This window comes from Apodemus sylvaticus, chromosome 9 (assembly GCF_947179515.1).
Source record: "Apodemus sylvaticus chromosome 9, mApoSyl1.1, whole genome shotgun sequence".
NCBI lineage: Eukaryota > Metazoa > Chordata > Mammalia > Rodentia > Muridae > Apodemus > Apodemus sylvaticus.
The window spans coordinates 81,088,698-81,368,020 of NC_067480.1; the positions used below are offsets into that span (position 1 = coordinate 81,088,698).

Here is a 279,323-nt window from a genome sequence, read left to right on the forward strand (position 1 = left end):
TTCGTATAAGAAGCAGCTCCTACTGCATTTTTTTGGGGGTGATGGGGGTTTCGAGATAGGGTTTCTCTGTGTAGCCCTTGGCTGTCCTGGAACTCACTCTGTAGACCAGGCTGGCCTCAAACTCAGAAATCCGCCTGCCTCTGCCTCCCAACTGCTGGGATTAAAGGCGTGTGCTACCACCGCCCGGCTTCCTACTGCGTTTTTAAACGTTGTTCCCTATTTTCCCCACAGTACCAGTCTTTCCCCCTTTCTCACTGCTGACTCCTACTTCCGACGCCGACTTCTTTTTTCCCTTGCCAGGTGTGTAAAGCTTGCTTCCAGCATCACCAGAAGTCCCGATTCTTTACCCCGTGGCTCCGCCCCAGGCCCCGCCCCCGATGACGCACGGCGCCTAGTGCGTGGGGATTCCCGCGGTCCAGGCCCCTACCCGGCCTGCCCCGCGGCAAGATGGCTACCTGAAGGAGAGGGCCCTGGCGGAAAGTTTGTTGTGGGATTTTTGAGTAGTCGCGTTGGGAGGCGAGAGTTGAGGGGGATTGCGGGACTCTAGCTTGGAGTAGGGATGGAGGGAGGAAACAGCTCCGAGGTGGTAGGATTCCAGGATGGAGGAGGGTTGGAGGCGGAAAGGGAAAAAAAATGCCGATGGGGGCGGAGGGGAGGGGGCCTGTAATTCTGTGGCAGCCCTAGGGGAGGAGATGGGGCGGGGGTAGCCAGAAATAGGTGTGGTTCGGATTCTGGAGGAGCAATCACTCTCGAGTTGAAAAAGTTACTTCTCTCAGAGCCTGGAGCGTGGGACAGAGGCCTGACTCCATCAGGCCAGTGTGAGGGGAAAGGGCTCTCGGAGTTGCCATCGGGAAGGGGTAGGAGTGAGATCTGGAGCGTGCTGGACGGGTCTCCCAAGGAGGGGACCGAAGCCAGTCAGATGACCCTCTTCCAGGCTTAGATTAGCTTTAGCCATAGATCCTATAGCAACATCTGCCCCAATTTCAGCTTGAAGACCCAGGGACCCCAGGGACTGGAAGAATCACATTGCCTGCTTGGAAAGAAGAGGTAGCAACTTGCCCCAGCCCAACCCCAGAGCGGGTAAGATGGTTTTCAGAGACAGGTTTCTGAGTGATATTCTCCCTGGGAGAGGATCCATGGGTTTGGAGAATCAGTTAATCCGAGAAGGTTGCTTGCTCTTCTAGAGAGTTTGTTTTTTGACTATGATTCTTAGGTTGGTGTTTTGGTTAGACTGCTGGCTACCTTTTGGGAGCAGGTGTAGAATTAAGTTTTGCTTGCCGTCAGCTGTATGAACAACTCTGGGCAAGTAGAGGGTACACTGGAAATATTCTTGCTTGCTTGCTTGTTTATTGCTTTTTGACATAGGGTCTCACTGGGTAGCCCGGCCTGGCCTGTGCCTGGCCTGAAGCTTCACTATGCAGAGTGGGCTGAAAGTATTCTAAAGCATTCTTGCCACAAAGCAGTTTCCTACTTGTGTACCATTTCTTCTTCCACTTCCCCCTCACACCGTCAGTTTGCCATTCTACCTGGAAGTAGACCTTTTGTGGGTGACATGATGGGGAGTCACAGTCAACTTTCTGATGGGGTTCACCGACGTTTTAGGTCATTTCTATGAGCAGCTGCAGAAGTCACTCTTGGTGCATGTCTGCTTTGGCAGTTTTCCTTTTGGTAAGAAAAGGTCATTGGTGCTCCTTGGGTGTGGACTGGGGGACCTGTGTCTCAGGTGAGGGAAAGACAGGATAGGAATAGGAAGAAACTCAAGATGAGTTTACATGGCAAGGGGTCAGTGTGACCTGTGTAAAGTTGTGAATTCTCGGTATCCCTGACAATCCCTGATAAAATGTTACTTTGCAGCTGCATCAGTGAGATAAAGGCAGGAAAAATTCTGGAACGTGCCCCTTTCTGGGTAACTTTCTCTTCGCCCTTATATGTGCTCCAGCAAATCACATTTAACAAAGAAAAGGCCATCACTGTACTTAAAGGGAGCATGGTCTTCCGCAGAGTGAACTTGTTGCTGGAGAGAAAGAGGTCTGAAGGCTGAGGATAGTAATGCAGTCTTCACGTATGTTGCTGTCCCAGGCAGATAGATAGAGCTGTGAGCTGGCCTCTGAAATTTGCGTTTTTATTGTTGTTGTTGTTATTAGTGGGCTTTTTTGGTTAGTTTGTTTGCTTTTTACTGTTTTTGAGTCAGTGTACCTCTGACTGACCTGGGACTCTTTCTGTAGACCAGGCTGGCCTCGAACTTCTGGACATGCAATGCCTAGCTTAGTTTACTTTAAATATTGTAATTAAAATATTTTTACTTTATGTTTATGAGTGTTATGGCTGCAGATATATTTGTATACCAGATGTAGGCCTAGTGCCCATGGAGGCCAGAAGAGGTATCTTATCCCTTGGAACTGGAGTTAGAGGTGGTTATAAGGTGCCATGTAGGTGCTGGAAATTGAACCCTCTTCTAGAAGAGCAGCCTATGCCCTTAACTGTTAAGCGATTTCTCACGCGTTGGTGTGTGCCTGAGTGTATGTATGTGCACCGTGTGCTTTGGAAGCTCTCAGACTTCAGAAAGGGGGCATTAGATCCCCTGGATTTGCAGGCAGCTGTGAGCTTCCATAGGGGTGCTGGGAGCTGGATCCAGGTCTTCTGCAAGAGCAGTAAACACTCTTGTAATTGCTGAGCCATCTCGCCAGCCCCCAATTAGACAGTTTTGCTCTGATGCAGTCTGACCTCAAACCCATTGTAGAACTCAGGCTGGTCTTGAACTTGTGGAGTTTTGCTCTGGGGTAGTCTGGCCTCAAACCCATTGTAGAACTCAGGCTGGTCTTGAACTTGTGGAGTTTTGCTCTGGGGTAGTCTGGCCTCAAACCCATTGTAGAACTCAGGCTGGGCTTGAACTTGTGGAGTTTTGCTCTGATGCCGTCTGGCCTCAAACCCATTGTAGAACTCAGGCTGGTCTTGAACTTGTGGAGTTTTGCTCTGATGCAGTCTGGCCTCAAACCCATTGTAGAACTCAGGCTGGGCTTGAACTTGTGGAGTTTTGCTCTGATGCAGTCTGGCCTCAAACCCATTGTAGAACTCAGGCTGGGCTTGAACTTGTGGCAGCTCTTTCCTTCATGTGTCTTCCTCCAAGTTACTGGGATTATCAACAGGAATGACTGTGGCCAGCTTGGGAGGTTTTTGTTTGTTTTTTTTTTTTTTCTTCTTTGAGGAAGTCTTGCTGTGTTGCCTGGGTTAGACTTACACTCCGGGGTTCCTCGAGTGATCCTCCTTCATCAGCATCTCAAGTAGCTGGGTCCATGGGAGCGCAGCACTGTGCCCAGTGGAGTCAGGTTTCATATTAAAGTGTGTTTTGGGACATGCAATGTGTGATGATTGGATTGGGAGATCTGGCTTTGTCGAGATGTTCTCACTAATCCTGTCTTCTTCACTGCATGCATCTTCCTACCAGCAAACGTTCACTTCAGGCAGAGGCCTTAAGTCAGTGCCACTAGTTTAGCTGCAGTGTGCCCAGGTGCCCAAAGAGCTGAGGAGATTTACCTTCAGATTCCTTTCTAGAAGTTAGGGAACCCTTTTTTCCCCTGAAGAGAATTGGTGTATGTGGTTCCTTGGGAATTGTAATCAGTTAGAGCTGTGTGGTAGCCAGGCATGGGAGCGCACACCTGTAATTCTAGCATGCAGGAGGCTGAAGAAAGAGGATTGGTAGTTAGAGGCCAGCCTTGTTTACATAGACCCTCTTTCTGAGAAAAGAAAAGAGAGAGAGAAAGAAAGAAAGAGGGGGGAACGAGCAGTGTGTTGAGTGTTGAACAGCCAAGAGAAGTGAGCTGGTATATACTAGTAACTTTAGCATTCGATAATGGAGGCAGAAGGACCAGGAGTTCAGGAGAGTCCTCAGATTATATAACGTGTTTGAGGATAGCCTAGGCTACTTCGACCCTGTTTCAAAAACAAAAGAACAAAAACTGACACACAGAGCTAGGTTGCTAGTTGGATCCCAACTGTGGCCATTTGACCTTTCTTAATTGCATAGTCTGTGCACCTCAGTTTCTCACTGCTCAGTGGGGTTAGGGTCAGGATCGGGGTCCCGGTCCCTGTCTCGGACGTGTTGTAAGGGTTCATCCATGAATGTGTTTCAACTCTCCCTGACACCTCTTAAATACTGTTATGCTCATCAGATCCCCGTGATTGGCCCTGTGCTCCATGGAGGGTTTGTGCTGGTGGGGTGCTAGCCTGATGCTGCAAAGATGCAGTGCCACCTTTTGATTATAGGGCTGTCGAAGTTAAGCTGGGTAAGGTGTGTCGGGAGCTGAGGCTGGGAGTTTTCTCTTTGCTGGTGAGCAGTAATACTAGCAAATATGAGGGCATTCTCCCGGAAGTACCTGCATGCAATAGCTACTTTTTTGGGTAACAGCTATATGAAGATCTGCTGTTTATCGTCCTATTTCACAGACAAAGAAATGAAGTGTGGTGGTTGAGCCATTTATTCAGAGGTCCCCAGTTGGTAAGTGGCAGAGCTCTGCAGGATTTGAACTCAGGATCCCTTGTTTCAGCAATTGAATGAGCTAGTTTGTTTGTTCGTCTTTTTATTTTTTATTTTTTTATTTTTATTTATTTATGTTTCCCCCGAGACAGGGTTTCTCTGTGTAGTCCTGGCTGTCCTGGAATTCACTTTGTAGACCAGGCTGGCCCGGAACACAGAAATCCACCTGCCTCTGCCTCCCAAGTGCTGGGATTAAAGGTGTGCGCCACCACCGCCCGGCTGTTTGGGGTTTTTATATGTAATAAACAAAAATTATTTTGGGGCCAGGCATTTGGTGTAAACCTTTATTTCTGGTACTCAAGAAGCAGAGGCACTTGGACCTGCTAGCCTAGTTTGAGGCTAGCCTGGTCTATTTAGCAAGTTCCAGGCCAGCCAGGTGAGACCCTGACTAAAAAAATTTTTATCATTGTTAGTATTTTTACAAATATTTGTCTTATTTTTTAATTGGAAGGTAGAGGTGTATGATCATCCTGGACTAGAGTTACACGTGGTTGTGAACCACTTGCTGTGGGTTCTGGGACTTGAACTCTGGAAGAGCAGTGCATACTCCTAACTGCTGAGCTACCCCTCCGCCCCTCCCCCACTCACACAGTTCTATATAAGTGAAGTTACCTTTGTTGTGGCCCAGCTGCAGCCTGCTGAGCTCACTGATCCGTGGTTGCGAACCCTTGGCCTTCACATAGGCTAGGCATGTTGTCCACCACCGAACTGAATCCCCAGTGCCTACTGGGCTTTACAATTGGTCCCTTTGCCTCAGTGCTGCATCGCAGGCATGCATATGTGCGGTTACTTGAGATCTACCTAGAGGTGATCTGTCTGTTGCTTCTTTCGCCACCTCCCCAGTCGGAGTTTGCTTGTCCTGTTGCTTCCATGTCCACCATGGGAGACATATTTTGGGTGTTCAGAATTCTTTTCTGGGACTCAGCTCTTCAACTCAGTCTTCTGTTTACTCTTAGAAATAACCCATAAGGCAGAGACCATGCAGGACGTGCCTGTGGGCCAGGCCGCCTCTCCACTCTGACTCAGGCACCGCAGTGTATCCCTGGCAGAGACAGACATGAGGATGGCCGTGGGAGCCCAGGCTAGACTAGGGCCACATCTCCAACAGCCCTCATTCTAGCATAGTTTAAACAAGGATGTGTTCCTACGTGTGTTAATTTTGACAAACATTAGGGATGGTGTTTGATTTTGATCACTGACATGTGGAGATAAACTAGCCACAGTATTAAATTCATAGACTGTATGCAATCATTCTTTTAAAAATAGCAACCTACGCAGAGGAAAAATAGGTGACATTTTAAATAGCTCCTTCTCTCAGCGTTTGGTGAAAATGGAAAACATGTTCCTGCCCTGAAGCTGTGCTTGCTGCCTGCTGGAGGCCGGGTGTAGGGTGCGAGTCTCTTCTCCTGTGTGCCAGGCAGGGGCAGCCTGAGGGCAGAGCCAGCCTCAGGTGTGGTTAACTGGCTCTCTTTCACGCTGCGCCTCTTCCGTCTGAGTCCTGTCCTGTCTATGTAACACACCCGCAGGGCCCATCTTTTCTTTAGTAAGTGACTTTACCCTGCCAGTAGGCATGTGCCTGGTATATAACCAGATTTTAGGGGACTTGGAGGCCCAGGTCTGTACTTTCCCCTGAGGACTCTGGCCTGGCCCCATAATGAACTTCTCAGTTTGTTGTGGTATTGGCAGATTTGTTCCCCCCTCCATTGTCTTAGCAGCCACACATCCAAGGGTAACATCCCTCGTCGTCGTTGTGATTTGATTTGTGCAGCCGTCAACACGTTGCAACTCGTTCTCCTAATAGAGCACCTGGTGCTGTAGAGACCTGGACCTGCTGAGCTCAGGGTACAGCTTACCGAAGGAAGAGCTGGCTTGCAGGGGAGCGCTGGCATTTGAGGCAGTTCTGCCTTATCACTACCTGTAAGTTAGATTTCTCTTCAAATGCCCATACTTGAGCTTTATGTTCAAACCTCGTTGTCCTTTTATTATCTTCTTACCACATGAGAAGAACTTCCTGATAAGCTGAGTCTTTGTCCCATCTGGATAGGCTTTTATTTTTTAAAGATTTTAAAAAAATGTGTATGTATGGTTATGTGCACTTGAGTGCAGATGCCCACAGAGACCAGAAGAGGGTGGTGCTGGCTTTTTTCCTCTTCTTTTTCTTCTGTCTCTCTTTGTCTCTCTGTGTGTGGCTGTCTCTGTCTCTGTCTCTCTGTCTCTGTCTCTCTGTCTCTCTCTCTGCAAAAGCTCTCTCTGTGCAGCATTGCGTCACCTGGACCTCTGCCCTCTGGGTGCTGGAGTAAGGGCTTGTGCCTCAGCTCCTGGCTGGTGAGCTTTTACCAGCCATCTGCACTTAACGCAGCCTTTTTAGCTCCCGGGCCTTTGCATACACAGATGCTGTGGCCCGCATTTCTGGATCCCTCTCCCTGCTCCCTTTAGCCTTTTTTTTTTTTGTCCTTCAGATCTTGTCTTTGTTGGTTTGTTTTGTTTTGTTTTGTTTGTTTGTTTTGAGTCAGGGTTTCTCTGTGTGGCCCTGGCTGTCCTGGAACTCACTCTGTAGACCAGGCTGGCCTGGAACTCAGAAATCCGCCTGCCTCTGCCTCCCAGGTACTGGGACTGCCCCGATTCAGATCTTGTCAGACTTTGCTTCTCTTTAATCTCTTTGGTCTATCCTTGACTCTGATCCTATATTTGCCTGTTTTGTTTTGTCTGCTTCTCACAGGACTGTAAATATTCTGAGGACAAGGACTTGTCTTGACTCCTGTATCTCCAGCACTTGGGGTAGTGTGGGTACTTACAACGGTGTGGTGCCTGGAGGGTGAGGGAAGGATCCATGTTTTCTCTCCCTGCTTCCATCTACCACGCTGTTGTTAAAATGTTTTCCTAGTATCACTCTGCCCTAGCTGAGCACAATGGTGAACCAAGAATCCAGCTCTTGGGTCCCAAGGAGGTGTGTTGAGTTCCAGAGCAGCCTGGTCTATATAGTGGGGCCCTGCCTCCAAAACCCACTCAACCCGTGCCTTCAGAAGAACTGTGGTTTTCCCCTATTTAATTTATTTTAATTAATAAAGCTCATCCTCTTTACCTTGGCATGCAAAAAGTACCTCACAGCTTGCCCTGGCCTGAGCTTATTCCTTGTCCTGGTTTGTTTTCTGTTGCTGTGGTGAAACACTAAGACAAAGTGACTTGGGAAGGACAGGTTCATTTCTCTTGAACGTCAGTGTTAGAATCCATCATTGAGGGAAGCCGGAGCAACAGCCAACGCAGAGACCACGGAGGGACCCATTTTTACTGTGGTGTGCTTGGTCAGTCTGTTATCTACAGTGGACTGTGCCTTTCTGTGTCATGTATTATTCAAGAAAGTGGAACCACAGACAGACTTGCCTGCAGACCAGTCTATGCAGGCCTTGTCTTCATTGAGGGTCCCTCTTCCTAGATGATACTAGCTTGTGTAAAGTTGGCAAGAAAAAAGCCAGCTCAGCTGTTAGCCAGAGTCACTGCACCGTGCTCCCTGTATCCTGCTTATCTTGGCTCCATGAGCCCACCTGTTGTCCCCGTTACGCTGTACTCGGTGCGCATGTCTCCATTCGCCAGTGTTTAATAACTTCTTTAACTTCTTCTATGACAAGTTTTTTTCCCACCACCTTAAGAAAAAAGACAGAGATAAAGACTAGAGTCTTGCTGTGTGGCCCATAGTGACTTCCGGCTGTGTGGCCAGTAGTGACTTTGGCTTGCCATCTTCAGCCTCTGGTCCCTAAATGCCTGGATTGTCGGTATCCCCTCCATGCCTGGCCCACACCCGCCTTCCCTGCTCGCCTCCCTGTAAGGCTCTGGAATGTTGTTAGAGTCTTCAGTCGGTTTGTGGAGTCCACTCTGTTGACCACGTGTGGGGACGGTCCCTCATTTCAGGTGGAGTGCTGTGGGCTGTGCAGGAGAGTCTGCTTTTGGGGCCAGGTGGGTTTGTTTCAAATTATGACTACGCCAGCTGTGCAGTGCTGACAAGTTTCTTCACTGGAGGAGTCCTTGTCTTTTTTTTAAAGATTTATTATGTGTACAGCGTTCTTCCTGCATGTGCCTGGCATATGAAGAACAGGCCTTAAGTATCTCTTGAATCCCAGTTTTGAGACTCTATGGATAAGAAAAGGCTTCTTTTAAGATTCAGGCCCCTTGATTTCTGTCCTGAAGCCAGGAACATTTTGAATAGCGTGGTAAATGGAGGGTGTATCCTTTCTTGTGCTGCAGCAACAGTGAGATAGATCCCAGCATGGGAAGGAGTGTGCATTCACAGAACAACTTGTGAAAATCAGACTGCAGTGTGACCCCGCATCTCCTGGGCTGCAGGGTCTTGGTGGACCACAGTATGCCTACTGCTTCCCCAGTCCTGGGGAGGTTGGGAGTGACCTTGGGTGTGCCCAGTGGATGGTGGATTGTAGTTTACTGGGGCTTTGGATAGACAAGAAGGTTTCATACAGTAAATGACTAGATGGAGCGTGTCGTAGTCAGGTTTTCTATGCTGTGATGAAGTACCATGACCAAAGCAACCTGGGGAGGGAAGGGTTTATTTGGCTTACTTTAAAACATCACTATTCCTCATCAAAGGAAATCAGGACTGGAACTCAGGCAGGGCAGAGACCTGGAGGAAAGAACTGATTCAGGGGTCACAAAGGAGTGCTTCTTACTGGGTTGCTCTTCACGGCTTGCTCAGCCTGATTTCTTATACTGCCAGCCAGCCCGGGGTGGGCCTACCTGCGGTAGCCTAGGCCCTTCCCACATCAGTCTCCTTAAGACAATGCCCTTTAAGCTTGCCTGTGCTCAGTCTTATAGAGGCGGGTTTTTTTTTTCTTACGTCTCGCTTACTCGCTTGTGTCAAGATAACAAACCAGCCAGCTGCCGGTCGGGGGCACATGCCTGTCATCCCAGCACTTGGGAGGCAGAGGCAGGCGGGTTTCTGAGTTTGAGGCCAGCCTGGTCTACAGAGTGAGTTCCAGGACAGCCAGGGCTACACAGAGAAACCCTGTCTCACAAAACAAAACAAAACCAGCCAGCACAGAATGCTTTGGGACCAATGCTCCCAAGTGTCTGAGGAACTGAAAAATGTCAGGGATAACCAGAGGAATGTATGCAGCTATTGAGTAAGCCAGACTTCCAGGCCCCTGTGGTCTTAGGGCTTTGGTCTTGTGCCACAGGCTTACCCTCGATCCTCTTCTGAAATGCTGCTGGCTGAGTCACCGTCTATTCTTCCCGTTCCTTTTCTATTGTGGTTGATGGGAATGGTCTGTAGGTCCCACTTCTGAACAAACACCAATTCCTTTTATTGGAATTGGTGTTAGGGGTTAGAACTCTTGAACGGCATGCAAGGTACTCCAGCCTGAGCCTGCAGTCAGATGAGCAGGACTCCCTGTTCTCTGTACGGCCACAGAATCCTGCCTGGGCCAGTTGTTTGTCCTCTGTGATCTCAAAGCACGCACCATGTACTGAGTCACTGCTAACTCGTCTCCCCTCTGCTAAAGGGAAGATCTGAGTCTGAGGCTATGGACGAACAAGGCCCTTAACTGAAGGCAAACATTAGGTCCTGGGAAAGAGTGCTGGGCAGCTCTGGTTGCCCTGTGATCTGCCCATCCTTCCTGAGTGGACCGAGCACATGAGATCTTGCCGGTAAGACCTAGACCTTCCCAGGTCTTAGGGCTTCTTTTTCCTTTTTCAGATGAAAGTCTCACCCTGAAGCCCTGGCTAGATTGGATCTTGCTTTCTCTCTTTTCTTTTTCTTTGCTTTTTTTTTTGTTAGTTTGTTTTGTTTTGTTTTTTGTTTGTTTGGGGTTTTTTTGTTTTGTTTTTTTTTGCTTTTTTTGAGACTGGGTTAGCTCTGGCTAGCCTCAAGCTTTGAACCTCCTTCCTTGTCATCTGTGTTGGGATTCTGGGCCCACCTCAGTCATTCCCAGCCTGTTTGTTTTTCTGTATATACCTGGCTGACCTGGAACTCACAGTGTAGACCCTGCTGGCCTCCAGCTCACAGAAATCCGACCACCCCTGCCTTCTGAGTGCTGGGATTAAAGGCCTTCAGCACACACACACAGTGGTCTACCCTTTGACTGCCAACCAGATTTAGCTGACTTAGCTGTTGTCTTGTTGCTCTTGTAGGTAAGGGTCTGAAGGCCACCACGTACTGGTGGCCAGGCCTTCTTCCTCCTCTAGTAGGAAAAAGGTCAAAAGCCTCTAGGGGAAGATTTAGCTTTCTTAAATAGTGGTTCTCAACCTATGGGTCAAGAGCACAGATCTTTCACAGGCTGCCTTCGGCCATAGGAAGACAAAGACGTTTGCATTATGATCCATAATAGTGTCAAAATTACATTTAAGAAACAGCAACAAAAATAATGTTATGGCTGTGGTAGTGAAGTCACCACACCGCGAGGAAGTGTATTAAGGGTCACAGCCTCAGGAAGGTTGAGAGCCACTGTGTTAGAGCATTGTCTTTTCCCCACGGTCGGGATGGCTTTTGAGGCCCAGGGCCAGTAGTCAGAGTGTACTATGGGGAGTCTGTTGGTACTTGCATTTTTGTGGTGCATGCTGGCGGATAAACCTAGGGTCCTGCACATGCTATCAAGTACTCTAACCTTGGGCCATCTCCAGCACCCATCCTCCTTTTTTTTTTTTTTAAGTTTGAAGCAGAGTCTAAGTTGTGCTGTCTAACCTTGCATTTGTCATCCTCCTGCTTCAGTGTGCTGGGCAGCTGGGTGATTCCAGACCCTCACTGGGAGCAGACGGAGACTGTACTTCCCATTTAGCTCCAGTCACTGCTCTGCCTGGGGTTTCTCAAGCAGGGTCAAAACTCTCTCCACTCTTTCCTGATGTGTTAGAAGTGAGTTTCCAGTCCTGCTGCCGCAGGGGACACATCTCAAGTTTCCGCTGTGGTGGCTGGCACTGTCTTCCCCAGGTTGTCCCTGCAGGCTTGGGGAAGGTGTTGGTACTTCTTAGAAGTAGGGTTCTGAGAGGGTGGAAGAGTTCCTGTCAGAGGCTGGGGAGCTATGCACTTTATGGGGTCCTCAGAGGGCTCCCTGGGCCATCTGTGTGGCAGTGTGCCACCTTTTCCTTGCGTGGCCTAGCTCTGGGGCATGGCCACACACTGCTCCATTGTACTGTGTTCTGACACAGCTCTCATCTCAGCCTGCCTCCAGCTCCTCTCTCACAGTTCTTTCCCTCAGAGCCGGTGGGAGGGGGTGGAATGCACTGTTGGCATAGGCCTGGATGAGTGGCAGCTGCATTTGGGGTAGGGGGTTGTTCTTCTGAGCCAGTGCTCAGAGTCCTGGTGCAGCCTGGCAGTGGGGTTCGGGAACTAGGGAGACAGGGAGCTGCCTTCCACAATAGCTGCCTTCTCCTGATCGACCAGATAGCCCTGTTGTGTGGGTTAGTAAGCTGGACTCACTGTCAGCCAGGTGGGCTGTTGGGCTTCGTCAGGAGTGCTTTCTGGTGTTGGGAAGCCCCTGAGAGTCCTACAGTAAGTCAAGGATGCTTTCCCCACAAGAGCACAGCATGTGCCGGAGGGCTCCTTCAGTGCTGTCTCTGCTCTCTCTTTGCAGCTGCTCACACACCAAGCCGTCTGCTTATATGGAGCACCTGGAGGGCATCTGCCAGGAGCCTGCTGCTAACAGCACTAACCAGGAAAGCTGGCTGGCTGGGGGCAAGACACTAACCCTGTGAGTCTGACTTTGGCTAGCTGCCCTGCCCTGCCCTGCCCTGGGCGCTGCTGGCGGCGTCTCTCTGTGGTCTCTTGCAGGCTCCCGCCTCCTCTGCTTAGACCTGTCACCTCTGCTCTCCATGTCCCTTCCTTTCTTATCTTCCCTAAAGTGGAGATACCGCGTTGGTCTTTGTTCCCTTTCTATTGCTGTGTAAAACACCATGACCAAGGCAGCTCAGGGAAGACCGCATTTGGTTGGGTTCTAGTCTCAGGACTGGAGTCTGTGACAGTCACTGAGAACAGCTGAGAGTCAGCTCTTCATCCCCAGCCTCGAGGGGAGGGAGAAGGGGAGTGACAGATGTGACCAGACAAACACACAGCAACACCCTCCAGGAATGGAGAGACTCATTTGAAATCACAAAGCCCACCCGAAGTGGACAAGGCCACACCACCTCATTCGTCCCAAATAGTTCCACCAACTGGGGACCAGGTATTCAAATGTCTCATTCAGACAGCCACACCCTTCATGGCCAGAAGAGAGATGCCCAACACTAGACTCCTGCCTCTGGACACCTCAGTCTCCCACAAAACCAAATTGGTTGGTGGTTCTGTTCTGTTCTGTTCTCTGCTTTTAGCAGCATGAGCTGGAGACTTTCCCTCAGTTACCACGCTATCCATACAGTCTCTGCTTCAGAGACAGGTGAGGTCAGAGAATACCCCAGAGGCTTTCCTCCCTTTGCCAAGGGGGCAAGTGTGGGTGGTTGAGAGATTGAGGCCTCCCTTGGTCTGTCAGAGAGTGGAGTACCATGAGTGTCAGATTCAGTGCTGTGTGTGATGGGGTGGCTCCCACACTCACCCTTGCTCTGAGGTGGAGCTAGCTTTTTCACATGGACTGTCAGGCGGACTTCAGCCGACTCACTCGGAAAGGGTGCCTCAGCTAGACCGGGCAGGATCTGGCTTTGGGTTCTTCAGGCCCAGGAAAGGTCCTGGCTCCGTGGGTGATTGGTGAGTGTTGCCTGGCTTTAGGAGCTGCTTCCCCAGGCGCTATCCTTCATGCTTGGGACAGAGACGGGATGTCTGACAGTCTCAAAACCAGTTAGTTGCCTTGCTCTCCTGGCAGTCTGATAGGTAGCTCTTCACAACCCGTGTCTCCAGGCTCGAGAGGTGAGCCTTGAGCTTGAGCGTGTGGCCCTCCCAGCAGATTCTGTTCCTGACGGCTGAGAGGAAGAAGACTGGGCCTCGGCTGCAGTGTGGGAAGGGCGTGTGTGGATATGAGGGGCATAGGTACTTCAGGGGGCCTAAGAAATTGAGTAGGCAGTGAGCAAGCTGAAGGGGTTGGCCTTGGCTCTGACTAGAAAAGCGAAGACTGCTGGCCGGGGCCACAGCTTTGCTTCTCTACTTAGGAGGGGACACAAAGTCGAATGTCAGGGGCAGGCGCGCACTGGGGGCTTCAGGCCGCCTCAGGAGGGTTTGGTTCCTTGGGTCTCCATCAGCAGTCTCTTATCCCTTTGTTCCTGTCACGTGTGACAGCTAGACACTGTTTGTCCAGGTGGGGAGCTGGGTACGTTCTCGTGCTCACCAGCACTGGTCCTGAGGCTTCATGATTGCTCTGGTTAGAACCAGTCTCTCCCTTTGGCCTTCAGAGTCCTGTCAGTTTGCTCAGCTTGGTGTGGGCAGGGGGCCAACTCAGCTACAGGCAGCTTATCCCAGGAGGGTGAGGTTGTACTTGCCCACGGGCATGAATAGCTATTGGAGGGCAGCAGGGCTGGTCTGGGCACAGACTGGCATCGTCTACCCTACTCATCAGCCCAGAGCAGCACCTTTGCCCAGGCCCCACCCTGTGAGCGGCTGGCTGCCTGCCTGCCTGCCACGCGCCCAGGATTGCTGAGGGCTTCGCTCATGTACCTCGGGGACAGCTGCATGCCGGAAATGGGGGACTGAGGCAAACAGCAGGGTAGGGGTGCAGTGGGGAAGGCTGAACTGAGCTTTGGAAAGGTCACGGATTGGGCTAAGGACAGTTCTCCGCAGCAGGCGGGCGGAGGGGCTATATTGGAATGTGAGAGGTGAGGCTCTTCGTGGGCAGTCCTTAGGACTGTGCTGGTGGGTCTTGGGCCCCAGGGTTGACCCTTGCAGTGTGGGGTTTGTGTTTGGGAGAGTTCAGAGGAGCTGAACCTAGATTTCAGAAGCTTCAGAACTGTCCAGGCCTGCACGGCAAGCGTGTTGTCTACTCCTGTGATGGGCAACTTCCTCAGGTTGCGGATGTCAGAAATTGGATATCCAAGGCATGTGGCTCAAGAAAGTCACAGAAAGGAGAGGTGCCTTGCTTCCTGTGTGATCAGGATGCTGTGATTTGGGCAGATGGGGGCTTTGAGAAGGGCAGGTGTTTATTACCTATTTATATCCTGTTAGGCCCAGGAATTAAGGCAGTATACATAGGTCAGCTGTCTTCTAAAGTAGGGATCAATTTTCCTTTCACTTAGAAAGCAACAGCAATTACTAACAACTCTTGGAACCATTATGAAGAAAAACTTTAAAGATTCTTATAGTGTGGGTCCCACCCTGATTCAAAAGGTTCATTGACCCCTTTGGGACCCTCACTAACCGAGTTCATTGGCAGCTCTGAGCAGACTTTGTCAGTAGGTTTTACAATAATATGAGCCTACATAAATGACATCCTTTCCTAGAGGAGTTGTGCGTGCCATGGGTAGGAGGGAGATGGTCTAACTGGGTAGGGTGCTGACATGGGGCAGTGAGCTTGTTCACACGGATAGTGTAGACCTGAGGAGCTGGGGGAGGCTTCTGATGGGAGGGAGGCTGGCAGGCAAAAAAGCAGAGAGTGTTCTGTCCTGCTCCATGTGTGTGTGTGTGTGTGTGTGTGTGTGTGTGTGTGTATGTGTGAAGGATGGTGATCTCTGAGACCTTGTTGGTAGCCAGAAGGACTGGATGTTTAGAGCATCTTCTGCCCCTTGACCTTGCTGGGCTTTAGGCCTCAGTAGAGTGGCAGAAAGGGACAGGGCTTTCCAGGCTTGGGCCTCTCTAGGCTAGTGTCCCTTGGGGACAGTTACTAGAACAAGGGTAGAAGTTTGAGTGAGTGGGGGATCTGAAGAGGTTTCTCTCATCCCACCTTCTCCAGCTACTGTGATCTCTGGCATCAGTGGAAGCCCCTGGTCGCACCTTCCCAGAAAAGGGGTCAGACATGAGTCCCATCCCCTGGCTAGACTGTTGCCCTTTGAGGAACAGACAGTTGGGATGCTGCTTCCGGTCAGGTGCCCTGTCTTATCTGTCAATACTCTGCTCGGCTGCTCAGTGGGGTCGCAGTGCAGGTCCTCTGCGTGCTGAGTCTCATTTCTAATGAAAGTAGACTTTGTTCTCTGAAGGCAGCTAATCGTGCCCCATGGGCTGTAATCAGGGAGAAGGTATTTAATACAGGGCAGGTGGCAACAGGCGGCCACACTGGCTGACAGATTGCAACATGGCAATTAGTAAGCACTATCACCCTCCTCCTCGGCAGATAGGAGGCAGTCTTTCCTCCAAACTGAGTGTGAATAGTGAAGAATGACTGCTATGTGGCAGAGGAAGGAGACAGGGTTAGCTAGGGTGGGATAGGGGGAGTGAGGGTGGGAGAGCCCCTTCTCCTCCTCCTGCTTCAGGGTATTTGGGGGTCAGCCAGAGGTTCTGCTTGGGCACAGTTCTTTTAGTATAGACCCAGCAAACAAGCTGTAGCCCCTGTCCTGAGTTACCTGATCCTGACTCCTAGGGACCAGGGAGTTAGGAGTGGAATTCTTCCCTGTTCGTTGCCAGATCTTCCTCAAAGAATCTACTTGGCAACTAGAGGCCACGAGGCTGACCTTGGCTGTGGCTTGCTCGTGATGGCCTAGGGAAATTTCTCTTCTCACACAGGGTTGGGAATCTTCCTTGGGCTGAGCTCTGGAAAACCTTTAGGTAGAGTTGTGCTCACTTGAGGTGGCAGCTGGTAGCTGAGACTTCTGGTGTAACTACTCTGAGGCCCTCTAACTCAGCCTTGTCATCTTCTCCCAGCGTGGGGACCACCAAATCCAGATATTCCTCGTTCTTCCCAGGCCTGTTCTGTAGTCCAGGGCAGTGATGCTAGGCCCACAGTCTGTCCAGTGCTGTCCCTTACAGACAGGATCCAGAGAAATCAATAGATTTTGGGGAATTGAAGCAAAGGCTCAGATGTCCCAACTTGTCCTGATACTTATGGGGCAGGGAGTGGCACAGATCTGCCTTGAAGGCTAGGGTTGGGGAACCCAGTAGGTTCCCTAGTGGATCACCCCTGCTTCCCTAGTCAGGAATGTTTCTCTCCTTGTGACACTGATAGAAGTAACCTTTCACCCCACCTCCGTCCTTAGAGTCTCATCTGCTCTGTGTCCTCGCCACACACACACCATCCCCCAACCCAGCAAACAGATTGCCTCTAGCCTCAGAGAAGCCTGAGAAGAAAAAAATGTGCTCATAGGTGCAGCCAGGACTTACTGGCAGGGCAGGGCAGGGCCGGCTATAGGATGTGGCGCCTCAGTGAGGCAGGTCTACCCACATATAGAATTACCAGCTCCCTGAATGTCTCTGTCTGCCCCGCCTGTCTACTGTTATCACAAGTGCCCTGGGACCTAGAAAAGAGTGCGAGTCTTGGCGGGAATTAGGGTAGGTAAGTAAAACAGGCTAAGGTAAGAGAAAGCACTCCAGGAGGCCCACCCCAGGAAGGGTTCCTCTGCCTTCTGGGAGCAGACTCCCTCCCTGAAGTGTCATGGAGGGCTGGCATGTGTGGGGAGAAGGCTGGCCCCTGGAAGCTTACCCTTCGTTTTCTAGAAGTTCTGCCTGTCTCCCTTTAGTCCACGGCTTTGGTCCTACCTTGTTTCCCAGGCATGCACACCCACATACACACCTTGAATGTTAGACCCTGGCTAGCCTGCACTGCTTTGGAACTCTTCTAGGTGCCCCCTCAGGCCACAGGAGTCCCTACTGCAGGTTGAGTGCCAGGGGCCTCAGGAGGACAGCCCCTGTGGTTGGATCTTATTTGTTCCCCCTTACCCCAGGAATGCAGTGTCCTCTCTGGCCCTCCCAGATTCCTGTGCAGGGAGTCAGCCACAGCTTGCTGCTTGTGCCCTGTGGGGACACGTTCTGCCTCCTGTCAAAGGGGCGGAGGCTGGCGGCTCCTGCTTTCCCCAAGCTCTCCCCAGATCCAGGCCAGGAACCTGCAGAGGAGAGACTGCTCCTGCCTCCCCGCCCTCCCTTGCCCCAGCCCTGCTGCCCCAGGCCCTGCTGGAATGTGACAGGAGTCATGGCCAGGGCATGTCCCAACAGTAGGAGCACATGCTCTAGCCCAGAAGACCGCCCTCAGCCCCCGCCCCCACACACCCCTCCCCCCCCTCTGTTTGGGTTCATGGGGGTGGGAAGAGGGTTTTTGTTTTTCTTTTTAAATGCTCAGAAAGCCACCTAGGGTTACTGTTTGCACTGTCACTGTGGTGGCTGCTGCCCCCATGCTGCAGCCCAGTTTATTACAGGTGCTTCTCAATCCCAAGAAGCTGAGAGGGCTTGACAGGTCGCTTGGCCCAACCATTGGCAATGGTGTAGAGCAGGCTTTTGCAGTGGGGAAGCACATTACCCAGGCGCTTCAGTACACTGGAGCAGCCTTGGGTCTCAGCTCCCCAGGCTCAGGTTTACATTTTTTCTACTGCGTGTATTTTGAGCATGCATGTCTGTACATACTTACCGTAGTGTGCATGCGGAGGTCGGAGGAGGTCAAACGGGTCCTCGGGCTTGGGGCAAGCACCTTTACCTACTGAGCCACCCTGCCGGCCCCCACAGGTATGCTTTATATAGCAGCACTTCTCAACCTCGGTGCTGTTGGTCTCTGTTACGGTGGCTGCCCTATGTATAGTGGAATTAGTCAATACCCTGACCCTGACTCACTAGTGGGACCTCTCTGTCTACAGATTTGGACATTTACCAGTTGTCCCTGGGAGAGGCAGGGGTAAACTCACCTGATTGAAAATCATTGCTCCAAATTGCTGAGTTTTGGATTTTCTTTCTTGGGTCTACCTTTGCTCATTGCCAAGTTTATAGTACACCATGGTACCCAGAAGTGGTCTCTGGCTCCTTTGGAGTCACTGCTAGGGGCACTCTATACAGTGCCATCGTTACCTTACTCCTTTGCCATGCCCCGTGTAGACTCACTTGTAGTCTGCATTCCCCAAATTTCCCTGCTTTCTGTGGACTCTGAGAAGCCTCGGAGGTGAACAGGACATAGGAGATAGGGGTAAGAATAGTGCGGGGCCTGTTCCAGATGGGGCATGTGGCACGTGGGGAGAGCGCATGTATGTAGACACGCGGATGTTGCTGGAGAAAGTCGGGGACTTGTTACCTTAGCTGGTTTCTTTTTAGAGTTGTTTTCACCCCGTAAAGCAGGCCACTATCTCACTAATGAGCCTCCTACCTTTGCTGCTTTCTCCTAAAACCCACTATGCTGTGGTCTCTTTGCTTACTGCTTTCTGGGGGCCTTCAGGTCTCAGGCTGGACAGGCAGGCAGCTGAGACTGGGTTTCCACTTTCCCCCTTCTCTGGTTTCAGGAGCTCTCGGCTTGAGGAGGTAGAGGGGCCGTGGGGTGTGGGGAGCCGAAGGCTGGCTCCAGGAGCGCAGAGCAGAGAGAGCTGCCCGCGAGCAGACGGTATGTCCCGACGGCGCTTTATTCCCCACTTAGTTCTCTTCTGGGAGGCTGGCAGGTGAGGACCAGATAGGTAGGTGCTCACGTTCAGTGCGGCCAGCACAAAAGGGTATGCTGGCAGTGTCCGGAGAGCTCTCAAGCTGGAGTCCTCATCCGGGAGCCTGGGTCGGTCAGTATCCCCAGACTTGTAAGATTCGTTCACAGTTTATGGACGGCAAGCCTGACCTTAACATTGCCTAAGTGCTGAACACTGTTTTTGTTTTAGACAGTCTCGCTGTGTGGCCCAGGCTGGCATCAAATTTAGGATTCTCTTGCCTGTGCCTCCCCAGTTCTTGAGATTGCAAATGTGTGTCACTGGCTGTGTCTTCTGCTTTGTTGAGGCAGGGTTCCAGTGTGTAGGATTGGCCTGAACCTCTGTAGACCAGTCCTGGAGCTTCCGGAGGTCCACCTGCCCCTGCCTTCTGAGTGCTTTGATCAGAAGCGCATACCCCTCTGCCAGCCTAATGTGGCAGTGCCTTGTGTCGAGATGGAGTCTGGGACTGCTGCTGCTTATGCCCTCACTTAGTTGAGGAAGATCGATGCTTTGCAGCTCTCTGCTATAAGGGACGGTGTGGGCTGCTGTTGAGGCTCTCCTCCCCACTCTTAGAGCAAACTCTGCCCATCCTGGGGCCCAGGAGGTCCATCTGCCTGTTGATCAACATACATCCCTGGCCATCTTTTAATTCTCAGGGCAAAGATGCCTTAGAATGTCTGTCATTAACTTATTTTGCGTATAAGGGAGTGGGTAGGCACGGGTTGCATGTTCCACAGTACCCCCTATAGAGGAAGTATGGCTTGTGGGAGTCAGTTGTCTCTTAATGTGGGTTCTGAGGGTAGAGGCAAGGAGCAGTACATGCCTTACCCACCGAGCCATCTAGGTGGCCCTGTGAGACTAAGCCATCTCTTTGAGCCTGTTGCTTCCTGGCTTCTCTCAGCAGGTAGACGAGCCCTCACCTTCCAGGATGACCAGTGCTGCCCCTGCTAAGAAACCGTACCGTAAGGCACCGCCAGAGCACCGAGAGCTGCGCCTAGAAAATCCCGTATCCCGGCTTGAACTGGAGGTCAGCAAGGCTGGGGTCTGGCTCAGGCTGGCAGAAGCAGGGCAGAAGCAGGCCCCTGAAGGCATCTGTCTGCAGGCCTCTCAGGCCTGAGGTGCTGGGCGGGTGTTAGGCGAGAGACTCACATTGCTGATACAGCTGTAGTGCTGGTGGGGGGCTGTCTGTATGTGTTCACATGTTACCCTCAGCAGAGTTGATCCCTGTAACAGCCAGCCCACTGGCCTGTCCATGCCCACTCCGTGGGAAGCTGGGCCAGGTGCTGGTGGAGGAGGCCTGAGAAGGCCGTGCTCTAACTGCTCCCCGTAGTCACAGTTCTCTGTTGTGCCTGCAGAGGCTGGCCCTTCCTCCAGCTTTCCTTTGACCCTTCATACTCTGTCAGAAACCACGTCAGGCTTGCTCTTAGGAGGCCTTTGGTCAACTGCCAGTCTGACTCTCAAGACTGGGCGGTTGACGCGGCTTGTTCTTAGCGCTGTCCCTTCCCTTGCGCAGAGTGGTCTCGGATTATAAATGAGGGAGCAGAGGTTGTGTGAGGTGAAGCCTGCACTGTGTATTGTTGAGTGGGGTCAAATCCAGTGCTCAGGCTTGAGTCCCTGATCTGAGCCCTGTGCCTCCCTGGCTTCTTCACGAGCTGTGGTAGACATCTGCAGTCATCTTGTGTGTGTCCCTCATGCATGGCTTGGGCCGGCTCTGGGTGGCTAGGTTCTGACTTTGTAGGAAAATTGGGGCAGGGGGGTCAAATCAAGACACAAAATGGTTTGGTGGTACAGAGTTATATTGGAAGACGGAGGCAGGAAGAGCAGGAATTCAAGGTCACCGTTAGTTCCTTGGTGAGTTTGAGTTCAGCCTAGACTGTCTGAGAACCTGTGCAAACAACCCCCAATCACAAAGCCCAATAGCATTTGTCCCAGAGGCTTCAGCCATTCAGCCTCCGAGATCCTCTGGAGGGCCTGAGAGGCCTCTGTCAAAACTCAGAACTTTGAAAGTTTGGCTTGACCTACTCACTTCCTTGTAAAATCTGCTGTGCCGTAAGGAGTGTGGCAGACAGCTGAGGTGCTTTATCTGTGGGGATCAGGGCCATGGGAACCTGGCCCCCTTTGAAGATGGCTTTAGGATTAAGGGAAGATGTTGGAAGAGGTTCTAGAATTTTCTGGTTGACGGGGAAGAGGGCAATGTAAGTTTATCAGACCTTTCTGGATCTCATCCATCTCTGGAGGGCCTGTCACCATGTGGCGAGGCCTTTTCCAGGGCTCGGTGAGCCGACCAGGAGGCCGGGCTCTGGAGCCTGGTCTCAGGCTCTCCCTCTTTTTGGTCCAGGAGTCCTTGACTGACGCAGAGAGGATGAAGTGAGTATTGGCTGCCCGTCACTGGCCTGCACTGTGCCCTTGTCACTCCCTGCTGGGCTATTGGTACTCCCAGGTTCCTCCTCACATCTGGTCTTCCAACTTCTTACATTGTCGCATAATGATGTGACCGCCAGTTATTCATGCTCAAGACAGACAAAGTGCAGAAAAGTGATACTTCTAAGTGAGTTTATGGGTTTGCAAGGAAGGTCCACAGCCTTCCTTGGCCACATGCATCCCATGGACTCCTCATGGTCAGCAGAGGTAAAGGCTGGGCCAGGGCTCTTAGGGCTTTATTTCCCCCATGAGCTGAGGGCCTGCCCTTACAGAATCCTTGCCCAGCTGCTGGCTCCAGAAAACAGTGACCAGCCTGTGCCAGCTTCTGCATGCCCTTTCTGTCAGGCGTGTGAGGCCTCCTGTGCTAGCCTGGATTCCCAAGAGATTAATAATGGAGAAGACTGATTGTGAAGGGGAAATAGGAGCTGCCGGGCTTGGTGCCTGGTGCCTTGGGTGGTAACCAGAGACAGTCGGGAGCTGTCGCCTTTGATTCTGACCTAGGACTTCTCTGTATGGGGGAGGGGCCCTGGACTATTGTGCACCATACCCTTGGCTTCCACACGTCCCTTCTCCATCCTAGACTGTTCCCGAGGCCAGAGGGCCTGGATATTGTGTCTCCTTACCTAGACTGAGGCTAAAGGGACCCACTTGCTGTCCACTCCTTTCTCAGTCCTGTCTGCTGCCCTAGAGTTAGCTGTTTTTGATGGTTCCCTGCCTACCACCCCAGACTTTTGCAGCAGGAGAATGAAGAACTTCGCAGACGTCTGGCCTCAGCCACCAGACGCACTGAGGCCCTGGAGCGGGAGCTGGAAATAGGGCAAGACTGCCTGGAACTGGAGTTGGGACAGAGCCGTGAGGAGCTGGACAAGTTTAAGGACAAATTCCGCAGGTGCAGAGCAAGGGGGCATTCGTGGGAGTATCTCCCCATTCATAGGTTAGCTGGAAGAGCCTCAGATGCCACCTGACTTTAGTAACCCAGATATTGGAAGGAGAGGGGTGGGTGCTCCTAGATTGCCATGTAGAGGAGAGTTGGTGGGCCTGAGGAGCAGGCCCTAACCAGGGCTCTGCCTCTCTCTGCCTGTTTGCGCAAGTAGGCTGCAGAACAGCTACACGGCGTCGCAGCGGGCCAACCAGGAGCTGGAGGACAAGCTGCAGGCGCTGGTACTGTGCGGGAGCAGTGTGGCTGGCCTGCTCTCAGCGTAGGGGGCTAGGACTTGCCGGGGGTGCTACTCACTCCCCCTGGGGCTCGGGGAGGAGAGGGAGGCCAGGGTAGTGGCGGGGCGGGCGCAGTGTGCCGTGCCAGGCGGGACAGCCTTAATGCTCACATGGTTTCTCTTCTCTCTGTCTCCCTCATGCTGCCACCGCTGCCGCTGCATTCTCCTCTCAGGCCTCTGTTAGCCACAGCTGGATTTTTGCAGTTGCGTCTGAGTTTGTGTTTTCCCTGGTCCTGACCTCCTTGGGTCCATGTCAGGGATTGTGGGACCCTGGCTATTTCCCTCTGCCCCTTGAACTCATCCTCTCTTTTCCTGTCACTGTGAGGCCCACAGTGCCACCCTCCTGGGCAAGAGCTAGAGCTCATGGCTCCGACAGGCACTGAGTGGTATCCGTCAGCAGGGCCAGCCCCAGCTGGATGGCAGCAAGCCCCCCCACCCCGGGCTCTCGGAACACGTTAGAGAGCGGAAGATCAGAGGTCTGCCTTTCACCCTGCGGCTCTTCCCTGCCCATCCAGCTAAGCTCACAGGCGCCCCATTCCCAGCCTGACCCTGGAACAGCTGCTCACACAGCTCAGTCCTGGATGCAGTACCGCCTCTAGGATGTCGGTGCCTTGCCTGGTGCCTAGAGTCCCTCAGGCTCCCTGAAAGGATGGAGAGTTTTTAGACTGCCTTTGTCCTGGCTTCCAGGGCCTCTAGTCTTACTCCCAAAGCTCCTCCCACGGGCAGCCTGCAGAGCAGGAGAAATGCCAAGTGTCCTTTTGTCTGTTGTCATTTGTCTGCTCTGTCTGCCTTGGCGGCCCTAGCACCTTGTCTCTGGGCTAGGAGGTGGTGGAGGGAGAGAGGGCTGGCTGGGGTCTGGGCTGTGTTTACCGTAAGTCTGTGCCTCAGATCAAGAAGGCTGAGATGGACAGGAAGACGCTGGACTGGGAGATTGTGGAGCTGACCAACAAGCTACTGGACGCCAGGAACACCATCAACAAACTGGAAGAGCTCAATGTATGTTCCCACCCTCGGCCTGGCCTTGTCCTGTGCCCTTGGGTGTGCTGGGCTCTAAGCAGCTCCATGTCCCCAGGAGCGGTATCGGCTAGACTGCAACCTGGCTGTGCAGCTCCTCAAGTGCAACAAGTCCCACTTCCGGAGCCACAAGCTTGCCGATGTGAGTCACATGCCTGCCTGCCCCGCTCCAGCCGCCTCGGGACCGCCATTCTGCTTCCTCTGACCTGCTTCCACTTGTCCTTCCCTTTGCGCCCTGCGGAGGCCCTGGGTGCTGCGGAGGCTCTGCTAGTGTCGGGGCTGGCTCTGCTAGTGTCGGGGCTGGCTCTGCTAGTGTCGGGGCTGCTGGCTCTGTTAGTGTCGGGGCTGGCTCTGTTAGTGTCGGGGCTGGCTCTGTTAGTGTCGGGGCTGGCTCTGCTAGTGTCGGGGCTGGCTCTGTTAGTGTCGGGGCTGGCTCTGTTAGTGTGTCTCTTAGTGCGGGAAGAAGGTAGCAGAGTATCAAACCCATCCCATCTCAGTCCTCTCGGTCAGAGCCTCAAAGCCAAGGCTGCTGTGGCCCGCCAGGCTGCAGGTCCTGCAAGGCCTGTGCTTGGTCTGGTGCTCCACTGGACAGGAGGTGATGTGCCATGGGCAGTCTCGGCAGTGGGGCTGGTCAGCTTCGTGCTATTTTATCCCTACCATTTGTTTTCTCTCTGAGGTGAGGTTGTGTAGGAGCTTAAAAGCAGAGTGGACAGGGTTAACTAGGACACGGGGCCCAGCGCCTTTGCTGTGAGACAAGCTATTCTTAGTGGGCACTCGTTCTTGTCTCTCTGCCTTGTCTTCTAGCTGCCCTGTGAGCTACAGGACATGGTTCGGAAACATCTGCGCAGTGGTCAGGAGGCTGCCAGCCCCGGCCCCAGCCCTGGCCCCAGCCTGGCCCCAGGGGCTGTGGTGCCCACCTCAGTCATTGCCCGGGTGTTAGAGAAACCTGAGTCTCTCCTGCTCAATTCAGCCCAGTCCGGCAGTGCTGGACGCCCCTTGGCTGAGGATGTATTCGTGCATGTGGACATGAGTGGGGGTGACCCAGCCAGCCCCCCTGCCCCAGACAGTCCCTCTCCACAACCCAACGGGGAGTGCTTCTCAGTGAGTACTGCAGGAGGCTCCCCAGAGGAGGAGCTGCCCCTGCCAGCCTTTGACAAGTTGAGTCCCTACCCTACCCCGTCCCCACCACACCCACTGTACCCCGGTAGGAAGGTAATAGAGTTCTCCGAGGACAAGATCCGAATTCCTCGGAACAGTCCCCTTCCCAACTGTACCTATGCCACCCGGCAGGCCATCTCCTTGAGCCTGGTGGAGGACAGCAGTGAGCGGGCCCACCGCAGCCCAGGGCCTAGCAGTCCTGCCTCAGCCCAGGGGTCACCCCATCACCAGCTCAGTCCAGCCCCCTCAGCACCGAGCGCCCCAGCTAGCTCAGCCAGCTCTGAGGAGGACCTGCTGGCCAGCTGGCAGCGAGCATTTGTGGACCGCACCCCACCCCCTGCTGCTGTGGTGCAGCGCACGGCCTTTGGACGAGACTCACTGCCCGAGCTGCAGCTGCACCTCTCCCCGGGTCACTCTGCAGCCCCACTGCCTTCCCCTCACCGGGAGCGCGAGCGGGAGCAGGGCCTTGTGCTGCCAACAGAACCCGACTCTGGCTTTCCTCACGAAGAGGAAGAGGAAATGCTGAATCTGCCTGTCAGCCCCGAGGAAGAGCGCCAGAGCCTGCTGCCTGATAGAGAGGGCGCCGAGGAGGGACCTAGCCCTTCCCATGTTGACGGCAGGGCCTGGCCTCTCCCCACTCCCAGCCGCCCCCAGCGGAGCCCCAAGAGAATGGGAGTACACCACCTGCACCGCAAGGACAGCCTAACGCAGGCCCAGGAGCAGGGCACCCTGCTCAGCTAGGCCTGCCTGCCTCTGCCACCACCTCAGGGCTGCATGTGGCCCCGAACTCCCTACAGACCTGGTCATCTCTGTGAGTGGGCCCCATGTCAACTCTAGGAGCTGTGTTTGCACTGACTGGTGCCGGCTTGCCTCGTGGTTTTGTTTTCTCTTTGGAATATTTATTCTCCAAGGGTAACAAGTCATTTGAGCCCCAAGCTCTTTCCGCCATTCAGTCAGCCTGCTCTTGTCATGGAAGTGTTGGGAGGGCTTGTTGGTTTTTATTTTCCATCTCCTATCTGAGAGCTCTGGTTGTTAGGGGACGGGATTGTTGGTGCTGCTGACCTATTACTCTTCCTCAGCGTGAGCTGATCAAGGGTGGACTCACTCAGGGCTCCCCATTCCACAGGGAAGGCGTGACTTTGGGGGCCTCAAACTGGGCTCTAGGTGAGGCCTGGCCTCCTAACCCTGGCGCTAGACTGTTACTCCCACATTTGGGAAGTTTTCACATAATAACTATTTTAAAATCAAATAAAACTTATTTTACAGGTAAGGCTTAATTTGCCTCTCTCCTTTCCACTTTAACCCCCTTCTTGCTTTTGTTGCGATGGCATCTCCTGTTGCACTGGCTGGCCCGGAACTCCTAGCTCCACCTGTCTCTGCCTCCAGAGTGCTGGGATTAAAGGTTCACCACCATGCCTAGCTGGCACTTAGAGGCTGTGTGGGTGCACACTTGTGTACAGGGGCTCCCGGAGCTGGGGTTACATGTCAGCTGCTGAGTACCTCTCCAGCCCCTAGTATTTCTAGTCCAATGTTTTCTTAGTCTTTGCCAGAGACACCTCCTTGCCCCATCTGCCTGGCTTCCCTTATCCGGAGGCACGGGAGGAGGGTGTTCAGGTAATAGCATAAGAAGTCTCCCTGAAGAAGGCAGGTCCACTCTGTCTATAGGTGTCTTGAGTTCCCAGGATCCCCAGGTCCTAGACCTGGGCTGACCTTTTGGAATCTGAGCTGTAGGGTGAGATCACCCCTAAGGCTGATCAGTGGTGCTGCCAGTCCTTCCCATTGTCACCCCCCAGTGACTACAGCTGCAAGTTAGGTTGTGGAGTTTATAAAATCTGTTCCGAGCCAGCGGGTTGCAGCCAGAGCTGCCAACAAGTTCAATGTCAGTACCTCAGTACCCTGGGTTCACGGCCCCCGCCACCCCTCAAGGCTGTTGCCCAGTGACAGCTTCCAGAGCCTCGTACCACTACCAGGAGCTGCCAGAGCCCCAGCCAGGGCCTTTCCCTGCCCTGTGGAGGAAGGTAGTGGGGACACAGACAAATGGAGTGATATGCAGAAGTCCAAGTGGAGAGTCACATCTCGGTCTCAGCCAACAGACTGTCCCCTAGTCCTGATGTCATTAGCACCATCTGAGAACTGGGATGTTCTGTGGAAGGGCAGAAGGATGCTCAGGTTGTCATTGATTCCTCAGAGGACATCATAAATCCCACCCCCTCTCTTTATCCAAGTCTTCCAGAAATAACTCCTCTATTTCGCTAGTCCTTACCGCGCTGCCGGTCCTTACCACGCTGCGGATCCTTACCGCGCTGTGGGTCTGTACCGCTGGGGCACACCCAGGAGCTGCCACCCCGCTGGTGGGCAGCAGGCTCCCGCTCTCGTCCCCACTCCTGGGTGTCAGCAGCCCCTCCTGCCATCTCTTCCTCCTCCTCCCCCTCAGACAGGAGGTCGCAGATCTGCTGTTGTAGCTCTGGGCTAATGCTGTTCTCAGCCAACACCAGGCTCCGCAAAGCTGTTGGGTAATTTTCTACCATGTCGAGCAGGGTCTTGGGAAAGGAGAGATGTGCACGGAAAAGAGTAAACACAGAGGACATGTTTCCCTGGTTAAGAGTAGCGGCTGCTTTTCCTGAGGACCAGGGTTCAATTCCCAGCACCCACATCACTGTTCATCACATAACTCCAGTTCCAGGGGATCTGACACCACTTTCTAGCCTCCTCAGGCACAAGAGACATACAGGAAAAACAGTCATTCACATAAAATAATAAATATTAAGTTATAAAACTTAAAAAATAAAAACACGATTTAGGCAGTCCTTGGACCCAACATAGCCTTAGGGATGCCTCAGACAGTAACTCACCCTGTCCCCTAGTTTCTCTCTAAAACATGATGACTTCTCACCTGAGCTGACTGGTTGGTGAGCCCTGTGCCCTCCAAGTCTAGGACTTCTAGGGTACGGCTTGAGGCCACAGCTACAGCCAGCATCCCTGCCACATGGTCACCTAGGGAGATAGCACAAATGCTCAGCCACCTGGGACAACAGAGGTCTGGGAATCCTCGCTCCTGCTGAGGGACCCAGTGCCTGGCCAGAAAGGGAGCAGCATCTTCAGTGAGATGAAGCGAGTCAGATCCAGCTTCTGACCAGGATTTAAACCTACCTGTTGGTCAGGATGACTCCCTTACGAGAAAGACTCTTGGGAGTTCTCATCCTCTCTCTCCTGTTACTATGGCAACTGATGATCTGAGGCTTTTGGACAGGGCAGCAGTGAACATTGAGGGGAATGATCTGAAACCTACCCAGGGGGTTGTAGTCCAGGTTGAGGACGCGGACTTGGGAGCTGTGGGCCACAGCAATGGCAAGGCGGCTCCAGCCCTTAGGGGTGATGCCAGGGTTGGCGCTCAGTGTTAGCTCCTTCAGACCTAAGCAGCAGAGAGTTCAGGGTGAGACCCCTCTCCACCCTGTGTCTATGGGGTAACTCTAGTGACTGGGAGCCACTCTGCCCCCGACCGTAGCAGTCTAGAGGGACCTACTCCGGCCTCCCCTGCCTGGATCAGTTTCCACTCCGCTCAGTTCCTAAGCATCTCCCTTCCTGAGAAGGGTAAAAAGGCATTCTTGCTGCACCCTCCCATTTCTCGGCACTGGGCCACACCCCCTTCTCTGCATTCAGCCTTCTTCAGTCACACTAGCCCATGCACTCCGTAGGGTCCTGCTCACCAGACTTGGCTCCGTCTGGAGGGAGGAGGCCACAGATGAGGTTGATGGCTTCATCACCCAACATGCAGTCCCCCAGGTCAAGAGCCACAAGGGCAGGGTGCAGAGCCAGGGCTGGGTTCAGCAAGGCCAGTCCCGCATCTGTCAGTGGGCTCCCATGTAGGCTGAAGGTTGAGATGAAATTAATTATGTATAACCAGCCTTATCTATTTGGGAAAGCTGCCCCTCCCCGAGACAAGAATGGGAAGGAAAAATGGAAATCCTAGATTTGAAGGGACACCATGGAAAGGGAATTTGGTTTCTGGGGCAGGAACTGATGAGAATATTGCACGGGGAGGGGTGTGTGGATAGTGACTGCGGAGGGACCCAGGACACATGCTCCTGGTTGGTCCTTCGAGATCCTTCAGCGGGCAGGGCTGGGAGAGCTCGGCTCCGCTGTAGTCTCCATGGGAGGTGAACCTTCCTCAGAAATGAGGGGCTTCCCAATGAAGTAACTTGGGGCTGGAGTAGGGTGGGGAGGACAGCATTCTCTACTAGGCAGGGCTCGGTATCCCAGCTCTCTTTGAAGGTTAGCATGTGGAGCAAAGTCTAGAACTGATGCACGTTTCTGGGAGGGTGTGGTGGACCCAGAGATGAGATGTGTATTAGAGGTTGCGAAGGTAGGACGGTGGGAAAACAGGTAATGTGGAGATACAGGAGGTGGCAGAGGGTGTGTGGAGGGGTGCAGTGGCCGGGACCCCCTTGCGAGGGGACACACTCACAAGAGGGACTGGATGGAGCGGTTGGTCCGTAGCGCTTCTGCTAGCTGCTTGATGCGGCTGGGGCTAGACACGACGCCCAGGTTAAGGTTGAGCTGCGCCAGGGACGTGGCTCCAGCTAGGGCCCGGCAGATGCGGCCGAAGTCGCGGTCGCACAGGCGACAGCCGCGCAGCGAGAGTAGGCGCACCGCGTTGTCGCGCAGGCCGCGGCAGATGTCCCGCACCTCGGCGCCTGACAGCGGCTCCCCCGAAATCTGGATGGAGCTAGGCAGCATGGTGCCCACGGCTGGGCCTCGGGGGGTGGGGGGCTGGCGCCGGGTCCCGGCCTGGGCAGAAGTTAGCCCGGGGGCGGGGCGGGGACTCAGGTCGCGCTCCCGGTTGGGGTCGCGGCGGGAGCGGAGGCGGAGGCCGAGGCAACGGCGGCTGTGGAGGCGACGAAGCGCGCCCGGGTCGCGGCGGGATCGAAAGCAGGCGCGGGCCCGGGTTCGGAGGCGCGGAGGAGGAGCGGCGCGGGGGCAGGGCCGGGGACGGCCGGGGCCAGTGCTGCAGTCACCCCGCGCTGGTCCTCTCCCTCGCGGCTTTGGAGGCCGCGCCCGCTTTGCGGGCCCGGGGCCCGGCAGCACGGCTCTCAGGGACGGCCGGGGCGGGATGCAGCTCAGCTTCAGCTGCTGCGCCGGAGCAGGCGGCGAGTTCCTATGGTAACGGTTGCGTCACTTGTCCTCGCCCCGCCCCCTGTCCCCGCACGGACCACGCGGCCGGTGCGCGATGCGTGTCTTAGGGCAAAGAACTAGGATCTGAGAGGGCCTGACAACGCGGAAAGTAGGTAGAAGGATGCAGTCTCACGGTAGAGGCAAGTCACGCCGAGACAGCTTTTGATGTCACTTCGGTCTCTTTTTTTACCGATTCTCTGGTGCTTCTCCATTCTTAAGGTCTAAATCCGGAGACTCGGCGCCTTCGCCAAGACCCTGGAGAATCAATCCTGCTTGGAAGTCCATGGGCTCTTTAATCTGGTCGCGCCCCGCCCCCATATCCCAGTGACGCGAGGCGTAGCATGCGTGGGGATTCCAGACCACAGGGACTTCCCGGTCAATATGGTTGCATGGGGCAGGATCCCTAGGGTAGGACAGGTGAAGCACGTTTGAAGATATTCAACATACAGAAAAATGGGGTTGCCCAAATCAAATGGTGTCAGATCATCCCAGAGCCGTGGGAATCGGGTGGGTGGGGGTGTGTAAAGCCGCTGCAGTTAAGCTGTTTTATCTCTGATTGCAACGGGGGCTTCATTAGTGCAACAGGAATGTAGAGTAGGCAGAGGAAGTGCCATTCTTTAAAAAAAAAAGTGAGTCAGAGGAGGGTGTGGTGGCACGCGCCTTTAATCCCAGCACTCGGGAGACAGAAGCAGGTGGGTCACTGAGTTCCAGGCCAGCCTGGTCTACAGAGCGAGTTTCCAGGACAGCCAGGGCTGCACTGAGAAACCGTCTCAAAAAACGAAAACAAAAAAGAGTGAGCCAGATATAGGCATGCGCCTTTAATCTCAGTTTTTGTGGAGAGGCCGGTGATCTCTCGTTCACCTGGTGAGTTCCAGGAAAGCCAGAGCTACACATAGCAAGACCTTATCCCACCCTCATGCCCCTCCCACAGGGGGGAAAATAGCCCTATTCCTGTTTTCCTCCAGTGTTTTACTTAAAATACTACAGGTTTGCAGGTGCCTGCAGAAGCCAGAAGAGGGTGCTAGAGTTACGAGAAAACCGGACCCACCCACCAGAAATGCTGAGAAGGCAGCTACCGAATCCTTGTCTTTTGCAAGGGCAGCGCATCCTTACCCAGAGCCATGTCTCTCTCCAGCCCCTAGACTTTTGTTTTGGATTATGTTAATGCGTGTGCCTGAGCAGTGACCACAGCGCCCTCGGGTGCTGTGGGGCGAGTGGGGCTGGAGTGAAAAGCAGTTGTGAACCAGTCACCATGGGTGCTGGGAACCGCAGTCCAGCCCCCGCACAGGGCAGTGGGAGCTGGGAACCCTAGGCCAGTCCCCGCACAGAGCAGTGGGTGCTGGGAACCGCAGGCCAGCCCCCGCACAGGGCAGTGTCCTTGGTTAACCACTGAGCAGGCTCTCCAGCACCAGGAATTGACTTTTTGTTGAAACAGGGTCTCAGTGTGTGGCCCCAGCTGGTCTGGAACTCTGTTGACTAGGTTGGTGTTGAAGATCCACCTTCCTATGCACCCTGCTGGGATTAAAAGGATTGCACCACACTAGACCTGAATTTACTTCAGTGGAGGTTAAAGGGTAGTGGTCGTTAACACCTAGAAAACCAAAGCCTCGTAAGACCATGCTTGGCTTCAAATATGAGCTCTGCGTGGACATCCTGTCACGATGGCCCTGGTGCAGAAGGTCCTTGTAATGATTTAAGTGGAAATTTGTCATTGTTGCCCTGGCTTCTCAAAAGGACAGCCAGCCTAGACGTAGGCCTGGGGTACTTCTATACGAGGATTGTGGGCTGCCTGCTGCTCCGTGGGCCCAGTATCTCCAACCCTCAGGGCAGTAATGGGCATCAGAATGGGTGGCAGGAGGATGGCTGCAACAGGAGCTGCAGGTCCGGACTTCAATCAGTATTTTAATTACCAAGTCTATATTTAGCAGGGCAGGAGGGGAAGGGAGAGAAAAAGGGGTAGGTGGTGGGGGGCCTCAGAAGAGCTGGCCCACATTCTGCACTTGTCTGCAGACTAGCAGTCCGCATGAGTTCCTGGCCTTGTGCCCTTCAGAAGCCACGCCTGGTGCCCAGGTGTTTAGGCAAGGACAGCTTGGTGGCTGCAGACATAGCACACATCCTCAGAACTGTCCTTTAATTTTCTTCTGCCCCGGAGCTGGGGGTCAGGGCAGGCCGAGGATTTCAGAGAGGGTCAGTGTGACTGCAGAGTCACTGCTAGTGCCTTGGCGGTAGCATTGACCACAGCGACGGGAAGCTTGGCAGCAGGGAGCACAGCAGGGAGCACAGCAGGGATGTCTCTGGGGACCCTCTGCATGGGTGGGATATTGGGACCCTCCAGGGTGTCCAGGATCCCTAAGAGAGGAAGGATGGAGGGTGAGTGGGAACTGGCAGGGCATCAGCTCAGCCAGCCCGGCCCGCCCCGGGCCAGCTCAGCCAGCCCGGCCCACCCCTGGTCACCTCAGCCAGCCCAGCCCGCCCCCGGTCACCTCAGCCAGCCCGGCCCGCCCCCTGCAGCCTGCCACTCACCCTCTACCACCTTGTGGTAGGCAAAATGCAGATAGAGCAGGAAGAGCATGTGTAGAGCAGCCAGTGTGCCACAGAGCAGCAGCCGCTGGGTGGGGCCCACAGTCCGGGACACCAGCACTGCCACCTAGGGCCAGGGACACAGTTCAGGAGGCCCGTTTCAAAGGGAGGGATGGAGCAGATACTCCAAGCCCAAGGCGGGACTGTCAGTGTGTCCTTTTAGAGCCCTTTGTGGGTAGACAGAAGAATCCGCTCAGCTTACCATGCGCAGGGTAGAGAGCCCACCCACCAGCAGCCAGAAGAGGTAGAAGAGGGCGTGGAGGTGAATGTTGTAGGTGATGAACAGGACGATACAGTGCCCGAAGAGCCCGTAGCCCTGGAGAGGGACGAGAGTCATCGCTTGGGATACATGGGCCTGGGCCCAGAGGTGGGGTCCTTTCCTGCTCCTCCCATGCCAGCCCCACCCCTGCTCCTCCCATCCCATGCCAGCCCCACCCCCGCTCCTCCCATCCCAGGCCAGCTCCACCCCTGCTCCTCCCATCCCATGCCAGACCCACCCCTGCTCCTCCCATCCCATGCCAGCTCCACCCCCGCTCCTCCCATCCCATGCCAGCTCCACAGATGACAGAGAGCTGCGGACCTTCCTTAGCTGACCCTCTCAGCCACCGCCAGGCTCAGCTCCTTACCAGCAGTGCCAACATCTGGAGCATAGTGATCTGGGCATTACACAGGTAGGCAAGGAAATAAATGAAGGACGAGACACCCAGCCAGTATCCGAAGCAGGTGCCTATGGCTGTGCCCATGAGGGTGCCCTCCCGCTGTGGGGTGAAGGCTCTGCTTAGGCTGAGAGAACTCTGATCTCAGCCTTGCACAGGCCTCTTATGCAGGGCTACCCCTGCCTCACCTCCACCTGCCACCCGACGTCCCCAAGGCCTGTGTTCTGCTTACGATAATGGTGTCAGAAGTCTTCATCCCGTGCAGGAGGATGGCGACCAGTGTGAAGACCAGCATGAGAGGTCCGTAGAGCTCGCCTGCGACTTTCTGTCAATACAGTAACACGTTCACAGAGCCTGCAACCCAGACTTAGCTTGGTGGCCCCCTCCCTTCTGATGCCCCCTCCCCCTGCTCTGAAGACAGGCCTTTCCCTCCTCACCTGGGGGAAGTTGACCATCTTGATAGGGATCATGGACTCCAGGAGCCTGGGAGAGGAGAGGAGAGGAGAGCTGAGAGCAGCAGTGCTGTGCTGTGCTCTGGAGGGCAGCGTCTGAATCTCACCTCACGTCAATGCCGCCCGGAATGGGGCTAGCCCAGGGGACAGATGGGATGGGCGGGGGCGGGTGTGTGTGTGTGTGTAAAAGGGTAGAATCACTTTGAGGAAGGACCACCCTCTGAAACTGAGGTGAGCGGTAAGCTCAGAGAACTGGACCTATGCAGCATACAGATGACAGGCAGAGAAGCCCCAGAACTGTACAGCTACTGAGATGAAGGAAGCATCCACTTCCTGCCTTTCCTCATTACTGCTCCAAGCAGTGAGCATTTTTCTGGAAAAATATACTTGAACTGGTGTTAAAAAGTCACACAGAACCGGGTGGTGGTGGTGGCGCACGCCTGTAATCCCAGCACTCTGGGAGGCAGAGGCAGGCGGATTTCTGAGTTTGAGGCCAGCCTGGTCTACAGAGTAAGTTCCAGGACAGCCAGGGCTACATAGAGAAACCCTGTCTCAAAAAAAAAAAAAAAACAAAAATCAAAAAAAAAAAAAAAAAAAAAGTCACACAGAATAAAAAAAAAAATCATTTCTTCCTCTGCCTATGGCTACTATAACTTGGGTTTTTCTTGTTTTTAGCAATGTTCTTAGACTAGTCTTTTTAGTTATTACTTCCTCTGGTAAGCCTCTCCTTTGGACCCTGAAGTCTTTCTGGGCTCCAGTGTCCCCTGTGTGTGGAAGGGCACTCAATGCCGAGCCCTCCCTCCGATTCACCGCCGAGTCAGATGTTGTCAGGATAGTGCTCCACACAGAATAAGAACCCAGTGTACATTTGCTCAGCGACCCTAGCTTTTGTGTTAGCTCTGGTTAAAGGATGAATGAAGAGTGAAGCCAGGATTGAATCCACGTCGATAATTGAGTTATGCACTCTGTTTGAAGAGCCGGGCGGTGGTGGCTCACGCCTTTAATCCCAGCACTTGGGAGGCAAAGGTGGGCAGATTTCTGAGTTCGAGACCAGCCTGGTCTACAGAGTTCCAGGACAGCCAGGGCTACACAGAGAAACCCTGTGCCTTAAAACAAAATGAACAAACAAACAAACAAAGCATGTTTGAGGAGCTTCCTCGAAGGGGAGACTGTTGTCTAGGAGACCAGGTGAGAGCCAACCAGGGAGGAGTGAGAATAAACGGAGTGCTGTTTAAACGATGGAGGTGGTGAGGGAAGCGGGGGAGCATATTTGATGGAGGTGCGGAGGGAGGCAGCGTAGGGAAGCGAGGTTACCGCGCTTGAAGGAGACCTAGGCAACTGTGCCTTTCACCCTGTATTCAACAACACGTTCAGTGACCAGAGAGATGGGGTTACAAGTCGGGAGCCCACCGCGCTCTGGGTCTGAGTGAGGCTGGATGACGGTCTAGATGTGAGGACACACGTTTCAGAGAAGGTCCCTCACCTGCTTCGGACCTGGGCAGGCTCCACATCAAAGTAGGGTCTCAGGATGTCGATGTTGGCATACAAGCTGAAGGCTCTGGAAGCTTGCCTCTTCCCTGCCTGCCACATCTGAAGGGAAATGGGGATTATGAAACTTGGCTCTAGGCGGTTAGATCTCTGTGTGGGTCTAAGTGGAAAACCTGTATCAACTGAGGACGTACATAGGTCTTTTTTCCGTTGGTTTACCTGATCGGCGACCTGCCGGCTCAGTTGTCCCTTAAAACCTTTCATGCCAAGGAACTCCCCATCCTCTTCTTCTGCAGCAGCTGCATCAGCATCTACTTCTTCCTCACGCAGGCGCTGATGTAGCTCACCCATGTCCTCGAAGCTGGAGCCTGAGGTATCGTCCATGTTCTCCATATCAATCACAGCCGAGCCCCCACCCTGTGGAGACAATGGCTCCGAGGGTGAGGGGCCCTTCCGTTCTCCACTCATCTGACAGCCTGAAGCTTGCCTTCCAGTGTCGAGGACACGGCTCGGGACTGCTACCCACCCTGCCCCACACACTCACTGCTGCCAACTCTTGGTAGAGACACTTTTGTAGTCCAGGAAACCTACTATTTATTTTCAACTCACGTTGTTTACCTACTTTACCCCCCTCAAAGCTCCAAAGAGTTGCAAAATAGCTCATCCGCCTTTCCCAACTCTCAAGCCTACTTTTAGGGAATGACAGGGAATCCGATCTCTAGCCCCACACTACGCCTGATGCAGACAAACCTCCTAACCCGTGTGCAAACCCCCGGCAGGCGCAGAGACCCGAGACCCGCGGGAGCCTTCGTTTGTCCCTTTCACGCCAGCACAAGCTCTACACACTTTCGCGAGGAAGACTCAAAGAGGGCAGACGGGGTTGCAACGGAGCCCGACTTCCAGGCCGCGCGAGACAAGAGCAAGCACACTCCGGACGGCCGCCAGCCCGGAGATGCTAGCAGCAGCAGCTCTCAATACCTGGATGTTTTCTTCGAAGCCTCCCCATTCCGGGCCAGCACCATTTCGGACGCCGCTGGCTGGCGCCGCAGGAGTCGCCATGTCCCTCGAGGCTTCCCGTCGCTGAGGCTCTCGCGCGTGGGAATAGTGTGAGACCTGGGCCCGAGGGAGGCAAAGGTTCAGAGGAACGGCAAGGCGAGGTGGGATCTGCCGGAACGCAAAAGTGAGAAACCCGGATGTTTGGCCCCAATTGACGTCCGGAAGCGAAGGACGTGGACAGAGGCGGGACAAGATCTCGCGACATTCAAGATTGCCGGAGACCTAGCGTTGCTGCGGAGACGGGGGCGGGCCGCTAGCGCGCACGCGCGGATTTGGAGCGTCCTCCCACTGCGAGTGGTGGAAGATGGCGGCGGTGGAGGAAATGCGGACTCGCGTGGTTCTAGAAGAGTATGGAGTTCGCAATGTAAGAGATCGGGGTGCGGGAGGGATGGGGCGCCACGGTGTGGAGGAGGCCTGGTGTGGAGCTCGGCCTCACCGCCCTTTCTGTTGGCCCTAGGTCCACACTACTGACTTTCCCGGTAACTACTCCGGTTATGATGATACCTGGGACCACAACCGCTTCGAGAAGGTGGGTAGGGCTGGAGGTGTCCAGTCGGCCTGAGGGGCCAGACCTCGCAGGTTGGGCAGTGTGTGTGTGGGGGTCGCTGTTTTCACGCTTGTGCTCCATGGACGGGCCGTCAAACACGGTTCCAGTTCGTGGAACAAGTTGTTCACTCTCGGTGGGATAATGGATGGACCACGTAAACAAGTTATTCCGGTATAATAAGATAGCGGTGAACATGGCTAGGATGGCGTAAGGGATCATTGGTGCCCCTAATCCAGACAATTGAAGAGATGTAGTTAAGCGTCAGTGAAGGGAGTGACATTTGAATTAAGCTTTAAACTATGAATAAAGGTTGAGCTGTGAAGGCTAATTGGAGCTTCATTATGTACGTTTTTGTTGTTGTTGTTGTTGTTGTTGTTGTTTTTGTTTGTTTAAACAGGGTTTCTGTTTAGCCCAGGCTGCCCTGGAACTCCCTCTGTAGACCAGGCTGGTCTCAGAGCCATCCACCTGCCTCTGCCTCTGCCTCCTGTGCACTGGAATTAAAGGCATAAGCCTCCACGCCCAGTTTAGAATTTTTTGAATAGATTGATAAAATTTTGCAATCTTTTTTTTTTTTTTTTTTTTTGAGACAGGGTTTCTCTGTATAGCCCTGCTGTCCTGGAACTTACTCTGTAGACCAGGCTGGCCTCGAACTTAGAAACTCGCCTGCCTCTGCCTCCTAAGTGCTGGGATTAAAGGCGAACGCCACCACCGCCAAAATTTTGCAATCTTGATAGCTGAGAGGGAATGAATTCTGGTGACTGTCAGCTAGTGTATGGAGGCTGAAATGGAGGCACGGATGAACTCCAGATAGTGGTAATGGAGGAAGGGAGTGATAGCTAGCTGGTGCAGACCAGTGCTTTGGCAAGGGCATTGTGTGTGAGAAAGAATTTTGTAGCTGGAAGACCTTAAAACTTTTTCTTAGTATGCGTGTTTGCCTGCATGTGTATTTGTGCAGCACTGTGTGTTAGTGATCCCAGCAGTGTGAGGAGAATGTTAGGTCCCACTCGGTGCTGGGAACCCAACCCGGTTCTTCTACAAGAGCAGTAGGTGCTCTTAATACTGGAGCCATTTTTCCAGCTGCACTGGGAAACTGTATTGCTGACTGTGTCATTTGCTAAGCAGGAGAGCAAGATGGTACGTTCAACGCCATCGTTGTGAAGTCTACAGGTCGAGTGGGTGATGTTTGAAGTGAGACCCTGGTTAGGGTCTGCTGTATGCTTGCTTGAGCCGGGAGCATCAAGGAGGTCACTCGGGGATTAGATCCTAGGAGAAAGTTATTGGGTGGATGGAATAGAGAATTTAGAAGGAATGTCAGATAAGGAAATGGGTGTTCAAACACCAAAGGTATATAGTTGAGAAAAGTAGGCATATTAAAAAAATAAAAGATGGGCTGGGCGGTGGTGGCACACGCCTTTAATCCCAACACTTGGGAGGCAGAGGCGCCTTTAATCCCAACACTTGGGAGGCAGAGGCAGGCGGATTTCTGAGTTCAAGGCCAGCCTGGTCTACAGAGTGAGTTCCAGGACAGCCAGGGCTATACAGAGAAACCCTGTCTCAAAAAAACAAACAAACAAACAAACAAAAAACACAGTAGAAATGCAAGTATCAAATGGTCTGAATTGTATGTGAAGTTCTGCTTTCTGTACAGTAGCTTCTCTGGGTGGTTTGTGGAAGATCTGGGAAGCCAGGCTTAGTGGCACACACAATTAATCCCAGTACTCAGAAGGCAGAGGTAGGTGGATCTTTTGAGACCAGCCTGGTCTACAGAGTGAGTTCCAGGACTAACTACATAGAGAAACCTCGCCTCGGATAAACCTAAAAAACAAGAAACAAATAGCCGCACCCCCAAGTACGGGATGGGAGACAAAACGTCTACCAGTGATATTGATTTTAGGGTGAAGGGGTGGAAGTACACCGAGGGATAGTGCCAGGGTGGGCTCGAGGTGTGACTAGGTGGAGAAACAAGCGTCTCACCCATCTTGTTTTCCCATCCCTCTAGAATTTCCGTGTGGACGTGGTACATCTGGATGAAAGCACACTGGAGTTCGACATGGTGGGGATTGACGCTGCCATTGCCAATGCTTTCCGGAGAATTCTGTTAGCCGAGGTATAAGAAGGTGTGGGTCGGGGGATGAATCTCAAAGCCATCCCTCCCGGGTCATACCTGTAACGTGAACTCTTGAGGGCAGACTGGGCTACATAGTAAACGTATCAAAAATCTGAAGGGCTTTTGATATAAAAATTAAAAACAGCTGCCTCTTACATTTCTGGAAAGGGGGGATGGGTGAGGTCAGTGGGATGATTTTGCTTCCTTTGGCAGGTGCCGACAATGGCTGTGGAAAAGGTTTTGGTGTATAACAACACATCCATTGTCCAGGATGAGATCCTGGCTCACCGCCTGGGGCTCATCCCCATTCTTGCTGATCCTCGCCTCTTTGAATATCGGAACCAAGGTGAGGCTGAGAAGCTGAGATTGAGTTAAACAGAACTGACCTGGAATGTATCCTGGGCTCAGGTCCCAGGCTCACTGGGGCCTTCACCAGGGAGAACAGCTGTCCCCACCTTTAGTCTGTCACTATGTACAACCTCTGAGCACAGTGCCAGCAGCACCCAGAGGCTCTCTTTCCACCATTATATGCTTTCTGGGGATTGAACTCAGGTCTCCAGGTTTGAGCAAGCATACCCCCTCACTCTGTGAGCCTTCTCGTTAGCACATTATTAGAGCTACTAGGGCCAGGCGTGGTGGTGTACATCTTCATTCTCAGCACTGGCAGAAGCAGGCAGATGTCTCGAGTTCCAGGCCAGCCTGGTCTGCCTAGCAAATTCCAGAACAGCCAGGGCTTGTGGAACCTGTCTCAAAACCAGACCAACGCCGCTGCTTCTTCACTTGTACAGGAGAGGAAGAAGGAACAGAGATAGATACGCTGCAGTTCCGGCTGCAGGTCAGGTGTACCAGGAACCCCAATGCTGCTAAGGATTCCTCAGACCCCAATGAACTCTATGTGAACCACAAAGGTAAGATGGTGAGAGGGCCCAGAGGCCGGAGGGACCAATTGTAGGGTCTGGCATTTCTGACATAGTTCCCTCCAGTATATACCAGGCACATGACATGGGTCCCCCTGGGAAACCAGGCTGATGTCTTCCCGGAGGGCACAATTCGCCCAGTGCACGACGACATCCTCATTGCTCAGCTTCGGCCCGGCCAGGAAATTGACTTGGTCATGCACTGCGTCAAGGGCATTGGTGAGAGTGGCAAGTGCCCTGCGGGTGGGACCGTCTGACTGGAGCGGGGCAGAACCACCTCAGCTGGGATATTAGCAACAGGCCGAAAGCCAACATACTTGTGTCATCCCAGGCAAAGACCATGCAAAGTTCTCACCAGTGGCCACAGCCAGCTACAGACTCCTGCCGGACATCACCCTGCTTGAACCTGTGGAGGGGGAAGCGGCTGAGGAACTGAGGCAGTGCTTCTCACCTGGTGTGATTGAGGTGCAGGAAATACAAGGTGTGTTTCAGGGGGCACTGTGACTAAGACCTAAGGGTGTTTTCTTTGAAAGTAGCAGACAAAGCGCAATCTGATTGTTTTCCTTAGGTAAAAAGGTGGCCAGGGTTGCCAATGCCCGGCTAGACACCTTCAGCAGGGAAATCTTCCGGCACGAACAGCTCAGGAAGGTGGTGCGGCTTGCCCGCGTTCGGGACCATTACATCTGTGAGTGGTGGTCGTACTTTTTGGATAGAATTTAGAACCGTCCTGTACTAAAAGTAAATCCTGCTGGGACTGAGTGTTTTCTTTGGTCTCTAGTTTCTGTGGAGTCAACAGGAGTTTTGCCACCAGAAGTATTGGTGAGTGAAGCCATCAAGATCCTGATGGGGAAGTGTCGGCGGTTCCTGGATGAACTAGATGCGGTTGAGATGGACTGAAGCTTCCACAACATTCATGGGAGGCCGTGGCTGGTCCCCAACTGCATCGCTGTGCCCAGTGGTCCGATTCCAGTCTCATTTTCAGTGAATACATTTTATTGAATGTACTACAGGTTAAGATGCCTTTGTAAGGCTTGTGTTGTAAATAAATTGATCTTTATAAGCTTTCTTTTGTTTGTCTATTAATGGCCTGGCCTCAGCATGTTGGCATTAACAAGGACCAAGGATTACTAAAGTAGCCTGAGAAAGGCCAAGTGGCAAAGGCTCTGGCTGAGGGGAAGACACAGGAAGCCATAGCTAGTGCACACTGTCACCCACCCATCTCCCGGGCTGTCATTAGTCTCAGCTATGTCGCCATTATCAGTGCCAGAGAAGACAGTCTGTTCTGGACAAGTGGAGGTGTGTGTCTTTCTGTTTAGTACTCCTAACTTGAGTTAGTTAGGGGTACTGCTTGGAGGAGTCACTGGTTTGAAAAAGGAAAATAGGGCCCTTCTGTATGAAACAGATTTTTACTGACATGCAGATGTACTTTAGAGTTAGCATTTCTACAAAAGGTTCTATAAACAATAGAAAATTTCTAGCATGAAGTCATAGGATGTTAAAAATATTACAACATAATAAATACAACTACATCCTCCATAGCCCTAAGCAGACAGGAGTAGGCAGCTATCAAGTTTGGAGGGAAATACTGAGATCACCTTTACAATCTGTAGACCCCAAGCACCACGCAGGAGGACGACCTCGAGCAGCTGTGGAGCACAGCAACCTCCATTCTAGGTGCTGCTTCCCAGCTCTGACTCTCCAACTTTACTATGCATGACTGTCCCACACTAGGTCAAAGTTGGGGCTGGGTGGACAGTGGGCTGGTCAGCACAGACACCCAGGTCACATCTGCCTGTCATAATAGGCAGGGTTGGCCTCACACCCATCTTGCTCTGTTTGCTTTGTGCCCTCTTCAGGGACCTTAAGGACTCAAAAGTGTTGGCTCTGACCCTCTTAGAAATGACTCTTGTGAAGAGTCTTCAGAAGCTTAAACGACTATAGAGCTTTTCAAAGGCACAGGGCCAGCTAGTCCCAGAGGGACAGTGGCTGCTTGCTAGCTTGTCAGAAGCCCACTTGGTCTGGGTTCCTTTTGTATGGTTGGTGTCATGGGACACTGGGGAAACCCTTGAGTGCCAGTCATAGAAAGGCAAGATGGCTAAGAAACAGTGTTACACTGAATTCTGCCCAGCTCTTGTCCCCTGGACAGTGCGCTCAGACTTTAGCAATAGCCTGTACTATGGGTCCCACCAAGTGGCCAGATTCTTGCTTTAGATTAAGATGAGAAAACTGGCCGTATATGGGTCAGCATGTAGCACCTAGGCCAGACATGCTCCTGGAAGTGGAGAAGGATCCCTGTTAGCCCAGCAGCATTGGGCTCAAGTGGGACCCTGTAGTCTGAAAGAAACTGGCTGAGCCCTTGCACACACAGTGGGGTTTGGGCACAGCACCCCAGTCCTTCCTGTCTGCACTGGTGCAGGTGCTTTGGGGAAAGGCCATTGTGCTCTAGCTTTTCTTAGAAAAGCCCAAACTGCAGGTTGCCTGCACCTCTGGGCCAGCTCTCTGTAGTGGGGTGGGTCCGAAAGCCTTTGCTTTAGTAGGGTGACTCAGGCCCTCACGCAGGACCCCTGCTCCAGCTTGCCCTGGGTCTGAGCTGCTCCAGGCTGACTCGGTGGAAAGTGAGGCGGCAGTGCGAGGAGGGCCTAGAGATTAGCTACACGGGGGAAGAGACGACAACCGAGGCCGGAGAAGGATGCCCAAAAGCTTGATTCAGGGTTCAAAGATGGTGGCCAGTCCACCCTCCTCACTGTCCAGCACTTCTGTCTCCAGCATTGGTTTGGGTTTTTTGAAAAGCCAGGGAAGGTTCTTAATGTGAACTTCTTTCCGGAACTGTTCACCCAAGGGTTTCTGTAGAAAACAAAAAAGAAAACTGATGGGGAGTCCAGGCTGTGAGACACCCAAAACACACACACACACACACACACACACACACACACACACACACACACACACACACACACACACACAGGCTGTGAGACACCCAAAACACACACACACACACACACACACACACACACACACACACACACACACACACACACACACACACACACACCAGAACAGTCAGTGACTAGTTCATTTTGAGTTTACCCACAACAATCAGACAACAAGCAACTGTGGGACTGTGCGCCCTGACGGGGGAGCATGACTAACCCCAATGCAGCCAGCGATGAGACGTTTAAAGTGGTCCTTCCGGCGTTTATCAGCTGCTTTTTGAAGGGAGGGGTTTAAAAGCTTGCAGTCAAATTGGTCCAGAGACTCCTTGTTGATTTCAGGGATCTGCTCCATCACAGCTCTTATCTCTAGGTACCTCGGACGCTGGTTAAATGGGGATAAACTCACTGGATGTAGGTTTGGCTTGTCACCTTCCCCATACCACGCCACACCCACTTCCTAGGGGGAGCACAGGCAGCGTGGCAGATGCCACAGCTCCAGATCCTGGAAACACGGTACAGCGAGGCGGCCAGGCTGCCAGCGCCCCCACTTACCAGTGCCTCGTATATCTGGAAGGCCAGGTGGACCAGGGAAGCCATGCACCCATCATGCTGCCCATGCATCTGCAGCCCTTTCAGCACGCTGGTGAAGAGCCACGTGACAGCGTCTGCGAGCAGGGTCCCAGACATCACCTGGGGAGACAGTTGCGCTCAGGAGCCACGGGAACAAGGAAGGGCCCACCCCCAGTCCTCACTCCACGAGCCTGCCTAACTTCAACCTTCAGAGATGCAAGGAGAGGAGAGCCCCGTCATGTTTTCAGCTCTCAGTGTCTGCTATCCTGAAGGCGGAAGAACCTGACTCAGCAGGGGCAAGCCTGGTTCTGACCTGTGACCTGGGCTGAAACTCTGAGACCCTTAGTTCAGCTAGTCTGTTAGTTGAAAGGTGTCCATCACAGTAGTACAAAAGTAACCGACAGGATCGATGTCTGTGATGCCAGCTGCTAAGACTGAGGCAGGCTGGCAAGGTCAAGGCTTACCTGGGGAGTAGTAGGGAGCTCAGGGCTAGCTTGGGAAACTTAGACCCTTTGCTCAAAATAAAAAGGGAAAGGGACTTGGGGCTGTCACTCACTAGTAAAGTGCTGGCCTAGCGTGTTTGCTGCCTGAGGTCCACCCTCCAACCCCCACTAAGAAGAAAGGAGAGTAAGCACACCTGTTTGAGGAGGGGCCAGCAGAGCTGTGTGGTCGCCCTCTGGCAAGAGAGAGTGTCCTTCCAGGTCAGAGAATTAAATGCTGTGATTAATAGTGCTGTGCAAACATCCTGAACAGGAAAGAAGAAAGATAACAATGGGAATAAATACATTACCTCTGACTGCATTATACACCAATTCAGGTCTTTAGTTCTAGCAGCCAGCCTGGGCTATACAGCGAGGTCCAGGCCAGACAGGATGAGATTTTGTTTCTTTTAAAAAAGGGAGGGGGTGGGTTGGAGAGATGGCTCAGTGGTTAAGAGCACTGACTGCTCTATCAGAGGTCCTGACTTCAATTCCCAGCAACCACACGGTGGCTCACAGCCATCTGTAATGAGGTCTGGTGCCCTCTTCTGGTGTGTCTGAAGAGAGCAATGGTGGTAGACTCATGTATAAAATAAATTAAAAAAAAAAAGGGGGGGGGGAAGGTTGGAGTGGGAGAGAAATAGCTGTATGTGGGACAGACAAAAGTTCAGGCCTACAGAGGCCAAATACCATCGATCTGCAGCAATGTACGTGTGCATTTACGGAGAGCGTCTGCCCAATGCAAGGAAGGTGGGAGCTGGATGAGGAGAGAGGAACCCACCTCATGCTTCATCAGGCACTTGCCCAGGTCTGTGAGCTCCACCACAGATGACGGGGCTGCCTCAGTGGCCATCATCTCTTCATCTGTGAACGAGGCACAACACTCAGCACCATTCTTTCTCAGCAGAGAGAAATACCTGTGCTGAAGGTCCTAGCTAGCGGGCGCTGAGCAGTACTGTACAGCCCTCTACCCAGGGCTGCAGGCACCTCGGAGTGACACATCCACATATAGGTAAGGGTATGGATGATGTCTGGAGCACTGCAGGAGCTGCTGGGTGCTGAGTGACTGAGGACACCAGGGTATGTCACACACGAGTGCTCATGCTGACAGGCATGGACTCGGTTACCAGAGGACAGAAGGAGTAGCATGGTCCCTTCCCTATGACGACCTACAGCCAAGGGACAGGCAAGGAATAAACACTGCAGGAAACTGAACTAAAAGCATTGCAGAGGAAGAGATGGCCGGGGCATGGGGTGTTGGGCAGAGTGGGCATAAAGACCTCTTGGAGGAGATAACACTGGAGCAGAGAGGGGATGACTGAGCGGAGGCCATGGCAAGGAGGGCAGGACAAGACTGGATGGATGGATGGCGTCTTTCTCTGAGGGCCGAGCCACAGCTCACTCACCATCCCCATCTGTAGTGGGAGCCGCAGTGTGGTCGGCAGTCTTCTTTGACACACAGCAAGCCACTAGGAGAGAGCACAGTTACTAGGCTAGGAGAAAGCCCTCACTGTCCACTCAGCAACTGGGCCGCTCACCAACTGATCTCAGGCCACTGCTGGCCAGATGAAGGCTGGTGGGAAGAGCCAGACTGTGGGCCCCTTCTCCAGTCAGTTAGCTACGGGACGTTACAGACTCTTCTGAGAATAAATGACCAGGGAAGGGCACTGATACACCCCAATTACTTTGGACTGACAATCAACGACTAGTGTAAATTTGTCAACATTTCTGAACATAGCAATTGATGTCCATGTTTAAGAATCAAATTTTTTCCTATCTTTATCAAGCTAGAAAGTTGTTGCCAACGTTAATTCATGTTCTCACTTTGATCCCTTTCTTATTTGGTACACTGCGGCTCAGTTCGGACTGACTTAGGATGTGGACTTCTGTCATCCTGAACCTCTGCTGGGCACAGCTTCCGGGTCCCCACAAGTCACTTACTGATTAGGTCCATGACTTCTCGGGTTAGCATCCTCACCAGCTGTTCCTCCAGCATTTCCTGAGACTCGGGGTTGTCCTCTGCAATCTCATCTTCTCCACTGCAGAACCGAGAACCAGGGAACACATTCCGTGGGAGGCCAAGGCACCGAGGACAAGGAGAGTGTCGACCCGCACCCCCCCCCCCCAAGGCCATTTCTATGCTGTCTCTCCCTAGGTCTGAGTTCTGAAGATGTTATCAGGGATCAACAGCAGTCCACTGAAGCACACTGTCTGTGTGACTCTGCTTGGCTCCAATAACGGAGGGCTCAGGATCACCACCTAGAACAGGGAAGCGGAAGGTCCCCAGAGCAAGGCTGAATTTCCTATCAGGCCACTCATGGTAACAGTTGTCCAGACACATTGCCTCTCATCTAAGCTGGGAAAGGTTATAACCCACTGCCGTTCTAGCCCCAGGAGAGCCGGGACCCTGCCTGCCTCTTCCTTTCCCTACCTGAAGCTGCCTGCTGGCTCACACACCAAGGAAGACATTCCTTACCACAGCACGCTCCTCTGATTGATGACATGCCACTTCTGAGAAAGCCTCTGGAGAGACAAGACAAGTGTTAAGAGTGGCAAGTGACAGGCTAAGGACATGGTGCTAAGGCCTACGACTCATTCCTTAGTGCTGGGATGGGTGTAAGCGCTTACACACAGCTATTAATGTGTAGGCAGAATTAACTACCCAGAAAGAAATTCCTTATGCCAACCTAAAGACATTTTCTGAACTGAAAGCTAAATTGTACCAAAGTCCAAATATGAAAGTGGAATCTAAGCCGGGCAGTGGTGGCACACACCTTTGATCCCAGCACTTGAGCGGCAGAGAAAGAAGATTTCTGAATTCAAGGCCAGCCTGATCTACAGAGTGAGTTCCAGGACAGCCAGGGCTGCACAGAGAAACCCTGTCTCAAAAAAACCAAATCCAAAAAACCAAAAAAGAAGTGTTGACACAGTCAGTACTTGGTCATTTATTGCCAATCCAAGGGAGTCAGGTATGCGTCAGTCACCTTCCTATAACGTCTTTCTAGCCTTGGCAGGCCAAATACAGAAAAGGAGATCCGCTTTCTGTAACCTTACTCTGCTGACTGACAAGGGCCATCTCTGTTAAAACAGATCAACAGTACTGAGAAGTTCTGGGTCTCTCTGGAAACATCTGATCTGTCAAGCTGTCCACCGCTTCATCCCAGAGCCATGAGCAGACGAAAGCAGTCCCTTGGTCATTTGTCCTCCCAGGAGGACAGACGGAAGCAGGATCTGCACGTGCAGGCAGCAGGGCACCCACGCTGCCTAGCCCTTGGGGGCTGTTGGTGCACAGCAGTATATCTCTTGGGCTGGCGCCTTAGCCACAGGCCAGGGCTGGGAGAGCACGTTCAGGAGCCTCTTGGAAGACTCCAGAGCAGGCATGCACCTTTGTGTGTGCATTTGTTGTGTGGGTGTTTTGCATGGAGCTTGTGCACATGTGTGTTTTGTCTCCCTTTATCAGTCTTTACCATCTTTTTTAAATCCCCCCGGACCTGGAGCTTATCAATTAGCACAAGTCTGATGGGCAAAAGAGCCCCAGTGCGGAGCGCAGAAGTGTGACACCACAGCTGGTTCCCACGTGTCTTCTGGAGACCTGCATTCATGTCAATATGCTTGTAGGCACCAAGCCATGTCCCTAGCCCGGACCATGTGTTTACGAGTGAGTTCTCTTCGCCCCCTTCCCTCACCCACTTACCATGTGGAGGTAGGTGAAGAGAGGTCCAAGGATGGGGGAGATCAGGCTTTCATAGTGTTCCGGGGGACAGAAGAGCACAAGGGGCTTCACGAAGACACGTGCTACCATGAGTTAAGGAGTTTGAGCACATGAGCGGTCTTTCTCTCTAGCCAGCAGGCTGCACCACTGGGCAGTGCACTCCAGGGCTTTCATGATGCCAAGGATGTCTGTGTTAACAGGAACCCTCTCACGCTTCTCCTGGACCCCCAGCTGCACAAACACTCAACTCTTTTGTGTTTTGCTGTGAGCTGTCCACCCAGGCCTGGGCCATCAAGGAGGAGGAGGAAACAAAGATATCCTAACACAAAAGGCTCTGAAAGTCGATGAAACCTTGACTTTCAAAAGAAAGCACACAGCTGGTTGTACCAGCCTTCATCTGTAGCTTCAGTTCCCCAGCTGAGCCCAGGATTTCCAGGTCAGGCTGGAGAACAGTGAGATTGTTACTCAAAACAAAAACAAAATAAACCCAGGTGTGGTAGCACCCAACACTCAGCAGACAGAGGCCACAGAGAGATCCTGTCTTAAAACCCCAAAGTAAATAAATACAGAACCCAGCTGGTGGTGCATGCCCAGAATCCAGCATTTAGGAAGTTACGGCAGGAGGGGAGCTAGCCTCAACTATATATTGAGAGTCCCTGGGAAACTCAATCAACCAAAAGGAAGCACTAAACAAACTGTAGAAAAGGAAATTAACATTTTTATACTTCTAAGAAGTAGGAAGACAATAATTTACCTCCAGAGAGAACCTGAGGGTTCTCGCGCTGCCTGTCTCCCCTCTCTTACTCTGCTGTCTGGAGAAGACCCTGCTGCACCGACATCCATCGCCCCACCAGTTAGGCCTCCCTCTCGCCTGTCTCCCGCTTTCTGGCCTTCGCGGTAACTCAGGGCCATTTCAAGGATATGAAGCATAGATCTGAGCCGGAAGTCAGGAATATTGTTCAAGTTGACAAAGGCCGAGCCGAGGAGCTGGGTCGCCAGGTCCTCCACAGTATAGAAATCCTGCTGCATGGCAGGGCCTGCCTTCCCTAGGATATGGTAACTGTAAGGCAAAGTCACTGGTGTCAACACTCGGTGAGGCTGCAGCTCAGTGGTGTGCACATGCTCAGTATCTATCGCTAAGCCCCATAATCAGGACAGAAGCCTGGCTGCTGCTCACTGTCCCATGAGAAAGGGATGACAAGCACAAAGGTCAGAGCAGATGCCAGCCTGTTCTCTAACTCCTGGGCCTCATGGTTATGCACTAGCACCAACACAGTGGGCACAAACTTCAGGTCACAGCCAGGACTGAGATGCACACAATATCAAGGTGTGACGCAGCAAAGCAGGTTGCTCCCTTAGAGTGAACACCAGCTTCCCTTCTAACGCTCGCCCGCCCGCCTCACCATCACAAGAGTTCTCTGTGCTGGCCTCCCTACAAAGTGAGTGCTGTATTGAGGGAGTGTGGAGCGCAAGCGGGGCCGTTACCAGTTTTCATAGAGGATGCCGAAGAACCTCTGCATCCTTTCCAAAATGGTTCTATAGACAGGGTGGTCATTGAATTCCAAGAGAGGCTGAGGTAATCCTACAAACAAAGAAGGGGTTAGGAACGCGCTGTCTCAAAGAGCCAATACCCCTGAGCAGGCAGATATGACTGTGAGCATGTGTACTATATTACAAAGCAGGTGGCCATAGTCTCTAGTCGTAGAGTACCAAAACCATTGTGAAGGCGTTAGACCTTTCTCTTCCTCCCATCTTTCTGCAGCTGGGTATGAGACCAGGCCAGGTACATGCTAGTTAGGCTCTATCCATCCCAGGGTACTCCCTGCATCTGACACAGTCAGCTTTCATTAGTTCTTCAAGAAGGAACTTCCCAGACAAACAGGTTAGGCCTCCAAATTGGCACTCTCTCTAGGACCTGCCTCTTTCCTTCATAGCAGATTCCACATTTAAGAGTATTTTGCCATCTCTGTCTTTATCAAAGGTAATTCTATCGAGTGATTCTATCAGGGTAAAAACTGAGAGACACTGTTCTCCCATCCACCACTATTTGCACACCAAACTAAAGGAGACATGACTCCTGCTGGGAAGACTCACAGGACAGACCTGAGGAGCTCTACAAGTGCACTTCCTGACCCTGCTCACGGGAGCTTTGGGTGAGCCTGACAGGGACGTAAAGCCATCTTACCTAATATTGCCGTTTTTTCAGATTCAACTATATCCAGAGCCTTGGTGAAAGGCTCTGCCATTTTGGTTAGCATTTCCGGTGTATATAAAGTATTGTGAGTTCTGAAAGAAATAAGAATGTTATGTAAACATAAAATCTGGCTAGTCTTTCAAACAGATTTCCCAGCAACACTACTCCCAAGAGAGGCAAGAAAAAGAAAGAAAATAAAAATTTATGATTCCCCAGAGAAAGCCACAGCCTTGAAGTATTTAGTATATTGTACATGATCCTCACGGCCTAATGACACACACCAAATCCTGAGACTGAAGGACGCCACAACAATGACTATAAAGCAAAATCCTTTTAGACTTTAGCTGATGCTCCCAGTTTTCTGACTACTGGTGGTACCCAGCTGTCTCAGTTTGGGTTTTACTGCTGTGAACAGACATCATGACCAAGGCAACTCTTCCAACGGGAAACAATTAATTGGGACTGGCCTACAGGTTCAGACTTTTAGTCCATTATCATCATGGCAGGAAGCACTGCAGCACCCAGGCAGTTGGTGCAAGGAGCAGACTGCCTCTTCCACACTGGGTGGGGCCTCAAAGCCCACCCGTACAGTAACACACTTCCTCCAACACAGCCACACCCCCAACAGTACCCCTCTCTATGGGCCAAGCATTTTTGAATCCTCTCACCAATGATGCGTGGCACTGTGGTTTGTCATTTGCCACCTCTGTTTATGGAGCACAGAGCTGGCAATCGACACTACAGCTTCCAAGAGGAACAAGGTGCAAACGTGTTCTCCTTCAAAATGCCATGTCACCGAGGGACAAGACAAGGAACAAGCCCTGCCCGGCTCCCGCTCACACTGACTACTTCACTGCCCCGTCAGCAGCCACCTCCACCTTGCTTTTCTGGAGCACTGGAACCAGAACCAGAATCTTACGGACTGTAAACAAACCAACCACTCCAGAATGGAGCGTCACCCTAGATTTACCAACTCTAAAATAGTCACTTATTTAAATATTATGTGTGCATGGAGACTACATGAGTTTGTGCACTCTAGTAGGTCAGAATAAAATCAGGTGCCCTGGAGCTGGGGCTGTCTAACAGGGCGCATGAACCAAACTGAGTCCTCTGACCCATCTAGGCTTTCTGGTGACTTAAAACAAGAGGATAAAGTCTTATGATTATGTAGCCCTGCTGGTCTGAGTCCTGCTATACAAATTTAGCAGGTCTTGATCTCAGATATTTCCCATTTGGAATTAAAAGTATGAGTCACTATAGAAGGCTCACTTTTTGAGATGAGATCTTATTAACTTGCCCAAGCTGGCCTTGAACTCATTTCTACAGCCAACAGTGACCTTGAGTTTTCCATTAAATGCCAAGGATCAAGCCTGGACTCCTAGGCTTCTTCTGAAAGGTTCATTTTAGAACATTTGCAATACACAGAAAATGCCAGGCACTGACAGACACAGACAGGCTGGCCATCTTTTTTTTTTTTTTTTTTTTTTGAGACAGGGTTTCTCTGTGTAGCCCTGGCTGTCCTGGAATTCACTCTGTAGACCAGGCTGGCCTCGAACTCAGAAATCCGCCTGCTTCTGCCTCCCAAGTGCTGAGGGCCATCTTATAAACCAATGTCTTATAAGTTGTCCTTTGAGCATAGCTGCTCCTAGAAAGGACAAGATTTTGATTCCCAGCACCTACATGGTCATTAGTAACTCCTGTAACCAGCTCCAGGGGATGGTACCTTCTCTGGTCTCTGTGGGTGGTCCACAGACGGCAGCAGACCAGTCAGAGCCAGCTATTGTACAGTCTGGTCTTGATTTCTTGTCCTCCTGTTCCCTTTACACGAGATGAGCTCAGTGTAAAACACCATACCTACAATTTGTGTGTTGTTTTAAACCGAATGTAAATATTCAAAACACTTTAAAGTTTATTAAGGTTTACTTAGCCTGGCAGCATACCAAGAACATGATAGTAAGGTCAGGTCGGTCATTACGGAAGATGACTGATGGGGCAAATGTGCAGTGTGCGAAGGACTCAACAGGGCACACTGTGCAACATTATTTAAAAGGAAAACAAAACCACAAAAGACAGGGTTTCACTATATATTTCTGGCTGACCTGGAACTCACTCTGTAGACCAGCCTGGCCTGAAACTTCACCTGTCTCAGCCTCCTGGGTGCTGAGATTAAAGGTGTGCACTACAACGACTCAAAAAACATGACACCTAAAATCTGAGTATTGCTCTGGCATTTCACCACATAGGTGTCGGTGACTGAACTCAGGACCGTCTGGATGGAAAAGGCGCATAAACCCAGGAAGCTCTTGAGAGGGCCCATGAGGCACCTCCCCAAGCGTCTCTAACAGTGAACAATTCCTGAAAGAGAGGACACTCTTTGGCAGAAGCTGCTGTAGATGACTTGGGAAACTCCAGGATGCATGCTCCACAGTCAGTTTGGTGACTAGGCTGACTTTGAGACACCCATGCTCCCAACTAACCCTATAACCTCCCCAGCTCACCGAGCAGACTTGCCACTGCCGGTTACTAGTGCCCTGTCTAGAAAACAGCCAGCTGACCGTGTTTCTCCAGGAAAAGTAATCTGACACTGAGACAGGAAAATGGTAAGTTTAATAAGGCCAACCTGACTTGCGTAGCAAGGTTCTCAGAAAAATAAAAACCAAACTGCACTTGGCTCAATTTGTAGTATTTTGCTTTCTAAAACAAAGTCTCTCAGAAGTCTGGGATGATGTTAATACTACAAAATAATGTCTGATATAATTACTTGAATGAATTTAAACTTGACTCTGAGCAAATGGGCCATAATTACTTTTTCTCCCTTTCTCTCTCTCTCTTTTTTAAAGACAAGGTCTTGGGGCTGGATTGCTCAGTAGTTAACAACACTGGCTGCTCTTCCAGAGGACCTGGGTCCAATACCCAGCACCCACATGGCAGCTCACAACTGTTTGAGACTCCAGTTCCAGAGGATCTGACAACTTCACAGACATACATGCACTCAAAACACCTACTCAAATGAAATAAGTAAATTTCAAAAAAATATAAAATAAAAAAAGACAAGGCTGGCTGTGACTCCACAGGTATCAGCCTGACTTTGCTCCTAAATACTAGTATTAAAGGCAATCGAAACATGCCCATTTGTTTCTTTTGTTTGTTTTGAGACAGTGTTTTGTACTCAAGAGTCTCCTGCTTTAGTCTCAAGTGATCTGATTATATCAACTGTAAATGGCTTTGCAGCATACCTGCTGTTTTTACTATTAATTACATGTGATCATAAAAACCAACCAACCAACACACGCATGCACGCACGCACCCTAAGCTGGGTATGGTGACAGTTGGGAAATAGAAGGATCAGAGTTCATGGTCACGGTGAATTAAAGACCAGCCTAGATTACAAAGAATAAAGTCTACTAGCCCAAAACATAATTAAAAATACAAAAGGGGCCTGAGAAACTGCTCAGAGAGTAAAGGGCTCCGTATGCTATGCCAGCTCGTGCCCAGACCGCAGTGCTGAGTGAGCAGAAGTAGGCATTGTCAGGGGTTCTCTGGTCAGCCAGTCTCACCAAACTTCCAGGTGTAGGTTCATGTTGGAGACTGTCTCAAAGAATAAGGCAGAGAATTAACACTGGAGAGACACCCTGACATCAGTCTCTGGCTTCTGCATGCACCTGCACATAAGTGCACCCCATCCCCACCAAAGCAGGATGTAACAGACAACACTATTATGTCTATATAGAGAGTACACCTCACACAGAAAGGCCAACTGTCCTTAGAAAGAAAAGCCTCCCTCTCAAAAGACTCAGGACCTAATTCCATACCACTGCTGTGATCAAAAGTAAAAGATTAAACTTTTGAGATTCTTAAAAATAAGAACAAAGACTATCTCTGACTCACCTTACAAGGGCAAGCAGATTGTCCAGAAGTCTGAGGATCTGCTCTGTGCAGGGGTTCCGGAAGATCGGGTTCCCACTGGGCGTGTGACCCACCACAAACCCCCCAGCTCTGGCTTCTTCTAGGTCGGAAGGCCAGCTAGTCCGTCTCATAACTCCCAGAATGCTGTACACGCAAAAACTCATCTATAGAGAAGAATGAAAAACAGCAGGGATAAGAGGAAAGCACTGTGACACGCACTCAGGGTGACAGCTCAGCGACAGAGACAGGGAAGAAGCCTGTGTGTCCCACCCCAGGAAGACCTCAGTCCTTGTCTTTATGGTCCAGTCCAAGGGAGGTCTTCTCACTGCCGTTTTCAGGACCAGTGGTAGGAAGCTCTGGAAGCTTCTTTTTCATTAGGATGTCTTTCCAGGAGTTTAATGACCCTGGGCTAGGGGTGGCTTGGATGAGCTCCACCCCAAGTATTTAAACTGCCATTTTTTACCTGACCCTCCATCTGGGACTCCACAGCTTGCATCCTAACCCCCAACCCCTCATGCCAGGCTGATCACGTGTCTTTCACCATAGTGGCTTATTTGAGTCCCGATGCACTGGAAAGCCTCAGGTTCTCAAGGTTTGGCCATCACCTAGGACGTCACATGCCAGAGAGCAATAGCAGGGAGGACTCACCCTGCGACCAAGTTCTGACCTACTTCCTCATTACACCTCCAGTCTTCCGAGCTACTTAGGGATCCTTAAAGCCAAAATAATGACTTCATAGAAAAGACCATGTGCTCTGTTGTGAGAACTAACTCAAGAATTCAAGACTAAAGAAGAAAAGAAAGGAGAAGCTTAGGGCAGGGGAGACTCTTGGATCTCTCACCAGTACAGACAAAACAAATCTGAGAAACTTGATAAATGAGACACCCTAACTCCTGCCCGTGGCCAGTGCAGCTTCCCGTTCCCAGGAGTCTTACTCGTGCACGGTTCAGGCCACAGGGATCCTCCACAGCTGGGTCACAGCCTTTCAGATCGGCACCCACATAGGCAATGAAGGCGTCAATGTCCGACAGCGCTCTGAAGAGGGGAGGAGGAAAAGTTACATCGTGATCTTGGATTAGACAAAGATTTACTTTATTTTCAGCTAAGTATATGTGCACATCTGTGTCGGGGTGTGTATACGAGTGCAGGTGACCTCAAAGGCCAAAAGAGACCACTAGGTCCCCTGGAGCTTGTTACAGGCTGCTATGAGCAGGTTTGTCTGGTGTTGGGTACTAACGCTGGTTGTCTGAAAAAGCAATAAGCTTTACTAATCACTAAGCCATACCTCCAGCTACTACATCATGATTTAAAAAAAAAAAGAAAATGGGGGAAATGTGTGCTTGCATCTATGTATGTCTGTGCACCACAAAGTGCACAGTGTTTAGTTCCTCAGAGACCAGCTCTGAATTCCTTGGGGCTGGAGTTACAAAAGGTAGTGAGCTACAATGTAGGTGTTTGGAACTGGATGAACCTGCATCCTCTACAAGAGCAACAAATGCTCCTTTATAAGCTGAGTTATTTCTCCAGCCCTCCAAATTTTGTTTGCTCCCTCCGGGAAAGTGGCTAACTGAGGACTCAAGAGATTAGTTTATGCCTCTGATGGTACTAAAGGTGTGTGCCACCATAGCTTCCTTGAGTCATGGCTTTAGGGAAGGACAGTCTCCTCCACAAGAGCTAACAGCAGATAAAGGGAGATCATCATCACAGGTTTGTACATGCAGCAGTAAAGAGGGCAGAGGGTCAGGAGTTCAAGGTCACCCCTGGCTATAGAGTTATCCAGAGGCCAACCTGGGTTACAGTAGACCCAGCTTTGAGAAACTAAATTAAACAGAGCTGAGAGACAGAGTATTTGACCCCAAACAGTAGGGTTTTTGCTTTTGTTTGGTTTGGTTTTTAAAACAAGGTCTCACTGTGTAGCTCTGGCTGTCCTGGAACTCACAGAAAGATCCACCTACTTCTGCCTCCTGAGTGCTAAGATTAAAGGTTTATGCCACTGAGCCCAGCCCAAACAGCAGTTGTTATAGTGAAAGTTTAATCACACAAATTATAAGCTGTCATTTGAAAGTTTATGTTAACATTTCCACTCACAAATATTGCTGTGTATTTTACAAATTAAAACAGTGACAAGAGAAACAGGTTCTCTACCATGTGGACACCACAGGTACCAGGTCCACAGATGTGGACACCGAAGGTACCAGGACCACAGACGTGGACACCGTAGGTACCAGGCACACAGATGTGGGCACTGTAGGTAACAGGCATACAGATGTGGGCACCGTAGGCACCAGGCACACAGATGTGGACACCATAGGTACCAGGTCCACAGATGTGGACACCGTAGGTACCAGGTCCACAGATGTGGACACCGTAGGTACCAGGTACACAGATGTGGACACCGTAGGCACCAGGCACACAGATGTGGGCACTGTAGGCACCAGGCACACAGATGTGGACACCATAGGTACCAGGTACACAGATGTTGGACACCATAGGTACCAGGCCCACAGACCCCACTGTGCTCCTTTCTAGCCCCTCTCATTTCTCCAAAGATGTGAGGCTGCACTGCAAATGTGCCACAGTGATACACGCCCTACAACCACACTAACCACCTTTGGCCAGTCCTAGTACACCTCCATAGAAAAAGGCAACATTTTCTGGGATGAGATTATGTCACTGACAGTGCCAGTATGGCCCCACATCCTCATATCCCCCTACACCTTGACACAGCTCTGGAAATACGCCAGTTCTATTCGAGTGCTGTCACACAGTCAGTGGTCCCCACATCTCCTGTACCTGCACATTTCTTCAGAAAGCCAGATGCTGACCACCGGTGCCATCAGCTCCTCTAGGAATAACTTCTGACGCTCATAATCCTTGAACTGGTTGCTAACTAGAACCAGGGCCTCCATGAGGGCGCACTTCTCCATCTGGGTCAGGAGTAGCTCATTGGAGAGGAGCTGCTTCACATGGCTATAGAGCATGTCAAAATTGGGCTGCATATCACAGAGAAAAAAGGCTGACTTTCAGAGAGAGGAGCCAGTCAAGGATGCTAGAAAATCAAGACAGTCTGTGGGAGATTAGGCCTATGGGCCACCACGTAATACCTTGGTCATGTTTGTCCCTGTCTGAACAGCAGGGAACTGAGCAGGGGGCAGGTCTGCCTGGTGCGTCTCTACACTGATGCTATTGTACATTCACCAAGATCAATTTCAAAATAGCCTTTTAATGTGGACAAATGTTAACTTTTAAAAGAACCCCCACAAGAAATGGCTGGAATCTGCATCTGGCTTCTCTCAAAATTCAGACAATCATTTGCAATAGGAATTGAAAACATTTCGTTTATCTTTAGGGGCAAATTAAGATACATTTGAAGCTGTACCACTAGGATAGCAGTTCTCAACCTGTGGGTCACAACCCCTTTAGACGTTGTATATCAGATATCCTGCATATCAGATATTTGCATTACAGCTCTATCAGTAGAGAAGTTACAGTTATGAAGTAGCAGCAATATAATTTTTTAGTTTGGAGTCACCACAATGTGAGAAACTGTATTAAAAGGTCGTGCGCAGCCTTAGGAAGGTTGAGAACCACTGTTCTATGTAAAAAGAGGAAGAACAGACCAACTCAAGAAAGCTATCTACAAAAAACTAGTCCCACAAGGTAAAGAAGATTCAGCAGGGCCCAGCATCTTACCAGAACAAGGTCTGGGTAGTCCCGACACATCTTGTTGATGGAGGAGCAAGCATGTCTCCTTACGTTCCTGACTGCCCGAGTCCTGGGGGCCTGCAGAGAAACACCCCAAACTCAGAGACACTTTAAACACTGCTCATTACTGCAGATGAAGACCACAGAACAGTCAGTAGATTCACAGTCCAGTCTATAGTTCTAAGGGTAAAAATGAATTGAGGTTCACAGTCTCCATGAACCTGTGTTCAGATTTGCCCTAGGATGCCTCCAGAGAAAACCATCTATGACCATCTGATTTGCTAACTCTTTCCATACGCACAAAGTCCAGACTGAGGATGGGTGTGAGGCACTCCTCATACTTAAGTGTATGAGAAGTTAGAATTGGGACAGTTTAATTGAATGGTCTCAGCTGTGCACGGCAGCTCACGCCTGTAATGCTACGAATGCGGGGAGGGGACAGTGGTAGGGAGGCAGAATTTAAGGTCAGCCTGAGATACATAGTCAGGCCCTGTTTCAAAACATAACCCCAGACACAATAGAAAAAAAATGGTCTTACCTTACTTTCCCCCACAGATTCAAAAGTAACAAACGAAAAGAGCTGAGGGGAGAAGAAAAGCAGCAGTTACCCCGTCTGTGAGTGAGCAGAGTTCCAGCCGCCCTGCAAATGTACTCTTGGCTTCCACATGCTGGCAGCAGAAGTGGTGGAGGAGTCATTGGTGTTACAAGTCATACTCCACTTTCTCAGACGCTTGTGGGAGGCTGGAGAGCCTAACTTTACCTCGGTACCATTATAGTGTAAGAGGCAGGGATTACTGACTGACGACCGTCTATGCCATGGCCTAGAGCTCGGCTGAGGACAGCTCTGTGCTCTGCCCCTCTGCCCCCTTCCCTCCAGCAGTGTGCTGCTGCCTTGGCCTTACCCAAGTGTAAGTAGAACTATGCTGGCCCAAGGGGCAATTCAAGAAACCCACTGGCGCTTTCCCCAAGGCTCAGTGAGCTTCTGTTGTACGTAGCATGATCTTCATTTCTCTGGCTAGACCTTTCTTTTGGACAGGCATGGTGAGACTTGCCCCTGTGCTGCTGCTCCCTTCAGTGATGTTGACGGATTCCTGGCTAGAGCCAGATATCTCCAAGCATATATACAGACTATATTTTCCATGGTTAAATGTAGGTCCCCCCCCCCTTTTTTTGGTTTCTCAAGATAGGGTTTTTCTGTGTAGCCTGGGCTGTCCTGGAACTCACTCTGTAGACCAGGCTGGTCTCGAACTCAGAAATCCACCTGCCTCTGCCTCCCAAGTGCTGGGATTAAAAGCGTGCGCCACAACTGCCTGGCAACTGTACAGTTTTTCTTAAAAAATATATATTTACTCATTTTATGTACATGAGTGCTTTGCCTGCGAGTATACCTACATTACATGCATTCCTGGTGACTGAGGAGACTCAGAGAAGGGTATCAGATTCTCTGGAACTGTAGGCTGTGAGCAACCGTATGGGTCCTGGGAACTGAACTTCCGCCCTTGGCAAGAACAGCAAGTGTTCTTAACCATCTCTCCAGCCCCACCACCCTTTTAGTCTTGAGATAATGCCTAAATCTTATTTCAGTAGCCCCTCAAGTCTAGACATTTAATCTCCCATCATCCATCTTGAGAGCTGTTTTTTGCTTGTTTTTTTTTTTTTTTTTTGTTTTTTCGAGACAGGGTTTTTCTGTATAGCCCTGGCTGTCCTGGAACTCACTCTGTAGACCAGGCTGGCCTCGAACTCAGAAATCCGCCTGCCTCTACCTCCCAAGTGCTGGGATTACAGGCATGCGCCACCACGCCCGGCGAGAGCTGTTTTAACTGTAATGTTTTACATGAACTTCAGAAGCAGTGAAGGCTCTTACTATGCTGAATCACTAAATCAGAAACCCCAAAAATTATCCAAGCTCTCCAACTCAAATTCCTACCACCAACCCTAAAGGACACTTACCTTTAGTGTTCCTTTCTGTTTCCTAGCATGGGAATGTATTTACTCATTGCTATTCCATATGGGTAGGCGCAGTGTCTGTTTATTCACCTTTTCCCCACAGAAGCACTGAACAATAAGGTACTAGCTAGTGTCTGAGCCACAGTAAGAACCAAGTAAACCACCCAATACCAGAAAATAAGCCTGCCCTTCAAACAGTTATAAAAATGGACTCATTTATAAAGATGGGTTTTTACCTTAGAGAAGACCTGGGGCAGGAACGCAGGCTTGTATGTGACAAATGGAAAGAGTGCTGAGACATTGGTGAGGACACAGGATAGGACCAGGGGATCCTTGATCTCAAAGTTCAAAACCAGCTGCAGCAGTTCTATCCCATCATTAACTGGGAGTTCCTGTCAGACAGACACAACAGGAAGTCAACAGGGCTGTAGCTCAAGAACCACTACTGCACTTTCTTTATATTGTAGGTTATGAAAATACAGCATAGTTAGCACACACAACTACACACGGTACATGTATGTACAAGCAGTGTTTGTGTTTCTAGGAACTGAAGCCAAAGCCTCATGTATACTAGGAAAGTGTTCAACCACTGGCTATGTCTCCGACCTTTGTCCCTAGCCCTACAACTTTGTGCCCTGAGACTGGTTTTAAGTTTGCCCAGGCTGGCCCTGAACTCAGTCTAGAGCCCAAGATAACTTTGAACTTATAGTCCTGCTTCAGGCTCTCAGGTATTTAGGATTATAAGCCTACTGTACCACAAAGCCCAGCTTATACACTGCCTTTGAACCATTAAAATCTAAACCACTTCATTAAAAATTTTCCATAATTGATGCCAACATGAATATATAATTTTAAAAAAAGTTTCCATTTTCCTACTACAGACAGGTAGGCAGATAGACAAGTAAGTAGATCCCTTAGCTAGAGAGCACTTCTATTTTAGGACCCAAAAGGCAGAGGCAATAGGATTGCCACAAGTTCAAAGCCAGCCAAGTTGTACAGCAAGGCTCTGTCTCAAGTAAATAAACACATTTTCAATTAGTTCATTTGAGTAAGAGATTTTGAGGGAATTTCTAAATTTGTGGCGTTAAAAGTTATATATTTCCTCTAAGGTTTATTATCTTTGTGTGTGTGTGTGTGTGTGTGTGTGTGTATGTGTACACATATGCACATTCTCAAGTCTAAGTGCACACGTGTACACAGGAATGCTTGCCAGAGTACAGGTGTCCTCAAAGGCCTGTGGATACCCTGGGGCTCAAGTTGCAAGTAGCTGTGAGCCTGTAACCAATAGGACCCAACTGAGGTTGTCTGAAAGAACAGAAAGTACTCTAAAGTACCAAGCCATCTCTCCTTCTCAGACTATGAGTCTTCCAATGTCAAACCACGTTTCAGCTTATTTTTCTTTTTAGATAGGGCCCTTGTGTGTATGCAGCACATGTTGGCCTCAAAACAGTTGTTCTTCTACCTTCTGGGGAATTATTTAACAAGCTTTGTCTACAGCTAGATTACACTGCTTTATAATGCTGTGGGCTTCGTGATTTACTACCAAGGAAAGCAAACTGATTGTCATCATCACAATGTGACCCAGTCCCCAAACAATCTCATTATCAGGTCACTGCAGAGGCAGCGGAAGCACTGTCTGCTCCCTAGACTAGAATCAAGTCAGGCTAGTGTCACACCAGGAGCAGAGGAGCAGGCCTTCAGCCTTTCTAGTCAAAAGATCTCCTGGTCAAATTCTTCCAATGAAAGGAAACTAAAAGACAGGCTGAGCTGCTCCTATTTACAGGAATAGCTGTAGGAGGTAGAAATAGGCAGTCTGGAGGAAGAAAATAGGCAGTCTGCCAACTCTCAGACAAGGCAAACATGGCAAGAGGTGGGCTGCAGCCTGCTGCTTGCACAGCCCCGGGCACAAACACCATGAGGCTTCATGAAGACAGTAACCCTATATATACACACATTCTCATCAAATGTCCATTTTCAGGATTGGAAAGCTTGCCCAGGGCAGGGGCTACAGCGTAAGAAGCGGTGCCTGTCTATCATGTGCAAGGTCCTGGATTCAACTGTCAGCAGTAAGTGAGAAGAAAGGGGCCCATTATAAAACCCAGCCACATCCAACAGGCACCTGCCCTCAATTTGTCAATTATTACTCTGGGGAGGACAAAGGCCACATGACACAAATAGTATGCTCCCCACCATAACCATAACTGAGAAAGATGCTTTATAAAGAGACCTCTTAGGTGATCCAATCCCAAGTTCTCGTCACTGGCCTCACTACAGAGTTAACCTCCACATGGCTTCTGTGCACTCACTACCAGGTTCAACTGACCATGGCCTCCAAAGGGATACTGAATGCCAAAGGGCTTAGAGTCCAGATCTGAGTTTATTACGTGTTTGAACTTGAGTATGTGCCTTACTAATTCTGTTTTCTTTTATAAGATGCATGTCCCTAAGTCTCTCTATCCAACCACAACTTACAAAAGGTCAAACATCATTCAGTGATCACGGGAAAGTTACTTACTTCTTTTCCTAGTGTTCGAAACATCTGGTTGATCACGCTTTCCAAAAAAAAAGTCATAGCTTCCCACTGCACATATGAAGGTGAGAAGATGGAGCAGAAGCCTCCCTCTCCAGTTCCAGCTGTAGAACATGCTTTTGAAACACACATGCAAATACTCATCAGTGTGGGAGGATAGCAGAAGACACAAAGAGCCGCAGCTGGAGTCTCACGGCCACGTGGTAATGTGGAGGTACAGGGGCAGGTGGTCTTACAGCCCCCCACACAAGCCTCATCAACTTGCTCTGCTCCCACCTCTCCGTGAACCACCTGAATTTACCTTTATTCAGGCTCTGGAGAATATGCATGGAAGGAAACTGTATGGCTTACAAGGCATTTGAAAGATATGAATTGCTTCTCTCCTTAGGTGAAATCTAGGAGATCCCAAAAAATTAAGATGTTTGAGATCATAAAGAATTGTCCCAAGCTAGGGCTCTTGCTAGCACGAGCCTTATCACTCAGCATTTACTGACAAGGTCCTGTGTGGATCCCCTAGGGTTTGGGGATGCTAAGGGTAGCCATGGGAACACCACACACAACGGCTGAGGGATGAGGACAGTTAGATCCAAGACCAGCTTGGGCTACATGCAGAGTTCTAGATCAGCCTGGGCTAGACAACCTGTTACATACACACATGAATGTGGGCGCGCGCGCGCGCGCACACACACACACACACACACACACACACACACACACACACAGAGGCATTCTTAAGTTACAAGATACTGTACTACATCCAATAGTCTCACAGCAATTCTCAGGGCTATATCTAGAGAAATGATCTAGGGTTAAAACTTCATAAACATCACCAGACCCCTACCACCTGCCAGGAAAAAGTCACAGACAGATGCTAATAGGCATTCCAGCCTATGTATATGCTGCCATTCACTAGCTTCTTTGTTTTGTTTTGTTTTGTTTTTTTGAGACAGGGTTTCTCTGTGTGGCCCTGGCTGTCCTGGAACTCAGAGATCCACCTGCCTCTGCCTCCCGAGTGCTGGGATTAAAGGCATGTGCCACCACCACCAGGCCATTCACTAGTTTCATCTGGGTTTTCTCGGTCAAGTCACCAGACCTTCGGAGTGGATTTACAGTCCCAAGTGAATGTTACATCCCATCATTTACATTCTCAGTACACTTGGAATGACCGTGACTGGGGCATGACTTGTCCTTATTAAATCACTACTCCTGCCTGATTAATCCCACCCACTAAGCACAACGAGTACAAGAAAGAGAGATAAGGCAGACAGACAAGTTCAACTGCATGAAGCACTTGCATAGAGGTAGGGATTTTGGTTTTATGTAAACTAAGACTGCCCAAAGGCTCAGAGTGATATGGCAAGTCTTTGAATTGTTTCGGCTATGCCTAACCAGAGATCCCTTCTCAGTCTATATACTGGTACTTGTTTAAAGTCAAAGCTAGGTCTAGACACTCAGTAATAAAAGACAAAAAGCAAAAACTAACAGTTCACAGGTCCAGTGTCGATAGCAGCTGACAGCTGATACTTGAGCCATTCTGCCGCCATCTGGAAGCTAGTCTTCGGATCCAGTCGACACACGCACCTCACCACCTCTCCATGCTGGGCTCGGGAAGCTGCGAGAGAAGGGCATGATCAGCACCGGCCCACGAACTCAAGGGATTGTTTGCTCGGCTGCTGGGGCCTGGGGCGTAGACTCACGGTCTAGATCACAATGTCTCAATAGCTTTGTTGAATTAATGAATCCAAAACCCTTAAAAAGTGTATTACCTCCAAAAATGTTTTACCAGCTAGAACTTGCAAGCAGCAAACTAACATAGATTTGCCACATCTATGAAAGTAAAGGGAACAGCTAGATGGGGCATGAGGGGGGCTGTGAGAACAGCCCAGCTCCTCACAACAGGTACATCACGTCACAGTGATGGGAAGGGAGAAGTCAAATGCACAGGCTCAGCCTCCATCATGCTGAGAGGTGCCTCTAGGACCCTTCTGCAATAAAGACCTGCAAACTAGCCTGTAATCCCAGCACTGGGGAGGCAGAGGCAGGCGGATTTCTGAGTTCGAGGCCAGCCTGGTCTACAGAGTGAGTTCCAGGACAGCTAGGGCTACACAGAGAAACCCTGTCTCGAAAAACCAAATCCAAAAGACAAAAAAGATCTGCAAACTGCTAAGAGAACTACTCTCTAGGTCTGAGGACTGCTAAGAGGAAGGCTCAGGTGTCACACCCAGGATTACAGCACTAAATGCCATTCTGAGAATGCTCGGAGAAAATTTCAGGCACTTACAGTTGAAGAAAGCATTGAAGTCCTCATCACTGTCGAAATCAAATCGGGAATATTCACAGCTGGGGCTGTCTGTCTTAGAAGGAAAGCCCATCTGGAAAGATAAAGGGAATCAGTGGGGACAGGGATAAGGATGGACCACTAAGGAGAGGACGCGACCCCAGCAGCCAAAGCTAAGAGGAGCCAAGGCTTCGTGAAGTCGTTTACGACAACAAGAACAGCATGCTCTCCGGCTACCCTGCACCAATGTTCTGCAGAGTGGTGAAACAGAACACAGAAAGCTGACGTCATTTCTAGATTCCTCAATAACTTCAGGGCCCATTTAGGGTCCAAGTCTGAACATGGCCCCCTAAAAAGGTAGAAATTTTATATGGAGTAAGATGCGGGACCAGAAATTGCTTATTTCATCATGTACTTAGCAAGAGAGGCTGATTATCATGGCCCACACCTACATTCCCAGAATTTGAGAAATGAGGCAAGATGATTTCTCTCTCCAAATTCAAGGCAAGCTTTTTCTACATAGAGTTTCTAGGCCAGCCTGGGTTACAGTGAGACCCTGTCTAAAAACAAACCAAAACCAAAGCATAAAAACAAATCAAGACAACAATAAAAAGAAATAAAAAGGTATTGTAAACTCATAATAAAATCAGAACACACTATGTGTTAAACAGATTCTTGAGGAAACAGTGTTCTGTAGTTTGGCTTTATACCTTATGATGAAGGCTGGGGTAAGTTCATATGTATGTGTGTGTATCTTGCCTAGTATGCACAAAGCCCAGAGGGGAGGGCAGGGGAGGAGAGGGAGGGGGGGAGAGGAGAGGGAAGGGAGGAGAGGGGAGGGGAGGAGGGGGGGGGGAGAGGAGGGGGAAGGGAGGGGAAGGGAGAGGAGGGGGAAGGGAAGGAGAGGGAGGGGAGGAGAGGAGAGGGAAGGGGAAGAGAGGGAAGGGAGGTGAGGGGAGGAGAGGGAAGAGAGGAGAGGAAAAGGAAGGGAAGGGAGGGGAGAGGAAAGGGAGGGGAATAGGAGGAGGGAGGGGAAGGGAGGGGAGGGAAGGGAGGGGAGGAGAGGGAAGGGAGGGGAGAGGAGGAGAGGGAAAGGAGGGGAGGAGAGGAGAGGAGAGGGAAAGGAGGGGAGGAGAGGAGAGGAGAGGAGAGGGAAGGGAGGGGAGTAGGAGGAGGGAGGGGAAGGGAGGGGAGGGAAGGGAGGGGAGGGAAGGGAGGGGAGGAGGGAGGGGAAGGGAGGGGAGGGAAGGGAGGGGAGGAGAGGGAAGGGAGGGGAGGGGAGGAGAGGGAAGAGAGGGAGGGAGGGGAGGATCAACAAAGGGTCTGGCAGCTGCAGCTCTTCCAGATCTGACTTGTACACACAAGCTTATGAACAGGTCTCTGCAGAGTGAGCCTCCTTGCCACCACACTCCTTCTGTGCAGCCCAACTGAACACGACTGTCAGAGACAATCCTTAGATATTACTGCATCTTAGACTCGACCTGACCCCACCCTCACACAATGGCACAACACTCTGCTAATCTGCTTTTAACTCCTAAGCAGCAATGAGCTAGCTCCTGGTCCTGTTCTTTCCCTAGCACCTTGCTCCATCTTCATATTGAAGTGTTCTAAATTATGGAAGAACAGGTGTGACAGCCATTCTGAGCTGCCTTCTTCCTCAAGAGAAGAATTCTCTTAGAGGAGTTTAAGAGATTCAACAATGCCAGTTTTACATCCTCTCACCAACACGCTGAACACTTAGGATTTCCACTAAGAACACTTTGCATACCTAGAATTCCCACTGAGAACACGCTGCATATCTAGGATTTCCACTGAGAACACACTGCACACCTACGATTTCCACTGAGAACACTGCACACAGCACACAGAATTTCCATTGCTTACCTTGACCAAGTTTGTCATAGAAGCACGAAGGTATTTTGGTATTACTGCTAACAGTGACGGATCACGGGACAGAACTTCATGCCTGAAGAGGGCTCCCCACGTCATATGGGTTGAAGACCGTAGAAACTAAACCAAAACAAAAACCTCCACGTCAGCATAAAGATTTAGATATTACTTGAGCAAGACTCAGCCTAGCAATTATCAACAATCATTTTCCACAGGAAGCAATCGCTACATTTTGAAATAGCTTCTGCAGTGCATCAGGAATGGATGACTCGCTATGACATGGCAATCAGAGATGTAAGCCCTGGAGTGTGGTCAGGACACCACCCAACTCTCGGTCAGAAAGGGAGCCAGAAGCTGGGCAGTGGTGGTGCATGCCTGTAATTCCAGCACTCTGGGAGGCAGAGGCAGGTGGATTTCTGAGTTTGAGGCCAGCCTGGTCTACAGAGTGAGTTCCAGGACAGCCAGAACTATACAGAGAAACCCTGTCTCAAAAAAAAAAAAAAAAGAGAGAGAGAGAAAGGGAGCTAGAATCACAAAGTTCTGGGAAACACACCCAGTATTCTCCCTCTTAAAATATGCTTAATTATTTATTACATGTGTCTTGTTGTGTGTCATAACCAGAGGTCATCGGTCATCAGCTTTCAGAAGCTGGTTCTCTCTCCTAGCACTGTGGGCCCAGGGATTCACGCAGATTGCCAGGTTTTATAGCAGGCACCTTTTCCCCACTAAACCTTCCCACTAGGTCCCTGGCAATCCTAAATTAATCCTCCAGTCATTTCTTAGGTTTGGTGACGTGACATTTAGACATGAAGAGAAAATTCTCCAGGCTGTAATGTATGACTTGGGTTGACCATCCTAATATTAATAAGTTATTTGTAGCAGGGCGGTGGTGGCACACACCTGTAATCCCAGCACTCTGGGAGGCAAAGGAAGGCGGATTTCTGAGTTCGAGGCCAGTCGGTCTACAGAGTGAGTAGCCAGGGCTATACAGAGAAACCCTGTCTCAAAAAAACCAAATCCAAAAAACCAAAACACCAAATAAATAAACAAACAAACAAACAAATAATAAAAAAAAAAAAAAGAAAAAGAAAAAAGTTATTTGTATAAAGCTTACCTGACTTGGGTGAGTTGTGAAAGCAAGAAAAGATTCCAGGTACATTCCAAAGTTCACTGGCGTTTGTATGTTAGCATCTAGGGCCTAAAGAAGAAAACAGAGCACATCAGTGGCACTGCAGCAGCTGAACAGAGGTGGTGGGGTAGGGGAGCGGGCTCGACGTGCTGATCCAGCAGGCCTTGACCCACGCCTGCATCACAACACGAGGAAAGCCAGGGCAGAAGCACGCGAAGCTGAAGAGTAGATTAAGAAGTAGACATACAAGCTCAAAACATGAAAAGCAAAGGTAATAAGAAAACATGACTTCATCAGACCTGCTCTGTTTATATTTTTGTGGCTCAATCTATTAAACACCATTTCAATCCAGGCGTGGTCACACACACTTTTAATCCCAGTTCTTGGGGGACAGTGGCAGAAGGATACCTGAGTTTGAGGCCAACCAGGTTTACATAGTGAGATCCAGGACAGCAGAACTACATAGTGAGATCCTGTGTCAAGGAAGGAAGGAAAGAAGAAGGAAGGAAGGAAGGAAGGAAGGAAGGAAGGAAGGAAGGAAAGAAGGAAGGAAACCAACAACCTACCTATGCATCCATATTCACCTTTTTTATCAATAATGACTTAATATACAGAATCTATGAACAACAATGCCTCACCAGCTCCCAAAGTGCTAACATGATTGCTAAGTGAACAACTCCCCAAGCAGCCCCATGCTCTCCAGAGCATACTTGCTCACCAGCAGGGAACACAGCAGATTTCCCAGTGCGCATAACACCTGACAAAGTCTCTTCAGGAAGAGGTAGTGTTTTTCTACCAAGCCTCCTCCATCTGCAGTCCTGTTTGAGGAAAAGAACAGTGATTAGGTTGTAGAGTCAATCAACAGAAGCAAATAGTCCCACCACCTGGAGGATCTACTGCCTGTGCCTCACCAATACAATCTTAGTATTTACTAAAGTCAAAACAGAGGTACCAGGTCAGCACAGGTGGCAAAGGCAGATCTTTTGTGAGTTCAAGGTCAGCGTGGACTACATAGTGAGTTCCAGGACAGCCAGGGCTATAAAGAAAACGGACTCATGCAAACAAAAAATTGACCAAGCCACGCATGTGGGATTTGCCTTTAACTCCAGCAGATTGGCATCTAGCTTGATCTATGTACTAGTTCCAGGTCACCAGGAATACAATGTGAGACTCTGTTTCAAATAAATAATGAACCAAAACATAAAATGACAAAATCCTCTGCTGAAAGACTGATATGGAACATGGCACAGTGTAATACCTTGCCTGGCATTAAATACTGATTCTAAACATAAAATTCCTCAATACTTTGGAACATCTTGAGTTGTATCATCCTCCTCCCCCCCCCCCCCCCAACAGCCAGCACACACACCTATCAGCAGCTACACAAAGACACTGGCTAATGTCCAGGAGGCCTTGCAAAGATTCATGAGTTTGGGAAACTGGGTATTAATGTAACAATTCCTTATACCAGGAACCAAAAAAAAAAAAAAAGTATTTTATGACTTTGGCTAGCTAAATGGCTTAGCAGGTAGAACGATGCACTTGTCACCAAGACTACAGATGTGAGTTCAGTTTATGGGACCCACTGGGTGTTTGGAGAAAACTAGTTCCCACAAGTTATCCTCTGACCAAACACATACTATAATGTGTCCATGTGTATACTTCCATGCAAATAAAAAGGTATAATTAAAAAATAATTAAATGTAATTAAAAATATTTTGGTCATTCATGGTGGTACACACCTTTAACCCTTGCAGAGGCAGGCACTTCTCAGAATTTGAGGCTATCCTGGTCTATATATCAAGTTCTAGGCCAGCCAAGGCTATATAATGAGACCCTGTCTCAAAAACAAAAACGGCCAGATTGTAGTGACACACAACTCTAATAAGGCAAAACAAAAATTGTCTCACTTTCCTAAAGTACTGAGTTTAGATCTGAAATTCATCAGAACCCAATAGCTCTACTAAAAAACCCAAACCCCTAAATTTTAATTTTTTTGATGGTGAAAACTAGCCTGAGATTAAGTAAGATTATTCCCACTAACCAGCACGAGTAACAGCCCGTGTGAAATGCAGATGTAATGGCTGAGACCTGGAGGCAGCAGAGAATGAGAAAGCAGAGACTGGGGGGCTGCAGACAGCAGCGAGGCGTGGGTGCTGGCTTCCTTGCTGCCTGTGCAGAGCTGCCTATTTCCAATCACAGCTTTCCTAATGTGGGGGTGGTTGTGGTATGTAACCATCTGAAGAAATATGTCTATACCTCTGCGTGTATACCAGTATCTACAAACTTAAGAGATGGACCTTAGGAGCAGTAATCACAATGACAACCAAAGCTGTTATTATTCAGGTACCAGGATTCCTTAAAAACCAGATGCATTCTTCTAAAGAAAGTAAGTCAAACTTAAACACCATCTTAGCACGGACAGTTAAAGGTCACAAGCACACATCATGCTTCTTACTCGTCGGTTCATACTTGTGTTCAGGACTCAGACAAAAGCCTCAAAAAGAGGGCATCCCAGAGATGGTTCATATTCTCATTCATTCCTATTCTCTCCCTGTCCTTCCCTTGCCAAAACATAAAAACAAAACTGAAGAGAAAACATACTGTGTGTGTGTGTGTGTGTGTGTGTGTGTGTGTGTGTCATGGGGGCTGAGGGCAGGTGGGGGAGATTTCAAAGAACTTGGGACAGGGGACACTGTAATCAGAATATATTGTTTTAAAAAATATTCTCGGGCTAGAAAGGTGGTTAAGAGTGCTGGCTGCTCTGCCAGAGGTCCTGAGTTCAATTCCCAGCAACCACATGGTAGCTCACAACCATCTGTAATGGAATCCAATGCCCTCTTCTGGTGTGTCTGAAGACAGCTATAGTGTACTCACATAAAATAAATCTTTTAAAAAATATTCTCAATAAAAATTAAATGATTAAAGACATACAATCGTGCTGCAGGACTGGGTAAGCTGAGCAGTGGCAGTGTTTTCTCAGCTGTGTGAAGCCTGTCATTCAAGCCTTTGCACCAAAATACACAAAAACACCCACCTAAATTAACACAATTAACACAAATTAAATACACAAAAACACCCACCTAAATTAACAGCTGGGGGATAGCACCCATAGTTTCTGTCCTGGTGGGGACCTGAATTTGACTGTTGAACACATCTGTAAGAGGTGTGTGTGTGTGTGTGTGTGTGTGTATATGTGTGTGCGTGCGTGTGTGTGTGTGTGTGTGTGTGTGTGTGTGTGTGTGTGTGTGAGAGAGAAAACAGGCAGATTCTAGAACTTATTGGCCAGCTAGTCTAGCCAATCAGCTAATTCCAGGTTTAGTAAGACAACAGCACAAATAAACAAGGTGCACAGTAATAAAGGACCCACACACATACACACCAACTTCTACACACACACTATAAAATAGAAAACAAACAAACAGAAGAAATCAAAGCAAAACCCAAATCCCATCGGAAGCCCAAAGCGTCCTAAGAGGCAAAGGCAGACTCACTGTGCAGCCGAGAGGATGTAGTGCATAGCAACGTCTCCAAACAGGATCATCAAGCGCTTCCGGTCCTCCAGCTTGCCCTGGACCCAGGCAGGAAGACATGGTCATCCAAAACACCAAACTGAAACCCCCAGTACTGATGTCTTCTACACCTCTAACTGACATTATAGTGAACGCTAAGCTTTAGTAGTACTTTAAGCATCAAATGGCAAGAATTATGACTATTTCAAGTGCCAGTGTGTTAAGCCTAATAAATGTCTATATATTATGCCAATGTTTCAATGTTGTAAACTTTTGTCTAAAGGGGTTGGAAGCAGTGAAAAAGTTGTGCTCAAGGATAATATCACAAAGTTTAATTGCCCTGAAACACACAGCTGACGGGACAGAACAAGGACAGAACAAGCTTACTACAGGGTTTGAATGAGAATACTCCAGCCATCAGGTGTCTGAACACAGCGCTAGTGGCGCTGCTTGGGGAAGGTGTGGAGTCTTTAGGAGGTGCAGCTTTGATGTACACAGTATCAAGTATGGGGGTGGGGGACTTTCCAAAATATATCGCCTCTCCTAGCTTCCACTTGTTCCTGTCAACATGCCTGCTGCCATGATGGGCTCTCACTGTTTCCCTCCACAGGCATGTCTGGGCACTGACGCAGAGTGCCCACCTACCTTTCTGCTGACTGCAATGAGCAGACACTCGGCAGCTCCTAACTGCAGCTCCTGCTCATTGAGAAGCAGGCACAGCGTCTCCACGAGTTTACAGTTCTCAGCAGTGATGTGGTTCAGAGACACCCAGTCAATGTAGCCCGCGAGAGTGTTCAGTGCAGCGATGCTGACTCGACAGTTGGCTTGAGCCTGTGTGAAATCACTGTTGATTATCAGGTACTGACAACTAAGGTTTCAGTTAAACTTCTATTTTCAAGTTCTGAAATAAAGGTGACTTGTCAGAAAAACTATTTTTCTGTACTAATTACTTTCAGGGAGCCCAAATTTTTTTTCTGAGATGCAACCATCTCTTAGCACACTGAGCCCTGCGGAGTAAGAACATACTGGTAAGGACGGCCACTCATCTTCTTTCAAGAATTTCTACCCATCATCCTCCCCCTCCCAGAAGTGAGGGAACAGACAAATCCCCCCCAAGACAGAGGCCGTGAGTTCCATCTATCCACACCTGAGCATTTGGGAGGTCCCTGCAGTTCTACACAGTGTGCTTACCTCTGCCTCCTGAGATGCATCCGTCTTCTGAAAGAAAATAAAGAACCAAAGTTTTACTGAGTGAAGATGAGGCAGTAACATGCTACCCTCTATTACAGGAGCTGGTTCTTTTCAGACAAGATCTTTGCTATACAGTTCCACTGTGCGTGGAACTCACTACACACCCCAGGCTAGCCGGGCGGTGGTGGCACACACCTGTATCCCAGCATTCTGGAAGGCAGAGGCAGGCGGATTTCTGAGTTCAAGGCGAGCCAGGTCTACAGAGTGAGGTCCAGAACAGCCAGACCTATACAGAGAAACCCTGTCTGGGGAAAAAAAACAAATCCAAAAACCAAAAAAAGGTGTGGCCTACTGGAGTAGGTGTGGGTTGTAAGACCCTCATTCTAGCTGCCTAGAAGTCAGTCTTCCACTAACAGCCTTCAGATGAAGATGTAGACCTCTCAGCTCTGCCTGCATTGTGTTTGCTTGGATACTGCCATGCTTGATGATGGACTGAACCTCTGAACCTGTAAGTCAGTCCAATTAAATGTTGTCCTTTATAAGACTTATCCTGGTCATGGTGTCTGTTCACAGCAGTAAAATCTTAACTAAAATACTCACATAACCTAGGTTGGCTTTGAACTTAAGATCTAGCTGCCTTGGATGTAGCATCCTGCCCAAATTGAGATGGATCAGTGGGAAAAGGCCCTGCTGCTATGCTAAGCCTGAGTCCCTGGATTGATGGCCAGAGCCCATGAGGTGGGAGAGGAAAATTAATTCCCACAGTTGTCCTGTGACCTCCAGGTGTGCGCCATGGCACAAGTGCCCTACCTCATGAAACCGTTTCTGAAAACAGAATAGAAGAGCATTAAAAGATTCATTATTGGGGCTGGAAAGACGGCTCAGCAGTTAAGAGTACTGGCTACTCTTCCTGAAGTCCTGGGTCAACTGCTAGCAACCACAAGGATTTGTTTGTAAATCCAGTTCTAAGGCTTCTGACAGCTTTACAGAGACAGCAATGAAACATGAAATAAGTTACATATTAAAACAATACCGTGGCTGCTGGTTCCCACTCTTTGCTTTCTAGGGGTTAAATGTGATTCTTCTGCTTTAGCCTCCCCAGCAGCTGGGACTACGGCCACGTGCGGCTGCCACCCCTGCCTCATGTGACATCGGAGAAACTCAGGCTTCCTGCATTCTAGGCAAGGTCTCTACCAACTGAGCTACATCCGAATGTGTCTAGAAATGGTCTCATTCCCACCCGGCCTTGACCTCTAGATCCTCCTGCCTCAGCCTCCTCATGGGAACGCATTACACAAGCACACACAGGCTGTAAAGGCAAATACCTTCTTTCCACTATTTTTATTTTGGAAAAAAAATAGTAATTTTAAATACATGGGTATTTTGCCTGCCTGTATGCGTCTGAATACCACAAGCATGTCTAGTTCCTTCAGAGGCCAGAAGGTGGCATCAGAGCCCCTAGGACTGAAGTTACAGGCTGCTGTGGGCCACAATGTAGCTACTGGAACTTGAACACAGGTTCTCTGGAAAAGCAGTCAATGCTATTAACCAATGAACCATCTCTCTGGCCCTATTTTTACTGCTTTCTTTTGAAAGAATATTTGAAAGGCATCCTGAAAAAAAAATGAGTGTGAACTTTTACTTGAACTATTTATTGGAGACAGGATTTCTACTCCTGAAGCTTTGGGGACCAAACATTCTGATTTGGTCCTTTTTTTAAAACAGGAGGAAAAAAGAAAGAAAGCATTTTACTTCTACTTTTTATGCTTTTTTTAGATAATTCTTTGGGGGCTGTGTTCTGATTATAGGATAATTAGCAGCACCCTTTAGGATTAACTTTTTATCCCCTGAACCCCTATCCTTTGTTTTTTTTCCCAAACAGGGTTTCTCTGTTCAATAGCCCTGGCCATCTCGCTTCGTTTATCAGTCTGGCCTCAAACTCAGAGATCTAGCTCTGCCTCCAAAGTACTGAGATTAAAGGTGTGCACCACTATACTACAGTAAATTTTTCTTTTTAAAATATTTTTATTTTCATTCATGTGAAGGTGTGTCAGTGTGAATACATAATCCTTGTTTATTGCCAGTGGAGGCCAAAAGAGATGAGGTCCCTGGAAATGGAGTCACAGTCAGGAATGGTCAGGCGGGTGCTGGGAGGCACACACAGGCCCTCAGCACTCTCTACTGAGGAGACATCTCAAGCTCCAGGATAACTTTCAAATGCCTTCTGAAAAATGGCTTTTAAAGTATGATAAAGATGTGAAAGGTAGCACTGTTGAACCTTTCTGCAGAAGGAAAATCCCTCTTAGAATGTCATGTACTGCATACTGATGATTAATACACATTGTAATGGACCCATTGCAAAAGGAACAGGACCAAGAGAAAGGTGATGTAACTCCCACCTATAAAAATCTGCAAGGTTGGGGGCTGGAGAGGTGGCTCAGGGGTTAAGAGCACTGACTGCTCTTCCAGAGGTCCTGAGTTCAATTCCCAGCAACCATATGGTAGTTCACACCAATCTGTAATGGATATCTGATTCTGTCTTCTGATATGTTTGATGACAGTGACAGTATACCCACACACATGAAATAAAAAAAAAAATCTGCAAGGTTCCTCTTGTTAATTAATGAGTATGGGAATTTTGCTGGCATGTATATTTGTGTACCAAATCATGTATCTAGTTCTTGAGGAGACCAGAAGGTATCAGAGCCAGAGCCTCTGGGACTAGATTTACAGACAGCTGTGAGATATCACGCGGGTGCTAGGAATCAAACTCTGGTGTCTGCTAAGAACAGGTCGTGCTCTTAGCTACTTAGCCACCTCCACCTAGAGGTGTCTCCCCCCCCCCCCCAGACAGGGTTTCTCTGTGTAGCCCTGGCTGTCTTGGAACTCACACTGTAGACCAGGCTGGCCTTGAACTCAGAAATCCACCTGCTTCTGCCTACCAAGTGCTGGGATTAAAGGCGTGTGCCACTACTGCCCAGCTTTAGAATTTTAATAACAAGTATTAACTTGCAGTTTTACGCTTCTGTTAGTTTTTGAAAATGAAGTCTCACTGTGTAAAACTCACTAGTATACCAGGCTGTCCTGGAACTGGGAGATGAGCCTGCCTCTGCCTCCCCATGCGGGGAGTAAGGGAGTACTCCACCACACCTCACTTTTATGCTGTTTTAAAAGAATGTTCTTATTACATGGAAACTCACTGAGTTGAGTATCTGAGAAAACAGGTTTAGTTTTTCTCCTGTCATTTCCAATAAATTTTGCTCTTAAGATGGCCTTTTCTGGCGGGCGGTGGCGGCACACGCCTTTAATCCCAGCACTTTGGGAGGCAGAGGCAGGCGGATTTCTGAGTTCAAGGCCAGCCTGGTCTACAGAGTCAGGACAGCCAGGGCTACACAGAGAAACCCTGTCTCAAAAAACAAAACAAAACAACAACCAAAAAAAAAAATAAAAAGACAGCCTTACTTCTGTGAACCAGGTACCCTAATCTCTCCCTGGAAAGGCATTTTCATAAAAACAAAACAATAAGGAAACAACTCCCCCAGACAAAACACATTCAGATCAAAGGCAGGACATCTGCTGTAGCCAGTGGTCTGTAATGCCAGACACTAGGAGGCTGCGGCAGGAATGACCTGGACACTGGACACTGAGGAGGGTCAACCCCGAGACCTCCACTCAGTGTGCTGAGGCTCAGCTTCACTGCAGTGCTTGCTTAGCATAGAAACAGCTGTAGGGGCAGGGAAGATAGGACGGTGTAGGGCAGGAATTCATACCATTTGCTGGTACTTGTTTACATTTTCCTGAAGCGTATTGAGTAGAAAATTCAAGATTCTTTCCATGTTCTGCGTTAATGTTTGCTGAATATCCCTTCTTCTTTGAGTGGGGAGTGTCTGAAAGGTCACTACATCTTCAGCCAGTCGCAAAAGGATGAACATCACTAATTCCCTCTGGGTTTCCTAGGCCAATAGAAAGAGACTAGTTTACCAAAATCATTTGATTAAGTACATAGGCCAGCAGATGGCCTGATAAGACCACGGGCAACTACAAAGCAAACCCTTCAGTCTGCTCTAACACAAGCACATGCAGCCAGCACATATGTGCTCCATACCCCTTGCCTGGAGAGAGTATCCAACTCCATGAGCATGTCAGGCCAGTGCTGCGGCCACTCTCGTTTGATCATCTCTACCACAATTCTAGACAGAACATCTTTAATGTGGTTCTCTTCCTCCAAAATACTCAGTGTTCCCTGAAAAAGAATGAGATTATGAAGACTGTAAGATTTGATTTCTAGGTATGAAAACTGCGCTATATAGACACAGAACGCTTGGACTTGGAACGCAGCCCCATTAGCACAATATTTGCTAGAGCCCAGGGTCTGAGCCCTAGTAGGACATAAACTTGAGTGTGGTGGGACACACCTGTAATTCCACATAGAAGAAGTGGAGATAGGGCATCAGAAGATCAAGTTCTCCTCTGAGCCAGTGAGATGGCTCAACGGGTTCAAAGTGCTTGCTGTGTAAGCCCGGTGACCTAAGCTCAACTCCTGAATCCATGGTGGAAGGAGGAGCAGACTTCTGAAAGGTGCTTTGAACCTTCAGTGATGCCCTGTATTATATGTCTGTACACAGCAAGTTTGAGGCCAGCCTGAGCTACATGAAACCCCGACTCAAAAAAGGAGGCTGGGGCCAGAGCTGATGACCTCAGTTCCATCCCTGGGACCCAAATGGTTAAGGAGAGAATTGATTCCCTCAAGGTGTCCTCTGATCTCACAATACATGCCAAGCACTCACCACACCCAACCTTCTACATCAACAGAAGCAGCAGTAATCACCAGGTCTCCTTTGAACCTAAACCTGTTCTCCATGTCTGTGTCACCTAGCCTGCATTCTCACTGGTCACTAATAAATAGGTAATAAATAGCTGTCACAGAGCCAGGAAAATGCTGCTGTTCTTATTCATGAGCTGGAGAGACTTTCATATTGTCACATAGTTCTGAAGGCCAAGGCGGAATACAGAAAAAGGAATATACTGGAACATGATACATTGGAGGGTACCCAGGGGCGCTCCAGTCCCAGGAGCTCTAGTAAAAGAGAAAGATACACTATCACTGTCTTCCAAGAATTTTAACATTAACATTGATGAGTAATCAATTAATCTCCTTTGACTAGTAAATTATAAGTCTTAACCAGTTAAACTAATCCATAAGTTGACAAAGCATCTCTTTCCCATTAAAAGTTGGCAAGGCCAAATTGTTAGTGCCTGCCTATAATCCCTGCACACAGCAGTGTCAGAAATTCAAGTTTATTTTTAGCTACACAGCAAGACTGAAGCTACTCTGTGCTTCATTCAACATTACCTCAAAAAGCAGCCTCCCTAAATATTCAGGAATCTCCTTTCATGCCCTCTGTTATGAAAGAAAAGATAAGACAGGCATGGTGGCTGATGACTGCAACCCCAGCATGCAGGAGGTTGAGGCAGGAGGTCTGCTTTCAAGGGAGGACAGATGGGGTACATAATGAAGTCCTGTTTCAAAAAAGGGAAAGTCTGGCCCAGCATGGTGGCGCCTACCTTGAATCCTAGAAGGATGATATCATCCAGACTACAAAGTAAGCCAGTAGAGTTTTGGTATGTTGCTATGTATTATGATGCTAAATATTGGCCACCAAGGTCTGGTTGCCCCCAGGATCAAGGAAATTCTCACATCCACTAAGTGATACTATTTAACCCTGCTCCTTAATTTAAAACCATTGGTTGAATAAAGATGCCGACCGCCTATAGCTGGGCGGGAGAGGGAGGGAGTTTCGGTTCCTGGACTTGGGGTCTGAGGCAGAGATCATGAGGGAAGAGGGAAGAAGGAGGAGGGACGGCAAGTTATAACTCGGGGTTATCAATGGGGAAATAGACATACTAGCTTAGAGGGAAGATCTGCCCAGCTCTCAAAGGTCTATCATAAATATAAAGGTTTCGTGTCTTTTATCTGGGAACTAAATGGTCAAAGGTAGGGCAGAAACTTCCAATTAATATTAATTATTACTACTACATGAGACTGTCTAAATTAAAGAACTAAAAATGTCATCAATTTATAGCACATTTGAAGTCTTAATAAAGGTTGAAACAAGTACATTCTATATGATTTTCACCACATGTATCACAGCTTAAAAGTTCAGCTTAGATAAAAGGAAAAAAGATACAAAGTGAATGGTGTTACAATCATCTACTTTACATCTACGAATCTTATTTATTTTTAGGCAGGGTCTCTCCATGTAGCTTTCATTGTCTTGGCACTCACTTGTGTAGACCAGTCTGGCCTCAAACTCATCAGCATCTGCCCACCTCTGCCTCCCAGGTCCTGGGATAAAAGGTGTATGACACCACATCTGGCTATATCTAAGAATCTTCCTCACTCATCTTTCATCTCTTCTGGTCTCGCCTTCATGTCACCTGGTCTGACCTGTGGAAGTCATGACTGTTTACACAGCTGTCAAGGAAGACAAGTCTCCCAATAACCCTTTGCTCACATTTGCAATCAGCTCCATGACACTGTTCTTCAGATAGACCTTCTCCAACCGAGACATGCTGTTCCATCGAAACCTGACCAAAACAGAAAACCAACAGAGTCATGTCAGAGGCCTTCTCTTCACAAGAGAATATCTGTTTCCTGCTTTACACTAGGTTAGAGGTTCTATTAAGAAATTATACCTTGCCGGGTCGTGGTGGCGCACGCCTGTAATCCCAGCACTCTGGGAGGCAGAGGCAGGCGGATTTCTGAGTTCGAGGCCAGCCTGGTCTACAGAGTGAGTTCCAGGACAGCCAGGGCTACACAGAGAAACCCTGTCTCGAAAAAAACTAAATATAAATAAATAAATTAATTAATTAATTAAAAAAAAAAGAAATTATACCTTGACCAGATGTGGTGGCACTCACCTTTTATCCTAGTACTCCTGAGGCAGAGACAGGCAGCTTTCTGAGTTCAAGGCCAGTTGGGCTACAAGGTGAATTCTAGAACAGCCAAGGCTACATTGAAACTGTCTCAAAAAAACAAATTAAGCCAAACCAACCAACCAACCAACCAACACCTTTAAAAAAAAGAAATTATACTTCTGAGGATGGCGAGGTGTCTCAGTGGTCAGAGGACCTGAGTTTGGTTCCCAGCACCCATGGTTCCCAGCACCCATGGTTCCCAGCACCCATGTGGGCAGTGCAGAAACATCTATAATTTCCAGGAGGATCAAATACCTTTGTATTTGCACTTACAAGCACATACCCACACAAGTACACATTATTGAACTATAATAAAATCTTAAAAAGATTCTTGGTGTCAGAGAGATGGCTAAGTGGTTAAGAGTACTTGCTGCTCTTGCAGAGGAATTGAGTTTGGCATTTAATCATACCTATAACTCCATTTCCAAGGAATCTAACACCTTCTTCTGGTCTCTGTAGGCACCAGGTACATACATGATGCATATATGCATATATATGTGTTTTATATATATACATATATATGTATATATATGCATATATATATGTACACACACACACACACACACACACACGTATGTATGCATTTATATGGGAATTATGTCACAAATCAGCATTTCTCCATCTAGCCATCTGCAATAATACAGTTGCTATTCTTTTCTCTTTTTTTGTTTTTGGTTTTTTTGTTTGTTTGTTTGTTTGTTTTTTCGAGACAGGGTTTCTCTAAATAGCCCTGACTGTCCTAGAACTCACTCTGTAGACCAGGCTGACCTCGAACTCAGAAATCCGCCTGCCCAAGTGCTAGGATTACAGGCATGCACCACCATCGCCCGCCAGTTGCTTTTCAAAAACAAACAGCTGGGCAGTGGTAGCGCACATCTTTAATCCCAGCACTTGGGAGGAGGCAGGCGGATTTCTGAGTTTGAGGCCAGCCTGATCTACAGAGTTCCAGGGCTACACAGAGAAACCATGTCTCTGAAAAACCAAAAAAAAAGGAAAAAAATAAAAACAAAACAAACAAACAAACAAAAAAGTTTTTCTGTTTCTTTTTAAAGTTTGGTTTCTTGAGAGAGACAAAGTTTCCCTCTGTAGCCCTCTATATTAGAACTATGTAGCCCAGGAGGCCTGAACTTGTAGCAATCTTCCAGCTTCAGTTCCTCAGCCCTAAGCATATAAACAACCGACCATGCCTGGTTTGTTGTTATTATGTGTAACACACTTTACAGATGACTTCAGAGTTCAGGGCATATTCTGTTCATTTCTAGTCACTGGAGAAAGCACCCAGGTGGCCATGAAAGGGTAAAGAGCTAGCTGTTCCATCAACAGGCTCCAGTGACAGTGACTGAGTTCCTTACTTGACAACGTGCTCCAGGATCTGAAGGCCAAAATGTCTGACGATAGCAATTTGAGTCTTTTCAGCCAGCTTCAAGCCGCATGGGACACAGATGGGGCACTTTTCTTTAAACTCTTCACAAAACTGAAAGAAAAAAGGTTAACATTTCCATGGGGAGGCATGGGGAAACTAGGAATCCTAAGGATAGTCCAACCTTACGAGCTTGTGTGCTACTGGGAACTGAGCTTCCCGTGTGGAGGCAAGCGTGGTACCACTCAACTCTACCCTCGGCCTCCTCTCTCCAGTATGAGTGCGCAGTACTTTACGCATATGTTAGTGGATGCTATAGCTGCACATGGAAGCCAGAGACTGAACTTGAATGTCTTGCTCTAGCTGCTGTCCTGTGAACCTGGAACAAGGGGTTTGCCTGGACTGGCTGGCGAGCAAACACAAGGATTTGTTTGTCCCTTCTTCCCCACACCTGTATCATGATTACAAGCATGTCACCCTCTAAGCCATCTCCCAAGGTTGTTCTGTTTACTTTTTTTTGAGAGACGGTCTTACTAAGTTGCTCAGATAGGTGTTTAACTTTTGAATCTGCCCCCCCCCACATGCCTTAGTCTCCCCAGTAGCAGGGATTACCTGCTGTCCTTTTAAGATGTGAAAATCTAGATTAGTAATACTGACACTCTCCATTTAGATATTAGTCATGCTAATACTAAAAATAAACTGGATCTAAAGGAGTAAAAAAAATGTTAGCTATATACCCATACAAATAGAACGTCAATCCCTAGAATTAGCTTTAAAAACAACGGGTGCCAGGAATTGACGGTGAGCAAGCAAATCTGTGTATCACCTGAGTTTAGGTCACAGGCCTGTCAGGATCACTGTGGTGCTCTATTTCTTTGCCTATGTAAATCCTTCACAATAAAAAACAAAGAGAACGGAGTTGTTTGATTCCAAATTATGTTGGCGCTCACTCTAATGAAGAAGAAGCTCAGTTCCTGGTATTAGCGTTCCCAATAGCAAAACCTGAGCTAGACCCTGGGGTAGAGAGCACCCGGGACCCAAGAAAACTACTTCCAGGAAACCAAAGTGCCCCCGTGCAAATGCAAAGCCAGTGGTAAAACTTATCTTCGCGCAAAAATAGCCTTAGAATATCTCACAGCTACAAACATGGGAGGAGCGTTACAAATCAGTCCAGAGATGCCCAAGACTCGAAAGAGATACAGGTATGTAAGGATGTAAGAAAATGGACACTCGGGGATCTAGATCCAGCAGCCCAAGTCTGGAGTAATCAGCAGGGAAGAATGAGAGTGGCACTGGGGCAGGAATTTGCACGTGCGCTCCCCGAACGCCAGGGAATGTGGGGTTTGCCCCGGCGTCAGAGCCTGCGGTGGTGGAGACCGCGGTGTGATCTAGAGTGAAAAGAAGTGAGGAGCGGACGAAAGAGCCACTGAGAAATGGCTAGGGAATGTGCAACAGTTAGGGACCCTTGCGTGCGATGCAAAGGCAAGCGCGCAAGCAAGAGAAGACTCAAGTTGGAGGAGGTGAGGGCCGCGACCAGAAGCCACCCTCCCCACAGGGAGTGGGAGGTTCAAAGGCCGCAGAGGCGGGAGACGAACTGAGATTGGAGAGGCCGTGAGGGAAGCCTGGGATAGGGGTCTCGGGGCAGGCCCAGGCCGCCAGGACCCCAGCTACCTTGAGGGCTTCCAGCCGGTAGCGCTGGGTAGAGCTGGGGTCCATCATGACCGTCACCGCTTTCACTAGCTCCTCGCACAGCGCGTTCACTTGCTCCATCTCCATGGTTAGAGCCGGGAACACCAGCGGTGTCCCGGGAGCACGAGGTACGCACGGTTCCCCTGACCGGACCACACGTTGATATCGGGCCGCGGCGGGCTGGGGGTGGGGAAACGGGAGGAGGAGCGTATGTACCAGAGGTTGGAGCTGGGAAGAACCCAGCGCCGCGCATGCGCCGGATCCGGCACTGCGCTTGCGCGCACGGAAGTGGCGGCTCAGTGTGACGGTCGCGCCTGACTGGGCGGGGCTGGAGACGGAAGTTCTGCGGTGCGCAGGCGCGTCAACCGTCTCTGGTAGCGCGCGCGGTGCTGAACTCCAAATTTCCTCTGGGCTTGCCGTGGGGCGTAAACCTTCAGGTTGTGAGGGCTGTTTGCTCGGCGGGATCCTAGGGGACCTGCTCAGTTCTCTGTCGTCAAAGGCAGTAAGACCCTCTGAGAATCCACTGACCTGCTCCTGGGAAGGCGACGACATCCTCTAGACGCTGTCATTTCCCTTCAGTGGACTCAGCCCGGAGCCCGCAGCATCGCTCCTGGCAGTTTTGACAGGTGTCTGTCCCCTTGGTAAGAACCTTAAAACGCGGTTCGGGATCGCTGCGTCGGATTGCGTTTGAAGCCTTGGCTGTCGGTTTTACTTGGAGTGACTGGGCCGAAGTGACAAACATGCTTCCTGGAAGAGATGTCTCCTAAGATGTCTCTAAGGAGAGTTTTCTTGTAGAAAGAATTTTTCTTGTGACTTCCTCTTCACCCGTACATATTTTCTCTCGTGCGTGTTACTACGCGACCGACTCCAAACGTGCTTTGTACAGGGTGGGATGCACCGAGATGTTTGAAAATGCATCCCATTATACCTCTAGGAGGCTGAGGCAGGAGGATTGCTTCCAGTTTGAGACCAGACTATGCTGCAATGTGAGACCCTGCCTCACAAAACAAAACCAAATAGAAAAGCCAAACACTAATTTCGTAGTCCTTTACGTTTTGGCATTGTATAGATCTTTTGCCAATACATAAAAGTACAAAAGGAACACATAAAAGGCTTAAAGCTTCATTATCTCTTATCTTGAATATGTTTTATGGGGTGTTTTTTTCCACTTAGTAAATTGTTGCGGTTTTTTTTGTTGTTGTTGTTGTTTTGTTTTGTTTGTTTTTGTTTTTGTTTTTGTTTTTCAAGACAGGGTTTCTCTGTATAGCTCTGGCTGTCCTGGAACTCATTCTGTAGACCAGGCTGGCCTCGAACTCAGAAATCCACCTGCCTCTGCCTCCCAAGTGCTGGGATTAAAGGCATGCGCCACCATTGTCCAGCAAATTATTGCTCTTAAATCACAGCTTTGTGTCCAGTTTTACCTCTGACATTTATATCGAATATGGTACTTATCTTGTATTGATTGTGACATTGCATTTGCCATTTTCTGGCTTTATATGTTCCAGTACTACAGAAAAGCCACTTAGAGCAAAGGGATGCCTGACTTAAGTGTAAAAGGCTTTTAAACTTACTATCATTTTGTTTTAGGTGAGGAATTAGATTTGTGTGGTGTTAATGACTTGAGCATCCAATATTTTCTTAATTATTTGTTTTCTTTACAGTACTATTGCAGCTTTATAGTAGTAGTTGGTTGGCACTGTTTTCAATGTGATTGTTCATTTGAAAAATAACTTTAAAGTTACAGTTGGATGCTAGCTCACTCATCTGTATAACCGGTTTCTTTTAGTTAAATCATGAATTTCCTGTGTTTCTGTAAAACGTATTCTTTGTGATAGGCCATTGGTATGCAAAGCTACTGCATATTGGAATTGTCTTGAGAACCTTTAAAAACCACGATGTTATGACAGTGGTGGCATGTACGTGTGATCTCAGCATTTAATGGGAGGAGCAAAGAGCTCAGGTTCATCCTTGGCTACAGAGCAAGTTTTGAGGCTGATTTAGACTACGTGACATTCAGAACCATTCTTCAAAACAAAAAGAAGTTGCACAAAATAGAAAATCACTGAAAGCCGAGCAGTGTTAGCCCATGCCTTTAATCCCAGCACTTGGGAGGCAGAAGCAGGTGGATTTCTGAGTTCGAGGCCAGCCTGTCTATAGAGTGAGTTACAGGACAGCCAGGGCTATACAGAGAAACCCTGTCTTGGGAAAAAAAATCACTTACCATCACAAAGTAGTCGTCACAGGTAGGATCTATTGATAGTTGCATAGTTATTGAAAAATTGCAGAGAAACAGGGTATTTACATAGTGTTAGATTATCCTCTTCATTTATGTGTGTCTGTGCTTTCTTCTGACTTTCTATGTAACCCAGGCTGGCCTTAAACTTTTTTTTTTTAAACATTTATTTATTATATATAAGTACACTGTAGCTGTTCTCAGACACACCAGAAGAGAGCATCAGCTCTTATTACAGATTGTTGTGAGCCACTGTGTGGTTGCTGGGAGTTGAACTCAGGACCTCTGGAAGAGCAGTCAGTGTTCTTAACTGCTGAGCCATCTCTCCAGCCCCGGCCTTAAACTTTTTGTCTTAGCCTCTTGAGTGCTAGGACTTAAGAAGTGTGCCACTATGCTCTATATGCAAATGTTTCTAAAAAGTATTTCAAGATTTAAAATTTGTTTGAGAACAGGTGTGGTGGCACACACCTTTAGCCCCAGTACTCAGTAGTCAGTTTGGATGACTTCTGTGAATTTGAAGCCAACTTGGTCTGCAGAATGAGTTACGGGGTAGCTAGAGCTACTCAGTGAGACCCTGTCTCACCAACACCCCCAGTTCTTCATGAATGCTATGATATTACATATACTTATTGTCTTTCCAAATTCACAGAAGATTGATTCCAAGATATTCTTCCTGGTATATGACCTATTTATGCCATTACATACATAGACATGCACACAAAGTTGTAGTCTTGAGAATGCTAGGAAAGAGCTCTAGCACTGAGCAACACTCCCCAAATACTTCAGATTATCACACCTAGCACCGTGTAAGTAGATACCCTGCACCCTAGCACTGTGTGAGTAGACACCCTGCACCCTAGCACTGTGTGAGTAGACACCCTGCATCCTAGAACTGTGTGAGTAGACACCCTGCATCCTAGCACTGTGTGAGTAGACACCCTGCATCCTAGCACTGTGTGAGTAGACACCCTGCATCCTAGGACTGTGTGAGTAGACACCCTGCATCCTAGCACTGTGTGAGTAGACACCCTGCATCCTAGGACTGTGTGAGTAGACACCCTGCATCCTAGGACTGTGTGAGTAGACACCCTGCATCCTAGGACTGTGTGAGTAGACACCCTGCATCCTAGCACTGTGTGAGTAGACACCCTGCATCCTAGAACTGTGTGAGTAGACACCCTGCATCCTAGCACTGTGTGAGTAGACACCCTGCATCCTAGCACTGTGTGAGTAGACACCCTGCATCCTAGGACTGTGTGAGTAGACACCCTGCATCCTAGCACTGTGTGAGTAGACACCCTGCATCCTAGGACTGTGTGAGTAGACACCCTGCATCCTAGGATTGTGTGAGTAGACACCCTGCATCCTAGGACTGTGTGAGTAGACAACCTGCATCTTTTAGAGAATGATGGGACATGTCTGTGTGCATTCATTGCATGATTCTTTTCCTGAATATTTTCACTCTGAGGTTGATTGATAGAGAACATTTTCTTCTCTTTTCCCTAAATTTATGTTTGAGATCTGTCAATCAACTAGAATACTCTTTGGTCTTCTCCCTATAGTGATGTACCTTGTGGGTGTCTTGTTCTCTTGTTTTAATTTCGTTTTCCCATGATTGATGAGGCTAAGTCCATTGTTAGGCGCTGTGATAGTTTGGGTGAAAACAGCCCCATAGGCTTGTCTGTCTGAATGTTTGGTCCTTAGTGGAACTGTTTGGGAAGAATTAGAAGAATGGCTTTGCTGGAAGATCTGTGTCACTGGGACTGGGGTTTAAGGTTTCAGCAGCCCACCCCCAGGCCCAGTCTGTGCTCTTTGTCTTTGGATCAACCACTGCTCCAGTACCATGCCTGTCTTCCTGCCATGGTGATCATGGACTAATCCTCTAGCACTGTAAGCAAGCTCCCAATTAAAGGCTTTCTGCTTCCTTGGTCATGATGTCCCTTCACAGCAACAGAGCAGCAACTAAGACAGGCAACTTTTGGCTATATGTGTATCTTTTACAAAATGTCTTTTCTTAGAATGAGTATCCAGATGTGATGATGCATGCTTGTAATCCCACCACTTGGGAGGTAGACGCAGGAGGTTCAAGGAGAGTTTGAGCCAAGTAGAACTCATTTATTTAAAGCTTTAAGTACTTATCACCTTCATAAAGTTATACTAGCTTGGGCTGGAGAGATGGCTCAGTGGTTAAGAGCACTGTCTGCTCTTCCAGAGGCCCTGAGTTCAATTCCCAGCAACCACATGGTGGCTCACAACCATCCATAATGAGGTCTGACGCCCTCTTCTGGTGTGTCTGTTTGTTTGTTTGTTTGTTTTTGGTTTTTTGGATTTGGTATTTTCGAGACAGGGTTTCTCTGTGTAGCCCTGGCTGTCCTGGAACGCACTCTGTAGACCAGGCTGGCCTTGAACTCAGAAATCCGCCTGCCTCTGCCTCCCAGAGTGCTGAGATTATAGGCGTGCGCCACCACCGCCTGGGTTTCTGGTGTGTCTGAAGACAGCGATCGACAGTGTACTCACATACATACAAAATAAATCTTTAAAAAAATTCTAGCTTATTCTAATGCCAACAGTAGATGATCCTTCATTCTTATTAGTTTTCACATTCTTATTATTGTAGCTCATCAATTAGAATATAAAGATATGGTAGTTATTGTTTTGAGACAGGCAGGGTCTTACTATGTAAAACTGAAAGATCTGCCTGCCTCTGCCTTCTGAGTGCTGAGATAAAAAATGTGTACTACTACCACACCTGGTAGAAATACAGCGGGGGTGTTTTGTATTTTAGATTAAGTCTTTTTCTGTTTATAAATGTCTTCCAGAAATAAATGGCTCCTGGACAGGATCGAGTGGTTGCTCTTGTAGATATGGATTGTTTTTTTGTACAAGTGGAACAGCGGCAAAATCCTCATTTGAGGAATAAACCTTGTGCAGTTGTACAGTACAAATCATGGAAAGGTGGTGGGTATGTATCATAATAGTGTCATGACAGGTTTGTGTACGTGTGTGTGAGTGTGTGTTTGTGTGTATATGCATGGGGAAGTCAGAAGTTGATATCTAAGGTCTTCCTCAATTGTTCTCCACTGTTTGAGAGTTTATCATTGAACCTGAAGCTCACTGAGTCAGTGAGGCTGTTGGGCCGGCAAGCTCCCGTCCCAGACCTAGGATTAAAGGCATATACTATTGCACCCAGCATTTTCTGTGGGTTCTGGGGATTCCAAACTAAAATCTACTTGTTTGCACTGAGGTATTTTATTGATTGAGCCATCTTTGCAGCCCCTCATAGTATGTTTAAGTATTTTTATATAAAAATTTTATATAAAAATATGAGTATTTTGTCCACATGTTTGTACCACCTGCATACAGTACCCACAGAGACCAAAAGAGGGTGTCAGATCCCCCTGGGACTGGAATTACAGACAGTTGAAGGCCACCCAGGTAAAAAGAGCAACCAGTGCTCTTAACCCGAGGCCCCACTCGTGTTTTAACCTATGGAAACTCAATAGTTCTGTTCTAGGTCTTGTTTCTGAGGATTCTGAGCTACAGTGTCTAGAACTGAACAGTAGCATCATATAACATCTTTAGTTTGTTTCCTTCTCTGCCCTCTAACTTTAGAATTATTGCAGTGAGCTATGAAGCTCGTGCATTCGGCGTCACTAGAAACATGTGGGCGGATGATGCTAAGAAGTTATGTCCAGATCTTCTCCTGGCACAAGTTCGTGAGTCCCGTGGGAAAGCTAACCTCACCAAGTAAGCAAAAAACATTGTAAAAGAACGTAGAGTTAGAATGTGTTTCCTGGGTATGTAGTGTGGCTCAGTGGTAGTCATTGCCTAGTATCCATGAGCTCCTAGGTTTAATACCAAGGAAATACTTTAAAAAAAAGTTACAGGTGATATTTGTTATTGCTAGCCTGCTGCTCCTTGCTTTATAAGCTGCTGTTTAAAGTAATATAAAAGCATTCTGTCAGCATCCTGTGTCTGAGTTAAATATTTCTTTTTAAAAATATTTTTATTAGATATTTTCTTTATTTACATTTCAAATGCTATCCCCTTTCCTGGTTTCCCCTCTTATCCTATCCCATCCCCCCTCCCCCTGCTCACCAACCCACCCACTCCCACTTCCCTGTCCTGGCATTCCCCTACACTGGGTCATGGAGCCTTCTCAGAACCAAGAGTCTCTCCTCCCTTTGATGTCCAACAAGGCCATCCTCTGCTACATATGCAGCTGGAACCATGGGTCCCTCCACGTGTACTCTTTGGTTGGTGGTTTAGTCCCTGGGAGCTCTCGGGGTACTGGTTGGTTCATAATGTTGTTCCTCCTATGGGGCTGCAAGCTCCTTTAGCTCCTTGGGTCTGTTCTCTAGCTCCTCCACTGGGGGGGACCTTGTGCTCGCTCTGTCCAAGAGTTAAATATTTCATGTGTACTTCAGTAGTAACAGTTTCATTATTGCTTTTAATAGTTCTTGCCTTTATGGAACCTTTATCATCTTCCATATTTAATAAATCAATTATTGGGGCTGGAGAGATGGATCAGCAGTTAAGATCACTGGCTACTCTCCCAGAAGTCTTGAGTTCAATTCCTAGCAAACATATGGTGGCTCAAAACTATCTGTAATAGGATCTTGATGCCATCTTCTGTACATACAGATAGAGCACTCATATATAAAAATAAACAGATCTGTTTTTTTTTTTAATTATTATGGGAAGATGAAAGATGGCCCAATGGTTAAGAACAGTTACTGCTCTTGCAGAGGACTTTAGGTTTCCAGCATCCACACTGGGCAGTTCACAATTGCCTATAACCCCAGCAATAGAGAGATTGGAGGCCACAATAGAGAGATTATACGCCCACACATACATAATTTAAAAAAACGTTAATTCTTTTGTTTTTTTCAAGACAGGATTTCTCTCTGTATCCCTGGCTATCCTGGAACTCGCTCTGTAGACCAGGCTGCTCTTGAATTCAGAGTTCTAATTGCCTCTGCCTCCTGAGTGCTAGAATTGAATTTAAATCTATATGGCCCAGCAGTTGTTCCTTCCTGGAACCAATATGGTAGAAAGAGAGAAGCAGCTCTTGCGTGTTATCTTCTGACATACAAGCAAGTGTGCACATACACATGATAGATTGATTGGTATGTAGGTAGCTGGGTGGCTACGGCGACAGGTAGATAGAACAGTTATCATTAAAACGTCAGCCGGGTGGTGGCGGCACACGTCTTTGAGCCCAGCCCTTGGGAGGCAGAGGCAGGCGGATTTCTGAGTTCGAGGCCAGCCTGGTCTACAAAGTAAGTTCTAGGACTTCCAGGGCTACACAGAGAAACCCTGTCTCGAAAAAACAAAACAAAACAAAACAAACAAACAAACAAAAAACCCAACAAAACTTCATACTGGGCCAGTGAGATGGCTCAGTGGGTAAAGATGGTGGAAGGAGAGAACCAATTCCCAAAAGTCGTCCTCTGACTTCCACACATATGCACAAGTACACACTCAGACATAATAAAACCATTACAAATATAATTGCACAAGGGCAAGAGAGACGCTTTAGTAATTGAAAAACTTTTGCTGCTCTTCCAGAGGACTCCAGGTTCAGGTAGCAGCACCAATATAGTTGCCCTTTTAGACTAAGGCCTTCTCTGGTGATCGTTAATGAAGCAGTTCTCTGAGATTAACTTTATCCAGGGTAGGTTTTAAGGCATACCCTTTGTTTTAGGGGTGAATCAAGGGTTATATAGTTTGGGGGATGAGAATACTCAGGGTGGAAAAAGGTCATTGTCTGAGAGCTAAGGTGCTGAGATGCCTCATTAGCATGGAGAGTTGTACTGGGTGCTATTAGCATGACTGACTACTTGTGACCATCTGGTTGGGGGGTCTCTGGTTTACATGCTCAAGGCAGGCATGGAAACAGGGAGGGGGTTAGCCCTATTCCTGCTGGTCTCAGGATGAGAGTGTGATCTCAGTTTTTGAGACTTTCAGGGTTTGAACATGCTCAACCCTACCTATTCCATGCCAGTTCCTCTGGTGGCATGGTCCACGTGTCCTGCACACATTATCATTAGTACACTATGTTGTATGGAATGGTATAGGCACCAGGCTTTGATCAATTGACAGGTGAACTGGAAGGCTAAAGATACAGTTGACAAGAGATAGTAGCTTTGGGGGGGGGGTGCTAGAAGGGGGATGCATGCCTTTAATTCAAGTACTCAGGTTTAATCCCAGTAATACAGAGGTAGAGGCAGGCAGATTTGTGAGCTTCTGTAATATATGTTGTTTGACTTCAAAGTTTGGGGAAAAGCACACCTCACTAACCTAAACAGAACCATTTATTTTAAAAACCTTTAGTAGTTGGTGTGTATGTAGCATATACCTGTAAATCCAGCACTTAGGATATGGACACAGGAGGATCTAAAGTTCAAGGTCAGCCCGAGATACCTAGTAAATAAGTTGGAGTATATGAGACTTTGCCTAAGAAAACAAAACAAAGCCTAAAGCAAATCTTTAGTAGATCATGAACAGTTGTGGATTTAGGATGTTTGGGAATGAGTATATAGGTCAAAGAGTTTAAAGGACCTGGCAATTTAAAATCATTTTAATAAAGATACCAGGTTATAAATATACTATTACAAAAACATGTTTTAGATTGGGTTTCCATTGCTTTGAAGAGATACCATGACCAAGGCAACTCTTATAAAGGACAACATTTAATTGGGGCTGACTTACAGGTTCAGAGGTTCAAATCATTATCTTCATGGTGAGAAGCATGGCAGCAGGCAGGCAGACATGGTGCTGGAGAAGGACCTGAGAGTTCTACATTTTGATTTGTGGGCCTCCTGGAAGAGACAGACTGCTCAACCTTGGGCGGAGCTTGAGCACTAGGAGCCCTCAAAACCTGTCTTCAAAGTGCTACACTTCCTCCAACAAGGCCACACCTCCTAACAGTGCTGCTCCCTGTGGGCCAAGCCTTCGCACACATGAGTCTATGGAAGTCAAACCTATTCAAACCACCACACATATGCAATAAGTACTTTGTAAAGTTTTTCAAATGTCCTTCAAAACAGTAACTTGCTTGAGAGGCTGTAAAGACATACAAACTACTACAATAGAGTATTTTTTTGTGGCTTGAGTATGAATGTACTTATTGTACACTGGTGTTTTTGTTTGGTTGGTTTTTTTCCTTTGGGGCTTTTTCCTAATGCAGAAAATGTTTGTAAGAGAAAAGTCAGATAAACAATAATTCTCATTTTTTAAAAAATTATTGGCCTCTTTTTCTTGTTATCATTGTTACATTGTTATTATTGTGATTATTGTTACAATATATATGTTACATATATACATGCATGTTTTCACATATACTCAGTCTGCATACGTTTTGTTTCTCATATACAACCTAGGCTACCTGCCCAAGAGTGGCACTGCCCTCAGTGAACTGTGCCTTCCCACAGCAACCATTCATTTAAAGAATGCCTCACAGACTACAGGCCAGTTGGATGATGGCAGTTTTTCATTAGATGTTTTCTCTTCCCAGATGACCCTAGCTTGTGTCAAGTTGACAAAAGATTTAAATAGATCTGTGATGACACATTCCCCTGAAGAAGGTGGCCCATCTCCCCAGATGTATCACCAAATTCTAGGCACTAGTCTTTGTAATTTGAATGATTGTATATTTAGAGTGATTGGCTTATATTACCCAAACACTATTGACTGAAATTGATAGTCCATAGTCCATCAGTCAATTTGTAGTGTGAGTTGCTGTCATAAAGATCTGGTCTGATGGGTGCCACGTTCTCTGTAAGATGTAGTTGTTTGAAGATAGACTCTGAAGTAAAAAATTGTTCAGTGTATATAAATAGGGAAGGGATAAGTGAACAGAGAAAGTTTCAGAAGGCGAGGCATGTCTTTCCTTTTTTCAAGAGGTTCTTGTCACAAAGGTGTATGTGTGTGTGTGTGTTCAGCATCTGCATGCTTTTTTAAACTTAGTATAATGCTAACATTGCATGAAAAGGCTTTCCTAGGATTCGTTCTTTTCCTTGTTTCTATTGCTTTTCTACCTATCCATTGTTAGCTTCACTTGTGTAATTATTACGTCTCCTTAAGCCACTTGCTACTTGCTTAAGGATATTCTTGTTCATTATGGAAAGGAGAACATGAGGTTAACAGCTACAAGTGTGTATCCACTTATTGCCTGCATGTGTGATCCTTATACTTAGGTACCGGGAAGCTAGTGTTGAAGTGATGGAGATAATGTCTCATTTTGCTGTGATTGAACGTGCCAGCATCGATGAGGCTTATATAGATTTGACCAGTGCTGTTCAAGAAAGACTTCAAAAATCACAAGGTCATCCTATCTCAGCAGACTTGTTGCCAAGCACTTACATTGAAGGGTTGCCCCGAGGCCCTCCAGTAGAAGAGACTGTTCAGAAAGGTACTTGTATAGCATCACATTACTTCTGCTTCCTGCTTTTGGAACCTGCTTTTCTTGGTTAAGCTGATTATTTTTAGAATGATTGAAAGGAAACTTAAATTACCACCCATATGTAACATAAAAAGATATATAAAAACTCTTATCTTTCTGGGTATTTGCATGATAGGAAACTGTAAAATTTTGATGATAGTTAATATCTCTTTAGATATATGGCTGGGGCTGTTTAGTGTTATCAATGGAAGGTAGAAGACTGAATAATTCCTTCATCTGTAGGTTAATTTATATTATTGTCATTTAGTTTTTTGATTTCTTTAACAATAAGCAGAATGAGCTTTTCATTTTTTACTTAACTTTATGTGTTTTGTCTGTGTATATGTTTTTGGACCACAGGTGTACAGTGCGGGAGGAGGCTCGAAGAGAGTATTAGGTCCCATGCAATTGCCATTACTGATAGTTATTGATAGTCGTGAGCTGCTATGTAGGTGTTGGGAATTGAACCTGGGTCCTCTGGAAGAGGAGCCATTGCTCTTAACTGCTGAGCCATTTCTCCAGCACCAGAATAATCTTTTAGAATGGAGGCCTTAGGAGTAGAGAGTTGTCTAATTTAAATTTTCCTCTCAAGAGAAGGGTCTTTTCTTTTTATTAATTTATTTACATCCTGATCGAAGCTTTCCCTTCCTCCTTTCTCTGTTGCCTAGGCTGGCCTCAAATTCTCTAACCTTCTCCCTAGTCATTGGAATTACTAGGATTACAGACTTGTGCTGCCACATGGATATTGCGCTAGAGACAAACCCGGGGCCTCCAGTGTACTAGCAAATGCTTGTCCTCTGCGTACATCTTCAAACCAAGTGGGAGAGTTTGAGGTGGTTGGGCCTGTGATGCTGTTCTGTGGGTGTCTTTTCTATGGCTCTGCAGGTACCATGACCAAGGCAACTTACAGAAGAGATTATCAGGCTGATAGTTTCAGTGGGTGAGTCCATGACTATCATGAGGAGCAAGGCAACAGTCAGACCATCATGGTGCTAAAGCAGCAACTGAGGGCTTACATGTTGGACAACAGCCACAAGGAAGAGAGACCTAACAAGGAGTGTCTTGCACATGAGCTTTTGAACCTCAAATCGTACCCTCAGGGACACACCTCTTCCTAAATTCTTCCTAAACACTAAAACTTGCACCATCTGGGGGCCATGTTTTCAAATATGTGAGCTTGTGAGGACTGTTCTCATTCAAACTCTCGCAGCAAGTCAAGGCACTTACTGCCTGATCTGAGTTCCATCCCTTCACTAAGAAAGGGAAGAACAGACTCCTGCACATTTCCTTGACAACTCCATGTGTGTGTTTTGGTGCACATTCCTCCTCTGACCTCTAAAATATTATATATTTTTAGAATTTATTTTTATTGTATATTCATTGGTGTATTGCTTGCATGTATGTCAGAAGCCCTGGGACTGGAGTTACAGAGAGGTGTGAGCCACCATGTATGTGCCAGGAATTGAACCAGGGTCCTCTGAAGTGGGCTCTGTTGGCTGACTACACAGTGGAAAATGAGAAAAAGAAAGCGTTAGTTAAATTCTAAGCTTTTATTAAAAAACGGCATTGGGAGTGGGAACCTTTGAGAAAAAAAGATGTGCTTGATTTTAGTTATGTTTAGTTTGGATTTTTATACAGTGATAAGCAGAAGCAGAATTATTCTGTCAGGAGGTGCAGTGAAGATAGACAGTGCTAAAGTGAGCTTAGGGCTGGTCAGAGAGAGATCTGCATGTATTCAGCGGAATCCGGTCAGATTGCAGGATTCCTAGTTCACCGAGGGGAAAACACAGAGGGGAAGTGTGGCTCCTTTGCTGTGGCAGCGCTGGGGAGATGCGGCAGACACTGCAGGGTGGCAAGGTTTCCTTCTGCCAACTCGTCTGACCCTCCTTGTCTATGGTGCTGGGACTTTTTCTTCTCCCAGGTCCTCTGAGTATGTTTCTTGCCCTGTACCTATCTCATTATTTCACCTGTAAACCAGCATGTCTGTATTTCCTGTGCATACATTTCCTTTGCTGTATAATCAAGTCTTATCCTATTTCACAACTGTGAGTTGGTGAATGATCATTAAGGTCACTATCATGAATAGTCCTAAACTGATTTATAAAGATGTTTTTGGTTGGATTTTAAACTATTCATATGGAATCATTCTCTAAAATAATGTAAATATTTATTTAAGTGAAAGTTGGCGCTTGAGTAAATTATGAATGTTTTCTGAGTTTGGTTTTGTTTTTGAGACAGAGCTTGATAGCCAGACTGAGCTGGCCTTGAACTTGCAGCGATCCTACTCTGTCTCCCTTCCTACTGTTGTGGTTGCAGTCCTGCACTGCCGTCCCTGACAGTTATGAGTGTTTTCTCCCTCCTGACTGCTGTGGTTGTAGGGTTTTTTTTTTTTCTTAATTTATTTTTTTTATTGAATATCATCTTCATTTACATTGCCAGTGGTAAAACCCTTCCCTATATCCCCCCTCCCCTAAGACTCCCCAACCCCTCCCCCTCCTCGCTCCCCTGCCTCCTTGTAAATGCCCCTTCACCCAACACATTCCGCCCCCCCTCCCCGTTTCCCTTTGTTGGGGTCTCTGTTGAGCCTTTACCTGACCAAGGACCATTCCACCCACTGATACCCAACAAGGCCTTCCTCTGCCACATATTTGGCTGGAACCATGTATGCCCCTTGGTTGATGGTTCAGTCCCTGGGAGTCTTGGGGCATCTGGGTGGCTGAAATCATTGTTCTTCCCATGGGGCTGTAAGTGGTTGTAGTTCTACACTGCTGTCCTCAACAGTTCTGAGTGTTTCCTAGTGAGGAAGAGTGTTCAAGAGGGAGCTTGAGCTGGGCATGGTGGCCCACACCTGTAATCCCAGCACTTGGGAGGCAGAGGCAGGTGGATTTTTGAGTTCCAGGACAGCCAGGGCTACACAGAGAAACTCTGTCTCGAAAAACAAAAACAAAACAAAAACAAAAAAAAAAAAAAAAAAAAAAAAGGGAGCTTGAGGAGCTTGGCGGCAGCATCAGGCCGGTCTCTGAGTTCGAGGCCAGCCTGGTACAGAGTGAGTTCCAGGACAGCCGGAGCTACACAGAGAAACCCTGTCTCAAAAACAAACAAAAAAACAGGAAGCGTAAGGAAGAAAATTTGAGGGAACATACTTTTAAATCACTGTTCATGGGCTGGTAGAATACATATCTAGCATGTTTGAATTATGGGGGTCCAGCCTTAGTACCTCAGAAATCAGTGAATTATTATTCATGAATAACTGTTAACAAAATATTTGCTACACATTATCACTCTAATTTTTCATAGAAGCTAAGGCTGCTGTAAATGATTGATCTTCTAAACCTTTGTATCTAGGGCTGGTGAAATGTCTCAGCAGTTAAAAGGACCCGCTGGCAAGCCTAACAATATGAGTTTGGCTCATGTGTGCATGGGCCACAAAGCGAAATGTAACTGTAAATAAAATGGGGCTGGAGCAATGGCTTAGTGGTTAAAAAACACTAGCTGTTCTGGAGGAACCCAGATTTTGTTCCCAGCATCCACATTGCTAGACTCATGAGCACCTGAAACTTGGGCTCCAAAGCATCCAGTACTATCTTCTGGCCTCTAGTGTACCCCCACACATGCTTCCAGTGACACATACATGGATAAGATTAAGTTTTGAAATGAAGTTGTATATCTTAAGTACCTCTTTTTGGTTTTTTGAGACAGAGTTTCTCTGTATATCAGAATCCTGGCTGACCTGGTCTCTCTTTGTAGACCAGACTGGCCTCAAACTCACAGATCCTCCTGCCTCTGTCTCCCAAGTGCTAGGATTAAAGGTGTGTGCTACCATGCCTGGCCTGGAACCAAATCATTTTGCATTGAATGGTAAATATATCCATGTGCTGCTTAATGTCAAGGATATGCTCTGGGAAATGTGTCACTGGATGATTTTATAGTGCAGACTTAGAGAAAGCTAGATCATACAGTCTACTACATGTTAAGTTCTGAGGCCATGTACTGTGACTTATGTAGTGTGCCCTCGAGCAAATATTATGTGATCCATGACTGAAAATAATTTAAAAAATGTTAGCCGGGTGGTGGTGGTGGTGGTGCATGCCTTTAATCCCAACACTTGGGAGGCAGAGGCAGGTGGATTTCTGAGTTCGAGGACAGTCAGGGCTACACAGAGAAACCCTGGGGGGGGGGGGGGGGGGGAGCTGAACGCTAAAAAAATGTTAACTGGGCAGTGGTGACTCATGCCTTTCCAACACTAGGGAGGTAGAGGCAGGTGAATCTCTTGAGTTGGAGGCCAGCCTGCTCTACAGTGGGAGTTCTAGGACAGCCAGGACTACACAAAGAAACTCTGTTTCAAAAGAACAAAAACAAGTAAACAGATGTCTAAGTGTGATCTCAACCTTTTTCAGAGGATATTCGAAAACAAGGCTTACTTCAGTGGCTTGGTTCTCTTCAGAGTGATGATTCCTCCTCTCCAGACCTAAGACTGACTGTGGGAGCCGTGATTGTGGAAGAAATGAGAGCAGCCATTGAGAGGAAGACTGGCTTTCAGTGTTCAGCTGGAATCTCACACAATAAGGTAAAGGCTGAGAGATGTCAAAGACAAGAATCAGTATTTGTAGTAAAGTACAACAAGGATATTAGTGGATATTTAGAGTCTATGTTGAGAGCCAGCGGTGGTAGTACATGTCTGTGCTTCTTCCGTTGGGGAGGTAGAATAAGTGTATTTTTATTTTGTTTCTTGTTTTGGTACTGGTAAGATGGTTCAGTGGGTAAAGGTACTTGACACCAAGTCTAGAGCCCTGAGTTCTGCCCCAGGACCCATGGTGGGAAAAGAAAACTAAGTCCTATGGGTTGTCTTCTGGTCACATGTGTGCAACACCACCACAAGTGTGATCAAAAAAATACCTTAGCTACACTGGGCCATGGTGATCCATGCCTTTTATTCCAGCACTCAGAAGGCACAGGCAGGTGGATCTCTGATTTCAAAGCTAGCCTGGTCTACAAAGTGAGTACCAGAACAGCCAGGGCTACACAGGGAAACCCTGTCTCGAAAACAAACAAAAACTTAACTAAAATAAAATTCATGTTGAGACTCAAATAAAAACATAATAATATTACTTGACATTTATTAAGTATTTTCCTAAACAGCAGCCTGAAAGTTGTCAAAAAATATTTTTTTAATGACAGAATTCTCTGTGCAGAAAAGCAGAGGCTTTGGACTCATATATAGCCTATTGCTTTTATTTTCCCTTGCTGTATATTTGTGTTGTTCTTATTTTGTCTTGCATTTTTTAACTTTTTGAGCCAAGATCTCATGTAGCTCAGGCTAGGCCTGAACTTCATGTGTACCCAGAGTCTCTCTGATCTTCCTGTCTCTACCTCCCAAAGTCCTGGGATTGTAGGCCTGTGCCACTACACTTAGCTTTCTTGTTTCCTTATATGGAAGTGCCTGGATGTGTTATGCTTCTGTCTGTTCCTCTCATCTATACATGTGTGCATGTGTGTGTAGCTATGTTTGTATGATGTGTGTGTGTGTGTTATTACCCCTGTGCTGTACTTCTTTTGAGGCAGGGTCTCTCTCTGAACCTAAAACTATCGTGGTTTTGGAGGAGAGGGAGCTAGGGCAGCTGCCAGCAAGCCCCGAGGTCTTTCTGTCTCTCCCCTCCAATGCTGGGGTGCAGGGGTTGGCAGGATTATGCCCGCTGGTTTCAAACTGCAGTCCTCAGACTTTAGAGCAATGGTGACAATAAGAGAAAGGCTGTGGTAAATTTTAATTTGGACTAGTATTTTTACAATAGGGAATACAGATAATTCTCAGTGTTCCAGGAGAATAATACCTGACTTCTAACTAACAGGATAAAGTGCAGTGAGACTGGGACATCCATCAGCCAGCCAAGGCTCCGTAACTGAGCAGTTGCTGGCCAGGCTGTTGCCTCCTTTCCTCCCTCTAACAGAAGGAAGTTGCTAAGCTGCACAGAAGAATTTTCTATTTTCTGGATATATGGAAGGAAGAGAAACAATATTTCTAATGTAATAGAAATCATACTAAATATCATTTTGTTGAAGTTACTAAAGAATTTTACTAATAGTTGGGCATGGTGGTGCATGCTTTTAATCCTAGCACTTGAGAGGCAGAGGCAGGTGGATCTTTTTGAGTTCCAGTCCAGCCTTGTCTACATAGTAAGTTCAAGTGCAGCTAGAGCCAAATAATAGAGAGACTGGCTTCTCTATAGCAGTTGTCCTCAACTTATGGGTCATGACCTCTTTGGGGGTTGAAAGACCCTTTCACAGGGGTTGAATATCAGATATTCTACATTTCACATATTTACATCACAAGTCATAACAGTAGCAAAGTAGCAACAAAAATAATTTTATGGTTGGGAGTCACCACATCATAAAGAACTATATTAAAGGGTTGTAGCATTAGGAAGATTGAGAACAACTGCCCTAGCGGAACAGAACTTATAGAATGAATGCATTTATTTATGAGATTTGTTAGAATGACTAACAAATTTCTTAAAAAGGCTGGTCCAAGCTTGTCCAACAATTCCTGTTTACCAACAGAAAGTCCAAGAATCTAATATTTGTTCAGTCCATGAAGCTGGATGTCTCATCTGGCCTTCATTCAGTGTATGCCAGAATCCCAAAGATAAGCTCTAGTGCCAATAAAGGAATGGACTTGCCAGTGAGAGCAGGCAGGCAGAGAGAGAACAAGGGTCCTCATTCTGTGTTGTTTATATAGGCTGCCAGCAGAAGGTATGGCCCAGGCTAAAGGTAGCTCTTCTCATCTCAAGAGATCCTAATTAAAAGTGGGTCTTCCCATTTCAAATAATTAATTGGGGGAAAATCCCTCATAGGCATACCCAGCCACCCGGGTTGTAGTTAACCCAGTTGTGCTCAAGGTGACAGGCAAGAATGACCATCACAGACCATGTCTCAAAGGGAAGACATAGAATCTTGTAGTGAAATTAAGGAATAATCATATGTAAACGTATATCTGCCTACGTGGGGGGTAAACATCTGTAAACCATCCTAATCATATGAACGTGTCTGTAGGGAGCCAAGGCCAGCCTCGAGCCTCTGCTCTTTCCACACTCACTTCCAAATGTTGGCAGTACAGGACTGCACCACCATTCTTGGCCTATTTTAGCATTTTCAGATTTACATGAATAAGAAGTGGACCGTCTTCACTGCGCCCCCTAACAGAATAACTCTGCTTCTGCTTATCACTATATAAAAATCCAAACTAAACATAACTAAAATCAAGCACATCTTTTTTTCTCAAAGGTTCCCTCTCCCAATGCTTTTTAATTAAAGCTTAGACTTTAACTAACACTTATTTTCCTTTCATTTTCCACTGTGTAGTCAGCCAACAGAGCCCACTTCAAAATGGTTTCCTGTATCACTTCAACTCCTCTGTTTTTTAAACCTATTGTGAGAAAAAAAAAAATCTCAAATAGATGAAAAAGAGAACAATGCCCTGAGGAAGACTAAGAGTGGAAGAGTGTAGGGGGGCTGTGAGGAGATGAGGAGGTGACTTCATGTGGGGACTGTTTGTGTGTCTGTCTGTCTGTCTGTCTGTGTTTGTGCGCATACACACACTTTTATCTTAACAATATTAAGGCCTTTATTGTTCTCTGTTGTTCCAGGTTCTGGCAAAACTTGCTTGTGGACTAAACAAGCCCAACCGCCAAACTCTGGTCTCACATGGGTCAGTGCCACAGCTCTTCAGCCAGATGCCAATTCGGAAAATGTAAGGCTTCAGGGAGGACCTTCCATCCATCATATCCCTGTGGATGATCTCTGCTGGTAGTGGGTAGTGGCTTTTGTGCTTCTTTCATAAATGTTTGGACTCAGAGAAAATAGGCAACACTGAAAAATTTGAAAACTATATTTAGGCTTTTTTCTAAGTGAATTTTTACTTCAGGATTATCTGTGGTTTATACCTAATCCTGAACTTAAAACACAAAACCAGCCAGGTGTAGTGGTATACACCTTTAATCCCCATGCTCAGGAGGCAGAGGCACCAGGAACTCTGAGTTTACTTACGACTAGCCTGGACTAGCCTGGACTAGCCAGGGGGTGGTGGCGCACGCCTGTAATCCCAGCACTCTGGGAGGCAGAGGCAGGCGGATTTCTGAGTTCGAGGCCAGCCTGGTCTACAGAGTGAGTTCCAGGACAGCCAGGGCTACACAGAGAAACCCTGTCTCGAAAAAACCAAATTCAAAAAATTGGAAAAACAAAAAAACAAAAAACAAACCCGACTAGCCTAGACTACGTAACTAGTTCCAGGACAGCCAGGCTATGTAAAAGACCCTCAGAACAACAAGAATGAAGTGAAAGTCGGGCATGGTGATGTGTGCCTGTGATCCAAGTGAGCACTGGGAAGACAGAAGACAGCGTCAGGAGCTATGCTTATTAATTCATAACCCGTCACCCAGGGCTGCATAGGCTGACCATATCCAAATCAAACAAAGGGGCTGGGAAGTCAGCTCACTGGGAAGAGCACTTGTTGCCCAAATATGAGGACCAGATCAAATCCCCTCTCCCAGTAAAGCCAGCTGTGGCTGCCTGTGCACTCCCCTGTAACCTCAGGGCTATGGAGGAAGGAGGGTGCCCTACAGCCCCTGAGCCATGGGCATGGAGACAGGGACTCCTTGCACTTGGCCAGCTGCCACCTAGCTCCAAGTGCAGTTGGAGACACTGTCTCAAGGAAATAAGGCCCAGAGCGATAGAGCAGGACCCTGCACTCAGATCCTCTAGCCTGTGTGTGAAAACACTCTCTCTCTCACTCTCACTCTCTCTCTCTCCCCCTCCCCTGAGTTTTAGTTGTGCCTTCCTTCTGGATTTTTATTAAAAGTTTATTAAATATGTAACAAAATTTTACTTCTTAGCTGGGTGGTGGTGGCAAATGCCTTTAATCCCAGCACTTGGGAAACAGGCAGGGGTGCTCTGTGGGTTTGAAACCAGCTGGTCTACAGAGTTTGTTCCAGGACAGCCAAGGATATACAGAGAGAGACTATCTCAAAAAACAAAAGAAAACGAAAAATTTTCTTCTTCATTTTGCAGTACTAGTTCCCGGGAGCTCAAGTCCAGCCTGGCATACACAGCAAGTTCTAGTACAGCCCGGGCTGCACAGAGAAAACAAACAAACAAACAAACAAACAAACTAGGTTTCCCTTCTCCTGGGAGGATGCTGAGGCCAGTGTCACTAACCATCTAGACTGGCCTCACTGCTGGTGTTCTCCTGCCCCAGCCTCCTAATGCCAGGAGCATTGTGGGTTGGAACTACTACATCCAGCTGGAATTTTACTTTCTATTATCGAGGGGTTTGTTTGCTTGCTTGCTTATTAAAATAGGGTCTCACTCTAGCATTCCTGGCTAGGTTGTGCCACCCAGGCTTACTTGAAACTCAGTGAATCCTCCTCCCTCAGCTCACTGAGTGCTTGGGGTTACAGATGTGAGCTAGCACACCTGGCTCAACCAAGGTTTCCAAGTCTGCCAAACTGTTCTTCAATGAGGCAGGAAACCAAAACTGATCTGAGAAAGCTTTGTGGGCTGGAGGTGGTAGAGAGCCAGCCAAGGACACAGCAGCTTGGGGACATTGAGCAGAAGGAAGGGAAAGTGATCAGATGTTCTCAGTAAACTGAGGGAGCCAGGACAGGGTCTGTACCGATGAAAACACTGAAATAGAAACACTGGAGGTAGGCTAAGGATAGTGTCTTCATTTTTAATTAATTAGTTAATTAATTTTTTAATTTTTTTATTTGGTTTGGTTTGGTTTGCTTTGCTTTTTTCAAGACAGGGTCTTCTGTAGGAAGACCTGTTTTGGAATTTACTCTGTAGACCAGGCTGGCCTTAAGCTCACAGAAGTCCAAACAGAGATCCAACTGTCTCTGCCTCATAAATTCTGGGATTAAATGCCATGCTGGGTTTATAATTTAAATTTCCAAATGAGACAATGTGTTTTACACAACTGAAAATTTTATATACAAGAACAAGAAAAAAGAAATTTTTACATACAATTGACTTGATAACAAATCAGTGATGAATATTTTATGTTGCTGTTAATCTCCCAGCTGGGGAGAATCATCTAGCTTTATTTTTCCGGGCGGGCATGTACGTGTGAGTACAGGTGCACTCGCTGAGCTGGCTGTCGTCTTCGTCAGGGTGGCCACCATCAGACTCTAGACAGCATGGCTGCTGGCTGAGTTGCAGAGCCCTCAGCTCTATTGCACAACTGAGAGTTTACAGGACTAAAGCCTTTTGGAGAGCTTTGTGGAACAGCAGAATGTCTTTGTTTTGGTTACCTGTATATTTAAATGTCACCTATAAATTCCTTCTCTCCTTTGTTTAGCCGAAGTCTTGGAGGAAAGCTAGGGGCTTCTGTCATTGAAGTCCTTGGGGTAGAATACATGGGTGACCTGACCCAATTCACTGAATCCCAGCTCCAGAGTCATTTTGGAGAGAAGAATGGGTAAGTGGTTTATATTAATTTTCTTTAAAAATTTTTTTAGTTTTTAAGACAGGTTCTTAGTGTGTAGCCCTGACTATCCAGGAACTCATTCTGTAGTCCAGGCTGGCCTTGAACTCAGAGATTATCTACATCTGCCTCTCAAGTGCTGGGATTAAAGGTTTGTGCCACCTGCCAGGTAACCAAAAGAGGAAAAAAAAGTGGTTAATATTATTTTTCAAACATAATTTTTATGAAGATACTAAATTCAATACAGATAAAAAAGCTTTTAGTGGGAAGGGCCAGATAACCCAAGCCAGAGTCAAACTTGATGTGTAACCAAGGGTAACTTTCAAATGCTGATCCTGTCCTCTTTCTACCTCCCAAATCTTTAGATAACAGATTCCGCAACATGCCCAGCCTATGACTTGTGTTCCATGAGGTCATTTCATGGATTGGGAATATTAGTTCCCACTATGACAGTAGCCTGTGATCCTAGTATTTGGGAGATAGAAGCACAAGTCTGGGATCAATATGATCCACATAGACCTTGGCTCAAACAAACAAACAAACAAATAAAATAAAAAGGTTTGGGATATCATTCATTGGTGGAGCACGCTCCTAATGTGCTGCAAGACTCTAGTCCTAGCACTGCCAAAATTCTAAAAATTAAATAATTAGCTCACTGTGGCTTATCCCTCTAACGTCGTTTTCTTATATGCTTGGGTGATTGATAAGAAATGTGGCGAGGCAGTGGTGGTGCATGCCTTTAATCCCAGTACTTAGAAGAATGCAGAGGCAGGTGGATTTCTGAGTTCAAGGCCAGCCTAGTCTACAAAGTGAGTTCCAGGACAGCCAGGGCTACACAAAGAAACCCTGTCTGGAAAAAACTAAAAAAAATATATTTTTTATATACATATATAAAATATAATATATATTAAATATGTATGTAATATATATACACACATATATATATAATTTCTAAGATGATTGAAAGTGGAATTATAAACATTTTCTGATAAAATTGAAAATCTATAAGAAAAATATTTCTGATAAAATTCAAGAAATACATAAGAAAACACGTTAAAATTGACTTTCATGGAAAATTATACAGATAAAATGGTAGGCATAAAAATATTTCTAAGTTGATCAAAAGTGGAATTATAAACATTTTCTGATAAAATTGAAGATTTACATGGAAAAATCTGATAAAATTGAAGAAATATAGAGAAAAACATGTTAAAATTGAAGATTATCATGGAAAATAATACAGATAAAATAGTAGACATAAAAAACATTACTAAGTTAATTGAAAGAGGAATTACAAACATTTTTTGATCAAAATTGAAGATTTACATGAAAAACATTTCTGTTAGTATATGTCTTTTTACTGGGGAATTGAGTCCATTGATGTTAAGAGATATTAAGGAATAGTGATTGTTGCTTCCTGTCATTTTTGATGTTATTTTTGTTTGTGTGGTTACTTTCTTTTGGGTTTGTTGGAAGATTACTTTCTTGCTTTTTCTAGAGTGTAGTTTCCCTCCTTGTGTTGGCGTTTTCTATCTATTATCCTTTGTAGGGCTGGATTTGTGGAAAGATATTGTATAAATTCGATTTTATCATGGAATATCTTGGTTTCTCCATCTATGGTGATTGAGAGTTTTGCTGGGTATAGTAGCCTGGGCTGGCATTTGTGTTCTCTTAGGGTCTGTATGAGATCTTCCCAGGATCTTCTAGCTTTCATCATCTCAGGTGAGATGTCTGGGGTATTTCTGATATGCCTGCCTTTATAAGTTACTTGACCTTTTTTCCTTACTGCTTTTAATATTCTTTCTTTGCTTAGTGCATTTGGTGTTTTGATTATTATGTGCTGGGAGGACTTTCTGTTCTGGTCCAGTCTGTTTGGAGTTCTGTAAGCTTCTTGTATGTTCATGGGCATCTTTAGGTTAGGGAAGTTTTCTTCTATAATTTTGTTGAAAATATTTACTGGCCCTTTAAGTTGTAAATCTTCACTCTCTTCTCTACCTATAATCCTTAGGTTTGGTCTTCTCATTGTGTCCTGGATTTCCTGGATATTTTGGGTTACAAGCTTTCTACATTTATTTGACTGTCGTGTCAATGTTTTCTATGGTATCTTCAGCACCTGAGATTCTCTCTTGTATTCTGTTGTTGATGCTTGCATCTATGATTTCTGATTTCTTTCTAAGGTTTTCTATCTCCAGAATTGTCTCCCTTTGTGATTTCCTCATTGTTTCTACTTCCATTTTTAGATCCTGGATGGTTTTATTCAGTTCCTTCACTTGTTTGTGTTTTCCTGTAATTCTTTTTTTTGTTTTGTTTTTTGGATTTGGTTTTTTTCAAGACAGGGTTTCTCTGTATAGTTCTGGCTGTCCTGGAACTCACTCTGTACACCAGGCTGGCCTTGAACTCAGAAATGCCTGCCTCTGCCTCCCAGAGTGCTAGGATTACAGGCCACCACCGCCTGTCCTCTTCTGTATTTCTTTAAAGGAGTTATTTATGTCCTTCTTGAAGCCCTATATCAGTATCACGAGATGCAATTTTAAATCCAACTCTTGCTTTTCTGGTGTGTTGGGGTATCCGGGACTTGCTGTGGTGGGAGAACTGGGTTCTTACGTTGCCAAGTAGCCTTGGTTTCTGTTGGTATGGTTCTTGCACTAGCCTTTCACCATCTGGTTATCTCTGCTGTTGGTCTTGCTGTCTCTGGCTGGAGCTTGTCCCTCCTGTGGGCCTGTCAGCCTGTGTCTGTACTCCTGGGAGACCAACTCTCTTCTGGCAGGGTCTGTGCACAGAAGGCTGTGGATCTGCTTGGCTCCCTGGTACAAATGGCACCTGGAAGGCTCCTGTCCCAGTTGCTCCATTGATCGTATGCCCCATGCACTCCTAGCTGTTCCCATCCAGAGAGATATTGGAGAGAAGGTGGAGATCTCACCTCCATGATCAGAAGTGGAGGAACTCCTGGGAGATCACTCTCTCCTGGTGGGCTGTGCACAGAAGGCTGTGGCCACAGTTTTGTTGTTGTTGTTGTCGTTGTTGTTTAATTAATTTGAGGCATAGTCTCAAGTAATGCGGGCCTTGAACTCCTGATCTTTTTGCTTCCACCTCACAAATGCTAGACACACCAAGCTACTAATTTTATTTTTGTTTGCAGTCTGGGGATTGAATCTAGGGCCCTGCACATGCTAGGCAAATGTTCTACCGTTGAGCTGTCTTTCCTACTCTTGGTCATTTTTTTTTTCACGAAGAGGATAGGTATTTTGTTTTCACAAGAATAATTAAGCAGTCAGGCATGGTGATGCATGCCTTTAATCCCAACACTCTGAAGGCAGTGGCAGGAGGATCTCTTTGAGTTCCAGGCCAGTCTGGTCTACAGCTTGATTTCTAGGATAGCCAGAGCTATACAAAGAAACCCAGTCTCAAAACAAAACAAAAAATAAGTAAGACATGGTGTCTTGTGCTTATAATCTCGATCCTTAAGAGGCTGGGGCAGGAAGGTCATGAGTTGGAAGCTGGCCTGGGCTGCATACTATATGCTATTTATAAATAGGTAAGAAACCAGGCATGGTAGCTCTCATCTATAAACCCATTAGGATCACAGTTAAAGGCCAGCTGAATGAATGGTGAGATCCTCTCTTTAGGAAGTAGACAGAAACAAGGAGAATAATTCTTCATCTCTTTTGATGGTTTTTAGGTCTTGGCTGTATGCCATGTGCCGAGGTATTGAACATGATCCAGTAAAACCCAGGCAGTTACCTAAAACTATTGGCTGTAGCAAGAACTTCCCAGGGAAAACAGCTCTGGCTACTCGGGAACAGGTAAGCAGGCCTTCTCCACAGAACACCACTGCTTTTAAAGGGGGCAATGGATTTTCATAGCCCCTTTAAGTATACTGGGATGGTTATCCTTATTTTAGGATATCAAAAGAAATAGAAATCCATTTTTTAAAGATTTATTTATTTATTTATTTATTATGTGTGAATACACTGTAGCTGTCTTCAGACACCAAAGAAGAGGGCATTACCGATGGTTAAGATCTCATTACGGATGGTTGTGAGCTACCATGTGGTTGCTGGGATTTGAACTCAGGACCTTCAGAAGAGCAGTTGGTGTTCTTAACTGCTGAGCCATCTCCCCAGCCCCAGAAATCCATTTTTTTATATGAGTACACTGGAGCTGTCATTAGACACACCAGAAGAGGGCATCCATATCCCATTACAGATGGTTGTGAGTCATCATGGAGTCGCTGGTAGTTGAACTTGGGACCTCTGGAAGAACAGTCAGTGCTCTTAACTGCTGAACCATCTCTCCAGCCCTAGAACTCAATTTTTTATGTTGAAATAACTAGTTTAGTTTGTAATTTTTCCTCCTTCTATCTAAAAAAGTGTAAAATAGGACTGGTTGAAATGGACAATGGGGCCGTGCGGTGGTGGCGCACGCCTGTAATCCCAGCGCTCTGGGAGGCAGAGGCAGGTGGATTTCTGAGTTCGAGGCCAGCCTGGTCTACAGAGTGAGTTCCAGGACAGCCAGGGCTACACAGAGAAACCCTGTCTCGACAAAACCTAATATAAAAAAAAAAAGACAATGAAATTTTGTGTCATTTTTGTAAGTAGGAACTTCAAAACCCTTAAATATTATGCCTCACCTACTTTGGGATCTTCCTTAGAATTGAAACATGGTAGAATTTACCAGATGGCACTGTCAGGAGAAGTGAAGTGAAGGGTGTGGAGCTTGAGTGTGATAGAACACACCTGTAACCTGGGCAGGCAGGAAGCAGAGTTCCTTACACTGAGAGCTGGAGGCCAGCTTCGGTTGTAGTTTCCTGACTAAACAAATGGTGTTTGACCTGTGTGTGGATGTGTGGATGTAGACCTAAAGGAAGACATCAGATGACCTGCCATATTAACCTGTCTTATTCCCTTGAACCTGAAATTGTGTTGGCAGCCAGCCAAAATCCCCGTGACCCTCCTCCTGTCTCTGTATCGTGGGTACTTTTATTGTGGATGCTGGGACTGAAAGTCTTCTCTTTGTTCTCGCACTGCAAGCACTCTTACTACTGAGTCATTTCTTTTCCCCAATAATTAAAAACTTTTTCTTGTTGTTGAGGGGTTTTCTTGCTGTGTAGCCCAGCCTTGAACTCATGATTTTTCTGACTCAGCCTCTAGAGTCTAGGATTACAGGTATGTACACTATGTCTGACTGAAAATCTTCAGCTAGAGAAAGAACACAGTACTGAGAGCTCCATGATTAGTTAGAGGGCCGTCAGTGACCAGTCCACTGCCTGGTTCCTAATATGTCTATTAAATGAAAGATTTATAAAATAAAATTTAAAAAACAAACTGAAAGGTTTTGGCTTTTTTTCTTATAGGTACAGTGGTGGCTTTTGCAGTTAGCCCTGGAACTTGAGGAAAGGCTAACCAAAGACCGAAATGACGTAAGATTTTCTTTCTCTATTAATCTTTGAGATTTAAATGGTAACTTCCCCTACCCTGTGGAGAAGAAAATAGAATAAACTTAGGGAAATTTATGAAAGTTTGGCCAGATGCTTTTAATCCCAGTACTAGGGAGACAGAGGCAGGTAGATGCCAGCCTGGTCTATATAGCACATTCCAGGAATCCAGGGCTACATAGAGAGACTGTTTCAAAGAGAAAGAAAGAAAAAGGTTGTTTGTTAAATTAGGAGCCCAGGCTTAACCTTGAATTTGCCAATCCGAACTTTAGGTTCCCATTCTAGGATGATAGGCATGACTTACCAAGCTTGGCTTAATAGTCTTTTATCTTCTTTTAACACAGGTCCATAAAACAGAATGCTGGGGCTGAGGATTCAGCTCAGTTGGTAGAGTGCTTGCTTAGCATGCTTAAAATGAATTTGATTCCTAGCACCTAATAAATACCAGAGGTTAAGATCATCCCTGACCAAAAAATAAAAATAGAAATAAAAATTCAGTCACTAGAGTCTTTGGAGCCTAGCTTTGTAAACGTAAGCACTTCCTCTGATTGTGCTCCTCTCCTTGCCATTTGCCTTGACTGTTTTGTGTTTTCTCATCTAAAATCTTCCTGCAACACAAAAAGGATCCTTGGATTTCATCGGAGTACACCTCCATTGAGCTGTCAGTCATTGCATTTGAACATGGTGGAAGGTTGGTTAGTTTCACATTATTTCGTATGATGGATGTACTGGGTACTCACGTGGAAGCCAGAGGGCTCCCTTTGTGGGGTCTGTTCTGTCCTACCTTTAGAGAGATTCCTGGGATGGAACTCATGAGTTTTATTTATTTCATGTTCCTGTCTTGGTTTATGTGTATATATATGTGAGGGTGCCCTTGGAGGCCAGAAGAGGGCACTGCATCCCCTGGAGCTGGAATTAGAGATGCTAGTGAACTACCTGACATATCTACTTGGAACCAAACTCAGCTCCTCTGCAAGAGCAGCTAGCCTTCTTAACTGCTGAGCCATCTTCCCATAGTGGAAGCTTTAAAGACAAAGTATTAAACACTAGACATCTGACTGTTTCTTCTCTAAGGAACTTTGTTTTATTTTGAGGTAGGGTCTCACTGTGTAGCTTTGACTGGCCTACGAGTCACAGTGATCTACCTGCTTCTGTCTCCCAAGTGCTAGTTATCATGAACCCTTCCTTCTGTCTCTACCTCCCAACCACTTGGATAGGTGGTATAGTTTACCCCCGCCCATACACACACACACACACACACACACACACACACACACACACAAATAACCTAAAGTACATCCATCTAAACTTTACAGTATAGTGCTTTTAGTATGTTCCAGATTATATAACTACAATCAGCTTTATTTTTGTTTGTTTAGGGTTTTTTGTTGTTTTTTTCCAAGACAGAGTTTTGTATGTAGCCTTGTCTATGCTGGAACTCACCCTGTAGACCAGGCTGGCAAGCCTTGAACTCAGAGATTTGCCCACTTCTGCCTCCTGCAGGCTGGGATTACTGGTGTGTACCAATATTACCCAGCTGTTTTTGTTTTATTTTATTTTTTTTTTTTTTTTGATTTGGTTTTTTCGAGACAGGGTTTCTCTGTATAGTCCTGGCTGTCCTGGAACTCACTCTGTAGACCAGGCTGGCCTCGAACTCAGAAATCCGCCTGCCTCTGCCTCCCAGAGTGCTGGGATTACAGGCGTGCGCCACCACCGCCCGGCATTGTTTTAATTTTTTGAGACAGGCTTTCACTGTATTCCTGGTTGGCCTAGATGAAACTTATTATATAGACAAGGCTAGCCTTGAGCTGACAGACATCTGTATGCATCTGCTTCTTGAGTGCTGGGACCGCACACTGCTTTACAGTTAGCCTTAGAATGTGTTCATTTACTCTCAAAAGAAATTGTATACTCATCAGCAGCCATCCTCCATTTCTAACCCACTCATCCTCTGTGGTCCTCAGCATCATTGTAATATGATGGTGCACACCTTGCATCCCAGATCACATGAGTTTCTGAAGTAGAAAGACTTAACCAAAGTCCCTGGATGTTTCCTGTAACTGAAGCCATGCAGAGAATAATTTTTACACTTAGCTCACCCATATTATAGTACGTCAGTTCTTTCTTCCTTCTATGGCCGGATAAGAATTATTATTAGTAAATGGATATTTGGGTTATTTCTACTCTGGGCTGTAACTGTGTATACATGTCCTCGTAAAGGATGGTATGTAATATCCAATAAGTGTTAATGGCTGTGTTTAGACATTTTAGTCTCAACCAGTTCCAGAGCTGTCTCCATAGATACAGAGACATAAACATCACCACATATACATCACCTATTTTGTTGATTGTGTTAGTCTCCCTTTTCTTCTCTGTCGCCAAGGTCATCAGGAGGTCTCCCTTTGTCATGTCTGATTTTTATCAACTTAGAAGGAACCCACAGCTTTTCTTTTCCTGTGGAAACATAGGCATAGCCCCTCCTCCAGCGTAACACATTTCCCATTCTCCATTCTGATGTTAGAATATCCTTAATGTAAACAGTCTGGTTTAGTTCAATAGTTCTTTCTTTCCACAATCCAATGTCTTTCAGCAGCTGTGGTGTTTTGTTCATTGGCATTTAAGGTTAAAAAAGCACAATGTAATCTATCCTCAGGGGTTCTTGTTGATCCTTTTTGCCTATTAAGCATTTCCTTTAGAGTTTGATTGGATTTCTCTACAATTGCTTGTCCTGTAGGATTGTGTGGTATACCTTTAACATGTTTTATATTGTAATATTCAAAAAGCTGCTTCATCTTATTAGAGATATATGCCGGCCCATTGTCCATTTTGTGTTGGTATTTCCATAATGGCCATAACTTCTAACAAATGTGTAATTACAGAATCAGTTTTTTCTGATGGTAATGTAGTTGCCCACTGAAATCCTGAATATGTGTCTATAGTATGGTGCACATATTTCAGTTTGCCAAACTCTGTAAAAGGGAAGACATCCATTTGCCAAATGTCATTTCTTTGGGTACCCTTAGGGTTAGTTCCCTAATAGGCAATGAAGTCTGGTTATATAACGAACAGGTAGGGCATTGCTTCACAATTTCCTTGTTGCCAAGTAATAGCAATCCAAATGGGTTGGTCAGTCAACCACCTTAGTGGTAAGGCTGTTGGTGTTTGGGCCACAGTGGCTCCTTGGGGTAAAGTTAAATTGTTAGCCTCTGCTGTATCTTGTTTATGGACAGCTTAGACAGTCTGTAACTGCCTTTGATAACATTCCCTAACTAACTTAAGATTTTTATTAGGAACCTGACTAGTTTCATGGCTAGATACTGAGACTGAAGGGATATTAATTTGGGTTTTCCACTGCTGTAATAAATCTCTTCCCCATAAGTTAATGGCTATATCAGCCAAAAATGACCTCAATTTTCCTACCTGACCTTCTGGTCCTATACATTTAAGTCATCTGGTACTTTGCTTTATTTGGGTTAGGGTCCCATCTCCTTGAAATTGGATGTCTACTTCTTGAAGTGGCGAACTTACAGGCCAAGATTTTGCAGAGATAATGGTGACATCTGCTCCAGTGGCAACTGTTCCTTCAATCTCAATATTGTTTCCTAATATTCTTAGTTTTGGCCTGTGATCCTCTATAGAAGTTTGCTAAAATATTTGGTTTTGGGTCCCTTTGAGGCTTTCTGAATTGTCTATAGAACTTGCCTTGTCTGGTCTCAGAACATCTATTTTTGAAGCAGTGACACTTAATTGTCCTGAGGAAGAGAACTCTCCCTGCCTGGCATTGGGACCTGCAAGAGGCCCCCTGGGAGTTTTTTGGCAAGATGTTGCCCCATTTGTCTGTTGTTGCTCTACATTATTTCCTAGTCAAATGTCAGCCTCTGCCACACCTTTGACATATTCCAAAAGGCATAGGCCCCCTTTTGGTATTACTTTGTTTTTTTCTACAGTCATTCTGAGATGACCCCACTCACCACAATTAAAACATTTGAAATCTTGGGTCAATTCTAGGTGTCTATTGGCAGCTTCTCCTATTACAGTCATATAAGGTGAGTGAGATACAACATCAGTTGTATATCTAATCCACTCGTCTATTGATGCTGACTTTGCCCTCAGTGGTCTGATTACTTCCTTGCATTCAGTATTTGCATCCTCAAAAGCTAAAGACTCAATTATTGCCTTCCTTGCTGCGGAATCTGATATACTCCTTTCCACAGCTGAGGTTAGTCTTTGTAAAAAGTCAGGGAAGGTTTCTTGTGGATCTTGTATGACTTGAGTAAATGTTTCAAGTCCTTAAAGCTGACAATCAACACAAGGCTAGAGTTTCTTCCTCATATATAGCCTGCACCTCTACCTCAGCAAAGCGACCCTCACCAAGCCGTTGGTCTGTGGAAATCTCTCTACCCCTGGTTCTATTTTGTCCTGCTATCTCCCTCGACTTGTCTCTCATTGTAAATTAGCAGCAGGTTCTAGGATTGCTCTTGCCATATCCATCCAGTCTTAGGGGATTATTCTATTTTTAATAGCCTAAGAAGTCAGGATTTGCTTTACAAATGGTGAATGCATTTCAAAATTAGTGACACTTTCCTTAAATTTTCTCAGGTCTAACACATCCACAGGTTGCCATTCGAATTCCTGATAAATCTGTGGATGATCATCATCTGGAGGTCTTTGTTGTATATTGGCCAGATAGACTAAAGTTTTTTTTTTTTTCTAATAACCTTTGGTTGGCTTTCTCTACTTTTATCTTCTATCTCTACCTGAGTATTTTCCTTTTCCTTGAGTTCCTGTATTTTCTGTTCAAGGTTCTGCCTCCACATTTTGATCTTTTCTTTATATTGCAATTCTGATAGTCTGCTGTCCATTTTATTTTGATTGATCAATTTTAAAAGGTTATTCTCCAAGTCTAGCTTCCAGTCCTCATTATTGTCTCTCTGCTGCTCAGTCTGATCTGTGAGCTGCTGCATCCTTTGTTCTAGCGTCTTTTCTAACTCCTGTCTCCCACCTTCATTCTCCTCCTTCTGTCTCTTATTCTGTTCTATAATTTCCTGGGTCTTCAATTCTAGTGTTTCCTCTAGACCACATTGCCAATTCTTAAATTTCTCTTTCTGTTGTTCATGCTGCTCTATAATTTCCTGTATCTTCTGTTTTAAGCCCTGCTTCCATAATCTCTTTATGTTGTAATTCTAATATTGCAGCATCTGCCTTATTTTGGCCTATGAAATCCTGAACTTTTAGTTCTAGTGTTACTTATAATCTCTTTTCTTTTTCTTTTTTTTTTTAAATTTATTTATTTATTATAAGTACACTGTAGCTGTCTTCAGAGACTCCAGAAGAGGGCATCAGATCTCATTACAGATGGTTGTGAGCCACCATGTGGTTGCTGGGATTTGTACTCAGGACCTTTGGAAGAGCAGTCCGTGCTCTTAACCACTGAGCCATCTCGCCAGCCCCGTAATCTCTTTTCTAAGGCAAGGATTTTTTTTTGTCTAGTTTTATGTCATTTTTTGAGATGACATAGTAAATCAAGAGAATAAGTATTACAATATCAATGACTTTTTCTTCTAAATCCATCACTATTAACCATTCAAAGTATCCTCACATAAAGACAAAAAAAAATATGTTTTTCTCATCTTTAAGTATCAAGATGCTATATATCTCTTATATTAATGAATTACCTGTCCTGGAACCCTTTATACCTTTGTCCCCTGATTTATTTGCGGGGAGGGGCCTCTCAGACCTAGTCAGCTTCCCATCTACACTGCTGCAGCCTATATCGCTGCCCAAACTGTGTTTGGGGATTGGGGGCAGTGAACTTTTTATCTCAGGTTTGTTAGGTTCTAAATACTACCTTGGGCGCCATTTTGTTGCTACTTTGTTTCCAACCCAATTACCTGGTAAAAGAAATCTCAACTCAATCAGTAACAATACAAATTATAAGCCTAGATTGGGCAGATCTCCCACTACACTACTCTATTTCCATCTATTTTATCCCATATAATTTGCAATTTCTCTAGCTTCTCCCTCAGCTTCCTCTCTGTAGATCCCTCATAGCTCCTCCCCTTTTCCATTGATCCTTTTTTCCTCCCCCAAACTCTCAGTTCCTCCCCCTTCCTCCTGCCCAGTCATTGGCTCAAGCCTTTATTGAAAAGTTGGGATGGGAAGAAGGTTCACCAGGCAACTCATCTGCAGCCCCTCTGAGGAGTGGAATAGCATCAAAATACAAGCTCAGGGCTCTCCACCACGTTGGGCCATTATCAGTAATGCGAACATTCCATGTTTTCATCCCAGGAGCACAATTACTGTGTCATAAGGTAACTATGGAGCATTTTGGAAAATTTGGCAGACTGCTTTCTGTAGCGGCTTACCATTTTATAGCCCTGCGTTCAGTGTGAGGGAGAGAGACAGACAGACACAGATTGTTGAATTAAATAGTATTAATAAATCCTGGCATGAGTTTGAAACACTGCAATGGTTTGTGTTCCCAAACTAAAGACACACACAGCCTTTATTTTAATATGCCTTCACCAGCACAGCAGCAGGGTAACTGCCCAGCCTCATGCTGCTGGAATCTGCCTCCTGCCAGTTGCTACTTACTAATGCTGTGCTCCATCTTGGCCACTCTGGACCCAGTGGGGCGCCCTCTGGGCCGCGCTCTCCTGGCCCCTTCTCATGATGGCCATGCCCCTCTGTCCTGTACTATTCTCCACGTGGCGTTTCTCCTCTCCTCCACACTGTCCCTGCATGGCATCTCTCTCCTTCCTCTTTCTCTTCCCAGTCCCCAGCCTGGGAATCCTAAAATCTGCCTCTGTCTGTCCTCCTCAGCTGGTGGCTGGTGGCATCTTTATTTACTAAACAGAACCAGCTGGGGGCAGGGTCCCAGAAATTCCATGCAGACCTTCTTGTTTGGGGGGGGGGGGGGAATACAAGCAACTACAGAGACATCTCTCAAATGTGCAGGTGTCAGCAGAGGTGAGAAGAGATCTGAGTTACAGGGAGTTGGAAGCCACGTGATGCGGGTGCTGGGCCCTGAATGCTGACTTCTGCGAGATTTATGTGCCCTTTCCTGCTGAGGTTGCTCTTGAGCTGAATGTGAGATGTGAGCTTTGTTTGCCCTTTGTTTTTGTTTTTTGGGTTTTTTTTTGTTTTTTTTTTTTTTTTGGTTTTTCAAGATAGGGTTTCTCTGTGTAGCCCTGGCTGTCCTGGAACTCACTCTCACTCTGTAGACCAGGCTGGCCTCTAACTCAGGAATCCTCCTGCCTCTGCATTCCAAGTGCTGGGATTACAGGCGTGCGCCACCACCTCCTGGCTTGTTTTCCTTGTTAGTAACGCACACACAGCCCCCTCCTCAGGGTGTGTCACTCCACTTTTATTCTCTATTGTGTTTAACACTTGGCTTTTTGATAGCTAGACATATTGCCATGTGGTTTATTGGCTGTTTGTACATCTTCCCAGAGAACTGTTACTTTTTGCCCTTATACTCTGGTTCTATGGGTGGCCGAGGCAGGAGGATCACTGAAGCTGGGAGATGCTAGTTGGGTAAGGAAAGGAGGCGAGCTGCAGTTCAGTGAGAGACCCTGCCATAGGAAATAATGCTGGCAGCACTAGAGGACGATATCATGCTCTCTTCTGGACGCCACATGAGTATATACGTGTGTGTGTGTGTGTGTAAAATAAGATCCTGAGGTTCTAAACTTCAGCTTTCTCTTGCATCTCTAGGCATGGCAGACCCCAGTTGTAATACCAGAGCTTGGTCAACCAGAACTCCTCTGTGACTGTGTTCTCTCACGATGCAAGCCTTGGGGCTGGAAAGATGATTTAGAGCACTGGCTCTAAAGAATGGGGTTTTTCTAAATACTGAGTGGTTAAGAGCACTGGCTGCTTTCCCAGAGAACCCAGATTCAATTTCCAGTACCTACATAGCAGCTCACTCCTATCTATAACCTCAGTTCCAGGGTTTCTGGCACCCTCACACAGACATACATGTAAGATACTAATGAACAAAAAAATAGAAGATGCAAACCTCTACAAATGAATCGTATAACCACCACACACCCAATTGTGCTTTTAACTCATAACTTTCAGATAGTCTTACTAGCATTTTTTGACTTTGAAAAGGACTCTGTCTTAGGCTTCTATTGCTGTAAAGAGACATCATGACCAAGGGCAACTCTTACAAAGGATAACATTTAACTGGGGCTGAACTTGCAAGTTCAGGGGTTCACTCCATTATCATCAAGGCAGGAACATGGCTGTATCCAGGTAGGCATGGCACTGGAAACAGAGCTGAGGGTTCTATATCTTGGTCCAAAGGGAACCAGGAGAAGACTGGCTTTTCTAGGCAGCTAGGATGAGGGACTCAAAGCCCACCCCCACAATGACATACTTCTTCCAACAAGGCACACCTCCTACTAGTGCCCCTCCCTGGGCCAAGCAGATACAAACCAGAACAGAGCCTAAATACTTTTCACAGATATCCTCTGCCTAATGATCTTTATTTTTGTTTACTGAATGTAGCATTCAGATGCTTCCACTTGATCAGAGTCAATGCTTGCTGTTTCTGGAGGTATTCTACATTGTATTCTACATTCTACAGATGGCCACGAAAAAGTACTACTCCAAAACCTGCTGCTTTAAGAATAAGATTCTAAGCCGGGCAGTGGTGGCACACGCCTGTAATCCCAGCATTCTGCGAGGCAGAGGCAGGCAGATTTCTGAGTTCGAGGCCAGCCTGGTCTACAGAGTGAGTTCCAGGACAGCCAGGGCTACACAGAGAAACTCTGTCTTGGGGGAAAAAAAAAGATTCTAGGCAGAAGAGCACGCTTACTGGGAACTGCTAATTCTTAACATCCTAGATTTCAGATATTTTCCTGACTTGTTTTTCAGTATCATAGTCATTTGTCATGAAAACCATTCAGGAAAGTCTCAAATATATTTATTCTGTCCTGTCCCCATTATCTATCCCAATACTCTGTGGTATTTTTGTTTGTCTCTTAAATTGTAAGCAAGTGGCTCATGGGTCTCAGGCTAGCCTCTAACTCAGTTCTCTATAACTGATGACTTTGAATTTCAGAGTCTTCTCCCTCATGTACTATCATGCCTGGCTTGTATGTTTAAATTCAAGGCTTACATGGCAGGCAAGCACTTTACAAACTAAGCTATTTCCCCAGTCCCTATATTTAAATATTCTGTGATAATTCATCACCCAAATTCTATCTTTTTTTTCCAATGCTGGGGATCAAATCCATGATCTCATATATGCTTCTAATAACCAGAAATAGCACAAACTTTTTGTGATATCCTGTAGTCAATTTTTATTTTCAAGACAAGGTTTCTCTGTGTCGACTTGGCTTTGTAGACCTGGCTAGTTTCAGACACGCAGAGATCCACCCTGCCTCTGCCTTCTGAGTGTTAGAATTAGATGTGTGTGTCACCACTGCCTGGCCTGTAGGCAGATTTTTACTCAGGAATTTTTATATAGACTATAGTCTAGGCTCTGTTCCTTATAATACCGGACCCATTGTCCTATGCTTATATTCAGTATAGTAAAAACATATACTAGAATAAATAGCTTCCTTTTTGTTTAGTAATTTATTTTTTTTAAGACCTTACTATTCCCTGACTTACCTAGAACTTGGTAGGTAAACCAAGATGACTAAACTCAGAGATCCATCTGCCTCTACCTCCCCAATGCTGGGATAAAAGTAGTCCAACACCATGCCTAGCCTTTTAATTGAATTTCCAAATCATTCTAGTACCCTGAACATGCTCTTAGTAACTACTTCTGGCCTCAATCCTTCTCTCTCCACAGAATGACAGAGTGGCCTCTCAGCTGGTGGTCAGTATTCGCTTTCAGGGAGACAAGCGTCTTAGCAGCCTGCGTAGGTGCTGTGCCCTCCTTCGCTATGATGCTCACAAGATGAGTCAGGACGCATTTGCTGCCATCAGGAACTGTAATACATCTGGGATCCAAACTGAGTGGTGAGACTCTGTTTTCAGTTTATCTTCTTTAAAAGGGGAGCAGGAGGTGGCACTGGGCAGTGGTGACCCAACCTTTAATCCCACTGCTTGGGAGGCAGAGGTAGGTGGATTTCTGAGTTCAAAGCCAGCCTGGTCTATAAAGCCAAAGCTACTAAGAGAAAGCCTGTCTCCAAAACAAAACAGCCAGGTGGTGGTGGTGCACATCTTTAATCCCAGCACTGAGAGGCAGGGGCAGGTGGATTTCTGAGTTCGAGGCCAGCCTGGTCTACAGAGTGAGTTCCAGGACACCCAGGGCTGCACAGAGAAACCCTGTCTCGAAAAACTGAAAAAACAAAACAAAAAGAACAACAAAGAGAAAACCCAAAAGTTTATTTTGTGACTTAGTTGTAAGTCAGTGAGCTTCTGAACTTTGATCTGGGGTACTTCTTTGTGACTCTGACTAGCAACACCCATTATATGGGGGTAATGATGATCTAAGGTGGTAAAAATGAGGAGGTTCAACCAGAAGAGACAGAGAGGCTGGCCAGCATGGTCTATAAAGTGAGTTCCAGGACAGGCAGGTATACACAGAAAAAAACCGTGTGTGGGGGGGAGGGGGATCAGTTGCAAGGTTTTTTGGTTTTGCTTTGTTTTTCCCTACATTTGGTATATTCTGGTACCCACAGGTGCATTAGTAACCAGAAGACATGAACCACCACCATTCCTGCTTGTACCAGCTTACTGTATTCAGAGAAATATACTTAGGAACTTCTTTTTTGTTTGTTTTTCTGTTTTGTTTTTTGTTTTTCTGGGTTTTTTTTTTCGAGACAGGGTTTCTCTGTATAGCCTTGGCTGTCCTGGAACGCACTCTGTAGACCAGGCTGGCCTCAAACTCAGAAATCTGCCTGCCCCTGCCTTCCAGAGTGCTGGGATTACAGGCGTGTATAAGCAAGGTATTTTAAGCCTGTCTTGATGGATCAGAATTCAAAGTCATCCTTGGCTACATAGCAAGATCTAGTTTCAGAAAACCATAGAAGGATATTCTAAATTCATTGACAGAAATAGAAACTTCTCATTGAAGATTATAAAAAAGTTCAGCTCACCTAAAGTATTGCTTATCTAAATATATTGACATGTGTACAAAACTGTAATGTTTACTTTCTGGTATAATTGCTTGTGCACAAATATTAATGTTACATGGACCCAAATGATAACTGTGGTTCTGTGTTTATATGAATCCTTATTCGAAAACCATTACAGGACTACTAACATTATCTGTTTATACTGTGGTGCCAAAATATAAATCCCAAGGACAGTGTAACATTTTCTTTTGCTGTTTGAGACAATGTCTTGCTACGGAGCTCATGCTCCATACTCATTTGAACTCATGCCCTTGAACTGCCCTTGTACTCATGATCTTTCTACTTTGGCTCTAGTACTGGATTTCAGGCATGTGTTACCATATTCAACTCACAGTAACTTAAAAGTAGCATTTGCTCTTATCTGATTGAAGAACTAACCTGTATATAACCTGCATGTTTTATATTCTGAAATATATATACATAATGAACTTTTTTTTGGAGGAGGTAGGGGGTATTTTAAGTTTTTAGTTTAGTTTTGATTTTGAGACGGGGTTTCTGGGTAGCCACCATTGCCTGGCTTTAAGATATTTCTGAGGCTGGGCGGTGGTGGCACACACAGTAATTCCAGCACTCTGGGAGGCAGAGACAGGCGGATTTCTGAGTTTGAGGCCAGCCTGGTCTACAGAGTGAGTTCCAGGACAGCCAGGGCTATACAGAGAAACCCTGTCTCGAAAAAACCAAATCCAAACACCCCTCCCCCCCAAAAAAGATTTATTATTATATGTAAGTACACACCAGAAGACAGTGTCAGATCTCGGTCGATGGTTGTGAGCCACCCTGTGGTTGCTGGGATTTCAACTCAGGACCTTTGGAAGAGCAGTCAGTACTCTTAACCATTGAGCCATCTCTCCAGCCTGAAACTAAAATCTTGATAGGAAAATTTTATCTTGAAAAATTCCATAATCATGGGTTAAGATTGGAATTTTTTTTCACTTATTTTGTATCTACATGTAGTGCATGTGAAATCTCTGAGTTGGTCTTACAAACCAAATTCAGGCCGCCTAGCTTGGTGGCACGTCCCTTTACCCACTGGACCAACGGGCTGGCAAGCTTTTCTTTGTAGCTGGGAATGACCTTGAGCATCTGCTCTACCTACTTCTCAAGTGTTGTCTTGAATACAGTTTGTGTTGCCCCAAGCTAGGTGTGATGGGCACTCAGGTCTACAGAGCTCTAAGCCAGCTAGAGTTACATAGTAACACCTTGTCTCAGAAAACAAAAAACAACCAACAACCCAAAATTTGTTGCCCTATCCCTTAATTGCAGCAATTTCTGCTAAATCATGGATTCTCTAAGTGGATAGCACTAGTAGTGAGAGAGAGCGCTCCCCCAACCCCAAGCCAGGAACCTGCTAGAAACTCATTCTGGTACCCCAGTCTACTTTACTGTGATACACACGAATGGCTGTGAGATGCTGCAATAAGAACAATTTCCTTTCATGATAGGACCAGAGTTGTAATTTATTCATTGGATCTGAGCTCTTAAAACAGTGACTTGTTCTGTTCCTTTGTATACAGGTCCCCTCCTCTCACAATGCTCTTCCTCTGTGCTACCAAGTTCTCTGCATCTGCCCCTCCAGCGTGCACGGACATCACTGTGTTCCTCAGTAGTGACGCGAGTAGTCAGCCAAGGGGGCCAATTGCCAGCTCTGAGACTAGAACCCAGGGACCTGGCCCAGCTGTGCCTGCCTCTAAAGAGGCAACCACATCTCTCGAGTCTTTTTTTCAAAAGGCTGCCAAGAAGCAGAGAATAAAAGAGACTTCTTTTGTACCTCTTAACCCGGCCACAGAGAAGTCATCATCCAAGCCTTCACTTCTGTTCCAAACCAGCCAAACCGCAGGAACTAAGTCTTTCTTTAAGCAGAAGAGCCGGCTGCTACAGCACACGCAGCTTAGTAATTCTGCAGCTCCTTACCCTCCACAGGTCAACTCTGAAGTGCACCCAAACTGTCTACCAACAGAGTGTGTGGACAGTGGTCCTGTTGATGGAGTGATGAAGCCAGTATCTTCTAAAGCAATCTCTACAGAAATGAATGTAGCTGGGAACAGTCCAAACGTGCTTGATTCTTCAGCTTACAACTCTCAGGTGGTGGTCCAAAGGGCAAGTGAGGACCTAGTGCTCTGTGACAAGTGTGACTCCCTGGTTCCAGTGTGGGACATGCCAGAACACACGGACTACCATTTTGCATTGGAGTTGCAGAAGTCTTTTTTTCAGCCTTGTACTTCAAAACCCCAGGCTGTTCCTGCCATGTCTCCTCAGGGCAAAAGAAATTCCAAGAGTCCCTTGGCTTCCAGTAATAAACGCCTTAGGCCCCATGGCATGCAGACACTGGAATCATTTTTTAAGCCATTGACACATTAGTGCTGCCCTGGGCGTGCAGGAGAGCTTTCCTATTTTATTTCCTTTTTTTTTTTTTTTTTTTTTTTTTTTGGCTTTTTTTGGATTTGGTTTTTTTGAGACAGGGTTTCTCTGTGTAGCCCTGGCTGTCCTGGAACTCACTCTATAGACCAGGCTGGCCTCGAACTCAGAAATCTGCCTGCCTCTGCCTCCCAGAGTGCTGGGATTACAGGCATGCGCCACCACCACCCAGCCCTATTTTATTTCTAAGAGATGGAATCATGTTGACTACTCAAAGGAATTATGAAATTTTTAATACAAAATTAGTTTGTTTTTTTTTCTTCCAGTGGGATTCTGATCCTGCTGCTGATCAAAATGCTTTTAATCTTTAGGGAGATAGTGTCACAAAAGGTATAAGGAACCTTTGCAAACCCCTCAGTTTTGCACTCACTTTCTCCCCTATAAAATTGACTAAGGACTAAACATAGGAGTGTAACTCAAAAAAGTTGAAGGGGAAGAAATTGGGCTGGAGATAGAGCTCACTTGTCTCAGACAGCGTGTGCACAGCCCATGCTCACGTCCCAGCTCCAGAAGGCAAATATAGACTATTAAGATGGGTAAGTGCGAACAGCTAAAGTAATGGATTTAGCGTCTTTATCAGCATACAGACATTGGGATTAAATCTTTCAGAACACATGACTTTGAATTACGTGTGAAGCCATCTTTTCCCTACATAAACACAAATCAATTTATAAACTGGGTCTTTGAAAGATTTGAAATTCACTGTATTTAAGCGGAAAATTACCCTTTCCTTTGACTTTAGAGTGTAGCTTCTTCCCTGGCTAGCTTTAGTTTCTTAAAGGCAAGACTTCTTTCAGTGCCTTACATGTATGTTCTTGATGTTGGTTGAATATATGTAGTAAATTAACCACACTGAGACAATAAAATGTACTCTTCAGGGCCTGCCTTGCAGACTTTGACTCCCCTAATGTTCTGTTCATGTAAGAAAGTGCTTACCCCTGAGGCTTCTGATAGTGCGGCTGGGTAGGCTAGAACTTGCCAACTCTATGATCCCCCTACTGCACTCTTCTGTGTGCTGAGATCCAGGTGCATGCCCATGGCCGTGCCCATGTCACTGTCATCTCTCTTGGTTGTAAAGTAATAATGTTGTCAGGTGCTTTGGTGCAAGATTGTAATCCCAGCAGTTTAAAGGGTCAAGAAAGGGGAATCAGTCTGGAGTTAACATCATCCTTGGTGAGACAACCTGGGCTACATGAGAGACATAGATTAGGATGTAACCCAGTGGTAGAGTACTAACTGCCCAGCATAACTTCTAAAAAGAGAAAAGTAATATGCCAGATGTGACCATGGTAATCCTAGAATTCTGGAGATGGTGGCAGGCAGTTCTGGAATTAAATTCCAGGTCAGCTTAGGTAATACAATGAGACCTCATCTCCAAAGACAGAAGCACTGTAGCAGAAACTCAGGTGTCTTAGACTCAGGCACCTTAGACGTCAGGTGGAGGATGGCTTGTGGACCAGTAGGGCAAAGGTAGCAGTCTCCCTTGTTTATTAAAGGGCAGAGTGCCTGTTGTAATGGCTATGGGATTAGTGCTACAAACAGTGCTGGGAAAGTAGCACTGTGCTACAAGATGACCCTGCTTTCCTCAGTGCTCATAGCTCCTAATAAAAGTTTTACCTACAGGCTTTTTAATAATTAAACCAATGGCATTCTCAGGATGGGGTTTCTCTCTGTCCTTGCTGTCCTGGAACTTGCTTTGTAGACCAGACTGGCCTTGAGTTTACAGAGATCCGTCTACCTCTGCTTCAAGTGATGGTATTAAAAGTGTATCTCTCTCTTTCTCTCTCTCTCTCTTTTTTTTTTTTTTTGATTTAGTTTTTTTTTGAGACAGGGTTTCTCTGTATAGCCCTGGCTGTCCTGGAACTCACTCTGTAGTTCAGGCTGGCCTCAAACTCAGAAATCTGCCTGCCTCTGACTCCCAGAGTGTTGGGATTACAGGCGTGCGCCGCCACTGCGCCCGGCAAAGTGTATCCTATGGTGGCACACACCTATAATTCTAACTAAAGAAGAAGGCTGAGGTAGGAGGACCACCGAGTTAAGGCTACATAGCCAAGACTGTGGAAAAGTACTAGAAATAGGGCTTGGGGGGATAGCTCAGTTGGTACCTACAATTCAGAAAGGCCTAGATTTGGCCTTAGTATATATGCCATGCCTGCAACCCCAACATTTGAGAGGTACAAAGGACCTGAGCTAAAGGTCATCCTTTATTACATAGCAAGCTTGAGTCCAGCCTCAGCTAGAGACTCTCATATCTCAAATGGTTCTGAAGGCCAAATGCTATGTAGACTTGGACCACATGTAGGCATGGACTCTCTCTTTTCCCTTTGTTAGCATCCTGGGGTTCCCATGAACTCAGGGATTTGTTGAAGATTCTCTGCATATATGTAATGTATATTTAAATACACATATATATTGTAAGAATAAATATTATACAGAAGAAGCAAGTGATACCTTCCATTAAACTATGAATAACTGGGGACGAAGTCATCTGTTTTCCTACTTCTAACAGACATTAGCCTTAGACCCTATTTAATATGGGAGAGTTAGAAAGCCTGGGAATAGAGCTCAGTCTGGTATCTGGCTAACACGTATAATGCCCTGGATCCCAAAATGTATGATAGTCTGACCACAGAAATGAGAAGGACTCAGGATTAGCTAAAGTGGCCCCCAATACCTCAAGAATCTAAGCTATAAGTGAAAAAAATGTGAGGACTGCATGACCATCCACCCACCTCTGGTACTCGGTAGAGAGGGTTCTGCCCACTGTTGCTATGTACAACAGAGCTGAGAAGGCCTTGTCACCTTATATTCTGCTCAAAGAATGATGCAAAACAAATCAGAACACACAACACAAATCCTATCGGGGAGAGGACAAGAATCAGAACACACACACACACACGGATCCTATGAAACAACACTGAACCCATGGGAGAGCAAAGATAAGAACGGCCAATGAGATGACAGATGACTTCTTCCCCAGTTATTCAGAGTTCAAATGGAAGGGGGTCACTTGCTTCTTTATTTTTTGGTGTCACTTGCTTTAATCCTGACAAGAATCTAGCCTTGGAGGTTGAACTTGTGTCTTAAGAATAAGCACAGAGTGTCCAATAAAACATTTTTATTCTGTACAATATATATGTGTATTTAAATATATATACATATATGCAGAGAATCTTCAACAAATCCCTGAGTTCATGGGAACCCAGGATGCTAACAAAGGGACAAGAGAGAGTCCATGCCTAGACTAGGAAATATGACATCTTCCCCTTTCCTCTTGGTTCCCAGCAACAGAGGGAAGGGGGTGGTCACTACAAATTACTCAAACAAGTAAAAGTTTTATGTTAAGAGCATGACTGGGGATAAGGACCCCAGATGCACAGACTGGGTCAGGTCCTGTGGCTACCATACTATATGATGTAGCATGGAAGCCAACAGATAACTGGAGGGAAAGAAACTGACATGCAGCTGGCCTTCGGGGTGCCAAGTCTCAGCCTGGCAGCCCCACGCCTAAGCCAGCACCACGAATAGCACCAAGTGGGGCCTCTGACAGGAGGGTCTGGGGGAGCGGCCCTTGAGAGAAGGAAATGAAGCAGGAATATGCATTGGGACTCAACACAGGATAGGAGCACAGTCTTTCACGGTCTCTGTGCCACTTCTTCAGTCCCTGGGTCCACCACATGGCTAGGAACACTGTCTTTTATCCATAGTCAGGTAGAGATAGGTAACTTACGTGGCCTTGAGAGGAGGTATAAAAAAAGAAGTGCTGTCAAGGGCCACCCCAGTTGTTGACAATTCCTGAAGTGCAGAGATCACACTGGTGAGTCAAGCCCAGTCCTGATGGTGGGCCGAGATGGCTCTGTTCTGTCTGCTCCCTCCGGTAGACAAGACCAGGCAGCTGCCAGGGTTAATGAACCACCCAGGGGGCACCCAGCTGTGAGCGGCCCTGAGTTGTCTTCTCCCTCAGGACTGCCCCTCCCTGGCCATACCAAAATTGACACCTCTCCAGAAATGTGGCAGGAAGCCAGTGGCAGCAGACACTCCTCTCCCTAGCCTATTAACACACAGAGCCGCCATCAGTGGGCAGCATGGCCGCAAGTCACCTTGTGTATTGTAGGAACAGCAGTAGAGCTGTCTGGAGGACTCAGAAGCCCATGCTGGCCTGGGCTTCTCCTGCTGTGATGGCTTGTACATCCGTGACATGACCGATGCCCTTGGTAACACCCTCCCGGAACAGCAGTTTGGCGCCCACCTTCAGGTATTCTGGATGTTTCAGGAAACGGAAACGTACCACTGCCTTCTCCCCTGTCCGCAGCTTGTCCTTCAGGAGAAAAGTGGTCACGGCCCTGGCCAGTGCCTCCCATCCCATTCTCTGTCAGCCTTGACTCTTGACCTGGGAGGCCCAGGAGGGCTGCTCCCCACCCTATCCAGGCTTGGCTCCCCCTATATGATCAGGGAGTCCCAGCCAGGTTTGAAGTCCTCCTGTATGGAGCCAAAATATGGACTTTCCCTGACAAAATGGACCACGACTGGGTCCCTCTCACCTTTGCGTGAATCTTTTCCACCACTGCTGTTTGACGTACGTTGCCCACATGGACTGTCACCTGGAAACCCCGCCGGAAAGTGGTGGCATGGAACAGTAGGACGATCTCGGCCTCGAACACTGAGCAGATGGTGGGATTCATCTCAGGGCTCACCATCACCATGCCCTGGGGAGGAATGGTCCAAGGTCCGCAAAGGGCAGACGGCATCAGACTCTTCCCAGCCACTCTGCACCCTTTAGAACTCCTGAATCCCCTTTTCTCCTACATAGCTCCTAAGAAAGGCCTCGAAGAGGAAGGCACCGGGGGAATTTAAGGACCTATTTTTGAGTATCCTACGTCCTTTCAGTAGTCTATATAGCCAGGCCTACACTCCTAAGTTAGAGACCATGTTTCCTTGAATTTCCGCATCTTGTGAGACAGATGCTTCTCACTCAGTAGCCAGTCTTCCAGACACACGTTCCCTCTCCAACACTTGTCCACCTCACCTTTCGAAGCAATGCACGGTCAAAGTCTCCAAGGGCTAGTGTAGCAGCCTGACCAGCTCGAAGAACACGACAGGCAGAGCGGTTGCGCTGGATGCTGCATACTCTCAGCTCCAAGAAACAGCCATCATCTGTTGGGCCTACCACCAGCTGGTCCCCCTCACGGCAGATCCCACTGCAGCCAGACAGCAGGTGGCAGTGTTAGCATAGCTCCCTCTGACTTCTTGGCCAAGGTCACACAAAAAACACTCCAGCCCTTCTGGTCTTATGTCCCTTGAATTAGGGCAAAGGAACCCTACATTCCAGTTAGGAAGTAGGGAGGTGACTGCCTTTCCCAGCCTGGCATTCAGATTCTGAAGGCCAGCAGTAATGGCTGGCAGAGGTATACCTGTAGCTCGGCCAACACCAGGTCCCTAAAGGAAGAGTTCTACCCTTAGGTTTTACCCTGTGGTTCATTAAGAGTTTCTTCCTTATTTCCCTGCTTTGAAATGTTAACTGAATGCAGGTTCTTCCTACAGCCCATAACACATATGTTCTAGGGGCCTGGAGATTCCCCTAAAGCAGCAGTACCCATTTCTCCCCTAGTAAGCCAGCTCTAAGTATGAAAGCTAATCTGCAGACAAGAACATCCTGTGCATGAGCACAGTTCAACCCCAGGGGCTCCTGCATGGAAGCGGTCTCCAGTAACAAGTGAGGCCTGAGCAGAGTGGGTAGCAACGAGGCAGTCACCTGGATAGTGTTCCTCCAACCACAGTCCCCACCTCTGGGACTGTGTAGATTTCATCCACCTAGAGCCAAAGAAAACTGTCAGTGTCCTGCTGCCAGGCTTGTAGGCCCAACCTTTGTAAATATGCTCAGGCCCTGTCAGACCGGGGCCTGCTCCTCACCCCACCCCACCCCCCACCCAGCCTTCTGTTTGTTGGACCAACCACCTGGAATTCTGTCAACTGCTGCATGAGCTCCTCCTGCTCTTTGCTGTTGGTGAGTGGTGGCAGGATATTCAGGAAGACTTTAAGAAGGTCCAGACTTTCTCCGGACACACTAGACAGTGTGAATATAGGGGTGACACTGTGGAGAGACAAATGCATAGATGAAGAGAGTCTTGACAGGAAGCAGTAGCCAGAGGCCCACCCATGAAAAAAGTGAGCAGAGCCCCTTTCTGACAGTGAGCAAGTCAGGGATATGGACAGCTAATGTCTCGAAGGTTCCAGACATCAACAAAGCTCCAGGTTAGCTCCTCCCACAATCCCAAACTGGAAAAAGCCAGAGAACTGAACTACAATAGCCCTGGCTCTAAAGCTGGGGCACTATGCTCCTGGACCCTGAGGCAGCCTTCCCTGTCCACCAAGGCTTTAGGGTGAGAGGCAGGCTCACTTGGGTGACTGGGCAAACTGCTGGGCAGCAGTGACAGCATCATCCTCAGAGGTGACCAGCATGGGGACCTTGTGGCAGCCAGGCTGCTTGAGGACCCGCTCCAGCTGGCGCACTGTCCTCTCCACTGTGGTCTTAGCACACAGGTCCACTTTACTGACCACGATGAAGAAGGGCACTTTCAGGGCCAAGGCCAGCCCCAGATGTTCCCGTGTGGTGCCAGCTGCCTCAGAGGAGGAGGCAGGGGCAGGAGATTTGGGAAGAAGGAAAAGGAAGAGTTGGTGCTGCTCCCGGCTCTGCGGGGGCTCAGGGTAGGAGAGAGTCAGCTCCTCCCTTTGCCCCGCCCCTCTGCTCAGTGTCTCGTACCGATTCCAGTGTTGGCACTGACGAGGAGCAGGGCACAGTCGGGGCAGTAGGAGGTGAGACCAAAGATGGTGGTGTGCAGGTACTTATGGTGGCCCGCCAGGTCGATGAAGGTGATCATCTTGGAGCTGCTCTCGCAGATCTCTTCTGCAGTCCGGGAGTCGCTGTAATTCACCACCTAGCCCGGAGCCAGGGCTCTCAGTGTCCCTGTGCACCTTCCCACCCCTTCAGGAGTCACCAGGTCCTCGTCTAGTCCCTGCCTCATAACCTTTAGCCCATTTTCTATTTCACTCTGTGGCTTCTCCCTTGGTTTTTTTAGAGGGAGAGAGGTGCTCCCAAGTGCCCTCGGACTTCTCCAAAAGGCCTCCACACCCTGCCCCAGCCTCTGTCCTTCGCCTCTGCCAGCCCGTCCTCAAGCGTCTGGCCCCACGGGGTCCCGCTGAGCCCATGCACCTCTCCCTTGCTGTTAAAGCCCAGGATCTCAAAGCTGATGCTGGAGGTTCGGCCAGACTGAATCTCATGCAGGTGGCGGAAAAGGTTGAGCCGGGCCCGGCCCCGCCCGTTGTCTAGCTCCCCTTGGGTCAGGACGCCAAGCAAGGTTGACTTCCCTGAATCCACATTCCCCAGGACGGCCACACGGAGATCTAGGAACTGGGAAGAGATTGGCAGAGGTGAGGTCTCCAACACCTCACAGCTCACTGACAGTTAAAGGTGCCAGTGCTCCCTGAAGAACACTCTCAGGACTCTCTGGTCAGTGAAAAGCCTAACACACAGAGCCTTCACTGGGAGCCAGGCCTGGGGCTCTTTCCAGGTACTCACCTGTTGGTTGTCAGGGACCTTTCGTACTAGCACCTCAGTGATCTTCCGGGGCATGTCACTGTCATAATCCACCTCTCGCTCCCGAAGAACAGTGATGTCTGCCCCAACCCTGTCACAGAAAAGACACAGCTGCCATATTTCACATAAACTTGCCCTAATCCAGCCTAGCTCCAGACCACAGGGCTCCTGACAATTTACTGCACTTCACACCACCTTGCAATCTACAGCCCCCCTGCTGCTGCCTCCACCTCTTTTGAAACAAGCATCTTCAATCAAGGGGAGTGGGGAGCCCAGGCACAGTGGAGAGCAGAGACTTGACTCATTTGGGCTCTTTGTCACGGGATCCCAACAGAAGGAGCCCCCACCCAACCCAAGTCCCTCTGGACCCCGCTGGCTGGGTGTGCATGGGTCCTCCCTAAAACTGGGGGAGGGGAGGAGGAAGCTTACTTTTCTGCCATCCGGTGCAGAGTCTTGAGGGAAGCCCGCATCTCCTCATCAGCCAGCCCCACCAGCAGCCCATTGTCCTCTACCCCGATCTGGTAGACAGCCTCACCGCGCCCTTCCTGGAGGCGCCACTTCATCTGCGTTACCAAATGCTCAAAGCGGTACTGAGACGGGTTCACCAGCTTCAGCTTAGGACAGAGGTGGGAACGTGAGACCAAGAAATCACTGTTGCTCCTCCCCAACCTCAAGTGTGCTCCCTTCCTGGCCCACTATAAAAACCAGCAACTTTGTTCACTTAAAACCCTTGCCCCCAGGGATGGAGATGAATACATAGTGCTCTGACAGAGAACCTAGTTTGATTCCCAGCACCCAGGTCAGACAGCTGACACCCTCCTCCTACAATGTCACTTTCAGGGAAGTCTGACCCGCTACTCTGGCTTCTGAGGGTGCCTGTAAAAAGAACATACTTAAATTTTTTTGCACGGCAGTGAGGGGCACACGCCTTTAATCCCAGCACTCGGGAGGCAGAGGCAGGTGGATCTCTTGAGTTTAAGGCCAGCCTGGTCTACAGAGTGAGTTCCAAGACAACCAAGACTACAGACAAAGCCAGTCCCAAAAACCCAGGAAAAAAAATTAAAAATCTTAGAAAAACAAAACAATCAAACCCTTCCCCAACCACACTAGCAGTAATTCTTTGCTGACACAGTGGCCTTAGAAAGCTCGCCATGATACCACAGCATAGAGCTGCATCATGACGTGGGAGGGATGTCAGAGAGATCACCTTCACCTCACTTCACTGACAAGGGCAACTCCATTCCCTTCTCCTCCCCAACGCAAGACTCACTTTATATTCGATGTTTCCATCTTCAGCCTGAAAAGAAACAGGAAGCAGTTACCATATCCTGTCTAGACCCCATCCCTTCCCCTCAATTCCCAATGACCTCAGGCATATAAAGCAGGAAGAAAGCCCAGGTGGCACCTGCCAGTGCTAGAATCTGCCAAGAGGCAGTAGAAGACAGATGCTAAGCTCCAGCATGGCCCCTGAGAACAGGCCTGTAAGCATACAGCAAACCACCTGTTTATCTGAGAACAGAATCTTAAATCTGCAGCATTGATGTTCCTAGACACAAGCTCACCTCTCTGCCCCCGCCCCCCGCAGCCCACAGCTGCAGCTTGGGCTGGGGTTTTTGGCTTTGGTTTCTTTTTCTGTGTTCAGATTGTTGGGGCCTTTCTTTTGACACTCATCTGGTAGGCACTACTTCCTTCTTGTCCCTCCCTCAGCTGATGCCATCAAGTGTAAGAGGCTACAGTGACTCTGGAACAGAGCCAAAGGATGAACTCAGCACTGGTCACTACAAACGCCCTGAGATAAGAGGCCCAGGTAAGAGAGGAGCAGAAGTACGAAGTTGGGACTTACCCAAGCAAACCAGGAAGTGCAAGGGACAGACTCCATAAAGTGAACTCACTGTAGCTTTTATGCCCTTTTCATGCCTCAGTGAGGCGAAAAGAAACCATCACATAACCTCTTCTAACAGCAGCCACCGTTGGGGCTGTGTGCCACCCTCCACCCCCTGGACAAAAGGTTGTAAGATTTACTTATACTGTCTGCCTGTGTTTCTGCACTCCTCCTCTCTGGCCATTTTATTTTTCTGCTTCCCTCTTTGTTATTATGCTGTCTTTAGAGAGGTGTCTCTATCCATAATGTCAACCACACCATGGAATGTGTAGGAACTCTTTTCCCATCAACAAAGAAACCTTTTTACTCTCTTGCTGGAGGTGAATAATTAGAATAGCTGACTATACAGATGGTTGAAAGATAATTTCAGCCAATGGTTCTCAAAGACCATTGTGGTTCTAGGACCACATCATTAGCTTGTAAGAAATGCCCAAATGATCAGGCCCATTCCTCACCTACCGAATCAGAATTCTATGAGCAGGAACGGCAACCTGTATCACTCTGGTACATAAAGCCGTAATCACCCACTGAAGCCCTTCCCACCTTAGGTTCACCCATCTTTGTTTTTCAAAACAAGGTTTCTCTGTGTAGCCCTGGCTGTCCTATAACTTGCTTTGTTGACCAGGGCTCCCTCTGCCTCTGCCTCCTAAGTGATGGGATTTTTTTTTTTTACATTATTTTTATTTTATGTACATTGGTGTTCTGTCTGCATGTATGTGTGTAAGGGTGTCAGATCTCCTGGAACTGGAATTGCAGGCCGTTGTGAGCAGCCATGTGGGTTCTGGGAATTGAACTGGGGTTCTTTCAAAGAACAGACAATGCTCTTAATCGCTGAGCCCACTACCGCCCGCCTGAGGAAGGAAAGTCGTCTTCTCTGCCTTAAGGACTCTCAGAGCGGGTTCATGGGGACTCTTCTCTGTGTCCACAGCTCCACAGGACAAGGAACAGGCAGAGGGCTATGTCTGACTGTTCTCTGGTTTTATATGTGTGGGTACTACAGGGTAGGGAAAGAACACAGTGCTCTTGTCCCAGCTCCTCCCCTTCTCCCTGTGGGTCAAGTTTAGAAAAGCGTTGGTTACTCTGCCTGCTCTTTCCCAGTACAGTGTTCCTTCCCCACTCCCTGCGTAAGGAGGGGTGCAGACATCCTCTGCTCTTCCCGAGGGGAAAGGATCCCCCTTTCCCACTAATCCAAAGGTTATGGAGGTGAAAGGGGCAGTCCCTCCCCAGGTCCTGACACTAAAAAGGATCGTCCAGTCCTGACGTTCCCGTTTTGTAAGGGTCCTGGAACAGGAGGAGGGGTTCTCTTCCCTAGTTCTTCCCCCCCTGGGGTCTTGACACCGGAAAGGGGGATTAATTGTCTCTCTCCCGCCTCCTTGGAGTCTCGGGAACCGGAAGGAGTAGTTCCCCACGGCTCCGTCACTTTTCAGGTGCTCACCTCTGGGGGCAGGTACGGAGGGTTGTTGGCTTTACCTCCTCTGTTCCTTCCGTTCTTCTTCTTCCCCTTTGGGCCCCCGCAACTGCTGCTACCGCCGGCCCCCCGAGCTTTGAGGTTTCCGCCCATGGCCGGGCCTCCTCCGGGCCGGCAGCAGCCGCCGAACAGCTCCGATACCCGCGAGTCCATCCGCCGCTGCCACCAACCCCCCGCCCGACCCCTCCCCCCCGCCACTGCCACCGCCCCTACTGCCACCGCCGCGTCGGGCCAGCCGGAGGAGAGCGGGGTGTGGCCCAGTGCAGGCCACGCCCCTGCCTTCCCGGTCCTCCTAGGCGCGTCAGAAAAAGCCGCAGGGCATCAAGGGATACCGAGTCCGCGGCTACGAGATTTAGTACTAAAGAATGCGAGTTTGAACTACAATTCCCAAGAGGCATCGCCATGCGAGCACCCCAGGTGGCTTCAGGGGCGTGGGCAGCAAGCGCGCCTTGAGTGCAAAGAGTAAAGGGAGTTGTAGTCTGCATCCAATTTCCCGTACTGCCCACGGCTTCTTTTCTAGGGGCAGTAGAAAAACCCTGTGGCCTGAGATTAGGGACAGTCACCGGAGGTGAAGGGCTTATATCAGAATTGAACTGGGTTTGACCTCTCGGCACTGATCTCAGACAACAAGTTAAAATTCGGGGCGGTTGGACCTGACAGCCTGCTGGCTCCACCTCTGCCTCAGTTTCTTCCCCGACGACTGTCATGCTGTCGAGTGAGTCAGGGCAAAAGCTAGGGCAGAGGCAGATGGTAGTTATAGCATAATTAGAGCTGTTATTGTGACGATGATTATGCCACCCTTGCACCACAGTCACTGCTTTATTACTTGGCTGGCACAATCCGGGGGTTGGTTTCAGCAGCCCCAGGCACCGCGGTGGCCAGACACGTGTCCAGAACCTATAAACCAGCCAGCTGCCTTAAGGCTTGGAAATGCCTACAGCAAGTATCTCTCCTCCCCTTTGTTTTGAAGCTTAGCCAATCCCGGAAAACAGAGTTAGGTTTAAAACTTGTCCGGAGGAGGGGCCTGGCCCCTCCTCAGGGCGGAGCTGGAGTTCCAGTTGCGTCAACCACCAGGGGGCGGGGAAAGTGTCCAGGAATAGAACTTGTCCTAGGGCGCCAGGGAATTGCTGATTTATCTTTCTAGCCAAGCTCCCTCTCCTGGCCTTTAGCACTCCCGAAGTGACATAAACCAGTATACAGGGCACCAAAGGCGCAGAGTGGAGAAGCAGAATTGCTGGACCCAGAGTCAGAACGCCAGGGTTCAAATCCCATCTCCGTGGCTATCCCATGACTCACAGTTTATCCATTCCCCTCTCTTCGCAAACAACCAGCTGTTCATACATAGCCAGGAAATAAAACAGCCTTTGCCTCCAGAATTTGAAAGTTTTCCCCGGTAAGGTGGGAGCACCAATAGCGTCTTACCTCTGGTGTACTCTGCAGGAGTTCAGACCTGGTTGAGTCCATAACTTCTGGACAGTTCCACAGCGAAGGAGTCGAGTCTATTGAGCATGCAGTTGCTGTCCACATTGGATAATTTCCACACCAGCTATATACCAAAAGAACCAAAACCTGAAAAGCCTTGCAGATCAGCCATTTCCCTGGGTCTCCCGTGAAGGAAAGCAGGTGTCTTTTCTGTAGGCTATCCTGTAGGCTAACTCTAGACCAGGATTACCAGGGGGGGGGAAATTTAGAGATGAATATTAGAGAACTCAGTAAGACATCTCAAAGGATGGGAATAGAAAGGAAGAGAAACCCCACCCACACCCACACCCACACCCACACATTATCACCACAAACAGCCCCGGGTCCTCTCACCAGCCAGAAACTACCACACTCAACTGATAACTATTTCTTAAATATGCACAGATCTTCCAGAAGTCAGCCTTCAACACACAATTCTATCCCACCCAATTCTCCCTAATGGATGCCTTCCCTTAAGAAGGGGGTGGGGCATGACATAACCCGTTCTTGAACAACCCAGCCTACCTACAGATAGCAGGGAGGGCTGGCAGAGGAGTGAGGCCACAGGATGCCTGCCCTGAGACCAGGTTCCCGGGGAATGGAGGTGGTATAGGTGACCAGTTTCCTTGACAGGTTGTTTACGAGGTGGCTGCCTATAGGATGTATGTAGTGTGTGCTTATATACACATCACATGCAAATATTTTTCCTGGCTTGTAATGACTCACGGGCTTTTACATCTAGTACCTCTGTATGAATATGCATTTTGTGACGTCACCTTTGTGTGCTCTGGCTTAGAGCAGCCTTTCCCTCTGCTTTCCTGGGTGCCTGTCGTCCTTAGCCAACTTCATTATGACCCATTTTTTTTGAGGAGATTTTGAGAATTTTTACGCTTGGAGCCAGAGAGATGGCTAAGTGGTTAAGAGATCTTGCTGCTCTTCCAGAGGATCAGAGTTCAGATCTCAGCGCCCACACTGAGTGACTTATCACTCCTTGTAATTCCAGCTCCAGGGAAACCGGCACTCTCTTTGCCCTCCAAGAACACCACACTTAGGTGCGCAATTCCAATTACAGATATACACATAGTTTATATATATATATTAAACTTCTCATGTAATCTGTGTGCCTGTGTGTACACTATGATATACATGTGGAGGTCAGAGGGCAACCTACAGAAATTTATCCCGACTTTAATTCAGGTCACCGAGCCAGGCAGTGGTGGCACACGCCTGTAATCCCAGCACTTAGGAGGCAGAGGCAGGCAGATTTCTGAGTTCGAGGCAAGCTTGGTCTACAGAGTGAGTTCCAGGACAGCCAGGGCTACACAGAGAAACTCTGTCTCGAAAAACCAAAGAAAGAAAGAAAGAAGGAAAGAAAGAAAGAAAGAAAGAAAGAAAGAAAGAAAGAAAGAAAGAAAGAAAGAAAGAAAGAATTCAGGTCACCGGTTTGGCAGCAAATGCCTTTACCCACTAAGCCATCTTCTTGGCCCTGATTTTGTTTGTTTTTATTTACACTAACAACTGAACCCAGAGCCTCCAGGCTTGACATGCACAGACTCTTCTGGGCTGTTCTAGCTTCCTGCAGTGATTTCAGGTGGGTTTTAGTTTTGTTTGTTAGGTTTTGTTTTTGTTTTCTCAAGACAGGATTTTTCTGTGTAGCCTAGGCTGTCTTGGAACTCACTTCGTAGACCAGGGTTGCCTTGAACTCAGAGATCCACCTGCTCCTGCATCCTGGATGTTGGGAGTACAGGCATGTGCCACCAGGTCCAGCTGATTTTCGGGTGTGTTTTACACTTACTTCAATCTACTTGAAACATGCCTTTTGGTAGTGTGTGATAAACACCAACTTTATTTTTTAAGATCTCCTCTCTTTGTGTTTCTCAAGCATCCTCTGTACACCTGTATCCCCAGCCCTGTTCTATACTTTTCATTTTGAGACAGTCTTGCTAAATAATTCATGTTGGCCTCGGACCACCTGCCTCAGTCTTCCAACAGGCCGTCACTGTCAGACCTGGGTTTGTCTTGTGTTATTTACTTGAAAAAGCTGCCACCGTCATATATTAAGATTTACATATATACCATCCTGTTCTGGATTTCTACCTTTTTGTTGTTGTTGTTGTTGGGTTTTGGTTTTTCGAGACAGAGTTTCTCCATATAGCCCTGACTGTCCGGGAACTCCTGTAGACCAGGCTAGTCTCCAACTCAGAGATCCTCCTGTCTCTGCCTCCCAAGTGCTGGGATTAAAGGCATGTGCCACCACTACCCAGCCTGGATTTCTAACTTTTAATTTATTTTATTCTAGCATCAGTTTTCCACACAGTGCTTGGATCCAGCCTCTAACGCATGTCAAGCAAGCACTGAACCGCTGAGCTACACCTCCAGCTCAACAGCACACTATTTTTCCCCCTTTTGATTTTTAGGGATAGGGTTCTTTGTGTAGCCCTGGCTGTCCTGGAACTCAGCCTCAAACTCAGAGCTCTGGCTACTCCTGCATCCCCACTGCTGGGATTAACGATGTGAGCGAGACACTATGCCTAGCTTCACAGTACTTGTAGTTGCATATGCATGTGAATGGGTTTGTACACATGGGTACAGTGTCCCCGGAGGCTAGCAGAGCACGTCCAATCCCCTGGGGGCTGATTGTGACCCACTCAGAGTAGATGATGGGAACTGAACCGGGGACATCTCCACGAGCAGTATGTATTCTTACCCAGTGAACCACCTCTCCAGCCACCCACCATGGTGTATTAATCGTGCTGTTACAGTATGTCTTGACCTCTGGTCCCTACTTCCTGAAACATACTCTAGTCTTAATCTCTATGACCTGGCACTTTCTCTCTCTCTCTCTCTCTCTCTCTCTCCACACTTTTTTCAGAATTCCTTAGTAGCATCTGCGGGTTCTCTCTCCCATGAATCCACAAACACTAATGTCTTCAGGATCCAGCTCGTTCTGTTTCGTACATCCTCCCAGGGTTATCTAATCCCCGTTCATTCTGAGGACTCCTTATACATGCCTCTATTCTAAATAGTACTCTTAATATATGCAAGAGACATTAGAATCTCTCCAAGAGAAGCTGAGTTTATCTTTTCTCCTTACTTCCCTATATGCCCACGTCTAATGCTTTGTCATTCATTGACTGATACAGCTGGTCCTATGGGTGCTTGCAATGGTTTGTATATGCTCTGCCCAGGGAGTGGCTCGATTAGAAGGTGTGGCCCTGTTGGAGTAGGTGTGTCACTGTGGGTGTGGGCTTTACGACCCTCACCCTAGCTGCCTGGAAGCCAGCATTCTGCTAGCAGCCTTCAGATGAAGATGTAGAACGCTCAGCTCCTCCTGCCCCATGCCTGCCTGGATGCTGCCATGCTGCCTCCTTAACGATAACGGACTGACCCTCTGAACCTGTAAGCCAGCCCCACTTAAATGTTGTTCTTATAAGAGTCGCCTTGGTCACGGTGTCTGTTCACAGCAGTAAAACCCTAAGACACCAAGACAGTGCTAAAATCAGAAACCTGCAACCTGCTTCTCTCTCTCTCTCTCTCTCTCTCTCTCTCTCTCTCTCTCTCTCTCTCTCAGAAACTGCAGGGCCATGATTGAGTGGGTAAAAGCACTTCCTGGCCAAACCTGATCCCTGGAACACATATAACACAGGACTCTGTGTGCATGCGTTGCAGGCTGGCCTCCTCGCCTCCTCCCTGCTAGTCCACGGTTTCTGCCTCCGAAGTGCTGGCCACTGCCTGGCTCTGCTTGTCTTCTTGATGGTGACTTTCCATTCCTTCTCTTCAAACCCAACACTAAATTAAAATATAGTCATGAAATATCTGTCTTTTGTTTGATTGTTTTTCTTCTTTCAAGACAGGGTTTCTCTGTGTAGCCTAGGCTGTCCTAGAACTAGTTTTGTAGACCAGGCTGGCTGGGCAGAGGTGGCACATACCTTTAATCCCAGCACTTGGGAGGCAGAGGCAGGCAGATTTCTGAGTTCGAGGCCAGCCTGATTTACAGAGTGAGTTCCAGGACAGCCAGGGCTACACAGAGAAACCCTGTCTCAAAAAAACAAAAACAACAACAACAAAAAAGTAGACCAGGCTGGCCTTGAGCTCAGAGATCTGCTTGCCTCTGCTTCCCCAGTGCTGGATAAAAGGTGTACACCACCACTTCCACTGGATGGACATCTTTCTAAATATCTCTAGGGTTCACTTGATTTCTCACCACCTGCTGGGATGACCCAAGTTCAAATGTCTTTGAATACACATTTTAGGCCTGGAAAGATAGCTCAGGGCTTAAGAGCACTAACGGCTGCTCTTCCAGTGGCCCTGAGCCTGTGATTCCAGCACTTTGGAGAGAGGATGGAGGATGTGAGGTTCCAGATCAACCCTGATTACACAGGGAGTTCAAAGCTTGCCTGGGTTAAATGAAATCCAGCCTCCAAATACAATATATATATATATATATTTGTTTTTTGTTTTTGTTTTTGTTTTTTTGAGACAGGGTTTCTCTGTGTAGCCCAGGCTGGCCTGGAACTCACTGGTTCGAACAGGCTGGCCTCGAACTCAGAAATCCACCTACCTCTGTCTCCCAAGTGCTGGGATTAAAGGTGCCACCACTGCCCGGCATATATATATATATATATATATATATATATATATATACACATACATATATATATGGGGCGTGTGTGTGTGTGTGTGTGTGTGTGTCCTGGAACCCCAGGCTAACCTGAACAACATAGCAGGTTTGAGGCAAGCCTGTGCTACATGAAATTCTCTCTCAACAAATACCCTTCCCACTAAAAACCACACTTGTCTTTTTACAGTGCACACAAACTTTTATATTCTTATTTTTTTAAAGATTTATTTTATATATATGACACTGTAGTTGTCTTGAGATACACCAGTAGAGGTCATCCGATCCCATTACAGATGGTTGTGAGCCACCATGTGGTTGCAGGGATTTGAACTCAGAACCTCTGGAAGAGCAGTCAGTGCTCTTAACTGCTGAGCCATCTCTCCAGCCCCAAACTTTTATATTATAGAAGCATAATGGTTCAGTAATAGAAAACACAGGTTTAGTATTTTCTTGTTTCTTGGGAGTAAATATCGAGTCGGTATATCTTTCTTTCTTTCTTTTTTTTTTTTTTTTTTTTTTTTTGGTTTTTTGGATTTGTTTTTTTCGAGACAGGGTTTCTCTGTATAGCCCTGGCTGTACTGGAACTCACTCTGTAGACCAGGCTGGCCTCGATCTCAGAGATCCGCCTGCCTCTGCCTCCCAGAGTGCTGGGAATTCAGGCGTGTGCCACCACCGCCCGGCAGGTGTATCTTTCTACCGGAGAAACAAGTACATTTTATTAGTATGCAAATTTGATTTGGTCTTTAGTTAGTGATAAAATTGTATGTAGGTCTAAATACGTTTTAGGAATCCCTTTATGTGTTTGTTAGTCACTTGGGCTAGGCTGGGTTGCACTTTTTGTAATGCTGGGACTCAAACCCAGAATTCCTGTACTCTATGAGCTGGATCCGTGTCTCCAGCCATGTTGATAGCCAAATTTAAAATGAATGTAGAGAGACCCTGAAGTAAGCTCGATTACGGGATTTAAAGCACATTAGGGGAATTCCAGGGAGGGGTAGGTGACCTCTATCTTTAAATCTTGGCTCTATCTCTAAGGCCTTTCCTGAACCGTTGCTGGGGCTGCGGCTGGAGGTGGTGGCCTGAACCTGTTCCTGAGAAGTCTGGAAACTGCTGCTGACAAGGAGGCCGGGCAGCTTCTGATGGCAAGGCACTTTCTGACTAGCTGTTTGAAGCCTGGGTTTGTTTTTGTTGTTGTTGTTGTTGTTTTGTTTTGGTTTGTTTGTTTGTTGTTTTTCTAGTAACGGACTTGCCTGAACTTACCCAGGTCCTAGGTATACTCTCCTGAAGTTCATTTGAAGCCTGCCACAGTCAGCCTAGCCTTCTCAGTGTAAACGTCTCTGAGTCCTTGAACAGAGTGTACGTCTCAAGATCTCATTGGGGTAATCCTTTTTACCTAGTTAACTTTACAGTCACTGAAGGTACATTCCGGGGACCACCCTTTCCGGCACCTAACCCTGCCCCAACCCGCTTAGGGTCAGGTGCCCCAGGCCAGGCTTGAACCGCTTGAGAACAGGGCTGGAGAGTGGCTTGACCGCGGCTGTCTCCAGCACCTAGGACAGGGCTCAGGAATGAAGTAGCCGTGGGGCGAGCGAGGTGGGCAGGGACCAGGTACGAATGCTGCGAGCCTAGGAAGGCAGCCCCAGCACCAGCCCCAGCCCGAGGACCACTGGTCGCCTAAGTGGGAGGGGCCAAGCGCTCTCTGGCCTGGGTGTGGCTCAAGTCATCGCATCCAACCTCCACCATTCAGAGGCTGCGCCGAGTCCCCTTCCGGGTGGTAGGAGCCGGAAGTGGAGATTAAGTGGCCCATGATTCTTTGCGCGGCGTCTATTTTAACCGCAGGACGACTAAGCTGGCCGGCGCGATGGCTGCATCCGGGCAGGAGGATCTGTCGGAACTGTCCCCTGCGGCCACCCCAAGTAAGGCGTGGGATCCGTAACTTGGGGACTCGTTTCTTCCCTGCTGCTACCTCCCCAGACACGTTTAGTGGCCGGCGTTTCCTCCATCTTTCGTCCCTGTCTCGGCTCCCGGTGCCCCAGTCCGCCCTGTCTCTGCAAGTCACTCCCTCGCCCTGGGTGGAACTTTTTCCTATCCTGTCCCTTTAGGTGCTCTGGGCCCCACTCGACACTTCATAGCGAAGCCTTAGTCTCTGTCTCCTAAAGCCCCCTCTCTTGGCCCAGATGCCATTTAAATCGTCCCCGGTGACAGGATCAGGTTTCCTGTCACTTACGGGAGTGTCTGCTGATGGAGCCCCGGGGAACGCGAAGACTTAGGCTGATTTGTTTGTTTTGTTTGTTTTTCGAGACAGGGTTTCTTTGTGTAGCTCCTGGTGCCCTGGAACTCACTCTGTAGACCAGGCTGGCCTCGAATTCAGAAATCCGCCTGCCTCTGCCTTCCAAGTGCTGGGATTAAAGGCGTGCGCCACCAGTGCCCGGCCTAACACTGATTTTGACACCTCCCCTCCGTTCTTTACCTTTTCTTTTATGGACTAGATTTGGATTGGTATGAGAAGCCGGAAGAAACTCACGCTCCCGGGGTAGATCTTGAGACTGTCATTCCGTCAGCCCAGGAGTCCAATCCTGCGGAGCCCTTTTGCCCAAGAGACCTGGTGCCAGTGGTGTTCCCTGGACCCGTGAGCCAGGAAGGCTGCTGCCAGTTTACCTGTGAGCTTCTGAAGCACATCTTGTACCAACGCCAACAGCTCCCTCTGCCCTATGAACAGCTCAAGCGCTTCTACCGGAAATCTCCCCAGGTCCGTACAGACGTTCTGAGAAAATTGGTGGGAGGACTGTTGCTCTTAGATGATGGGAAGTAGAAAAGTGACCCAGGATGTCCTCAGCCTCCGTGGAAGTCTGGGTTTCTGCACCAGGCTTCCTTGCCACATTTTCTCTGCACTTAGCTCTCCCTTTTTTCTCTTGTTCTTTTTCTGAGACCCTTCCTATTGTGTGTTGTATGAGGATATTATCAGTCTGTCCTTTAATTAATTTTCTTTTGAAACAGGATTTCACTATGTAGTTTAGCTGGTCTCCGAGGCCTGGCTGCTTCAACTTCTCCAGTGGCTTCTGGGGTAACAGGTGTGCTACACCACATCTGGCTGGCCTTTCCTTAGTCTTTAATGGTCTCCATCTGTCTCTCTGTCTGCCTGTCTGTCTCTCTTTTCCCCTCCTTTTCCATCTCCCGTCCCTGTCCTCCCCATACCTACCTCCCTCCATCCTCCCCCTTCTCCCTCTCTCCCCTTCCCTCCTCTCTTGGGAATCTAAGGCCTCTCTGTGCTAGACAAGTCTTATTACTTACTGAGTTACATCTCCAGACCTGATCCAGCTCTTTACATTTGAATTTTCACCTCAGTTTCTTTCTTCCTTTTTTTTCTTTCAAGATTTATTTATTTTGCATATAATAGTAACAATGTAGCTGTCTTCAGACACACCAGAAGAGGGCATCGGAAATTAAACTCAGGACCTCTGGAAGAGCAGACAGTGCTCTTAACCACAGAGCCATCTCTCCAGCCCTTCACCTCTTTTTCTGGTTTTGGGTTTTTTTTTTGTTTTTTTTTTTGTTTTTTTTTTTTTAGTGGGTTATTTTATTTTATTTTATTTTTGAGACAGGGTTTCTCTGTATAGCCCTGGCTGTCCTGGAACTCACTCTGTAGACCAGGCTGGCCTTGAACTCATCCACCTGCCTCTGCCTCCCAAGTGCTGGGATTAAAGGTGTGCGCCACTACCGCCCGACTTCTGGATTTGTTTTAATGTGTTTTCCTGGGAGAATTTCTAGACCTCAGATTCTAACAATTTTTTTCCTCTTCTTTTTTCTTTCATCTTTTTCTTCCTCCTCCTCCTCTCCCTCCTCCTCCTTTCTTCATCTTCTATCAAGACAGGATTTCTCTATGTCACCTTGATTGTTCTAGGGAACTCTCTCTGTATAAACCAGGCTGGCCTCAAACTGACAGACAGATCCATAAAGCCATCTCCTGGTCAGATTAGCTTGTTAATTTCAGTGTTCCTCCCATTTCAGCCTGGGTGATGGGATTACAGCCACCATGCCCTTCAGGACCATGAAATTCCGCCCCCCCCCCCCTTTTTTTGTTTTTTTGAGTCAGAGTGTTTCTCTGTGTAGCCCTAGCTGTCCTGGAACTCACTCTCTAGAACAGACTGGCCTCTAACTCAGAAATCCATCTGCCTTTGCCTCCCAAGTGCTGGGATTGAAGGCGTGCGCCACCACCTCCTGATGAAATTCTCCTTTTTGAAGAGTCCCTCTCACTTCCCTTCTTGCTCCTTGAAGTGTCTTTCAGAGAAGCCTTTTCATCCTTGCTACTTTTGGCTTTTGTTATTGGTTGTTTTTTTTTGGTTGTTTTTTTTTTTTTGTTTTGTTTTTTGTTTTTTGTTTTTTTTTGTTTTTGTTTTGTTTTTAAACTTTTTAGATTTATTTATTTATTATATGTAAGTACACTGTAACTGTCTTCAGACACACCAGAAGAGGGCATCAGATCTCATTACGGATGGTTGTGAGCCACCATGTGGTTGCTAGGAATTGAACTCTGGACCTCTGGAAGAGCAGGCAGTGCTCTTAACCACTGAGCCATCTCTCCAGCCCGTTATTGGTTGTTTTATGCTGGAACGTTTTACTCTGTCTGGTCAAGATTTCAGAATAAACCATTGTCTGATGCCTGAGCCTTGTGAGGTAATTATACTATAAGGAGATCTTTTTGTAGAACTCACCAAGGGCCAGGTATGGTGGTGCAACCCCAGCAGTTAAGAGGGGCAGGCAGACCTGAGATAGGGAGACCCTGTCTTAAAAAGGGAGAGAGAGAAAGAGACCAACCCATAGTGTTAGAGACTCCCTGGAGAATTTCCTCACACAGGTTTTTGCTCATTACTGCCATTACTGCCCTATGCCTTCTGTAGGGTCTCTACTGCCTAGGGCTCTGCAATTTGCTTTTTGGGGGTCCCCTTTCCTAACAGTTGCTAATCAATACACACACACACACACACACACACACACACACACACACACACTGGTGGTGCTGGGCACTGGGCCCATCTACTTTTTATCTTGTAAAGCTACTTGCCATAATGTGTATTATTTAGTTCTTTCTTTACTGAGAGTTCTTTCTAACTCTTTTTTTTTCTCCTTCCCGTACTGAATTTTTTAGCACAGTATTTTAGGAGGAAGCAGGTATTAATAGCTGTGTGGGCAATTGGGTGGGTGGGTGGGTGGGAGTGTTTGTGCAGGGTTGGTGGTGGTGCTGGGCACTGTTTTACGCCTTGTTGCCTGAGACAGGGTCTCCCTGAGTCAGAAGCTCAACCTTTAGGCTAGTTGACCAACAAGCACTCAGAGTCTGTCTCTGCCGCACAATGCTGGCTGTGACTCGGTTTTGAGGATTTGAACCCAGATCTTCGTGCTTGCAGAACTAGTGCTTTTACTGAACCATCTATCCAGACTTAATAACCATGTGTTTTAATTGCCGTGTTCAATTGATTAAAGCAAATAATCCTCATTCTTTTACACTCCCAGTGTAACAACAAAAACATCGCTTCTTCTTTGCTGCCGAGTCTTTTACTAAATGTTTTTTATGGCTGTGTGCATGTGCGCGCGTGCATGCATATGTTTGGATACTTGTGCCATTCTTTCCTGCCTTTTCTTGGGTCTGGGGATCGGGTCAGGTTACCAGGCTTGTGCTGCAATACCCTTAACTTGCTGAGCCCTGTCGCTGCCCCCTGACTGTTCTCATTGCTTCCACTGCTTTTAGTGTCCTCCAGCCTTCAACGCCATCTTCACTATTCAAAGGCTTAGGAGAAGTGTAGTTTGTACGGTATTTTTATTTTCCTTAACTTAATGCTTTTTCAGGAAACCCAACATCAGCCATCCAGTTGGTCAGTTTATCTGCACATCTCCATGGTGTTCCTTCAAAGGCCACCCACTCCTGTCTGTCATGTTCTTTTTTTTTCTTTTTGGTTTTTTGAGACAGGGTTTCTCTGTGTAGCCCTGGCTGTCCTGGAACTTACTCTGTAGACCAGGCTGGCCTTGAACTCAGAAATCCACCTGCCTCTGCCTCACGAGTGCTGGGATTAAAGGCGTGCGCCAACACTGCCCAACTGTTGACTGTCATGTTCTTTAGGTCCATCTGTCTTTGTCTTTACAGGCAGAGGACACAGCACGGAAGAAGCCTCGGCCTGCTGTGGAGGCGAGCAACCGGAAGTGCCAGCAGGCTTTGGCGGAGCTGGAGAGCGTCCTCAGTCACCTACAGGACTTCTTTGCCCGAACCCTCGTACCACAAGTGTTGATCCTTCTTGGAGGCAATGCCCTCAGCCCCAAAGAATTCTATGAACTCGACCTGTCCAGGCTGGCCCCGCTGGGTGTGGACCAGGGCCTGAGCACCGCAGCTTGCCTGCGCCGTCTCTTCAGAGCCATCTTCTTGGCCGATGCATTTAGCGAGCTGCAGGCTCCCCCGCTCATGGGTACCATGGTCATGGTTCAGGGCCACCGCGACTGTGGAGAAGATTGGTTTCGACCCAAACTGAACTACCAGGTGCCCAGGCGGGGCCACAAACTCACGGTGACACTGTCGTGTGGCAGATCTTCCGTCCCAGCCATGGCTTCAGAGGATTACATTTGGTTCCAGGCACCAGTGACACTTAAAGGTTTTCATGACTGAACGTATAAGGACAATGGCTGAATTCTCTCCTCTCTCATGCCAGGGCACCCATCTTCCCGCTGAGGGAGGAGGGCTCTGTCCTGGCTGTGTGCCTCCTGTCCCCAGACTTCCTGGTGACTGACAGTGTGTGGCTCTGGCTGTGATAGTCATCACCAAGCAAAGGCCCGAATCAACGACTGACTCCCAGAGGCCCCTGTGCCCGCCTGGTGGCTCTGTTGGGAGTAGAAAGCACGACTGTGTGGGTGACCCTCTAATGACGGTCCTTCTCTGCTATGCTATGGGTTTTCAGAACTTTTTTACCTGGATAATGTGGGTGTGACTCGTGAATTTAAATATGACAAGATGAATAGAGCTGTATTAAAATTTCCTAACACTTTTGATTTACACTTTTGGCCTCGAGGCGGAGGCTTGCTGCTGCTGCTGCTGCTTTGCTTTCTGTTTTTTGAGGTCTCTCTCGTGTGGGAGGAGATGAGCTTGACACTCTGCCCCTCTTCCTGAATGCTGGGGTCCTCCGCATAAGCTTCCCTACCTGGTTTCCTTGGTTCTGGGCTTGGAATCCTGACTTCCATTCATGGCAGGCAAGCACTGTCTGCTAAGCTACATTACAGGCACTGAAGGGGTATCCTGGGCTAACCTCAGACTTGTGATCTTCATTGTCTTCGGAGCATTTGTTTGTTTTTCCCTGGGCATGTTCTACTTCAAGGATTCCATGATTTTTGCTATTTTTTTTTCTTTTTCTTTCTTTCTTTCTTTCTTTTTTTTTTTTTTTTTTTTTTTTTGGTTTTTTTGGATTTGTTTTTTTTTCGAGACAGGGTTTTTCTGTATAGCCCTGGCTGTCCTGGAGCTCACTCTGTAGACCAGGCTGGCCTGGAACTCAGAAATCCGCCTGCCTCTGCCTCCCAGAGTGCTGGGATTACAGGCCACCACTGCCTGGCACTTCTTTTTCTTTTTTAGTCCTAGTTTGTGATGCAAATTTTTGTCCTACCTCTTTCCACTGCTCCGGGGCTCCCTTTCTCTGTGGGTCTTGGAGACAGCTCCTGGCAACCAGCTGAGGCTAGAACTCTACCCTGCTGAGGCAGATGCAGGTTTAAGGTCCTGAGGGTATATGCAAGGTTGTTAGAGTGGTGTGTCTGAAATAGTTGAAACAATGTAATACATAGACTAACTAGGTTTTATTTATTTATTTATTTTTTGAGACAGTTTCACATTACTTGAATTTACTATGTAGCTTTGAATGATCTTGAACCCCTGATCCTTTTGCTTCTGCTAGGAATCCAGGCTGCCAGGCCAAGGTTTTACTTTGTTTCTTTTTGTATGTTTTGCAAGCTGCAAGTCCAGTCTAAGGGTTGGGAGCCTGCAGCAGAGCCCCCTCCTTTTGTTTTTTGTTTTTGTTTTTGTTTATTTCCGAGACAGGGTTTCTCTGTGTAGCTCTGGCTATCCTGGAAATCACTCTGTAGACCAGGCCAGCCTCGAACCCAGAAATCCGTCTGCCTCTGCCTCCCAAGTGCTGGGATTAAAGGCAGGTGTGCGCCACCACCGGCCAGCTCAGGGCCCTCTCCTTGGCTGTCATTTAGGGTCAGTGATTACCTGAGTGAGGATTAGTTCACCTCCCTTTTAAAACCTGTTTACTATTTCTCCTTAGAATATCTTTTGTTCTCTGAAAAATTCATACACGTATACAATGTATTTTGATCATATTCATCCCAAACTCCCACGTCTGCCTCCCCATGGCCCCTCCCACCTCCAAGTCTTTAAAGAATGAATGCAGACAGCTGTGCATTCCAAGTCTACACACTTTTGTCCGTCCCTCTGCAATGCCTACAATGGAGGCTATTTCTACAACCCATGACACCAAGCTGGCCTCTTCTGCATCTGTCCCCATGCTCACTGTACCTATATACTATGTTAAGTACTTATAAACAAGGCTGGGTAGGGCCGTGGTAGTGTGTGCCTTTAATCCTAGCACTCTGGGAGCCAGAGAGATAAGCAGATCTGTATGAGTTCAAGGCCATCTTAGTCCACATAGTAAGTTTCAGGACAGCCAAGGCTACACAGAGACCCTGCCTCAATAAAAGCAGTTAATATATGCATTATTTAATGCTAACTTATATGTATATGTTACTACCCCATCATAAAGGTGAGCCTTGGCAAGGTTAGTTTGCTTAATTAAGTTAGAGGTTCTTGTAGGTTGCAACCCCTTTGGGGACAAACAGCCCTTTCACAGGGGTCACCTAGGACTATTGTAAAACACATTTACACATTATGATTCAAAGCTAGCAAAATTACAGGTATAAAGTAGCAATGAAATAATGTTATGGTTGGTGTCACGATAATATGAACTGTATTAAAGGGTTGCAGCCTCAGCAAGGTTGAGAACCACTGGCTTAAGTGGCAGAGCATGAATTGAAACCTGCTCACCTGCTCACCTGCTCACAGACACTGCTTTCCTCTGCTCTAAGTTAGTGTGGGTTTTCTCTGAAATAGCCAGGATTTGCTCTGTCCCTAATGGGTGTATTACCAAGCTTGGAGACTCCACCTTCTTCCTTCAGATTCTAGTTATTGATGTGTGGAACTCATTCCTGATAGGTAAATCATAGAAAACGAGATGTTTATGGTGACATCACCTGAAGTGTCTCCTGTCAGTCAGCCTTTTGTGTGTGTGTGTGTGTGTCTGATATTGTTTTGCAGAAGAATTGGGCCATATTGTCAAAGCAGGACAGGATGGGGGGGAGGAGTTGAGGTTTGAAAGGGGGCCATGAGTTCCTTTGAAATGAAAGACCACTCTGGTCAGCTCTCTAATGCCCATTTAAAAAGCCCAGATGAACAATGCCCAGGCAATCAAAACAAAGTAATCATCTGAGCGACTTAGACACCTATTTCTCTGTGGGCTGGGCTTGGAGGCCCAGGGCATTTTGACTTCATGAGTCTTCCCCAAAGGAATCCAGAAATATGATCAGTCACTGTCAAAGCCCAGTTTCCCTGCGACAAGCCTTAGGAGGACCCTGCTGGTTTTGACTTAGGCGACTCCAGAAGCAAATAAGAAGTAGCAGTGGTTAGACTAGCTTGGGCTAGGCTAGCCTAGGGAACATGGAGCCGCTCCTCTGTTGCTACTATTTGAGTCTGAACAGGTGTGGAGCCTAAGGCTGTGTACTTGTAGGCTGTAGCTGACACACATGTAGTCTGTAACTGGCTGCTTTTGTTTTGTTTTGTTTTGTTTTGTTTGAGACACTCACTATGCCGCCTTGGCTGGTTGGAAACTTTTAAGTAGACCAGGCTGGCTCTGAACGAATGCAGCCAGTGGCCTTTTTGGGGCTTTGTATTGGGTTTCTTCCCAAATCCTTAAGGGCATAAATGGCGTACGTAATGTGGAATGCACGTATGGAGCTGGGCTGGCACTTCCTATAGGGAAGCCATGAGTCTACACAGCGCTGTGAAAGTTGGTTCCACCGCACCCCACCCCCGGCTCCCGGAAAGGGCGGGTTTGCGAGGTGGGCGGTCCGGTGGGTGGGATTTTGATTCCTGATAGTTTAAGGGGGTGGGGCTCAGGGTCTCCATGGAAACGGCTTCTACTCGCCAGACTTGCTTGGAGGTAAACGGCCGGCCTGATGGACGCGGACAGTCTCCTGTTGTCGCTGGAGCTGGCGTCTGGCAGTGGGCAGGGACTCAGCCCGGACCGTCGGGCCTCGCTGCTCACGTCCCTTATGCTGGTGAAGCGTGATTACCGCTTTGCACGGGTCCTTTTCTGGGGCCGCATCCTTGGCCTTGTCGCGGATTACTACATCGCACAGGGCCTGAGTGAGGACCAGCTCGCACCACGCAAGACGCTCTACAGGTGAGGCGACTCTGTGGCAGGTGAGGCTGCAGGAGGACCCCGAAGGGTGGTGGCTGCAACTCCGGCTTGGGGAGGTGGGTACTCCCAGGACCTATGCAGGAAGAACCTGTGGGTGGGGCTTGAGGGAACTGGACAGTTGAAGAGCTTGGGGACTAGGATGTCACCCAGAACTGTGAGAGGTGGGGTGGGGTGGGGGGAATGGCCTGGGCAGGGTCCGAGGGGGCAACGTTGTCAACCTGGAGGAGCATGAGAAACTGGTCTGGATGGATTTGTTATAGACAGAAGGCTAAACTGAGCAGGCACAAGGCGAGAGGTCCTGGAGAAGGCGACCTGGTATAGAACTCAGGTTCTAGCTGTGGACTGGATCTGGCTTGGACAAGTCAGACACTGGGACTTGTACTAGAGCTGCTTAGAGACGTCTCTCTTGGGAGTGTGGGCTGTTCAGCGGGAGGTGCTATTGGAAGCACAACACTTGTAAAATGGGGAAAGAGGCGGGGGGGGGGGGGGCGGGGGGTTCTGCAGTGTAAGCCTCTAGAACCATCCCAGACTCTTTCCGAGTTCCCCGGGACGCTGGGGGAGCCACCCAAGCTGGAGCTATCCAGGGACTTCATTTATTTACCCATGCATCAAACCAGAATTGAAGGAGGATCAGAGGTTTAAGATCAGCCTCAAATATACAGGGAGTTTGAAGCCAGTCTGCGGGTTTTGGGGCTGGAGACGTGGCTTAGGTTTTAAGAGCACAAGGTACTCTTCTGAACAACTGGGGCTCAATCCCTAGCACCTACATGGAGTTCAGAACTCTCTATAACTCTAGTCCCAGGGGATCCAACACCCTCTTCCAGCTTCTGAGGACACTGTACACATGAGGCACATGTGCATACGTGTAGGCAAAATACTCATACACACAAAATAAAAAGTTTAGAGACTCTAACTCAAAAGAAAATGCTACAACTGAGGCATACCTAAAGTGAGGTCAAGAGTCCTGGGCTTTTGGAGAAGAACTAAGCTTGATCAGGGAGCAGCCGCTCTGGTTCTGAAAGGTGGTCACTTCCCCGCAGCAACCAGCTGAAGAAAACCTGCGCTCTGACTAAAGGCTTTCCATGTTTAGGGAAGAGACAGGAAGTAAACTGGACAGAGGCAGCAACCAATGTTCAGAAGTCAAGCTTGAACTTTGTCTATAGGCCACCAGGGAACACCAGTGCGGTGATTTGTGTGAGCAGGTGATCTGGGAGTATGTGTGGGTGGCCATTTAGGGGGTCTTTGCAGTGTCCAGAAGCAAGGATCTGGAAGGGGAAATGGCTGAGGGAGTGGAATGGTGGGAAAGATTTAAGAGAGAGACTGCCAGGCTAGATGAAGGTGGCGAAGAGTTCAAGGCTGGTCCACCCAACAGGTCAGCTAAGCGTTGCCACTGCTTACTATTGAGAATCGGGGCAGCAGGATCTGACTCAAGCCTGTAATCCCAGCATTTGAGACCAAGACAGAAGGATTTCAAGGCCAGCCTGGGCTACAGTGAAAGACCCTACCTCAAATAACAAAACCACTCAGAAGCAAAGAGACAAACCAAACCTAACTGGTATGGGGACCTGGGGGCAAAGCGCAATAAGGCGTGTAAGGTACACACTGGGAGTCCACACTTGGGCTAAAGATGGAGACTCATTTGTGTGAGCATTTGTTGAGCTCCTACTATGTGCTAGGCACCAGGAATTCGGTCTGCCTTGAGAAGGCAAACACCACAAACTCTTCATCTTTGTGAAGCTCCTGTGTGTATTTGGGAGCCATATGCCAGGGATTCCTAAACAAGCTCAGACTAAACACGTCTCTGCATGACAGATGGTGTCGGGCACAAAGGGAGACAGACTGGATGGAGTGGTTTTTTTGCTTTTGTTTTTTCAAGACAGCGTTTCTCTGTGTAGCCCTGGCTGTCCCAGAACTCCTGTAGAACAGGCTGGCCTCAAACTCAAGAGATCTGCCTTCTTCTGCCTACTGAGTGCTGGGATTAAAGGTGTGTTCCACCATAAGAACTCCCAAGTTGGGTCAGGAGTGCTGTGCTGGGTAGATTTGTCAATGTGACACTTACTATGGTCACCTGGCAAGAAGGAACCCCCACTGCGAAACTGCTTCCATCAGATTGCCTGCAGACAAGTCTGTTGGGAGCATTTTCCTGATTGATGATTAATGAGACCAGCCCACCTGGACAGGTAGTGAGCAAGCCATGGGATACAAGCCAGTGAGTGGATTCCTCTATGGTTCCTGCCTCTGCCCTTGCTTAAGTTCCTATCTGATGTGAAAGCCAAATGTGCTGGTTGTCCTGGAACTCACTCTGTAGACCAGGCTGGCCTCAAACTCAGAAACCTGCCTCTGCCTCCCAGAGTGCTGGGATTACAGGCATGCGTCACCACCGCTCAGCGAAGTCCTGGTCTTATAGAGAGGTCAGGGTGGACTCAGACCTAATAAGCAGTTGAGGATGTAGCAGCTAAAATTAAAAAATCTTGATGGCTCTACTTGAAAAATAAATAAGCAAATCAAAATTATGCTAAGAGAGAGCTAGGCCTTCTGCTGGTGGCTGTGGATTTTGATGGCCTCTTTCTGAAATCAGGTGCATCCTAGGAACTTGGGCCTTCCTGGTATCACTCTGTGTGAGCAACTGTCAATTAATTACACAAACACTGGCCCCAAACCAGCACATTGTGTGCCAAAGAGACAGCGTTGGCTGGGCAGGGGGACACACTTCCTGCTGTAGCACCAGCTTCTCCCGATGCTGAACTAGGGGACCACATGGATACAAGTTCCAGATCAGTCTGGGCAGGATATTGATATGTGTGTATATATGAGCGTGCATGTGTGTGTGTGTGAGACAGAGAGACAGAGAGAATGAGAACATGTGTTTCATGGTGAGCCCAGTGCAACTTGGTGGTTCTCTTCTCATCATAGACTCCAGGGACTGAGCTCAGCAGCCAAGCCTGGTGACAGGCGTCTTTCTTTACCTGCTGGCCCGCCTCGCTAGCCCCGGTAAAATGTTATAAGGGACTGGTCAGATGGGTCAGCAGTTAAGAATACTTGCTCTCCTTGCAGAAGACTCAAGTTTGGTTCCCAGCGCTCACATCAAACAGCTTAAACCTGCCTGTAACTCCAGTCTCTGGGGATCCCGTCATGTCCCATGTCTCATAGGCATACACACACACACACACACACACATACTTACTAACCATGGGTCCTCTGGAAGAATAGCAAGCACTCTGAGGTGCTGCGCCATCTCTCCAGCCCCTGACCCCACTGTTTATGTATGTGTATACCATATATATTATACAAAGTATTTTTATATATTTTAACATTTATTTTATGTGCATGGGTGTTGTCTTCATTTGGGTTTATATGCTGTGAAGCGACACCTTGAGCAAGACAAGTCTTATAAAGGACAACATTTAATGGGGCTGACTCACAGGTTCAGAGGGTCAGTGCATTATCACCACGGAGGGAAGCACGGCAGCGTGGAAGCAGTCACGGTGCTGGAGAAGGAGCTGAGAGTTCTACATGGTGGTCCGGAGGCACCCAGGAGAGACTCTGTCTTCTACCCAGGGCAGAGATTAGGCACCAGACCTCAAACAGGTCCTGTGGCACAGGACGCAAAACCTGTCCTTAGGCACAGGCTGCACTTCCTCCAACACGGCCAACAACTAGTAGGACTTCCCATGGACAAGCACTCAAACCACTACAGGTGTCTGCCTGTGCGCCATGTGTGTACCTGGTGTTTACAGAGGCCAGAAGAGGGCATCAGATCTTCTGGAACTGGAGTTACAGACAGCTGTGAGCCACCATTTGGGTGCTGGGGACCAAACCCGTGTCCCCTGGAAGAACAGCAGTGCTTCTACCTGCTATTTCTCCAGCCCCCAAATAGGATAGTTTAAGGAGGGTGGAAGCTGCATTAGGCTGCATGTTCAGCTGTCTCCACTAACACCGTGAAGGGTCCTGGGTGAAGGTGTTCTCAAAGCCCTTGGCTGCCCCACCCTGTGAAAGGGAGGGCGGTGGCAGCAGGGCATGAGCGGAAATCGAGTCCAGCATGATTGGTGTCGTTGGCAGCCTGAACTGCACAGAGTGGAGCCTCTTGCCCCCTGCCACAGAGGAGATGGCGGTGCAGACATCTGTGGTGAGCGGCCGCTTCATGGGTGACCCTTCCCACGAATATGAGCACACGGAGCTCCAGAAGGTCAACGAAGGAGAGAAGGTCTTCGATGAAGAAGTGGTGGTGAGTGCAGGGCTGTGTGTGTGTGCAGGGCTGTGTGTGAGTGTGCGTGTGTGTGTGTGTGTGTGTGTATCTGTGTGATTGTGCGTGCGTGCGTGCGCGCGCGCGCGTGTGTGTGTGTGTGTGTATCTGTGCGTCTGTGTGTGAGTGTGCATGCGTGTGTGTGTGTGTGTGTGTGTGTGTGTGTGTGTGTCTGTGTGTGAGTGCAGGGCTGTGTGTGTGTGCAGGGCTGTGTGTGAGTGTGCGTGCATGTGTGTGTGAGTGCAGGGCTGTGTGTGTGTGTGTGTGTGTGCAGGGCTGTGTGTGTGTGATTGTGTGTGTGTGTGTGTGTGAGAGTGTGCAGGGCTGTGTGTGTGTGCGCGCAGGGCTGTGTGTGTGAGTGTGTGAGTGCAGGGCTGTGTGTGTGTGTGCAGGGCTGTGTGTGTGAGTGCAGGGCTGTGTGTGTGTGAGTGCAGGGCTGTGTGTGTGTGTGTGTGAGAGAGAGTGCAGGGCTGTGTGTGTGTGTGTGAGTGCAGGGCTGTGTGTGTGTGTGTGTGTGTGTGTGTGTGAGTACAGGGCTGTGTGTGTGAGTACAGGGCTGTGTGTGTGTGTGAGTGTGTGTGTGTGTGTGTGAGTGCAGGGCTGTGTGTGAGTGCAGGGCTGTGTGTGTGTGTGTGAGTGAGTGCAGGGCTGTGTGTGTGTGCAGGGCTGTGTGTGTGTGTGTGAGTGCAGGGCTGTGTGTGTGTGTGTGTGAGTGCAGGGCTGTGTGTGTGTGTGAGTGTGTGAGTGCAGGGCTGTGTGTGTGTGTTGTGTGAGTGTGTGAGTGCAGGGCTGTGTGTGAGTGCAGGGCTGTGTGTGTGTGTGTGAGTGAGTGCAGGGCTGTCTGTGTGTGCAGGGCTGTGTGTGTGTGTGTGTGTGTGTGTGTGTGAGTGCAGGGCTGTGTGTGTGTGTGAGTGCAGGGCTGTGTGTGTGCTGTGAGTGTGTATGTGTGTATGCTCCAAGGGTCTGAACAAATGTCAGTCATGGCTGAGGGTCGATGGGAGAATGTGTGAGGTCCACAGACTAAACCCTAGCATCCCCCCAGCCCCACAAGCCAAACCCAACTCAACACAAGAACAGAGTGGTTCAGGGCTGGAGAGATGCTCAGCCGTTGAGAGCCCTGGCTTTCAGAGGATCTGAATTCCATTCCCAGCACCCACATGGACTGTAACTGTAGCTCCAAGGGCTCCAGTGTCCTCTTCTGACCTCTGTGTGCACCAGGCATGCAAACGGTACACAGACATACATGCAAGCAAAACACTCGTACACGTGATCCTAGCCTGGAAGAAACAAGAGCAAGTCCCATGAAGATTGTCTATGGTCATGGCCGTCACCATTGCCCAAGTGTGCACTGAGTCCCTGGGGAGCTAGGGCCTCTGCTGCTATACCTGGACCAGTCCTGACGGTGCTGCATTACCATCGGGGTGAAGAGGACACGGGCTAGTGGCTAAGATCACCTGAGGGACGGGCAAAGAGCAAGCGGATGGTCAGGTCAGTTCTTGTAAAGGCTGACTTACCATGGGGCTGCCATGCCCTGTGGACTGGGAATGTGTATACATGTGCATATTGTTATTGTTATCGTCATTGTTATTGTTATTTTGGTTCTTTTGAGACAGAGTTTCTCTGTGTAGCCCTGGCTGTCCTGGAACTCACTCTGTAGCCCAGGCTGGCCTTGAACTCAGAGATCTACTTGCTTTTGCCTCCCAAGTGCTGGGATTAAAGGCAAGAGCTAGCATCGCCTGGCTTTTGTTATTAATTGTTGTTGTTGTTGTTCTTATTACTGTTTAACAGTGCTGGGGATCAAAACTAGGTCTTCTTCCATTGAAGTATATTTGTTTATTTTTTGTGTGGGGTCAGGCTGTCCCAGGGAGGTCAGAGGACAACTTGTGGGACTCAGTTCCTCCTTCTCATGTAAGTTCTAAAGCCTGACATCCGGTCATTAGGCTTGGTGGCAGGTACCATTTCCCACAGAGCCATCTGGCCAGCCCTTTTGGACTAATCTTTATTTTACTAGATCATATACCACATGGTTCCTGAGTCATAGGCACTAAAAGAAATGTAATAAAAATTCCTTTCTTCCCCTTTTCTAGGGGACATTATGTAACTGTTTAGCATGCGTCCCTGTCTGGTCTAGATCCTTCTACTGCATCAACAGCCTTGTCCTGGCCCAGGAGCTCAAAGGGCACAATCACAGGCCTGGCATCACAAGCCCGCATCTGCCCATGATCCTTGACAATCCAACTCCATTTTGAAGACTGGAATGCTATGTCTGTTACCAGTGCCAGTGCCCTAGCTTCTATATGTGTTTTCTTTTAAACAAACATTTAAACTGGCAGTGTAGGGCTGTGGAGTCGGCTGAGCTGTTCAAAGCTCTTGTTGCTCTTGCAGAAGAGCTGGCTCAGCCTAAGAACTGCCCCCCCCCCACCATGGTGGGTCATGACTGGCTACAGCCCTGGTTCCAGGGGCTCCAACATGACACACTCTTCTGACTTCTATGGGCAACAAACATATGCATAGTCCACAAACATACATGCAGGCAAAACATCCATATGCACAAAGTAATAAAACACAATAAATTAAAAAATATAAACTTGCAGGGTGGTATGCCCACAGTCCTGTACCCTGCCCCTTTTATGACAACTTATCTTTCAGAGACCTTTCCGTATCAGCACCCCAAACAGCCATCCGGCTTTGTGTGCCAGTGTGTAAATGTTCTGTGTTTAAACAATATCTGATTCATGGAAAGTAACTTCCAGGTTTCAGCTCTGACAAGCATGTCGAGGCAAGTGACCTTGGACTGACGTCATTTCCAACGTGTGCATATTTTATCTAAAGGGCCAGTTCCTAGAAATGCCACAGGGGTCAACAAGTAAGAAGCCCACGTTCTGAAGCTAAACCAAAGGAGAATTCAAAACGCCAGCCTTGCATCTGAACCTGGGCGATGCTAAGAGTCTGGGCCTAGGCTGTCTCGGGGCAGCTACATCTCCCACCTGATAAATGCGCTTCCCCGAGCCTCCCTCTGGCTGTCTTTCTGTATAGCTAGGGTGGCTATATTTACTCTTGCAGGCTTGTGCCAAGTCACTGAGGCAGCATTCATGGCTCCTGGGCTGGGGGCATGTTCTGAATGTTAGTTTCTGTCTCGCCTTGCCAGTCCTGTGTCAGGTGGCTCTGTGAGTTCAGATGTTCTGCGTCCACAGGCTTCCGATCAAGCTCAGCTTGCTCTCTTGTCCTTCCTGCTGCACTCTGATGGGAACTGCAAGGGAACAGCATCTGTGCAAGGCCTCATAACCTTATGGGGAAATGCCTGGTGATGTCAGGCCTAAACTGTGATCCCAATTTTACTTTAAATATATGCATTAAAATAAAGAATAGAAGCTGGGCTGTGGTGGTGGTGCATGCCTGTAATCTCAGCACTCTGGGAGGCAGAGGCAGGCAGATTTCTGAGTTCGAGGCCAACCTGGTCTACAGAGTGAGTTCCAGGACAGCCAGGGCTACACAGAGAAAAACCCTGTCTCGAAAAAACAAAACAAAAAAACCAACAACAACAAAAAAGGAGGAAGCTATCAATATGTTAATGATTGGGAGGTAGGGTAATTAGTTTTAATCCCTTTGATATGTTTTTCTAGATTATACAAATAATGTACAATGAACATGATTATGTTCATATATATGAAAATACATATACATGTATATATGTATATAATTTTATTTTTAATTTTTTTAGTGTTTTTGTGTGTCTGTGTGTTTTGGCAAGTATGTGCCACAGACTAAGTAAGGAGGTTGGAGGAGAATTTTAGAGAGTCAGTTCCCACACCTTGCCCTTTATAAAACAAAATCTACTTACTTTGTGTGTATGAGTGTTTTGCCTTAATATCTGTGCATCTTGTGAGCAGGCTGTGTGATCCCTAGGGCTTGAGTGACGGGTGGCTGTGAGCTGTGGATGCTGGGAATCAGACCCAGAGCAGCCCACAGAGCAGCTGGTGCGCTCCGCCTCCAACATCTCTCCAGCCCACTTCCACTTGTTCTTCCTTTAAAGCAAGGTCTCTGTTGTTTCTGGTGCTGTGTTATTTACTCTAGGCTAGCCGTCCCCTGAACTGGGTCATTCTACCTCTGTCTTCCATCTCACCATAGGAATGCTGGGATTGCAGATGTGTATCTCTGTATCCAGGTATCCTGCTTTTTTATATTTGTTCCAGGTTCAGATAATCAGGCTTGCAAAAGGCTGGCCATTAATTTGCTGTGTAGCTAAGGGTGAACCTGACCTAGGCTTATGGGGTCCGGAGGATTGGACCCTAGGCCTTGGAGAAGTTAAGCAGGCATGCTTCCCACTGAACTAAAAGCTCCCCCTGCTTTCCTAACTTGTTTTCTTAGAGACAGGATCTTATATAGTTCTTGGTGGCCTGAAGCTCTGTATGTAAATAAGGTCCTTGTGCCTCCACTTCCCTGAGTGTTAAGGTTTCAGGTGTGTACCAGCACATGTGATGTGGGGGATTTGAACCCAGAGCACTGCACACACTAGGCAAGAACTACACCGACGGCCTTCATTGTTGCTTTCTTGCTCCATATTTTCAAAGGCAGAATGAAAAACCTTTAAGCATGATAACTTAGTGGCAGATCTCTGGAAGGGACCATAGCAAACTCATCATGGTGGAGAGAGAGAGAGAGAGAGAGAGAGAGAGAGGCATATGCATACTCAGCACAACCCGAGTCCCTGGCCGCTCAGGTGGGAAAAAGCATTGGCCATGCAGTTTCATTTTGACTCGTCGGTGAGCAGGCACAGTGTCCTGCCAGGATGCTCCTTTCTGTCTCCTCAGGTCCAAATCAAGGAAGAGTCTCGTTTGGTGTCCATCATTGACCAGATTGACAAGGCCGTGGCCATCATCCCCCGAGGTGCCCTCTTCAAGACCCCCTTTGGAGTCACCCACGTCAACCGGACCTTTGAAGGTGAGGTCCCTGTGGATCCTCGAGGAGATACCAAGGCCCAGTTTAATATGTCTGCGGGAGCAGGGGCATTTGCCCGCCTTGGAGAAGAGTGGCTGGGTCCACAGCCCGGGGAGGATGGGCTTCTGGTGGCTGCTGGTGGCTGGCTGGTGGCCTAGTTTCAGTCCATTGCTGTGAACAGTGCCCTGACTGAACGTAGCAGGATGTAGGGGAGAGTACTGTACTGTCCAGCTTAGCAGGAGCTTCAAACAGCTCTGCACATCCCAGTAAGAGCAGAGAGAAATGAATGCGCACGTGTGTGCGCGTGCACATACACACACACACACGCACACATACGCACACACACACATACACACACATACACACACACATACACGCACACACACATACATGCACACACACATACACACATACACACACATACACACATACACACACATACACGCATACACACACATACACATGCATACACACACATACACGCACACACACATACATACACATATACGCATACACACACATACACACACATACACACACATACATGCACACACACATACATGCACACACACATACACGCATACACACATACACACATACACCCATACATACACACATACACACACACACACACACACACGAGTGCACTCACACACACTCGCCACACACACACAAACGAGCGCACACACACACACACTTGACACACACACACACACACACACACACACACACGCACACGCACACGCACGCTTGCTTACTTTAAGCTCTGCTAGCTTTCTTTACTCCTATACCCTCAGGGCTCCCTGCCTGGGAAATAGTACCGCCCACAGTGGGCTGGGTTTTCCCACATCAATCAACACTGAATATAATTCCCCACAGACATGCCTATTGGCTAATTCACTCTAGGTCAGTGGTTCTCAACCTCCCTAATGCTGCAACCCTTTAATACAGTTCCGCATGTGGTGGTGACCCCCAACCATAAAATTATTTTTGTTGCTACTTCATAACTGTGATTTTGCCAGTTATGAATCATAATATAAATCTCCGAGATGCGAGATGTCTGATATGCGACCCCTGTGAAAGGGTCATTGGATTCCACTGGGTCTCGGCCCACAGGTTGTGAAACACCTGCTCTCTTCTTTTTTTTTAAAAATATTTTCTTTAAATATTTATTTATTTCATGTATATACAACTGTGCTGTAGCTGTCTTCAGACACACCAGAAGAGGGTATCAGATCCCATTACAGATGTTTGTGAGCCACCATGTGGTTGCTGGGATTTGAACTCAGGACCTCTGGAAGAGCAGTCAGTGCCCTTACCTGCTGAGCCATCTCTCAATACTTCTTCATGAAGACCCTCCCAGCACTTTAAAGACGTTGATAATTTTATGTTTGTTTTTTTTAAAAAGAATAGAGACTAAAATATGTATTTTTCTTAGTGATATATACTTTGGCTTAGGGAATAAATACACAGAAACAGAAAATAAGAGGAACTCTTTGTGAGTTCAAACTAGCCAGAGCTACATAGTGAGGCTGTCTCAAAAATATATGTAAAAAAATAATGAAAGAACAAGCAAACTAGCAAGCGGACGCGGCCCCAGTCGGTGCACAGCTGTGCCCAGTTGACAGTAAGCAGCACAGCTGAAAAGGATTAGCAGTCACTGAACCCTGAGGCAGAAGCGGACTGGTGACTTGAGGTTTCCTGCCCCGTCGCATCGATCGGGGTTACCTGCTGCTTGCCACGGCCCCTTCTTGTTCCTCTTTCAGAGGTCAGGGTCAAGTATGAGGGAAGGGGATGAGCTTGGGTCACCCGTCTGGTGGACAGAGCCTTGCACTGCCGCCTCCCTTTGACAGCCATGCAGGGAGAAAGGCGCCCTGGGCCTTGGGTAACTGTCCTCCGCCCACCTCCTCTTCCCAGGCCTGCCCCTGACTGAGGTCAGGAAACTCAGCTCCTACTTCCACTTCAGGGAGGCTATTGATCTGAAGAACAAGACCTTGCTCGAGAAGTCGGACTTGGAGCCCTCGCTGGACTTCCTGGACTCCCTGGAGTATGACATCCCCAGAGGTAACAAACAGGCCATTAGCTTCAGGGTGCGGGGCTGGCCTTCAGACCAGAGCAGTACATGGGCCATCCCACTTCCTTCTCTAAGGCTGGGGCTGAGAGGCTGGGCTGGCAATGGTGGCTCACCAGTGACCTCTTGACCTCTTGAGGGTGGGCTTCGCCAGAGCCTGGTCTGAAGTGGGGAGCAGGGAAGTAAAGAGACTCAGTGTCTCCAGAGATTTTAGCACATTGTTGTTGTTGTCATTTTTAATACACTTCTGAGCTTTTTTTTTTTTTCAACCAGTTTTTAATGTGTTTTAGTTTCTTGTTTGTTTTTGTCTGTTTTTCTTTTTCTTTTCTTCTTTCTTTCTTTTTTTTTGATTTTGGTTTTTTCGAGACAGGGTTTCTCTGTGTAGCTCTGGCTGTCCTAGAACTCACTTTGTAGACCAGGCTAGCCTCGAATTCAGAAATCCTGCCTCTGCCTCCCAAGTGCTGGAATTAAAGGCGTGTGCTACCACCGCCCAGCTGTTTTGCTTTTTTCAAGACAGGGTTTCTCTGTGTAGCCCTTGGCTGTCCTGGTACTCATTCTGTAGACCAGGCTAGCGTCAAACTCAGAGCTCCACCTGCCTCTACCTCCCAAGTGCTGGGGTCAAAGGTGTGCACTACCATTGCCCGGCCAATGGTTATTTTTAAGTCACAAATTTTTGATGGATTTGTTTGTGTGTGCATGTCACAACAGGTGTGGAGGTCAGAGGACAACTTGTGGAAGCCAGTTTTCTCCTTTCACCCTGTGGGCTCTAGGGAATCTAACTCAGATGGTCAGACTTGGCTGTAAGCACCCTAACAATACGCTACCTTGCTCCCCACACTATTTTAAGTTAAAAACCTTATTTTTATTTTCTTTAATGGATAAAACTATATTTATCATGAACACTATGTATATATATATATATATAATAAAATAGTTCAGTCAATAGCTAACAAATGCATTGCTTCAGATAGTTCCCCCCCCCCCCCCAAGGAGCACACTTGTCTGCTATTGCGTTTTCCAGGAGTATAATATAAAGCTGACTGTGGTGGGGCTGACCTGTAATCCCAGGACTCAGATGCCTGGACTTGAGTGCACAACCCTATCTCAAATATACCTGCATTTATGTCTAAATCCATATATGTCTGCATCTGTATATGTTCGTCATTAACTACAGTTACCGTGTTTTACGTTAGGCATTTTAGATTTATTTCTCTACTCTAGCGTCATTCTATTTCCTGTGTCCTTTGATGACATAACTCTATATCTCCTGACATCCAAGCCAGCCTTCTCCTCCTCTTCTTGGAGACAAGATGTCATTACATAGCAGGAGGATCAGAAGTTTAATGCCATCCTTGGCTACATAGTAAATTCTAGGTCAGCTGAGCTACATGAAACCCTATTGTTGTTGTTGTTATTATTATTATTATTATTATGAGACAGGGTTTCTCCATGTAGTCCTGGCTGGCCTGGAACACATCTGTAGACCAGGCTGGCCTGGAATTTGCAGAGCTCCACGTGCCTTTGCCTCCGGAGCCCTGGGATTAAAGGCACATGCCATCCACTCAGCCAAAAGAACCGATTATGTCTATATTTCCAGGCCCAGGAGTTCCTGGAAAGCTTTGGTGGGAAGAGTTGAGGAGGCTTAAAGGCAGGCCCAGTGCACAGTGCACAGAGAAGGGGCAAGCAAGCCCTCAGGCCCTGCTTAGGACTAACAGTGCCAGGGACGAGGGCCCTGAGCGATGGGTGCCAGCACATGGAGGCACCAGAGCCAGGTGACCTTGAGTGAGGGCTTAGAGTGGCAGGTGGGTGGCTCCTGGGACCAGTTGGCAACTGGAGGACAATGACTAGGGCGGGGCTGGGTCTCCAGACACGCTCTGGTTCCCTGGCAGACTCTCTTCTAGGGAGTGAGCGAATGAGCTGCCGGGCGGCTCTCCTGCCTGGAGATGCAGCGGTGATGGGTGATGACGTGCAGACTCGGGACTAGAACCCCTGGAGGAGCCTGGGAAACACGCCTGGCTAGAGGGGCGGAGTCAGGAGTTCTTTAGCTCTTTCTACTTAGGGAGGGACATTGCTTTCTGAGGCTGAAGCAGTCATTCAAGATGCCTCTGAGCAGGTGTGGTTGAAGTGGCCTTGTCCTGGGGTCTCTGTTCCCTGTGCCCACAGAGAAGCCGGTGCTCACCGCTTCTCTCTGAACAAGCGACCTTTGGTGGACAGGCGAGGGATATTGCCTGAGGCCAACATCTTGGCAAAGAGCTGCCGTGTAATGTCCTGGGATGGGAAGTTTTGTGGGGATGGATCCCTGGCAAGCTCGTCCTCCTGAGGGGTGCTGAGACTTCTCTGCCGTGGGCTTGCACCGGAAGACAGGTGGAGCAGTAGGCTGGGCAGCCGGGTTCCTCACTGGGACTCTGCCATTCGGTACTCTAACCTTTCGCCTGCCCTGTCAGCGGAGCACGGGGCAGCTGCTGCATGCCAAGCTCTTTTGGTGCCCTTGGAATGAGAAAGACAACTCTTTTGTGTCAGGAAGGTTTGAGAACAACCAAGAGAAGCTGAAAACGACCAAAGTTATATTGGAAGATGTGGGGGAGGGGGCGCACAGAGGAGTAAGGCAGCAGAGGCAGCAGGTGGCCAGGTCCCAAAAATAGAGTACTCAGTGCTATGCCCAGTTTGGGCAGCAGAGGGCAGCAAGAGTCCTGCAGCCAAGAAAACGACCTTTAAAAGCTGCTGGTTGGTGAGAACGGGGCCTAAAGAGAACGGGCACCGCGGTACGAGCCTTGTGGGGTGTGTGCAGATGGCTCCTAAGTCTTTTAGAAGTGATCACTGCCCCTGCCCCATTGCTTACCTATATTGGAGGCTGACACCAGGGGTGTCCTTTTCCTCCGTCCCCGCTCTGGGAGGGTTGACTCTACCTTGTAAAGAGAATGGTAGTTTTCAGGAAACTGCAGTCATTTTTTTTTTTAAATTTAAAATGACATAGAGTCATTTTATGTGTATGGGTCTTTTGTTTGCATGTTTATCTGTGTACCACATGTATGCCTGGTGCCCATGGACGCCACCATGGTGCTGGTGTTAGATGGTTATAAGCCATCACGTAGGTGCTGGGAATCAAACCTGAGTCCTCTTAGCTGGAGCCAGCACCCAGTCCTTCCTGGCTGTTGCTTCATGTGATGAGGTTTAGGGGTGGAGGCTTACACTTCCTGCTGCCCCTCAACAGCCTGATCTGAGCCTGGCCCTTACTTTCCCTTACGTTAGCCTTTCTTCCTGAGGCAGGAGAATGAAGTCCATTCCAGCCTAGGGCTCCATACTGGGGAGGTGGGTAAGACCCTGGCATAGGGAAACCCCGGAGGCTCTCCTGCCAATTGCATAGGGTCACCTGCTGAGTTCCGGGGTCCATCTTCTCCCCCAGTCTTAGAGCACAAGTATTCTGGAGAGGAAGCCAGGTCTGAGGAGACCTAGGGCACTGAACCGAACCACCAGACTGTTTCCTCAAAGGGCGACCACAGCTGTCTGGGCCTAGTTTTCCATTTTTGCAGTTGAGATAGAAGTGAAGGTGACAGGTACATATTGCATGTCTGCTGACAGAGAAGGAGGAAGGAAGAGAGAACACGGGGGTGTGTGTCAGTACTTAGGATGATGAGCTGACTGAAGCATGCAAGTTGAAAGGACAGGAGCATGCCGGGACTGCATGGGAGGGCGGGAGGCTGGCCCCGGGCACTGCAGCTCAGCCGGCACCCTTTGGCCTGCTTGGCCCCACCCTCTTTGGATTCTGGTTTTTTTTTTTTTTTTTTTTTTTTTTTGTGTTTAACTTCCTCACAGCTTATCCATGTTGCTGGGCTTTGGCTACTCATGCCAGCCTCTGCTCCCCATCTACTTGAAGCATGAGGTGAACAGACATGCTGCTGTGAGGGGCCCCGTGCCGCCATATGTCACTTGAACGGGTAGCTATCTGGGTGCAGTGGGGTTAGGGATAGACCCTAGGCTCTTTTCCCAGGCTACTGCTTGGGTGAGGGAAGCTGCAAGCCAGCCTCCCTGGGTGGGCAGAGCAGTCGGAGTCTGGTCTTGCTTATCTCACGGAGGCTGTGTAGCTGTGGTCTCCCAAGGGCAAGGGGGGATTAGGTCTCTGTAGAAAGCTGTCCAAATGATGCTCTGGGCCTCAGGAATGTGACTAAGGCTAGAGAACTGTATGTTTCTGGGTCTGTTTGTTGCCAAGGATCACACACAGGGGCCCTGGGACACTGTTCTGTCACACTCCATCCTTGTGACCAAGAAAGCCATCAAGGTTCTCAGGTGCCCAAAGATGTTGTACCAACCAGGGCCTGCTTCACTCATGTTCTGATTCCTTGACGGTGGCACTGTGGACGAGAGCAAGCGATAAGCCCACAGGATAGCCTTCATGTCATTGTCCCATTGCCCTGTGCATGGCTGAGTCAGGACCAGGGGCAGCAGACCTCCATGCTTCCAGAAGACTCTGGCTTTGACCTGGGCAGGCAGCTAGCACACAGGGATAAACTTCTCTGCTGCAGGGTGGCCCCTGAAGGGTGGAGACTGATTGAGTCGTGAGGCTGCTGGGTGTGGGGAGACCAGGGTGGGCCATGGTTGGAGGTAGGCTGCGGGAAGCTCAAGTGGTGGGAGCCAGCACCGGGGCTGAGCTGGCAACTGATGAAGGCACCACAACAGCCCTCCGAGCATAACTGGTTGGTCCTGTACCAAAACCTTCAAAAGTTATTTGCCTTCCTGGCAGGGCCCAGAGCAGGGCTGTGGCTGGTTTGGGGGAGAGGCCTCGGTGCGCAGGGGAATAGAAGCCCAGATCTACATCCAGAGGCGATTTTCCCAGGCTCCTTCCTCCCACACAGCGGCTCCCTCCCTTGGAGCTGGATCAGGCCCTTCCAGCCAAGTCATCCTGGCTGCATGGCTCCGCCTGCTCTGAGCGCCTGGCCTGCCGTCTTGGGGCATGGGGTAGGCTGGGCAGGGCAGCTGGGAGGCCCACTGAGGTGGAGGCCTGAAATGGCCCAGTGTCAGCTTGAGCCCCTGGTGGTCTGCTCCATCTTAGAGCAGAGGCTCAGGGTCAGAGGTTTACCTGGAGTGAGGACGGAGCCTCGCCATCTGAGGTCCCCTCACCTTGGTGTCTCACCTCATCACCATCCTCTGTGTCATGAGCAAGCAGCCGCGGCAGCAACGGCACAGCAGCTTTCTCGGTGGCACCTCAGCGCTGGACCTCAACTGTCTGTCGTTCCAGGGTCTTGGAGCATCCAGATGGAAAGGGGCAATGCGCTGGTGGTGCTGCGCAGCCTGCTCTGGCCAGGCCTCACCTTCTACCACGCTCCCCGCACCAAGAACTATGGCTACATCTACGTGGGCACAGGCGAGAAGAACATGGACTTGCCCTTCATGCTGTAGGAAGGCAGGCTGGATATGATGTGGAGTCGAAACACTATTTCATAAAGTTCAACCACGGGGCCTGCTTGGTCTGTCTGGGTTTTGTCCTTTTGTGACATCGACTCACCTGGCTCTGAAAGGCCATGAAATGTAATTCTGAGCCAAGAGGCAGAGGCCCGGAGTGAGCTAAGGAAGGCGGCACCAAGGACGGATGGGTGGAGCGGGGTGGGAAGGGGAGGCTGCGGGCCTGTTCAAGTTCCCGGATTCAACTGAAAGCTGCTAGTACCTGAGTCACCAGGCCCCAACCCCAGCACGGTGCCCATCAGCAGGGCCCATGAGGTAGTTCCTACCCTGCACAGGCCCACACTTCTAAGCACTGACCACATGGGGAAGCCAAGAGCCCGCTTTATTAAATTCCTTGGGTGAGTCTCTTGCCCCTGCTCTGACCTTGGCCGCAGCCAGTCAGAAGACCACAGTGGCCAGGAGATCCAGCTCCTGGCTGCCTAGCTCCTAATGGTGCAGCTGCGCAGAGCCAAGAACAGACTCCTGTGCTGTCTGTGGAGGACAGCGGTTCAGGGGAGGGGCGAGTACATCTTCTGCAGGGCTCTAGTCAGGTCTTCAGCAGCGTTGTTCCCGCTAATGCATCAGCTTCAGAGGCCTTCTGGAGTAGCAGACATTGTCTTTCAGGAGTGGCGACCCCACGGCCATCCCCACCTTGTTCCAACGGTGGCCTTTCTTGTAGATGGGCTTGACGGACTTGGGAGCCCAGCGAGTCAGATAGCTGTAGTGGGAACACAAGAGGTCGCCTGCTGGGGCAGGAAGAGCTGGACACTGTCCCCTGGGGACACTGTCCCCTGGGGCTGGGCTGCATGGCTGTGCGGCCGCCCTCACTAGTTTTCCTTCCTCAAAAGGCAAAGCATTTTTTGGGGGGTGGGATGGGGCTGGAAGGGGCCTGCTGTTTTGTAAACAGATGGGCTGGGCTCTTGCTGTTACAGTGTGTGGTCAGGGTTGAGGCAGGGTCAGGCAGCCAGGCCCGGCTCCCTTGATCTTTAAGAGTTGTCCGCGTGCATCCCCACTGCAGGCAGAAGGAGAGAAGAGGTCGCTTGGACAGCGGGTCTCTGGCTGAAGCCAGAGACAGGAATGTGATGGAAGGCCGGAGGGCCGGAGGAAGCCTGCACTCTTCCCACTTGGCCCCTTTAGACATCCCAGCCTCCGGGAACTTCCCAGGGCACTGCAATTGCTGCAGAATTACACCCCCCCCCCCCCAGAGGAAGCAAGGGCTGAGCACAGCGGTGCAGTCCACTCCAGCAGGTTTCTGTAAGTGGGAGGGGGCAGGGAAAGATGGCGGCCACCCATGGCCCTCTGGCCTCCTCTGGGGATAGACTAGGCTCTGGTTGTTCCTGGAAGAGTGGGTCACAGCACCAAGACTGGGGTTTACTCTGTTCATGAAACCTGGCCCCTAATCAGGAAGGCCCATCCTTCTTACTCAGAGTCCAGCCACAAAGGCCAGGGGTCCTCCTGAGTTCTATGTGAGGCTGAGGCTTGCCCTGGCTGCCTCTAGAGGCCCTCAAGTATTAGTTTAAAAACTAGTATTCCTGGCAGAAATTAAAATTTATTTTTTGGCTGACATCTGCTGGCTGACAAAGGATTGCTGATTCACGCCTTCCCATCACGCTCCTTTGGACCTTGGTCTTGAGCTGTTAGCCTCATGCAGAGGGAACACTGCAGGAGGTCCATCCTGTACCCGTGTGTGTGTGTGTGTGTGTGTGTGTGTGTGTGTGTGTGTGTGTGTGCGCGCTGGCCACAGGAGGCAGGAAGATGAGGCCTTCCCTAGTTGGCTGCAGACACCAACACCGTATGGGCTACTGCCTGCACAGGGGCTGCTGATCCTATGGCCGGCTGTTCTAGGACAATGGGTTAGCCCAGCATGCGTTCCCTCAGCACAGCTGGCCCTTTCTCTGGCCTCTCCCGGTCCCCAGGCCCATGAAATAGGGTGTTCACCAGGACTCAGGGACTTCAGTCTCCAGAGCCTTCCTCAGCTCTCCTTCGGTCAGCCTTGGCTGCGTCTGCCCCGGAGCAACCAGCTCTCTGTGGACACCTCAGCTCTAGTCAGAACTCAGGCTTTCCTAAACCAGCCTCTTCCTACCTCTCCTGAGCAGGGCCTGGCCTGGACACGCGTGCTAAGCACAGCAGAGGAGGAGAGGGGATACCATCCCTCCGCTGGAGAAGATAGTGCTGTACCAGGGTGCTGAGGACACAGAGGAGTGCGCAGGGCCTAGGCCCTTGATGCAGCCTAGGGACCTTTGGGTGTAACCGTAGTATCTCCCAAGCCAGGCCTTCCCTTCCCCCAGGATGGCCTTTTGCGACTCAAGAGCCCCCACACATCATCAATCCCATGTCACACTAAAGGACACCGGATGTAAGGGAGGGAGCCTGGCCTAGCTTCAAAGGCCTGAGGGCAGGATGGAGTGTGTCCTCAGGCTTGCTGCTGTCTCTTAAAAAGCCAGGGTTGGGGGTGGGCTCAACCCCAAACGGACCATAGCATTCCCTGCTCCTCAGGCTGCTGGCAGAGAGCCGAGCCCGGCTCAGCCTGGGCTCAGCATCCAGGGATGGGGGCAAGGCGCTGAGAGGCAGGCCTGTCTTACCCTAGCTCTAGCCTCTCTGCCTAGCACCTGGCTCTCCCAGCCTCCACCTAGGCTCTGGCACAGACCTCTGCGAAGGTCTGTCGGAGCTGGGGAGTCTAGCTCTGCCTCAGTCCTCCTGCAGGCTCTGCCTCACTATCACCAGAGGCAGCGCGACACACAAGTGAGAGGAGCTGCTGCTCGGACGTAAGAACTGCAAAATCAGTTCTAAAGACCCAGCTCTTTGCTGAACAAGGGGACACTACAGAGCTAACTGCCTGCGAGCGTGATGTCAGGGAGAGGGGAACCTGCAACAGGGCAGCTGTCTGAGAGTTAGGTGAGAATCTGCTTTCCCTGCAGGAGGGGCCTGCCTAGTCTGCTGGTGCTGGGGGCCACCTTGCATCTGTCCTCCCTACGCCCTCAGGATAACTCAATGGCTGGGCAGCTGTGTGGCTGTTAACTGCACGATTGCAGGGAGCGCTGGTGACTGACTATGCAGGCTGCTGTGAGGGGACACTGTGAACGTCACCCCATCCCAGACAGTCCTCCCATGGCTAAGGCTTTGCTCTGCCCTGTAATGGCCCCAGTGCTGGAGAGAGCTGGGACATCAAAGCTTGTAGAAGTGCTCTGACTTCCCCATAGCAGCGCAGTGTGCTGACATCAACAGGGACTGACGCAGTCTAGTGCCCAACCAGCAGGTTCCTGCCCTCTAGGACAGAGAGAGGAGAGCTGGCCAGAAGGTGGCAAATAGCATACAGTTCCAGCCAGAGCAGGATAGGTGTAGGTGTGTGCTGGTTGGGAAGGGAGCAGCCAAGCAACAGCCCAGCTCTCCCAGGCTGCTGCGACACCCACGGGACAAGCTCCCCTAGAATGCAATGAGATCCGGAGGCCCCGAGTGCTTGGGTTAATTGTACGCATGTCTTCTTACCGGTTGAGCTTGGGTTTATCCTTTGGTAAGCATCCTTCTGGAAGCCGAGGTCTGTGATCTGGGAACAGCCCTGTGTGGAAGAACATATCACAGGTCAGTTTCCACAGCCCTGAAAGGGCTAGGGGTAAAGACCATGGGGGTGGGGAGGATGGGGTGGGTGGGGAGGAGGTTGTGGGTGTGCACACGCGTGTCGCGTCACATTAAATCAATATTCTGCACACCACCTCTCCTCCACCACTGGAGTCCCCACCAGCCCTCTGAGCCCTGGCCATTGTGACCTGCTCGATGAGCCATCTTCACGCACTCCTCGATTTTCAGGTGTTCTTCCCGGCATAAGCCTGTGACCCTCCTGGGCAGCATGCCTCCCTGAGGCCGGATGAACTGACTGAGCAGCAGCACATCCTAGTGAAAACCAAGAGTAGGGATGTGGGTCAGCTGGGCTTGCCTGTGTGCTGGGAACCTGGACCACGGCTCCGCAGGGCTCCCAGCACTCCCCTGGAATGTTCTGAGGCCATCAGATGAGACTGGAAATGCCGTAGTGACCGTTTTACCACCAGTCTTTCTTGGTAGTGTGATGCTTGGTGACCAGTCTCCTCTGCTGAGATGGGACATGTAAAGTATTTCCGTGAGGGGAATGCCTGTTCCATCTCAATCCTAGCATCGAGATGGCACAGGTCAAGTGTAGAGACGGCTGTCTCCACTCAGGTGCTAGAGCTGAGAGGGAGGGAGCTGGATGTGAAGTTCAGTCTGTTTCCTAAGCCGTTATCCTGAAGGGAAGGGTCCTTAGCTTCCCTGTAGCCCCCACACCTAACTAACTATGTGGGATAAGTGTAGCAAAAAGGACAAACTGTCTCCCCCACACAAATGGCTCAAAGGGTTAATACTTGCCCTTGCCAGGCCCAATGCCAGCCTCGGCAGTTGCTGCCCTGGCTGCCGCTGCTGTACTGCAAATCTGTTTTAATCCCGCAGCAGCTCTGGGACCCAGGCCTGGAACTCAGCCCTACGCTCACCTGAAGCAGGTGACAAGACGTGGCCTAAGCCACAACCACCATGCTAGCTTGTCTCCCCAGACTGTACTGTTGGCTGCCAAGCCAGCTGACAGTCGCACACAGCTTTGGCCAATAGTGCTACTAGTGGAAAGGGGAAAAGGAAAATCAACTTTAGCCTTTACCTCGGAAAGAATTAGATTTCTTCTGGAAAAATAGAGCCAAACCAATTTCCTGGACTCAGCCAGTAGGAGAGTGCCCTGGTGTCTGGGCGGGTGTGTCCCTATTTGCAGCTGAGATTAGCGGCATGCCTGTATAGTCACTGGCATCCGTGAGAAGCTCTGACGGAACGATCGAAGCCTTCCACTGCACTCTCTGCACTTGAGAGGACCAGGGAACGGGACAGCCCTGCTCCTGCCCCTCGCCTGGGGGTGGACTGAAGCCAAGGTCACCGCCCAGGAGATTAGCTGGGTCACTCTGTTCAGATCTTCCAGGTCTTATCACCTGACCAGGATCTCCCTTAGTCATCCTGTGCCTTAAAGAGAGGAACTCGGATAAGACAGGCCAAACTGGCCCAGAGTCTGAATCACCTGAAACCTCAAAATCGAGTGTTCATGTCACCAGTGAGTGCTCCCGAGAACAAGTGTGGGGTACCTGGGGCCAGATCCTACCTTCTGCAGGGCAGCAGTCGGCACAGGGCTCTGCCGGGTGGGCACCCTGGATCTGAAGCCCAGCTCTGGTTCTTATGCTGGGCGGCTGTGGCACATTCATTAACCTCTTTATCCTTGATCCCCTCATTGCAAAGCAAGGAAGAGGAAGTCCTCCTTCATGGGGCCAATCAGAAATCTAAGGGCCAGTAAATGGCTCAGCCAGTAAAGGGAACTTGCTGTCATGCCTGACTATCTACGTTCTGTCCTCTCACACACAGGAAGGAGAGAACTGACTGGCCTCTATGCCTGTGCTGTGCCATCTGTGCCCTCACACGGACACACGCTCCTCAAAAGGGGTGTGGAGGGAGAGAAGGAGAACCAAGTGGTGTGGACTCTGGAGCTCCACTGTGGAGATGAGCGTGTGTCTACAGATCACACTGTGAACCACCTCATTACCTAAGGGGAGGAGAGCCAAATTCAGACCCGATTCTATCCCATCCCCGGGAGAACTACCCTACCACTCCGAACAAGGCGGCAAATGCAGTCAGTGGCTTCCAGCCCCACAGCCCGTGAGAACTTCACAAACGCCAAGCTGATTGGGTCTGTTTGAGGCTGAGTTGTTGGAGCAGTGATTTTCCTTTTTAAAAAAAAATGTGTCTCAGTGGTTTTCCTCTCTCTCTCTCTCTCTCTCTCTATGCATCACATGCTCCTCAGAACCCCTGGGAGACGACGAGAGCATTGGCTACTCTAGAACTGGAGTTCTAGGTGCTTGTGAGCTGTCACATGGGGGGCTGGGACCTGAATTAAAGTCCTTTGCAAGAGAAGCAAATACTCTTAACTGGTAAGTCATCACTCCAACCCCATATTTATTTTTTCTAAAAAAGTTTATTTTTGAGATTTTACTTTTATTTTATGCATCCAGGTGTTTTGGCTGCACCAAAACAGGTGTGTGAGCACCGTGTACATGCAATACCCGTGGAGGCCAGAAGAGGGCACTGCATGCTTTGGAACTTGATATATACAGCTCTCGCCCACCCTGTCCGTGTTGAGAACTGAAGCCTTGTCCTGGGGAAGAGCAGCCAGTGCATTTCCCCACTGAGCCATCCCTCCAGCCCCCAGCCCCCAGCCCAGGATTTCTTCAAGCTACCATGCAGCCAGGGTTGACAGCTACCGGACAAAGTGCTGCCTTGATGGCCTTGAAGAATGCAGCTGTCACTATATAGGTTGGACAGTGCTCAAGGACAGAGGCCCCTGACCCCCACGAACATAAGTGATGGTCTTCACATCCGCACTTACCTCATAGGTGTATTTGTGCTTCAGGTTCCAACGGCAGATGGGGCACTGGCCTGTGGGGTTGGGGGGATCCGGAGTCGCCTTGGGAGTTTCTGTGATTCGGCCTTCAATCTAAGAAGCAGGAAAAGAAAAAGTCCAGTGTGAGAGCCAGGGTCAGGCGTCAGCCGTGCAGGCCTTTAACTGTGAGCATGCCCTGAATGAGTGCCAGTCAAAGCTTACTTCTTTGGGTCTCATAGCAGCAACTAACCGGTCTGCTTGCATGGTGGAGAGTCTCTCTATCTGCTATCTGCTGGGCCTTGGCCACAGGGATGTGGTTTGGTGGCCAGACAGGTGATGAATACCTGTAGTCCCAGCACCAGGTGGCAGAGGCAGGAAAACTGTTCAAGGCTAGCCTGGGCTACATGGTATTAGGTTCCAAGCCAGCAGCAGGGATTATACAGCAGAAATCTTCAAACCAGACGAAACAGCAATGACAATGTAGACAGACATAGAAACTGGTGACTAGGAGAGTTCTCAGCCTTCCTGACGCTGCGACCCTTTAATACAGTTTCTCAGGTTGGGGTGACCCCCAGTCATAACATTATTTTCATTGCTACTCCATGACTGTAATTTCACTACTATTCCGAATTGTAATGTAAATATCTGTATTTCCTGATAGTCGTTTGGGTGGAGACCTGCAGGTTGGGAAACGGCTGAAATAGAAGGACGGTTTGCTGTCTCAGCTGGATGCTGCCTTCTATCCTCAACAAACCACAATAAAATATCTGAACCCGAGGCTTCTCTGTGACACATGCACGTGGTTAAAAGTCCCAAGTGGAGGCTGGAGAGACAGCTCGGCAGGTAAGCGCAGGACCTGCTCTTGCCTGAGACTGGGCCTTGGTTCCCCAGCATCCAGTTCCAGGGGAGTCGGATGCCTTCTTTTGGCCTCCAAAAACATGCGTATGTACACGTACAGGCAGCTAGACACACACATATGAAAAAGTGGCACAGAGATAGAGTCAAAGAAATGTCTGCCCATTCTGCGCACTATCTGCAGTGGGCGTTGTTTCCAGCTTTGTAGAATAAAACAAAGTCTACGCTAGCAGGTCCTGACCAAAGGTGATGTGTGCCCCATACCCCCTTTGGCCATGTCTGGGGACATTTTCTGGCTGCACAATTAGAGAAGGGGTACTATGGGTGTTTAGCAAGGACACAGGGGAGCCTTCCCAACAGAGCAGCAGCCCATGCTGCAGCCGAGAAACCCTGAGGACAGCAGCACAAGCAAGCGGCTGTGTGCAGTGCTGCTCCTTTCTCCCTGGAAAAACACGTACACGCTCTCCTCTAAAAACAACCAGGGGCTCTCTAGGTAGCCTTGGCTGCCTTAGAACTCATAATGTAGAATAGGTGGGTCTCATACTTCAGTGAGTTCTGGGATTGTAGTTCTCTTCACTTGTATCATTGTGGATAACACCTTTTAAATACTCTGCAGAGGCGACATGTGACATGACCTTCCCATCACGGATATACCCTGAGACCCAGCCTTGGAATGGCTACGTGTCCTAAAGCAACGATCTATCTGGGAGCCAGCTTCCACTGCCGGGAGCTTAGCAGGTCTCTCTGAGGCTGAGGCTGAGAGCACAGTGGGGTGGATCTGAGAGGCAGTGGGACAAAAGTAACCTTGTCCTGGGGCTGGGACTGGCCAAGGGACAGAGGCGAGAAGTTCTGCTCAGTTATGCCAGGCACCAGTACCCACCTGGCTTCTACCATGGCAACCCTAAACACGTCAGAGAGAAGCTGTGGGCCAGGGAAAATCTGAAGGTGCATGGGAGGCCTTGGGAGGGGCCCTGAGGGCCCAGGAGAGAGCTCGCACTCACTGGCTCACTGCTATTCAGCCGGCTCTGTGCTAAGAATGGCTCACATATACCAGTCTATTCAACTCCCATAGCTACGTTGCAGCAGGCGTCGGATCTTATTTGGAGGACATGCACCCACAGTCAGCCACAGCAGCACCTGACCAGGCATGCATGGGCTCACCCCAGAGCCACAGTGTCTCCATATGCCTTCTACAAACAGCAGCCATGCCTCATATGAAAAAACCTCTCTACACTTAACAGCCAATGTGAACAACACCAATAGCTGGGAAGTAAGCCTTCCATTCTGAATGCCCCACAGAAGCTCTGAGAGATGCTGTTACTGGTGGTGAGCTAGTTAGTTCTGAAGAGTCTGAAGACGGCAGCTGAGATAGCCAGACATGGTCTGCCAGGGTCTTCAAGGGAACGTGAAAACAGCCCGCAGAATAGGCATCCTAATGAGCTAAAAAAGGCTGGCCCAGGGCAGCAGCCATAAGAGTGGGAGATGCGGTGGGTAGGGGGAGATGCGGTGGGTAGGGGGACACTCTCTTTAGCACTGAGTATGCTGTATCCAGAGAAGCAGAAGCAATATGCTACTTCAAAAGTCTGGTATTAGCTGGTGTGGTGGCACACACCTTTACTCCCACATTCAGGGGGCAGATGCAAGCAGATCTCTGTGAGTTTGAGGCCAGCCTGGTCTACACAGAGTTTCAGGACAGACAGGACTACACAGACAGACCCTGTCTCAAAAAACAAAAACAAGACAGACTGATGTCACTCTTTTCTCCAGCATAGAGTTTATAGGGTGAGTGCTTGTTTTAGCCTTTTTGTCATTTGAAAGAGGGTCTCCTGGAGGTCAGGCTTGCCTTGATCTCACTATAAAGCTGAGGATGGCCTTGAACTCTGATTCTCTAAGTACAGGGACTACATATAGGAACTACCATGCCCAGATTGCTTTAGGTTTTAATCAGAGCATAGAGAAGTGCTTTAAGGACATGGCGCTTGCTAACAGTAAGAACTGGGTGGATGCTAACGCTAACCAGAGGGAAGGCCAGGAGGTAGGTATTCTGGGAGAAAACTGACTGGCTCCCCGCCCCCCACTCCCCACCCCCAGGATAAGACTGTCTTAGGGTAGACTATACTTGGCTGACTGCCAGAGAGGCTAAGCCCCTGATCCACATGGACGTTCCTGAGCCTTCTGGGAGCTCTGTGAGGTGGCTGAGAATTTCTTGGAGGGACAGAGGCCATGTGAAAACAAGGTTGTCTTTTAAGGATTATGGGATAATCTAGGCCCCATGACTGACTCCCCAAGGGAGGTGAGATGGGCTCAGTGAGGGAAAGGGGGGCACGGGAGGAAGAATCGTTCCAGCTTTCTTACCAAGAGACAAGCCAGGGTGCCAGCTAGTGAGGTTGGGGCCCAGGGCCTGCCACCTCTTAACGCATCACTCAAGGGTGCTAAGTCATTGCAGGCAAGAGGCAAGGATCAGAGGGCAGGCCCTGGCCCCGGCCAGCTAACTCTGGCTCTGCAGGCCTGCAATGCCGCCTTAGTTTCCCCTTTGGGAAACTGATTTATCACCTGCCAGAGAACATATTAGTAAAGGCCTCTGAGACTTTGTCATACAAAAGGTCACTTTAATCAAGTAACAGATACCTCAACACAGGCCCAGCGACTGTTCCTGATTAACCACATTAAGGCACACAGCCCAAGAAATAGTAGACTTCAGGATTTATGGTCTCAGAGGGAGCAGATCCTGGAGCCAGGAGTCCACATTGGGCCTCTATCCATCCATCCCTCAGAGGAGCAGCCAGGCGGCTCCGAACGCTAAGGAGGTCGTGAGTGGCCAACGTAGCGATACTTACTACAGTCGTCTTCCCTTCTTGGATCTTCACCACTACAGAGATAAAGGGGAAAAATTAGGTCAGCCATTTAATAAGGAACAGGGAGTTTCAAATAACAGCTCAAATTCTACACAGGCAGAGGAGAGGAGCCTTCAGTCTGCACTCTCCCACGGTCCCTGCCTGGGACAGAAAGTAAGCAGGGTTCACCCGAGTGCCAGGGCTCTATGCCCTTGAGGCTCACTGTAGGCAGCCCTGGGACGCTCAGGCTGCAGCAGCTCTGTAGAATTAAGGGGGTCCAGGCTGTTTCTTTGCCTTTTGAAGCTGAGATTCATCTTGATTCTGACCAGAAGAACTGGTCAGCAAACTGAATAGTGTGGCAGGAAAATTGCTATAGTCTGAGGCCAGCCTGGGCTACAAAAGTTAAACCAGAAAGCTTTGAACTAGCAGGCCCGAGAGTCAGAAGTACCCTTTGCACATGTCCCCTTGCGGAGTGAGTCAGCCCAAAGTGGTTTCTGTAATCTCAGACACAGCACTGTCTGTGTTTCAATGGTGGCTTATCAGTGAGACAAATCCACTCCCCAAAACAGAGCCTGAGAATCCCGTGTTGAGGCTGCATGAAGCTGGCCATGCTCCATCCTTCTCCATCTCCCCCTGCGGGGTTATGTTCTGTTACCACACCAGACAAAGGGATGGAAGAGGTAGCAAGCACACAGAGCCTGCAGACAGCAGGCCCAAGGGCTTGGGGGCAACCCAGGGCCTCAGGGGCCTGAGGTGGGCAAGAGAGAAGTGGACGCAAGACCATCAGCTGCACACATCTGTCAGGCTGCACACACTTCCCATCTCACCTAACTAGGCCACTGACTGACAAGGGCGATGGTAATCAGAGCTGCCAGCTCACACACTGCATCTGCTCCTGGACGCCTCCCATGCTCCTGGCTTGTTTAGAAAGGAAGCACCACAGCTGCTAGCAAGAAACTGGTGCATTGCAAATAATCAATAAGTGCTATGTTTAAGGAGTGAAATAATTGTCACTGTCCCCTTTTAACTATAGCTGCTGCAATAAGAAACTTGGGCTCACATAATTTGCAAACTGCTCTCCAGATACTAAAACCCCAGTTAAACAGTAGTTTGGCTACCACAGATTGGTTTTCTATAGCTCTGACTAACATAAGAAATAATATAGACTAGAAAAGCACCTAAGATCTGTGACTTTGAGAATCCAGTGGGAGCTAAAGCTCTCCCCCTAGGAAAAATATCCAACCGCAAATACACAAGTTAGCTATGGGCTGCAGAAGGCTCTCAGCCAGCTGTGGGGTATGTGTTAGAGACCTGGCTATCCCTCAGATGTGGAAGGGCGTACTTCTGCTATTTCTTTTTGCCAATCATATTTTCTAAAATAAACATATACTGCTTCTGCAAAAACATAATATAAACAATAAAAGAGAAGGGCCTAAGGGAAAGGCAATGCTAACCCAACCAGAGTCCATGTCAGCATCTGTGCCCAGTGAGCTCTGCGACCGACACCTAATTGAACACAGGCTGTCTGGAACTAGTCCTCATTTGTTTCCTGGGCAGACCATTCATAAAGAATCGTTAGTCAAAAACAACCAAACTGAGAGCCCTCCAAGTCCAGACACAGAAAACTAAAACAATGACCAGAAAAACCCAGAGCCTTTCTTTGGAAAACACTGCAGTCACTTATATGAACTAGGTTTCTTGTGTGTAAAAGAAACTGCGTCACCTCACACACGGTTTTACTTGTTCAGAACAGAGACCCAACCCATGAGCGGGATGTGGGTGAGACTTGACCTGGTCGTCAGCCTAGAAGCCAGCACAGCTGCAGAGGGAAAGTCACCATGATATGTCCATTGCAGAATGATCCACACAAGGGGACCAGGGAGAAAGAAGAACATTTCTCCACCCCACAGTAGACCCCAGTACCTTAGACACTTTGCTAATTTGGAGAACTCAAATGGGGGGAGGGCCAGAGGGCCACCAAATGGGAGCACCAACAGGTGGGGGGGGTGTTTCTGAGAAGTCTCAGGAAACAAAAGCAGAGACACATTCTTGCACCACTGAAGTCAGCATCAGGACAATGGCCCGAGATTCAAAGAGCATAAACATGTGGTTTCCTTCTTGGTCCAGGCACTTGGGCCCTAACCATGAGGTAAACAAGTCTAACGAAACACACATCACTCTAGGCAAGGACCCAAGCCCTGAAGTCATCCCACTGGCCCCTGGAAGAGAGATCAAAGCCCATGGCAAGCTCCACTGTTCACAAGCTCTCCCGCAGCAACCTCGAGCCAGTGAGTGTCTTTCTAGAAGCTAGTGGGTAAAACAATAGGCAGATACTTATCTAAGAGAGACAATCAATCTGTCAGCCAGAGGGATGGCCCAAGGAACTCGGAGACAGAGATTGATCAGGGTGGTGAGTTAGTGCAGGGGAGAAAGCCAGGCTGGGGCCTGGAGAAGCCCGAGCAGATTCTAAGCCTCTGGAAACAGGAGATAAGAATCAAAAATAGTATTGCTTTTCAGTGTGCATAGAAAAACATGGCAAAACCAAACAAAACCTGAGATCCATTTTGTTCCAGGTTCCCCTCCATTCAAGAGAAGTGAGGTGGATAAAAAGCCAGACTAAGTAAGGCTCAGGCACCCACAGGAAACTTGTTAGAAGATGCAGCCCGCCTCATCCTAAGACTTATCAGCATGAAGGAAGCCTCCAGAGAGCACTGCTTTCTAAGCAGCTAAGGCTGCAACCCCTCAAACAGGCACCGCTTGCCCACATGATGATCTGCCCCAAGTGAGGCAGCACATGCACTGCAGTCAGAAGTCAGCTCGCTCTGCCTCCTGGGCAGAGGGACAGCAGAACAGCAAAGCACAGTCTCTGCCCCAGAGAGACAGGCAAAGCAAGGCTGGGAGCTTCACCAACCAAGCCCGGCCTCATAGAGAGGTCCTCTGAGTGCCTCCGTGAATACTCCTAGGACGGAGGCCAAGGTAACTGAACGAGAACAGCCTGGAGCGAGCAGCAGCGTGAGGCTGCGATGGGTGCAGAAGCCCGTGATGGACGCATCAACTGTGGCTGTTTAGTAAAGGAGGCAGAGAGGGAAGACAGATGATGGAGGAAGGGTGCAGGGCCCTTCAAGTAGCTGAGGACTCCAAGGATCTGTGGAAGCTGAGATCTAAGCAGCGCATGGATTGGCTGGAAGGCAGCCTCTGGCCTCACCACCAACACGGCTCGTGCTTCTGGCCTCTGCTTTCCTCAAGCACCATCTCCTTCAGGTTTATCATCTGAATTGCTGGCTCTGTAATGGCCTCCCATGGCTCTTCCCTGGAATTCCTGATGGAATGTCCCTCTGCCCTGGGCTTCAGAATGCTACTTAACACATTTCCCATTAGCAGAACACTCAAATCGTAACCCCCCCCCGCCCCCCACCACTTGCTCATCCTCTCAAAGGTCTTTACTATAAATCTGCCGTCCCTATCTGAGAGCACCTCTTAGGTTACTGGAACAGATGAAACCCATTCCCACCGGCCTTTCTTCATTTCAGTGCATTCTGCCTTAGGATCATGGTTGTTAATTCATGTGTGCATGGTTTCTTGTTGTGAATGCACTTCCTTCCCAGGGGCTCTCAGCATGGAAAGGCAGGGATCTCTAACACAATCCTTGCTAAGTGTGACACTGTCACAGATGAAATCACTAAATGTTCTTTGGCAAGTTGACTGCTGAGAGCCTTTCAGGAAAGGAGGAAACAAGAGGCAGGCCTGCCGTGGAGTGCTGAGGTTGGGTTATACGGAGACCTGGGGACCGGGGAGTGCTGCCTCTACTTTCCTTTCCTTTCCATCTATCTATCTATCTATCTATCTATCTATCTATCTATCTATTATCTATCTATCTATCTATCTATCTATCTATCTATCTATCTATCTATCTATCTATGGGAGTGCTGCCTCTACTCTCTACTTATTTATTTATTTATTTATTTATTTATTTATTTATTTATTTATTTATTTATTTATTTTCTGCTGCCTCTACTTTCAACCCTACTTCTTACAGCTCAAGCTAGGCACGATACCACATCTTTACAACTGGATTCCCCTGTTTACAAAATAAAGACAGCTAATGTCCACCTTTAATGATGGACAGACCGAGTAGATGGTTACTGGAAACCTCACACATTACTGCAAGAAAGCCCTCATTTGTTTCCCTTCAGTCCTGCTTCTTCCAGAATCCACTCACTCTCACTTCGGGCTGTCAGGACCTGTCAATCACTTGCCTCCACCCCCATCTCAGAAACAGGGCTTCCCTGTATAGCTGGCCAGGAACTCTCTAAGTAGGCCAGGCTGACCTTAGAACTCACAGAGATTCTCCTACCTCTGCCTCTGCTTCCCTAGTGTCAGGATTGAAGGTATGTATTAAGCTCGGCAGTGCTGGCACATGCCTCTAACCCCATTGGTTATGGTAAAGGCAGGCAGATCTCTTGAGTATGAGGTCAGATTGGCCTACAGAGTGAGTTCCAGTATAGCCAGGGCTACACAGAGAAACCCTGTCTTTAAAAACCAAACCCCACCTCACCCCAGTGTGTGAGTGTGTGAGTGTGTGAGTGTGTGTGTGTTTAGGTCAGATGATTCTTTGTTGTGTTGTCATGTGTGTTGTAAGACATTTAATGGTATCCCTATCTACTCACCAGTGTTGGTACTACCAGTTCTGACAACCAAAAAAGGTTTCTAGACACTGCCAAACGTTTTGGAGGTGAGAATAGGAAATAGAGATCCACCTCTGACTGAGAAACAGTATCCCAGACTCAAAATTTATAGCAACAGCACTGGTACTTGGTCCTACTGAAGTCTCTTTGCTTCTTGATTTCAAGTCTCATGAACTCTGACTAGAGTCATATAGTTTTATCTTTGAAAAACAAGAGGCTTGACTATTTTCAGCAAGAGACTCAGTTTGTTTTCCCCAACTGTGAATGTCGTATGGACAACACTATTTGAGTGATGAGCATCCTCACTAGAGCAATGAAAATCAGCTGAATATGCCCTTCCAAAATGGAGAAGTGCCACTGGTCCACTTAAAGGCTTAGACATGGGTGATCCAAAAGATTATAAAATATGACTGCACATTCATGTAAAAACATATCAATTCAATTCGATATTTAACCTTTGGTCCAGGCTGTCTAAACAATGGCTAATAACCAGGAGAGCTGCAATCAGGAATTTGTAGAGAAGATTCATCATTCTACACACTCTCCAGTTAAGAAGTCCTTCCTTACTCAGGAGGAAGAGGCAGGTGGATCTTTATGAGTTTACGGCCAGCTCTATTTATATAACAAGTTCTAGGTCAGTAAAGTGAGACCCTTAAAACCACAAGAAGCTTTACACTGCATTTTATAAGGGATATGCAATTTGGAGCTGTTAGTATTTGTCACGGCAGTTACCCTCAAAAACATTAGAGCTTAAGGCCAATGCTGCAGCATGGGGACAGGTGGGACACCTTGTCCAAGTTCACCCCGTCATTCACAAGATCTCTTTGGTGACTTTCTTGAAGAGTTAATCTGACTCTGTCCGGGCAGCATCTGGGCTTTTTATTCTTACTAATGGTTCCTCTTCCATTTATGCCTGAATTCCCAAGCATACTTGCTACAAGCATCCACCCCGCTCCCATTAACTAGCTCTCGATTCCCCTGAACTGAATTCCTTACCGGCCACACTTTCTTTTCTTCTTCTTTTTTAATCTGTATAGCTCCACTCTGTAGGCCAGGCTGGCCTCAAACTCAATCTGTCTGCCTCTACCTCCCGGAATTAAAGGGGTGCTACCTCTGACCAGCTTATCTGCCACTCTTAATGCAATTACAGTTTGAAACTAAGAAGAAACTTCTAAGCTGTGTATAATGGTTATATACAATGGTTATCCAATGGCTCCTTTTCTTTCCTTCTTTCTTTCTTTCCTTCCGCTCTCTCTAACCATAATTATTACTCTTTCCAACTGGTTCCTTCTAAGCTTTAATTAATATTCCGTGGTTGGCCAATTTTAAAGACATGTCCCTTCCCTCATCAGTTTTTTTAATACATCACTTATCCTTTCCTGCTTCCCACAGAACACAAAAAGGACCACATCTAGAAAGACCTTTTCACTCTGCCAAATTCCATCCTTTTATGAGCCTGTTCAAGGAACATCCTCTTATGAAAATTTCCAACTGACTTTGCTATTTCCAGTTACAGAATCTTACTGTACTCTTTCGTGCAAACGGCTAACTTCTGTTTATTGGTGGGGGATGTATACACAGCTCACTGGAGCCCAAGCATCACAGGAAGCTGTGCTTTCTCCCTTTACAGTTCTTTCACAGCAAGACTCACAGCATTTGGCCTTCAGTAAGGTCTCAGTTGATGCTAGAATATAGTTACTTTTCCAGATTTAATATTAATGAAATGCAGACCTAACATTTAGCAATTGCCTTTGCACTTTGGCTGCTCTCTATCAAATTAGTAGCCGAGCAGAGAAAGTGACCACTTAATCACATTTTTCAGAGAAGAATTGGAAAGGTGGGCTTTGCCGCATGCTTTAACCATGGAGGAGGCGATTTGGAAAATTATGGGAGAATTAACATTCGGCTTTTATAGCTTTTCGGAACTCTGGGACACTCTTTCCTTTGATCTTTACATGACCAGGCCTTTCTCTCAGTTCTCCTGGACTTTCAGAAGACACCAAGAGCCGGGAGGTGAAGCGACACCGCCAGGGTCTGTAAAGCCTTTAAGCTCCCCGCGGAGGACTGCACCTCCGGCGTCTGAATCGCGCCGAGAGGGAGGGGGACGTCGGGGTTGGCAGGAAATGTCATGACGCTCTTCTCAAGTGTCTGGGTCCTGGGACTCACCTTCTCTCAACCCGCGAGCTGGAAGCCATAACCAGCCTGTCGCGGCGGGGCCTGCCAGGAACGCTTGGAGCTGCCGCCCGCAGCCGGACACCAGAGCCCTGAGGGCCGCCATCTTGGAACACACCTGACCGCGCGTGCACTTCCGCTTCCGGAGCAGGGGTGTGCGCAGCCGCACTGCGGCGATCGGGTTTCTTGTGGCCAAACATTCCTTATGTTTCTATTACCTCGTCTGTCTGCTGTCTGCCAGTACCTTGTCTTCAAAGTTGCCTGTCAGTCTCCTTTGGTAAATTACACGCCACACTGTTTCCTTAGTTTTTCTTCCTGTTGGGCAGCTTTGTGACTTAGGCGAGGCCTGTCAGGACAGAGTGAAATGGTAAAGGATTCTGCCTTTCAGCATCAGACTTGGGATGACTATCCCTCCTACCCGCCGATCTTTGTTGCTTATACACACTTTCAATCTTTGCTGGTTTTATACACTTTCTCTCTAGAACTTGGCATCATTTATCTTCTATTTTTTAACTACCTGGTAAATGTTTTGTTAAGAGTTCACTTCAAACTTCACTCACTGTGGAAACGATCTTGACCTCCCCTCGGTAACATTCATCTTAGTGCTGACATACCAATGACACACTTGCAGTCAGCGCTATCGGACTGTAAGATCCATTAAGACAGAAATCTTGCTGCCCACACCCCTTTAATCCCAGCACTCTGGAGGCAGAGGCAGGTGAATCTCTTGAGTTCCAGAACAGCCAGAGCTACATAGTGACATAGTGAGGTCCTATCTCAAAAAGGGGGGAGGAGGAAGAAGAGGAAGAAGAGGAGGAGGGAAAGAGTGAAAAGGAAAGGAAGGGAACTTTGCAATTTTTATTGACTATGCCCCAGCTCCTAGCCCAATGTCTGATATTTAATAATATAATGATACAAGGTATACTTGTCAGTGAATAAGTAGAACCTGTTTTATAAAATAGATTGTTGCAAAGCTTACATTAACTAGAACCAGTCTTGCTCATTAAATAAAAGCTAGTAAACAGGACAGTTATGGACATGGCTCTTTTCATAGGCTTGACATATCTGCCTTATAAAATTATAATATCAAAAAGAAAATAAAATTGCCTCTTTCAGATTTTCAGGACATATAGGCTGTTCCACTGAGCTACTTAAGAAAGGAAAATCGTTCACACCTCAATTCTTCCTCTTGGTAGTAAGGTTTCTCCCCGATAATATAAATGTTATGTTATTCTGATTTTTCTGGTGAGAAAAATTAGGTCCATTAAGTTGAGACAGCAAGTTCTTCACGTGGCTGCACATCTTCCATGAGCATCCACGGGAGGTCACGCCTGAGCTCCACTCCTACTGAGAAGCAAGAACAAGCAGTCAAGGAATAGGCCGTGGCAAGGAGGAAGCGCAGGACGAATGGGTCACCCTGGCTCCCGGGTTCACTGCTGCTCCAGCAGAGGTGGCGGACTGAGGGTGGGCAGGCCCTTCCTGCCTGGTCAGCAGTTCCCTACTGAAGGCTGGAGAGCCCACTGCTCAGGCCACTGAATGGGTTGGAACTGATCCGAGTGTTTCTAGGCTGTTCTGCTTAAGTCGAATGGCAAGAAGCGAGAAAAAAAGACAGTTTTTAAAATGAATGAATGAATGAGTAAAATGGTAAATGATATTTTCAAAACCAGCTTACATTTTCTACAAAGACAGGTTAAAAGAAAACAGGTAACCTGGTCATAGTAGGAAAAAAAAAAGACTCAGTGAAGGAAAAAGGAATAAATACCACACAGAATCTTGAGGTGAACACCAATTATATTGAGCAAGGGAAATACCATGGTCCACGCTCTTCGTTTTGAGCCATCTTGTATTTCTGAGTCTGTTTATTATTAACTTTTACATGACAAAACAATTTCATGCCACCACATTTTGTTCAAGATATTAACTAACTAGCTAACTAGCTAACTACAGGTTTTTACTGGTTGTCCTTAAACTTGCTTATATAGACCAGGCTGGCCTCCAACTCTCAGAGATCTGCCTACCTCTGTCTCCCAAGTGCTGAGATTAAATGTGTGCATGTGTCTTCAAGAGATTTTCTGCACACACACACACACACACACACACACACACACACACAAACACACACACACCTATTTTTTAAAATTAAAGAATTAACTGTGTAAGTAAGGTACACAGATCTTCAGTGTGCAGCTTGATGAATTTCCATAGAATAAGCATATTTCCCACGCTTACAAGTAGAGCCCAGTCAGCACTCTGGGACACTAAGTTGTACATCCTCCCCGTCACTCCTCCCAAGGACAACTATTTTCTCAATCTTTGGCACCACAAACAACTTTTTCTTGATTTGACCTTTCTATAGTAGCTTCTTAGAATGTATATCATTTGAAATATCCTTTTCTCTGTTTGGATCATCCCCCGTGGGACCATTGCACATAGTGCCGGGACAAGCATGACTTTTGGCAAACCTCACAGAGAGCAAGTTCTCTGGCATATCTAGAGATGGAACTGTTAGGGCACACATGCGTTCAGCTGTGGTACAACATGCCTGGAAGCTTCCTGCGGCAATTGTATCAGTTTATTCTGGTACCAGCTGAATTCATTGAGGATTTATTTTACATTCATATGATGCCTAGTGAGAATAGCTTTTCATATGTTTGTAAACCATTTAGATATCCTATTTTGTTAATTATCTATTCAGGATTTGTGTTCATTTTACATTTATATGTTTTTTGATACACTGGTATTAAATACATATGTTTGAAATTTATTTTCATTTTATGTGTATGAATGTTTTTGCCTGCACATATCTATGTGCACCATCTGTGTGCTTGGTGCCTGTGGAATCCAGAAGGGATGTGATCCCCTAGAACTGGAGTTAGAGATGGCTAAGTCACCACATGGATACTGGGAACCAATCTCTGGATGATGATAAGAGCAGACAGTGCTTTTAACCATACAGTCATCTTTCTAGCCCCCTGGTCTCTTTTTTCTTATTAACTTGTAGTTCTTTATATATTCTGGGTACTTGTTATTTGCTGACTACTTGTATTGAAAATGTCATATAATTTTCTAGGTGTTGCCTTATTGCTCCCTAAAGTGTGATTTCTTAAACAGACATTAATTTAATTTTTAAAATTCATGTTGTTTTTCTAGTATAGTTGACATACTTTCATTTCGTACTATCACAACACACTATTCCCCGCTTTGGCATTTTCAATACAGGGTTTCTCTACATAGTCCTGGCTGTCCTGGAACTCACTCTGTAACCAGGCTGGCCTTGAACTCTGAGATCTGCCTGTCTCTGCCTCCCAAGTGCTGGGATTAAAGGCGTGCGCCACCGTCACCACCACCAGGCTTGTTTCCTTTCCTCTTTTTTAAGGTCATGAAAATATTTTCCTATGCTTTCTTGCAAAGACTTTATAATTAGATCTTCAGTTCATCTGGAATTGTTTTGCCCTGTGGTCTGAGATCCATTTTCTGGGCCACCAAGGTGGTTTAATGGGTAAAGGAGCTTGTCACATGTTTTGGTCTGCTTTCTGTGGCTGTGATAAACACCATGACCAAAAGCAACTGGAGGAAAAAAGGGTTTATTTGCTTTACAGTTTACAGAGGGAAGTCAAGGCAGGAACTGAAGCAGAGTCCTTTGGGGTAAGGCTATTTACAGTCTTGTTTTGTGTTCAGGTTGACGGTAGCCATTACAGCACCTTGCAAGCCTAATGACCCCGACTTCAATCCCTGGAAGCCATATAAAGATAGGAGTGAACCAAAAGGTGTCTTCTGACCCCATACTTACTGTGACACATGCCTGTGTGCATATGTGCCCTCCTCTGCTGCATGCGCGCGCGCACTCGCACACACACACACACACACACACACACACACACACACACACACACACACACCCTTCATCATCATAAGTAAGATAAAATATTTAAAATACTCATTTTCTACTATAGTAGTGTCTTACTGACCTAACACCATCTAGAAAAAATCCACCATAGACCAAGGCACGAGGAACACACTCTCCCTTCACTGTTCTTTAGCCCTTCTGTTTTCTGGAATCTCTTGTCCTGTCATGTTGATCTCAGTGTTGTCATTTACTTATCTATTTATTGAGGCACGGACTCAAGGCTAACCTGGACTTTGCTATATAGATCAGGCTGGATTCGAACCCATAAACATCCTAGCTCTGCTTCCTAACTGCACATATAGATATGTGCCACCTGCCTCTCTTTGATGCCACTTTTTAAAATTACTTTTTTTTCCAGACAGGGTTTTTCTGGGTAGCCCTGGCTGTCTTGGAACTCACTCTGTAGACCAGGCTGGCCTCCAATTCATAGAGATCCACCTGCCTCTGTCTCTTAAGCACCACCACCACCTTGCTTCTTCAATGACACTTTTAATATATATGTACTATGTCATTGTCTGGAAATTTCTATAATGTACTGGAGGCTTTTGGCTTACTTTCAACTCAAACCAACTCTCTTTTCTCCACCTCCCCCCTTTTGGGATAGAATCTTGCTATTTTGGCCAGACTAATCTTAAATTCATAATTATCCCATGTTAGTCTCAAACCTGTGTCTCCTGGGATTACAAAGTACCATGTTTGGCTTATTCAAACTTACTTTCTTCTTTTCTTCTTCTTCTTCTTCTTCTTCTTCTTCTTCTTCTTCTTCTTCTTCTTCTTCTTCTTCTTCTTCTTCTTCTTCTTCTTCTTCTTCTTCTCCTCCTCCTTCTCCTCCTCCTTCTCCTCCTCCTCCTCCTTCTCCTCCTCCTCCTCTTCCTCCTCCTCCTCCTCTTCCTTCTCCTCCTCTTCCTCCTCCTCCTCCTTTTTCTTTTTTTTGGGTTTTGGGATTTTTGGATTTGTTTTTTTCTAGACAGGGTTTCTCTGTGTAGCCCTGGCTGTCCTGGAACTCACTCTGTAGACCAGGCTGGCCTCGACCTCAGAAATCCTCCTGCCTCTGCCTCCCAGAGTGCTGGGATTACAGGCATGCGCCACCGCCGTCGGGCTTCAAACTTACTTTCTAAGGCCTATCTTCCCACTCTATCTTTCCTACCTACCAGTTAGTCTTCTACACATCTCTCTTAGTTGGGTATTCAGGGATGTGTTGTTGATTACAGAGTTGTGCTGTCTGTGGAATCAAAGACAGTAAGGGTTTTCTTCTACAGGCTGTAAAATGGTAGCTCCCACCCAAGAACGAATTTTTTCATTAGTCAGAGTTTCTGGGACTGTTGGCAAAGGCACCTGTATGCACAGGGGAACTATTTCCTCCTCTTCCTCCTCTTCCTCTTCTTCCTTTCTTCCCTCCTCCTTCTCCTCCTCTTCTTATGTAGGCCTAGCTGGCCTCGAACGCACTATATAAACCAGGCTGGCCTTGAACCCACAGAGATCTATCTGCCTGCTTTTGTCTCCCGAGTCGTGGGATTAAAATCATGTCCCACCATGTCTGGGTAACTCTTTTCGATTGTCATAGTACTCCTGGGACTCACACAGCAGCCGTGACTCTATGTGCACATATTAGAGAGGACTGAGGTTGCAGGAGCTCCCCTGATACTGACACAGCTGACCGGGAGCATCTCTTCCAATCCCCCTGGGAGACATTTCTTCTTCCTCCCACACCTCACCCCATACTCAGCCTCTTAACTCTGGAGATAATCTAAAGGTTTGAAATTTTGTTAAAATTCTGTGTATGTGTGCATATCCATGTGTGGGCATGTGTACCTGAGCACAGGCACCAGAAGAGGCCAGAAGAGGGTGCCAGATCCCCCCAAGAGCTGGAATTACAGGGAGTTATGAGTCACCTGATTTGGATTCCGGGAATTCAAACTCAGGTCCCTTGCAAGAGTGGAATGCTCGCTCAATATCTGGGTCAACTCTTGCTCTCTGGAGGTAAACCTTCCCAAGGAAGATTTTGGGGACACACCCATGGCAGATAAACTTCCCGGATGTGTTTATTTTGCCAATGAAAACTTGAATTTGTGACAGAACTGAGCTGGCCTAGTGATCACTGCCACCAAGCCAGAGTACAGTCTCAGCCCAGAGTTAAGGAAAGAGCTGGGCAGCCAGGGCTTGGTCAGCTGTGGCCTCCGGGAAGGAAGTTCTGGTCCCGGTTATGGATGGATGGGCTTGTCTGGCCTTCTTCCCACCTCACCCAAGAAGAGGGGTCAGAGCCAACAGTCACACAATTGTGACCCTGGAAAAGAACGCACAGGAAAAAGGGCGGGAAGACAGAGCGCAGATCTGGTACTGATACCCTGGTGGGAGCAGACTGTGAGGGAACGCAGGGGAAAGGACTGCCCAGCAGTGACAGTCCTGTTTGCTTTCTCCTAATTAATGTGGTTTCCTTACAACCCCCCTGCCTGATTCCCAGCTGGTCGACTCAACCATAACAACACGTGGCCTGCCCGGCCCAGGCCAGGAACTGAGATTGGCGCCTCCCAAGGAGGGTCTAGTTTCACCCTCAGCCCGGCTGCCCTTCCGTTCACTGGTTTTGTGCAGGGGAGGGACGGGACAGCACCTCAAGCTGTGGAGACAGCTGGGCTGGGGGAACAGCCAGGACCTGGCTGCTGCGCGCTTGCCTGGCTGCATGTTCCCACGGCCCTTCCTAGAGGCCAGCGGCCTCCTGATGGAGCTGCGGCCTCTCAATCAAGTGCTAGTGGGGAGAACTCATTCAGAGAACCCTTGCTTGGACTACACTACAGCAATGACGTGAGGGGACACATACAAAAGGAGGGGGACTAATGGGCCTCTCTTTGTCCAAACAAAATGTACAAGTGTGTTTGTCCCTCTGGGCATCTGGAAACCGCTAGGTTCTGTCTAGAGCCCTGGTGACATCACCATCTTCTCCCGCGGTTTGTGTCGCTTCTTTCTTTGGACTGCTCTGACTCTTTTGGAGACATCATTTTCATCTGCTCTCCCCAACTGCTTCAGTGGGCATCCAGCAAGCTACGTGCTGTGCCGTCTGTGGAGTTGACTCTTTTTCTGATTTTTATTTTTATTTTTTAGTTAAACTTTTTATTTTAATTTAATTAATTTTTTTTTTTTTTTTTTTGAGACAGAACTTCTCTATGTAGCCCTGGCTGTCCTGGAACTCACTCTGTAGACCAGGCTGGCCTCGAAATTTGCCTACCTCTGCCTCCCAAGTGCTGGGATTACAGGCGTGCACCACCACCACCACCACCACCACCACCACCTCCGGCCGCCCAGCCCGTTCTGGAACTTTCTATGTAGGCATTTAGCTCAGGCTGACTTAAACTCAGAGAGATCCGCCTGCCTCTTCCTCCCAAGTCCTGGGATTAAAAGTGTGAGCCACTACACCTAGATCCTAATTAATTAATTAATTAATCACTTTTGAGACCTTGTCTCAGAAGCCCAGATTACCTCAGCTGACTCAGGAGCTGAGGGTAAGTTCGAACTCGCCATCCTCCTGCCTCCCACTCACAAGTGCTGGGCTTGGAGGTGTGTGCCAGCCACCATATCTGTTATTTTAAGCTTTACGGGTTAACATTTTCTTTTGAGACAAGGTCTCTTCAACCCCAGGCTGGTTTTGACTCTCTACCATCCACCCAGTCTTAGCCTCCTGAGTGCAGAGGTTACGGGTGTGTGCTTAATTTTTTTTTTTTTTTTTTTTTTTTTTTGTTACCATGAAATCAGAAGAAGCACATAAAGTTCAAATAAACTGTCTGATGGGTTCTTTAAAAAGTGAAAAGGATTAATTTCTGTGCTGGAATATTTGGCTCTGCTGCCCCAACAAGGAAAAAAAAAAAAAAGCAGCAGCCCCAGGCAGCGTATTTCTTGTTGCCTTGGCAGTTATCAAAAGCGATCTAGGTTGGGAGGCAGTGGAAGGCGGATCTCTGGGAGTTCAATGCCAGCCTGGTCTACACACCACCAAGGCTCCTCTGCCATGAAAGCAACAGTCAGGAAGGAGTGGGGAGGGAGGGAGAGAGTGGGGAGGGAGGGAGGGAGGAAGGGAGGGAAGGAGGGTGGCTGGGAAGGGGAAGGGAGGGAGGGTGGGAAGGGGAGTGAGATTAATGTTCGTGCTCAGCTCATTTCTCTTTATTGAGTTGAGAACCCCAGCCTAAGAGATGGTCCCGCCTACCTTCCGTGTGTGGTCTTCCCCCCCCCCCAAAAAAAAATCTCTAGAAATGCCCTCATAGACATGTCCAGAGATGCATCCCCAAGGTGAGTTTTAAATCTAATCACGTTGACAATGAAGGTTGGTCATCCCAGGGACATTCAAGTATCCCTGCAGCTTTGGGGAAAGCCAGGCTGGAGGCCCCGTGCAAGCTTGCCTGCCCAAGTGGAGGAGGTCTAGAGTGGCCTTAGAGAGTTTTCTCACGCAGGGCCAGAATCCAAGCCAAGTGAGAGGTTTATCCTGTGGTCGGAGACAATGAGGACAGCTCAGCTCAGATCCCTTGAAGTCTAAACAAGTCTGTGCTGGATACTTCTTCGGATCCCTGGTTGCTCTTTCTGAAATGGCCACATGCCTTGCCAGCTGAGTGAGTCGTCACATTCTTCTCTCCTGTTACCCAAGTGGAGTTCCTTTGTTTAGATTTACTTTTTGTGGCCATCCATGCACGTGGTGTCTAAAGAGGCCAGAAGAGGGCTTTGGATGTGCTGGGGCTGGAGTTACAGGCTGCCTAATATGCCTGCCCATGCCTGCGGAGAGCTAAACCTGGGTCCTCTGGAAGCCCAGCAAGGCTCTTACATGCTGGGCCATCTTTCCAGCCTCTGAGGTTCCCTTTGCCTGATCCATGCAGTTCTTTAAAGAATTATTTTATTTATTTTGATTTATATTTATTTTATGTGTATAGATATTTTGCTTGAATGTATATACATGCCTGGTCAGAAGAGGGTATTAGTTGTCCTGAAATGAGTTATGGATGATTGTGAACTATCTTGTGGGTGCTGGGATTAGAACCTGGATCCTCTGGAAGAGTAACAACCAAAGGCTCTCAACCACTGAGCTGTTTCTGCACCCCTTTCTCCAGAGCCTTGTATGCACAAGGAGGAATACACAAAAACTAAAGAGCTGAAAATCAGCCTTTGTCCTAACCAGCTGGCAACATGAGCCAGATACGCATGACCTCTGGGCCTGTTCCTCCACATCTAAACAGCCCCATCTGGTTCTAGTCAGATTCTGTTACCGCTTCATGTCTTTGCAGCCTGGGATGACAGGATCATCATATTCCATGCGCCGGGGCTACAGGGCAAGGTTTAGCTCCCAGAGCTTCAGGGGGTGACTTCATATTGGACAAGCACATGAAACTGGCAGGCTTGAGAGCTCGAGTTGCCCCGAGCAGCTGGACCAGTCTAGGCCAGTCCATTAGCCTTGCTGAGCGAGCCTCAGTCTCTGCTCCTGTTAGGATGGACGTGAGCAAGCCCTCTGGTGACAGATGTGACAGAGGCTCTGCTGAGACACCCGGTCTGAACCTCAAGGGACCTTTGCCATCTCCCACAACCCCCATCACTCCTGGGGCAGTGGGTTACTGTGGGCCTCATCGGAAATCTGGGGCGTGTAGGTTGGGGCTAAGCACAGCACCCAGGCGCTGTGGAGCTGTAGCGCCCGCCCGTCCGTCTCAGGAGCCTGCTAGTGAATGCTGCTGTTTCCAAGAACCTCAGGGTTCTCAGAAGGCCTAACAGGAGACACAGGTCTCACAGCACTGGGAAGAGGGAGAAGGAGACTGAGGAGGCCCAGGGAGTCCTGTGGCTGAGGCACGGTGCTTCCACACTTCTGTCTGCCCATGGGACCTGGGGTTTAACCTCGGACCATCATGGACTCCAGTGACATCATCTTCCAAGAAAAATGCTGGGTACTGGTTGTCTCCAATTTTATGATCTGGTCACCAGGGAACCAAAGTATGATGTCCTTCTTTTGTGCTTTGGCCACTGTGCGGGGATAGACGCAGAAGGACAGACTAGGATCTGGGGGACCGTGCCCTCACCTCCTCACCCTGCTCCCTGCTGCATTATAAGCCATTATAAGCCTGGGGTTTTGGTGGGGACTGGGAGTGGTAACAGTGGGGATGTGGACAGTGTGCAGCTGCCGAAAGACCAGGGCCAGGTGAGGGCCAGTCGCAACCCTGAGCAGCCCTTCCTGTCTGTGGAAATGGGATAGGCTGTGGATCTCACAGTTCCATAGAAACAGAATAAAAGTCACCGTGTGAATATTTTAAACTTATTTTTATTACATGCTCATACGTGAAGGTGGACGAGAATATGTGCACTCTATGTTTACAATGCTCTTGGAGGCCAGGAGGAGGTGTGGGATCCCTGCAGCTGGAGCTGCAGGCAGCTGTCAGACACCACACGGCTGCTGGAACCTTCTGCACGGCAGCGCCTGGTCTAAGTAATGTGCCACCTCGCCAGTCTCTGAGGGCATTAATAGTAAATAATAATAAGTAATAATAACAAAACTAGGTTTTTGTCTGGGATGTAGTGTGAGTGTGTGTGTGTGTGTGCGTGTGTGTGGTTTTGTCTGGTGTGTGTGTGCGTGTGTGTGGTTTTATCTGGGATGTGGTGTGTGTGTGTGTGTTTGTGTGTGTGTGTGTGTTTGTCTGGGATGTGATGTGTATGTGTGGTTTTGTCTGGTAGGTGGTGTGTGTGTTTGTGTGTGTGTGTGTGTATGTATGTGTGTGTGTGGTTTTTTTCTGAGATGTGATGTGTGTATGGTTTTGTCTGGGATGTGGTATGTGTGTGTTTGTGTGTGTGTGTGGTTTTGTCTGGGATGGGATGTGTGTGTGTTTGTGAGTGTGTGTGTGTGTGTGTGTGGTTTTGTCTGGTATGTGTGTGTGGTTTTGTCTGGGATGTGATGTCTGTGTGGTTTTGTCTGTGTTGTGGTGTGTGCATGTGTGTTTGTGTTTGTGTGTGTGTTTATGTGTGTGTGTTTTTTTCTGAGATGTAGTGTGTGTGTGTGTGTGTTTGTCTGGGATGTTGTGTGTGTATGTTTTTTGTCTGGGATGGGATGTGTGTGTGTTTATCTGGGATGTGGTGTTTGTGTGTGTGTGTGTGTGGTTTTATCTGGGATGTGGTATATGTGTATGTGTGTGTGTTTGTCTAGGATGTGGTATGTGTGTGTGTATGTGTGTGGGGTTTTGTCTGGTGTGTGTGTGGGGGGTTTTATCTGGGATGTGGGGTATGTGTATGTGGTTTTGTCTGGGATGGGATGTGTGTGTGTGTGTGTGTTTATCTGGGATGTGGTATGTGTGTGTGTGTGTGTATGTGTTTATCTGGGATGTGGTATGTGTGTGTGTGTGTATGTGTGTTTTGTCTGGGATGTGATGTGATGTGTGTGTTTGTGTATGTGTGTGTGTGTGTGTGGTTTTGTCTGGGGTGTGGTGTGTGTGTGTGTTTTGTCTGGGATGTGATGTGTGTGTGTGTGTGTTTGTCTGGGGTGTGGTGTGTGTTTTGTCTGGGATGTGATGTGGTGTGTGTGTGTGTCTGGGATGTGGTGTGTGTGTGTGTGTGTACATGAGAGGGAGAGCATGCTACTAAAGCTGCCATAACTCCATGCTTGGAAGGCTGCCACCTTTCCCTTCTATTCACAGTCTCCTCTTTGACTCCGGACGGTTCTCATTACTAAGAGCTGACTGTGGAACACGGACACAGGAACCCAGGGGAGACAGTGGAGCCCACCCTCCCCTGCTCACTCTCCTGGGGCATCGGGAGACAGCTGGTCAGAACAAGGGAGAGGGGGATTACTTCTTGTCCCTCTTTCAGCCCAACTGGCCTCTCAAAGGGCCCCAAGCCCTGCCGCTTTCCTCTGGGAAACTGTAGGCTCACCTCAAGGCGCAGGCAGGGGCAGGCTTGAGGATCTTCAGGATTCAACTCATTGCTCCCAGGCCGTGTGGGGTCCTGGATCGCTATGAAATTTGAGGCACAGGGCATGTTAAACACCTCACTGCTGCCCCCATCACTGAAGGTCTGTGACTGTGTGTGCCTTCTGCCTCAGCTTCCCAACACTCTGAGAGCGGACAGCCTCTGGTAGAAACTCACCTTCCCACAGCTTGGGTAATAGGAGAAGGCAGGCAGACAGGTCCCCGTTTCTGAGATGACACCCACTCCCAACTCCACAGAGGAAAAGGAACTCACCTAAAACAAGCCAGACCGTGAGCAGGCGATGTAGTTTAGTTGGTAAGGATACTTGTCTAGTGTGCACACAACCCTGAGGTCAATCCTTAATGCCAAGTTAAAAACAGCAGCAGCGAAACAAAACCAGGCACAGGGGCACAGGCTTGCAATCCCAGCACCTAGGACGCAGGGAAGCTCAAGGTTACCTTCCGCGGTGTAACTCAGAGGCTAGCCACGGGGACACAAGAGCCTTTCAGAAGGCCAGCATCAGTAACCTGGTTAAGTTCAAGACAGACTCCTGGTCAATAAGTGACCGGACTTTAGTCATAGGGAGATTGAATTTGCTCTAGGGTTGGGCAGTAGGTGCTGGGTTCTAGTTCACAGCTGAGAAGCTTCTAGGGTCAGAACACTCCTGGTTGTCTTACACGTGGTCGCTTGCTGAGACGAAGAATGCCTATCTCTGCTCCACAGACCCAGGGAGCTCAGGTGGGAAAGGAGGGTTACAGAGGCTAAGATGGGGAATCAGGAAGGGAGGAGAGGCTTGGCGACACAGTGAGCTGGAAGAGGTACAGAGTGCTTCCTCTCTCTCCAGCCTCCTGGCCGGCTGGTCTCAGTCATTTAGAATAACGAGTCATAATTTGATTGACTTTCTTCGGGCCTTTTGGGGTAAACAAGGCTTTCACTTCCTTCGAAGGAGGGAGCGGAGGCCCAGGTTTCTGGTGCACGATTCCCCTGCGCCTGGTCGGGGCTTCTAGCTCCCTAGTTGTCACTGTCCTCCTGGGTGCCCTGGGAACACGTGGTTAGACTGCCTCGGCCTCAGTCCCCGCTAACGGTTACATTCTCCCGTGTCCCCTGCTCCTCGCCTGCCCTCCCTGCAATGTCCTCACCCTGAAGCCTACACACCGTGTAAATATTTAAACCCATCTACTATTTCCTGTTTATTATCAGTGTAAATCCTGGGTTCACTCAGTCTGCATCTGTCTGCCTGTATCTGCTTTCGAGGCCCACAGGCAAGGGCCTGTACCTACCCTTCTCTGAGACCGTGTCCTCACTCAGGGTCAACTTTGGGATTCATTTTAGATTTTTTTTTTTTTAGTACCAACGTTTTATTGGTGTGGTCACACACACACACACACACACACACAATTTTTCACCTGAAACTTTTTTGTTTGATTTATTTTCTTTCTTTCTTTCTTTCTTTCTTTCTTTCTTTCTTTCTTTCTTTCTTTCTTTCTTTCTTTCTTTCCTTCCTTCCTTCCTTCCTTCCTTCCTTCCTTCCTTCCTTCCTTCCTTCCTTCCTTCCTTCTTTCTTTCTTTCTTTCTTTCTTTCTTTCTTTCTTTCTCCTTCCTTCCTTCCTTCTTCCCTTCTCTCCTCCTCCTCCTCCTCCTCCTCCTCCTTCTTCTTCTTCTCTCTCTCTCTCTCTCTCTCTCTCTCTCTCTCTCTCTCTCACTCTCTCTCCCCTTTCTCACTCTCTTCCAAGAATCTCTCCAGACAGATTCTTGCAATGTAGCTCTGACTGTCCTAGAACTCACTATGTAGACTGGACTGGCCTCCAACTCAGAGATCCAGTTGCCTCTGCTTCCTGTGTGCTGGGCTTAAAGACAGGCACCATCAAACTCGGACGGTTTAACTTCTCTTGAGATAGAGTCCCATGTGTCCAAGACTGGCTTTGAATTTGATATGTGACTAAGAATGACCCTGAGTTTCTTATGCTTTTCCCGACTTCTCAATTCATTCCGGAAGTGTTTAATATGTTCACACACACACACACACACACACACACACATATATTTTGCAACCACCATTACATTCCCTCGTTAGAACAATTCATCCTGTGGAAGTCTACTAAACAGCAAGTCCCTGCCCCCTTCTGCTCCTTCCTCTTGGTGACCAACATTCAGCCTTCTGTTTCTGTGAATTCGACTTATTGTAGGTACTGAATAGAAGTGGGGTCAGGTGATGTTTGTCCTCTTGTGACTGGCTAGTTTCACTTAGTGTAATGTCCTCAAGGTCCATCTAATTTGTAATTTGTGCCACAACCAAGCTTGTGCCCACCTTCTCTGAGAACGTGTCCTCACTCAGGGTCAGCTTTGGGAATAATTATCCCAAGCATCCCTCAGTGTGTGAATGGACGAGCACGCTTAGTACCCACATGCACTAGAATATTATTCAGGCCTAATATAGGAAACCCAGCAAGTCACAAGCCCACACCCACACTCCTCAGGGTGTCTTCCTGTTATGGTGATGAGGCTTGTAATCCTAGCTTGTGGGAAGCTGAGGCAGGAGGATTGCTATGAGTTCAAGGCCAGTCTGGGCTACATAGCAGGACCTCGTCTCAAAAAACTAAGCAAAAATAAACACTTCTTCTTCTTCTTCTTCTTCTTCTTCTTCTTCTTCTTCTTCTTCTTCTTCTTCTTCTTCTTCTTTTTCTTCTTCCTCCTCCTCCTCCTCCTCCTCTTTTAATGAAACAGAGTTAGCATTTAGTAAAAGTAGAAAAAAATCACTGAGGAAAAGAATAAGGCGCCCTGAAGTGTGTGGGTGTGGTCTTGTGACTTGCTGGGTTTCCTAAATTAGGCCTGAATAATATTCTAGTGTGTACAGGTACTAAGTGTGCTTGTCCATTCATACACTGATGGATGCTTGGATCCCAACCTCTTATTATTTATTTTTGCTTGTTTTTAGAGACAGGCTCTCTCTGCGTAGCCCTGGTTGTCCTGGCACTTGCTCTGTAGATCAGGCTGGCATTGAACTGAGAGATCTGCCAGCCTCTGCCTCCCGAGTGCTGGGTAGAGGAGCCACTCAGCTTGACGACCTGAATTTGGTCTCTGGGACCCACACAGAAAAGGGAAGAAACACTTATCAAGAATTGTCTTCTGACTTCCACACGTGTGCTATGACACACAATCATGGACTTTAAAAATGTTCCCCGATTCTGTGTGTGACCAGCATTGAGGAGCCCTGGGTTAGGAGGCAGGAAGACAACGGAGAAAGTGTGGATGTTGGATTAACCTCTGCGTGGGCTCCTCCCATCTCCCTTCCAGGGTGATGCCCTGGGTCCCTTCTTCCAGGGATTCTGACTGTGTGTGTCCTGCGGGATCCTGGATGGACCTAGTGAGCGTGCTCCGCCCTCTTGAGGAAACCAACTTGCTGACAGCCTCGGGCTGCTGGATTTCCACTGCCTCCCTATAGGATAAAGGAAGTGAGGTGCAGGGGCGAAGGTGAGGCCCCTTCCGAAGGTGGGGAGAGTACTGGGGTCCCAACAGGACTGGGTTAGGGAAGCCATGGTCCATGTCTGACTTAATACTTCTGCCTGTGGCTATAGCACATAGACACAGGCGTTCCACCCCAAGATTGGCCTGTTGGCTCCCCGGGCTCCCTGGGAGCCCCTAGTCACCGGTCTAGACTTGGAGAACTTCCAGGTGGGGTGCTATCCTGAGGTATCCAGCCTGCCAGCTGCTAGCATGGGGACACGAGATAAAAGGGCTCCAACGGCCTGTGCTGGGCCCCCCTCTGAGGCAGCTTTGAGCTCAGCCCTGTGGGTTCCATGTGGGACGAACGGTCTGAGGTGTGTGGGACAGGTCCACAGCACACGCACGGAGGATGGCTGCTGGGCACACAGCGGGAGGAGGCCTGCCCGGGGCTGCAGGGTTGCAGGATCCTTGCTCTGTGTGACTTTGAGCAGTCATTTCTCTCTGGGCTTTGATATCTCCAGCTGTATTAATAAAGAGCTTGGCCTGCATCGCTGCCTCTGAAACTCAGCTGCAAACTGGAATTATCCAGGGGGTGGGGAGTGGGGGCAGGCCTTTAAAACTCCCGTTGTCCATATTTCAAGACATGGTGATTTAACTGGTGTAAATTGTAGACAGAGTATCAGGACTTTAGAAGACCCTTAAGGGATTCTGATTTATGGCTGAGCTAGAGACCTGATGTTCCAGACAACTGCTTCCTAGCACGGTCACACAGCAGACCGTGAGAGCTTAGAACACGGCCCTGTTAGGATCACGCACCAGGGAGAAGACTCCAGCTGCCCACCTATCTCCCCAAAGGGCTGGAGAGCTCAGGGTATTAGGCCAGCAAAACAGCTTGTGAGGGCCTTCCACCTGAAGGTCCCTCCTGCCTTGTAACTGAAGTTTATGGTGAAAATTTATATGTAGGTTGTCATCTTAGAAAGGCATTTTCTCTAGACTATTTGTATGTGTGTGTGTGTGTACATGCATGCACATGCATGTGTGTGTGTGTGTGTATGTGTGTGTGTGTGTGCACATGCATATTATGGAGTCCAGCAGTCTACCTTGTTATGTAGCCTTGGGCTATTCTGAAACTCATTTTATAGACCAAGCTAGCCTCAAACTGGGAGAGAACTTCCTGCCTCTGCCTCCTGAGTGCTGGAATTAAAAGTATGCTTCCTGATTTTAACCTCTGTCCTCGGTGGCTGTGCTGTGCTGTTCACCCTGAAGTATGTCAGATGTGTACTCCTGCTGGCTGGACTGTCAACTCAAGTGACAGTCGTCAGGTAGTAAAGACCTTGGTAGGCGGTCTTGCCCAGCTGCATGCCCACAAGCAGGTCTAAGAACAATGCCTTCACCTCAAAAGATCTCCGAGGATGGAAAAGTCCGTGAGATCACTTTCCCACTTCCCACCACAGGCTCTGGCTGGACCATGGCCTTGACTGCATGTGTGCAGTGCAGCCTCTCTGGGGAGCATGGCTTTGCATGGTGGCTATGTGAGCCATATGCAGTTGGGAACATACTGCCTGGATTTACACCAAATGCAAAGGCTGGTCCTGTCAACTTGCTGTGTGGCATTAGGTGACTGTCTGTGATGGTTTGTAGATGCTCTGCCTGGGGAGTGGCCCTATTAGAAGGTGTGGCCTTGTTGGAGTGGGTGTGTCACTGTGGATGTGGGTTTTAAGACCCTCATCTGGTGCACAGACAAGGGATGCTTCTTCGAGCTGTGGAAGCCCTAGCAGTGGACACCCAGAAAGATGTTCAACCACCAAAGCAGCAGCCAATCACACACACACACACACACACACACACAAACACACACGGAAAGCCACACCAAAAATGAAATAAAATCCATAGATCCAATCAGACGCAGAGAATGTGGATACAGAATAATTTACAAGAAAAGGACTAAAATAATTGGTGGGTTTTGATGCTTGATGAAACGGGGGTGGGGTTGGGGGGGAGTTAAGGGGTGTCTTCATTCATACATGTGCCTCACTGATGTCTCTCTTTAATGTATAAAGTTTAACTTAGTTAACTCAATGACTATAACTGCATACCTATTGTTTCATTTTAGAAATGCAATTGTATTTTAATACTTTGTATAAAGGACTTTATACTTAATATTTCGTATAAAGGACATTTTAGTAGAAAAGACCCTCATTCTAGCTGCCTGGAATCCAGTCTTCTCCTGGCAGCCTTCAGATGAAGATGTAGAACTCTCAGCTCTGACTGTACCATGCCTGTCTGGATGCTGCCATGCTCCTGCCTTGATGATGATGGACTGAACCTCTGAACCTGTAAGCCAGCCCAATTAAATGTTGTCCTTTATAAGACTTGCCTCAGTCATGGTGTCTGTTCACAGCAGTAAAACCCTAACTAAGATGCTTTCTTAGTCATTCTGGGCCTCAGTTTTCTCATCTGTTCAGCAGGGGTCTGGTGGAGTTGCAGGTGCTAGGATATACATAGGTGTGAGTACAGGTGCTAGGATACACACAGGTACAAGTGGAGGTGCTAAGATACACACAGGTGCAAGTGCAGGTGGTAGGATACACACAGGTGCAAGTGCAGGTGCTAGGATACACACAGGTGTGAATGCAGATGCCCTCAGGGCTAGATGAGGGAGTCAGCTCTCAGATGATTGTGAGCCACCCAAAGCAGATCCACATCCACAAGAGTGCTATGAGCTCTAGACCACGAACCTCTCTTTCAACTTCCGTGGAAGCTGCTGCTATTTCCCTCACACCAGCCACCTCTGGGAAGTGATTCCTCTATGGGGAAATCACAGCTATGGGCCCGTTAGCTGAACTCAGCTTTGTCAGGATGAGTAAAACCACAGTAGAAAGGGAGGAAGTTTTGTATAATAGAATGGACCGTGGAGGCCCAGACCCGCAAGCCCAGCACTCCCGACACTGAGGAAGGGGGATCGTGAATTTGAATTAGATCTCTCTAAATTCTAGAGTTTAGAAGATCTGGATTACAGAATGTGATCTTCTTTTAAAAGAAGTACAATTTGCATAATATTAGATGTGAGGAGATTAACTAACATTTCTAAAATGGCTAGGCAGAGAAGGGTTTGGGTGGGTTCCTTGAAAGACAGTGAGAAAGGCCCAATAATGAAGTCTCCAGGCAGAATTAAATCTTATTTTGATGTATCAAAAATACTGCTTATGGGAGTGGAGAGATGGCTCAGAGGTTAAGAGCACTGACTGCTCTTCCAGTGGTCCTGAATTCAATTCCCAGCAACCACATGGTGGCTCACAACCATCTGAATGAGATCTGGTGCCCTCTTCTGGCCTGCAGGTATATATGCCAGCAGAACACTGTACATAATAAATAAATAAATACATCTTTAAAAAAAGAAAAGAAAAGCATTGACTGCTCTTCCAGAGGCCCTGAGTTCAATTCCCAGCAACCACAAGGTGACTCACAACCATCTGTAATGGGATCTGATGCCCTCTTCTGGTGTGTCTGAAGACAGCTACAGTGTACTCATACATAAAATAGATACTAAAAAGATACTGTTTATGCTACTAGATAATGGATTTTCATGCCTCACCATGATAAGCATAAAGAGGTATAAGCAATGAGAAGCCCCATGCTATACCTGTCCCCAGATGCGAAGGTGACCTCTGGTTTCATGTCCTCCCCACCCCCACCCCTTGGGTTCATTGGCCACCACCGCCAGCCTTTGCTTTCCGTTTCTTCAGGCTTTGCTTGGCTTTGAATCCCTTTCGAGCATCCCGTGAGTAGCAAGGCTTTTCTGGTGGTTTTTCTACAGCTGCACAGCATTCCATGCCTGTGTTTACTCAGACTCCTGCTGCCTCACCTTGATGTTGAAGTTGCTTCCTGCTCCGTGCTGTGGTTTCCCACCGTCCACCAGAGTCTTCTAGAAAGTCTGCAATACAGATGTGGGTGGAAGAGCAGATCCCTGCGGGGGGGGGTGAGGGGAGAGGGCTTCTGAGAGGAAAGGCTTGGCAGAACCCCTGGCCTCATCCTTGAAGATGTGGGAGGGCTCTGCTCTCCACGGTGTATACAGCGCATAGGTGGTCAAGTCGGTCCGGTTCCAAAGACATACCGGGAATTTGAGATGCCCGGGTTATTCAAATAATGGTAATGTATTGTACATGCTTAGATGTTCGGATCAACATGTTAACACAGACAGAATCCCAAGGTCACAGAATGTCCCAGCAGGAAGGGATTTTATAATCTGTTAACCTACTGAATCAATCACACACCTTCGTGGGTTCCTCTTTAAAATTTTTTCCTTTATTATATTTTAACTTAATTTAGTGTGTCCCTGTGTGTGTGTGTCATATGTGCAAGCGGAGGTCAGAGGTCAACTTGTGGGAGTCGGTTCTCCCCTTCCATCACGTGGGTCCTGGGGATTGAACTCAGGCCATCAGCCTTGGCAGCAGACTCTTGCCTGGTGAGCTTCCCTATTCTGATGAAGAGACTGAGAAACAACAAAGATGTATAATGGACTCCAGTTCACACAGCTAGAACCCCTGAGTATCAGGAGCCTGGGTTATTAGCATCCACGGTCAGCAGCTGCCTTGGAGGGGCCTGGGACCAAATGGGAACACATTCAGATCCTTAGTGGCAGAGCCAGGTCTAGAGTCCTGGACCACTTCAGCTCCTCCTAAAACACTGCCTCACTTTACCCCAGTGAGACCTCTGACCTCTGAGAGAGCAGGAGAATGCAGGGCTATGGCTTATAGGTGCAAATGGTTCTGGATGGTCCTAGGGTCTGTGGGCAGATAAACGTTTTAAAAAGATATCTATCTGCTGGTACAGGTGGTCTGAGGTCTGAAGCTCCCTGACTCAAATGGTCCCTTGATTTTATTTTATTTTTTTTCTTTTGGGACAGGCTAGGTTGTTGTTGTTTTCTTTTGAGACAGGCTGGTCTCAAACTCTCTAGGTCGTTGAGGTTGACCTTGAACTTCTGATTCTCCTGGCTCTAGCTATGACACGTTGGGATCACAGGCGTATAGCATTGCCTTAGTCAGTGTTCTGTTGTTGTGAAGAGACACCATGACTTGACAAGTCTTATAAAGGAAAGCAAGTCTTATAAAGGAAAGGCTGGCTCACAGTTCAGAGGTTCAGTCCATCATCATCATGGAGGTAAGCTTGGCGGCGGTGGGCAGGCAGGCATGGCGCCGGAGAAGGAGCTGAGAGTTCTACATCTTAATCTGCAGGCAGCAGCAGGAGACTGTTCCACTGGGTGTGGTTTGAGCATATGAGACCACCCCCACAGTGACACACTTGCTCCAACAAGGCCACACCTCCTAATAGTGCCACTCCCTATGGGCCAAGCTTTCAAACACATGAGTCTAGGGTCTATTTTGACCACCACAGCCATTGTGCTTGTCTATGCAGTGCTGGGGATCAAACCCAGGGCTTCCTGCTTGCTAGGCGAGCACTCTACCAACTGAGCCACACCCTCAGCCCTTTTCCCCCCCGACTATTGATACCTCGCTCTAGCTACAGTTCCCTATACTCTTATGCCTACCAGCTCTTTCTGCACACTGTTCACAGTAGCATCTAGCATCATATTATATGAGAAGGACCACAGCATCTAGGAGGCGAGGACAACTGTCACTCAAGATAGCATCCATTCCCAGGATCTATCAGTTTTGCCGGCTTCCCAGTGTGTTCCTCTCAGCATCCCCATCCTAAGTTCATTCCATTAGGGATGAATCAGTTCATTCCAATAGGGAGGTGTGGCCTTGTTGGAAGAAGTGTGTCACTGTGGGGATGGTCTCATATATGCTCAAACCACGCCCAGTGGGGCAGTCTCCTGCTGCTGCCTGCAGATCGAGATGTAGAACTCTCAGCTCCTTCTCCGGCGCCATGCCTGCCCGCCACCGCCAAGTTTACCTCCATGATGACAATGGACTGAACTTCGATAGTCACAGGTCTCTCTGTTCTGAGAAGCAGCCTCCTTCCACCCTGTCCTGTACTCTGGCCACTGTGCAGTCCCTTCCCTTCCTTCCATGTCTAAACCACTTGAACCGGCCCTTAACATTTGCTGCGTTCACGTTGTCAGATTCAACCAGTGTTTTTTGAAAAGCAATCCATGAAGTGTGGCACCAGGTTTGCACGTGCCTCGTCTCGCTCACGCCACACAAGCAATCTACAACGCAGGGGCTAAATTCTCTCTCTTTCAGATGTGAGAAACCCAGGCTGGCCTCAAGCTCACTGTGTAGCTCAAGATGACTTTAAACTCTTGATCCTTCTATCCCCATTCCCCGAGTGCTGGAATGACAGGTGTGTGCCACCACATCTGGGGATTTGACAGATGGCATTTGTGCACTAAGCAAGCCCTCTGCCAACTGAGCTCCTTTCCTATCTTAGGATAGCTGAAAACTGCCCCCTTTTCTAGACACCTGACTCAGATCTACTTTTTCTATTGATTTCCTGAATCTTGGATGGCGCATTGCTGTTCTCCGGGTTATCGGCGTTGTTGCTCTTAGCCCAGAAGTTTAGCGTGAGTCTAGAAACCATGAGCACAACTGTGACTCCTCACGTATCCCATAACATCCTTGGCCCCTAACCATCCTTTCTGTATTGTAAATGAAATAGATGTTCAGGAGGCATTTTGTAGAAAGAAAAAGAGGGTCAGGCCAAGGCTGCAAAATTCCTTTAATTCTAGCACCCAGGGGGAAGAGGTTGATGGATGTCTGTGAGTTTGAGGCCAGCCTGGTCTACAAAGCAAGTGCCAGGACAACCAGGGCTACACAGAAAAACCTTGTCTCAAATACAAATACAAAAACCAAACCCAAACAAAACACCAACCAACCAAAACAACAACAACAACAACAATAAAACAAAGGAGGAGGAGGGGGTGAGAAGAGGCGGAGGAGGAAGAAGGGAGTGAGGGAATTACAAGGAACTGACTTGAGAGTCCTCAGAGAGGGGTGTGGAGGTGTTTTCAGATGGGATGCGCTGTGTGCTGTGTGCCGTGGTCAGCCACCATGATGACTCTCCTCAGGGGGATCCCTGTTGTGGCTGGGTTCTTGAATGCAGAGCCAAGAAGGCTTTTGGTGAGGGAAGGGAAGGGTCAGAGGTCCATGTCAAAACAGCAAAACAGCTCCAGGGTTTCTGGTTTGGAACTGGAGGAGAGGCAGAGGCAAAGCAGGATTTGTTTTTCTTTATTAAAAAAAATTATGTTTATGAGTGTTTTACCTCCATGCATGGATGGGCACTGTGTGTTTACTTGGTCCCTGTGGATGTCAGAAGAGGGCGTCAGATCTCCTGGATCTGGAGTTGCATGCAGTTGTGAGCTGACTTGTGGGTGCTGAGGACCTGGGTCCTTTGCAAGGGCAGCAAGTGCCCCTCAACTGCTGAGCCATTTCTTCAGCTCCAAAGCAAGTTTTCTTCTTCCTTCCTTCCTTCCTTCCTTCCTTCCTTCCTTCCTTCCTTCCTTCCTTCCTTCCTTCCTTTCTTTCTTTCTTTCTTTCTTTCTTCCTTTCTTTCTTTGGTTTTTTGGATTTGGTTTTTTCAAGACAGGGTTTCTCTGTATAGCCCTGGCTGTCCTGGAACTCACTCTGTAGACCAGGCTGGCCTTGAACTCAGAAATCTGCCTGCCTCTGCCTCCCAGAGTGCTGGGATTACAGGTGTGCGCCACCACCGCCTGACTCAAAGCAAGTTTTCTAAAGAAAAACCAGATGTTTGATCTGAGACCTGGTGAGTTGGAGATATCTGGTGACCAGGCAGATAGAGCTGACCGTCAGGTGACTGACCATTCAGATCTGTGATCCTTTAATGTCGGTAAACTTGGGTGTCCGTCTGAGGTTTGGCTCCACCCTCCTTTATGACAGAGTCTCACATAACTCCCGCTAGCTTCAGACTTTCTGTGTGGCTGGAATGACCTTGCGTTTCTGATCATCCTACCTCCATCTGCCTAGTTCTAGGATGTCAGGAAAGTCACTGCATGTGACAGAGCCCAAGGTTTTGTGCTTAGCAGTCAAGTACTCCACCACTGAGCCACGTCCTCAGCCCCTCTGGTTTCCTCCTTTGTTGAGGCTGATCTAATAATACTAACTAAGGAGACCACCCCGAATGAAAGGGTAGCTGGAAAGCATTTGGTACCTTGCCTTGAACAAAACCAGGACTTGATAGATAGTAGTTAAAAGACAAACAACTAAGTGTTTCTGGCTCCTGCCAAGGAGTCATCAGATGAGCTCAGGGGCGTGGACTAAGGAGGAAGAAGAAAGTCTGTGACTAGAGCCTGCAGCTTGTGGGAGGAGGGTGACACGAGGGTCACAGATTGTGACAGTTGTGTGGAGGGCTGCTCACAGGCAGTGTCAGTCACCCCTTCGTGTTAGAGCTGACCGTCTATCTTCTGAGTGTCCCAGCCAAGACCTGGGAGCTGATTGGCAGTAGTACCCAAGTATTAACCACTCCCCCTTTTCTTTTAGTAGAGCCTTATTATAGTCCTAGCTAGCCTGGAACTCACGATGTAAACCAGGCTGACCCCAATCTCAGAGATAGACCTGCCTCTGCCTCCTGTGTCCTGGGATCCAAGGTGAGCCCATCATGCGTGGCTGGTCCCTCATTATTTTAAAGACTGGATCTTAGAAGAACACTCAGGCGACCCTGGCTTTGTTCCCAGTCCAGCTGGACTCCCGTGGATCAGAGCGGTGTGTATTAAGCTTAAGCTGAAATGGGTGTCTGCCTTTGCTGCCACAGTTATAAACTGGAGGCTTCTACCTGCTTTCCAGAGTTTAGATAAAGATTCTATGTCATAGCGTATAAGAAGACTATGGCAGTGATGACTTTTAGTACCTGTGGTGACTGAGTTCCGAGGCATCCAGTGATCTGCCCAACTCCAGTGCTAGGAAGGTGTGAAGAGGGCTTTTAGGACTCAGAGGGTGTGGCTGGTGCTGGCCTGGGTGTGAGGTTAAAGAGCAATGAGAGCAGAGCTGGCAGAGGGGCGGGGCAGGCTGGAGTAGGGCGTGGCTTTGAGACAAGGCCTGCTCCAGTTGGTACGAAAATCAGAGAATGGGAGACCTCAGAAGCAGGAAAGAGGGTGGAGCCAGCGGTTGATATGGCTCTAACTTCCTCCTAATCCTGGAGATGAGAAAGTAGATGTTTTGTGTATGATCATTTCTGTGTCAGCTTTGTAAAAGTACCATTCATCTCACACACACACACACACACACACACACACACACACACACACACACGACCGATTCGACTCGGAGACCCTCAGGATCTTGCTCGACATTACCTACACTGACAGTGATAGAAGCAGGCTGGTGACCTAGCTTGGCGCAACTTCAAAGTCTTTCCTCTACATCATGAGGTCACTGTGACCGCAGGCAACCGGGCGATGGACAGTATCAGATGACCTTTCCAAGATCTCTTCCTAGCAGCAGCATCCTCTGCATTGCTGCTCCTTAGTCCCATGCCTCGCCACCCTTCATCCAACCGATAGCAACCCAGAGCTGTCTTCAGGGCTGGGAGAGGAGACCAGCTCCTTGTGCCAGCTGTGGTTACTCACGTTAACCCTCTGCCACTTGCCCACCCCCCTCCCACCAGGCTTTGCTGGCAAGGAACCCCAGCCCAACCCCCACGCACTGCCTCTGGCTGAGGGGCACTTCCCGGAATTAGCCACCGCAAACAGCTGGCTCCAGGAGGGGGGTCGAGAAGGCTAACAGTTTCCAGATGTGTCAAGGCACCAGGGCCTAGGAGGCCTGAGGTTTCCTCCTGTGGCTGGGAGCTGGGGAGGCTGGTCTCAGACCAGGACTTCAGCAATGCCAAGGCAGCCAGGCAGATCCTTGCATGCAAACTGCAGGAAGTTTTGTGGGTGCAGGGGACTGGAGATGTCCATCCTGCACCTGCAGGGACCGCTGGGGAAGCCCCTGCAACCCCAGCAGCTCTTTGTGGCCTGGACTCAGCCCAAACAGTCTCTAACAAAATTAATAGCCATAATGATACTCTGCCAGAGTGTGGTGGATTAGAATGGAATCCCAGGCCAGCCTCCCACTAACTCGGGACCCTTACAGCCCAGGTCCCTCGGCCATGAAATGGTTTCTATGTCATAATCTCAGTACTAGGATTAAATAGGAGCTCCGTAGCTTGGGAGGCAAGCTTGGGAGGCAAGCTTGGGAGGGTGTATCATCCTTGAACGATAGAGGACTTATCAAGCATGCACAAAGTCTCAGGGTTTGATTCCCAACACTGCAGAAACCGGGTCACCACATCTGTTATCTTAGCACTTTATAGGTAGAAGGAGAAGAAACAAAGGTTCAAGGTCATCTTCAGCTACATAGTGAGTTCAAGGCCAACCTCTACTACTATATGACACTCTGCCTCAAACTAAAAAAAGAATATTCAAGCTAAATGGGAAAATCTATGCAAAATGCTCATTACTGTACCATACTTACCATGGCTTTCTCTCTCCTCTTTCTCTCCTTCGTGTGTGTGTGTGTGTGTGTGTGTGTGCATGTATGTGTAGGCTAGAAGTGTTTTTTCCTCTTCCTCTCTTCCTCTCTCTCTCTCTCTCTCTCTCTCTCTCTCTCTCTCTCTCTCTGTCATTCTTTTTTCCGTATTCACTTTATATCCAACTCACTGTCCCATCCTGATCACTCCCTCTCACAATCCTCCCCCCATCCTCTTCCCTTTTCCTCTGAGCGGGTGGGGGTCCCCTGGATATCCATCCCCAAGCCTGACACATCAAGTCTCTGTGAGGCTAGGCACATCCTCTCCCCTCAAGGCCAGATGAGGCAGCCCAGCTAGAACACATCCCATGGACAGGCAACAGCTTTTGGGATAGACTCTGCTCCAGCTGTTTGGAACCCACATGAAGACCAAGCTGCATATCGGTTGTATGTGTGTGTGTGTGTGTGTGTGTGTGTGTACCTAGGTCCAGAGGCTGGAGGTTCTTACAGGGAACCATCCTCAAGCAATCTTCGGCCTTACTCAGCGAGGCATGGTCTCTCAGACCCAAAGCTCGCCAAAATGGCTAGTTTTGCTAGCCAGCTAGCTGGTGGGATCCTGTGGCTGGAATTACAGGCAGGTCACATGATTGCCCTTGCATTTCTTATAGCCACCAGCATCCCCCACACTTCTAACACCCCTACCCCATCACCTCCCCCATGCTCCTGGCATAATTACTGGGGAGTACCTATTCTCTCCAAGGCAATGTGACTTCATCACTGCAACCCTGGATATTAGCTCTGCACATCTTTATTTTTAGGAGAGGAAAATTGAGCCTCACCTGTCCAAGGTCACGCAGGTGTTCAGCGCAGAGCTATGACTTAAATGGGCCCTAGTGCAGGCTCCCCCTGCCCCACGGACTTCTCTACCACTTTTTCGTGAGAAACAGTCATGGGACTTTCTTGGGACTGAGAACATCAGTTCTTGCTCTGCCTCTCTGAAGAGGCACCCTTTTCAGAAGAAAGCTCAACAACTTGGGGTATCCAAAGGAGCCCTGGAAGGAGGCAAGTCACTTGCAGGGGTGACACTAGGGACAGATGACGTTTAGAACATTTCAGGGACAAAGGACAGGGGATCTAGATTTTGAGAGAAGTCCGGGGTGCCCTAGGGCGCCCTCCAGGACTGTCCAGGGCCCCTGTGAGCTGATGAGCAGTGTCCACTGATTGCTCTGACTCTGTGATTCTTGCTTTGCCAGCTGTTGCTCCTCCTCTGCACGTCTTCCTCTTGGCTGGGGAGGGTGGTGGAGGGTCTCCAGAATTCCCCTCTGTGGGAGGACAGGAGTCCAAGGAGGAGAAGAAGCCAGAGGGGGCTGGTGGGCAGGAGCCAGCCAGCAGGGAGGCCCGTCATTGGCCCAACTCCCAGGGCCTGAGCCTGAAGAGGGATCTGCCTGCCCCTCACCCTTCCCTCCCCTGCCCCCCAGGCTCCTTAGCTGCTGAGCCTGCCAGTTGGACCCCTGCCAAATCAAACGGCTGCCAGTAGGAGAGGAAGAAGCATTTCCGAGCAGAGAGGCCCCTGTGGGCTCTGCAGAAGCCTAGAATCCCCCTTTCTTACCGCCAAGTGAAGAAGAGAATCTGCATTCAATAGGCAGGCACGCACACTCCTGCACGGAGCCCCATGTGACTCCGTGACTCTGTAGACAGGCTGAGGGCCCAGAGGCAGCAGGACTGGGAACAGCTTGAGGCTGGGTCATGGCTGTGCCAGGTGGCAGGGTCTTGGGGAGTTAGGTTTGTTTCCCTCTGAGATGGAGGATGTAAACGGGTTGAAGTAAAGGTAGTGCCTTGGATCTGAGCGAGTGATCTTATTTGGAAATAGTCTTTGTAGATGATACAAAGGTAAGGAAAGCTTTGGAGATGGTGTCATGTTAAAGTGAGGTGGGTACTCAGTCAGGTGAGTGCTTTGTAATAAATAGATAGGAACACAAACAGATCCAAGGGGTGAGGGCATGTGACCATCCAGGTAAAGACAGAGACCGAAGGGCCTGGCTCTGCTGACCCCAGGACTTTAGACTGTGATCACAGAACAGGGATAATATGTTTCTCTTGTCTTAAGCTGCTGTGTTGATGGTAATTGCTACAGTAGCTGTCAAAAATGCACACCCAGAAGCATATGGAAGAAAAAGAGGTGGGTTTGGAGCTGGGGGAGGTGGGGTTTGCTGAGATGGCCTTGGAAAATAGGATGAAAAATAGCCACCATCTGTTGAGCTATTATTCTCTGCCAGGGCCCCTTTAAGGGCTTTTATGTCAACCCTCACAATAACTCTGACAATAAGAAAGATGATTCCAGCCTTGAGGTGAGGTTCTGACCATGGTGATTCCATCTTATTGGGATTTTAGGTTCTTCTGTATCCCAAGACTGGCCTTTGTCCTCCTTCTTAGAGGTAGTCATGGCGGATTCCATATCAGATGAGATGTGCTTCAAATCGGAGGGATGTTCTCCTAATGTCTAAGAAGGCATTCATTGCCCTTTGCTGCAGTGGGGAGTGAGAAGAGGGTGCTACCCAAGTGTTCAGGGGTCTTCTTGAGTGACTGCCTTGGAGAAGTAGTAATTACTATGATGTCCTTGTATCTTCAGGGTCATTGCTGATGCTCTATTTATTCCTGAGAGGGAAAGGAGACATCTCTGGTCATCTAAAAACCACTTCTAAAACCACTATTGCTGTTTGACTATTACCAGCATCATCACTACCATTCTCTTCCTCAATGTCACCAGCATCCTGACATCTCCATGACCACCAATATCAACGTAACGTCTACTGCCATCACCATGACCACCTCCACCACCATCACTATGACCACCTCCATCATCCTTACCATGACTACCTTTACATCATCACCATGACTACCTTTACATCATCACCATGGCCACCTCTGCTACCATCACCATAACCACCTCTATCATCCTTACCATGACTACCTTTACATCATCACCATGACCACCTCTATCATCCTCACCATGATCACCTCCACTACCATTACCATGGAGACTTCCACCGTGGCCACCTCCACCACTATCTATATCATGACCATCTCCACCATTACCACCGGCACCTCCATTTCTACCATCTCCATCATCATCACCATGACCATCTCCACCATCACCATGACAACCTCTCTCATCATCACCATGACCATCTTCACCATCACCATCATTATGACCATCTTCACTATCACCATGACTATCTCTACCATCACCACCACCTCTATTCCTACCTTCACCATTATCATCTCCACTATTACCAGAGCCACCAACCTTGCTGACAACTCTCACACCTACACTCCATCTCATCTGCCACTTATAATATCTTCATCTCATCCATGACATCACTTCTACCATCCACCTATCCCATCAACTCCACCTTAAAACCACTGTCACATACATCCCCATCATCTCTAACATCCCCACTCCATCACCTCCACTACTTATAGTATCCTCATACCATCAACTCCACCCATGACCTTACCACCACATTGACTCCTAACATCTCTACCATCACCACCACAGACACCACTGAAGCTGCTGGAATGAGCTCAACCCATTCCTCTTGGTCCACATAACTTCCTCCATCTCTATCCTGACATACAACTCCTCTTGTCACCATTGCATCCTTGTGAAGTTATGAGAAGTTACTCAGGGAAGAGTCTCGTGACAGTTGAGTAGAATTTAGTAGTGGTAGTAGGATGACGAGGAGGAGGAGTGGGTATTCAGCTGATAGACACAGCGAGCGAATAGGGGTTAGCTTCCCCTGAGCCTTGTCAGGCAAAGAGGTAGGCCTGGATGACTGGAGTAAACACACACTCAGTGGGACAAAGTGTGTCACAGGCGTGTGTTTGGGTGGGTGGAAGTTAACTAGGCAACACCCAGGCCATGGTGGTCTCTGGAGCATGTAGATTTTGGCAGGTCCCCGGTTCCTGGCCACTTGCCTGCCCTGCTCATGGCAGTGAGATCATGAGAGTGCCTGTACTGGGAGTACTGGGGACGAGGGAGGGAGACCTGGCCCGCCCTGGCTGGAGAGGAGGAAGGCCTCTCCCCTGGCTGACTACCACAGATGAAGTCAGAGCACTGCATCCCCCAGGCTTCTCTCCCCTCCCCCTCCCTGCTCAGCTCCTCAGAGGCTCAGGGGCCAGATGATCTGAGCTCTCTTTCCTATGAGGTACCTCGTTGTCAGTCAGCCTCCCTGAGACTGCAGGGCTGTGATTTGGGGTGGGGAGAGGGCTGACCATAGGGTTGGGGTGTCCTGTGTGTCCATTCAGTTGGGTAGACCCTCCTTCTACATTAGGTCAACACACACACACACACACACACACACACACACACACACACACACATCTGAGGGTGACAGAATGTTCCAGAAGCTCGGGTCACAGCTGTTCCCTGACCCTCCTTTCCAAACCCAGCTACCTACTTTACTTTTGAGGACTAGGACCCAGGCAGCTTGCAGCGGCCTCCCTCAGGCCTTCCAGTCCCTACCCTGCCAGCATGCCTGGCTAATCCCATCATCCTCTAGGATCACACTTAAGAACCCCCGGGAAGTAAGAAACAATATTATCGTTGGATGAGCTTATCTCTGCATCAGGCGTGAGAGCTAGGCAGACAGGCTGGCGACTGGAGAGGCTGAAGGCCCACTGAGTCATGGGGACAGGAGAATGGAGGGTGGGGTTACAGAGAGCCTGAGGAGGGGGTAGAGACTGCCACCCAGACTCCTGGAGAATAAGCTGGCTGAGCCACCTCCCCTTGGCAGCCCACTCCTAGAAGACCCTCTTTTGTCTCAGGACACACTGACACAGGAATGACAGCCAGTTTTAACAAGATTATAACACAGACCAGATATTTCCTAAGTCCTTTAACTGATTAATTAATTAATTGGTTAATTAATTATTTTTTGAGACAGGGTCACATTATGTAATCCTGGCTGACTTGGAACTCTTTATGCGGACCAAACTGGCCTCAAACTCACCTATTTCTGCTTCCTGGGGGCTGGGATTGAGGGTGCGTGCTACAGTGCCAGGATATTTAGTGGTGTGTGTGTGTGTGTGTGTGTGTGTGTGTGTGTGTAGTATATGTGATTTGCAGGGGTGCATGGAGGTAGACACCGGAGGCGGGTGCTGGATTCTCTATTGCTTTCAGGCTAGGCAGACAGACAGTTCAATGGTTAAGAGCACTTGCTATTATTCTGGAGGATAAAGGTTACCCCTGAAAAGGAAGGAGAGGGCGTTGAAGACAATGGCCTGGAAGACCCTGGTATGTCTGCTCCCATTTCCGGTGGCCCCGTAACTGCAACCCCTTTGTACTTTATCAGAGGAACAGCTTGAGAATCTATCTGAGACAATAGCTAATTATGGTCACCCAGGCATGGAGGCCAGGAGAAGGTCTCAAGTTCCCAACAACTACACTTCCAAACCTCTCCTGACTGGACATACAACCTCCTCAGGACCTAGAGGAGATTCACCCCTCCAGCTCCTCAGAGAGTCCAGAGGACCGAAAACACTTCAGATTGTCACCCAAACTAAGTTTTTCTTTCTCTCAAAGCCACACCCACCAATGCCTATGAAGATTCAGGCCCTTGTGCCAAGGTAAGAAGCCAGAGATAGATAAATGCCAACCCTGCCCTAACATGTTTTACAACCTGATAGAGGCTACCCCGCCATTCATTAGTCTGCCATTCATTAGCAGTTAGGGTTAAGGTTAGGGTTTGGGTTAGGGTTAGGGTTAGGGTTAGGGTTAGGGTTAGGGTTAGGGTTTGGACTAGGGTTAGGGTTAGGGTTTGGGTTAGGGTTTGGGTTAGGGTTAGGGTTTGGGTTAGGGTTAGGTTTAGGGTTAGGGTTTGGGTTAGGGTGTGGGTTAGGGTTAGGTTTAGGTTAGGGTTAGGGTTAGGGTTAGATATTATTGCTTTGAAGGGGAACAGAGGTAGAGAAATGAAGCATCAGGTTGCTGCTTTTAGAGAAGGAAGCTAGTGGGACTGCAAGAGCAGGACTTGAGAGATGTTACTATGCTTTGGGAAGCCTCTTTCCCACTGGCTGGCTGGCCACTCAACCAGAATGGTAGGTATCATGTCTCCTGGAAGCCACTTCTCAAAGGATGAGCCTCTCTATGTGCTAAGACTCTGAGACCCACTGCTCCAGACTTGGGGGTGGGAAACAAATGATTCTAGATAGAAGACTGTATTTGCAGAGCTCTTGACGGAGTTCAGTAGTTAAGAGGACTTGCTGCTCTTTCAGAGGACCCAGGTTCTGTTCCCAGCATCTATATGGCAGCTCACGAGCATCTGTAACTCCAGTACCTGAGGATTTGAGCCCTCTTCTGATCTCCATGGGCACCAGGCATGCAGGCCGTGCACCGACATGCATGCACACCCGTACGTTAATATAAAAATCTTAAAGTAATAAAACCTTCTTTAGATTTATTTTGCATGTGTCCTTTGCAAGAAGAACAAGCAGAGTACTTGGCTTAGCTGCTGAGCTATCTCTCCATCTCAAAAGATTTAATTATGTGCATGTGTGCATGCGTGTATGTGCCCATGAGTGCAGATGCCCTCAGATGCCAGAAGAGGGCGCTGGGCAAACTGGAGCTGGCATTACAGGTGAGTTGTAAACGTCCCTGGAGAGAGATAGCAAGGGAGAAACTGGAAGGTGAGTATGGCTGAGTCCCTCTGTGGAACAGCTGCTGCATGGTTTGTCTGGCACAAGGAAGGGTGCAGGAATTTCATTTGAAATTCGAAGTTCAAGGCCTTGGATATAGCTTAAGCTGACAAATGCTTGCTCAGCATACATAAACTCCCATGGTCAATCTCTAGCCCCACATGGTTCAGTCCTGTAATGCCAGCACTCAGGAGTGTAGGCTTAGATTCTTTTTAAAACCTACTTTTAATAAGGGGTTTTCAAATGCTTTGACCCCTCTTCTAGTCCACCGTCCAAAGGTCAGGGAGAAAAGACAGTAAATAGGACAAAGGCATGTGGACCTGTTTATTAGTAGTTCTTGGGATGATTCCAATCTCTGTTTGCCAGGACACCAGCAGTCTGGTTCAGTAGTGTCAGGGTACTAAACACAAATCAGCAGCAGTGGCACCATCTAGTAGAAACTGCCAGGCCTCTGCTGAATCAGCACCGATCAGCCAGGGCAACCAGGACCAACCGGATGCAGAAGTTCTCTGCCTTGCCTCTCTCAGTGAAGTGAAGACCGGAGACCACAGAAGCACTGCAAAGCTAGCTATGCGAGTGAGCGAGCGAGCGCCCCAGCACTGTCCGTTGAGTCCTCTTTAGACGGCCTCCAGACATCATGTGTCCTCCCACAGGCCTTGCTTCAGCAAAACGCCACGGTGCGTCTGCATCACACGACGTACCCAGAAACTTCCATTTCACAGGAGGATCGGAAGTTCAAGGTTATGTTTGGCTACATAGTGAGTTCGAGGCCAGCCTGAGCCACGCAAAGACCTTTCCCAGAATAACACCACGAAATCAAATCAAATGAAATAACAAGCTGTGCAGTTTACTCATGCGCTCAGTTATTAGTCACTAAGTTGTTGAGTGACGATTCCAGGCCCTCGGGAGTCAATGATGTAAAACAGGTTCGGTTCTTGCTTTCTTGGACATTGTGTTCAAGTTGAATAAAAAAAATAAAATTATTAAAAAAAAACAATTATTACATAAAAAATGGCTAAGTTCCCAGTGAGAGACTCCCTGGTGGACGTGTGGGAATCTGGGAAGGCTTCCCTGAGGAAGTGACGTTAGAACTGGGCCTGAAAGGATGAAGGTAATGGGTCAGGAGCAGGAGAGTCCTACTGCCAAGAACTCTGCTCTTATGCCTCATAACCCAAAATGGCTTCCGAACCTCCAGCCATCACACCACAGTCTAAGGAGTAGTAAGGAGAAAAAGGACAGAGAAAGGCATACTCCACATTAAGGATACACATGTGTGGGCAGCGTATGCCATGTCTGCTTAAACATCACTGCCTGGAGATCGGTCACAATAACCCCAGCTAGTTACCGGAGAGATTTCTGTTTGTGGTAAACAGCAGGTTTAGGGCAGATTTGACAAACGTGTCTTTTTCTTCTGGGCAGCCAGTGCCCTAGTTCGAATCAGCTGATATATTACTGAGAAGGGGTGATAGTTAGGAGGCTCTGCCAAAGAGTTAGCTGCATGAACCTGGCGGTGACAGAGAGGAGAGTTTCCGAAACGGCCTTCAACCAGACAGGACTTTAAGTACGACTTTTAATGGCTCTCAGCTTCTTGGAGTGAACTTGGGGCTAGGTGTGGTGTACTCCGGAGGCAGAGGCAGGTGGCTGTCCATGAACTCCAGGCCAGCCAAGGTGACATACTAAAGCTCTGTCAGGGAAAAAAAAAGAGGTTCAGTGAGCAGGACAGTTTAGTGTCCCCACAGACTTAGAGGCCTGTGAGCCTCGTAGATAAAGGGACTGGACTCAGCAGACAGTTCCAGGCTCCAGATCAGTACTGGGAAGGGTAGGCCTGTTGGTGGTGGCTGGACCTCTTATGGAGGTAAACAAGGAGACCTTTGTGTTAGCAGGGAAGGGGTGGTGGTGGATATGGACTATAAGCCCTGAGGACCCAGGAAGTCAGACACCCTCATTTCATGACTTCCTGTCTTTGGTGTCCCCTTGGGGATGCTGCCTCTTTGTCTCATGGCCTGAAAGGCCATATGATCTTTTCTCCCATAGCAGAGTTGGAGGGGATCCATCCCTACAGACCCATTCCACTGGGGGTTCCATTTCACGTCCTTGAAATAGCAAAAGGATTTGAACTCGGGGTGGGGTGGGGTGGTCAGCCTAGGTGTAGACTTTGACCATTGTAACCTGGGACAGAGAGGCCCTTGGAGCAGAGCCAAGTGGAGTCCACCCTGTTCCCAAGTGGGTTCCGGCCTTACCGTCTACCCTCTGATGCAGCTCAGTGTTCTCCCGATGTGTTCCTTCTTGTTTGCTTATGGAGCTAGAGTTGGTGTCGGTTACTCACAGGCAAAGGGGCCAGCAAAGGAAACTCAACTGACGAGGACTTCAGACGGAAGGGGTGCTGGGGAGGAGGAGGAGTGGAGGAGTGACAGGGACTGGGAGAGGGACCTTTGAAAAGGAACCAAGGCAGTATATCCTGAAGGAAGGGGTGGCCAGCGATGTCCATTTGTATTTTAAAAATGTCCAACATGTCTATATAAGCACAGGAACTGAAGCCGCGGGGACAGAGCCGTTAGCAATGATTTACACTGGGGGTTTGGGGGCGGCTTTGAAAGATCTTAGTTTCAAAGAACAGGAACTAAACTCATATGTGGTGGAGACAAGAATAGGGGCCAGTGCGTGTGTGTGTGTGTGTGTGTGTGTGTGTGAGTGTGTGTGAGTATGTGTGAGTGTGTGTGTGTGTGTGTGTATGTGTGTGTGTTTATTGGTTGCTGCCACTGAGAAGTTCAGGGGTGGGTCTGTCCTTGGCACAGCCTGGACAATGTGTCGTCAGGACTTTGGCCTCTGTTGTCCTGTGTGGACTTCCTTCTTTGGCATAATGTCCCCCAGCCAAAGCTCCTAACAGCTACACACACACACACACACACACACACACACACCTGTTCAGCAGCTTCAGAATGGTAAGCTATTCTTTGTTCCCAGTGGCTTCAGGAAAATCCCGGGACTGCCTTTGATTGGCCAGGGTTGCTCATATGTCCTTTCTGAGCCAGTCACTGTGGTCAAAATGTGCTGGCGCTTCAATGGCCAGGTGTAAATCCCATGTCACGTCATCCCCCTCCCCCACCCCCACCTCCCACAGGCGGAGTCAGCTCCATTTAAGCTGCTTTTATTGAGGAGGGTGAGTCCCAGGCACAAAAATGGAATCTGTAGGTTTCCAAGGGAAAGTTTAATGACAATCACATGTAGATGACAGAGCTCATTTCTGAAGGGCATGGGCAAGGCCTACTGAGTCACCTTTCCCCAAAGCAGTGAGCACTGGGCAGATAAGACTGTACTTTGAGTTCTAGAGGTGCCCTTGGGACAAGCTAGTGGGAAAACAGCACAGTTGGTGGTGGCTTCCCGGTTTATTACTTATTTTTTGAAAAAAAAAAAAAAAGTCTGTGCCTCAGTTTCCCCCCTGGGAACCGGACTCAGGGATGGTGTTTATCTCTTAGGGATCTTAAGAGGCTCCCTTTCTGGGAACATCAAGGAAGGTTTGCTGGTAGTGTGGTGGCCTTGATCTTCCGGGGTTGACTGCTCTTGATAAGGATCCAGCAGCTTTTGTGACTCCTGTGTTGTCACATCTCCAGCACTGTCCCCAGAACTCAGTCACATGTTGCCTTACAAAGGCAACGTTCTGCCTTCATTCTGCCTATACGGATGGAAGGAAGAAGGGGGACCCTGTTGGTGGGGTGTGATCATGGGGGAATCCTGACAGGGTTGGGTCAAGGCTAGTGGGGAGCATGACAGAAAGGCAGCTGGTGGAGAGGGCACAGAGGGCCAGACCTTCTTGCCAGATGGCAGATTTTGGCCAGAGCCAGCAGGGGTCACTGCAGATCTAAGTAAGTTTAGGAAGGGGGGGGGCGGGCACTCCTGGGCCTCTTTCATTATCACCTGTCTGCATAGCCAGGGTGCAGGACCAGTTCTGGGCGGGTGCTTGAGGTTTGCCTCGTGTGGTTGACAGTGACTATCTTGGTCATCTGGCCCTGGTGCCCTTCTAGGCCTCCATGGCGGCCTGAGTGCATGGCCTACTGGATCCCAGCTTCCAGCAGAACCTGGAAGGTCTCTAGGGATGCCTCCTATAGAGGGCACCTCAGCCCAAGGTTTTTCTCATCTTGTTCCGGCTCAGCAAGTTGGTAACCAAGTAAAGGAAATGTGTAAACCTCGTTTTATCAAGGATGCCAGGGTTTATTTGCACCTGCTTGCCAGAAATGCTTAGTGAAATACCGGTTTACAGTCCTGTCTGGGTTAGAGGGCACATGTATCAACTGTGCCCCTCCCCCACTCATTATGAAGTAGAATGGCACGTGTTTGCTCTAAGATAATGGAAAGAAAAGGTGCATAGAAAAGGATGTCATCATATTCTAATAAAATATATTTTTTAAAAAAGTGCCCAGAAGAAAATTTCCTTCCCTACCCCCTAAGCTTGACAGAGGGGCTCAGTTCGTATGGAAGAGTTCCAACAGAGAAGGCCCCTAGGACAGGTGAGATGGCTCAGAGGGAAAGGTGCTTCATTCATGCCAGCTCTGATCAATCGAAGTGCAAGACGCAGAACACATATGCCAGGAGAACTGACCAGATTAAAAGTACCGTGTGTAATAAAAGAAGAAAGGCTCGTTCAGAAGTCCTCTCATCTAACCCCTTGTCTCCGCTTTCATCAAGAAAGAGGGTGGTTGGTAGGGGTTGGAGAGAGCTGACTGGCACTGAGGGTGGGGACGTCTGGACCATCTTGGTAGAAGGAGGCTCTACTGCAAGCCACTGGGAGAGTTCCCAGCTCCTGGCTCCCAGCCAGGAGCCTTCACCCCACCCCCACCCTCACCCCCACCCCCAACCCCCAAACACGCACACTCTCTACCGGTCCATCACCCAGGTCTGGATGCCAAGAGTCTGGAATAGAGCCTGTGCCCTCCACACACAAGGCTGCGGTTTCCTCTGTGTGACCCGCAGGCTACCCGGAGGGTGTGGGTGTCGAGCGCGCGCACCAAGGTTGTGTAACAAGCTCCTGGCTTGTGTGCACGCGCTGTGTAACCTGATGCAACAGGGAAGTTGCGGTCCCGTGAGCTGGGGTGTGGGCGCCTGGCTGGTGGCCAAACCACAAGGACTATTTGACTTACGGCTGTGGAGGAGGCTGCATTTGGGGGTCGTGGGGCTGTCTACGTCAGGGCTTGTCTGGTTTGCGGTGCCCACATCCTGGTCCCTGTGGGCATAGGGCTAGGAATGGGGCTGCCTGGTCAGGTGGTGTTGGGGAGAGGCTAGTAGACAAGGGATTGTCCCATGTCAGCATGCTGTTGTGACGGGGTGGGGAACAGACTGATTTCCGCCCTGCCCTCGGTGTTTTCCAAAGAGCTAACGTCTCCCCTGCCAGTCCCACCTATCTGTCCTGCAGTCCTGGACCTCTGATGTCAGATTCAAATCTTTCTTCTACTCAGCAGCCTTATCTGTCTTTCCTCCCTCTACCCACCTGAGGCCTACATCCCTGATTCCATGCGGAATAGGCTTCCCCGCACACCCGTGTGTGTGTGTGTGTGTGTGTGTGTGTGTGTGTGAAGCAGAATGAGGGGAAGGTTAAAGGGCAAATGCTAACATTGCCCGCCCAGTTTCTCTAGCCCTGTTAACTCAGGCCCATCTGGAAGGGAGAGCCTTTGTCCTCCCTCCATGGGGCTGACAAAAGGGTTGGTGGAACTAAAGGGTCCAGGAACGGATGTGAATAGGAATTGCCCTTGCTTTTTTGCTTTCTACCTTCGACATCTCATGGATGCCACAGGCTCTTTGGAGAGCGAGGACCCTGGAGGGTAAGGGAAGTGGGCACTGTCTTGCCTGTCCTGGTGAGGGTTGAGTCCATGGCTACGAGTGTGTCTTTGATGAAGAGAGGTGGGGTTTATGTGTTTTATATTCTATTTCCTTTTATTTATTTGTGGTGTGTGTTTGTGTCTGATAAGTACATGTCCCACAGCATGAAGGTCAGAGGACCTCCTGCCTCCATCTCTCAGCTTCTGGGAATACACACATTGTAGTCCACCGCATGTGGTTTATACGCTGGTGATTGGACCCAGGGCTTTCTGAATGCGAGGGAAGTGCTTAACTCACTGGAGCTAGCTCCATCCTCAGACAACCTGTGTCTTTTTTTTTTTTTTGTTTGTTTGTTTGTTTTTAACCTTTTCCCACCTATGCTGTCCCTTAGAGAGATGCTTTCCTTGTGGGTGGCCAGTGGATACCAGAGACGCAGGGCTAGATAAAGGGGGCGGGAATCCGTGTTCGGCCCCTCTTTTTTTTCCTCTGGCTGAGAGGCACCTGGCACTGTGACGCTCCTCTCTGTGCTCTCAGGATGACTTGAGTCTCCATTGCTTTTATTCTGCACCGTTTGCGTGTTGGTGACCTGTCTATGTGATGACTTAGCCCCTGAGATGGCACTCAGCGCGGTGTGTCAACCCTCACATACACACAAGCCATCAGAGCAAATGGAGGCCTAGAGAGGCTAGGTCCTGATCTCAAATGTCAATGGCGGATGTAGTCTAGCCACGCCTCTTAGCATCCTCCAATATGAGCTTGTGGGTCGGGATCATTAAAACAGAGATCTATTTCTGTCCTCAAGTGCTCCACATCTGTCTCCCAGATGGCCCAGAACACGGCTGGATCGGGGGATGTTGCTGTATAGATTACAATGGGTAGGGACTTCATCTTATTCATATCCTCAAAGCCTCTACTGGAGCCTCTGCTTTAGAGGCTGTAGATAAATGTTTTTGGAAAGGATAAACCTTCCGGGAGCCATTGGGATGGCTCAGTGGGTAAAGGGGGCTTGCCGCTCAGCCTCATGACCTGGGTTCAGTTCCCGGAACCCACATGGTAGAGAAGAGAACTAATTCCTGCAAATTAACCTCTGCTCTCCGTCCATGTGTTGTGGCACGCATGCTTTCCTGCATGTGCACACGCATATACAATAACTCAAGAAGAAAAGAGTATTAAGAAAAAAAGGGGGGGTGCTGGAGCAAGAGGGAGAAAGGGAAGGGGGCGGGGAGAAAGAATGATCCATTGGGTGGAGATGTCCCTGGGGCTTGATTAGGGATTGTTCATTATCTGCTCCGCAAGACCTGGCTCAGTCACAGTGTTCATAGACTCTGGAACTAGTGCCAGGCCTTCAGCCAGGGGAGATGCGGAAGAATTCTTTAAAGTCTGTGTTGCCGCCTCTGTGTAGAATGTGGGCACAAGGTAGTTACCTGGGAGAAAAGAATGAGAGAAAGATTGGAAACTAAATAACTCCTGGAAGTGACTTGGTGAATAATTTCTTTGTATCCAAATGCAGGGGACAGAAACCAGAAACAGAGCGCCTGTGTGTGGCCTAGGAGTGCTGAGTGCGTGTTTCATGAGTCATCGCAGGGGGGACGGGTGGGGGTGGGGGGGAGATGAAGTTCCTTGAAGGAAGGCCCAGGCCATAATTTCTGTTGTTGTTTCAGCCCCTAGCAATGGCCTGGAGCAGGATCCGATCTGTTTGATGACTGACTCTCTGACAGAGCAAATAAATTAGCACAAGGTGTATGTATGATAGAGACAGAAAGAGCAGCCCTGGAAAAGAGCCTGAAGCTCTGGTGGACCAGACCAGTGAGGCAGAGTCTAAGGCTAGACCCAGGAGCAGATGTCGGAGAACTAAGGCAAGCACCTGGCAAAGACCCAGAGCTTGACTCCCACAATTCTTTTTTTTTGTTTTTTTGAGACAGGGTTTCTCTGTGTAGCCCTGGCTGTACTGGAACTCATTCTGTAGACCAGGCTGGTTTCAAACTCAGAAATCTGCCTGCCTCTGCCTCCCAAGTGCTGGGATTAAAGGTGTGCCCCATCACCACCCAGCATCCCACAATTCTTTGTAGAGGATCTGTAGGGACATTTATGGGTCATTTATTATAAGCCTGTGTCTCTTCTGAGCTCTGTTTTTTTCTTTTTGTTTGTTTTTGTTTTATTGAGATGTGGTTTTTCTAGGTAGTCTTGGCTGTCCTGGAACTCATTCTGTAGACCAGGCTGGCCTTGGACACAGAGATCTGTCTGCTTTTGCCTCCTGAGTGCCAGGATCAAAGGTGTGAGCCGCCGCTGCTGCCAGGCCTCGCCTGAGCTCTTTACCCAGAGTCTATCTTTATCATTCGAGAAACACACGAAGCATCTGCACCGTTTCCACAGTGTTTAAGAAGACACAAAACAAGAAGCCCAAGACACAGGTTGTGTGGACTGCCCGAGGTTACACAGAGCCACAAGCAAGCACAGAGTTGTTCTGGCTCTCTGGGAAGAATGATAGCTGCTCACTGTGTGCACAGGGAAAGAGGCTTGGTGTTTGGTTCTTGCTCTGGGTATGTTCCTTCTTCTGGCTGCTTCATTTTTACGACAAGGAACATAAATTCAATTTATCATCATCATCATCACATCACCATCATCATCACCATCACCATCATCGGCATTGTCTATTCACGCACAATGTCATGTGATGCATGTAAGAAGCCAGAGGGAAAAGTTCAAGAGTTGGTTCTCTGTTACCATCCTGGGAGTTCTGGAGGTCAAACTCAGGTTGTTAGCCTGGGACAAGCATCTTCATCTGCTGAGCCACCTCTGCATTTGCTCTCTGCCCGGAGACTGAAGTCAGGGGGCTTTGCAAGCTGTAAAGGACTGCTGAACTCTGCTAATGGGATTTTCCTCCTCCTCATCATGAATCAGCAGCATCCTCACCGTGATCCTCAGCCTGATCATCCCCAGACCTGGCTCTTGGCCACTGACACACCAGGCAGGGCCAAAGCCAAGGAGCCCTTGTGCAAACAGACTTGGGCTGGTCTTTGGGTCTGGCCTCCCCTTATCTCCCATTTCTATTTCTCTCTTCTAAGCCTTGACTCACTTCCAGCTCCATCTTTTCTTTCCTTAATTGTTGCGACAGTCTCTCTCGTAGGCCTCCCAGCCTCTGGGCTTTCTCTTTCCCCACACTGACTAATTCACTTAACATATAAAGCAAAACTTATAAATCAAAGTTGCTCTCCTGCCCTTATGCCAAGCATGGACTTTTTTTTTTTTTTTTTTGTGAAAGGCCTTGATAACAGGGTCCCTGGAAACACCTGTTTCCCAGCAGCCCCCAGTGCTTTCTGAGCAGCCCTGGGCTGCACTTCCTGTAACAGGGCGTGTTTTGTGTCTGGCATTTGCCTGTGCTGTTCCCTCTGCCTCTCAGGCTCTTCCTCCCGCCGTCAACACAACGAATGCCCCCTCACCCCTTTGACCCTTTCGGGGGTGGGGGGACAAAACACAAAACAAACAAACAAAACCCCCAGTGTGAGTCCCTTTCTCGGGGTTACAAAAGTGATGTGTGTTCATTGTGAACCGGACAGACAGTATAGAATGTGCTAGGGAATGATGGGAAGGGGTCCCTCCTCCAGTCGCGTCAACAGCTGGAGACAACTGGTGTCAGAGCACCACTATTATGGTTGTGAACGGGCCTCTGTGCATGGATCCTCACACGCTTTTAAATATGTGTAAATACACACATAGTCACAAAAAATGGGGTCACCATGCTTCTTGGTAACTTGCTTTTTTTTTTTGCACTAAGTGAAATATTTTGACATCTTTTCCTGTAGAGAGAAAATCAAAACAAACAGATTTACATGGTAATTTTTTAGTTTTCAAAACACAATTCCAATCCCAGGGTTTGCTGTCCTGGAGTCTCTGGGGTGTCCCTCCTCCCCAGAGGCTCCCCTCTGTGCCCTTCTACCAAAGTAATACTTTTCTCAACACAGGGTTTCTCTGTGTTGCCCTGGCTGTCCTGGAACTAGCTCTTTAGACCAGGCTGGCCTTGAACTCAGAAATCCTCCTACCTCTGCCTCCAAGTGCTGGGAATAAAGGTGTGTCCCAACACTGCCCGGCTACCTTTTAGTTTTAAATTTATTTATCTTATGTGTATGGATGTTTTACCTGTGTGTATTTATGTATACTACATCTGTGCCTGGAACCCTCAGTGGTCAGAAGAGAGTGTCAGATCCCCTGAGACTGCTGGGAACTGAAGGCCAGTCCTCTGGAAGAGTAGTGAGTGAGTGCTCTTAATTACTGAGTTAACTCTCTAGGTCCTTTTCCTTTGAAACTTTCCCCACTCTTCAGATAGTTCTTTGATCTAAAAGGCAACTGTCTCAGATAGTATTACAAACCACTAATAGGGGGATACAATGTCTAAAGATATAATCTGTAAAGATAAGAAAGCAACCGGGAAGGGATGTGTAAGTGGAGGAAGAGAGTATGGGTATACAGTTGAAGCTAAACTGATATTATGAAAACAAAATTGTTACAAATTAGGGTAATTGGAACCCCAGGGTAACCACTAAGAAAACAAGTTAAAAATATAAAAAGAAAGAAATCACAATGGTAATCTAGTAAACAAAACAAAACAAAACAACAGCTAAATGTTTAAAGAGATAGCAATGAGGGATGGGGCAAAACATTTAAGAATATAACAAGACAAAACAAAACAAAATACAACAAAAACAAAAATAAAAACAACTTGAGTGTAATGGTGCATGCCAATCCTAGCCCTTGGAAATGGGAGGCAGGAGACTCAGTCAAGATCATCCAGGGATACCTAGAGTAGAGCCTAGTCTGGGCTCTATCTCAAAAAAATCAAATCAAACCAAACAACGAAAACCAGCATAACAAATCTAAATTAAGCTAAACCTGGAAAAAAAAACCCACAATGAAATAGAAGTAAATAATTCTTTCCTAATTAACACACTAAGTATAAATGAATTAAAATCTATCAAAAGGCAGCGATTGATGAATCAGATTTAAAATATGCTGTCTCTAGGAAACTTTATTTTTATGTAAAATGTTTTATGTAAAATGTCATTTATGTATTTTTAATGTAAAATGTCATTTATTTATTATTATTGTGTGCATGCATGATATGTATATGTGTGGCATGTCTATGGAGATCGGGGGGGGGGGGGGGGGAAACTGTGAAATTGATTGTCTCCTATTATGTAGGTTCCAGGGATTGAACTCAGGTTATTGAGTTAGTTAATTAGTGCATTTTTTGCTGATCCAGTTCACAAGACTCATTTAGACATAAACACCAAAGGAGGTTTGAAATAAAAGTATGGGGAAAATATCCAATGCAAATGATAACCAAAAGAGAGCCATATGATTATCATGCAAAATATCTTACCTAGAGTCTGGAAAGATGGCTCAACAATTAAGATCATTTGCTACTCTTGCAAAGGACCTAGATTTTGTTTTGTTTTGTTTTGTTTTTGTTTTTGTTTTTTTTTTTTGTTTTTTTTTTTTTTTGTTTTTTTGAGACAGGGTTTCTCTGTGTAGCCCTGGCTGTCCTGGAACTCACTCTGTAGACCAGGCTGGTCTTAAACTCAGAAATCCACCTGCCTCTGCCTCCCAAGTGCTGGGATTAAAGACGTGCACACCACACCTGGCTGCTTGTGATGTTCTTAATTCAGACAAAACACTTACACATAGTAGATAAAAATAAATAAGTGAAAAGTGCTTTTTCCAAAGCAATTTAAAGCAGACACAGGACGTTATAGCCATTATAATAAAAGGTTCAACCCACCAAGCAACAAGACGTACCAGCACGTGGAAGCACATGAAGCAAAATGGACATATCCAAAAGGAGAACTAGACAACCCCAGCATCACTGTTCAGGCTTCAGCATCTTCCTGGTAAGGATGGAAAAAGCAACCAGACAGAAACTCAGTAAGAAAGAGAAGACTCAGGCAACACTACGATATGGCTTGAATGTGTCCGTTAAGGGTGCAAGTACTGAAATCTTCACAGAGAAATCCAGCCTAGGGGGAAAAAAAGAAGAAAGGAAGGAAGACAGAAAGAAAAAGAGAAAATTCAATTTCCAAATTTGTATGTTACCGGTATTAGCAGGTGGGGCCTTTCCTAGAAGGTAGTAATTAAGAGTAAGCCAAGATATTTGGGTTTCTGTAATGGCAATGAAGGCTTTAGAAGAAGCAGCCAGGCCTGATGGTACATCTGGAGTCCCGGTTCTCTGAGATGAAGGTAGGAAGGTGGGATACTCAAGTTGAGACCCTTGTTATTTCTCATCCTATGAGCCCACTAGCATGTCATAATATGGAACCAGGCCTTCACCAGATGCTGAACAGATGTGGTACCATGGACTTGTCGGTCTCTAGAACCATGAACCAAATACACTGTTCTGTATAACTTACCTCATCTTCTGTGTTTTATTATAGCCACAGAAATTGCATTGAGACAACTATGAACCAATGAGAACAGATACACAGAGAGCACTCCACTGGGCAGCCGCAAGCAGTCATCCTTGTTATGTGTGCGGAGCGTTCTTCAGGAAGGGCCACACACCAGACCAGAAGGAACGTCTTAACGTTTAAATGAGCTGAATACTTCCCAGCTACAATGTGGAGCCCTGGAAATCAATGACAGGGAGAACTGAAAGAATTATTGACATTGAATTCCGCAGAGGTCACATTCTGTTATGAGATAAGGTCTTTCCCAGGCTGGCTTTGTGCTCGCCCTCCCCTGAAGCCACCTCCCGCACGTATGCAAGGCACTTTTGTTTTGGGGACAGGTCTCACACTGTAGTGCAGGCTGACCTTGAACTCGAATTGATCCTCTTGCCTCAGTCTCTCTAGTGCTGGTATCACAGGCATGAACTACTGTACTGGAGTCCACATCTATGTTCTTAAGTGACCAATAAGCCATCAAATAAATCACAGGGCTAATAAAGCTGTGAGACAAGTAAAAACGAAGACAGGATGTACCAAAGCTTATAGGATACACCAAGCTCACACACACACACACACACACACACACATACATACATATATATATATATATATATGTGTGTGTGTGTGTGTATAAACATATATATACATATATGTATATATACATATATATGCATATACATACACATATATACATATATCTATATACACACATACATGCATATACACATATACATATACATACCCTAAGTCAGTGACCTAGGTAGATAACTTTGGAAACAAGGAAAAGAAAAGCAGAGTAACCTCAAAACTAAAGGAAGAAAAGAACGAAGACTGGAGAGAAATCGGGAAAAGAAAGCAGCAGAGAAAATGAGCAAATCCAATGTTGGCTTCTTTGAGAAACTCATGAAAAGGATTAACTATGAAAAGGAAAGAGGTCTCAGCAGGGAGAGGCTCCTGCTGCCACACCTGACAGCCCGAGTTTGATCCCCACGACCCACACAGTGCAGGAAGAGAACTGACTTCTGCGTGCTGTCCTCTGACCACCTCAGGAGAGCTGTGGCACATGTGTGCCCATACACATCCACACAGAATAAACCAATAAAGACAAAGGGGCTGGAGAGGTGGCTCAGGGGTTAGGAACACATGCTGCTATTGCAGAGGATCCGGGTTCAGTTCCCATCACCCGCATGGGATGGCTCACAACCACCTATAACATTGGCTCCAGGGGACTCTCTTCTGGATCCCTTGGGCATCTGCATTCATGTGCATGTATTCATCCCTACATATATGTACATAATTAAAATACTTTTAAAATAAAAAAAATTAAATAAATAAAATGTAAGAAAAAATAGAGAGGACTCAAGTTTCCAGTACTAGACATAGTAATGGGAAGCACCACTCCTGATGTTGAAACAAAATAGATTATTAAAGAATATAAAACCATCATATACTAATGATTTGGATAGTGTAGACAAAAAAAATTCCTAGAAATACACACTTTCAAAGGCACTTTTAAAAGAGTAAGAAAAATTGAAGAGATGTAAAATAAACAAAAAGGATACATTTTCTCTCAAAAGCCTCCCGAGAACCACAAGAAGCCCACACCCCATGTCTTCACTGATGATTGCTCCCAATGTAAAGAGCTAAGGACATCTCTTCCCAAGCTTATCTAAAATACAGGATGAGGAACATTTCCTGCTTGTTCTTTGAGGCCAGCGTCTCCTGTTATAAAAGTCAAAGACACCTTTAGAAAAGGAAACTTCAGGCTAAAAGCCTTTTGTATATAGATGGAAAACTACTAACAACCAAACCAAACCAAACCAAACCAAACCAAACCAAACAAAACAAAACAAAACAAGCAAAAAGCCCCGACAAATCAAATTCAATTGCATATAAAAAGAATACACCACGGTCCCCAGAACGCAAGGATGGCTTACTATGCAAACATTAGTCAACTGAATCTTCATTCCACACGCTTGGCTTAGTTAACAAAGAAAAGAAAACATCTTATAAAATAAAAGAATTCACTATTGAAAGACCACATAAAGCCAGGCGATGGTGGGACACACCTTTAATCCCAGCACTACGGAGGCAGAGGCATGAGCATCTCTGAGTTTAAGGGCAGCCTGGTCTACAGAGCTAGTTTCAGGAGATCCAGGGCTACAAAGAGAAACCTTGTCTCAGAAAAGTAAAACAAACAAAGAAAAAGATCAAATAAACTGGGAATAGTAGGGAACTTACTCCATTTGAAGAAGGTCTTCAGCAGGAAACCCACAGTGAAAACTGCATATTTGATGGCAGAAGGCAATCTTTGTCACTTTTATCCAACACAGGAATGGAAGTTCTAGACGACAGTGCAATTAGGGAAGAAAAAGAAAGAAAAGCTAAATGGAATGTGGACGTAAAATTGTCTGTTTCCATATCACATGCCTTTGTCTTACCTTACACTTACACTATATATATATATATAAAACTTATCTCAAAATAGATCAAAGACCCAAGATCTCAGATGATATGTTGGTTATACACTCACACATGAGGAATCAAGTTTAAATCCCAGCACCACCTGAAAATCTGGGCATGGCATTGTGATCCTGATCCTGTGACTTCTGATCCTGGTGCTGGGCATGGAGAGGCAAGAGGATCCCCAACAGCTTACTATCTAGCCTGCCTACAAAAACAAAAAGCTAAAAACCAAAAAAAAAAAAAAAAAAAAAAAAATGCAAACAGTGAGCTACAGGCTCCAGAGAGAGCCACTGTCAAAAAAAAAAAAAAAAAAAAAAAAAAAAAAAAAAAAGTACATGGCTCCTGTGTTGTAACAGAACTCAAGGTTAATCTCTGGTCTCTGCATGCACACGGGGCATCCCACCCTCCAGTCACATACACAAACCCTTAGAGGCAAGTATAGAGGCAAGTATAGAGGAGCATCTTTAAGATCTTGGATTTTGCAATAGTTTCTTTAATGTGATACTAGAAACGACAACACAGGCAACAAGAGAAAAAAATGAATGTCATCAAATTTAAAATGATCAGAGAACCAACTATCCTTTGATTAAAATAAGCATTAGTTTGCTGACACTGTAACAAAAATACTTGGTCTTACCAACTTAATAAAGAAAAGGATAGGAGACAGTGTAACCGATCAGCAAGCTCTGGGTTCAGTGAGAGCCATGATAAAGGTACCTTGTGCTAAGCTCTGGTCTCTCTCTCTCTCTCTCTCTCTCTCTCTCTCTCTCTGTGTGTGTGTGTGTGTGTGTGCGCGCGCGCGTGCAGATCAAGTGCACATGCAGAAACATGTGCACAAAACTCACACACAGTTAGAAATGCAAAAAGACACAAACTAAATCACTTCAGCTAGAAGAAGTTCATAAACTCAATTCCAAGTTAAGCAGCCACTGTTTGGGGACGTTCTGGCTCCTCCTTATCTCCACTCTGGGACGCTCTGAGGACTTGCTGGAGATACCGGTTTAAAACCTTTCCCCCACACAAGGCCACACTGTCTCCACATGAAAGGCTCATGAGTGAAGTGCTCCTCGTAGGCTCCCGTGTTTGAGTACCCAGCCCCCTGTTGGCAGCGTTACTGGGGGGGGTGTTGTGGAATCTTTGGGACACAGGATCTAACTGGCAGGTATTGGCCACTGGGCATGGGCCGTTGAGGGTTGTATCAGCCTCTGGCTTCCCTTAGCTCCTGGCCATCCCAACATTCAAGAATCCCTGTCACATACTCTAGTTACCACGGAGCCACTCAGTCATGTCTTTCCACAGCGGTGAATGGAAGACTGAAATTGGGAGTCAATTTCTTTTTTCCTCTTTAAGTTGCTTCTGTTAGGTGTTTTGTCAAAGCAATGAGAAAAGCAAGCAGTGTTGTCACCGCAGGCTGGTCCCAAGTCGGCCTGACCCCTGCATTCAGCCATTGGTTCCTGAAGGCAGCCACCCAATGGCTCTGAGCTCAAGTTTCCCTCAGTGGTGGATGGTCCCCTGTAAGGTGTAAGGAAACTCCCTCTGCCCAGGTTTCTCTTGCTTGTAGTATTTATCTTAGCAACAGAAAGGGAACCAGGACAACCTCTCACCGGCTCTTTGGCCACTGTAGGAGTGCTGGTGAGATCCTTAACCACAGTGGGAACCTGTGTTCTCATCCGTGAAATGTGGTAGCTGTGACTGTTAATCTTTATTCTTTGCTGGATTTAGAATCGTCACAGAAACACACCTCTGGGTGTTCCTACAGGGGATGTTTCCAGAAAGGTTTGACTGGGGGGAAGGAGACCCACCCTTAATATGGGTGGCACCAACTCATGACCTGGGATCTCAGAATGGGTTAAAATAAGGGAGCCGTGCACCTGCTTCCTGACTGCACACAGTGTGACTAACCTGCCTCAAGCTCCTCCGGCCACACCCTCCCTTCCTTGGTGTCCTGTATTGTCTCAAACAGTGAACCAAACAAACCCTCCCTGCCTTCCTTCAGTTGCTTCTTATGAGAAATGTAATTAATACAGCAACACACAGAGCTGCGGGGAGGAGCGAAGGAGGCTATGTATCAAAAGGTCTTAGGAAGATGCCTGGCGCAGGGCCACGGCGCGCCGAGTGTTAGCTCTTAGGATGCAGGCCTGCCGAAGGCAGATGGCTGCACAGCTCTTCCAGCCGCACTTTTATGCCCACCTCCGTCCCATACAGGCTTCACCCTCGGGTGCATAAGTTACAGATGTGTACACACGCACGTCCCTGAGAAGCAGATGCGCGGTCTAGAACTCTTTCCTGGTCTCCTTGGTCCTAGCTTAGCCTATATCCCTTGGGCTCTGCTAGGCTGGAGCTGGGAAGATGAACTGAGCACCCTCCCCCAAATCTTGCCCTCTCTGTGTGGTCCACAGTGGCAGCAGAAGCCTTCCTCTTCAAGCTCTGCCCCCTGCCCACTGCAGTTCTGGACATGACCTCACTAGCGAGCCTGGGAGGGGCTTGGATTTGGGAGTGAGCCCTCCTTCCGGAGCCATATCAATCAGGGCCCTTTCATCAGCCGGAAACAGCTGTGCCCGGCTGGCTGCCCCAACAAGTCCAGACGGGGTTCCCTGCTCCTCCCCAGCCCCCCCCTCCACCCCCACCTCAGCTGACAATCACGCAAACCCTTCCCCGGATACAGGGGACAGGCTGGGGCAGGCCAGGGACACACTCAGTTTCCCTTCTGTGCTGCCCCTCCCTGGGGTGACACCCATTCCTCCCCTTCCTTTCTTTCCCCTCCCCTCCACACCTAAAGCCCTATCTGCTCCAAGTTCCCAGTAGCACTCGCTATAGGTGGCAACTGCAGGGGAATCCAGGGAAGTCCACTGTGGCCAGGGTGCATGTTTGGGGCAAGACGCTTTACCTAGAACCCTAGACCAGCCTTGGGGTTTTCTCTTGGGGCACAGAGAGAAAAGACTTGTTAGGCATCACTCGGTGACTGAGCTCAGACTGAAATCCAGGGTCTCACTCAGATCTTTATCTGCCTGTCGAGGGAGGGATGCCCAGGCCTTCGGACTCCCAGCTCGGATAGTACCGGGGCTTGTATGGAGCCTCTCTTCTGTCCATTTCCTGTTTTTTTTTTTTTTTCTAAGAGGTGCCCAGGCACACTGGTACAGGTAGGCAGGCCCTTTCTGCAGGTTTGGGAGCCCCTGTTTCCCACAATGCAATCCTCGCTGTTGACGAAGGGAAGGCTGACTGCTTACGAGTGTGATGTTCGGGTAGTGGTGAGATCCCTTCTGCCAGGTTCATACCTCAGAGCTCTTCGTCCTGGGACATCCAGCCTGCAGCCTCACAGGGACCCAGTCCATGATTGTGGCCAGCTTCTGATGCAGGCACATCAAGGACGTGAACAGATAATCAAGGTGACAGTCTGAGCAGGACTCCGGGGCTTTAGGGATCAATAAGCCAAAGGAGGCAGGTAGACCTAGGTCAGAGCAGGGGTGATCATGGACTCCTGCCTTGCCCCTGCAGCTCTGGGGACCCACAGATGTCTGAGCTCACAGAGATGCGCCTCCCTTCCCCCAACTTTCAACAACTCTGCTTGGAAGAGTGAAAGGGCCCCATAAAGGTGGACCTTGTGACTTCTTACTGGCCGGTGCTGTAGACCACATTGTGCGTTCTCAAGTTCGTATGGTACAAGCGCCCATGCCCAGGGTAATGGTATTTGGGGATGGGGCCACCGGAGGTGATGATGTTTAAACAAGGCCATGGAACTGTTGTCTCCATGGTAGGATCGAGGACAAGCAAAGTGGAGGAGAACCCTCACTAGGAGCCAAACTGGCCCTGTGAGCTTCAACCTCCAGGGCTGTGAGAAAGAAGGGCCAACAGTGGAGCCTCCAGTGTGCGGTTTGCACAGCATGGGCCGATTATAGTGTCGCTCTCGATGATGGTCGTCCTGTTCATGAACTGCATGTGACTTTAGGTGAGTCACCTGGATACAGGTCCGCCTGCCTCTCTTTACTGAAAGTCAGGGTAGGAATCTTGAGGAAGGAGAGCGTGAGCTCTGGGACAAGATGGCCCTTGGTGATCTACTCACCATCACCCCAAGCCAACCCTGGGCCCCAAACACTCCCAGCAAGCTCCTGACATGGTAGGAAGCAATAGTCTTGCCCTCAGTGGGAGCTGCCTAGAGCCAGAAGTCCGTGCTGTGGCAAATTGAAGTCTACTTTATACTCAGGGAGGCAGTGGGGAAGCCACTGATGGCCACACTAGAGACGGTGATTGACAGGTTCACCTGCCTTGCAACTCTCCAGAGGGCCCTCCCCCAACTAGATGAAAGGCAGTGCTGCCTCTGCCCTTCCCCTCTCCTCCCTCTGTCCTTGCCTCACTACAGGTTCAAGTCCTCTGCCACCAGGCTTGGAAAGCCACAAGGGTCTTGGCATTGATATCCAAGGCTTAGCTTGGTACCAGCTCCCGAGAACATCCAGCGGCCCAGTTGTTACTTGATTCCCTCCTCCTTGGATCAAACCCCTTTCCTGGCTGCGACTATATCACTGATAGGAATTTTTAAAAATTTATTTATGTATATGAGTACACTGTGGTTGTCTTCAGACATACCAGAAGAGGGTGTCAGATCCCATTCCAGATGGTTGTGAGCCACCATGTGGTTGCTGGGATTTGAACTCAGGACCTCTGGAAGAGTAGTTAGTGCTCTTAACTGCTGAGTCATCTCTCCAGACCCTGATAGAAAACTTTATAGTCACCAAGCAAAAAGTATATATGTATGTATCTCTCTATCTCTATCTCTATCTATCTATCTATCTATCTATCTATCTATCTATCTATCTATCTATCTTTCTATCTATGTTTTAAACATTGCTTAGACCAGGGTTTCTTGCGTCTTTATTTACTAACTTTGGCAATGTTGTCCCAAGTCCACTATGGACTTTGTCAGAGACCTTTTTCTACCCTCTCAACATGGGAAGGTTTGGGTACAAATAGGCTGCTGCCATGCTCTGGAAGACTCAGGACAGAATGCAGGATGTGGTCCCAGGTCAGATGGTAGTGATGGCAGTGAGCTGTGATTCAGGATGTGCGTGTGTGTGTGTGTGTGTGTGTGTGTGTGTGTGTGTGTGTTTGGTAGAGGGAGCTGGACAGTGCTAGAGCCAAAGAGTCAGAGATTTCTCTGTGGGCTCTTGACTTGTCCTTCCCCACACTCCTTGCCACTGTGGGCCTGAGTCACTGGGGGAAGGGACTGAAACAGCCAAATTTTTCCACTCAGCCCCTGTCCCTGCTACCTGGCTCACCTGATGGGCCCCACCCACCTAGAGGGAAATTCCAGCCCTAAACCTCGCATTCTCTCCCTGGCCAGCCAGTTCTCAATGAGGGCTGTGGAGTTCCTGGGGTCAAGGGGCCAACCTGGGGCAAAAGAACCTGCTTAGAACAGAGGATAGACCAGGTCTGGGGCAGCTGGGATGTAATCTCTCAGACAGTAACAATGCAAAGGGTTCTCTCAGGGCAAACCGTCCAGCCGTGGAAGTGCAAGGAGCTGAGTTCGAATCTTTAGACCCGATGCATGACACGTCTGTAATTCCTGCGCTCTTGTGAGAAGACATGAGGCAGGAGACTCACTGTGAGGCCAGCTCACGTGACATCCACGATGGACAAGGCAACAAAGAACCTCTGTCCTGAACAAGATGGAAAGTGAAGAGCAACATTTGAAGTTTGACCTCTACATGTGTGTGGTAGCATGCGCGCACCTGCGCACGTGTATGTGCATGCACGCACAGTTTCTCTTGAGACCCTTCGGGTAAGGGTGACACCAATTTAAGCTTGCTCCCAGCTCCAGTGCATGCTCGAGTGCGCACGCGCACCAACATGCACACGCATATGCGTGACTGGGCATGCTTCTACCTTTTCTGGTAGTGTCCAGTTTGCAATTACAGAGTTATTGCAGACACAATGCCCATATTCTTCAGCTCAAAGTTCAAGGCCCTTTGTGTTCTGACCTCAAAGAACCTTCCCATGGTTACTAGCTGCTAATTCCCCTTGGGTGCCCTGGGCTCTCCTCCAGGCCCTCTAACTTAAATGTTTACAAGGGCCAGACAGGTAACTGGGACAAGGGAAGTGGGCTGGGGGGCGGGGCATGCCGCTCAGCCCGAAATGGTTGTGCATCTCTGGAATGCAAGGCTCTGAAGCTCCCCCCCCCACTGTTTACCTTCTGGCTGGCAACTGCTGCACCTTCTTCAAGGACTCTGTATGGCACAACAGTGGACCAGACGAAACATGTCCGAGGACCGGATGTGGTCCAGGGGATGCCAGTCTGCAGCTCCCCCTCCCTGCCACGCCAAACCTCGTGAATGCCAGTCTCGTTTCTTGGCTCTGGGCCAGAACTGGGTTCAAATTATGACTTGGCTCGTTTACGACGGCTGGGTGATGCTGGATTCCTTCCTTTGCTTGAACTTCAGCTTCCCATTTGTAACATGCTGTATTAAAGGGTACCTACCTCGGATGGTAACAAGAGGACCATAAGTATTATTACAAATACCGAGAATTATACAAGACATACATCCAATAAGAAGAAACCACAACCACTATTATTGTCATTGTGACTGCTTTACTTGCCGCCTCCTCCTTGAAGCCTTTGGTAACTCCCAGGCAGGGATCCATCGGTTCCTCCAGTGGGAGGGATACCACCGGTCCCTATCTGCTTTGTATTGTAATGAATACCTATCCTAGCCTTTTCCATTCAGTCATCTTCTCTTGGGGGCAGGTCCATGCCTTGTCGGTGTCTGTATCTTTTCATCAGTCACCTAGAAGTTCCCGAGTGTCTCCAAGGGCTGGAGAGAAGGGAAGCAAGGCACGGCTCGCCACTTGACGCTGCTTTTAGGTTCCTGTTCACTGTGACTCTTTAAGCCTGTAGGGTTATTAGGCTCAGTGGATGCTCCCAAGTACAGCTCTCCTCAGTGTGGTCGTGACGGGCAGGGAGGCTGGGGCTGAGAGAGTACGTAGTGAGCAGCAACCAGAGAGCCCACAGGTGTGTCACAAATTCCTAATTGCTCTGGCTCCTGTGGGTGGGGACCGGGATAAGCCTGATGTCTTAGTTATGATTTCTTTTGCTGTGATGAAACACCATGACCAAAGCAACTTGGGGGAGAAGAGAAGAGAGTTTATTTGGTTTACACTTCCATATCACAGTTTATCACCGAAGGAAATCAGGGCAGGAACTCAAACAGGGCAAGAACCTGGAGGCAGGAGCTGACGGAGAAGCCATGGGGAGGTTCTGTTTACTGGCTTGCTCCTCGTGGCTTGCTTTGTCTGCTTTCTTATAGAACCCAGGACCACCAGCCCAGGGGATGGCACCACCCATGGCAGGCTGCGCCCTCCACCATTGATGACTTATTAAGCAGGTGCCCTACAGCTGGATCTTATGTAGGGATTTTCTCCATTGAAGCTCCCTCCCCTTTGATGACTCCTGTCAAGTTGACATAAAACTATTCAGCACATCTGGCAAGACAGAGACAACCCTTCTTCCCAATTCTGAGTCAACCCCGGAGCCATGCAAGGTAATAAATACCTGTACCCCAAACTTGAGAGGTAGAGGCAGGATGATCAGGAGCCCAGATGATCCTCAGCTACTCAGTGTGTTTGAGACTAGTCTGAAATGCACGAGATTGCTGGGGGTGGGGTGGGGTTGGCTAACATGATGCACACGCCTTAAAGTACAGAACTCTGGAGTCAGAGGCAGGTTTATCTTTGAATTCCAGGTCAACCTGGTCTCCATAGTGACACATCCTAGGCCAGCCAGGGCTATAGTGGGACCCTGTCTACTCCCCCCCAAAAAAGCCTCCCAAAACAACAATAACAAAACCAAACCAAAAAACTCTCAAAAGCAAGCAAACAAACAAAGCCCCAAACCACTAGAGAAGACAAAAACAATTAGAATGAGAGAGGAGAGAGGAGAGAGGAGAGAGGAGGGAGAGAGGGAGGGAGGAAAAGAAGGAGGGAGAGAGAGAGAGAGAGAGAGAGAGAGAGCTCCAATCTCAAGACTCAGTCTTACACTTGAGTTCCATCTTTCAGGAATGGCCTAAAGATTAAGATCCCTGGGAGTAACACCCAGCATGTAGCTTCTCTGGGCCTCAGTTTCCACTTTGACAGCTTATGTTGGAACCTGTATACAGCAACTAGGGGAGAGAACTACTTCTGGGCTGGGGATGCTGGGCTGGGAGCCAGGAACACTAGACTGGCTCCCGGCCCACTTCTGCATCCCTGGGGAGTAAGAAAGGAAGATACTCAAGAAATCCACCCGCAGGTCTCTGGTGTCAGATAGGCAAGAGGGCCAGGCTCCAGGGCTGAAGGCTGAGTGGGGATTCTGTGTGGCTCTGGAAGGGCATGGGCTCATAGTCCTGGAGGCCACAGTGCCCTAGCAGGGTCTCGTAGTTAACGTCCCAAGGCAGGGTGCGGGGGGGAGAGAGGATCAAGGCAGCATGGGTTGAACCTCTTCCCCCATACCCAGGTCTAAAGAAAGCTTCCTTTCCTAGCCCTTGAACCCAAGTCCTGGACCTTGTTAAGGAAGACTCTAATCCTAAAGGATAGGGAAGGACTTGCTTCCCACAAATAAAGAGGCCCCGCCCCCAGGTCAGGCCAGGAGGGACAAGGAGTTATCTCTCTGGGTTTAGGCCTAAGCTGCAGTGGTCAGTGAATATTCATGAACCCGTAGATTCCAGGACAAACGTATAGGAAGTAGAAGACAGGCCTTTGACTGGATGGATGAGTCCTGGGAAAAGAGGGGAAAGAGAAGGAGGTGGTGGCAATCTCTGACCAAGCAGGAGAGTCCCTGGCACAAGCCACTTCTCCCTTCCTCTTACCCCCTTGGCCCTGGAGATCCCCTGCCTAGTGGGGCCCAGAGGGCAGGCAGGCTCAAGGATCTGCTCAGCCTGGGGTGGGTCACAGAGGGCTTCAGAGACCTGTTTCATTGGCTTTTCACTGGGGCTGGCATTTTCTGCCTTTACCCTGCCTGGGCCAGCCTGAGGGCAGAGGGCAAGGCCAAGGCCGAGGGGGCATGTCTTGGCAGGTAAACACAGCCGTAATTGGAAGAAGCCAGGCCAGCATTTGTGCTGGGTTTACAATTGGCTCCTAGTTAGCCTGGCTGGCCTATAGCCGAGTGCCCGAAGCCAGCGTGTTCCCATTGGCGTGAGGTTCCTGGAGAGGAGTGGAGCAATCCTCCCCCTTCCCTTTCACCTCTATTCCCCCTGGGGGCTGCAGGGAATGGCTTCTCCCTGGCTCTTCCTGGCTCTTCCTTCTCTAATGGAAAGGGCTTCATTGGAGGCCCACAGTTTTTTGTTTGTTTGTTGTTTTTTGCCTTCATCAGCCTGAGTTTGGGGTTGGATGTGCTTGGCTTGGGCTGTGGGGGAGCTCTGGAGAGGAAAGAGCCTCTTCCCCAGTAAACTCTCAGATTGATGGGTGACACATGCTCTACACGCCGGGTGCCCCCCACAAACTTGAAAACCAAAATACAGGCTCCGCGTGTCAGCCACTGTCGGTTGAAAAGGCATAGTTGGTTTGCCTAGACGGTGTCTATAACCCACTACATTTTACCCAAACAAAATGCAGGCTGCCTAAGTAAACTATGACACAGTGCCTTCGTGTTACTGGTTGCAAGGGACATCCCGATTTCAGAGATGCGGGAGAATGTGAAAAATGTGTGTCAGAGAATCGAACTAAAGTTAAAAAACATTTTCATCAGCGTCTCTCTTGTACACATTCCTCCCTCCCCGCAGCAAATACTGTTTACTTAGAGTGCGCCACGTTATTAGATGTGTAAAGCCAACAGCGGGGTTCCTGGTAGCCTGTGAACTTTGTTCATTAAATGTCAACTCTTAATTTATTTACGCGTATACATCTGTGTTTGTGTCAGCATGTGCACGCATGCGTGTGAGCGCCCTTGGAGACTGGAGCAGTGGTGAGTGGCCAGACACAGGGGATGGGAACCAAACTCAGATCCTCTGGAAGAACGTTAACAAGTGCTCCTAACTGCTGAACCTCCCTGCCAGACCTATACGTATGCATTCATTCGTATGTAGATTTTCTAAGCACATGAAACACACCGTTGGTGTGTTACGTCATTATTTTAATCATTAACTTGACACAAACTGGAATAGCCCAAAAAGAGGGAATTCCAGGGAAAGTATTACTTCCATCAGATCGACTGTGTTCACGTGTGTGTGAGAGGATAACTAATTTACCTGTTTTACTTTTTGTTGTTTGTTTGAGGTAAGGTATCTTCGCATATACATCGTCCTGTCCAAGAACTCAATCTGTAGAACAGGCTGGCCTCAAACTCAAGAGACCCGCCTGCCTCTGCTTCCCCAGTGCTGGGATTAGTGGTGTGTGCCACTATACCTGGCTGGGGCTATCTTGATTTCTTCTATGGTTTCTGCTTCAGCCTCTGGCCTCAGCTCCTGCCTTCCCTTGGCTGACTGACTGTACCCTGTAAGCCGAAATGCATTTTCCTCCTCGGATTGCTTTTGGTCATGGTGTCCACACACAGCAAGAGAGAGCATACAAAGACTAAGCCAGTTGGGAACTGAATCTTGCATGGTTCTGAGGTCTTTGAGAACTTGAAGGGGTGGAGGTAGAGGGGGTCAGGCATGTGGGAGACAGCTTGGAGATTCCAAAAATGTCTGTGAAACCTGTGGAACTTTGGAGATGCTAGAAGCAGGGTGGTGGTGGTTAGAAAGGCAGGTTCTGGCCTCAGTTGCCAGTTAACTAATCAGTTTGTTCACCTACACCTGTTGAATCCCGGCCTCTGAATCCCGGCCTTTAGTACCCCGAGTCAGGCCGGCCTTTCCTGTGAAGAGCACCCAGGCTTGGCTGTTCAAGGTGGAATGTCAAAGGGACGTCGGTCCTGACTGAGAGTTGGGGCCTTCTTTCCGTGGATCAGCTTGAAGAGCAGGTGGCTGTCCCTCCTCCTCGCTCTTCGGTTAGACCCCTCCCCTTCATTGCTCGTCCTGATATGCCATTGGAGAGCCAGGCACTATGTTGGGCCACTGGGGTGGCCCTGCTCCTCAGATCTTCTTCACCTATGCCAGCAGGGGACCAAAAAAGGCCTAGAATTTATACCTTGTTACCTAGAGTAAATAGGACATAGCCTTACCCCTTAGCATCCTGTCATCCCCCCCCTCCTCCCATATACTAGGGATTACATATTGGGCCTTACTTATGTTAGGCAAATACTCTACCACAGAGTTACATCCTCAGCTCCCTTTTCAAAAAAATGCTTTTTATAGCCAGGTGGTGGTGGCACACACCTGTAATCCCAGCACTCTGGGAGGCAGAGGCAGGCGGATTTCTGAGTTCGAGGCCAGCCTGGTCTACAGAGTGAGATCCAGGACAGCCAGGGCTACACAGAGAAACCCTGTCTCGAAAAAACTAAAATCCAACCCCACCCCCAAAATGCTTTTTATTTTGAGATAGGGTCTAAATCACCTAGGCTGACCTTCAACTTGCTCTACAACTCAGGCAAGCCTTGAACTTTCGATCTTCCTGCCTTAGCCTCCTGTGTACCTGAGTTGGCAGGTCTGTGTCACCAGGTCTGGCCTGAGCTTTTCAGTCGTCCCTGGTCAGATCCTAGCTGTGGAAGGATAACTCCTCTGCCTTCAGGATACTGTGTCCATATCTGTAGCTCCTAGCCTGTACTACATGCTATTGAGGAGCCAGATGTTGTGATGGATCATGGGATAGCCCTGCCCTAAGAGCTCTCTCGGTCGGCTGTGCTAATGGCCTTAGCATCTCCCTCTTCTTTCAGCTGCAGCCTCTCTGGCGGGAACAGACTGTGATACCCCCTGAAGGAGTTATGCTGTGCGGTGAGCTCATGGTGAGGGCCTTGTTTCTCCAACCCCAGACTTACAACACTGGCTAACCTTGTGCCCCTCCATGAACATACCAGGCAGGCTTATGCCTGTTTATTGTTCAACTGCAGACCCCAGGGGCCCGGGCCTCTCCAACACCCAGAACTGAGTTGTCCAGTCCCTGACTTTCCAAGAACAGGCTTCATCAAACACACACAGTTGTGAAACCACCCTGCTGGGCTCTCCAAGGGAGGAGGCCATTTGTGGGCTGAGTGGGCTGCTGACTGCTGCCAAAGGTCAGGCCCTGGACCTGGGTGTGCAGGGAGTCAGGGCTCCGGGCAGTCACCGCCCTGCGGCCTGGGGGTGGAGAGTCAGGCTGTCTTCTTGCTCTCCCATTTCTCTTCACTCTAACTTTCTTCTCCAGAGAGAAACAGACCCGTAGTTACAGACAGAAAAGGCTCTGGGGTCAGCGTCCCAGTGCAGATGAGACTGTTGGTCTCTTGTTGGACAGCATGAGATCACGTTTGGGAGCCTGATGATTACAAACTCTGTGCGGTCGCACAGGTTACTTAAGGCCCCGAACTGCTGGTGGAGGAGGAGGTCTTTGGGCTGAGAAGCACAGGCCTTCTGTGACTGCTGTCACTTTGGACAGCAATATGGTCGCCAGGAAGAAGCAGTGCCCTCTCTTCCCTGTTCATGGCTTATCTATTCTCTAGGTAGGCCTTGCTTTGGGGTTTTGACCTTGGCCTGTCCACAGGTCTTGCCTTCCTTGGGCCTTCAGAATGGCCCCGTGCCTCTGCCCACCAGCCCTGCTTTGGGAAGGCTTCCCTACCTAGTTTAGACACTCCCATCCACTGCCCTTTCCACACTTTCAGGTCCCACTAGGGGCTTTGTTAAAGAACATGAGTTCTAGCTGCTTTGTGTGTCCCCCTCAGTGGGAGTCCAGCCTCCTCCTCTTTCTATGTGGCATCCATCAGCAGATTAGGAGCGCCTTGAAGACAGGAAAGGCTCTTTCTTCAGACTAGGTTACTTTCGAATTGTACATCTTTCTTGAGGCTCCCTTCGGTGCCGTGGAGGTACCCCAAACATTGCACTAGAGAGGTGTACCCCACACAGGTACTCATGTAGATTCTCAGTCGGGGTTTGGTCCCCAACTCCCCAGGCCCTCCTAGTCCTTTCCTGGTCAGTGACACCAGGTTTTCTGAGTGAGGTGGTTGAGGGAGAGGGAAGTAGGAAGGAGGGAGGGAGGGAGATCGGAACAGCAGGAGCAGTGTGACACCCCACCAGGACTCCAAGCAGGGTCCTGAAGGCCAGGCCCCCATGCCCACCTCCTTGAATCTCCTTGAGCCTCCTCTTGGGTCTGAGGGGGTCCGTGTAGGACAAGCAGCCTCTGGAGCTGAGACTAGGCACTGTAGTGAGGTTGGTCACTCAGGCAGGGTGTGTGACATTTGGTCCTGCCTGGGAGAGGGGAGGGAATGTAAGGAATATCCTGACTCAGCAGTTGCCCCCTCCCAACTCAGATGGGACGTGGGGGAGGCTGACTGCTGAGAAGATGCAGATGGCAGTACCCCATCCCCCCACTCGGGCCATGCCCCTGGGTTGTTGGGAGAGGAAGGCTGGGGCACAGACAGCGTTTGGAAGTCTCCCCAAAGATACTGGGGAGGCAGGGAAGTTGAGTAGGGGTAGAGGGGGGACACGAGGGAGTCTTTAGACACGACTGAGCATCAGTAACAAGCAAAGGAACATCCATCAAAGAAGAGGATTGCTCCTTTGTGAGGGAGTCGGGGACAGTGAGAGGATCCTCCATTCTGCCAGGGGCGATGGCATTTGGGGAAGAAGGGTTTTAGAGGAAGATGTGGCGCATGCAAAAGGTACACGGCTGCCTGCTTGGGCAGAGTCCCAGCACCTTTCCAGAACTCAGTTTCAGGCTTCCTTGAGGCAGGGACAGCTCATAATATCTCCTAATTGCCTGCCAGCCCCTCCATAGGGCTGGGCGCACACAGGCACTCTGCCCGAGCTTAAGTCTGAGTATGGATACATCATTTTTAAGAGCAGTCTTGTCATATCAGGTACCCCCAAATTAAGCTCATAGTCATAATCGCAACTATTTATTGCACGGCAAATCTTCCAAGACTTGATAGGTATAGGCTTACGTAAGACTGACTTATGTAAACTCAGCCCTGACTCAGGCTTGCCAGGAGCCCTGGTGAGTAGTGAGTGGGCACACACACGTGCCAGGCTATGCACTAGAGTAACCCTTGTCCACACACAGGGAGAGCTGAGCTGATGGCACCCTTGGTAGGCAAGTCCTCAAACTTTCCCCTCTTGACATGGCTGCCAAGCAGACACACCTGCTTTGTTTATCCTCGGATGCAAAAGTGAGTCTATTTATGTAAAAATAGACTTACATAGGACTTGCCAGGAATACATAAACACTCATAAGATTTGGGGACCATGAACGTGTATATGTGTGTGTGTGGTGTGTGTGTCTGTGTATACATAGACAGATGTGCAACCATTAGTTGTGTTCAAGTTGAAATCCCCCCCTTTTCTTTTGTGTACGTGTTTGTACACAGCCATGAATGTGGAGGTCCGAGGACTGTGTCGCCTGCTCCTTATTTAGTTTTGAGCTAGGATTACTCACTGGATCTGGAGTTCACTGTCTTGTATAGATGGACTTGGCCAGCTAGCACTCGGACTCTTCCTATCTCTGAACCCCCAGTGCTGGGATTACAGTCACGTGTCAGGGCAACAGCTTTGCCATGGGTTCTGGGAAGTAGACACGGGTCCTGATGCTTTCGTGGCAAACACTTGATTGATTGCGCAATCTTCTCAACCCTCCTTTCTTTTGGGGACACTTAGCCGAGGCTAACCAGGCTTGAACTCCCGATGCTCCGGGCTCCATCTGCAGAGTGCTGGGGTTATAGGCATAGACCACAAGAGCAGTTTCGAGATTCCTAATTATTTGAAGCTAGAAAACTCCATTTTAACCGTAAACACCTTGAGAAAAGTCTGAAGAACAGTGGTTACATGACAGGTAATCCATCCTTGGGGAGAATGTCTGTGACGACGACAATGTCTGCTGAAGTCAGGCATAGTTTGAATTTGCATATTATTAATCTCCATGGTACCTGCCCAAAATTGTACGAACAATACCGGAAGCACGCAGGCGCGTCCTTCACTCAACCGTGTGTGAACCGAGTTCGTTCCAGCATCGTAATTTAGAGGGTTCACCGAGGGGCTCGTCCCTTCTTTAGGTGACATGTTGAACAGGAAGCACTGTGTGCTGGTGGGGCTGTGGAGGGGGCATGGTAGAACACAGTCATTCATTGAGAGAACTTGGGAGAAAGGTGGGGGATAAGGGAGAGCTATGCTAAACTCATCTCCGATATGTAGGTGCTGCAGATCCATTTGAACACAAAGTCAGCATCTGCCCTAGAGTTCTACCTGAGAGGGGAGCGGAGGCTGGAGAGGCAGGCAGGGGACACATTACTACCACACTGATCCAAAGCAGGGAGCTAGGGTTCTGACAGCAGGGAACCAAGGGCAGCTGGGAGGCTCTTCTCAAGGCTGAAATCCCATTTGTTTCCATTACTGACCTATCTCCTCTTGCTTTTTTTTCCCCCTCTAGTTGCTTGCTGAGCCCAGAGCAGTTGCAAATCCCAGAGATCTTTCCCCCACACCCCAAATCCAATGAGTCCCAGAAGAACTGCGGGCCTCATGAGGCAGGATATATAAGATCAGGGCCTGGTGGGAGCAGAAGTGGATGCTTGGGGCCCAGTCCCACTCCCTGACCTCATCTCCTGCTGGGGTGGGGCTGGGGGCGCTGGCTGCACTGAGCCTCCACAGCAGTCTCCTTGGGGCTTCTCAGAGAGAGCATTTGCGAGCAGTGAGGGCAGGACAGGGGCCAGGGGGCAGGGGGCAGCGGGCAGGATGCTTTTTAATTTCTTGTTAGTGATAACAGCTGGAGGACTGCAGCAATTAAGGAGGAAGACTCCCCCAGGATGCCAGAGAGCCCCACGCTCCCACCAGAGCTGTACACAGCTTCCTCCCTTCCTCCCTGTCCATCACCAGCCTCCCCTCTTGGGCCCCCAGAAAGCTGTGGACTGCAGTTTGGAGGAAGAGAGGGACGTGAGCGGGTTCCTTTCTGTGACTTTAGTGGAGCTCACAGTATCAACTCTAAAGTAGGGGAATCTGGATCTGGAAGCCACCTCCCACTTCTCTACCACTAAGCCCCCTGGGGGCTGCTCCAGGCTTTTCTTTGGCACTGGTATTGAGGATTATGTCCAAAAAATGACAAAAAAGCAGCAGGTTAGAGAAACTCACACCTGTACCTGTAATCCCAGCACCAGGGACACTGAAAAGCAGGACCATTGTGAGGTCTAGGCTAATTCAGGCTGCAGAATGAATTCCATGCTAGTGTGGGCTACAGTGTGGGGACCTGTCTCAAAACCAATGACTGGGCTGGGGATGCAGTGGTTGAGTAGACGGAGTGCTTGGTGTGTGCGCGTGAGGACCTGAGTTTGGATGCCCTACATCAATGTGAAGCAGAGTAGAGAAGCATGCATTTGTAAGTGCAGTCCCGGCGGCAGTGTGTGCACATGCGCGCGCACACACATGTGCAAGTGAACCCTGGAAGCCTCCTGACCATTCATGTGAGGAGAAGCAGTAAGCTTCAGGCTCAGGGGAAATGGCAGAGGAAGACACCTGGTATCGATCTCCTGCCTCTGTATGTTCGCACACCAGGTGCACCAGGGATGGGAGCTGCTGGCCGATCCTGCAATTTCACCAAACTGGAAAGGTGGGAGAGGGAGGAACCAAGTATCATCACAAGGATGGAGCTCAGGCACTTGGGGGACGGTGGCGGCAGAGGTGGAAGTCTGATGGGTGCTCGGCGTAGAAAGTGAGTTTGTGTTGTCCAACGCCATCTGTATGCTGCATGTATGCCGTGTGTGTGTGTGTGTGTGTGTGTGTGTGTGATGAAGGCTGAGGCGGGAATTCAAGACCAGCTTGAGCTACAATCATCTCTTTCTCCACTTCCTTCCACTCATCTTTCTCCTTCCTTCCCCTTTCTTTCCTTCTGTCCTCCTTCCCCCTCTCCTCCTTTCTTTCTCTCTCTTCAGCCCTTTTCCTTTTGAAAAATAGTTTTTATTTAATTAATTTATTTATTGTATATATTTGTTATGTGCATTATGTGTGTGCATTATGTGTGTGCAGTACCCATGAAGACAAGAAGAGGGCATCAGAGCTCCTGGAACTGGGTTTGCAGATGGTTGTGAGTCACTATGTGGGTGTGGAAACCAAACCCAGGTCTTCTGAAAGAGCAGCAGGTACTCTGGAACTTCAGAGTCACAACCAGCCCTCTTTTTATGTGGTCTCACAGTGGAGCCTTGGTTGGTCCCAAACTCCTGATGCTCTGCTTTGACTGTCTGAGTTCTGGATTACTTGACATGAGATCTGAATTTTGCTTAAAGAATTTACTCAAATATCAGTACTCCTTCATGATCTTCAGAAGCCGGGCAATTTTTCCAAGCAACTTGCCTATGGTCAAAATGTTTACCTCCTTGTGGGCTATTTGCTGTATGTCTGTCCACGAAGGTGGCTCTTACAGACATGTGGACCATTCTGGAAGCTTTTTAGCTATGGGGGAAAATATCAAAACAAAACTCATTTTAAAAAATTTATAAATGGGGCTGAAGAGATGGCTCTGAAGTTGGAGGAGCATTTTGCTTATTTTCCCAGGCTCAGAGTTCAGTTCCCAGCACCCACAGCATGTGACTCACAACCATTTGCAATGGGATCCAATGTCATTTTCTGGTGTGTGTGATAACAGCAACAGTGTGTACTTATATAAAACAAATAGATCTTTTTTAAAAAGGTGTTTTTTTTGATTATGTGTTTGCGTATGTCTGTGTCAGGGTATGTGCACATGCATGACCACAGCCTTCTGAAGCCAGAGCACTGCTTGAGTTATAGGTGCTTTCAAGCTGTCCAATGTGGGTGCCGGGAACTGGACTCAGATTCTCTGTAGGAGTAGCATAGGCTCTTAATCCCAGAGCTGTCTCTCCAGCCGTGAAGAAGAAGGAGAAAGAGAAGGAAGGAGGGAAGAGGGAGGAAGAAAAAGGGCAAAGGAGGAAGAGAGGAGAAGGAGGAAACATCTTAATGTTTCCTCAAAACACACAGCAGGAAGCTAGACATGGTGGTGCCTTTGATCCCAGCACTCCAGAGGCAGAGACTGATGGGCCTTTATGAGTTTGAGGTTAGTCTGGTCTACATAGTGAGTTCCAGGCTAGCCAAGGCTATATAATAAAACCTTGTCTTATAAACACACAAGTAAACAAACAAACAAATAACATTATAGAACTCACTACATAATAAAACCTTGTCTTATAAACACACACAGTAAACAAACAAACAAATAAATACAATTATAGTACTCACTTTCAAAAGAGACCAGGATTACTGTCTTCTGACCTGCAGGACTCTCGGCTGTAGATGCCATGGTTGTGACTTCCCCACCACCAGCTGCATGCACTGAGCACGCCCCTCCCCTTCTACCTACAAACCAAAGCCAAACGAAAGAGAGGTTGAGAAAGCCTCCAGCTTTGCTTGAGCACGGTTTCAGGATGAAACAGAAGCTGATGCAGGTGTTCAAACTGCCATGGTTTCCTGGAAGTCTTTACTCTATTATTAGAGAATTTGACTATTACCAGGTCAACACAATCAAACCAGGTACGCTGTGGGCTTGCATCCGTGTGTTTTACCAGGACAGCAGTGCTGGAGCCAGAACTGGTAAGGCTCAGCACATACTCACTGCATCTAGGAATCAATGAATGGGCAAACAGGCGGCCTTCAGAATTTTACTGCATTAGAAAACTGTCTGAGAAGCTGCTGGTGGTGTATGCTTTTACAGCCAGCAGGAGGGAGGCAGAGGCAGGGGCATCTCTGTGAGTTGGAGGCTAACCTAACCTATATAACTAGTTCCAGGCCAGCAAGAACTACATAATGAGATCCTGTCTCAAACAGACAAAGCACAATAGTCCCAGGCTGGTGAGACGGCTCAGCAGGCAAACACACCTACTGCCAGTTCTTAATGATGATCCAAGTTCCAGTCCTGGGTCCATATGTAGGAGAGAACTGACTCCCAAAAGTTGTCCTCTGATCTCCATGAGTGTGTAACGGCACACACACACACACACACACACACATACACACACACACACACACACCATATTTTCAGGCCAGCCTTGGCTACATGGAACTAGCAACAAAAACCACTTACTAGTCTTCCATGACACCAAGGCTCTATCAGCCCTGGGAACTAAACAGTATGTGGAAATAACCAAAAGTTATCTAATGCCAAGCCATGTGACAGGAGAGACTGAGCAAACGGGGTAGGTAATAATAGAACTTTTTTTTTTTTTTTGGGTCTTAAACAAGGTGTGGCACCAAATTGTGAGATTGATTTCCTTGTTTGGTGTACACTAAGTCTGAGGTCAAGTCACAATAAAACGTAAAGGCGAAAAAAAATGTTTTCAGCCAAGTTGATTCCTTTGGCTTAGGTGTGTAGGGAATTTTGCCTGTGAGACTGTGGTTTGAGGCCAGCCACTCAAGTCACAGAGGATGCCGCCTTCAGTCTCAGAAGGATGAGGCGGAAGCTGAGAATGGTATACACATGTGATCTCAGCACTGGGGTGGGGATGGGCTGGGGCGGGGGTGGGGGGTGGGGAGGTGGGAGGGGGTGGAGGCTTGGGGGCTAGGGGGCTGGGGGGAGTGGTGGTAGGAGAACTGAGGTAGGAAGACAGTGAGCTAGCTCCAGACCTTGGTCCTAGGAGCTGGGAGGGAAACGACAGTGTGTGACGTCGCTTACAGTCCCTTACTGACATGACATTGTCTACAGCTCAAGCATTTATGATGTCCACACCATGCAGCAGGCACTGTCTCTATATTTGTCTTTTTCCATTACATTGTTATTTGTGTAGCGAATGTGTGCCCATGTGTGGGGGCATGCTTGCCACAGTGTGAACACACAGAAGGTTGACCCTCTCCTTTCACCCCGTGGCTCTCGTGTCCCCGCATCCATGTGTTTTAAACACATCACCTCGTGGAGTATGGATTGTGCCGTGTGGAGCCCTCAGTCTTTTTGAAACAGTCTTGTGTATTTGGCTACCTAAACTCAAAGTAGCCAAAGCTGCCCTTGATCCTGATCCTCCTGCCTCAGCCTCCCAAGTGCTATTACAGTCATGAACCACTGAGCCCATCACTAGCACACTTGAGCCACAGAAAGAGGAGTACAGTAAAATTAATTCCCAATTAGCTTTGACCTGGAGAGACAGGAAAAAGACATAGGTGAATCAAGGAGATGGAGAAGAACACACGTGAATATCCCCCACCCCCACCCCCCGTGCGGGGGTGTGTGGAGGTCAACCTTGTGAAGGAAAACGTGGGATGGAGAGGGACGAGCCACAGGCTCCTGTGATTCCCGAAGAGTCCTGATGTGCTGTACACAGCATTAGATCTAAGATGGCTCCCGGAACACCTGTGAGATAGCACAAAGGTACCGAGGCCAGGGCAGTGGCCGCTTTCTCGCCCTCACTGAAGTCCAAATGGGTGACAATGCCACCCCTCCCCCCCATCAGGCAGGGCTTTCACTGTGATGGTGTGGCGAGATATGATTGGCTGATCATTTAGGGGCTTGGGATTGGCTGGAACACTGTATATAAGCTTATGCTCTGCCCAGTGGTCTCTGGAGTCTGAGTCTGGGGGTTCATCATGTGCTCCCGTCCCTATTTATCCTCCGTCTGGTATAAGGCCAGTAGCAGCCTAATATGATGTCAGAGTCTGAACATCACTCAGTGTGCTCCATCCCATCGCCTAGGCACCGTGTCCTCACGCATAATGGCATAGTACAGTCAGAAGGATGAGGGCCGCCCAGGGAGGGCGGGGAGGAGACCATGGTTTTCATTACAGCACACATGGTTTTCATTACAGCATACTGGCACACAGTAGTTTCTTACTATGATTTCTTTGTGTACATGCATGTGCATATTTTTTGTGTGTGCAGGTGCATCTATGTGTATAGGTTTGCATGCATGTGTGTTCATGTGTGTATGCATGTGTGTACACAGACATATATAGAGGTCAGAGGTTAGCTTTGAGAGTTGTCTTTCAGAAGCTGGTGATCACTTTGTTTCTTTTCTTTTTGTGTGTTTGTGTGAGATGTGTTTGTGTGTGATATATGAGCGTGTAGTATGTTTTATGTATGTGGTGTGTGACGTGTTATGTGTGATGTGTTGTGTGTATGTGTGATGTTTATGTGATGTGTGTGGGTTGTATATGTGATGTGTTGTATGTGTAATGTGTGTTTTGTGTGTGTGTGGTAAATATGGTGTATGAAGTGTGGGTGTGTGTAATGTGTGATGTGTTGTATGTGTGTGATGTGTATGGTATGTTGCGTTTGATGTGCTGTGTGTGGTGTGTATGGTGTGTTGTGTGTGTGATGTGTTCCGTATGTATGTATGGTGTGCATATGGTGTGTATGGTGTGTGAGGTATTGCATGTGTAATGTGTGATGTGTTGTGTGTATGTGTGATGTTTATGTGATGTGTGTGGGTTGTATATGTGATGTGTTGTATGTGTAATGTGTGTTTTGTGTGTGTGTGGTAAATATGGTGTATGAAGTGTGGGTGTGTGTAATGTGTGATGTGGTATGTATGTGTGTGTGGTATGTGTGATGTGTGTGTGTGCATGTGTGTGAGTGTGTGTGGGAGTATGTGTGGTGTGTGCTGTATGTTCAGGTGTGCATGTGTGTGTGTGTAGGTCAGAAGCAGGCATCTGTAGTCTTCCTTGACTGCTTTCTTGTTTTATTTTTGAGCAGAGTCGCTCACTGAACCTGTAGCTCATTAGTTCAACTAGGATTTCGGGGCTGTTGGTGTCTGCACCCCTCCCACAGTCCCGAGCTTACAGACGTCTACCATTGTGCTTGGATTTTTACACAGGTTCTGGGAATCTGAGTTCGTTTATGAGACAGGGTTTCCTGTACGCCTTGTTGTCTTCATTGGGATTGCAAGAGACATGACGGCAGCCAGCCTTTTAGATGTCTTTTGGGGTTCTAACTCCAGTCTAACTCAGTAAGCATTTTGCTGACCGAACTGTCTCTCAGCACACTTAGCCTAATATCCAAACTAAGCTTTTATTATAGGCACTTACAAGTAGCAAGTACCTTGCATCTGTTGGGTTTCAGGCATCCAATGGAGTCTTAGAATTTACCCTTAGGGGCAAGAGTTACTGCTTAAATATTGCTAGCTGACAATGTCCATTTAGTGACTCTAAAGTTGTTAACTTGTCAATCAACCAAGGGACAATTAAGCTACAGAAACTGTCTATAGCAACATAATTGATTTTTCTGATCATTAGAAAAATGAAATGATTTTCAAAAGATTTTTATTTTTATGTGTATGGGTGTTTTGCCTGCATGTATGTCTGTGCACCACATGTATGACTAATGCCCAAGGAAGTGTTAGGTCCCCAGAACTGGAGTTACAGATGATTGCCAAGGGGGTAATAGGAATGGAACCAGGTTCTTTGGACGAGCACCTGGTGCTCTTACCACTGAGCTCTCTAGCCCCTGGGGTATTTTCCCCCCAACCATTTGCTAGATGATGTGAACCCTGGTAAGGGATGAGTACTTGAGAGACATTTTCTGGTTCTGGGATGACTGAGGCTTTGGCCACGCTGAATAGTGTGTGATGGTGTTTGGGACCCAGAGAACTCTAACTTGAAAACATTCACCTCAAGTTCTGATGTCTGCTTGTTTCTTCCAGCACAGGAAGGACCGTCTGGTTTGTTGGTGGTTCAGTTGTTTGAGCTATGGAGGACTGAACCTAGGAGCTCACACCCACAGGGTAAGTATGCAGCCCAGTGGCTCATTTTATCCAAGCTTAAGAATGTCAAGTTTGGAGCCAGAAAGATCTGTGTCTGTCTTACCTCTGGTCTTTATTTGACCTGTGTGTGACCTTAGGCAAGTTATTTTCTCTGTCTTGGTTTGGCTTATAACTGTCTCCTGCCTCCCAGAGTTATCACAGTGTTATTGTTATGTAGCTACTTCCTCTTAATTTGATACACCACCCTAGAGGGACAGTTGCCTAGGTAAGCCTCCAGGTGTTCTAAAAAGAAGTGAGACTTTTTATCCTGCAGGTCAACTTGTTAAAATTCAGGAAACAAACAACTCAAGAGTCTCCAGAAGTCCCTGAAACTGACCAGCTACATTAGTTTCCTCCTCCTCAAGCTTATATTCGCAGCAGGGACTGCTAAGAAACACACTGCAGACAAGTGAATCTGCTTAGAAGAGTCGCTCTGACCAGACCAGCTGCCTGAATGACGGGCCAGCTGAGTTACCTGGAAACAGGCTAGACCAAGCGAGCAACTTGGAAGCGACACTGCCCGGACCTGTCGAGCTGCCTGAAGATTGTGCAGTGAGCTCCAGAGTCCCAGCTTTCGGGAGCCTTGTTGGCTGGGGTGGGCCTTGACAATCCCCGCTGTCTTCCAATCATTTCTGCGTCTGTAACCCCTTACCCATAATCCTTCGAGTAACCCCAGTAAATTTCATTCGTTCACCTCGCTGGGCTTTGTTGGTATCCTTAATTGTTGCTGGTTCCCTACCTGGGGTGAGTAGACATTTGTTCATGTCTCCCTGTTGTGTACGTAGTACACGCTGACTCAAGAGAGACTGCTTCTGCCCGCTAGGGACGCAATTAAAGGCAGTAGTTGCCATGACTATGGTGATCCTTCATAGAGTACAAGGTTGGAGTGTGGCCCAGCAGTAGGATGAGGGCCTTAGCTCCTCCCCAACCCTGAAAACGAGCATAGTAAAAACCTTCCCTAGAACACTGTGGTGCATTCCTAGAATTCCAGCCCAGGGGAGGATCATGAGTTTGAAGTCAGCCTGGGCTACATGAGACTTTGTCTCAAGACAAACCAAGGAGCAAACAGAAGATGGGATTCTCATTCACTCACTAGCCCTTGTTCTGCTCTGGGTGATCCTCCATGGGGTTCGAGATACCTCCAAGTTGTCTTCCAAGATCAGGCAGAAATTCCAACTAATGCTCTCCTTTCTATGACCAAAGGTCCCCCAGAGATGGCACTGCTACATTCATAATCTTTCCCTAGCAAAAGCCCATCTCTCTTTGGAGTCACCTACAACCCAGCCTAACTCTCTGGTCCATGGGTCCTCCAGGAATCTCCTGCCTTAGCCCTGAACCATTCTTCTGTCCTGAGAGGTCCAGTCTGGATAGACAGTCTCCTGTGTGGAGTGTCTTCCTAGGGGCCCAGGGCCTGTGCATAAAATCCATCGGCACATGCCCAGGGGGCAATAAGTCCAGCACTGCTCTCCAGCACCCTCTAGAGGATTTGGGTGACAGCGGGTGAAACACACAGGATGGGGTTTGCAGAGACTGCCCCAGGAGGTTTCCATGGTTAGGTGATTACTGAAGCACCTGAAAAGGCTGTTCTGTGGGCTCAGGTGCAAGGGGATGACCCCACCTCTGTCAGGGCGAGTCAGGCCAGGGTAGCCTGCGTCGTAGTCTTCCTATTCCTTTCTTCCCTCTGTAGACACCCCACCCAGTCTTTCCAGCCCCACACTGGGGCTCAGACTGGCCGGGTATTCTCTCTGTCTCTAGGCCTCTGGCTTACACTGGTGTTACCGCTGGCTTTGCCCTGAGGAAGCCTCGTGGCACTGAGAGATGGATTCAGGGTGTCCAGGACGGGGGTCCTTCTCATCTTCCCTACCAGGACAGGTCCTCTGCATTTCCCACAACCCCTTGCTAAAACCCTCAATGACGCTTGCCCATAACCCTTTATTCAAACTGCTGCCAGCTCTCTGCTCCCCCAGCCTGAAACATTCCTTCGCTACTTGTGCTCTGTGAGGGAGTCAGAGCCCCTGCCTAATGATTCTGCTGAAGCTGTGCTGGGGAGCTAACGTCTTACCTGGCCTCCTCCTGTGAGGCCCCACTTCCTGCCCATCCTGACATTTCATCTTGGCTCCAAATGGGCCTAGAAGTGTCAGATAAACATCCTCCTTCTCTCGTCCCACAAATCCTGCAGAGAGAATGAATTTGGGAGGTCTCTGCTTATCTAACTCCAGCGCTTGCTGCATTTCCGGCTGCTGGTTGGTGGCAATGGACAGGCTCAGGCTGCTGTCCAGACAGTTGGCGGAAGGGGCTGCTTTTCTGTCTCCCTGCCCACCTGGATCTGAGTGATCTTTACAGCACCTTTAAAGGGTTGTCCTGGGGTATCATTTCTGGGCAGACTCTGTGTTCTACAGCCAGCCAACCGGAGTCCCTTAGCGTCTATAGCGTCTCTTCCTGCTTCTGTAGTCACGTACCGGAACCTACTGGAACCAGGGTTAGCAGGCAGTCTAGTCTCTTCTGCCTGGAGGGAGCACTGAGGCATGGTGGGGTGCCAGTCATCCCACCCCAGGGTGGGAATGGGGCCTGAATTTTGTTTTTGAGACAAGAGTCTCATGTAGTCCAGATGGGCCTCCAACTCACTGGTAGCCAAAGATGACGCTTGACTCCCAATCCTCCTGCCGCTAACTTCCAAGTGAGAGAATTAACTCTACCCCACAAGTGCTGTGGTTGCAGGGAGCCACCACCACACCTGGTTTTATGTGGTGCTGGGGATTGAACCCATGGCTCTGTGCATGCTGTGCAAGCTAACTGAGCTCTATGCTCAGGCCCGGGGCTTCGTTCTGAGTGCAGGTGACTTCAGGGCAAGACCCAGTTTTTGGCTTCCTAGGCAGCAGCAGAGTAAAGCTAGAGCTTTAGAAACCCAACTAGTCCACAGGGCTCTTAAGGTTATGCCCAGGGTCGTATCAAGAGGGGATACCGGCCAGGCGTGGTGGCACACGCCTTTAGTCCTAGCACTTGGGAGGCAGAGGCAGGCGGATTTCTGAGTTCGAGGCCAGCCTGGTCTACAGAGTGAGTTCCAGGACAGCCAGGGCTACACAGAGAAACCCTGTCTCAAAAACCCAAAATAAATAAATAAAATAAAAGTGGTGATACTGCCCTTCCTCTCAGCAGCCCTGCTGCAGAACGCAGTGACCCATGTCGTTTTGCCTGGACTAGCTGGGTTTCTGAGAACACTTCTGTTTTTTCTATGGGGCCATGTTGTGGGTGGTGGTGATGGCAGTGGTGTGTGTGTGTGTGTGTATATGTGTGTGTGTGTGTGTTATTAGTTCCGTGGCCTTTAGTGTGGTTAGCTGAGGGACATAAAGGGACAGAAGATTGCTGGGTGGGGGTAAGCTGGAGTGGAGTGGTTCCTTGGGCTCCCATCAGCAGTGGATGAAAGGCAATGTGTCCACCTCTGTCCCCTTAGAGCCTCAGGGTCTTGGGGGAGCCGCTTTGGCACCTCACTCTCTAGAGGTGTGGTGCTAGTCTCCCCAGCTAAGCAGTATGGCCTGCACCCTCAGACGCTGCCCACTCAGGTTCTAAGGGATCACGAGAATTGGGGGTATGAAGACCATCTCTTCTAGACTGTCCCCTACTTCCCAGTGTGTACCCCCAAAAGAACTGTGAAATGAGGAGAAATCAGAGCCTCGTAAAGGCTGAAGCTTGTGACAGTCTCAGAAAGGCAGTTAGCCAACAGAATTGTCCCAGGAATCCTCCTGGGACAAATGACAAGGCCAAGAAGAGGGACAGAGACACTCCAGGAAAGAGAGAAGAGGAAGAGATAGAAAGCGGTTCTGTTTGCTCTAACTGTCCACAGCACAGGCCTGGTGGGTTCTGGCTGCTCTAACTGTCCACAGCACAGGCCTGGTGGGTTCTGGCTGCTCTAACTGTCCATAGCACAGGCCTGGTGGGTTCTGGCTGCTCTAACCATCCACAGCACAGGCCTGGTGGGTTCTGGCTGCTCTAACCATCCACAGCACAGGCCTGGTGGGTTCTGGCTGCTCTAACTGTCCACAGCACAGGCCTGTTGCCCCTTGGGCTGGATTTTCAATCCTGACCCAGCTGGTCATGTTTGCAACCTGACCTGGAACCTGACAGTTCACAACCCCATTCCTCTAGAGGGTGCTGGTGATCAAAGATGGAGTTCCTGCCCCAGAGGCATCTGCAAAGTGATTGTGTTGCACACACCCCTGGGAGGGCACAGGCTTTGGATGGTAACCTGCTGTTTCGCGTGTAGGTCACACTTGCTTCTGGAAATTAAGTGGGAGTCCTAGCCCGGTCCTTCTAAGAGCTGATGAAACCTGGAATCATGTAGATGCAGACCCAAGACAGGACTCAGATGGGTCCTGGGCAGAGAGAGACTGCCTATGTAGTCAGTCTACCTCTGAGCAGAGTGGTCCAAGGTAGGATGAGCACTCAGCTGGCATGCCCCAGTACGGGATAGGCAAAAGGCTGCCTTTGAGTCCCCCCTCCCCCAGCCACATGGCTGCCTGGCTACCTTTTTCCTCTTCTAGGTCCCCTGGGCTCTCCTGCGATGTAGATACCAAAGAGTTGTGCTTGGCACAGCAGATGCTTCCAGTGCCTGAGACACAGCAGGTGCTGAGCGCTTTAGCGCTCTTTCTCAGATGGTGAGGAAGGAGTCCCCTCCCCACTAGGGACGACTAATCGTGCCCTGGCTTGCCTCTGCTGATACTTCTAGGTGTGTTCTGGGAGGGCATGGGTCATAGTTGATATGAAGGGAGATGTAGATAGGGCTGATTGACGAGGGGACCTCAGTGGGGTTTGGTGTAGCTCGTCCTTGCTGTGTGGAGGGATGCTTCTGGGAAGCAGGGAGGAGCCTGGCTGCTTAACTGCTCAGATGTGCACCAGCACCCCTGTGCTGGCACTGCCTGGCTCCCTGGCCAATCAGTCAGCTCTTGTGGCCCGAGCCCCGCGTATCCCAAAGTCACCCGGCTCGGTGCTGGGTAAAATGATCTGGTGGCTTTTCGAGAGGCAGAGAGAAAGATTGGAGTCTAGGTCTGCCTTCTGTTGGGTTTCAGCCAGCTCTGGGCCCCACTTGGCCAGGATCGGGAATTTTCGAACTTCTTTAGTAATGAGCCGTTTCTTCATGTGACATTCCAAAAGAAACATCAATAAAGACAAAGATAAAACCAGGAGCTGTGTCTGCCCACGCTAACCCCGACCACTACCTCTGAGGACCCCAAGAGTATCAGAGCAAGTTTGATGTTCTTCTGGCTCAGAGAGCCTTTGATGAATTGCTTTGCCGCTTATCTAGTAGGAACCAGGCCAGGAAGGTTCTGGAAGCTAAGGGAGGTCTCCTTGTTCCCCAACACCCTACGCTCCTTGCACTTCTGGGTGTGGGAAAGCAGGCAGGATGGTGGGATAGCCCCCTCTGGGGAGCAATCATTAACTGGTGTTATCTTTGTAAGGTGTCTCACGGGGCAGGCCATGAGCCAGGCTTTCACTGACATCCTGGTGGGTCCTGGGGGAAGGCGCCCTTGCTGGCAGGGCCAGACTCATTCCCTAACTGAAGGAATGCATCGCATCCACCTCAGTGACCATTGCGGATATAGTTGCTTCACAGAAAGGCTGAAGCAGAAACCACGCTAACATACCTGCCGGCTCTGTCATCTCCAGTGTACATTATCCAATTGATTTCCACCTTCATTTCTCCCTTCCCTCCCTCTCTCAGCTCTCCCTCCATGTCTTCCCTCTCTTTCTTCCTTTCTGATTTTCTGTGACAGGGCGTCACGTAACTCAGACTGATCTTGAAGGCAAAGCACTATATTGATAGGATGATCTTGAACTCTATCCTAGTTCTTTCTTTCTCTACCTTCCAAATTCTGGGGTTACAGGTATGTAGTCCCTTCTCTTTCCCTTCCCTTCTCCTCCCCTCCTTTCCCCTTCCCTTCCTTTCCCTTCCTTTTCCTCTCCTTCCTCTCCCCTCCCCTCCCTTCCCCTTCTTCACCTGGGTGTGGAGCAGTCTCTTCCCCAGCCTCCCTGACTCTAGGCAGATCCCAGCGGCTCGGGCGATGAGACAGATCAGCACAGGAGTCCGAGGAGGGCAATAAAAAGTGTGTGGGCCGCGCGCTAAGCCTGGAGCTCAGCGCACATACGTCAACTCTCACATCTCTTTATAACTCCGGCAGGCGGGCAGCAGCACTTCCATTTCACAGATAAGAAAACTGAGACTCACAGCTCTGCAAGTAGTGAAAACAGATTTGTGCTCAGCCAGCCGTGTTTTCCCCATTCCTCGGTGTGGGTTGGGTGTGGGTGTTTGGTGCAGCAGGGGCCAAGGCTCCCCCCAGTGACGGGTCCCCAACCAGTGTCTTCCAGTTGGTTGTGTATATGACTAATTCTAGTAATCCCACTATTTGAAAAACCAAGGCAGGAGGATTATGAATTCCAAGCCAGCCTGGGTTATACAGCAAGACCAAAAGATGAAGATAAAACAGAAACAAGGTGAAATCAAAATGGCCGGGGAGGAGACAGAAGAAGGACGTTCCTGCCTTCTGGGGCCTGAAGTTATGTCTCCCCTCCATCGATCAGTGAGTGCTAGGCCCTGGATATCACCATGACATTCCTGCTAGACTCTTTTGAGCTTAAACATTGTTCTCTTCGAGAGCTGTAAGGACACGGGCAACCAGGAGACGTGACATTTGGTGTCAAGGAGCAGTGTCAGCTGTCACTGTCCCCAGTGACTCAGAGCTAGGGAATCTTGCCTACAAGTTGAGGGCCAGCGGCTGGACTGTGAACTGGTGCTGACCAAGGTCACACCGCATGCGGCCTTCTCAGCTCTCCTGGAGGCAGGGACAGAGCTAGAGAAAGTGTCACCCTGCTCTGGGCTCTGGTCTAGCCAAGTGGCCCTGGGCTTGCCCCAGCTTGCTGCTCTTGGGGTAAACGATAGCCCCAGTACTCGATGTATGACTGGACCTACCTCTACTGTCTGGATGGTTATTTTAAAATTCTCTGGGGGCATATTACCTCCTGGGGGGGGTTAATATGTGTGACTGCCAAGAAAGCCGTGTGGAACTGACCCCTGAGAGAACAGTATTGTCCCCTGGGCACTGTCTGGGATGTTTCTTAATATAATCCCTTAGCTGGGCCTATCCTCCGAATCCTTATCCGCAGACTGAGGAGGACCTGGGAGGCAGCCTTATAGAAATCTCTAGAAATCCCTTGTGTCTTCTTTATCCCCAGTTAACCCCCATGGATAAATTCCCGAAACTCCTGCCTTGCCATCAAAACCCAACGGAATGTGTCACCTCCTCCAGGATGGCTTCACTTGTTCCTAGCAATTATGTACCCCTCATCAGTTTAGTCTTTTGCTCACCTATAGATAGGAAACCTTCCCCCACACTGTGGAAAATCAGGGTCCTGCCCAAAACAGAGCTTGCCTGATGAATGTAGCAACTGCTTGGGAGTCTGTGTCCCATGCCACTTCATGCAGGAAGCACTTTGGGCCAGCCGACATGGCTGTTTTGTTGGCTAATGCTGAAAGACCATTCCCCATCTTGCCTTTGGTATAGTATTAGTCTGTCCACAGAAATTCCTCAAGGCAGAAAACCTGTCTCAGAAAAGAAAAAAATGATAAGAAAGAAGAGAAATGAAGACAAGAAGAGGATGATGATGATGATGATGATGAGGATGAGGAGGAGGAGGAGGAGGAGGAGGTGGGGAGGAGGAAAGCTCGATTTTGGTCTTTACTTTTGGACAGGCTGACACAGCTGCCCCATGTCACTGGTTTGAGAAAGGGTCTCAACCTGCAGCCTAGGCTGTCCTTACTTTGTGAAACCCCTGAGTGTTGGGATTACAGGTGAGCACTCCAACGCCCAACCTGACTTTATTTCAGTTCTGACAATTTTCTTCCAGTCTCTGAACAACATTCTCTGAAGATGTCATTGATTCCCCGCCTAGTGGATTGTTCCCTATCATCCCACGATGCTAGGGAAAGATTCATCCTGGTTGGTCTGATTTGAATTGGCTAGCATGAGATTGACAGGGGAAATCCCCACTTCTTTGAGGGTACACTATTTATATAGACTGATAGGTTGAGAGACACAAGTATCTCTTTAGGATATTTTCATTTCTCCCAGGCCTGTGACACTCTGGTGTCCTCTGTCCTGCAGTAACCTGGGGGAGAGAAGATGAATGGACTCTATTCTGGGATGCAGTGTGTTCTGGAAAATGAGCCCCCAGGAAGAACAGGACTAGTGGGACACTTGTCTCTTTCCGTCTTCTTCCGAGATTCCCCGAGGTTTCATTAGGTGACAGTTTTAAGTATGACACTTACTAGGTCCATATCAGTGTAAGGACGACATCGTTGTGGAATGGGTTGGAAGCAATGTGCAGCTCGTGTGGAATCCAGAAGTGACCCTTCCTCTGACTCAGCTTCAGATTGTGTCTCTAAAATGCATGATGGAGGGAGGCGGCCCATCCCTACCCTGATGCGGGTTACTCAGAACCCTTCAGGCCAAGGCGCAATCTTAGCGTGGCTTCAGTGCTTTGGAAAGGGAAATCTGCAATGTTGTTTCTCTGGCTCCCTGTGTACAGGCTCATCGGGGAACCTTATATGGCCATATCATCGTATACATACATATACATACACATATACATATACTATACTATACATATACCATATGTACATATGGTATATGTATATGTACTATACATATACCATATGTACATATACCATATATACATATGCTATACATATACATACATACATATTGGGATAGGAGGAGGAGGAGGAGGCTAAAGCTGTGAAGTTATAGGTCGCTAACCCACCTCAAAGCCTCTTCACTCCTCCAAACCTAGGAATCCTTTACTGAGTCCCTCTTCTGTAGGCCCACGGCCTTTCCCAAGACCATGGTTCCTCATGTTGTGGTGACCTCCCCCCCAGCATAAAAATACTTTTGTTGCTACTTCATAACTGTAAATTTGTTACTGTTGTGGATCATAATGTAAATGCCTGACATGCAGGCTATCTGATGTGCGACCCCGTGAGAGGGTTGTTTGACAATCCCTCCAAGGGTTGGGGGTTGAGACCCACTGCTGGAGAAGGTGGAGACGAGAGAGACGGAAGAGCAGAGCTTTGGGAGTCTTCGGTGTCCACAGCCTTCGTTATACCATGATGAGGGACAGGGCTCCCTGACAAAGAGTTACATTTGGTGTTCTGGGGATGTTGGTGACAGACACGTGAGAGACATTTGGTGGCTTTCCTTTCCAATGCCTCTGAGTTGCATAGAGCAGGGGTCAGGATCAGGTGAGGAAACCCACAGGAGGGCTCTGGGTCAGCAAACATTTGTTAACTACTACTCTCCCTGCTACAAGAGAGCCATGCAGGGGTGACTCAGGACAGGTATGACAGGGGGTGGGCGACATGAGTAGGAGCCAGCTTCTTTCCTCCTAAGATCCTCATAACACTGCTCCATTGGAATTGGGGTACCCAAGAGGTCCCAGCATCCCACTGAGCCTCGGTGCTGTGTGCAGGGGGATGGAAATGGTGGAGTAAGCTTTTTTGGGGGGCAATAGGAAGCTTGTTGAGTTTCCTTCCTCAGAAGCCCAGCAGATCTGGGTGAGGGCTGGGACTACCCTCTCTTCCCACAGGTATCAGAGCCCCCTCCTGTTCCCAGGGGAGCCTAGGAGCAGCTGGGCCAAAGCCCAACCAGGAATTTTTCCAGGCTGGTTCCTATATCCAAGGGTGGGTTGGAGGTGGGGACTTTGGGGAGCTCTTAAGGAAGACAGGAGGAGGTGAAGGGGACTTTGTGGAAAGGGAGGGGACAGAGCCACACAGGCTAAGTGTGCAAGCATAAATAGCCAAGGGTCCTAGGGAGAATGGGGGGGGGTGTGGAGTACATCCTGAACTCTGTTTAGAAGAGGAACTGTGAGCCCAGGCTAGAAATTAGGGAGCCTCCACTGCCACCTTCCCAGGGTTGGTGGCAGTACTGGGCAGCTGGCCTGCCTTCGGTTCTGAATGCTAGAGTAGGTTTGAATCACCACGCAGGCCTGGCCTGCTTCTGCCCCCTTGGCACCCTGGCCTCGGTTCCCTGGCAACATCTGGGTGTGTGTATGGGGTGTGTGATCAGGAGGAACAAGGGCCTCTGTCTGCTCAGCTGTCTCTCCCTCAGAGCTCTGCCAGACTCCACAGTGCATACGTGGGCTTCCACAGGTCGTCTCCCTCCCAGCCACTGACTAACTCCAGAACTGCTCCGCTTCCCCTTCTCAGTGCCACAAATTTGATGCCAAATTCTCTCCAGAGAAGCCTCTCTGGAAACTTCCCAGAAGATCCCATTCACCCCAGGGCCCTAGCTCCTGATGTCTGCACATCAGACAAGGGCTCAGACAAGTATACTTCCCCCGTAAACCCTCTCCCCTATATAAACCTAGAGTTATGCTTCCAAGGTCAAACACGCAAGCGTTGTGTGTGTGTGTGTGTGTGTGTGTATGTGTGTGTGTGTGTGTGTGTGTGTGAGAAACATGTAACTATTTGGGAACTCAACGTCTGCCATGCTCAAGAGTCAACTCTCACCCCCTTCCCGTCGCCATTTGAGCCAGAGTTGGGGTGTGCATAACGTAGTCACTAGGGGGCGCTCGGCCATCACGGGGAGATCGTGAACTTGGGCGAGCCGAGTCTGCGTGAACGAGGACGCTTGTGTCAATGTGAGTGCGTGCGTTCATATGTGTGTGTGTGTGTGTGTGTGTGTGTGTGTGTGCGTGCGTGCGCGCGCGCGCGTGTGTAGTGTGTATGTGAGGTGGGGGAGAAGGCCAGGGGTCACTCCGGGTGTCCCCTTCCCCATACGTCCCTGCCAGCTCTCCACCTTCCCCCCACTTTCTCCTATATTCCTGGGAAAGGGAATTGTTCTTAGACTCTGTCCGCATATAACCTCACTCTCCTGTCTCCCCTGATTCCCAACACTCTGGGATCTCCAATGTGTCCCTGAGCCCAGTTTGAAGGGGTGCACAGATAATTTCCAGGCTGTGGACCCTGGTAAGGGGTTTAGCTTTCCATTTCGCAGAAGTGGCCTAGGGGCTCCTGAAAGGCGGTGCCTAGCTCGGCCTGGCCTCGCCCCCGGGGCGGGTCTGGGGCGGGGCCTTTGGGGGCGGGGCCACATTTCCTTTTTTTTCCACCGCTGTTACCGGTGAGAAGCGCAGAGGCTTGGGGCAGCCGAGCTGCAGCGAGGCCGCGGCGCTGGGGGCGAGCTGAGACGCGGCAGCGGAGCTCTGTCGCGAGACGCAGCGACAAGGCAGACTATTCAGCGGACTCACCAGCCAGGGAGTCTGTGCTCTGGGATTTGATATTCAAACCTCCTTTTTTTTTTTCCTTAAACTGTATTGTTTTACGCTTTAATTTATTTTTGCTTCCTATTCCCCTCTTAAATCGTGCCAACGGTTTGGGGAGGCTGCTCCTTCACTCCCTCAAATCACTTCGGATTTTGGAAATCAGCAGAGGAAAGAGGTAGCAAGAGCTCCAGAGAGAAGTCAAGGAAGAGAGAGACCGGTCAGAGAGAGCGCGCTGGCGAGCGAACAGAGAGAGGGACAGGGGCAAAGTGACTGACCTGCTTTTGGGGGTGACCGCCAGAGCGCGGCGTGAGCCCTCCCCCTTGGGATCTTGCATCGGACCAGTCGCGCTGACGGACAGACAGACAGACACCGCCCCCAGCCCCAGCGCCCACCTCCTCGCCGGCGGGCTGCCGACGGTGGACGCGGCGGCGAGCCGCGAGGAGCCGAAGCCCGCGCCCGGAGGCGGGGTGGAGGGGGTCGGGGCTCGCGGGATTGCACGGAAACTTTTCGTCCAACTTCTGGGCTCTTCTCGCTTCGGAGTAGCCGTGGTCTGCGCCGCAGGAGGCAAACCGATCGGAGCTGGGAGAAGTGCTAGCTCGGGCCTGGAGAAGCCGGGGCCCGAGAAGAGAGAGGAGAAAGAGAAGGAAGAGGAGAGGGGGCCGCAGTGGGCGCTCGGCTCTCAGGAGCCGGGCTCATGGACGGGTGAGGCGGCCGTGTGCGCAGACAGTGCTCCAGCCGCGCGCGCGCCCCAGGCCCCGGCCCGGGCCTCGGTTCCAGAAGGGAGAGGAGCCCGCCAAGGCGCGCAAGAGAGCGGGCTGCCTCGCAGTCCGAGCCGGAGAGGGAGCGCGAGCCGCGCCGGCCCCGGACGGGCCTCCGAAACCATGAACTTTCTGCTCTCTTGGGTGCACTGGACCCTGGCTTTACTGCTGTACCTCCACCATGCCAAGGTAAGCGGTCGTGCCCGCCTGGTGTCGCCGGGCTGTGGCGAGCGCCTCTCCCGCTTGGGGACGTGCGTGCGTGCGAGCGCGCGCGTGGGGGTCTTCGTGCCCCACGCGGGTCTTTGGGCTCCAGGCGCGAGGCATCCCCCTCTGTCGTCGTACGTGGAGGGGGAGGGGGTGCGCGCTAGGTGGGAGGGCGCCAGGATAGTCTCGCCGCCCACGCGGGCCCTGCCCACCCACCAGAGTCACCGCACGTACGATCTGGGCCGAGCAGCGGAGGGCGGGAGCCAGAGGAGGAGGCTGAGGGGGCTGGGCTTGCGCCGCGGCTGGCGGCAGAAGTTTGCTCCGGGTCGCGGGTCCCGGGAGAACTGGAAGTCCGGGCAAAGGGGGCGGGAGTCCGGAGCCCAGCGGGCATGCCTGGGGGTGCTCGGACCTTGGACCGGGGGAGGGCAGAGATCGTGGAGGGGGCAGGGCGCGGGCGACCGAGGGGGCTTTGCTGTCACTGCCGTTCGGGTCTCTTCGGCCCTTGCAGTGAGTTTGGGGAAAGTTTTAGGATGGATTGCTGCGGGGACCCTCTCCCACCCCTCTGGCTTGTTGGGCCACCTGCACCGCGCCACCCCCTCCCGTCCCCGCTCGCGTCCCGCGCGGTGCCCGCCCTCCCCCGCCTGGCCGGGCGCGCGCGGCGCAGAGCCGATTACATCAGCCCGGGCCTGGCCGGCCTCGTGTTCCCGGAGCCGTGGCTGCCGGAGCCCGGAGACCCGGGCGACGAGCGGCGCCCCTCCCCCCACCGGCCCTCCGTGAGGAAGGTGACCTCTGGAGGTATCCCTAGCTCCGGGATCCGGAGAAACTCCCATACCCCTTTCCCCTGTTCCCAACTTCTAACCGTGCCTCGCGCTAGGAAGAATTTCCTAACGCCCCTTCCCCCTTTTCCCCATTTCCTGCCTGGTGTAAAGAGAAGCCCTTCCCACCCTTTTATATTTTCCTTTTCTTTGCGAAGACTCATCGGACCCTTCCTGGCCCCAGGGTCCAGGAAAAGGACGGTGACTGTCAGACGTGGGGGTGCTGGGGCCCACCCTCGGTTCTTTGTGGAAACGCTGACCTAAGTTTTGAGTTGGTGGAGGTGTGCGTCCCTTTCCTCCCAGCAGCTCCAGTTAGCTGTGCTAAAGCTTTTTTTGGGGGGGGGGGTTCAACTAAGGGTAACTGACATCACCCCATTTCCCCCTTTTTGGAAACATGACTTGATGTTTGCTCTGACAGGGGCAGCCTGGAACCAGCCCTTTCCCATACTGTTGGCAGGATCCCTTGTCTCACACACACTTTGTCCTGGCAAAACCCGATGCCCAGAGAGCAGGTGGTTTAACTCTGAACTTGCCCACCCGACTTGCCTACTAAGGGGTCCTTTAGTGCTCATTTCCACGAACCCTCAGCTCTAGAGCCTTCTTGGAAAGGAGGCAGAAGGAAGGAGAAAGACAGGTGTCCCTGCCACCATCCAGAGTTCCCCACACCCTGGCACAAAGGCCTTGGTTCTGGGCCTCCATGTGGGGAGAAGGGCAGGACTGCTTGGCCACAGTGTGACCTTCAGAGGCCCCCAGAGAAGGACACCTGGCCAGGCCCTGCCTAGAACCTCCCCATCTGGGAAGGGGTTCAAAGTTTCTGTTCCCTTTCTCCACTGGGGGCTAGACAGAAGAGTAAGGGAGAATGTCATGGGGCTATTGAGGGGGTAGTTGAGGGCTTGAGGTGCAGAATCCAGCGCCGACCTGAGGCAGCTGCAGTGGGAGGCTATCTCTTGAGAAGGGTCACCTCTGACCTTGGCCCTGGTGGCAAGGCTGAGGGCCCTAGATGGACTGCTCTTAGGAGAAAGACAGAGACAGACCAAGGGTGGGAGTCTGTCCTTCTGAGGCAGTTGGAGGTCCAGGTTGGTGTGAGGCAGGTGGCTGGAGAGTTGGTGGCAGCAGGAGACCCTCAGGAAGGTCTGGAAGCCTTGGCTTGCTTGCCACTGTCAGGCCCACGGGGCCTTCTTGGTGACCTTCACGGCTTCTGGGGAGGAGAGAGAGGAGCTGGTGGGCATGAGGAGGGTTGGAGGACCCAGGCTCAGGGTAGAGTGAGGGGAACCCCTGGGAGCTGGGCAGTCTTGAGGAGAGAGAGCTTCCCTGGTTACATTTGAGTCAAGTGCCCTGCCCAGGTGAGAGGCTTGGGGATGTGGGAGTAGGAGGCTGGCCAGGCTCTGGAGCTGTAATCAGGCCCTGGGCAGACTGGGGTGGGAGGGAAATGTCAGTCTCCCTTCCTTAGGGGCTTCCTCCCAGCCATTCACCCCTTGAGCAACCTGTGGGTATGCTGAATATTTCTGAGGCCTAGGAAGAGTTTGGATGGGGGAGGGTAGCCGGTGCCCTTCGGTCCTCTGCACCCCTCCTTCTTCAACACGAGCGCCCTGGTATTTGTCATGTCAGCAGGAGAAGGTCACCACGTTGTTTTTCTCGCCCCCAGTCCTTCCTTCCTGCCCCAGTCCAAATTTGTCCTCCTATTTGACCTTAATACTTACCCATGGCTTTGGACCAGGGAATCGGGGGCAGTGGGAAAAGGGAGAGGGTAGGATCGGAACTGGGCTGGGGGCCTGGGTAAAGCGGGATCCTGGTATTTTCCTTCTACATTGTGAGTGCCCTTAGCACCTGGTTAGCCTTTAACTTCCATGGGTTCAGGCTTGAAGCCATCCAGAGTAGTGGGTATTGCTCTGGACCTGCAGGGAGGGACCACTTACCATTCCCGTGTGACTCCGGCTATGGGGACCTGGGAGCTGGGGGTTGGGAGAGGCAAGAAGAGATCAAGGCGCTCAGTAGTCAGGCCTCGGACTCCTGTGGCTGCCTCTGTCCCTGCCAACGCTTCTCTTCACTCTTTGTTTTGTCCCCAGTGGTCCCAGGCTGCACCCACGACAGAAGGAGAACAGAAGGCCCATGAAGGTGAGTCTCACACTCTCTAACGGACCCCTGTTGTCTCAGTAGGTGTGAATGGATAAACCCCATTCCTCTTTTTTAGACCTGGGGGGAGGTGTGGTACAGGAGCTGGAGATTGCAAGGGTACTGTTGTGTTTCTTAAGGTGTCTCCTGTTTGGCTTTCTGCTAGAAGCAGGACTTGTTGCTTTTTCCGAATAGCTTCTCCAGTGAAATTCTATCTGCAAAGCTTGCCGTGAGCACAGATGAGGAGGAAGGCAGTTGTTCAGGGTTTCCAGATGTTCTGGGAAGTGTCTCTTGTACCCCCTTCTCCCAGGGGAAGATAAATGTTCAGTGCCACTTCCCAGCCATCCAGGCCCACCCGTGGGGGACAGTGACTCCTCATTCCTGTGTGAGGTGGAAGTATGAGGCTGGAGCAGGGTAAAAGGGTATCCTAAAAGGACTGAGTCCTGCCTTTGCATTTCTCTGAGTGTGGCAGCTTCCACAGACTGCGTTTGGGTGCTGAGAACTTCCCTGCAGGACCAGCAGAGGGCCGGCTATAGCTCTCAGCCGCCCCGCCCCCCTGCCCAACCCTGAGTCCGCCTGCCTTTTGTTCCAGTGTGGTTTGGAGTACCCGGATCCTCCCATTTCTCTGGGGACGCCCTGGCTCTCCCCAGCACTGAGTGTGGCCTCTGCCCCAGCCGGATGCCACTCCCCCAGTGTCCTTCCTCAGAGTAGGGAAGGCCCTGGGGTCTTCCTTCAGGCTAGTTTCCCTGACCCAAATCCTCTGTGGCTGCAGGAGCCAGCAGCCTAGGAAGGCTGGTGATGTCCAGCCGGTTTTGCCTCCTCCCTCAGGAGCCCTTTCTCTGGCCCGGGGCCTGGCTTTCTGCCACTCCCTGGCCCCGGCCACTGACAGGCCCCTACTTCCAAAGTGCTCCCCACCCCCTTCTGCTTCCTAGTGGGCTCTGTGGTCTGGGAGAGGCAAGACAAATGGTCTTTGTTTGATGGAGAAGAGCTTGTCTGCTATAAATAAGGAAAACCACGAAAGCCCGATGCTGAAGTGTATGTGTGCACACGCCCGAGCGGCGGGACAGCCTTTCTTGGGGGCAGGGGCCAGGCTCCCATGGGTACTGGCCAAGTCACTTCCTCTACCTCCTATGGACCTTGGAGACTCTTAAGAAGTTTTTGGAAAGGATTTTCATCTTAGGTCTTTTTCCACAGAGCTCCGACCTCCATTCATTGCGCGGGCCTATCTTTCCTCCTGTGTGGGGCCTCTAATAGCCTGGGCCACCTCTGTCCCAGCCAAGGTGAAGGGTTAGTTAAAAAAAAATTCTGCGTTAGTCATCTTCAATATAGACTTTCCTTGAAAAGAATTTTTCAGATCTGATCTCATGGACTTTTTTTTTTTTTTTTTGGCTGTGTTTTATGTTAACTCTTTGGGGGTAGACAAGAATCCTTTGCTCATATATCCAGATAGAAAAGAGAGCCCTTAAGCAAAGCACAGGGGTGGCAGCTGAGGTTGCCCCCACCCCTTTCCCTGTTTGACATCTGTGGCCATTGCTCTACCTCTTCCTCCACGTCCCCGTCCTTGCCAGCCAACCTACCATATACCTGGGTTCCATTTTCTTTACCTTTCTGGAAAAAGAAGAAAAAAAAAAACTTTGAAGAGTAAAGGGAGGTTTGGCTGTGGCCCCAGGTTGGGAGGGTGGGAGTGTGTAGTCTCTGGAGCGTGCACTTAAAATGCCTTTGGTGACATTCCAAACTTTGTCACCCGGAATGAGAAAAGAAGAGTTGTTTTCGGGGCTAGCAGAGTCAGAGCACTGCCACCTTCTCGTCCCCTTAAGTGTCTTTAGAGGTCAGGCCAACCTGCTTCAGCAGATAGAGGCCCAGAGACTGGAGGGACAGGCCCAAGGTCATTCTAACTGCTGTACAGGCTTATGTCCTGTGTGGGCTTATGTTCCCTTTCTCACTTCGGGGGACAGGCTTCTGTGGGGTAGCCTTAGGGGTGTGACCAGAAGTGGCAGACTGAGCCACCATTTGGTGTCCCAAAGAAGTCCTGTACTCTCCAGCGCCCGCCCTTTGGCCCTCAAGCACCCCCTTCCTGTTCTCACGTACGTCAGACGGCCTGCGAAATGGTCTCTCCCCTGTCTTCCTCCAGGTCGGCTTCTAGGCTTCTAGCAATGTGTCCTACGGAGGCAGCTCCTGTTCTTTCCATGATGCAAACAGTTTGCCCTCTTGGGCGGGGTGCTTAGTGCTGGCAGGACCTGCATGTTGTGCCTGCCCACTGCCACCTGCTGATTTGTCTTAGAAGTCTGGGGCGGGGGTACTGGCAGGTGCCTCTCGAAGCTTCTGTGTCTGCGCATGATGTAGGTGTCGGAAGGCTTTGCTGTTATACCTCATTCTAACTGCTTCTTACTGCCATTGTGGCATTTGGGACAAATGGTGACATTTCTCTGAACCTCTCAAACCCCATTTATAAAATGGGGTCCTGGTTGTGTTCAGTGGTGACATGGGGAAGAATGTATATACATAGCTGTCCCCAGTGTCCGGTATGTTTTTGGTGAGTGGCTGTTGGCTTGGTTGGTAGCATGGCCATAGCTCTGAGAAGAAAGCAGGTGTACTCACACTCAGGCTGTCTTCTGGAGCCATAGTTGATAGGAACTTGCTGTTACAATGAGCAGTGGAGTCTGATGCGGCAGGCCACCTCCCCTGGACTTGGACCCAGAAATGAGGGAGGGGCTTCAGTTGGAGTTTTAGAAGCATTTGTCTGATACAGAAGCTGTGAAGAGTGGTCTCACAAAGCTGGGTGGAGATAGAGGCTGATCACCTTGGGTGTCACTGACTGACTTGAGTGTTGTCCCTCCCCCACAGTGGTGAAGTTCATGGACGTCTACCAACGAAGCTACTGCCGTCCGATCGAGACCCTGGTGGACATCTTCCAGGAGTACCCCGATGAGATAGAGTACATCTTCAAGCCATCCTGTGTGCCCCTGATGCGGTGTGCGGGCTGCTGCAACGATGAGGCTCTGGAGTGTGTACCCACGTCGGAGAGCAACATTACCATGCAGGTGGGCACCTGTGGCACAGGGGACTGGCGGTCCAGGAGGACCGGGGGGTGGGGGGGGCAGGGTACAAGGAGGGGCATTAGAAGGTTGTCTGGGCCTCTGCCTGGGAAACTTTTGGTAGGAGGATCTAAATTGGGCTTGGTGAGGAGATGAGGTGGGGGTGGGTTCTTTTCTACCTTGGGGAAGAAGATGCCAGCCTGCACTGTGCACTTGCCTGCCGAAGCACTCCACAGTTTGACCATCTGCTTTCGTGACCCTTGCTTCCTGAGCTCAACAGGGGCTGCTGCCTGCAACAAGTCTTCTTCTATTTCTCTGGGAGAGCCCAAAGGCTCCCCCGCCGCCCCCACCCCCACACGAGGGTTCTATTTGGGAAGCTGGATGGGACTGGTCTATACAGAGTCAAAAGCCAGTCTTGAAGTGCTACCTAGTGGGTGGATCTGGGCCCAGACAGGGTGGAGAGTGGGAGGGAGCACAGTAACAGGGGGTGGGTAGCTCTTAGGTAGCTTTTAGGGGTCAGGGTGAAGCTTGGGAGGGGTTGCAGGAGGGGAAGGGATGGGGATGGTAAGAATCCAGGACCTGAATTCCCAGCCTGGCCAACCCTTGCAGCTGTGTCTGCTCTCAAAAGAGAAAGTTCTCCTTAAGACGAGCAGGCTTGGGGGAGTTGGGGTGACCTGAGGTTCTTTTCTGTTAGAGCCCTGGTCCCCCTACCTCCACCTCCTATCCCTGCTCAATAGAACCCCTGGGTGCTAAATGGCAGGAGCCCCGGGGTGTCCCATAGGGGTATGGCTGGCTGGGTCACTAACCTCTGTGATCTGCTCCCTCCCTCTCCAGATCATGCGGATCAAACCTCACCAAAGCCAGCACATAGGAGAGATGAGCTTCCTCCAGCACAGCAGATGTGAATGCAGGTGAGGCCCGAGCGAGCTGGGCGTGGGGCATATGTTAGCGCAGCCGCATGAGCTGATCCCTGCAGCGTTCTAGGGTCCCACGTTGTTATGCACAAAAGATTAAGATAGCATTGCTACATCAGAAACATCATGTAAAAATTATTACCACGTTGTTGTCATCATCGTCTTAACTCCTCCGTGTCTTGTTTTCTTCCCCTTTCTCTACCCACTGCAGACCAAAGAAAGATAGAACAAAGCCAGAAAAGTAAGTGGTCACGTCTTAGCATTTCTTTCTGATGGTCTCCGTTCGGGGCTTTCGGCTTCCTCTCTTGGGTGCTCTGATGGCCTCAGTGGCTTTGGGTGGGCTGGTAGTGTGGTGGCCGAAGTGGGCAGGAGTCAGCTTTAGGCTTAGGGCTCTAGAGCGATGAAGAAACCCAGCCTGAAGAAGGTGCTGCCCTCCAGGCCAGCACACAGTGTTTCAGTGTGGGTGGCGGCCGGTGCTGTGGACACTTGCACCACAGCAGAGTGAGGGAGAGCCAGTGGGTGCCACAGGGCAGTTTCTGTGTATCAGGGGACGTGGCCTGGGCCTTGTTTGGTGGTGACTGTGGCTGTCCAGGTTTCTTAGGTCCTAGGAGATTTCTTGGTATGTGTGTGTGCGTGTGTGCGCGTGCCTTCCTATAGGAGTGTGGCAGGTAGCAGACACAGCTCCCTTAGTTGGGGAGGAAAAGCGGTGTGGTGGCCATTTTCTGAGGCTTCCTGTTGATTGCTGTGGAAGGTCAGGTCAGGATGGGAGGGGGGCTGACATTGCTGGGGAATAAACTTGCAGTGAGTGAAGGGGCGACTGAGAGAGAGCACCCCCACCCTCCTCCCCACCCCCACCCCATACCCTTTTCTGTCTGCCCTACCACTTGGTGGATATGAAGTCCTCACGCCTCTCCCTAAGTCCCCAGGTTCCATAACCACAGTATCTACCAGAGCCGGGAGTTTATCAGTGAGAGAGAGAGAGCAGGGCATGCACCAGGCGAGTCCTGTGTGGAGAGCTTTCTCCTTCCACATGCTACCAGGACTCTCTCCCAAGCAGGACAGACATGCCTTCTTCTCCCCAGGTCCCTTCTTCCTGTCTCTCTTTCCCTGTGATAGACAGGCTGCCATATCTTTTCTGGGACTTGGCAGGCCAAGAGAGCGATGGTTCCCTAGAGGGTCGCAGGCTGTAGCTTGTCCCTCTCAGCTGTTCCCTCAATGTCTGCTTTGCCCATAGGGAGAGTGGTAGGGCTCGCCTGAGCTCGGAAGAGAGTCTAGCGGCAGACTTTGGCCTCTGGAGAGGAGAACCTCGGCCAAGTCCCCTGGCCCCTAATCACACACCCTCACTACGCTGTTCCTCTTCCCCTCGCCCCACCCTCAGTGCTGGGCTCCAATGACAGCCAGCCCCACCACCGCCCACCCCAGATGACTGCTGGGTAGCTGGTGCCCCATCTCCTGCCCTGGCTTATATACCATCTCTCAAGTAACCACCCCCTCTCACCAAGGATGCTGTGAGCAGGGATCCCAGAGGGCCTTCTACTGTCACACTTGGAAGTCAAGGCAGACATTCTACAGTTCTAACCCTTTCTCATTAAAGTCTGCCATAGACTGGCTACTTCCCCTGACCTTCAGGGTCTGACTGTTCTGGCCTGCTGGGCAAAGATCTTGCCCTTATTGCTTTGTGCCCTGCCTGAGACCAGGGGCCACTTGAGCCTAAGTGCTGTGCCTTTCACAGTCTCTGCTAATCACTCAGAGCCCTGCCTGGGGCTAGGGTTGCTGCCCTACTGTGGGCAAAGCGAGGAGGAAGATGTGTGCTGTCCCTCCCACCCGTGACTGAGGTCTGGCCCCGAGGCTGCTTCAGGGTGTGACTAGGCTGGCTTTGGGTCTCCTGCTCTTCTTCCTTGCTCCTCTCTTCTCTTTCCTCTCGTTCTCTTCCTGTCTGTTTCTGTTTTTGTATTTTCCAGAAAATCAGTTCGAGGAAAGGGAAAGGGTCAAAAACGAAAGCGCAAGAAATCCCGGTTTAAATCCTGGAGCGTGTACGTTGGTGCCGCTGCTGTCTAATTCCTTGGAGCCTTCCTGGCCTCCAGACAATCGCCTGCAGCTCCTCTAACCCCGCCCCGCCCCGCCCTACCCCACCCCACCCCACCCCCAGCTCCCCTCTGGCTCTTGCCCTGCCTCAGTCTCTCTCTCTCTCTCACTCACCCCACTAATGGCACCAATGGGTAGACTTGGTGGTGGCATTGCTGGCCCAGGGTTGGGTGGGTTGGGGAGGGTAGAAGGTGAGTAGATCTGGAACACTCAACTCAGGGAGGGGGACTCCGGCTTGGCTGGGCACCGACTTTCTCTCACCCACTGGGCATTGGTGGCGGGGCCATTGTTGGCATGGGCGCTGGGCAAAGGGGCCCTCTCATCCCAACTGGTTTCCACTGCTCTAGGCTCCTGCACACGTCTGGAGGGTAGGGGTGGTGTGGAGGGCAGTGTGGAATGAGTTAAGGGCCGTGTGTCGGTGGGAGGTGGATCGTGGTGGGCTGAGGAGGGAACTTGAGTGAGCTGTGTGGCAGCCTGTTCTCGTCTGTTGGAAATGCTTTGACGCCCGCACTTGAGGCTCCGGGAGGGGAAAGCCCTCTCTATCCAGTCCGACTGAAATCACCCACAGAGGTCTTCGATGGCGGCCTCTTCCTATGTTTAGGTGCTGTACTAGACTCCGGAGGCCTGGCTGGTGGGCAGTGCCACTGGGCTTGGCTTGCCTTCTGCTGGCCCTCTTCCTTGGCAAAGGGTCTGGGCAGGGGCCCTTTTCCAGGGAGAAGGTACCCTGGTGGTCACTTATCACTGTCCCCAGCAGGTGAAGAGTCAAAGTGTGTTGTGGGCACAGCAGTAGTAGTGGAGGCCCTGTGGCCCAAGATAGGCCCATGTCTTCGTGGGGCACAGCACCGACCGTCCTTCACGGCAGCCTCCCCCCCCACCTCCCCGCACTCTGCCCGCCTGTGCCCTCCTCTTCCTGCAGGCACATGTCCTGCCAGCGCTGCGTCTCTCTGCCACTCTCTCTGTCTTCTGCTAGAGCGCTCGGATCTTTCCAGAACGTAGAAAGGGCCTAGGGGCCCACCAGCTGGGTGGGAAAGCCGTGGCGGACATGTTAGGGGTGTTGCATGGGATTTTTTTCTCTCTCTCTCTCTCTGCTGACGCTCTAGCTTAGATATCTTTCCTTTTGCCTTTTTGCAGTCACTGTGAGCCTTGTTCAGAGCGGAGAAAGCATTTGTTTGTCCAAGATCCGCAGACGTGTAAATGTTCCTGCAAAAACACAGACTCGCGTTGCAAGGCGAGGCAGCTTGAGTTAAACGAACGTACTTGCAGGTTGGTTTCCAGAGGGCGAGCAAGAGTCAGAGAGGGGCATCGCAGACATGGGAGAGAGAGAGAGAGAGAGAGAGAGGAGAGACAGAGAGAGCACGCTTGTGAGGGGCCAGCTGCTTGCTCAGCTTCTAGCTGCCTGCGTGGTGACTGCTGCCTTCTCTCCTGCTGGGGCTCTCTGTAGGGCTGCGGGCTCCAGTCTGGTGGCCCTGGTTGCCTGAGTGGGTCAGCTGCTGTGACTTAATGTGATGGTGTGGACGCAAGCTGTGTGTTGTGACCTGTGGTCCTGCTGCTTATGGAGGCTATTGGGGCCGATGCTGTTAATTCTATCTTTGATGCTAAGTGCTAAAACCTCACATCCCTTTCAGGTATGGAGGGGTGTCTAATAGTGTCCCCTGGCTGCACCTGTGTCCTCAGAGAGCCTGCACAGCTGGGCCGCTCACCACTCAGTGTAGTCTTCCTGGGCTTGGAGCCTTCTCTCCTGTTGTCTATTCCCTTAAGACTATGGCTTCTTGAAGACAGGCTGTGTCCCCCAGACTGGAGCTCTTTGAGAACAGGCCATGTCCACCTCAGACTGGGGTCCACCTCAGACTGGGGTCCACCTCAGACTCGCTTCCTGAAAGAGGCAGGGGTCTGCTGTTGGTTTGGGATAGGATTTTTTTTTTTTCCTACATACGTCCGAGGACACTGAATAGCGTACCGTACATCAGTCAGCCCACACATTTCAAAAAACGCTTCCAGTGTGGTTTCAGGAAAGAGGCAGACCCATTCTTTCTGATGGCACTCTATGAACACCCGAAGCCTGGGCCCGGTTCATAAACCGTTGGGATGCCCAGGTGTCTGCGCTCCTGTCTTTTGTCCATGTGAACTTAGGAAGTGTCAAGCGCACAAGTAAATATTGTAAATGGCCACATTCACTGGGGAGCTCAAGAGCCCAGGGCTGTTGACTGGCAGTCCCAGGGTTGTTTATATCGGTGTGGCCTGCCCCGAGGAAGAGCGTCACTGTGGGAGGGGGGCAGGTTAAGCTTCTAAGGGATGGCCGACATAGGGCTAGCCCACCAGGTAGAGCAAGGATTTTTTGGCATGTACCTCCGTCCCTGACTACATTCTTGTGTCTGGGTGCTCAAAGGACACCAGAGACCTGGCGGGTCTCTCCCCTCTCTCTTTGTGGTTGTTGGTATGAAGTTGTTCCCATGAAACTGTATGAGAACAATGAATCTGTTACTCTTCCCAACAGCAGGCCTGGGTGGAGGGCCTTCGTTCTCCGGGAGGGTTTTAAGGAAGATAAAGACCTTGGTATTGTAGGGTTTCCGGAGTGAGCTGGGCACTAATTGAAGTCACCTGACTTCCAGAGACCCAACTCAGTCCATTACTGCCTGTGTCTGGGAATTGAGTATTCCAAGACTAGGTTAGGACCTGCGTTTTCAGGCTGTCCTCAAGGCAAACAGCCAGGGGCAGAAGCAAAAGGAGAAAGTCCTTGGAGACGCCTTCTGCTTCACCAGGAGGGACAAAGCCACTGAGTTGTCTGTCCTTGGCCTAAGTCAGACATCATGTGGTAAAAGGCAGGTGTAAGCCACCAGGCAGTTCAAAGTGGATGCTCGGGCTGAGAGAGGTCTGGGAGGCCTAGCTGACACCTTTCAGTAGCTCTGGTGTCCTCCCTTGGTCAGGACCCATCCCCAAGGCAGTCAGTCCTCTGTCATTGGCTTAGCTCAGGGGACTTTTCCATCCCCTAAACCTAACCCTGGAGCCAGAACTGAAGATCCTTCTGTAGGGATCCTCTCCCCACTACCTACATCTAACCCTCTCACCCACGTGCTGTGGAATGTCACATGGGGGCTGTCTTTTGGTAATTGCACCTTTGTCGCTTTTGTGAGTATTTCCATGTCTGTCTTGTCTTCCATAGTTTGCCATCTTTAGAAGGCAGGGCTTGGTCTCTCTCTCTCTCCCCACTGGGACTCTGTCTCACCTGCACCTTTGGGAACTCTGTTCCCGTAGCACGACCCTACGGGGACCCGTGGGCTCCCAGGCCCGGGGAGGCTGCTTGCCTTCACTGCCAGACTCCTGTGGCCCTAACCCCTGCCTCTCTTTGCCATTTCCCACAGATGTGACAAGCCGAGGCGGTGAGCCGGGCCTCAGGAAGGAGCCTCCCTCAGGGTTTCGGGAACCAGACCTCTCACCGGAAAGACCGATTAACCATGTCACCACCACACCATCATCGTCACCGTTGACAAAACAGTCCTTAATCCAGAAAGCCTGACATGAAGGAAGAGGAGACTCTTCGAGGAGCACTTTGGGTCCGGAGGGCGAGACTCCGGCAGACGCATTCCCGGGCAGGTGACCAAGCACGGTCCCTCGTGGAACTGGATTCGTCATTTTATTATATCTGCTGCTAAATCGCCAAGCCCGGAAGATTAGGGAGCTTTGTTTCTGGGATTCCTGTAGACACACCCACCCACATACACACATATATATATATATTATATATATAAATAAATATATATGTTTTATATATAAAATATATATATATTCTTTTTTTAAATTAACTCTGCTAATGTTATTGGTGTCTTCACTGGATATGTTTGACTGCTGTGGACTTGAGTTGGGAGGAGAGTGTCCCCCCTCGGATCCCGACCGGGGAGACAATGGGGTGAAAGACTCCGGTGTGGTCTTTCATTCTTCTTAGAGAGGCCGAAGTCCTTTTGCCTGCCAGGGAGCATGCAAGGCCAGGGCACGGGGGCACATTGGCTCACTCTCAGAAATACGACAAACCCATCCCTGGCCCTGAGTCAAGAGGACAGAAAGACAGATGACAGATAAAGAGATAAAGATGCTGGTTCCAACCAGAAGTTTGGGGCGCCTCAGGACGTGGCACGCTTTGCGGATCCCCACTATATTCTACAAGAGCACCCTGCCCTCTGGGCACTGCCTGAAGGATCAGGAGCCTGGGCAGCCTGCAGCTCTCTCCTCTGCTTCTGAGGCGCCTGGGAGGCCTCCCACAGGTGTCCTGGCAAAGAGAAGACACAGTGGTGGAAGAAGAGGCCTGGTAACGGCTCCTCCTCCTGGGAACCCCTCGTCCTCTCCCTACCCCACTTCCTGGGTACAGCCCAGGAGGACCTTGTGTGATCAGACCATTGAAACCACTAATTCTGTCCCCAGGAGACTTGGCTGTGTGTGTGAGTGGCTTACCCTTCCCTACCTTCCCTTCCCGAGGCACAGAGCAATGGGGCAGGACCCGCACGCCCCTCACGGAGGCAGAGAAAAAAGAAAGTGTTTTATATACGGTACTTATTTAATAGCCCTTTTTAATTAGAAATTAAAACAGTTAATTTAATTAAAGAGTAGGGTTTTTTTCAGTATTCTTGGTTAATATTTAATTTCAACTATTTATGAGATGTATCTCTCGCTCTCTCTTGTTTGTACTGGTTTTTTTTTTGTGTGTATGAAATCTGTGTTTCCAATCTCTCTCTCCCAGATCGGTGACAGTCACTAGCTTGTCCTGAGAAGATATTTAATTTTGCTAACACTCAGCTCTGCCCCCCCTGTCCCCACCACACATTCCTTTGAAATAAGGTTTCAATATACATTTACATACTATATATATATTTGGCAACTTGTGTTTGTATATAAATATATATATATATATATGTTTATGTATATATGTGATTCTGATAAAATAGACATTGCTATTCTGTTTTTTATATGTAAAAACAAAACAAGAAAAAATAGAGAATTCTACATACTAAATCTCTCTCCTTTTTTAATTTTAATATTTGTTATCATTTATTTATTGGTGCTACTGTTTATCCGTAATAATTGTGGGGGAAAAAGATATTAACATCACGTCTTTGTCTCTAGAGCAGTTTTCCGAGATATTCCGTAGTACATATTTATTTTTAAACAGCAACAAAGAAATACAGATATATCTTAAAAAAAAAAAGCATTTTGTATTAAAGAATTGAATTCTGATCTCAAAGCTCTCCCTGGTCTCTCCTTCTC

The 279,323-nt window shown here is 48.9% G+C and overlaps 11 protein-coding genes and 1 long non-coding RNA gene across 24 annotated transcripts; 6 read left to right on the top strand and 6 right to left on the bottom strand.

The window, feature by feature from the left end:
* Positions 1–408: 408 nt before the first annotated feature.
* On the top strand, positions 409–26,035 carry Tjap1 (tight junction associated protein 1). 7 transcript variants are annotated; one of them, XM_052192498.1, is made up of 12 exons: positions 409–480; positions 988–1,080; positions 6,336–6,451; positions 18,791–18,888; positions 19,860–19,985; positions 21,297–21,325; positions 22,107–22,268; positions 22,474–22,540; positions 22,767–22,796; positions 23,482–23,589; positions 23,666–23,749; positions 24,412–26,035. In XM_052192498.1, exons 5-12 carry the CDS (start codon positions 19,887–19,889, stop codon positions 25,504–25,506), a joined length of 1,674 nt encoding a protein of 557 aa, XP_052048458.1. In that variant the 5' UTR covers positions 409–480; positions 988–1,080; positions 6,336–6,451; positions 18,791–18,888; positions 19,860–19,886; the 3' UTR covers positions 25,507–26,035. The 7 variants fall into 7 exon arrangements, with proteins under 7 accessions (XP_052048458.1, XP_052048456.1, XP_052048457.1 ...); XM_052192496.1 differs by lacking the exon at positions 6,336–6,451 and adding an exon at positions 12,106–12,222; XM_052192497.1 differs by lacking the exon at positions 6,336–6,451 and adding an exon at positions 17,940–18,029.
* A 554-nt stretch (positions 26,036–26,589) lies between these two features.
* Lrrc73 (leucine rich repeat containing 73) lies at positions 26,590–31,721 on the bottom strand. Its single transcript, XM_052192115.1, has 6 exons — positions 29,231–31,721; positions 28,473–28,633; positions 28,055–28,177; positions 27,659–27,759; positions 27,065–27,305; positions 26,590–26,908 (listed from the first exon to the last, which is right to left on the bottom strand). Exons 1-6 carry the CDS (start codon positions 29,500–29,502, stop codon positions 26,835–26,837), a joined length of 972 nt encoding a protein of 323 aa, XP_052048075.1. The 5' UTR covers positions 29,503–31,721; the 3' UTR covers positions 26,590–26,834.
* Positions 31,722–31,819: 98 nt separating this feature from the next.
* On the bottom strand, positions 31,820–36,337 carry Yipf3 (Yip1 domain family member 3). Its single transcript, XM_052192113.1, has 9 exons — positions 36,092–36,337; positions 35,333–35,530; positions 35,109–35,215; positions 33,611–33,656; positions 33,406–33,498; positions 33,144–33,275; positions 32,720–32,833; positions 32,461–32,584; positions 31,820–32,286 (listed from the first exon to the last, which is right to left on the bottom strand). The coding sequence occupies exons 1-9, from the start codon at positions 36,170–36,172 to the stop codon at positions 32,126–32,128; spliced, it is 1,056 nt and encodes a 351-aa protein (XP_052048073.1). The 5' UTR covers positions 36,173–36,337; the 3' UTR covers positions 31,820–32,125.
* Positions 36,338–36,416: 79 nt separating this feature from the next.
* Positions 36,417–40,805, top strand: Polr1c (RNA polymerase I and III subunit C). Its single transcript, XM_052192114.1, has 9 exons — positions 36,417–36,533; positions 36,627–36,698; positions 38,716–38,823; positions 39,037–39,169; positions 39,612–39,731; positions 39,807–39,959; positions 40,072–40,221; positions 40,309–40,425; positions 40,519–40,805. The coding sequence occupies exons 1-9, from the start codon at positions 36,474–36,476 to the stop codon at positions 40,635–40,637; spliced, it is 1,032 nt and encodes a 343-aa protein (XP_052048074.1). The 5' UTR covers positions 36,417–36,473; the 3' UTR covers positions 40,638–40,805.
* Positions 40,806–42,424: 1,619 nt separating this feature from the next.
* Positions 42,425–81,967, bottom strand: Xpo5 (exportin 5). The gene is made up of 32 exons (XM_052192112.1): positions 81,726–81,967; positions 80,047–80,168; positions 78,232–78,304; positions 75,822–75,959; positions 75,487–75,669; positions 71,717–71,743; positions 71,171–71,356; positions 70,508–70,584; positions 67,732–67,831; positions 66,999–67,082; positions 65,879–66,004; positions 63,998–64,088; positions 63,200–63,328; positions 61,702–61,832; positions 59,423–59,578; positions 57,778–57,819; positions 57,228–57,317; positions 56,328–56,527; positions 54,470–54,569; positions 53,517–53,698; positions 49,620–49,720; positions 48,920–49,016; positions 48,358–48,494; positions 47,417–47,514; positions 46,199–46,245; positions 45,664–45,761; positions 45,129–45,191; positions 44,504–44,586; positions 43,881–43,988; positions 43,226–43,363; positions 42,891–43,055; positions 42,425–42,584 (listed from the first exon to the last, which is right to left on the bottom strand). Exons 1-32 carry the CDS (start codon positions 81,828–81,830, stop codon positions 42,447–42,449), a joined length of 3,615 nt encoding a protein of 1,204 aa, XP_052048072.1. The 5' UTR covers positions 81,831–81,967; the 3' UTR covers positions 42,425–42,446.
* A 124-nt stretch (positions 81,968–82,091) lies between these two features.
* On the top strand, positions 82,092–122,735 carry Polh (DNA polymerase eta). 3 transcript variants are annotated; one of them, XM_052192116.1, is made up of 11 exons: positions 82,092–82,384; positions 86,796–86,938; positions 87,589–87,723; positions 92,178–92,392; positions 96,820–96,989; positions 100,063–100,166; positions 102,771–102,890; positions 106,576–106,699; positions 108,250–108,315; positions 118,139–118,308; positions 120,944–122,735. In XM_052192116.1, exons 2-11 carry the CDS (start codon positions 86,802–86,804, stop codon positions 121,785–121,787), a joined length of 2,085 nt encoding a protein of 694 aa, XP_052048076.1. In that variant the 5' UTR covers positions 82,092–82,384; positions 86,796–86,801; the 3' UTR covers positions 121,788–122,735. The 3 variants fall into 3 exon arrangements, with proteins under 3 accessions (XP_052048076.1, XP_052048077.1, XP_052048078.1); XM_052192117.1 differs by lacking the exon at positions 108,250–108,315; XM_052192118.1 differs by lacking the exons at positions 82,092–82,384; positions 92,178–92,392 and having other exon boundaries at positions 86,840–86,938.
* Positions 122,736–124,947: 2,212 nt separating this feature from the next.
* Positions 124,948–134,507, bottom strand: Gtpbp2 (GTP binding protein 2). 2 transcript variants are annotated; one of them, XM_052192121.1, is made up of 12 exons: positions 134,211–134,507; positions 130,709–130,735; positions 129,868–130,052; positions 129,421–129,529; positions 129,055–129,252; positions 128,605–128,779; positions 128,242–128,461; positions 127,800–127,935; positions 127,597–127,655; positions 126,871–127,042; positions 126,386–126,550; positions 124,948–126,162 (listed from the first exon to the last, which is right to left on the bottom strand). In XM_052192121.1, exons 1-12 carry the CDS (start codon positions 134,313–134,315, stop codon positions 125,986–125,988), a joined length of 1,728 nt encoding a protein of 575 aa, XP_052048081.1. In that variant the 5' UTR covers positions 134,316–134,507; the 3' UTR covers positions 124,948–125,985. The 2 variants fall into 2 exon arrangements, with proteins under 2 accessions (XP_052048081.1, XP_052048079.1); XM_052192119.1 differs by lacking the exon at positions 134,211–134,507 and adding an exon at positions 132,756–132,970.
* A 6,162-nt stretch (positions 134,508–140,669) lies between these two features.
* On the top strand, positions 140,670–145,905 carry Mad2l1bp (MAD2L1 binding protein). The gene is made up of 3 exons (XM_052193424.1): positions 140,670–140,786; positions 141,360–141,619; positions 145,007–145,905. Exons 1-3 carry the CDS (start codon positions 140,732–140,734, stop codon positions 145,517–145,519), a joined length of 828 nt encoding a protein of 275 aa, XP_052049384.1. The 5' UTR covers positions 140,670–140,731; the 3' UTR covers positions 145,520–145,905.
* A 417-nt stretch (positions 145,906–146,322) lies between these two features.
* Rsph9 (radial spoke head component 9) lies at positions 146,323–166,099 on the top strand. The gene is made up of 5 exons (XM_052192675.1): positions 146,323–149,351; positions 153,429–153,594; positions 158,424–158,553; positions 160,468–160,614; positions 165,855–166,099. Exons 1-5 carry the CDS (start codon positions 149,125–149,127, stop codon positions 166,013–166,015), a joined length of 831 nt encoding a protein of 276 aa, XP_052048635.1. The 5' UTR covers positions 146,323–149,124; the 3' UTR covers positions 166,016–166,099.
* A 284-nt stretch (positions 166,100–166,383) lies between these two features.
* Positions 166,384–183,150, bottom strand: Mrps18a (mitochondrial ribosomal protein S18A). The gene is made up of 6 exons (XM_052192676.1): positions 183,010–183,150; positions 176,162–176,193; positions 172,476–172,583; positions 169,822–169,945; positions 169,544–169,613; positions 166,384–166,775 (listed from the first exon to the last, which is right to left on the bottom strand). The coding sequence occupies exons 1-6, from the start codon at positions 183,119–183,121 to the stop codon at positions 166,631–166,633; spliced, it is 591 nt and encodes a 196-aa protein (XP_052048636.1). The 5' UTR covers positions 183,122–183,150; the 3' UTR covers positions 166,384–166,630.
* A 60,863-nt stretch (positions 183,151–244,013) lies between these two features.
* LOC127692344 (uncharacterized) lies at positions 244,014–248,455 on the bottom strand. Its single transcript, XR_007979443.1, has 2 exons — positions 248,360–248,455; positions 244,014–245,213 (listed from the first exon to the last, which is right to left on the bottom strand). It is a non-coding gene; the product is annotated as an uncharacterized LOC127692344 (long non-coding RNA).
* Positions 248,456–265,838: 17,383 nt separating this feature from the next.
* Vegfa (vascular endothelial growth factor A) lies at positions 265,839–278,760 on the top strand. 4 transcript variants are annotated; one of them, XM_052192574.1, is made up of 8 exons: positions 265,839–265,904; positions 267,991–268,039; positions 270,881–271,077; positions 271,906–271,982; positions 272,197–272,226; positions 273,947–274,018; positions 275,202–275,333; positions 277,430–278,760. In XM_052192574.1, the coding sequence occupies exons 3-8, from the start codon at positions 270,892–270,894 to the stop codon at positions 277,449–277,451; spliced, it is 519 nt and encodes a 172-aa protein (XP_052048534.1). In that variant the 5' UTR covers positions 265,839–265,904; positions 267,991–268,039; positions 270,881–270,891; the 3' UTR covers positions 277,452–278,760. The 4 variants fall into 4 exon arrangements, with proteins under 4 accessions (XP_052048534.1, XP_052048537.1, XP_052048535.1 ...); XM_052192575.1 differs by lacking the exons at positions 265,839–265,904; positions 267,991–268,039; positions 270,881–271,077 and having other exon boundaries at positions 271,599–271,982; XM_052192576.1 differs by lacking the exons at positions 265,839–265,904; positions 267,991–268,039; positions 270,881–271,077; positions 273,947–274,018 and having other exon boundaries at positions 271,600–271,982.
* The last annotated feature ends 563 nt before the right edge of the window (positions 278,761–279,323 follow it).

Bases quoted from the DNA above. Each gene is read 5' to 3' on its own strand.
- Tjap1 (XM_052192498.1), top strand. From the start codon at position 19,887: ATGACCAGTGCTGCCCCTGCTAAGAAACCGTACCGTAAGGCACCGCCA. The intron at 19,986-21,296 runs GTCAGCAAGGCT...TTTTTGGTCCAG, and splicing joins TATCCCGGCTTGAACTGGAG to GAGTCCTTGACTGACGCAGA. The intron at 21,326-22,106 runs GTGAGTATTGGC...CTACCACCCCAG, and splicing joins ACTGACGCAGAGAGGATGAA to ACTTTTGCAGCAGGAGAATG.
- Polr1c (XM_052192114.1), top strand. From the start codon at position 36,474: ATGGCGGCGGTGGAGGAAATGCGGACTCGCGTGGTTCTAGAAGAGTAT. The intron at 36,534-36,626 runs GTAAGAGATCGG...TGTTGGCCCTAG, and splicing joins AAGAGTATGGAGTTCGCAAT to GTCCACACTACTGACTTTCC. The intron at 39,732-39,806 runs GTAAGATGGTGA...AGTTCCCTCCAG, and splicing joins ACTCTATGTGAACCACAAAG to TATATACCAGGCACATGACA.
- Mad2l1bp (XM_052193424.1), top strand. From the start codon at position 140,732: ATGGCTGCATCCGGGCAGGAGGATCTGTCGGAACTGTCCCCTGCGGCC. The intron at 140,787-141,359 runs GTAAGGCGTGGG...TTTATGGACTAG, and splicing joins GTCCCCTGCGGCCACCCCAA to ATTTGGATTGGTATGAGAAG. The intron at 141,620-145,006 runs GTCCGTACAGAC...TTGTCTTTACAG, and splicing joins TCTACCGGAAATCTCCCCAG to GCAGAGGACACAGCACGGAA.
- Rsph9 (XM_052192675.1), top strand. From the start codon at position 149,125: ATGGACGCGGACAGTCTCCTGTTGTCGCTGGAGCTGGCGTCTGGCAGT. The intron at 149,352-153,428 runs GTGAGGCGACTC...TGTCGTTGGCAG, and splicing joins CCACGCAAGACGCTCTACAG to CCTGAACTGCACAGAGTGGA. The intron at 158,554-160,467 runs GTGAGGTCCCTG...TCCTCTTCCCAG, and splicing joins CGTCAACCGGACCTTTGAAG to GCCTGCCCCTGACTGAGGTC.
- Mrps18a (XM_052192676.1), bottom strand. From the start codon at position 183,121: ATGGCGGCCCTCAGGGCTCTGGTGTCCGGCTGCGGGCGGCAGCTCCAA. The intron at 172,584-176,161 runs GTAAGTATCGCT...CCTGCTTCTTAG, and splicing joins AAGAAGGGAAGACGACTGTA to ATTGAAGGCCGAATCACAGA. The intron at 169,614-169,821 runs GTCACAATGGCC...TCTTCCACACAG, and splicing joins GAAGATGGCTCATCGAGCAG to GGCTGTTCCCAGATCACAGA.
- Polh (XM_052192116.1), top strand. From the start codon at position 86,802: ATGGCTCCTGGACAGGATCGAGTGGTTGCTCTTGTAGATATGGATTGT. The intron at 86,939-87,588 runs GTATGTATCATA...CTCTAACTTTAG, and splicing joins AAATCATGGAAAGGTGGTGG to AATTATTGCAGTGAGCTATG. The intron at 106,700-108,249 runs GTAAGCAGGCCT...TTTTTCTTATAG, and splicing joins CTCTGGCTACTCGGGAACAG to GTACAGTGGTGGCTTTTGCA.
- Yipf3 (XM_052192113.1), bottom strand. From the start codon at position 36,172: ATGGCGACTCCTGCGGCGCCAGCCAGCGGCGTCCGAAATGGTGCTGGC. The intron at 35,216-35,332 runs GTAAACCAACGG...ATTTCCCTTCAG, and splicing joins GCCGGCAGGTCGCCGATCAG to ATGTGGCAGGCAGGGAAGAG. The intron at 33,276-33,405 runs GTAAGCAGAACA...TTCACCCCACAG, and splicing joins AGACTTCTGACACCATTATC to CGGGAGGGCACCCTCATGGG.
- Vegfa (XM_052192574.1), top strand. From the start codon at position 270,892: ATGGACGTCTACCAACGAAGCTACTGCCGTCCGATCGAGACCCTGGTG. The intron at 272,227-273,946 runs GTAAGTGGTCAC...TGTATTTTCCAG, and splicing joins GATAGAACAAAGCCAGAAAA to AAAATCAGTTCGAGGAAAGG. The intron at 275,334-277,429 runs GTTGGTTTCCAG...CATTTCCCACAG, and splicing joins TTAAACGAACGTACTTGCAG to ATGTGACAAGCCGAGGCGGT.
- Gtpbp2 (XM_052192119.1), bottom strand. From the start codon at position 132,941: ATGGACTCGCGGGTATCGGAGCTGTTCGGCGGCTGCTGCCGGCCCGGA. The intron at 129,253-129,420 runs GTGAGTACCTGG...ATCTCTTCCCAG, and splicing joins AGGTCCCTGACAACCAACAG to TTCCTAGATCTCCGTGTGGC. The intron at 126,163-126,385 runs GTGAGAGGGACC...TTTCTCCTGAAG, and splicing joins TGGAAAAGATTCACGCAAAG to GACAAGCTGCGGACAGGGGA.
- Lrrc73 (XM_052192115.1), bottom strand. From the start codon at position 29,502: ATGCTGCCTAGCTCCATCCAGATTTCGGGGGAGCCGCTGTCAGGCGCC. The intron at 28,634-29,230 runs GTGAGTGTGTCC...CTCAACCTTCAG, and splicing joins CGCTCCATCCAGTCCCTCTT to CCTACATGGGAGCCCACTGA. The intron at 27,306-27,658 runs GTGAGAAGTCAT...TCCTTTCCCAAG, and splicing joins TCACCAACCAGTCAGCTCAG to ACCCTGCTCGACATGGTAGA.
- Xpo5 (XM_052192112.1), bottom strand. From the start codon at position 81,830: ATGGAGATGGAGCAAGTGAACGCGCTGTGCGAGGAGCTAGTGAAAGCG. The intron at 57,318-57,777 runs GTAAGACCATTT...GTTTCTCTGCAG, and splicing joins AATCTGTGGGGGAAAGTAAG to GCCCCCAGGACTCGGGCAGT. The intron at 54,570-56,327 runs GTACAGGAGATG...TCCCCTCTTCAG, and splicing joins CTTTCTGAAGAAATGTGCAG to AGCGCTGTCGGACATTGACG.